This window comes from Triturus cristatus, chromosome 6 (assembly GCF_964204655.1).
Source record: "Triturus cristatus chromosome 6, aTriCri1.1, whole genome shotgun sequence".
NCBI classification, from domain to species: domain Eukaryota; kingdom Metazoa; phylum Chordata; class Amphibia; order Caudata; family Salamandridae; genus Triturus; species Triturus cristatus.
In genome coordinates, this window is record NC_140589.1 from 1,163,348,729 (window position 1) to 1,163,637,086 (window position 288,358).

The window sequence follows — 288,358 nt, forward strand, 5'->3', positions numbered from 1 at the left end:
TTCAAGGGTAGTTAATCCCCCAACTTAAAATGCACCACGGGCGTGTTTGCACAGTGGTGAAGGGAGGGGGCGGGGCCTGAGGTGACGTGTGGAAACTCGCCCTGTGGCACGTTTTAAGTTGGGGAAATAATTCCCCATCAATCCTGAGGGCCCCTGGGGGCCAACTAGCCCACCAGGTGTTTCCAGTAAGCGCCACTGCGCTGCATTGCAGAGAGGTGGTACCCCTTTTTACAGCTCTCTGCAATGGCGCTTACTGTTGGTATCTGGTGAGCTAGTTGGACCCAAGGGACACTCAGGATTCAAGGGGACTTTATCGACCAATTTAAAAGGGCCATAGGGCATGTTTGCACACGTCAGCTCAGCCCGCCCCTCCCTTCACCAGTGTGCATACGGGGCGTTTTGCAGAGTGCTGAAACAAGGGGGCGTGGCCTCCGGCGCGATGCTGGTATTTTGTTGTTTTTTTTTAAAGGGGGGCTCCATAGCCCCCCTTCTTTTTCTTATTTTTTGTCCCTGGGGACCCCATCCCCCAGGGCCTGGCCCCTAATTAAAAAAAAAATACATTTGTGAAAGGGGGCCGCGTGACCTCCCTCCTGAGGCCTTGATCAGCCCTGGGGACCCCATCCCCTGGGGCCTGCCTTTTGTTTGGGGGGGAGGGGGCCGCGTGGCCCCCCTCCCGGGCCACTAATAGCCCCAGGGACCCCATCCCCTGGGCCTGGCCCTCTCCATTGGGGGCCGTGGGGGGGTCCCCAATCCCCCCACGGTCCCGCCGGCTCCCCGCCTCCTGCTGGAGCCAGCATTGCTTTTCCACATGGGGAGCTGCTAACATGCAGCTCCCCGTGTAGAAAAGCAATTTGGTTTGAATTTTGAAAGAGAGAGCAGGTTTCCCTGCTCTCTCTTTCAAAATTCAAACCAAGTTTGCTATGGCAGGGCGGGAGCCACGAGGCTCCCGCCCTGCCATAGCAAACAGCAGTGTCCCGGGGTGTGCACCCCGAGACACTGCAGGAGCCGGCCCTGGGGGGTGGCGGTCCCCAGGGCCATCATTGGCTCCAGGGGGGGGGCGCGTGGCCCGCCTCCCACCAATTTAGAAAGCCCTGGGGGGTGGTGGTCCCCGGGGCTGGGGGGTCCGTCATGGACCCCCTAATTTACATATTTAGAGCCCCGGGGTGATAGCCGTCCCCGGGGCATGTGAGGGGGCTTGAGCCCACCACACAGGGTATTTTTTTTTTTTTAAATACACAAGCTCCGGAGGGGTGGCGGTCCCCGGGGCTGCGGGGAGGCCATGAGCCCCCCGCAAATAGTGTCACAAAGCCCCGGGGGTGGCGGTCCCTGGGGCTGGGGGGCCCCTTTGGGTCCCCAACCCAATACTTCCATAGCCCCCGGGGATTTGTCCCCCGGGGGCAAATTAGCAACGAAGCGCAGGAGGCCGCGCTTCGTTTTTTTTTTTTATCGGCGGGATCCGCGCACCCTGCTCAGATTTTGTCAATTTAAAAATAAAAATAATCATTTTTGGGCCCTGGGACCCCCGTAAGCAGGCCTAGGGGGTCAAGGTGTTTCTACCCTGCCCCCTTTTTGCGTTCTGCGCATTTTTTCTTCTCTTTTCTTGTGCCTCATTTCTACTGAGGCACAAGATGGCTTCCAACACTTCCTGGTTTGGAGTGTTGACATCCAATTAGCATACAACTCGTGCTCGGCAGGGTGAGCGGATCCACAGCACCCATAGATATATCTATGATTTTACTTTTGATTTTCTCAGGAACTACTGAACGGATTTACAAAATTTGAGCAAAAGGCACAAGTGTGAACCAAGGGCTACCTTTTTGCCAAATTTGGTGTAATTCCGTTCAGCAGTTCGGGCTGTAGCTGCGACTAACAGTCCCTTTGGAAAATTGCATGGGGAAAACACGTATTGGGACCCCCCTTTTTTCTCAGCCCCCGCTCGACGAATCACCCCGATACTTTCAGGATCGGAGCGGACCGGAGCGGGCCACGGGTTTTGAAATTTTCGCGAAGATTCGTCAACCGGCGCCAAAGTTATTCCAAATAGAATGTTGCAGATTTCCTATGGATAATAGGTCCTAACTATAACTACCTACTGGCGACCGCCAGTAGGTAATATATATATATATATATATATATATATATATATATATATATATATATATATATATATATATATATATATATATATATATATATATATATATATATATATATATATATTACCTTCTGGCGGTCGCCAGTAGGTAGTTATAGTTAGGACCACGTTTCCATAGGAAATCCGCAACATTCTATTTTGAATAACTTTGGCGCCGGTCGACGAATCCTCGCGAATTTCTCAAAATAGGTGGGGCGCTACGCTCCGCTCCTACCCTGAAAGTCTCGGGGGGATCCGTCAAGCGGGGGCTGAGATAAAAGGGGGGTCCCAAAACGCGTTTTTCCCATGCATTTTTCCATAGGACCTTTAGAACGAGCTACAGCCCGAACGGCTGAACAGAATTACTCAAAATTTGGCAGAGAGGTAGTCCCTAGGTCAAGGAAGTGCCTTTTGTAGGTTTGGTGTAAATCTGTTCAGTAGATTCTGAGAAAATAGCCTTTAAATCAATATATATATCTGAGCCCGCTTACGGTACGCTTACCGTACGCTTACGGTAAGCGTACGGTGGCGTGCGCGAGCGCGATTCTGATTGGCTCTTAGATCTTAGTAAACATTCGAATCGGCCGAAACCAGGAAGCGGCGGCCGCCATTTTGTCTCTCGCACTGAGTGTTGTTTATCAAACATGATGGCCAAAAACATGTTACGGGGCTGTTTTGACAACTCCCTCCCACATAGTCATGTTGAGGGAGTCCACAAACATCCCCCAAGAGCAAAAACGGTTTTATTTTTTTTTCGGCAATTTCGCGGGGTACGCTTACCGTACGCTTACCGTAAGCGTACGGTAAAAAAATAAAAATAAAAAAAACACTATCCACACTTACCCCACCCCCTGTGCTTTTGGTGGCCAAAGGCCACCAAATGTACAGGGCTTATTAATAGGTAAAAAAAACTAAATTTTGGCAACATGAAATTATAAAATTGAAATAAAAAAAACACTATCCACATTGACCCCACCCCCTGTGCTTTTGGTGGCCGAAGGCCACCAAATGTACAGGGCTTATTAAAGTTGATAAAAACCGTGCACGGAACGAACTGCGTTAAGTGGGCGCGCACGCCTCGAATGGCGTAAAGTAACTTAGCATTTAAAAAAACGTACAAATTCACTGAAAAAACCATAGGTTTCACACACGTTATAGTTAGGAATTAGCATTTAAAAAACCTTGCAAATTCACTGAAAAAACCATAGGTTTCACACATGTTATAGTTAGCGGAAATTTTACTGATAAAAAAACAGTGAAATTCCCCCATTATAGTTAGTGCAGGCAACTATAACTCACGCGACCGCAATCTTCTGCTGATGACATATGTGTCTTTATGAAAAAAAAATATTTGTAATATATGTATAGCTAAAAATGTATGGAAGAAGACATGGGCATATAAGTGTCTAAATACAGTATTAGCATCAGCAGAGGATTGCGGTCGCGTGAGTTATAGTTGCCTGCACTAACTATAACGGGGGAATTTCACTGGTTTTTTATCAGTAAAATTTCCGCTAACTATAACATGTGTGAAACCTATGGTTATATATATATATATATATATTCACTGAAAAAACCATAGGTTTCACACATGTTATAGTTAGCGGAAATTTTACTGATAAAAAACCAATGAAATTCCCCCGTTATAGTTAGTGCAGGCAACTATAACTCACGCGACCGCAATCCTCTGCTGATGCTAATACTGTATTTAGACACTTATTTGCCCATGTCTTCTTCCATACATTTTTAGCTATACATATATTACAAATATTTTTTTTTCATAAAGACACATATGTCATCAGCAGAAGATTGCGGTCGCGTGAGTTATAGTTGCCTGCACTAACTATAACGGGGGAATTTCATTGGTTTTTTATCAGTAAAATTTCCGCTAACTATAACATGTGTGAAACCTATGGTTTTTTCAGTGAATTTGCAAGGTTTTTTAAATGCTAATTCCTAACTATAACGTGTGTGAAACCTATGGTTTTTTCAGTGAATTTGTACGGTTTTTTAAATGCTAAGTTACTTTACGCCATTCGTGGCGTGCGCGCCCACTTAACGCAGTTCGTTCCGTGCGCGCACGGTGCGCTTCGTGCACCGTGCGCGCACAGTGAGCACGCGGTGCGCTTCGCGCACCGCGCGCCCACTTTACGCAGTTAGTGCCGTGCACGCACGGTGGGCACGCAGTGCGATGACAAAGCAAGAAAGCACGTCAACAAATCTGTTTCTGCTTTCCTCCGTGACTATGGTATGGGTGCCATTTACCACAACAACTTGCGTTATGACATGCAAGACATTTATAGAGGAGATGGTGTGCACTTCAATGATGAAGGGAACAGAGTCTTCCTCTTGAACCTTAGACTCTGCATCGGTACTTACTTGTAGGTACCACTTAAAAAATGACTTCATAAACACAACAGCTCTTTTTAGAGCTCCCTAATATCTAAACTCTTAAATCTGCTTTTCATTTATTTATTTTTATTTTTTTTTACCGTACGCTTACCGTAAGCTTACCGTACGCGTACCCCGTGATTTTTTTTAAAATCAATAAATGTTTTTTTTGTACTTTTCTGTCCTTCTTTGACCCCCTTACAAATGTTAGGGGGTCTGTAACTCTCCTCATTGCCCCCTTTCCTTGTTTTCACTCTTTTTTTTCAGAGTGAAATACACAAAATGGCGGCCGCCGCTTCCTGGTTTCGACCGATTCGAATGTTTACTAAGATCTAAGAGCCAATCAGAATCGCGCTCGCGCACGCCACCGTACGCTAACCGTAAGCGTACGGTAAGCGTACCGTAAGCGGGCTCAGATATATATATTGATTTAAAGGCTATTTTCTCAGAATCTACTGAACAGATTTACACCAAACCTACAAAAGGCACTTCCTTGACCTAGGGACTACCTCTCTGCCAAATTTTGAGTAATTCTGTTCAGCCGTTCGGGCTGTAGCTCGTTCTAAAGGTCCTATGGAAAAATGCATGGGAAAAACGCGTTTTGGGACCCCCCTTTTATCTCAGCCCCCGCTTGACGAATCCCCCCGAGACTTTCAGGGTAGGAGCGGAGCGTAGCGCCCCACCTATTTTGAGAAATTCGCGAGGATTCATCGACCGGCGCCAAAGTTATTCAAATTAGAATGTTGCGGATTTCCTATGGAAACGTGGTCCTAACTATAACTACCTACTGGCGACCGCCAGTAGGTAATATATATATACACATACATATATCTTCAAGGTATGTAGATTTGGAGTTGAGAATAGTACATTTATAGTTACCTAAATGCACTTACCTACTAGATAGTCTTGTCCTCGATATTGTTGGCACAATAGTCTGTCCACACGATATGTGTTTCTGATATTGTCACTAATCAATCTCTTCAAATGTTCTTCCTGAAGCGACTTTTAATAGGAAGACTGTCTTGTGAAATATGCATTGTAAATATATCTCTGTGTAAAGGATGGGTCAGTGGCTTTTACTACCCTTGCTAAAACAAAATTTGCAGTTTTGAAATACTCAAACAGACCCTCCAGAAGTTTTGCAATTTGCAAGAAAATCGCAAAATTTTCAGTTTTGTAAAAAGGCCGCACTTTTTACCAAAGTGCCTATTAAATTTGAGAATGTGATCTGATGTTTTTTTTAGTGAAGAGCAGTTCCTAATTTGAGCCAGTGCTTTCCGTTGCTCAGCACCAGCACTTAATTGGTTTCCTGAGCTCGGCACCAGCACCTAATTGTGAACACCATACTTAGAGCAGTCCATCACATGGTGGCTCTGCTCATCTAATTTAGAGATGAGCAGAAGAACTGTAGTTTAGGACTACAATATTCATTAAAATTGCTAATACCTCCCTCCCCAGCCATTCCTTTAGCTTTTGGGACCTGGGATAATCTGAACTGTCAAACTTACATGCGAGAGAGATGGTTAGTAGTTGTTTTAGCAGTGATGACAAGGGTGATGGGTTGTGCAAGCTGCAGTGGCCTCCTGGTCAGAGCCCTGGCACTTAATATTTGACAAATTAAGCACTAGTGAAGAGGCTGCAAAAAGGTTGTGAAAAAGTAATTGAAGGGGTCGTGAAAACATAACTTACAGATATTTTTGCCCCTCAATTCCCAACCTTTTGGAAACTAGGACATCTTGTGGCAATGAATGGAAATTAATTTCTTATTATCTCCATTATAAAGGTCAAAGGTGAACACTAGAGTGTACTTTTAAAAAAAATAAAATGGAATTGGAGGTACAAAAATAAAACGAAGGGAAAGTGAAATGAGCATGAGTCACAGGAAGAGAATTAAAATGCTAGAAGTCATGAAGCGGAGATTAATGGCTCAAGGCTCTGGACAACTTACAGTCCTCATTTAGTGGCCACGGCCAGTGAGTCTGATTTGGTTGGCCACCACTTCCTGAACTGAGTTCCAATCAGCATTAGTGTTGTTTAGTTTGCATTAACCTGCGTAGAGTAATTTCTCCAAGAGATCCATTGTTTGTAGTGTGGACGTCACAAGTGTACTCATATGTTCATTCATTCTCACCCACAGCCACGGCCATAACACAGGCCCCTACAGCCCATGCTGTGCAGGAGGCCCTAGTCCTTCTGCCTTCCTCCATTCAGACAAAGGGCAATTAAAATCTGTGGGATAAGGGAGACTCAGGGGCCCTTTATCAAATTCTGCAGGGGCCCGTCATTTTGCGTTATGTCACTGACAGGTTATAGCAGGGTCCAGTTAGTTGAATCTTTCTCATAAGCTTAGACATTGGAATGGGGAGATCAACATGTTCTATCCCCCATGCTAAACATCTATAGGATTCCATTGGATGTCACCTGCTCGCGCAATCTAGTATTCAAGACTGATTGAACTGGTTAATTGGGGAATCGCTATGGAGCAACAGCGGTGCATACATTTCATCACTTTATTACACCCATTTAAAGAAATATTAGCTTATTTGCTTAAAAAGAGAAACAAGTTAAATTACCACAACAACTCTTGCATATATTTATTACCCAAGAGAGTTCCTAATACCATCTGCTTTATACTATGTTTTCCTGATATATTAATGTTGCAAAATAAGGAATTGCCATTTGCACCAGTCTCATTAAAGCATGAAATGTTAGTGGTATGTAAACATGTTTAGTGCTTTGAAGCTATACTAATATGGCAGCGTGCTGCAAATCTCCTAAAAGAATATATAAATTAATACATCCAAAACAGAAGAGATTGTTTTCCTTAGTAGTACAGCTAAAGTGGAGCAGAATTCAGTATTTACCGATTGTAATCTAGGGCCCACGGCCAATGTTGTAAACAGTGAGCCAAGGGGAGTATTATTGTATGCAGAATAGCAAAATATGGTGCTGCAAAAATGCTGACAAGTTCCCAAATTTGTGCCACGAAATTTCCATATTTGTGTCGCAAAATTTACTAATCCATGCCGCAATTTCTTGGGGGGTCTTCTCAAAGAAGACGTATGATGGATGACTAACCAAAGAACACTGTCCATGTTTTTATCCCATAGGTTTCTAGTCTGTTTAGAGCACTATCTTATTTGCATGCAATAAAAACAATTCTCCATTCCAATAATGCCTAATATTGCTCTTGTTTTACTTGTCTTATACTTTTCACATTCTTCATGCAAGAGGACTATAGTTTAATGAACCGTGCCCCGGCAATGACAGACAATAGAGTTAGAGACAACTTTTCCCCTTGTGTTTCGTCAGCATTTATTGAATATAGGAGCAAAAAATGCATGTGGATCATTGGACATCTCCTGAAGGTGCTGGGATGGAAAATATACAGCCAATCTAGGAGCAATATGCTCCATGGAACATTTTGGTCCCTTGATCTCTGCCACAATCACAGCTGATTGGCACCGGTCGCAGGATTGGATTGGGAATTCAAAGCTACACAGGCACACATTTTCAGGCTAACCCAGTTCCTCTCCTCTGCTCTCTTTCCTTCCATCTAATGTTTTTCTCTTCTCTGTACTCACTCACCCAAATTTCTCTCCAACTTCTTTCCATCGCCTCTATCTCCTTTTCTTTTCCCTTTCTCTGCTTGTGACCCCTCTATAAATGCTGAAATATACCCTGAGGAGCTAGAGAGTGAAAGTCAACGTGGGCTTTCTAAGACTGGTCTCTAGTGGCTCCAGCTCCTCCTCGCTTTACCTCTGCACCCACGTTGTATTATGGACATAGGCGGAAAGGAAAAGAAGCTGTCAGGAGGCACACTGAAAGTGTGCCACTAAAAGGTGGTGCACTCTCCTCTGGACCCCTCCCAGACAAGCCCTTGCAAGTGGGTTCAGTCACTCACTGCACCCACCTGCAAGGGGATCTCTACAAGGGGATATATAATCCCTCTTAAAAGTGCAGGTGGGTTGCCACCTGCACAGTGAAACACGGAGCGACTTTCAAAAAGCCACTCTGTATTTCACTTGAATATGCTGTCCCCACAGCACCACAAGTTTGCAGCTGCCCTGAGGATAGCAGTTTCTTCATAAAAGGGCACACTATTCCTGTTTGCGCACGGCACACCTATTGAAAGGAAAAGTGTACCCTCTCTGTAATAGGGTTCTAGGAGAGTTACTATATATCTATGGCACTATGCTTCATTACCTATGAAACTGTTGATTCACATGCAATTGTAATGTTCTCAAAAAGAACATCCTTAACAGAGCTTGAAATTGGTGGTGGTGTTATTAGAGATCAGACGTCGATGACAACCCAGGCACATTAGGATGCACTAAAAGGTTTTCCTTGGTGTTTCTCAAAATAGACAGACATTTTTACATCGTAGATGAGGTATCCTTGACCAAACACATGCACTGTCTCTATCAAGAGGACTGTAAGCGTGAATCACAGGCCAAAAGAGAGAACTTTCAATTAATGCTCTATGACCACTCTAGATCTGAGATATCCTCTGGAGTGCTCAGGAGCCTGGGTGTCCAAATATACTTTTTCTAGATCTACGGTACAAATGTCTTCTCTTGATGGTAATATGGACCTCAGAGTCACCATCACTAATTGTTGCCATTTGATTAATCTGTTCTATTCTACCCCCATTTCGGTGAAGGTGTGAGGAATAAGGCGAGGTAGAAGAGAGAGGATGTGGAGAGGGATAACTGTACCTTTCATCCAGATAGGACGGGAAAAACAGGAAAAGGCAATAGTTGTCCAACAAGAAGCAGTGGGAGGCATGCCCTAAGTATGAAGCACACCTATATGGTTAGGAAGTATCAATGTGACATCTGCAGGGAATGTGGCAGTAGATAGGAGGATGAACTGAGAAAAGTAAAGATTTTTAAATCTGAATTTGATTTGATAATAAAAAGGCATTGAAACCATATTGAGGACGCCTGCAAATGATAACTTTGGAGACTAGGGTCTTTTGTTATCAAGCATGAGCCAGGGACTAAGGATGACATTGAGCTTACAGTGGGTCTACTAGCAGAGGATAATAGTGACAGTTGGCTCATTACTCGCATCCCCCATCCACTCACCCCCCCTTCCACTTACCCTTTCAGGTTGGCCACCATAAGGTACGAGACATCTATTTTGGATTTCATCCCGTGCAGATCCCAGCGGCTTCTGTGAGGATACCAAAAGAGGGCATCAGTCAATCAGTCAAGACCCTAAGATCCTATCCAGGGGCCACCATATACCCACACCTCCTTCCTGAAGACAGAAAATGTATCTCTTATGCTTGTTTGAGAGTCCCATGGATACTCTGCCTGAGCAGTAAGTTTATCAAAGACTGTGGATATTCAAGTCAAGTCAAAGTATGCTTTATTCGAATATCATTCATAAAAGCAAAAAATACATTCACATAAACAATTACATACATAGTTAAAAAAGTATTAAACTGTGATCAAGGGATCAGATACGAAGCATACACATGAAATTTTTATCATAAGCATAACCCCGCGGCATGTTGAACTTTGGCGGTGAATAAAAAGTTTTTAAAACTCAACTAGATGATAAAATTATTTAAAAACCAATTAAATATAGCAGAAAAAATGACGTAAAACATAGGAGAGAATAATCAAAAGTCTAGCAGTCTCTCCCGAATCGTGAGAATAGTCAAACGACTAGCAGTCTCTGTCTGATTGACCACGCCCAGCCTAGATATTTTGCAGTGGCTACAGATATCCATGGCAAAGTATTAGTTCGTATAATACGCAGGGCCACGGTACCACTGGTTGTACCTACATTTTTACACATCGGGGTCAACCAGTTACGCCTAGGGACTGCGTAAAGCTTGCAAACAAATAAAAAATGACCAATGGTTTCTTTACCTGAGCCACATACAGGACATCCATCGCCAGAACCCCCTTCCCACTTAGATGTCAAAAATTTAAGGGGAAGTGCACCTACTCTAAGTTGAAAAAGAAGCTTTCTTTCTAAGGGCCTTGTTATAATATCCCAGTATGGTTCCAGACAAGGATACATCTTTGCCTCTATAAAATCTGAAGTCATGGAACCAACACTCATACTATTCCAATTCCGTCGAGCAACCAGCTCCCAATAGATGTTCTTTAGAGTGCTTTTGGATGGAAAGCTGGCTCTCGCAGGAGATAGTCATTAGGGATGATACATTAAATAGCAATGTTTATTATTCCAGCCCAGTTGAATAAAGTTTTGTTAAGGAAGATAAACGAACAATGATAAAGCCAATAGGTTTGGTTTGCATTTTGAATCCTGACTAAAATATTTTTGAAAAGCCTACTTTTAAATACAATGGATTTATATGATAGAGAATTCAATGTATCCTGAGGTCAGTGGGGGCTGTGCCGCTAAGGTGCAGGAGCGTCACCCACTGCTTTTAAGCAGTGTTACTAAAGGAAAAATAAAATGATAGCTGAATGTTATTATTGTTTTATTTGTTCCAGCTGCTTTGCGAGTGGGCGGGCGGGGCTACTCTGCTGTCAGAAGAGGGCAGGGGAAGGGGCGTGGCCAAGATGGTTGCCGAGACGGACGCGACCTGCTAGGGCTCCGGGATCGGACTTCACCCTCGCCCGTTAGCGGCCCGCCTGGGGGAGCCCCATGATCCTCTGAGGCTGTCCTGAGAAGCGGGGAGCCCGGCGATGCTGCTTCGGTGCCGGAGCGACCTTCAGGTGCCGGACCCCGGATGCGGGAGCTGCCTGGAGGAGGAGACGCCGGCTCCAACATGGCGCCTGCCTGGGGCTGCCGCGGCTGCTGCTGACCTGCAGGCCCGGGATCGAGGCACTGGTGGCGGCGTTTCCGCTCCCCGGCAGCATGCCGTGGGCGGCTGGATGCCTGAAGTAGGGGTGGCCGTGCTGCGGGGGGCTCCGAGTTCCGGAGTTATGATGGTGCCGATGGGCTCCCCGTGAGTCCCCCCCCCTCCCCCCTGTATGGTGACCACTGGTGACGGCTCGGAGTGCTAACGGCGCTGTGGGATGGAGTGAGCCGACGAGAGGAGCGCCGGCTGACACCGCCGATCGGCGAGGACCGCCGCTGCTGCCAGCCGTTGCAGGGGCGCGCTGACCCGAGGAGGACCAAGAGGCAGCCGTGCTGTGGGATCCCAGCGACTGGACTACAGGTGGGCCCACTCGGCGGCGACCCGGTGTGGTGGCGGTGCTCCCCCGGGAGGGGGTGACTCCCACGTGGGGAGGCCTCCGGTGCAGAGCGCGAGGGTGCCCGCCTGACGTTAAGATGGCGGCCTGAGGCGTCCCGGCCTACTGACTTGAGCGGTGGATTGGCGAGCTCAGGGGGAGTTGCGCGCCTGCTGACGAGGCCCGGAGGTGCTGCCCGGCTCCCGCTTGGACGGCGGCGAGGCCCTGAGAGGTACGGAGCCAGTCTTGCACTTCTAGGCGGCACTGACCCGGCGGCGGAGCCCGGTCCGGGGACACGAGGCACAGGGAGCGCAGGCCGTAGCGGACAAGGGACTGGAGGCCTCTGCCACTCGAGCGGTTGCTCTGCCCTCTGCGGCCCTACCCGCCCCACAGGTGCTACGGCCCGGAGACACCGCCGGTTGGAGGCGAGAGGAGGTGGGGGGCCAAGGGGTCTGAGTCCGGTAGTGGCCACATCTAGCCTGGATACTGCGCTTGTACAACAGCCCCCTGAGAGGACGCTATGGGCAAGTCCAGGACGGGGCAGTTGGCCCCGGGGACGGCGGCGGGGATCCACGCCGGCACCCGTGGAGGGACCCCGGCGACCGTGGGATCGGATGGGGAGCCTTCCTTGTCGACCAAGCTGGATCAGGTGCTGGTGGCGATCGAACAATCGCGACTCTCGTTGGAGCAACAGTTGGGCACCCTGACCACGGACGTCAGCCTCCTCCTGGATGACCACCGCAAGCTCGCCGATAGGGTCTCGGACAACGCCAAAGCAGTCGCAGACATCCAACCTATGGTGGACACACACAGGGACTCGATGCAAGCATTGGTGAGTCGCATGTCCACCATGGAAGAACGCGTTGACGACTTGGAGGGGCGGTCCCGTCGCTGCAACATCAGAGTCCTCGGGCTGCCGGAGGGGATCGAACGGGCAGATGCGGTGGAGTACATGGAAACCTGGACAAAGTCGTTCACCCCTGATGCAGACCGCACGGCCTACTTCTCGGTGGAGCGGGCGCACCGGGTGCCGGCTCGTCGGCCGCCGCCGGGGGCCCCACCCCGCCCGATGCTGGCCAAGTTCCTCCACTTCAGGGACCGGGATGTGGTACTGCGAGCGGCCAGGCAGGCAGGCCCGATACGCATCGAGAACAAAACAGTCATGATCTTCCCTGACTATTCACGAGCGGTCCAACGCCAACGCGCGTCCTTCCTGGAGGTGAAACGGCGCCTTAAAGCGGAAAACATCCAATACTCTCTCCTATTCCCAGCCCGCCTGAAGGTTATCCACGGCGGCGTCACACACTTCTTCACGACACCGGAGGAGGCGCACGACTGGGCTGACCAGAACTGTACCGGGGACCGGAGGTCCGGGCGCCTGCCAGACCAAAGAGCGGCTGCGGGAGGACGCAGGGGGCAACGCTCGAGGAGGAGGATCCGCCCGGGTACGCCCGGGGGGCCGTCACACACTCTGGGGTCGCCGGACCTGGAGCAAATAGTCCAGGAACGGCGCCAGGCCCTGAAAGCGGCGGCGGGTCTGTGCCCAACTTCCCCGGCAACGGACTTGGAGCAAGCCCCCCATGTCTTCACGTCAGAAGAGGAAGAGGACAGTGAGGCGACACAATCCGGGGTGGACTCGGGGGCCCTGCCCTCAGTCACCCCGCGGACAGCAGATGACCTGATATGATTGGTTCTGTGTAGACGGCCACACATTGGCAGCCTGGGGTGATGCCCCCCACCACATACAATTTGCAGGTCCGGCGCTCCAGGCGTTTCCCCTGCGGACCAGGACACTTTCCGTCCCAGAAGCGCCCGCTTTCCCCCAGTGGATAACTATAGATACCGCGCACAGTCCGCTTGTAGAGCCTGCAGCGGACGCTAGCCGACCCCCTTTCTTACCAGGTTCATGCTCCCCTGCAACTTGGGAGTCAGTTTGGACGTTTCGCGCTTAGCGATGGGTCCCTTGTGTTGGGGCAAGTTACGTTCGCCTCACCCTAGTTTCCCCTTCCCCATCCACGCACACTCTCAGCACTGTGTCCCTGCCCATGCGTTGCTAAGAGCTCACACTGCCGCTCCGGACCCGTGGGGGTGGGACGAGGGGGTTGCTGCCGGGAGGGGCCCCGGGAGGTCCAAACTGCCCAGCCCCAGAACGTGCACTAGACACAAATCCTGATGGCGCAAGCAGGTAGACTTACACTCCTTTCACTGAATGTGCGAGGCATACATACAGCGCACAAGCGGTACTCCGTATATGCCTACATTAAGCGCCATCAAGCACAGATTGCACTCCTGCAAGAGACACATCTGGCGGCGGGGGAGGTGGCAAAGCTGCGCAGGCGCTGGCGGGGGGCCCTGTATGCCACAACTTACTCTGCATTCGCCCGCGGTGCTCTCATCTGGGTGCGCCCGGGAGTCCCCTTCCAGGAACTGTCGCTCGTAATTGACCCGGAGGGCCGCTTTGTACTGCTACTTGGCTGGCTAGACGGCCAGACGATCTTACTGGGCAGTATCTATGGGCCGAACGTCGACCAATCCAAATTCTGGGACGCGCTCTCCAATCCCTTAAGCGCCTATGCGCAGGTACCATGGATCGTGGGGGGTGATTACAATTGCGTGCAAGACGTAACCTTAGACAGATCCCACCCGCCCCCCCCATCTTCTCCCATTTTAGCGCAGGCGAAGTGATTCGCAACCTGGGTGAGCCACTGGTCCCTGGCGGACGCTTGGCGGCTTCGGAACCCCACCGCTAAAGGCTATTCGTTCCATTCCAGACAGCATAACCTTAGAGTGCGCCTGGACTGTTTCCTTTGCTCTCCCACCATCCTCCCTGCCGTTCTAGATACTGACTACCTGGGTAGAACTATTTCCGACCACGATGCCCACACGATCACCCTGCAATGGCGCCCGCCGCATCCCCCCGTCCCAGCCTGGCGCCTCCCCAGGGACAGTCTTGAAGACCCGGTCTTCCGGCAAACCTTAGCAGACCAAATCGGTCATTATTTCAGGGAGAATGCAGGCACCGCCAGTACCCGAGCCTCAGAATGGGATGCTTTTAAGGTGGTAATGCGTGGCAATTGCATTCGGCACATTACAGGGGTCCGGCGGGTGCTGGAGGGGGACATTCTGCGGACGGAGGGGGCGCTGGCCGTACTTACTAAGGAGACGGACCCTGCTGCAGCCACGCCGGCTGCGTTAGCTAGCGCTGAGACTGCGTATGCCACAGCGTTGGCAAGCATGCGTCGGTTTAATTTCGCGGCGTACGCGGCTAGAGCTCATATGGAGGGCGATCGGGCGGGAGCCTTGCTGGCATGGCTCATAAAGCGGGATTCGAGCCTCCCGACCATCACGGCCATACGTGACCTCCGGGGTACCACCGTGTACTCGCAGGGGCAGATACTCAAGGCCTTCCACGAGCACTACATGCACTTGTACGATGACCCCCGGCCCTCGGGGTTGGTTGCCGCCCCGGCTGACTTCCTGGACCGTGTCCAGCTCCCCCGTATTGACCGGGATACACGCTTGGACCTAGATCGCCCTCTCAAGGCGACAGAGATTCGGCACGCCATGAAGGCGCTGGCCGCCCACAAGGCCCCGGGACTATATGGCTTCCCCCTTGACTTTTATCAGACCTTTGCGCCCCAGCTGGTCCCCCAATTAGAGTTGCAGTTCCAAGCGGCTCTGGACGCGGGAGTCCTACCGCACTCCATGCGCGAATCCGTTATCGTGTCCCTCCTTAAACCAGACAGAGACCCGCTCCAGCTAGGCTCCTACCGACCCATAACTCTATTGTCGGCGGATTATAAAATCTACGGGAAGGCCCTGGCGGACAGGTACACCACGATCCTCCCGCGGCTTGTCCACCCTGATCAGAGTGGATTCGTGCCTGGTAGGCACACTTCTTCGAATATCCGGCGGCTGTTTCAGGTGCAGGACCAGGTGCAGGAACGGTTCCCTCGGGCAGCGTGTCTGGTGCTGGACCTCGAAAAGGCGTTTGACACGCTCTCTTGGGCCTACCTGTTTCAGGTCTTGTTACGTATAGGTGTCGGGCCCAAATTGCTGGCCTACACTCGGCTCAGCTACTCCTCACCCAGTTCCAGAGTGCGCATCGGCCCTCTCATCTCGGACTCCTTCCCAATCCGGCGCGGTACTAGACAGGGGTGCCCCCTTTCCCCCCTACTATTCGCATTGGCGATGGAGCCGCTGGCGGCTCTGCTGCGAGGGGCGAGCGAGGAGTGGGGCATCCCGATAGGTGATTATACCCACGCAGTATCGCTGTATGCCGATGACGTACTCATATATGTCCGGGACATCACGATAGACCTGACCCCGATATCAAGCATTCTGCACGATTTCTCTGAGGTGACGGGCCTTCGGGTGAATTGGGCCAAGTCCACTGTTTACCCCTTAACACAGGTCGTGCCCCAGGGTCCGATACAAATCGGAGACAATGCAATCTCGTGGAGTCCCCAAGCGGTTTGATATCTTGGCATTAAGCTATACCATACGCCGCAAGACATATATGAGGGAAACTACCGCAAGTTGATGGGTGACATCCGATCCTTGGTCCATTTCTGGAAGGGTCTCCACTTGGCTGTCCCGGGAAAGATAGCCATTGCGAAAATGATCCTGGTGCCGTGCCTGCTCTACCTCTTCTCCAATCTTCCGGTGGTTCCCCCGAGATCCCTGTTCCGGGAGCTGGATACCCTGCTTGGGACCCTCATCTGGGGCAACGGCCGCCGGAGGATAGCCCTGGTGAAACTGCAATTGCCCCTTCATCAGGGCGGGTTGGCGGCTCCCTCGTTCGAGGCGTATTTCCTTGCTGCCCAATTGCAATGGGTGTCGCGTTGGACGGCGGGCAGGGCGCAAGAAGAGCTGCACGCGGCGACAGGGCGGATTCCGATCCCCGCCGTCCACCGCATGTTGCTACCGGGGGCGGCGCCGCCGACATCCCGGCCCCTCCAGGTCATGACGGCGCGGGCCTGCTTGGCGCGTGTTCACCGACTTAGTCGGGGGACTCCCCTGTACTCCCCGTTGTTGCCGCTGGTGGGGCTGCCTAGGGGTCGGGCGTACTATACGGAGCAAATGATGCGGGTGTGGACGGATCACGCGGTAACAGAGGTGGGGATGCTGTTCTCTGGGGACTGCCTGCAGCCCTTTGAGGCGCTTGTCGGAGACTTCGAGCTCCCCAGAGGCCAATTCCTGCGGCATAGGCAACTTCTCATGGACTGCCGTCGGCAATGGGGGGGATCGATGCAGAGCCCCCTTCACACCCGGTCATCCATGCGGTACTCCAGATGAGACCCGGCCGCCATCTAGTCACATGGATATATAAAGCGGTGAAAGCCCTGCTCTAGAATACACTAAGAAAGTATCCCGCAACTATCGGTTTAAAAACATACAGTTGCATATCCTGCATAGGGCGTATCTCACCCCCGAAAAATTGCATAAATATTTCCCCGAGGGGGTGTTTGGCTGCCCTAGATGCTCGGAGCCTGCTGCCTCGTTTAGGCACATGTTCTGGGACTGTCCGACGATCTACAGTTACTGGCACACGATTCACGCGGCGCTTGAGGCGGTTACAGGGTTCCAGGACCTGGGCACATGGGAGGCGTGTGCGCTGGGAATTCACGGAAGGCATAAGCGGCTGAAGGTGGAGAGGAGGTTTGCCTTCTTAATGTTAATCCTCGCTAAACGATGCATTGCTATGCATTGGAAGGCACCGGGGGGGCCCCCCATAGCAGCATGGGTGGGGGCCGTCAGGAAGTGGGGCAAGGCAGAGGAAACCACGCTTAGAACGGAGGAAGCCCGTGGGCTGCGCAAACACCCGATCTCCATGCCCTGGGCCATGCTAATGCACACATTCACACAGGAAACTAAGACCACGGCGAGCTCGGGACAGGTAGACCCCTCGGGGGCGCCCGCCACTCCGGAACCCACCCTGGGTGATGCGCAGGCGGATCCGGCACCCGGCGTCTCGCAGGGGTTGTCACCACAGGCCTCACAGCCAGAGTCCTCATAGGCCAGGCGCGATGCTTCTGCCCCCCTGCCCCCCCCTCCCCCCTGCCACATCCGCGGCCACACCGGCCCTCCCTCGCATGATGGTCTGACCTCAAGAGCGCGCAGCTAATAGTACCCCTGATGGGTGACACAGTGCACCCCCCTTTCCCTGGTTTATTGACCCTCCAGTTAGTTCGTAGTTACTCAATGGCCGCACTTCCATAGCCTCTGCGACGCCCCTCACAGGGGGTTCAGTCACATTACACGGCATCCCTGCCGCGAAGCGAACAGGGTGCACTCCAGTAGGGCACACTCAGAGGCTAGACCCGGGCACACATCTGCAGCCCCACTCAGAACAGCGATGAACGGCCTGGGGGGTCGAGAGGCCGCTGGATTGTACGAACTGCGACTGGGCGCGCTCGAAATGTGAATTTCTGTGATAATGATGCTATAGCATGTGCATACGTGTTTTCTTATTTATAAATGCCAATAAAGAAAGTTTTTCAAAAAAAAGAAGAGGGCAGGGGAAGAGTGGTGCGCACACTGAAGTGCAAATGATGCTATGGCCGGCCTTCTGGGGCATGGCCAAACTGTCATTCGCACTTTCCATGTTTTCCGTCCAGGCTGCATTACAGCCTGGGTGGAGAACACGCCCAGGCCCCTAGTCCCCATCTAAGCTCAAACCACGGCGCTCAGACCAATCAAAACGCTGTATTGCAGTGTTGTGATTAGTCAGGGGAGCCTGGGTGCTTACCAATCACAACACTGCCTTGCATTACTGTGATTGGTCAGGGGAGCCTGGGTTTGCTTCCTGGTTTCTGTTCCGACGCAGTGGAGAAACGGAGGTGGTGATAAGGTAAGGTTAGTTTTTTATTTATTTATATTTTTTTCATTTCTTTTTCTCCCTCCGATGCATGTCAGCAGCCGCTTCATGAGTTAGTGTATATTTTAAAACACTCAACACTGCATAGGAAGCAGAATAATACACTAAACAACTATACCCTTAGGTGTAAGAGAAGTACTCCATTGGGTGAAGCCAACACCTGCTCTATGTATATTTTGAAGAATTGGTAATAATATGGACTTGAAACAGCTGCAGTTTTAACCCTGCCCTAATGACTCCAAGCAGCCATTTTAAAGTGCTGGAAGCAAATCAAGGGGGATAAACATGTGAAAGTAAAAACGGATTTTACAGATGTATATACACTAAAACAAATGCAGATTCCATTTTTCTAAATACAATAAGGTATCTGAAGAAGGCCAGTAAACAGAGCTTTGTCTTGTCCATCATTAATCAAACCACAATATGTAAGCCCAAAATGCGGCAGTGGCAACACTTAGGCAGCATAGAGAAACAATGGCCTTGTGAGGTAAGCGGCATGTGACAATGCAGCTATAAGGAGGCAGACCAGTATGAATAGCCACATTAGAGAAACGCAATAAGAACAATTGATGGACAGAATACAGAACAATGTCATACATTCACCCCAGTACAGATATCTGGGCCTAAATCCATCATTTTTTTGCTCACCATGCCATTCCAATTTGGACCCAGCCATATGCAAATCTGTCCTGACCCTGCGCCCAATGGGAACAGTCCAGCCTGAACTGCCAGACCAGGTCCTCCCTGGACTGGAAACAAGCATCCTCGGACCGGTTTGGGACTTTCACCCCTCTTCAGCCAGGATAGCTTGATTCCAGTGGCATGGAGAGCATGGACCCACGTCTGGGTTTACCCTTCCCACTCGGGGTGACAAATGCAAAAAGCACTTTTCACCCTAAGTGGGATGGGTATGCCCATACGTCGGTCCCTTGCTCACTCTGCCACTGGATTCAAGCTAGCCTGGCTGATGAAGGGTAATACCCAGAAACCGGTCCCAGGATGCTTGTTTCCGGTCCAGGGAGGACTTGGCTTGGCAGTTCGGTCTGGACTGTTCCCAAGAGGCACAGGGTCAAGACTGATTTGCATATGGCTGGGTCTAAACTGGGGTGGCATGGTGAGCAAAAGAACAATGGATTTAACCCAGATCTCTTGACTGAGTATGAATGTATGATTTATTCAGTGTTCCGTCCATCATTTGTTTGCGTAGCACATTAGAGAAACAGCATTATTGGAGGCAGTGGCCCACTGAGAAGTATAATGGCTACATCACATAGGCAATATATGACCCCATGAAGCAAGCAGCAGTGGTACCTATCAGTACCATGGGCCAGATAGAACATGTGGTTTTTAATAATTTACAGACCCCTAAGTTGTAAGCTCCCCTGAGCGTATTTCTCCTAAATGTCAATCCAATGTTATGTTACTTTTTGTTATGTTATATACGTTACTAATGGCAATAAGCACTACACAAGTCCGTTAACATGTTAAATAACATGATATGTTTTTTCGGGGTTGTCACATAACAGAATCCTACCTGCTGGGAATCAAAGGAAACATTTTAGAACTACCAAGTCTTAAGCTGCTGCAGAAACTTTTGATGGGAGAAAGTTGTTCTAGAAATCTTTTCCAAGTGATAGGAGATGAAATCAGAAAGCAGGGACATCCAATATTTCCTCTTGCATTTGGAAACACTCACCTGACGCCGAGGACATCTCCAGACATCTCCTGCTACATCTTTCCTGGGGCGGTTACGCTGTTGGTCTCCCCCGCCGCCACCATTACCGCTGGCCGCTGTGGGGGGAGACTACAGCTCCCAGAGTTCCCGGTGCCACTTCCTGGTCCCACTGAGCAGCGCGCCCGGAGGCGCTTAAATTGCAGAGGCTCCCTCGGTGGAGCGGGGGCATTTGGAAACACTCACCTGACGCCGAGGACATCTCCAGACATCTCCTGCTACATCTTTCCTGGGGCGGTTACGCTGTTGGTCTCCCCCGCCGCCACCATTACCGCTGGCCGCTGTGGGGGGAGACTACAGCTCCGAGAGTTCCCGGTGCCACTTCCTGGTCCCACTGAGCAGCGCGCCCGGAGGCGCTTAAATTGCAGAGGCTCCCTCGGTGGAGCGGGGGCATTTGGAAACACTCACCTGACGCCGAGGACATCTCCAGACATCTCCTGCTACATCTTTCCTGGGGTGGTTACGCTGTTGGTCTCCCCCGCCGCCACCATTACCGCTGGCCGCTGTGGGGGGAGACTACAGCTCCCAGAGTTCCCGGTGCCACTTCCTGGTCCCACTGAGCAGAACGCCCGGAGGCGCTTAAATTGCAGAGGCTCCCTCGGTGGAGCGGGGGCATTTGGAAACACTCACCTGACGCCGAGGACATCTCCAGACATCTCCTGCTACATCTTTCCTGGGGCGGTTACGCTGTTGGTCTCCCCCGCCGCCACCATTACCGCTGGCCGCTGTGGGGGGAGACTACAGCTCCCAGAGTTCCCGGTGCCACTTCCTGGTCCCACTGAGCAGCGCGCCCGGAGGCGCTTAAATTGCAGAGGCTCCCTCCGCGTCGCGGGATGCGCGCGGGCGGCGCCAGGCTGAGCCCGGGCAAAGGGCGGGCCGTCTGTGGCCGTCAGTGGACGACAGGGGACGGGCCGGGCTCACCCCCTGAGCTCAGGATACCATCATTGGTAAGCGAAAATTACAACCATCAACTTCCGGGGGGGTGGGGAAAGCCAAAGTTCCCCGTATATCTGTAACATCTAATAACATCATGTCCTACCTTACCTCTGTCGTGGGGAAACTAAACCAACAGATTGCAGAGAAAGAACTGGAACTTGGGTTAGAAAAATCTTGTTTGGAACCCCCTGTGTACACATTGTTCAGCAGACAAGTTATGCCTTTGGAACCTGTGATCCAGATTGTGTCTGCTAAGGATGTGCTATCTCAGTCTCAGTGTACTTTAACAACCCATGGGGAGTCCAGCCCTTTGGGTACAGACATAGTTTCAAAGCCCACACGAGAGTCTGTTGGTACAGCTACCAAGTGCGTGAAAAGGCTCATAAAGAAACCATTAAAGAAGATCACGGACCTTTCACCTAAACCGCGCCCAGCCACAAGTAACTCTGAAACTCGCATGAGAGAGATGGTGGAAAAAGTACTTACGGACAAGATTGAAACTATTCTTGTTCAGATTGCTAACGATATTATTGAGACTCTGAAAGAATGTGTGTCAGAAATACTAGGGAAATGTGATCAGATAAATAAGTTGGTAACATTAAGAACGCCGGATTGCTCGCAACCCAAAAAATCTGGGATTGCCACTGATCATGATCCATCTATGGAAGTAATAGGGAATGACACGTCTTTAGGCTCAAATCGGCCCTTACTCCCACACAACCAATCATGCCCAATATCATCTAAAGCAGTTACTGTATTACCTAAGACTAATGATAATTTCAAACTGGGCCATGATGCGGGTAGCTCCAATGCCTTATCGGCAAAATTTATTACCAATAAAGATGGGGCCCCACAGGGGAAAACAAGGCTGCGTATGAAGCCCCGTGTAAATTTACCACCGGAGGCAACTCCTTTTGTCGCTGTCCTAGTAAATATACCACCTTTAAGCCCACAGGAGGAAGAGTCACAGGGTTCTCTACTAGAAAGTGTAAAGTTATGGTGTGATGAAAATTGTACAGGCCCTAAAAATATATCTACTCATATCATGACGGTGAGACGAGTCAATTGGGTGGGGTACACGGCAAAAAAGCTACCGGGAGACTGTATCATTGTAAATTTTAATAGACCCCATGAGGTTGCTCGTTTGTTTTGGGATGCATCAGACATTAAGGCAGGTGAGATCCGGGTGGTACCTCTAGGTTATTTTTACCCCCGCCCAAATCCCCCACAATTATCATTTTGGGTGAGGTGGGTCAACTTGATGCTCCGAGACGTCCTGCCGGTTTGTCAACTTGGGCCCTTCAGACACCATGCTCTACCTCAAAATTTACTGATATTAGTAGACCTATTAATAGGTCCACTGTGGCTTTAACAAATAGATATGCAGTTTTATCTCATCTGGATGAAAATGACTGACTGTCCTGCTACGCACCCCATAAGTTTCACACACATCATACACATGGTACTCCAATCACAGTTAGGGGTGCTGGGATATCAGTTAAATTTATTAGCTGGAATATTGCAGGGCTTCGTTCTAAGAGGGCTGACAACATATGGCTGGAACAAATTAAGGAGTATGATGTAGTGGCCCTCCAGGAAACCTGGGATAGGGAATGTAATTTCTGGATAGATGGATACTCATCGTATTTTGAAGCTGCCCAAGCTTCAAGCTCAGGGAGAGACAGAGGGGGGCTTATGTTCCTAATTTCTGTGAATCATATGGGAACTGCGAAAATCTTAAGACCCACATGCCCTAATTTCTTAGCACTGGAATTTACTTTACCTAATAAGCACAAAATGTTGTATGTTAATTTTTATAATGCCCCATATGGTATGCACCGAAATGAAAACATTAATGAATTAGCAAAGTTTTTAATGAATTATAAGCAAAGTCAAACCACTTTTGTTCATTTTATTCTCTTTGGGGATTTTAATATACACTTGTGCCAGTTAAACTGCCAGTATAGGGATAAAATAGATGTAGATTGCTTGCCCTACTCACATTTTGAACACTCATCAAAGGGGGCTTCCCTAGAAGAATTATTGTCCGATGTTAATCTAGTTGAGCCGGAATTTTCTGATATTAATGACCGGATAGCAACATATAGTGCTAGGGACAGTAATACAATTATAGATTTTATATTTGTCTCGCCAGGTCTGTTGCGAAATGTCATTTTTTACAATGCAATACAAGCTACATTTAGCGACCATAATCCAGTGTTACTGGAATTAAGCAATAACAACCCATATCTACTTATTGAAAATATAAATACAGTACCCCCCCGGGAGTTAATTGTTCAGGACCAGGGAAGACGTCTAAAATGGAGTAAGATAATCCCAGAGGTGTTTTATTCCACATTAAGCGAGAAGATGGGCAAGGAAATTAATACTTGTTTAGACCCGCTAAGGCAGGGAGGGGATATAATCTCCTCATTTGATTCTATTTGTAAACAAGTGGCCCTGGATCTGACATGCAAGACATCAAATAAGGAGCAAAAACCACATGGATGGTTTGACACAAAATGCTCCAAAGCCCATAGTAATTTACTGGTGGAACTAAAAAAGTCCCCCAGAGATAGCGAGGAAGTGGCCAGGCGAAGAAAATTCTACAAAATGACTGTTGAGGCACGGAAGAGTGATATAAAAAAAAATGCTTGGGACTCATTGTATGACAAGGCTAGCTTGAGGGACAGTTCCAAATTCTGGGAAATTGTTAACTCTCCACTTTTTAATGATAAGGATAATACCCCGCTTGAACTAAACATACCGGAACGAGAATGTAGACGTTTTTGTTTCTACAGTAAGCGAGGAATCGGAGCCCCCATTGAGATTTACGATCAAAGAAACACAAAAGGCTATAGAGGAGAAGGTTAGTCATAAGGCCCCTGGCCCAGATGGGGTGCCTGCTGATATGTTTAAAGCACCTCCTGAAATATGGTCAATAGTCCTTACTAATGTTTTTAATGTGGTTTCTATTGACAATAGCAGATTCCCTACATCCTAGTCACGGGCTATTATTGTCCCGATCTTTAAGAAGGGCCAGAGGGGGGACCCTAGATGTTATCGGCCCATATCATTATTGGACTCCTCCTTTAAAATACTGGGAAAGGTTATTCTGTCCAAAATTTCCGCATGGGCATCTAATAACGATATCCTGTGTAATGCACAGTATGGCTTTAGAAGTGGTCGAGGCACCGAAGACCAGTGCCTGAATTTACATCTAATAGTCAGTAAATATACTGTTGCGACAAAAGGGGCAATATACCTGGCCTTCATGGACTTGGCCACGGCTTTCGATCTAGTTAACAGATCGAAACTGTGGACAATGCTCCTGGAGCTGGGTTTAGATCGGGCCTTGGTGAATTTCTTGGCAGAGCTCCATAGAGATCTGACTGCGGTTATTCGTATATCACAAGACGGGAAGTGTACTGCTGGTCTCAAGTCCGGCAGGGGAGTCCGCCAGGGGTGTATCCTGGCCCCAATGTTATTTTCTTTATACATAAACTCACTGGGTTCTACCTTGGCGGCAGCATCTGCTGATGTCCCGCGCATGGGGGGAGTCCCAGTGCCTGTTTTATTGTATGCTGATGACACGGTGCTGCTGTCAAGGACCCCTGTGGGTCTACAACATCTGTTAAATTCTTTTGGGGACTTTATGCAAAATCTGGACCTTGTGATAAATGTAGAGAAATCGCATGTCATGGCTATAGGGAAAGGCAGGAACAACATGAAAACTCTCACTTGTAATGGCCAAGTAATATCGAGTGTGAAAGTTTTCACCTATCTTGGCGTAGTGTTTGATGACATTGGGTCTTGGGTACCCCAAGTTGCTAATAAAGTAGTAGCCGTGAAAAGATCTGCGGCAGCTATATTAGGCTTCGCGAAAAGACTAGGGGGCAAACCAGCTGAGGCCATACTAAAGATCTACAGATCAAAAACTCTAGCCATAGCAAGGTATGGGGCAGCAATTTGGGGCTATAAAGACCTAGCACCTTTACAAAGAGAAGAAAACAAATTCTTGCGATCTGTCTTGGGGCTCCCTCAATCTACATCTTCCTTTGCAGTGCATTTGGAAATAGGGATAGGGTATATTACAGATATGTTAAATATGGCACCGCTTTTATTATGGATTAGAATTTGGTTGAACCCCAACCTTACTTTAAACCATAAGATTATTAAGGATTGTATGGGGCGCGACAAAGCGGCAGATATTTTGTGGTTGACATTTATTAAAACATCTGCAGCACTTTTGGGTCGCCCTGAACTATACCTGCATCCGGAAAATCTGACCAAGGAAGATATTACTTGGGTAAAAACTCACTTTATGAAAACACGAGAATTAGATCGAGAAGCAAGGGAAATTATTAAGCCAACAGTTAGGTCACACTACTTGTTGATTTCGACACTGTCAATCCAACCTTATCTGACCATTGTTACTAGACCTTACCATCGGTGGCTTCTAACAAAATTCAGATTTAACCAGGCACATTTCCTGTTGGGTATTTACGATAAATGGTGTAATCCAAGGGAGAATGTGCCTTGTGAAAGTGACAATTTCTCCGATCAAGATCAGACACATTTTGTGTTTTTCTGTTCTTTTTATGAGGAAAGTAGGAAAAAGTTCATCAAACCACTGTTAAGGGAAAAGGGGTTTGTAAAGTATAAACCTGCATTGTATTATCTTCAGTTATTGGAGACCCCTCTAGTGATGTTTGGTGTAGCTAATTTTCTGATTGCTTCAATCCGTGCCAGAGGGAAGAGACTCCGGATGAATATAGGTGTTGGTACAGTAAATACTTCTTTAAATTCTAATTCTATAATATAAATTAATTTTCCTGTATTATATGAAATACCAGGGTTATGAATTATGAAATATCTGTTAATATAAAACCTCAGTGTATACTTGAACTGATCTTTATGTATATGTTACTGGCTTTTATGTATTTATGATATGCTCTGGAATTTTTAAAATTATCTATTTGTATAGTATACTTTTATGATTTTTAATAATCGAATAAAGTGTTTTTGACTTGGCCTCTTGAATGCAGAAGAGGAGGAGGAACCAAGGCTGAAAAGCTATATAGTCAGGCAGCATTTCCCTTGAGAAACTGCGGGGACAACCCACACACAGCTTTAGCTTTATGAACAAAATATACAAGTTTAACATACATTGGCAAAGCCAAGAGGTCGGATCGCCATTTTTAGTTATAAACAGACCTATTGAGTTAGACTCGTGGCCGTTTACCTGTACAGTGGCATAAAGAAAATGGGAATTAAATGTATGTACTGTAATATATTTAAAACATAGTTAACAACTTTGAAATTTTGTATTAGGAGCACAGTAGTTTTAGGATTTGTCTCATCTTAAAATACATTAAGAGTCCCTAAGTTCATCTATCAAGACCATAGTGTGTAGCCCAAGCTCTTACCAAGCAAGAGCTGACTCTACTCTGCAGTGGAGACAGACCTCTGCAACTCCTAGACTCCCACAGTATTCCACAGAGCCTTGTGCCGAAAAGTTGCACAAGTAATGATCAGCAGTACATGAATACCCTCTGGATATTTTCGTGATTCACAACAAAGTTTTTTATGAGGCCGTAATGATTATTTTTGTCTACTATAAACTGTAGCTGCACTGTAAAATGGTTAAATACCACAAAACTAATTGCAGATGTCTCAGTGTACTAGAGTAATTGTGCCAATGTATGACATTGTTCCACAGAAATAATGCACATCTACACACACTGCCAGGAGAAATATTTTATCAAGAATAGTGTGTCAGGAGAGATGAGTGACCACCAGGGACACAGAATACCAAAGAGGGCTTTCCCACATGTTGTGCGGAAATATAAACCTATTTTTCAATAAGGCACTCAGGGGCATCTGTACTGGACCTTATCGCCACCGGTGCGTCACTTTTTCGAATGCTCCGGTGGCCTAGCGCCATTTTTCCATATTTACCAGGTGGCGCTAAGTCACTTAATGTGGCTTAATGCCACCCTGTAAATATGCCCTTTTCTGCCACAGTACTCTGCTGCAAAGGGGCATGCAATGGGTTTTGCAGTGGGCGTTGCGCATACCACCGCAATACCCATTGCTTTTTTTGACACTGCCCCTGATTTAAAAGGTTGAGGCAGAGCCAAAAATAAACACCAAAGAATACCTGATCTTAGAATGACGATACAAGGAGAAAATATCCTTTTCATTCATTTCTCCTTGTTTGTTGCTCTTTCTATGTGTCCTGCATTCTTCAGGACACATAGAAAGAGTAAATTACCATTATTGATTGTTTATGTGCAGGATAGTTTATGTTCCTGTACATAAACTATTCCCCCTGCAGCTCAGGCACCCTTGGTGCATGGTGGCCGGGTGCCTGGTCTGGTGCAAGGCAGCTTCTCTTGCACCAGCGCTAGCGGAAACACAGGGGTGTGCCCTATTCTTGTGAATACGGCGCATCCCAGCGTTTAAAAATTGACAGAGCGCGGCGTTGCCAAATTTAGCGTAGCACCGAACTCTCGGAAATCTTTTTAAATATGCCCCTAGGAATTCAAGGGGCATCTCAGGTTAACGATATAGCCACTAATACCTGCACTTGCTGTTTTTTGCACTCATGCAAAATAACATTTCCCCAGCAACATCGCTCTCAATACACCTTTGAGCAATTTATATTTTAGCTTCTTTTGGAGTTTTTTGTTGCACACTCATTTCACATTTTTCAGCTACACGTTTATTGTAGTTACGTCAGTAACACAAAGCAACAACTGTGTACTCGTCTGATGTTGGAAAAATTGATACACCGAGACTATTAGCAACTGAGTATCTTTTCATGCTTTTTTATTCTTTCGTCACCAGTGAGCTAGGCAGGTTGCAAAATGCGGGCCTATTAAAGTGGGGTTGGGGACGAACTTGCTGTGAATTTTGCTATTTTAATGTTTGTACGTGAAAATAGTTGTTTTAAAAATGCAACTCAGAACCATGCATCTGTTTATATGCGTTTTGCACTGTTTACAATGTATATCAATAACTCAGCATTTCTCAGGGCATAATTTATAAATTGCCAGAGAGCTGAGGTTACGCCTTTCAGTTTCTGAACTGTCTGAAAATTATACCGCGACTTGGTAGAATTCATAGGCAATGGGCACGTTTAAACTGTGGAAACGCATTAAAAAGGCGCTTGGTTCTGCACTGAACCCTCGCAGTCGTATATGGAATAGCCTCAGGTTCCCTCAGGCAGCCCCTCCTGGAAAGAGGCTCTCAAAACCCATATAATAAAGTCAGAACTTTAAACAGAAAAGTCACAGCTCTGAATACTGCAAGTGTTTGCAATTTAAAAAAAACACGACTTTGCAAAGCAAATGAAACTGTACCCCTCAATCAACCACTCACAAGAGCTAGTGCTGCTTTATGCACTCCATAATGAGGGCGGCAGTAAAAGAGGAAAACAATTTCTAAAAGCAGGAAATATACACAACCACAAAATGCATTTGACTGATATCAAAACATGACAAACATTTCATCAGACCAATACTTAAAGGAATCTCTAACACACAGGCAAAGGGTTGTCCCAGAATCCCTCTTCATTTGTCATATGGTGTGTTGACATGGTGTCTTAGGTAGATAGACCGAAAAAAACATCGTTTGAGACAGTTAGTCAACATAATGACCTCAATTAAGGAATGTTTCAAATGAAATATTCAATTGAATGTGGGTCTACAGGAGATGTGAATGAATGGGAACAATATATTTGAAAAATCCCACAAAGGGTTTTCTCCATGCCACCCTTGCCTTCAGGAGGATCAGGAGAAAAGGCTGCTCCACATCCCTCACACTGTGGGGGATTGAAGGGCCCTTTGTTATCCCTCTGAATTCCATTGAACCAAACAGGACTCTCAAAGCAGCAAAAGCAATAGCGCCAACTGTTGAGAAATATGAATAACCATGGGGCATATCATCAAGGGGAAGTGATAAAATTATCGCCGCTTTAGCGTCCGTTTTCGGGCGAAAAGCGCTGATAATTTTATCGCACTATCAGCAAGAACACGCTAGCGTGTGTTTCTATGCCTCTGCGCCCGTTTCCCTAACGCCCAGCTTTGCATCTCTAATGATATGCAAAGTGGGCATTCCTCACCAAAATAACGGGGGAAATGTCGTTAACAGACATTTCTCCTATCAGCAAGCTGCACGCTAACCTTCACAGCGACGAGAAATGTAGCGCTAACCGCACCTAACGCAGGTTTCATTACCCCTGCTTGTAACCTGACTAAACCATTTTAGCCTATGGGTGGTGGATTATAGGGCTGAGACCGCCTGTCGCTGTGCAATTATCGCTGGAGTTCCAGCGATAATCGCACTTTTTGCAACTATCGCTGGATTATATATCGCATCGGAGATAAGCGTTGCTGATAGCACGCTATCTCGGTGATATAATCCAGCGATAGCCAGCGATAATTATCCTCGCGCTAAGCACGCTTAGTGATAATTATCGCCCGCTGTTGCTGATATGTCCCCAAGTGCTGTTGTTTGGAGAGCTCAGCCCATGAATCAGATGAGCAGCCATCCTAAATCACTTTCACCTCTCATCAATATGATCTAAACCAAAAGAAGTCCAACGATGTGTCTCCTGTGCCCTATTCAATCCCATGCCACACTAGGCAATGTTTAAATTGGCTGCAGACACACTGAGATCCCCTAGACTGTGAAGAATATGAATGTCAACAGCATGCATGTAAAGATGTAATCCCGCCTCTTTCCTGTCCCTGCAGGGTACCAGAAGGCTAAGTCCCCCTCAACCTTTCTCCCACCTCCACCCATATATCCTTCATTGGTTTTGGTTCACAAAGTGGCAATGGTAGTTTGTTTTGAAAGGCATAGCATTGTTACTCTGTTCTGTTCTCATTCATGCATCAGTTGGAATCCCAAACACCAAGAAACCTGCCTTGTAATACCTGCATGGTCAAGAGAGTACTCATAAAAGCATTTCACTATCACGCTCTAGAGCTTTCTACATAACATTAATACACTATAGATACTTTGGCAAACTCTTCAGTTTGTCTCTCTACGTAATCCTTGTGCTAACCGGGAAATTAGCACTCTTAATAAAATTAATTAGGCATTTTAGATCCTGATAAGCATGTTTTAAACTGCGGCCCCTTCCCCTAAATGTTAACCCGTGGCAAAGGCTCCCTGGTGAGACACAGCCTTATACTACTTACCTCAATACCAGGCGCTTGATCTCCTGCTTCCAGTAGTTTACTTTGAGTTGTCTCTAGAGATAAGCAAAACATATTTAAAATTAGCAATTACTTTTCTGACCAGATGGTAGGCCCTTGGTCTATCAGACTGTTTTATTGAATTATTGTCTTTGATTTCAGATCATCACCAATTATAGGGTTTAATGCAAAACAATCTATGAACTATAAATGGAAATGTTTCTCACCTGTTCACAATAACTTTAATATTCATACTTTATAAATGTCTTCTGTGTTTACTATGAGACACAGTAGCTAGTAGGACCTAGAACTGTGCCATAGCAGTGCAACAAGACGAGAGTGGCTCAGAGATGCGGCATGCATGCAGAGAAGTGTCTTCTCCCTATTGCACCCTAGTCTTCTTAAAGAGATCACGGCACAATTCACAGTCAGAATATTATAAAGAGCATATTTGCTGGCCAAACAAACCTAGAGGTAGAGATCAGTAGCATGGTAAGAAACCCTCAAAAGGGAAAGAGGAGGGCCAGAATGCTCACCAACTGGTGTTGGAAAGACAAGGGCCCTGAGCGCTGTTCATGCCGAGAGTCTGCATCGGAAATCAGTTTGTAAACCAGAAGCCATCCTATCACGAACATCACACCAGCGACGGCATATCCACACAAAGAAAGTTTTCTAACAGTGCTCAAAGTCCAGTACCTAAGGTACATTTTAGAGACAACCCCTCGCTAGGACAATTGGAGCTAGACCTACAGAAATGTTTTAGCAACTGTTTGAACTGAAAAACATTGTGGTAGTCAAATTTCTGGTATTCATTGGACACTCAATCTGGAAAAAAGAATTCAATGATGATGAAGCCTTGTGGTGACTTGTGCATGATATTACATCATATTAACATAAGCTAAGCCTATTGGTTTATGTTCACAAATATACTGCTAAGATGCAAACCATGAGTATTTGAGACCTGTAACCAAGATGCTCTTTGGCAGGGTAGAATCTAGGCTTAAACTGAGGTGCATGTAAATAGGAACCCAAAGACTGGAGTGACAAGGCTAGAGGTACAGAATAAAAATTGTTAAGTTAGGCTTCCTAGATATGTACCAGACTGCCAACTTAGATCAGATTCAGCTCTCTAAATTCAGGCAGAAAAACCATAGCAGTCCAAAGCCCCTGTCATCAGCGTTTGAGAATGTGTTCACCATCATAACATTTGACAAAGTACTATAAAACAAAGATTTACTTGTTTGCATTGCACTGAATTTTGGCAATAGATTTCCTGTTTAGCATCAAGAACTAGTTTTGATGGAAATCATACTTGTTATAAAATACAACTGATCAGATGTAGTAAAGAGTAAGGCAGTGGAGGCAATAACAGAGAATGTATGGGCATATGTATGAGCAGAGGAGACATGAACAAAGGAGGCGTCTATAAACAGCCATTGTTGGAGAGATTGCGTAGCTGCATGGGCAGTGTGCAGACACAAGGAAAGAAGGGATGAGAAAAAAAGAAGATGTGTGGACAGAGGAAGCATTTATAATGTTCTGAGGAAAGTTATAAGTAACAGAATGAGCTTAGAGGCAAGAGAAAAGGTAATGCTTAGAGGATCCATGGACAGTGGAGATGCATTCATGTGACTTATCAGCAAGGCATGGGTAGAAAGGCAATAGCAGTGGTATGGGCATAGGTGGCACTAGCAAGATCACAAGCAGAAGCAGCATTGTCAAAGGAGGCAATATATAGATATGTAAGGAGGGCATGGCCAAAAGCAAGGGTGCATAGTACAAGACAATGACCAATACATAAGTTCACTTTTTCAATTACAGTTACATTTATAGACTAAAAAATAAATGGGGTTTGAGGATTTACCAATCCTGTACGCACCAAGCAGAAGGAGGAGCTCGTTTGCCGTCTGTTTTGCTGCTTGCCCTTTGTGAGACAGAGGTTCCTGGGCAGAGATCTGCCAGAGAAAAGAAGACAAAATTTAGTGAGGGTGCGATTATCATTTATGGTCTCACATACTGTAATGTGCAGAACAAGAGGATCTCTGATACTGTAGATAACAGAGCTGTATGTAGTTAAGACCTTCCTCACAACCCCAGCTCTCTTTTAGGAGCCTAAATGCCTATTTACCATCCAAAATATGTTGGTAACTCTGGGTCCAAGGTGTTATTTGCATTCTAGGAAAAACTTGGGATAGCCAGAATTTGGAGCGGGATAACAGTCAAGAATTACAGATCCCCGCACCTGGTATCCTCAAACCAATTTGCAGCCAGCTCATAATGAGGCCATAGTGGAAAATAGAAGGCTGTTGAGGGGCTAAGGCTTAACCCCTTCAGTGCCCATGACGAGCTGGACTCGTCATGGGCCGCGGTTGCGCTGTGCCCATGACGAGTCCAGCTCGTCATAGACCCCGCCCGCTAATGCAACGGCCGGCACAGGGCGGGGAAAGGGGCGGGCACTGAAGGGGTTAAACAAATGAGCAACCCTATCATGAGGTTGGGCGATCAAAGGTTTTGTGATGTCAGTTCCACTACCCCTGAGCATTTCGGTGAAATTACTTCGATGAGTGTCATGTGCGTGTGCCACTGTTTTTAAAAGCTGGTCTCAATCAATTGCTGAGTAAATACTTTTCATGTTAAAATGCTCTCTTTATGATTGTGCTGCTGTGCAATTGCCATGGAATGGGCATATAATATGGAGGCTCCCTCCATCTCAAGAGTCGCACCTCAACAAGGCTGTTTTAGTCAGGCGCAGCCAGCACAGGTAACCATGGTGGGGCGGAGGGGCGGTGGGGTGGGTGAGGGGGGAAGTGGACAGACGACGGGATAGAGAAAGTAAAATAAAAAATAAATAAAACCACTTACCTTGCACTCGCTGCATCACCTCATCGAGGTGGTATTATTATTTTTTTTATTTTACTTTCACTATCCCGTCGTCTGTCCACTTCCCCCCTCATCCACCCCACCCTGCCCCGCCGCGGTTACCTGTGCCAGCCGCGTCTGGTGTCAGTACCTTTGTCCTGTAGAGCTGAGGTCAATTGATGAGCTCTCCTGCTCCGCCCTGCTGCTGCTGACCTTCTATTCATGGAAACACCTGACAGCCCAGGAGTTCAGACAAGCTGCACCAGAATATGAAAAAAATATTTGTACCCCTTAACAGAGACTGCCCATGATCAACCTCCATATACGGGTGGACTGAGTGCTAACTCTGCCATGTGTGCACTCACCTTTCTGTGTAAACATGTGCTTGTTTCACCTCTGTAACTTACCCTCCATCTGTCATTTCACAGTACACACTATTGTTCATCTGACTTAGCATAGAACACGGGTCAGTCTCTACCCTGAGTGACTTGAGCACAATTAGAAGTATTCCTAAACCACATACATAGATGATCCCCTGATAATGCTAATCTATGCAGACGTCTAACACCTTTGCTAGCAAAATTGAGCGTTTTGCCCTTGTTGGACCTCATGTTAACTTCCTCAGCAAGTGAGATGTCTAGTCATGCTATATGAGATCATTATCAAGATCTTTCCTTCCTGCACACTGTTGGACAGGCCACATGAAGGGCTTGCTCCCTCCCCGCATGACAGGGCCCGAGCCCCGGACCTCCAGGCGTTACCCACAGAAACAACCCGCACCCCGTCTCCAGACGGGACTCCTGCCCCCGGACATCTCTGCATCATGGGGCCGAACCACTACCGGCTCCCTCGCCCGGCCCGGCCGCCATCTTGGACACTGCACCACGAGGCCGCGTGGCCTCAGCTCGACCCTAACCCTGGGCCTGGCCAGGCCCCGACATCCCGGCACCACCATCCACCCAGGAGGTGAACGGACCACTTGGCAGGTCGATGGGAGAAAGAAGTGTCGATGGCTCTCCCCCGCCAGGTGCCGATCGCCCCCCAGCTCCCCCGGGCGCTGGCTCCACCCCCCCTGCTGGGTGTCTGGACTCCCTCATCCCGGACCTCCCGACCTCCAAGTGCGAGGGTCCGGACATCAAAGGGCGCCAGACCTATAACTGGGGCAGCTCCAGAGCAGGAAGGCAGTTGTATCCTGGAGTCGAGAGACACCGAGAAGAACTCATCCTTGACGGACTACCGGCGCTGCCGTAGCCCTGCCTTGTGAACTGTCGTCTTGCCTGCTGGCGCTGCCGCGGCCTTCTGCAACCTCCATCCTCGTCGGGACCTGCTGGCGCTGCCGCGGACCGTTGTGACTACCACCTTCGTTGGGACCTGCTGGCGCTGCCGCGGCCCGTTGGAACTACCACCTTCTCCGGGTCCTGCTGGCGCTGCCGCGGACCGTTGTAACGACCACCTTCTCCGGGTCCTGCTGGCGCTGCCGCGGACCGTTGTAACGACCACCGTCACCGGGACCTGCTGGCGCTGCCGCGGCCCGTTCATCTAGAACACCGAGCTCGAGGATTGTGAGCCATCCATCATATCATCTACCAGATTGGTAACCAGACTGTCCCGCTACCCCCTTTCCCAAACCCAGAGACTAGAATTGAGGGGACCCCTGAGTCCAGACCTCCTTGTATCACTCCATCGTACCTTAAACTGCTTATAAAGAACGTTAAAGCCTATCCTTGTGTGGTGTACGTCTGTGGGGGGGAAGTTATTCGTCTGTACGATCGCTGGAGACGGCTCTCCCCGGAGACCTCTCCCCTTGTCCTCGGCCGACCCTCCCGGTCCGTCTAACATTGGTGGCCAGTGGCGCGATCCGAATCAACGCGTAATCGTACAGAGAGTAGCTCACCCCACGACAAAACCACAATGCCAACCAAAGAGAGCGGATCCACCGAGAAATTCCAGATGGATAAATTGGAAGAGTACAGCCATCGTGAGTTGAAACAATTCTGCATGGAACTAGGCATTGCTACCACCGGCCTGAGTACCAAAGACGATTTCAAGCACGCCATTGAGTCGTGGGCAGAAAACGGGGTCACCAGATCCCCGGACCAAAACAGTACAGCGGCAGAGAGGATCGCCACGGCTCCCGAGGAGCGAGGAACGGGCCTCTCGCAGGAAGAGATCCAAGAAAGAGAGAAAAACCGACTGCACGAGTTAGAAATGGCACGGCTCAAAATGGACGGTGAACTAAAATTAGCCGAGCAAAAACTGAACCTAGAACATCTGCGGCTCCGAGAAGAACGGGAAGAAAAACAGAGGCAGAGAGAGCTCGAAGAAAAGAGACTAGCGTACGAACACGAGCGCAAACTGGCAGAAATAGACCTACGGAAGCAGAACAAAGAACCGGAGGTGCCCGAGCGACCGCGCACCCCGGGAGCGACAGAAAAGAAAGTCCACATCCCCAAGGATGTCGTTCGAGAGTATGTCCGAGAGGACGACATACAACAGTGGTTCAAGGCCTACGAGATCGCCATGACCTCCCACCGGATCGATCGAAGTGACTGGGGAGCCGGCCTATGGGGGAGGTTCGTCAACGAAGGCCGTGATGCCCTGCTACAGCTCCCAGACCATCAGATGTCATCCTATGACCACATGAAGGCTGCCCTCCTCACCCGATATGGGCTCACGCCCGAAATGTACCGCCAGAGGTTTCGAGACTGCACCCGGATCCCGGGTACAACTTGGGTGGAATATGTCAACTATTTCAGCCGAGCCTTTGAGGGTTGGATTAAGGGGAGCCACGTGACGACCTACGAGCAACTTTTTAATCTTATGGTATGGGAGCACCTCTCTAACAACTGCTTCGTCGAGCTCAGGCAGCACCTCCTCGACAGTAAATTAACTGACCCACGGCAACTCGCCGCCGAAGCTGACCGGTGGGAGAGCACCCGAGTGGGCCGGAGAGGGCCACCCGAACAGAACCGGAACAACCAAGGTCAGCACCGTCCCCGAGGAGGAGGAGGAGGCCAGGGGCGAGGGAGAGACACCGTCCCGGCCACTCCCGCTGCCAGCACCCCGCCCCCGGCTGGCCGGGGCAACCCCCCGATGCGCCCGGGGTTCCGAGCCAACGTCACGTGTCACCGATGCCAGCGAGTCGGCCACTACGCCAATGGCCCGAACTGCCCGCAGAACCAAACGCCAAAACCCCGCCAGGTAGCTGCCGCCGCCCTGGGGGGAGAACAAATCTCCGAAGACCAGGAAGAGTACGAGCAGGCCCAACAAGAGTGGGAACCGGCCGCCATGGTTCTAGCGTGCCTAGGGGGAAGAGACATGGTCCCGCGGGCCCCCCTACCCGCCAACACCAGAAAATATAGCCAGTGGGTGAACATTAATGGGCGCCGGGCCGAGGCACTACGTGACACAGGGGCCAGTGTGACAGCCGTCCGCTGTCACCTGGTAAAACCAGAGCAGATCCTGCCGAACATTCTCTGCCCCGTCCGTTCGGCCGACAATTCAGAAAGTCTATGTCGGATGGCCTGCGTCCCCTTCGAATGGGGAGGAGTCTCCGGCATGTTGAAGGTGACGGTCCGGGATGATGCCCCCGTGGACTGTCTCCTGGGGAATGATCTGGAGAGTTCCCCGTGGGCCACCGTCGAAAGAAGAGAGCATTTGGGGATGTTGGGCCTCCCGGACTGGGCGTGCGTAACCACCCGGTCCATGGCCGCCCGTACCATCCCCAAACCAGAAGAACCGGAATGGCCAGCACCTCCTCCCCCGATCGCTCCAGTAGAGGACACCGACCATACCGACCCCCCAGAGCCAACCCCCGAAGGGGTCGCCCAGCCCCAGGACCTTCCCGACCTGGCTCAGTTCCGTCAAGAGCAAAAAACCTGTCCCTCCCTCGAGGGACTCCGCCAGCAAACCCTCGCCCAAAGCGCAGGGGACACCACCGGAGCCCATTGGATTTATTGGGACAACGACCTACTCTACAGTGAACAGAGAATCGCGGAGTTAGGGGCCAGTCAGGAGGACATGAAAAAATGGTACGACAGAAATGCCTCCTCCATCGAATTCGAACCTGGCCAGCAAGTGTGGGTGATGTCCCCCACCGAACCATGTGCCTTGCAGGACAAATGGACGGGACCCTTCAGAGTGGTCGAACGCAAGAGTCCCGTCACCTATCTCATCGACATGGAATCTCCCCGGAACCCCCTCCGGGTCCTCCACACCAACAGACTCAAGCCCCACTTTGTGCGCTCAGAGATCAGCCTCTTGATGGCTACAGACAGTGGAGCAGAAGAAGACTCCGAGCCTCTCCCGGATCTCCTGACGACTCAGGAGAAAGATGGTTCCGTGGACGGGGTCCGGCTCTCCGATGCCCTCACCCCAGAGCAGCGCCAAGGCTGCCGGGACCTCCTGCTGCAGTTTTCTACCTTATTTTCCCTTACCCCAGGGGTCACCCCCTGGTGCTTGCACGACGTGGACACTGGGGACAGTCCCCCTGTCAGACACCGGGCCTATCGCGTACCGGATCGAGTGCGGGCCTGCATCCAAGAAGAAGTAGCCAAGATGCTCGCGCTCGGGGTCATCGAGCCCTCGGATAGCCCCTGGGCCAGCCCGGTCGTGCTGGTCCCCAAAGCTGCTGCCCCTGGCACCACTCCTGAGCTCCGATTCTGCGTCGACTATCGGGGCTTGAATGCTGTCACCAGAACCGACGCTCATCCCATCCCCCGAGCGGATGAACTGATCGACCGCATGGGGGCTGCCCGCTACCTCAGCATCTTCGACCTGACAGCGGGCTACTGGCAGATCGGTCTCACACCCTGGGCCCAAGAACGGTCCGCCTTTTCTACCCCCGATGGCCACTACCACTTCAAGGTCATGCCCTTCGGCATGAAGAATGCCCCAGCTACTTTTCAGCGTTTAGTGAACCAGGTCCTGGCGGGGCTCGAGGAGTTCAGCGCCGCCTACCTGGACGATATCGCTGTGTACAGCCGCCACTGGTCCGACCACCTCCACCCCCTCCGAGAGGTCCTGCAGGCCCTCCAGCGGGCCGGCCTCACAGTCAAGGCCGGCAAGTGCCAAATTGGTCAAGGATCCGTGACCTACCTCGGACACCAGGTGGGAAGCGGGCTGGTGGCCCCTCTGCAACTCAAAATCGCTGCCATCCAGTCCTGGCAGCCACCCGTCACGCAGACCGAGGTCCGAGCCTTCTTAGGGCTCACTGGCTACTACCGGCGGTTCGTGAAGGACTATGGCAGCATTGTGGGGCCCCTCACGGGACTCACCTCCAAGAACCAACCGAAGAAGGTTAACTGGACCCCCGACTGTCAAGCGGCCTTCGAGAAGCTGAAAGCCGCCCTGTGCACTGCCCCTGTGCTCCAGGCCCCCGATTACAGTCGGGAATTCATTGTGCAAACGGATGCCTCCGACCATGGCATCGGGGCGGTCCTCTCCCAACTGAACCCCGAGGGACTGGACCACCCGGTGGCCTTCATCAGCCGACGCCTCCTGGCCCGAGAACAGCGCTGGAGCACAATCGAGAGGGAGGCCTTCGCAGTGGTGTGGGCCCTCAAAAAGCTCCGGCCCTCTCTCTTCGGTACCCACTTCCGGGTGCAGACAGATCATCGACCCCTGCAGTGGCTAATGCAGATGCGGGGGGAAAACCCCAAACTATTGCGTTGGTCCATCTCCCTGCAGGGGATGGACTTCACTGTGGAACATCGACCGGGCCAAGACCACGCCAACGCAGATGGCCTGTCACGCTTTTTCCGCCTCGACGAGGAGAGTCCCCAAGAGGATGGGTGACTCTCCCCGCCTTCAGCTGGGGGGGATGCATGTTGGACAGGCCACATGAAGGGCTTGCTCCCTCCCCGCATGACAGGGCCCGAGCCCCGGCCCTCCAGGCGTTACCCACAGAAACAACCCGCACCCCGTCTCCAGACGGGACTCCTGCCCCCGGACATCTCTGCATCATGGGGCCGAACCACTACCGGCTCCCTCGCCCGGCCCGGCCGCCATCTTGGACACTGCACCACGAGGCCGCGTGGCCTCAGCTCGACCCTAACCCTGGGCCTGGCCAGGCCCCGACATCCCGGCACCACCATCCACCCAGGAGGTGAACGGACCACTTGGCAGGTCGATGGGAGAAAGAAGTGTCGATGGCTCTCCCCCGCCAGGTGCCGATCGCCCCCCAGCTCCCCCGGGCGCTGGCTCCACCCCCCCTGCTGGGTGTCTGGACTCCCTCATCCCGGACCTCCCGACCTCCAAGTGCGAGGGTCCGGACATCAAAGGGCGCCAGACCTATAACTGGGGCAGCTCCAGAGCAGGAAGGCAGTTGTATCCTGGAGTCGAGAGACACCGAGAAGAACTCATCCTTGACGGACTACCGGCGCTGCCGTAGCCCTGCCTTGTGAACTGTCGTCTTGCCTGCTGGCGCTGCCGCGGCCTTCTGCAACCTCCATCCTCGTCGGGACCTGCTGGCGCTGCCGCGGACCGTTGTGACTACCACCTTCGTTGGGACCTGCTGGCGCTGCCGCGGCCCGTTGGAACTACCACCTTCTCCGGGTCCTGCTGGCGCTGCCGCGGACCGTTGTAACGACCACCTTCTCCGGGTCCTGCTGGCGCTGCCGCGGACCGTTGTAACGACCACCGTCACCGGGACCTGCTGGCGCTGCCGCGGCCCGTTCATCTAGAACACCGAGCTCGAGGATTGTGAGCCATCCATCATATCATCTACCAGATTGGTAACCAGACTGTCCCGCTACCCCCTTTCCCAAACCCAGAGACTAGAATCGAGGGGACCCCTGAGTCCAGACCTCCTTGTATCACTCCATCGTACCTTAAACTGCTTATAAAGAACGTTAAAGCCTATCCTTGTGTGGTGTACGTCTGTGGGGGGGAAGTTATTCGTCTGTACGATCGCTGGAGACGGCTCTCCCCGGAGACCTCTCCCCTTGTCCTCGGCCGACCCTCCCGGTCCGTCTAACACACACCAAGCTGTTCAGCCAGTCTCATTAGCACATTTGGGTTTGCAACTTCTATCAAAAACCTAACCCTAAACTTGTAGGCAAACCGGTTTTAGGCAAAGCTCTCGATATGAACACTGAGGGGCAGATTCTCAAGGAGTTATCGCCGAATTATCATCACTTTACCGCAGCCACATTCGCGATAAATTGATGACCCCATTCACAAGCTAACAGCCCATATCACCAGTATACTTGCGATAGCAGCCACAAAAAACATCGCCACAGATGACCCCGGCAACTATCGCTAATGAGATGCAGAGTAGGCGCTCCCGTGCAAAAAGCCGCGACAACACCACTCCGCAACCTTCTCAACGACCAGCCAGATCGGCGATAAGATCACAAAACATGCGATATGGCGCGTTAGCAGCAAGAAATTAACGCCTGCTCTGGCCTGGTGTAAAGTCGGACCACAGTCTGCACCAGAAGAGGAAGCCCAGCCCAGAGATACACTTAAAGGGCAACAGATGCCATGGAGCCACTGATCATGCAGCCCGGACACCCAAGAGGACCAAAACACCCACCACCACCACCCCCAGGACCCCCCCTCCCCCCCCCCCCCCCGGTCAAAGACATGCCACATCAACTACACGGAATCATGTACCAAATAATCCACCTGATGTCGCACAATCACATTTGGTGACATGCATGTGTCGTCACAAAAATGAGCATCACACATTCACCTTTGAATTAACAAATGAAAATATATTCAAATAAACACAGAACAGAAATGAAGACACATGGCGGCTCCCCTCAAGACAATCTGTAGGTTACAGCCTGAAAGACAAAAATCATGATGAGAAGGTGTGTCTTGCGCACATCAAAGGACAGAGAGAAGGCGAAGGAGAGAGAGATACAGAGAGAGAGAAAGAGAGAGATAAATGTACAGAGAGTGAGAGAGAGGGATCGAGAAAAGAGGAGAGGGACAGGGAGAGAGATTGCCGACACTTCGCACCCAGGCCTCACTGCTCACCTGCTGATTCCGGTGTGTCTCCAACCACGTGCCAGTATGTAGTGCAGTTCACCAGGTCCCACATCTGCAACAGATCCGTCATCTGAAACAGAGTCCAGATACGTGAATGGCAGAGTACATTCAATTGCACACAACATCATCGCCTGCCCACCCCTGCGGACCCAGGCAGCTGCACCCCAGCCTCTCCAGCAGCTCAGCGGTGCATGCCGGCCACTGCGCACCCAGGCAGCTGCACCCAAGTCCTTCCCGCCGCCCAGCAGTGCATGCCCGCCCCTGCGCACCCAGGCCTCACTGCTCACCTTCCGCCACCGGCGTGTCGCAATGAGGGCCCACCACGTACCGGTGCAAGCCCCAAGCTCGAGGCCCTCGAACATGGCACCCTCCACATCATGCAGCTCCGCTCCGTAGGCCACCAGGTCTCACATTTGATTCTGGGTCTTGATTTTGCCATGGAAGAGGACATACCAGTGCACCCGTCATCATCGCAGGCTGCACACCCGCTCAGCCCTTGAGGTGCCACTAACTCTGTGATCCGGGATGCGACGCCACATGGCGGTAGGCCCGCGCTGCCCGCTGGCTCTGGCCTACACTGCGGTCCAGCAGGGCACACAAATCCTGAGCAGTCCGGATCGCCGGGATGGGGCATCATCGCAGGCTGCACACCCGCTCAGCACTTAAGGTGCCCCTACCTCAGTGCACCCAAAGTCACCGTCCAATGGCGGTGTGCCTCTGCCGGCCGCTATGTATCCGGTGCCACCAAGTCTGTGGCCCCAGTCATGGACCCTGTATGATTGGGTATCGTGTTGCGGACGCCATCATGTCACCTCCGGTCCTGGGGAATGTGATGTTGCAGGGCCCAAGGCCCTCATGCCTACATTAACACCACCCGGATGCACCCAGATAGAGAGTGGAAATGGCATTGAGCACGTGCGCCCGGCCCTTTTTATTGGCAGGGTCACATGTCCTGTGATGCGTTTGCTGTATGGGTGTGGCTGTGGCATGCTGAGGACTAGACCTGTGATCAGTAGATCACTACAAGGAAAACCTGGGACATGTAGCGTTGCTGTCCCCCCCCTCTGAGCGTAAGCGGAGTGGGCTGGCCTGGCGTATGCCAGTCCAACGTAAGGGTTTGTAAATTACCCCGTTGCCCTGGGCGTGGTTCCGTACTGGCCTGGACAAGGAAGTAAGTCATGCCTGTGTCCCTGTTGTTGTGTCAGCGCAACCCGGACCACATTCGGCAATGTGTCGCCCTGTGACCCCTGTTCTACGACATGAGCCACATGGACGAAAGAGGAGTCCAGTGAGCCAACATTCATCCATAATTCCACACTTGAAAGACCATAGACATGACACATCTGTGTGATCATGAATGTTTAATGCACATTCAGTGGAGTGTTGCATCTGGAGCAGTACAGGGCCATGCAAACCCCACATGACGATGTTGGCCAGTGGAGGGCCAGCCAGAGTCCTTCAGGGAATGACAAGTCCAAAGGAAGAGTTCAGTCCGCAGTCAGATTACTGTGTCATTGGCCATCAAACAGCATATGGCAGTCCATGTCGAGGTCCAAGGTGAGTGTTGCAGAGTGCATCGGGGGACAGTGGAAGGTGATGATGCAGAGGGCAGAACCAAGCTGAAGCCGGCCCCATGGTGGAGATGCATGCTACTGCGTCCATCTTACCACGAGGGCAGAATCATCTGCATCTTCGTCCTCTGCTGTCTCATGTGCCCCACGTGTGGGTGGGGGTGTTCTGTCTCCAGCACTGTGTGGCAGTGACACATCAGTGGCCGGAGTTCGAAGGCCTTTTCGCACTGTGTGGCACTGACACTTCAGGGGGCGGAGATGTGGATGGAGTGGTAGCAGCAGCATGCATCAGCGCCAGGCCTTGTGGCAGCAATGCCATGGGGATGGTCCTGTGGTCATTGAGAAACCCAGCTATCACTCACTGGTGGGCAGCCGTGGCAGCCGCTCATTCCGCATTCGCCCGCTCCATGGTCTCCATTAACCTCCGCATGTTTCCCAACTCCCGTGTGACATCGCTAGAGCCACTCTGACTGGACAGTTGTTCTATTCTCAGAGTCGGGGCTCCAGCGGTGTCAGCCATGGTCCGTTGGAGAGCATGGAGTGGACTGTGGGTGTCCGTTAGGGACCGTGAGTGGTCCCTGATGGGACTTAGACACCCACGTATAGCATCTAGTTTGTCTGCCATGCGGTCGAAGCCCACCCACACCTGTTCAGCCAGAATCTCCTAGCACCCCCAACACATGGCGTTGGAAGGCCATGTGTTCTTCGTGGGGGTCCTGAGAAGCAGCCGTGGTGGTGGGTGCTGCCTGCTGTGTGGTCTGTGCAGGGGGTGGGGTCTCCTCATAGCTGCTGGGCTGCCAAGCTCCTGGAAGTAGGCTGCGGAGGCTGTCCACGAGCTGTTGGAGGGCGTCGGAGTCGAAGCTGTGGTGGTCCTCTTCTTCATCAGAGAAGAGAGGGTCACATCAGTGGCCGGAGTTCGAAGGCCTTTTCGCACTGTGTGGCACTGACACTTCAGGGGGCGGAGATGTGGATGGAGTGGTAGCAGCAGCATGCATCAGCGCCAGGCCTTGTGGCAGCAATGCCATGGGGATGGTCCTGTGGTCATTGAGAAACCCAGCTATCACTCACTGGTGGGCAGCCGTGGCAGCCGCTCATTCCGCATTCGCCTGCTCCATGGTCTCCATTAACCTCCGCATGTTTCCCAACTCCCGTGTGACATCGCTAGAGCCACTCTGACTGGACAGTTGTTCTATTCTCTGAGTCGGGGCTCCAGCGGTGTCAGCCATGGTCCGTTGGAGAGCATGGAGTGGACTGTGGGTGTCCGTTAGGGACCGTGAGTGGTCCCTGATGGGACTTAGACACCCACGTATAGCATCTAGTTTGTCTGCCATGCGGTCGAAGCCCACCCACACCTGTTCAGCCAGAATCTCCTAGCACCCCCAACACATGGCGTTGGAAGGCCATGAGTTCTTCGTGGGGGTCCTGAGAAGCAGCCGTGGTGGTGGGTGCTGCCTGTTGTGTGGTCTGTGCAGGGGGTGGGGTCTCCTCATAGCTGCTGGGCTGCCAAGCTCCTGGAAGTGGGCTGCGGAGGCTGTCCACGAGCTGTTGGAGGGCGTCGGAGTCGAAGCTGTGGTGGTCCTCTTCGTCATCAGAGAAGAGAGGGTCGGGCTGCTCTGCAGGAGGTGTTGATTCTCCCTCTGCAATGTGAACGGGAGATGCAGTTTAACAATGTGTCCACGTGTATGTTGTCGAATTGTACATGTTTTCATACAGACAGCATGATTGGGTACATTGTGAATGTTTGGGAGGAGCTACCTATTTGATGGGGGACAGTGGACATTTCGACAACAGACGTGTGTGTTTGTACTTGTTCATTATCGTCTCACATTTCCCTGCAATGCCAAATGTGATTGGCCAGTGTCTGCACCCAAGCGGCACCAGTTGTGTCCTGTGTTCTGTTGTAGGTGTTTTGCGGTTTGTACCACATTGTTGTCAGTGTTGGTCTGCTCTGCATGTTATGTGTGTGTGCTGCATTTTGGGGTAGTCGCCCCTGCAGCTCTGATTTTGCTGGCCCTTATCCCTTTCATGTGGTGTGCCTTTAACTTCTGTGCTTGTACAGTGCTGACATGTAGCATACTTGGGTACATTGGTCTATTGGTGGGAGTTGGTGGTCTGGGGCATGGTATGTCCGCTGATGTGCTCTACTTCATTGTGCATGTGTGCCATTGTGCCTATCTCCCCCATCCCCCCAGTCCCTGGTCGTTACTCACCCTGGTGCTGTTGTGTCTGGTCATGTTGAGAAGTGTCTGGTTCCCCCGACTCCTGCCACCGTCTCCCCACTGATGACTGTGGACACCATTTCCTCCATCTCGTCCAGCTCCTCCTGTGGTGCAGGACTCCCACCTCCAGTCTGCATTGATGCCTTCTGGTTGTTTGCGTGTTTCAGGTTGGTTTTGCGCTTGACATCATTCCAGCGCCTCTTGACCTCTTCCATTGCCCTCTTCAGCACTCCGACTGCATTCACCTTGTCCACGATGGACTGCCATAGTCTATTTTTTGTTGCCAATGAGACAGTGGAGGTGATGAACAGTTGTTGATGGTGTTCTACCACCTCCGTTTATCAGGATCCTGTTTTCCTGAGGTCTGAACTGCTTCTCCCTACTCTTCTTCTCCTTGGTCTTCACTGACCCCGAAGTCCCAGGCTGGTCCTCTGGGGGGCTTGTGGGGTTCTGGTTCTCCTCCGTACTTGCTATGGCAGCGTCCCTTGTGCTTCGCTATTGTTTGGCATTTGTTTGTCTGGTTTTTTTCTACTTTTATGGTGATTGTTCCCGTCTGATGCATGTGAATTGCAGGCCTGTGGCTGGTTTTCACAGATTTTTTTTATCGCGATTGGCCTCATCGCAGCTTTTTTTGCATTTGTGTTTTGCATTTTTTGCGATGTGGCGTTGATTTTAACGCGGTCATATGACGGGTTATCTTGAGACTATTGCATGGTACCGCCGTATTGTGAATACTTGCTTAACACGGCGTAATTTTCCTGCGATAGACTGCGATGTTGTGTGTTGCGCTAAGTAACTTTTGCGATGATTATCACACGTTCTTGAGAATATCCCCCAGAGAATTTTAATATTCATGTGTTAATGGCTTTTTTAAGTTCCCCTCTGGACATCATCTTACAGTGATTGGGATCAGATACTGATTGTGAACAGTATGGTACTGGCCATACAAATCTGGTAAGTGGATAGTATTCAGATCCTGGTCATTAGCACAACATTAACCCATCGCTTCTTATGAGAGCGAATCGCAGACGGCAAACTCTGACCAGTTTTTCCAGAATTATCAGTACTCACATCCCCTTCTTTATGATAATATTGGTCTCTCCCCAGTTAGAAAGGAATGGATCTTTATTGAAAGTCAACATTTGGTTACTAACAACACAGTGACAGTAATCATTACAAAGACTGTGAAAAGTATACTATGATTATAAATTGGGTACTCAGTGCTAATACTTCGTAGAGCATTTACAATTTGACCACAACAGATGTGCTCTTTTCAAAATCTTGAGTAGTTTTTGACTTTTATCCATTACTACATTTGCCTTAGTTCACACCCTGTCGTACTCACTTAAACATAACTGTTATAGATCTAGAGTGTGTTAGTTACGACTCTTCAGCAGTGAAGCCAGGTGTTGACCTTCTTTACCAAGTGAATTGAGATACAGAGGTGCCGATTCCGATCATGGCAAAACCGGGTACGAACCGTCGGACGGAGCATTTTCTCCGCCCGACTCGTACCCGGTGCAAAAACCGTACAAAAATGCAAGTACGATTCGGACGGAAACACCATTTCCGTCCGAATCGAACAAAACACCGACCGACGAAAATCTCCATACAAATGTGATCCGGGAAAGCGCCGACGTGACGTCGGGACGCATTCAGGCTGCGTTGCACGAACCAGGAAGTACGATTCGTACCGACGTCATCCCGCACGGATTATATTTTCCGGCTGCCAAAAACTGCCGGGAAATCTGGACGACGCACACAAGGAGCCATGGACCCGAACCTACGTACCATCCCGGCCCTCATAGCAGTCCACCTGGTGTACAGGAACCGACGCAGACGCCGCAGAAGGTCAGAACAACACCCAGGGGCAAAGGGGGGGGCAGGGGCAGGAAACATTACCCCCACCCAAGTCACAACACATACATGCCCTGGACATACCTGACCATCAGGGCCTGGTCACTTCGAGGGGGTGGGGGCATGGCCAGCAACGCATGCGTCCGCCACAACGGAAGTGGATGATGACGTGAACCTGCAACACAACTATTCTGGTACTTACCATACACACGCCTTAAGAGCGTGGGTACGGGCCGTACCAGCATTGTTGGGGTAATGTCGGGGTACGCGTGGTACGACCCGTACCCACGGTCTGAAGGCCTGGGTACGGTGCGGACCCCTACAGCACCCCAACAATGGGGGTACGCCCCGTACCCATGTTCCAAAGGCATGGGTACGGCCCGTACCCAGGCCTGCAGAGTGTAGGTACGGGTATGTACTGAGCGTACCCCCACCCCACCCGTGTATGACGGACCGTACCCACACCCCACCCGTGTATGTACGGACCGCAGCCACACCCCACCCATGTATGTACGGACCGTACCCACACCCGTGTATGTACGGACCGTACCCCCACCCCACCCGTGTATGTACGGACCATACCCACACCACACCCGTGTATGTACGGACCGTACCCATACCCCACCCGTGTATGTACGGACCGTACCCACACCCCACCCGTGTATGTACGGACCGTACCCACACCCCACCCGTGTATGTACGGACCATACTCACACCCCACCCGTGTATGTACGGACCGTACCCACACCCCACCCGTGTATGTACGGACCGTATCCACACCTGTGTATGTACGGACAGTACCCCCACCCCACCCGTGTATGTACGGACCGTACCCACACCCCACCTGTGTATGTACGGACCGTACCCACACCCGTGTATGTATGGACCATACCCCCACCCCACCCGTGTATGAACGGACCGTACACACACCCGTGTATGTACGGACCGTACCCCCATCCCACCCGTGTATGTATGGACCGTACCCACACCCCACCAGTCTATGTACGCACCCAACCCCCACCCGTGTATGTACGGACCGTACCCCCACCCCACCAGTGTATGTACAAACCGTACCCACACCCCACCAGTGTATGTAAGGACCGTACCCACACCCCACCAGTGTATGTACTACCAGCAGTGGCCTGCAATATGAGGGGTGGGTGCTTAACACCCCCAGCAGTGCCCAGACATAGGAGTGGTGGTTGCCTAACACTCCCAGCAGTGCCCAGACATAGGAGGGGTGGGTGCAGAGTCCCCCCAGCACTGCCCAGACATAGGAGGGGGGGTGCCTAACACTCCCAGCAGTGCCCAGACATAGGAGGGGTGGGTGCAGAGTCTTCCCAGCAGTGCACAGACATAGGAGGGGTGGGTGCAGAGTCCTCCCAGCAGTGCCCAGACATAGGAGGGGTGGGTGCAGAGTCCCCCCAGCAGTGCCCAGACATAGGAGGGGTGGGTGCCTAACACTCCCAGCAGTGCCCAGACATAGGAGGGGTGGGTGCAGAGTCCCCCCAGCAGTGCCCAGACATAGGAGGGGTGGGTGCCTAACACTCCCAGCAGTGCCCAGACATAGGAGGGGTGGGTGCAGAGTCCCCCCAGCAGTGCCCAGACATAGGAGGGGTGGGTGCAGAGTCCCCCCAGCAGTGCCCAGACATAGGAGGGGTGGGTGCCTAACACTCCCAGCAGTGCCCAGACATAGAGGGGTGGGTGCAGAGTCCCCCCAGCAGTGCCCAGACATAGGAGGGGTGGGTGCAGAGTCCCCCCAGCAGTGCCCAGACATAGGAGGGGTGGGTGCCTAACACTCCCAGCAGTGCCCAGACATAGGAGGGGTGGGTGCAGAGTCCCCCCAGCAGTGCCCAGACATAGGAGGGGTGGGTGCAGAGTCCCCCCAGCAGTGCCCAGACATAGGAGGGGTGGGTGCCTAACACTCCCAGCAGTGCCCAGACATAGGAGGGGTGGGTGCAGAGTCCTCCCAGCAGTGCCCAGACATAGGACAATATACCCCAAACACAAGTACAGTAACCACCAAGGATGACACAAATGATGCAGGTGGAGACATTGCAGAGCCTGCATGGCCAAACTTAAAGGGATCCCTCACATACCCAGGAAATGTAGACACAGCTCAGCACAACAATTGGGAAACACCCTGCAGGGAAAATGCCGGGCCCCACAGAGGAAGGAACACACCTTGGGACAATGTCACCATACAGTGAGAGCAAACATGACCAAAGATTATTTGCAGAGACCTTGTGATGGCACACAGATACCAGGGTACACCCCATGAGCAGCACACTACAACATTTCCCAGACCCCTAACACATTATAACCACCCCAACTCAGGGAGCACCAGCACCAACAGCAAATCCAGAGAAGCATATGTGTGGGAAAAAAAATGCTTTATTCAGCGCAAAGAAAGATATTAGAAATATATAGACACTATTTACAGGGCACATAGGCCAGTCCATTTTGTAAATCCGTGGGTGGGGGACACTGGGATGCGTCAGCCCTTGCTTGCCTGCACAGTTTATTCATCCACAGAAGAGGGGGCATCATGTGGGGGGGAAGGACCAGGCACCGCAGAGACAGGAGGGGCAAGGGCAGGTGTCGTGGGTGCAGGGAGGGACAACTCCGACACAGGGGGGGTGGCAGCGCCAAAGGTGGTAGTCAGGATGGCGCTGCACACGGACGCAAGCTCTCCCAGCGTCTCACCTGCACCCGATGTAACCACAGGCCCCAAGGAGGGGGGGGGGTCAGAGGGATGGGTCGCAGCGCTAATGGGGGAGGGTGTGGACAGGGGGGGGACTCAACTCCCCTGGCCGGGTGCTGCCTCCACCGCTTGCGGGGTGGTGTCATCCTGGGGCTGGTGGACACACTTGCAGTGTAGGATGCCTTCACCGACTGTTGGCCAGGAGAGCTAAGGGGAGTGGATTTGGAGGGAGGGGGTTGTGATGTATGTGGACTCCCACTGTGGCTGCGTGTCCTACGTTTTCCCCCCGCCCTAGTGGGTGTGCCTACTTCACCCTGTGTGTGCGTGCGAGGAGGTGTGCGCTTCTCCTTCCCTGGGGGTGTGGTGTCTGTTGGGGTGCGTGCATGGGGACGTCTGGGTGTGCGTGGGACAGGCATGGGAGGGGGAGGTGTGGATGGTGCAGGGGCAGGGGGGGAGGCAGCGCTGCAGGAGACCCACTGCTGCAGTCAGTGTTAAGTCTATGGACCTCAGCAACTGGCGTTGGTCAGACTGCGTAGCCGACATGCCCTCCATGTATGCCTCCGTCTGGGTCAGCACTTGTGTGTGGGCATGGAGGACATTTAGCATCGCAGTCTGACCAACCTGCAACTGGCGCAGGATGTCCACAGACTTGGCACTCACGGCAGCAGTGGAGACAGGGGCAGGGGGTGCGGTGCCTGGCAAGAAGGAGACATGTGGGGACCAAGCACGGAGGGAAGGGCCACGAGCAAGTGGGAGGCCGGTGATGGAAAGTGAGGTGGCGGGTGGATGTGGAGGGCTGCCTTCAGCTGGGGGGGCAGCCTCCGCCACCTCTGGGAGCTCAGCCTCGGACCCGTCTGCGTCATAGTCGGTGGTGCCAGTCAACAGGTCCTCCGCCTCACTCCCCTCGGCCTCCGTGCCACTCGACGTGCCAGACGGGACAGCACTGCTGGCACTGGTGCTCGCTCCCTCCTCCCGGTCCGTGCCAGTGTCTCCTTCGGTGTCCCCCGACGATGCTGTGGGCAAGGTGAAGAGACAGGAGATAATCAGACACCTGTATACATATGTCACATGAGTCAAATCTACATAGGTCACAGTGCATAGCCTGAAAAGCAACATGAGTACCATCTACAATACAATGTACATATGTAGGCCATGCAACACACAGTTGGTTGACCCACCATGCCACTGAGAAACAATGGAGAGCATGACACAACAGCAAATAACTTGACATCAAATTTGACAGAGGAGCCAGCCTCTGGGGACAATCGTGCACAGCATCTGCACCACACAACGTTGCCAAAAAAGGGATGAGCAGGAACCATGTCTATTAACTTGTGGCACATGCTGCAAAGCTAATACATTAAACCATGCCAAACATGACTGGGTCACTGCACCTTGAGTGTATGTCCAGACAAACATCACACACAGTCAGAAAGGACACTTATGTTTTTGACATGTAGGCCTTGGCCGCACAAACCACCCACACCGGAGACAATGTCATTGAGACAGAGGAAGTATTTGCACCCCTTAATCTGGGATAAAAACACATGGCCTCCACTGAATCCTGACTGTACACAGACTACCCCTGTTGCGCCTGTCCACATGTATCCTTGACAATCAACCATCATCAGATTGTCGTACCAAGACACACAGGCACTGGCCACTGTGAGTATGCACCAGCAAAATTGGGGCCACCCTGTACAGTGGACACATGTAGCACCGTTTACGTAAGTACAGATGAGGCCAGGGTACACTGCCACCCAGCCCAACCTATGCCGAAGACACAGTGAATGTCCATATTGTTGGATGACGCACATGATACCTAGGAAAAGGTGCCCCAGGGCCCGGTAGTGCCCACACTCCTCCATGGACCTGGATGGATATGACTGCAACTGAAGCAACCATCCCTGCACTATGCAGTACTCCCACTCATGCACATCATGTCAGAGGGCACAGATTAGGACATGCATGCTGTAAGGCAGCACACTTTTAAGACATACTCCTATGTCCGGACTCACCATCAGGGCCAACTTACATGGACCCCACAATGACTGAACTGCCCAGGGCACAGGCAAGGTCCCAAGACATGTGACACATCACCCCCACACATGATGCTGCACGCATTGTGCACTTGGATTAACTTCCAGACTAGATAACCTTGTGCAAGAGTGACTACACATGACCAGGGAACACATGGCAAGGAGGGGAAGGGAGGGAGAACAGCACCAGTCTACTTTTGTGAAAAGGTTACGCACTGCACATTCAAACCCTGGCAGTGCATCCATGCAACTGCGCACCTACAAAAGCTGGGGACACACAACAGACACACATGCACCTACCACCTTCCTGCTGCTGCTTCTCCAGTAGGCGCCTATCCATATCGGGGAAGACCACCGCCAGCACACGCTTGTGGATGTTGGTCAGAAGCCGGCGCCCACGGTTCTTATGGCTCTCAGGTGGGTCCCCCAGCAGGACCCGTGCAATCCTCCTCGTCCAGCACCGGATATCCTGCCAGCGTTTCCTCACCTGGGCTAGGCGCCGCTTCCGACCCTCAGTCTTCCTCACGGCACTAACGGCTCGCTTCCAAATCTCCGCCTTGGCATGGACGCCTACCTGTGAGGATGCAAATGTGAGAATACGTTAATCCACCTGAGCAATGACCCAGAGACACACAGAACAATAATTAGTCATGTTGGAACAGGCCATGTTATGCAGGCAACTCATTGCACCTTTGTCATAGGGACATTATCCTCTGGGGAAGGCAAAATGCACTACGTGCCATTGAAAGTACACAGGTGGCATGAGGGGTGCAACACAATCAATGATCCTGGATCACGCTGTGCATCACTAGCTACACCAGGATTATGTACAGCACCTCAAAGCAGTCACATGCACCAGCACACTGACGCAACCTCAGCAGAGTACACAGACACACACAGGCACAGGACAATCACCTTCCATTGCCAACTGCGGGTACAAACAGCACTCTGCCCATGTGCCACGAGACTGGGGTGTGTCACAGGTGTGGGGCTGGCTCAGCACGGCAGTCACACAGCAGTGCTCCCTGCTCACATCAGATGGGCAGGGTATATCCATCCCTCATGCAGCTGGTGTGCAACACTCCCCATATGCACTCACCCACATGACAGGGGACTTACACACACACACCAATGTCCAGGGGACAAACACATCATTTGGACACTCACAGCACAGGTACACTAAACAAACACACATCTATGGGAACTGTCTCCTGTCATACTGGGGGGACCACAGAATCACATCAGGATTGTGAGGAAAACATTCCCAGGAGGAGTAGGCAGGCAGAATGTGGCATGCACCATGCATTCATTGTCACAGTAAGCACCATGCAAGTGAGGAGTGCACACAGGAACAACAGCATGCCCTGCAGGGGAGACATGAGGCCTTCTCCACCCTGGGACCCACTCTAAACAACAGTGCATGTCTGTCACACATGGACACAATGCCAGAAGTCACAGTCACATGAAAGGGGCACAGTCTAAGCTAGTGGAGTCTGCACTCACCTGCTCCCCTGGTCGACCATACAGCATGGTGTACTGTGGGAGGATCACATCCAGCAGGGCAATGTTCTCCTCCTGGGTGAATGGCTGTGACCTCTCCACAGACCTGGACATGGTGCCAGAGGAATCACGGGCAGCAGCAGTGGTCAGGGATGAAAGGATGTGCAGGCAAGTGCTCTCTCATGGGACCTGGCTGCCTTGATATGCAGGGGTACAGAGTGATTGGCCAGTGACACTTGCATCCTACGTTTCCTCCAATCCCTTTAAACCTACCCCAGTGTGTGGCTCTGCATGGTTAAAAAATTTGAGCGTGATGTCAAGTCAACAACCACCAGTATATTTTTCCCAACCGACTTCTGCTGTGCACCTGTTGCTCAAATTCAAACTTAAAACTCGGTCTCCATGACAACCAGCATGCATATAGGCCCTTATACTTGTCCCTCATGGGTCCCCTATGTCTTTTCAATATTTACACACAGGTACGGTGCGTTCCACGGCCCTAGGGCACCCCAAATGCAGTAATACGGACCGTACACGCGCGTGTACGGTCCGTATCACTATGTGAGTGCTGGCGTATGCGTACGCCACAGTGATACAGACCGTACACAGTTCGTATTACTGTGGCGTACGCATACGCCAGCACTCACATATTGATCCGGACCGTACACGCGTGTGTACGGTCCGTATCACTATGTGAGTGCTGGCGTATGCGTACGCAACAGTAATACGAACCGTACACGCGCGTGTATGGTCCGGATCACTATGTGAGTGCTGGCGTATGCGTACGCAACAGTAATATGAACCGTGTACGGTCCGTATTACTGTGGCGTACGCATACGCCAGCACTCACATAGTGATACGGACCGTACACGTGCGTGTACGGTGCGTATTACTGTGGCGTACGCATACGCCAGCACTCACATTGTCAGAGGGACCCTACACATGCCCTCAGAGCGTATGTACGGTGCGTTTCACACCTGACAGTGGTGACAGGCGGCACACAGACAGGAATGGAGGTGTCATTCTTGGCCAAGGCTGGACATCAAGCCATTGTCTGTGCACTACTACATGTGTCGGGCACCGGTGTGTCAGGCTGTGATGTGGCACATTACTCCAGAGGTGTGAGGCAAATTAATGTACGATGAGCTGTGTACACATGTCATGTGTGATGGTGCACTATGTGCCACACATCCCCTTCACACCTTTGACATGTGTGCATGTAGTCCAGACTTGTAGAGCCATGCGTCACTGGCATGGCACAGTCACGGACACCCGCACCTGTCCCCTGATGCCAGGTACACGGAATATTACACCTGACATGTGAATGGCCGCGTTGCACGCTGTAACCATGTCATGTGTGTGTCATGTGTTTCCATAGGTTTGCTGTAGGTGTTTGGTCAAATGCATCTGCAGTTGCTGCAACCAACATGTGTGTGGATGGGCATGGCACACTGTTACGCACACCAGCCCACATGTGTGATCCGACGTGAGGTGTGTATGTATGCAACTACATGGAGTATCAAAACAAGGACATATCTGCATGCTCTCAATGTATGTATGATCAGTCTTGACATGTACTCCTCCATGGCAATGTGTGTGGGCTGTCCTTTTCCTATGACATGTGACCTGTGCATCTAGTGTTCCCCAACCTGTCTGTACCATACACATCCTTCTTCTGCACATGTGTGGATGTCTGTGACTCCTGTGATGCGTCTGCCTGTTCACTTACACTGGCCCACATCTAGTCTCATGCCATGTCATGGTGAGCTTGAGACTCAACGTTTGTGGCTGGCTCTTGGTAGGAGTGTCACCTGCCTGGCATACGTGTCCAGGATATGTTGCACAGACCTGACTCCGTATGTAGCATATGTGTATTGGCTGTTTAACATGTGCTCAGTACATTGACGTTGTTGTACAGTACTCACTCTTCGTTGTCCCTTCCATGTTACTGCAGGGCTCCGCCTCTACCTCGAAGAATGCCAGACCTGGCTGCCCTGCATGAACGGGACTGTATACTACGCTACAGATTCAGCCAATGGTTGATTGATGAGTTGACTGGCCGGCTGGAAGCACACCTCCTCCCGCGACACAGGTATCCCAGTGCACTGACACCCAAGATGAAGGTGATGGCAGCCCTACATTTCCTTGCCACGGGTACGTTTCAACATACCATTGCTGATGTCGGGGGCATGTCCCAAACTATGTTCAGCCGTGTTCTGCATGATTTCTTAGAGGCCATGTTGGTTCACCTGGATGAGTACATTAAATTCCCAACTCCTGAGCAGTTGACAGGTGTCAAGCGTGAGTTCTATGCCCTGGGAGGGATGCCCCATGTCATTGGGTCCATAGATGGGACACATGTGGCTTTGGTACCACCACAGGCACAGGAGGTAGTGTATAGGAACCGCAAGCATTACCACTCCATTAATGCCCTTGTGGTGTGTCTTGCCATCATGGTGATTTCACATGTCCGTGTTCGTTTTCCAGGATCAGCACATGATGCCTACATCATGAGGCGTAGCAGGGTGCCAGAAATGATGCTGCAGCTGCGGAACGAGCGAGCATGTATTGTTGGTGGGTATACTCTGGCAGTCCAGTGTTTAGCGTCATCTTCCTGTCTCACTGCTTCTCCTGACCCACTTCTGTCCATGATGTTTCCATGTAGGGGACGCAGGCTATCCCAACATACCATGGCTGATCACGATTGTCCGCAACCCCAGCACGGCTGCCGAGCACCGCTACAACAACGCCCATGGGCGGACCAGGCGAGTCATAGAGAGGACGTTTGGCCTCCTGAAGAGCCGATTCCGGTGCCTCCACAAGACCGGCGGCGCACTCCCATATGCCCCGGTGAAGGTGTGCAAGATCATCATCGTCTGCTGCATTCTGCACAACACAGCAGTGGAGAAAGCTGTTCCACTCATACTGGATCAAGATGACCAGGACCATCCACCCGTGGAGGATGAAGGGCTTGGTGACGGGGCTAGTGATGTGGAGGAGGAGGAGGTGGTAGAGGACATCCGGAGTCCGCTCATACGCGAGTTCTTTGCTTAGTGGTGAGTTCCAGTGTCTGTGTGTGCACGCATTGGGCCGTGTGTGGCATGTGTTGCAATGTGTGTGTCCATCTGTATGTCTGCCAAGGGAGTCAGTGGTGTGTATGGATGTGTCACTCGAGTGATGGCGCAATATAAGAATGTTTTTCCAGAGTCATCATTGTCACCTAGCATGTTGACAACCTGATACGTGTTGAGTACATGCACATGCTTGCGGATGTGCTTCTTTGGGCTGACTCCTTGTGTGTCTCTCTTCCACAGGTACTTGCGCATGCTGTCTGCTGGTGGCATTGTTGTGCTCCTGCTACTCCTCATGAACACAGCAACTTGTGCTGAATCAGCGTCACATGCACGGACAAGTTTGGAAATCTCCTTAGGGTAAGGGATGCATCACGGCTTTTTGGGTGTGGTACTAGTTTGTAATGTGTGTGCACTGCTCCTGTTCATGTTTGGTCAATTAGCATACATGTAGATTCAACATGGGGTACATGACATGGAGCAGACTTCACCTGACTCAATGGTCAGACTTGGTGACTGTCATCTATCATGGGATTGTGGATTGTGATGAAGCCATCAGTGTGTGTAACACTGGCCTCGGAAACATACAGGTTGCACCGGGTGGACATGGTGTGTGATTGCCCCATCGGAGCCTCAATGGTGTATAGCAGCCTCTCCGTGAGCAGCAGGGGGTGTTTAGCTGTTACCCGTCACTTGTGTGCCAGTTCAATGGATTACCAGCATCTGTGTTGCAATGGGGGTGCCAGTGTTGCTCCCACATGTTCATCCACATGACTTGTGTATGTGTTGACAGAGTTGCATTGTCATTCCAACACACATGACTAATAAATGTGTCCCTCTGTCTCCAAGGTGCCTCATCTCTGTCAATGGTGGTCTGTTGCCACTGTGCATGCGGCATGTCTGGCATAGTTTACAGAGGTGGTGCATATGAGTCTATGTGTAGAGTAGCAAGATGCTAGCGGTTTGTCAGGGATTAGAATCTGTATTATGCACAAGATGCACAGTTCCATCCACCTCAAGGCAAGGGAGATCATCCCCCAGGGCAACTACAACATCTGTGTCTTATCCTACCCTGCAGTCTACGGACATGTGCGTTACTACTCCCATGATACTTGTCCACATCCAGGGTGCATCTGCACAGCTCTGCTACTGCATCCGGCAACCAGGCCACATCAACGTCCAAACGAGATGGGGGGAATGGTTCACTGCCAGCTGCAGGATGAGCTTCTCAATCCACGCCCACACTCATGATGCAGCCCACAAGCCCAACACAACCTTGTGGCACTGTGATCCAAATCCCATTGTGCCATCTCCATGCATCCAACCTTGGCCTGGCCACCATTCTCAACATCCACCTGACTCAAACATGCAGGACATGGTTGGGCCACATGTCTTCACATACCTGGGAGTAGCAACCCAGGACACTTCACATGATCCCTGACCTCTGCGCATGACTGTTGCTCCCCTGAATATGTCTGTAGCCACAGTTGTGCGGGCACCCCCTCAGATGGTTTGGCCCGGCACAGGTGAGTATGGTGCTCCATGTCTGTATGGGATGATACATTGTGACCCATGTGTGTCCTGTGCCAGACTGAGACCCCAGGGTTTGGATGGTTGGAGTTACTTCTGAGATCAGGCATGGTTTGACTTTACGACACACACATGTAGTGGAATAATGCAAAATGACGGCATCAACTCGTGATTGTGATGAATTTATTTGTGGTGGGGTACAGGTTTGTGGGGATGACAAGAGGTGCTTGGCGGGAGTGTAGAATCCAAAGTTCACTGGGGGAGTTGGTATCCTTGCCATTGGAAATCATCAGAGTCTATGCCACAGTCTTTGTCAACATTGGTCAGACGGTGACCAGCAAGTCCATGTGGTAGAGAATGTCATGTGCTGATGTGCTGCTGTGGGGCCAGAGGGCCAGCTGCCAGGCCAGGTGACGTGGGAGATGGTGATGTTCCGCTGACTCTCACGGTCTTCTTCGTGGACGACCCCCCTTCCTGCGGGGACCCTCAGGAGCAGGCCGTGACGATGTCTGTGTAGCTCCGTCGGATGAATCCTCCTCCTCCTCATCCCTCCCTGTGGCTGGTGATGTTCTTCGCCTGGTGGCACAGGGAGGGTTGCCCATGTTGTCGGCAATCCGACGGAGTACACTGGTCATTTCGGTTTGCACCGCCACGAGCTCAGCCTGTCTTTCCTCCATCCGTCCTTGGTGGTTCTGTTGACAGGCATTTTGCTCGGCCTGCAGGGTCTTCATCTCCTCGAGGGTCCCCTTGATGTCTGTGAGGGTTGACACAAGCTGGTCCATGCCCCTGGTGTCACGCCGGTATGTGTCAATGATGTTGCTGACGTGGGTCAATACCGGTTCCTGAGCCAACTGGTCAGGTTCGCGCCTCCGCCGTCCTTCTCTCCCGCCACCCCTGCCCACTTGCACCTGGCCTGCCGTTGTGGGCACATCGGGTCTCCGGGACCCCTGAGGGATGGCATTTGTGGTGTCGCCTGCCTCCTCCAGGGTGCCCGGAGGACCGTGTCCCTCCTGGGCAGACTGGCTGCGTTGTCGTGTGCGGGTAGGGCTCCTGGATGTCTCCTGGGATGTGGCAGGAATGGGGGTGGTGGTTGGCACAGTTGTACCTGACGCAGGTGCTGCAGGTGGTTGGACACCAGAGGTGCCAGGTTGGTCTGGGTCATCCACGGAGTGGTGAGAGTCGTCGGTGCCGGTGGGGTCCTCATCACGCAGAGCCCGGTCCTGTGAGTCTTCCCCCCCAGTGTTGGGGGAGATTGACGACGTTGACCTGTGTGTGAGAGAGACAATGTTAATTGTGTAACATGCGACATCCATGTTTCCTTCGTTTTTGAGTTGGCACAGTTCCTCTGGGTAGTTGGATATGTCTTGCATTCCTCCCACAGTGCACTTGTGCATGGGTATGTCCCTTGGCCACAGCTTTCAAGACTTTTCCTATGTGTGACACAATCCCTCTGTCACCCTCCTCCCTCTGTCCATCTCCCTCTGTCTCCCTCCCTCAGTCACCCTCCTCCCTCTGTCCGTCTCCCTCTGTCTCCCTCCCTCAGTCACCCTCCTCCCTCTGTCCGTCTCCCTCTGTCTCCCTCCCTCTGTCACCCTCCTCCCTCTGTCCGTCTCCCTCTGTCTCCCTCCCTCTGTCACCCTCCTCCCTCTGTCCGTCTCCCTCTGTCTCCCTCCCTCTGTCACCCTCCTCCCTCTGTCCGTCTCCCTCTGTCTCCCTCCCTCAGTCACCCTCCTCCCTCTGTCCGTCTCCCTCTGTCTCCCTCCCTCTGTCACCCTCCTCCCTCTGTCCATCTCCCTCTGTCTCCCTCCCTCTGTCACCCTCCTCCCTCTGTCCGTCTCCCTCTGTCTCCCTCCCTCAGTCACCCTCCTCCCTCTGTCCATCTCCCTCTGTCTCCCTCCCTCTGTCACCCTCCTCCCTCTGTCCGTCTCCCTCTGTCTCCCTCCCTCTGTCACCCTCCTCCCTCTGTCCGTCTCCCTCTGTCTCCCTCCCTCTGTCACCCTCCTCCCTCCCTCTGTCCATCTCCCTGTGTCCCCCTCTCTCTGCCTCCCTCTCTCTCCCCCTCTCCCTCCCTCTGTGTGTCACCCTCTGTCACCTCAGGCCAGCTTCATGGGCACACACAGTTTGCAGGTCTTTCAATGGCCATTGGCTTGTTCATGTGGGTTTTTTTCTTTTCTCCGGGCACCCATTGGGCAGTGTGTCTGAGTCTGTGCTGCTCCTGTGGCGGTGTGTGCTGCCACTCTTTCAGAGTGATGCATCTTCCTTGGCTGCTGTTATGTGCAAATTGTGCCTTCATACCCATGTCATCCTGCTACGTGGCCACCCTTTGCAGGCAACACAGTACTGTGTGGGGACACACTGTTTGTATGGCTGTGCCCTGGGCCATATAGGCTGAGGGCATTGTTGTGTGCTTGTGAGTTGCTCAATGTTAGTTTTGATGCCCCCCCTCCCAGCATCGGGGACATCCTGTCTTGTGTTGTTGTTTTGTGTGGCCTGTGACTTGGCATGGCCGTGATTGGTGCATGGGGCATGGAAGCGCTAGTGGCATGTGTGTGTTTGTGGAGTGTGGTTGTGTCAGGTGCTGGCTTGGGGGGGTGCGTACATGATTTGTATTTTGGTTGTGTATGGCGTTCCCCCCATGTGAGATGAGTTGTTTGTGTACTCACCAGGGTCTGGGAGTCCTTCTAGTCTGTGGAGTCCCTCCGGCGCCAGCGTGGCCATCACCTTCTCCTCCCAGGGATGGTATTGTACCGGTCTGCGGGCCGGCCCTCCTCCAGTGATGTTCACCTGGTTGTGCTCGTCCGTCATTTTTCTCCTCACCGTCCTCCGCAGATCGTACCACCTGTTTTGGCACTCATGCCTGGTCCTTCTGGTGGCCCCAACAGCATTCACAGAATCGACAATCCTCTGCCACATGGCAGATTTTTCGGCTATGCTGGTCTGTCTGACCAATGTTCCAAAGAGCTGTGGCTCCTCCTTTGTGAACTTTGGATTCTTGGTAGTGGACATGGCGTGGGGTGTGGGTGTGGATGGTTGTGGGGGTGTGGGTGTGTGAGTGTGGTAGTGAAGGTGTGTGTGTGAATGTAATGAGGGTGTGTTTGTGAAGGTGGTTGTGTGTAGGTATGCAAGTGTAAGGTGTAAGGTTCAAGTATGGTGCTGTGTGTTGTCTGTGGGCTCTGGCAGCAGTGGGTCTGTTGCAAAGGCTCATGGTTTGTGTGTGTGGTCCTTTTTTATTGGCCCATTTGTGGGTGTGGCTGTGTTTGAACTTTGGGTGGGTGTGTTATAAGGAGTGGTTGTGTTTTGGGCCTCTGTTTAGCTGTTTGGCAGTTGCAGGTCAGTGTATAGGATGTTTTTGGGCTTGTTGGGCATGTTTTGTGGTGTTGTGCGAATCGAATTGACTCTCCTTGTGTTGTTTTGCTTAGTCCTGGTTCAGTATGAGTGTTTTGGGCGTCTGTAGGGTGCGTGCATGGGCCATGTTGTACAGTGCTGACCTTTGCTATGGCTTAGACCAACTCGTACATGCGCGATGTTGGTTGACCGTGCTGGTGTAGGGGCCTGGAGTTGGGCGCGTCCATACACGGGTGGGGTGGGGGTACGGTCCGTACATACACGGGTGGGGGTTCGGTGCGTACATACACTGGTGGGGTGTGGGTACGGTCCGTACATACACGGGTGGGGTGTGGGTACGGTCTGTACATACACGGGTGGGGTGGGGGTATGGTCCGTACATACACGGGTGTGGGTACGGTCCGTACATACACTGGTGGGGTGTGGGTACGGTCCGTACATACACGGGTGGGGTGTGGGTACGGTCTGTACATACACTGGTGGGGTGGGGGTACGGTCCGTACATACACGGGTGGGGGTTCGGTGCATACATACACTGGTGGGGTGTGGGTACGGTCTGTATATACACTGGTGGGGTGGGGGTACGGTTCGTACATACACAGGTGGGGGTTCGGTGCGTACATACACGGGTGGGGTGTGGGTACGGTCTGTACATACACTGGTGGGGTGGGGGTACGGTCCGTACATACACGGGTGGGGGTTCGGTGCGTACATACACTGGTGGGGTGTGGGTACGGTCTGTACATACACTGGTGGGGTGGGGGTACGGTTCGTACATACACGGGTGGGGGTTTGGTGCGTACATACATGGGTGGGGTATGGGTACGGTCTGTACATACACTGGTGGGGTGGGGGTACGGTCCGTACATACACGGGTGGGGGTTGGGTGCATACATAGACTGGTGGGGTGTGGGTACGGTCCATACATACACTGGTGGGGTGTGGGTACGGTCCGTACATACACGGGTGGGATGTGGGTACGGTCTGTACATACACTGGTGGGGTGGGGGTACGGTCCGTACATACACGGGTGGGGGTTCGGTGCGTACATACACTGGTGGGGTGGGTGTACGGTCCGTACATACACGGGTGTGGGTACGGTCCGTACATACACTGGTAGGGTGTGGGTACGGTCCGTACATACATGGGTGGGGTGTGGGTACGGTCTGTACATACACTGGTGGGGTGTGGGTGCGGTCCGTACATACACTGGTGGGGTGGGGGTACGGTCCGTACATACACTGGTGTGGTTACGGTCCGTACATACACTGGTGGGGTGTGGGTACGGTCCGTACATACACGTGTGGGGTGTGGGTATGGTCTGTACATACACTGGTGGGGTGGGGGTACGGTCCGTACATACACGGGTGGGGGTTCTGTGTGTACATACACTGGTGGGGTGTGGGTACGGTCTGAACATACACTGGTGGGGTGGGGGTACGGTCCGTACATACACGGGTGGGGATCGGTGCGTACATACACTGGTGGGGTGTGGGTACGGTCTGTACATACACTGGTGGGGTGGGGGTACGGTCCGTACATACACGGGTGGGGGTTCGGTGCGTACATACACTGGTGGGGTGTGGGTACGGTCCGTACATACACTGGTGGGGTGGGGGTACGGTCCGTACATACACGGGTGGGGTGTGGGTACGGTCCGTACATACACGGGTGGGGGTTCGGCGCGTACATCTGTGGGTGTGGGGGGGCCTTTTGCACGTACATACGGGGGCTGGGGGGGTGTTTGGCGCGTATGCGGGCACATGTCTCCATGGTTGCTATGGGAGCTCCGTTCGTACGGTGTATTTTGCATACGGTTGTAAAATCGGAAGGACGGGAGGGATCGTACTTGCGCAGTCGGACTTTATTTTTCCGCTTGGTACGTTTATTCGACCGGGGATGTGTCGGACACATTTTCCGACCCGAGGACGTGTGGGGAAATTTTCCCAATGCGATTCGGATGGTCTTTTTCCCATGCGAATCGTACTTGGAAGTTTGTACGCTACTTGTTCGATTCGGACGAAAAAAAAAACGGATCCAATTCGTACGGGGAATATTTTTACAGGATCGGAATCCGAATCGGCACCAGAATATCTTTGTCTTTCCTTGGCTGTGGACAAGTGAATAATGTGCTCATTCTCCTTCTATAGACCTAGTGGCTGACATTCTGAGATTCTTGCTATGATAAAAGTGGGCAATGATATCACTCACAAGTTAGGGAAATTATAGGTAATATTCTCATCACCTTTGGAGACAGGGGATTACCTGTGAAGTGTTGTTCTTTAAAGACAATAAGTGGTATTTTCAACACTTTGTGATGGAGATAACAGGGGACTTTTTCACTGCTCTCTCATGAGAGGTGTCAGTGAATAGGCAGGACTGGAGTCCACATCTCTGCAATCTAATCAGTGTTTGTGTCCTTCACACCAACTGGTCATCTGTATTGTTCAGAAGATACTGTGATTTCATGGTAGAAGAGTCTCCTCAAAAAATCCCTTACCATATTGTGCAGTGCTGCAAACCCTTCTGGTAAAGAAGCCTCCTTGCAAGCTTTTGTGACACCAGCTCTAAGGAAGTGTTCGAGAGGCTGAATGGAATAGAACATGGAATTAGTAAGGGGGAAGCCTTTAGAAAGAGATCACTCAAATCACTCATCCATATGGCTTTCAATTTCATTTACCACATTAATTTCCAACTATATTAAATGATTACAGCTCATAAATTACAGATATTGACTAACTAAGCAACTCAATCACAGCCGTCTGCTGACACCACTTGGTCATGGCCTTTCCTAGTGACGAATAAGCACCACTTTAGAAAGTAGAGGAAAGGATCAAGCTCCATCTTCAGGAAAGAGTTCAAGGCCGTCAAGGGGATTGAAGTAATGTAGATCCTTGTGGTGGACAGGTGATCCGCACTCACAAGGGAGTCAATGATTGACCGTCTTCGTGGGAATTTATTTGCCTTCTTGTAGGAGGACAGTAGCTTAGAGTCCTATGTGAGTGTACTGATTAGAAACTTTATGGAAGTTTTCAAGATCTCCAGAAAAGGCTCATTGGGAACATCTGTGGAGCAGTGGTGATCAGAACTCTTAGGGGAGAGGTAATCAGTATCATCACGAAGGAAAAAGTGATCAGAAGCTTCACAAGGTAAGAATCCTCAAGAGGTAGAAGAGTATTATCTTTTGTGGCAAGTGGAGTTCAGGATCCTAAGAGATTTGATGCAAATACCCAAAGGGGAGAGGTGATCAGAATTCCCAGAGGGTAGAGTTGATAAGAATCTTAAAATAGAAGTTGATGATAAGGCTGCTCCGTGGCAGGGGTGATCACGGGTGTTACAAAGTGTATATGGTAAGATTCCAAGCTTCTAGATGTTTACTATGGCACATTTACAAGGCACATGTGAACTATAGCTATTAAGAAAACTACAAGTACAGATTTTTATAAAATGTGAAAACCTTTTTCAAAGTATATAAACCATCTCATGAAAAATAAGGTAGGTGTTGGTCCAACGTTGGAGGTTAAAGGGGAGAAGTGATCTGGATCCTTAGTAGGGGCCCGTGATTAGAATTCTTATGGGAGGTATCAAGTACAATTGTACCAATAAAACTAGTTGGTTCTTGTTTCTGTCTCTTTATAAAAAAAGGAAAAATAGGTTATACATACAAAGTTGTGAACCAGTTTGTTTTTAACTCCTAGTGATGCAGGAAGGATAACAAAGGGAAGGAGGAAAAAACAGAATGGTCTTGATTTAAAGTTTTGCCTTTTTGACACAATGATTCTCCGAAAGCATTACTTTCTTCTATGTAGTGCGACAACGGCCACATGGGAAGGCAGTTTCTGAGAAATGTTTTGAAAATTAAAGGGTTTTTAAAATAATGCACCAGTGTAAATAATTTCTGTAATTCCTTAGATTCCATCTGCACTACTGTGACCCTCATTTATAAGTGGCCTATCAAAATCTGGTATTTCACTGTGATTCCGAGGAGGGCAAATAACAAGGAATCTAATTTTGGGGGCAATAATATATGGGAGTCACATTTCATTTACTGTACGTGTTTTTCCCCGGGTTTTTGATGAAACACAATAGAGCTGCCATACTCCTCCACACCCATAATTCCAATGAGACTAGTGCCATCAGAATTATTGGGCCACTTGTAATGAGGGCCCAACTATGATATCCCAGGTGAAAAAAAGAGAAGACCCAGAAAATGACCACTCAGATCTGTGCCCTTGGTCAGATGTGTCAAAAGCTACAGAAAAATCCAGCAGAGATCTGAAAGACATGCAGAGAATACCCCCAAACACAACATTCTCTTACTAGACACCACCTTATGATTGTGATTCTCTTCGATACATCATGGACAAAATTGATACAGACATACAGTAGACATTACTATGGGGTACATTTGCCCCAGGCATACCTTTATCAGGCCAAAGGTGTTCTCTTTCGGCAGGCTTGCCTGAAGGTATAATACCTCCCGAAACACCCTTGGTAGTTCCAGGGCCAGCTGGTCTGGGGGAAGCAGAGTCGCCATTGGGCCAAGTGTCAGTAACACCTGTTCACGGATCTACAGGAAATAACACAGAAGAGGGTACATGCTTCTGACCTCAGTATGTGTGAAGCAAGGAGACACTGATTTTTATTGTATGGCAAAGTTGTACTTGTGGTGGAGATGCATGTTTATGCATAGACATAAAAAAGTCATGTCATGTGAAAACCTGTACTAATATGCATGCATTCAGGAAGTTCTTACCACGGTCAGAAGTTAACATTTCTTTCCTAATTGGAGAAGTCACAGTTTCTTGTTTTATTTATCCCATGTTACAATCCCTTTACAGAGGAAACCAACTTGCCCCATATTCACAAGATCCACGTAATTTGATTTCATCCCATGTCCAGATTCAAAGTCTTACTTTCTGGTAATGGTTACATAGTATTGTTAACAAATTCTACACATGAAAGACAGCATGGCATTCGCCTAAGAGAAAATTCAGACGTGATGGATTAACCTAAACCATATGTACTTAGTGTTGAATTCCAATCCATCACTCTTTTGCTCAGTTTGCCGCTACAGATAAGGATCAACAGTATGCAAATCAGCCTTGGTCCTTCTGCAATAGGAGCATTCCATCTCAAACTAGTATGTTTGGATTGAATGGGAGTATATGCACATGCAGACCAATTTCTGGCTGACTGAGCCTCATTAGTGCCGTTCTGCATGAGGCCTATGGCACAATTGACTATCCCCATCTTGATGCAGCCATCATGATCAGCACTTAGGCCGTTTCACTTGTAAAAACAAAAAAATGATGAATGGAGTGCTAGCTTTAATCTGAGCCATTGGTAATTAATTGGGATTGAATTTAAGTCCAAAGTCTTTTGTTGACTTTGCTACTAAAGACAGTGACTAACCACATGGTATCAGTCTGAGCCGTCTTCCGGCAGTAGCAGCCAAGTCCTGTTTTATTTTTCTCAGTGAAGCACCATAGATGCACACTCACTGATAGCTGCATGCTTTTTATTACCACTGTTCATGCAAGAGAGGGGCATCATGACCCTCAAAAGGCTCAATCTTCTGTGAATCATGGCCCCTTCCTCAAATAATTCATGGTGATAAAAGGGATATTATATTTGACACTTTTGCAAATTTTTATTTTGTATGTGTTAATGGTGTCTTGGTACATAATAGTAGCATGCTTTGTTACCCTCAGGAACCCTTTCTGACTTGAAAACTTACCTTGCACTTTTCCTTGGTGTTCATGCATGGTATGTCAAGATAGAGCTTGCAGATAACATAGCCATTCAAATATTGCGGAACAAGCTTTGCTTCTGTGCTCTGGGCGAATGCCAAAGTTAAGGATTCAAAGGCTGCAAAGAAAATACAAATCAGTTCTTTCCAGTTCCCACTTATGCTCTCTCTATACCTAATGGGAACCCTACTCTACTACGGAAGGCTAGGCCAGTTGCCCTTTCATATACTACTAGCGAGTGCATGCCCCTGTCTTGGTTTCAGCTTCAGATGGCATGAACCTCTTGTGCTGCCTTTCATAAACTATGGTAATCAGAGGAATTATAGCATTTAGCCTTGTATAAATTACACAATGGGAATAGCTACTTTATCATTAATCGAGCCCTATATAAATACCACTTCAATACAATACAGAGCAAGTAGGGATATGAGGTCTGTACTACTTGAAGTGAAGAAAGCCAAAAGGACATGCACTTTCTATAATTTGTGTCATTTTATTCATTCTCTACTCATGCACCAGGAAGCTTCATTCCAAAACTCACACATTGATGCAACAGTAACATTAGACACACACACCCTTAACTCTTCACAACAGGGAGCTTTAGAGGGAATACACCATGCCGCCCTTCTCTTATAAATCATCAATACAATAAAGGCCTGGCTATCAGAGAGTCAATCATTTTTCTCTCTTAGGAACTTCTTCTGCCGTGGGGATACCTATCTCCACCCGATCTCTGGCATCCTGTCCAGTTTACTACAGTCCCAGAACTCTCAAATCAGATGTCTTAAAAGGAGAACTGCTATCAGTCAATCCGCAACAATGTACATTCTCCCCCACAACATGTGAGTGAAAGACACTTACTAAAAAAGGGAGTGAGAGAGTAAGAGGGCACCTCACGTATGCAACACCAGTGAGGCTACCTGCAGGTTCTCGCCATTATGCCCACGTCTATCATCATCGGTTGCCCACTCACAGAAACAAAGAATATATAGTGTCCAATAGAGAGACAGAAAGGCAGAAAGAAAGAATTAACTGTCCCAAAACAAAACCCTGTGATTTGCAGAGAACCGTGTGTTCTATGCAATTAAAATGGAGTTAAGCCTCACTGTTAGGTTGCCCTCTTTTTTCGCAATTGTGAGCTTACTCAAATGAAAAGCACTGCACGTTGCTAACCTTTTCCAAGAAGGCCAACATGTTTCATTGCCATTTACTTATGTTGTGGCAAATTCGTCAGGGCGTGGGGTTCAGTCACTCGCCTCACTGGACAATAACTTTTACGTTGGGGACAGGCTGATAAAACAGAAAAAACATCAGTTCTGTCTTAACAAAATCTGACCAACCAGACACTGTAATAGTCAAACATGATGTGTATTGTTCAATCATGCGTTGGGGTAATATATATTTACCAGGTGCAGGCTGAGGGCGCTCATACCAGCCTCCACCAAACCATGCGGGGTTGTGTTCGTCACTATTAACCCTAATTAAAAAGCACTTCTGTTGCTTATCGTATATCGTTACACCTGTGGAAATAATGTTTCAACATTAGATCAAAATCCTTCATATAATATGTATGCTCTGTTTAGCTAGCGTGCACCATCTTTATCTCAATGTCAGAGTATATCTGATACCATCTTTCTCAGGCTGGTCTGCTAACTGTTACTTAGCCCACTGGTCCATCCCGTTTCACTGTATACACCTCGGTACTCAATACGTATATATAATCGAGAGTTTTCACGAGCATGTCACTCTCATATGCTTTATCCTGCCAGCATTTCAAGACGCCTCTGATTATTCTACCATCTCCGTGTGCTAACATGTATTGTTCACCCTCATTACACACTTACACGAGCGGCGCCATGCGCTTGAACAATCCTCACAAGTTAGTGGCGGTGCCTCTTATTACTCGTACCATCTCCGTGTGCTAACATGTATAGTCCGCATTCATTACACTCTTATACGGGGGCACCATGAATTTTAACAATCCTCACAAGTTAGTGGCACTGTGATAGCCTTGCCAGTAACTCAGCCCCCAGAGCCAGCACACACACTCTTACCGCTGACCCTTATTGCTTGGCCCCCGTTACCTGTGGTGGTGTTTTCCTGCTGGTGTGCGGTGTGATCCCTGGCAGCCTGCCTCTCTTCGCCGCTGTGGTCTTGGCGAACCCGCCGAGCGGAGTAGCATTGGACTACAATTCCCTACAGCCTTAGCGGCGGACCCGGAAGCCGCCGGACGTTCTTTCGCGCCTGGAGGCGCTTAAATTACACCTGTGCCGCTGACAGAGCGGGTGAACCTTTGCTGACCCTTATTGCTTGGCCCCCGTTACCTGTGGTGGTGTTTTCCTGCTGGTGTGCGGTGTGGTCCCTGGCAGCCTGCCTCTCGACGCCGCTCTGATCTTGGCGAACCCGCCGAGCGGAGTAGCATTGGACTACAATTCCCTACAGCCTTAGCGGCGGACCCGGAAGCCGCCGGACGTTCTTTCGCGCCTAGAGGCGCTTAAATTACACCCGTGCCACCGCATCGCGGGTCCACGCGCGGGTCGGCGCCGGGAGAAACCCGGGACAAGGGTGGGACCGCCTGTGGCCGTCCGGGGCCGTCTAGGCCGGGCTGGGCAAATCCCCCTTTCCATTGAGTACAAGCAGTAAGTCGCCGGAGGATTTGTCTTACGACCATTGACATTTGCGTTACCCAGCCACCATCAATATATATTGGGCCCCCACTTGCACGGTGTCAAATGACCGGGAAGGGGAAGCGTGCCACGGCCTCCACAACAGTGTCTGGTACCATGGACCAATTTATCACTCGAGCCGTCTCGGTACTTCAACACGAAATTGCTATCACCGAAAGACGCCTCTCTATAGATCCCACGCTTGCTAGACGCTCTTCATTGGGCCCGCTAGCTTTTGTTAAATCACCAAATAAATTTAGAGAGCATACACGGGGGGATGCACCTTCGCCTAAAGAGCCTGAAATACTGTACAATTTGTCATCATCCACCGGGAGGTTATCAGAATCCCCTGTTATGACGGACGTTGTACCAGAAGTGGAATCTGTGGCCACACTTAAGTCTAAAGCCACTCGTCCCCAGACCAGGGCAGGGGCCAAACCCTTTAGACCAGTTAATCAGAAAAGGAAAAGGGGTGGGGCTACGGATGGTGTTAGGCAGGCGAAAATATCCAAGTTATCTAAAAACATGGTACTCCCCGACACTTCAAGCCCCACAGCCTGTCCAACTATGGTCGATGCGAGTACACACACTCCTTCCTCGCCAAATAATCACGACATGATCTCCCAGTTAGAACACACCGTCTGTTCCTTAATCTTACCACTACTGGAAAGGCTCAAAACGGTTGTAGAAAAAGTTGATAAGCTGGAACAAACTATTCTGGACAATTTTTGCTCGTTAAAGAATGTCGTTAAGCTGTCTACTAGGGATATTGGTAAAATTAACTGCCCTCATGGCACAAACCCTATGACCTTTGTACCGCCCCTAATTGACGAACCCCCTGCCTCAACCAATACAGGCATCTGCCCAGGTATAGATTTAACTACACCAGTGCCAAATACGCATCAGTCACCAGGGCGGGAGGGAGTGTTAAACACCCACCAGTCACTGGGGCGGGAGGGACGGCCAAGTAACGCACCCTTGGGCACTAACACCAAGAAATTTGTGGGTATGAGAACGGATAATGATACAGCCCCCTCAGGCAATGCACCTAGGCTTCCCTCAACCCAAATACACTTACCACCTGAATCCCTCCCCTATGTTGTGGTTTTAACCGGTGTTCCCGAACTTCCAACTAATAAAACTGAATCCTTTCAGCAACTAAAAAAAAAAAGCGAGTCACTGGCTTAACATGCATAGACCAATCCCTAATTACTTGAATGGGCGGATTCTATTTGCTAGAAGAGTACAATGGGTAGGCTCTCAACCCAAAAACATTCAGGGAGATTGCATTATTGTCAATTTTGAAGATCCACGCCTCCCAAGGTTCATCACTGAATATACACCCTACGGGCCTAGATCAGGGATAGAGGCCCATAACTTAAACTTCTTCTACAACTCAGGTCTCCGTTATTGACAATCCCATAGCATGATAATCGCCTCACCTCCTAAGATACTGAGGGTAAATGAAAGTACACTTACGGCTGGCCACGACGTCGCCTCCCTGGCTTTGACAGGGCCGTCCGTAACACTCAGGGCCTTACCGCCGACTCAGCCTAGGTTGGGAGTGAGGGAAAATGTACCTAGCCAGATCGCTGTGCATCACATTACATTGCCTAGTAATCACCTAGGCACTCTCTTGTCTTGGAACTTAGCTGGTATCAAGACTAAATTAGATTCACCTGAATGGATTAGCTTTGTTAACAAATATGATGTCTGCCTTCTACAGGAAACATGGACCTGTGAGGCTCGGTTCCTGCCGGGATACTTGAACTTTCACGTCCCAGCAACCCAAGGCCCGATAGGCCGTCCAATGGGTGGACTAATCATTTGGGCTCGCCAGGACTTATTTTCGAGTGCTGTCATGATTGACACGGGTTCCCTGGATATTCAACTAGTGAGATTAACTCTTGACCACAGGGGTTCATTGGATATTTATAACTTATATCTCCGTGGCACAAAAGGGAAAAAGTCAAGGGAACTGGACATCCTGACCAGCCTTATAGAAACTAAATCGTGCAATAGGGACCTGATTGTTGCTGGTGACTTCAATGTCACTTTTGAACCCCTTTTAGACCCGGACTCAGAATGGGGCCTTGACCCCGAAGAGGACCGACTTTGGGGTATACCAGCCCTCTCACTCCCCCCCATTAAAAGGTGGTCTACGGTAGCAGTGCAGGTAAATGCACTCTGCCTCGAGAGAGGCTTAAGGGCCTTGAATGGCAGAACCTTAGGGGATAGGCTGGGAGCACCCACCTTCGATAACGGCCGCTCAACAAGCAGGATCGATTATGTCCTTTGCTGCTCGAGGCTGTGGCGCCAATCTATTGATATGGTGGTCGAGCCAAGAATAGAGAGCGACCATAACCCTATCTGCGTCTCCCACAGCTGGTGGGGGAATCCCCGCTTGGTGAGCGAGGAACCAATATTGGCTCCCACTGGCTGCGTCCCAACTAACGATATGCGGAGGTTAAAGTGGTCCCAGGTAAAGACCAATGCCACAGCTATTGCTAGCATCAACACCGAGCTCTCCGTAACTATTGCGAGACTGGAGGATGTTCTGAGGGTCAAAGAAAATAATGATCAAGCAACTAGATTACACGAGTCCTTCTTTGAGGGTCTACGTGGCTTTTTTCTCAAACAATTAAGAAAGGGTAACAAGCCACCGTGCAAGCGATTGAGGTGGTACGACAAAGAATGTAAACGTGCTAGAAGAATTTTGACACAAGCCCTCTCTAGTGGGAACAAGCCATATATTCAACTAGCCAGATCCTCTTATAAGAAGTGCCTCACCCAAGCAAAAAAAAGATGGGACGAATTGTATTGGCTTGACCTAAAGGAGGCTTGCCATGCCCGGGACACCAGATTGTTCTGGAATGTGATCAAGTGGAACAGAGGTGGCTCGCCTGAAAATCCTTCAAACCACGTCACCCAAGAAGATTGGTTGGGGTACTTCAAACCCCAATATGCATGTGACCCCCTCTACAGAAGCTTGGGGCTAACCTCATATGTCTTCTACTCGTCTGGTCCCTTTAGCCCCAAGGACGTCCTAGCTGCTTTGGCCTGTGTAGCTGTAGGGCGGGCACCAGGCTTGGACGGTGTTGCAGCCGATCTTTTTCTCAACAATAGGTCCTCCTGGAGCAAGTATATCGCCCTAGTGGCCAATGCTGTGGCCGTAGGAGCCCCAGTGCCTAAATCTTGGGGGGGCGCAATTATAATCCCAATATTTAAAAAGGGTGATAAAACCCTCCCAGGAAATTATAGGCCCATCAGCCTAATTGACACAATTCAAAAAGACATTGGGAGGATGGTATTGAATGAGGTACTGGCTTGGATCGAAGACAATCAGATTCTCTCTAGCCTCCAAGCTGGTTTTCGTAAATTTACCAGCACTGTGGATCAGGTGTTTCGCTTCAAACAATTGCTCTGGAAGGTTGTTACGTTAGGCAAAGGTAGTCTCTATGTTACTTTCGTGGATCTAAGAGCTGCCTTTGACCTTGTCCCCCGAGAGCAACTCTGGAGGGTCCTCGAAAAGCTTGGGCTTCCCTTGGAACTCTTGACCTTAATTAGGAGGCTCCATGAGCCTAACTTTGCAAAAATACAGTGGGGAGGCCCGGGGGACACAACCCCCGAGTTTCCGGTCGAGCGAGGTGTGCGCCAAGGTTGTGCTATGGCACCCACGCTTTTCTCCCTGTACATCAATGGAGTGGCCGACTACGTGCTTCAAGTCAACACTGATGCCCCCAAGTTGGCCGGTGTTTCTACTCCAATATTGATGTTTGCCGACGATACTCTTATAGTATCTAAAACTCCGAGTGGCATGCAAAGGGCCCTGATAGTCTTTGAAGATTTTTGTAAAAAACACGGCTTGGAGGTCAATGTGACCAAGACTAAACTCATGACATTCAACCCGCACCCAAGTTACAGAACAGGCAAGCTTATAATGAATGGCCAAATTCTCTAGGAGGTAACATTTTTTGTCTATCTGGGCATACATGTGACTCAAAACAATAAGTGGAATAGACACTTGGAACTGTCTAGGCTGAAACTTACCCAGATTACGGGAACATTGGTCAACGAGCACAAAAAATCACTCACTAAGCCGGTCAAACCCGTGCTTCAAGTATACGAGGCAAAGGCCCTTAGCTCAGTGCTGTATGGGGCAGAGCTTTGGGGTTTCGACGCATTAACATCTTTAACAGCCGCCGAAAATAAATTTTTTCGTTGTATAACCGGTCTTCCACAAAGCACCCCTCTGGTCCCACTACGTTATGACCTAGGTAGAAAGGCCATTAAGGATCTGGCCAAACTCCGCCCGGTCTTATACTGGAGGAGACTATGGATCACACCAGAGCTTCGGCCTTATGCAATGGGCATCATGGATGTAATGCAGGCCGACAAGTTTCACAAGATTGGGTGGCTTAGGAACCTCCGAGAAACCTTGCTAGACCTGGGATTGGAAGGCCTATGGAGTGACCCAGTTGCTGCTGGGTTTCCCGCTAAGAAGCTTCTGAAAACGCTCTACTGGGAGTGGGTAAATCATAGGGTGTGGAGCGACACTATCTCTCCTACGATGACCAGCCGATTCTTAGAGGCAAAGGCAACCCCACTCTTCGAACCTTATTGGGATATGATTACCATACCAAGAGACAGGAAACTCTATTTCCAACTTAGAGCAGGCTCCCTTCCACTCAGGGCCCTAACTAGCGGGTGGTCTGGTGCAAGTATAGGTACCTGTCCTGTCTGTGGTGCCAAAGAAGAATCTATTGCCCATTTCTTGTTTGTCTGCCCTGTATACGCTAACTCCAGACGATTCTGGCTTGCTCCTTTGTGTAAATCACTGGGCACAAGGAGCTCCGCTACAGCTATTAGAGTTTTAAGCACAAGCACTTTCCCAGTCCATTCAATTGCCTTAGCCAAATACTTGGGCTGGGCATGGTCTTTAAGACGCAATGCCCTCCGGGGTACTGAGGAGGCTCCCTCGTAGGGCTCCATCCTTGGTTGTTATTTGCCAAAACATTTTAGCTTTACATACTGTTTTATTATTCATCTGTATTGCACTTCATCCTAAGTCTGCTGAAATGTTTAATTCTTTTCTTAAATCTAAATTTTAGTTATTTATAGAAAGATTTTATACATTTTTTAGCAAATGGGACTCCCTATAATTCTGTTTTACGTATATGTTTGTGTCTTGTATGAATCATTTTTAATTCGAATAAAGACTATGATGATGATGATGGTAAGTGTGTAATGAGGGCGTACAATACATGTTAGCTCACGGAGATGGTACAATAATCAGAGGCATCTAGAATTGCTGGCAGGATATAGCATATGAGAGTGGCATGCTAGTGAAAACTCTCGATTATAGATACGTATTGAGTACCGAGGTGTATACAGTGAAACGGGATGGACCAGTGGGCTAAGAAACAGTTAGCAGCCAGCCTGAGAAAGATGATATCAGATATACTCTGACATTGAGATAAAGATGGTGCACGCTAGCTAAACAGAGCATACACATTATATGAAGGATTTTGATCTAATGTTGAAACATTATTTCCACAGGTGTAACGATAAGCAACAGAAGTGCTTTTTAATTAGGGGTAATAGTGATGAACACAACCCCGCATGGTTTGGTGGAGGCTGGTATGAGCGCCCTCAGCCTGCACCTGGTAAATATATATTACCCAATGCATGATTGAACAATACACATCATGTTTGACTATTACAGTGTCTGGTTGGTCAGATTTTGTTAAGACAGAATTGCTGTTTTTTCTGTTTTATCAGCCTATCCGCAACTTAAAAGTTATTGTCCAGTGAGGCGAGTGACTGAACCCCACGCCCTGACGAATTTGCCACAACATAAGTAAATGGCAATGAAACATGTTGGTGTTCTTGGAAAAGGTTAGCAACATGCAGTGCGTTTAATTTGAGTAAGCTCACAATTGCGAATAAAGAGGGCAACCTAACAGTGAGGCTTAGCTCAATTTTAATTGCATAGAACACGCGGTTCTCTGCAAATCACGGGGTTTTGTTTGGGACAGTTAATTCTTTCTTTCTGCCTTTCTGTCTCATTATTGGACACTATATATTCTTTGTTTCTGTGAGTGGGCAACCGATGATGATAGACGTGGGAATACTGGCGAGAACCTGCTGGTAGCCTCCCTGGTGTTGCATACGTGAGGTGCCCTCTCACTCTCTCACTCACTTTTTTAGTAAGTGTCTTTCACTCACATGTTGCGGGGGAGGATGTACATTGTTGCGGATTGACTGATAGCAGTTCTTCTTTTAAGACATCTGATTTAAGAGTTCTGGGACTGTAGTAAACTGGACAGGATGTCAGAGATCGGGTGGAGATAGGTATCCCCACGGCAGAAGAAGTTCCTAAGAGAGAACAATTATTGACTCTCTGATAGCCAGGCCTTTATTGTATTGATAACACACACCCTTAACCATTCCCCCGAATGCATGCTTGTGTTTCATAAAAATGAAAAAGGGGAGGGTGAGCAGTTTTAATTACTTTTGTCACATTCTAATACCTCAGCTGTTGCTCAAAATAGCACAGAGCATATACATTTTACATACAATGTACAGAATCTGTTCATTTTATGAAGAAAAGCGAAATCATTTCTCAGAGATGAATTTAACACCCAGAAGATTTTGGCAAAATTCTCAGCCAAACTCAGCGCCCTTTGATTAAAATGATACACACAATTATATAAAATTTTCTCTGGTGGTTTCTAAAAAATGGAAAGGATTCTTGCAGTGGGTGCTCACTCCATCCAGTTTCAGAGAAGCTTCCTAATACTAATTTATACTTACCACGGCTGAAATACCAGCAGTGAACAAAAGTTCTTGCTTTCCTCATGATGGGTAAAAAGCTTTCAAGGATGAAATCCTCAGAGTACTTCATTATGGACACTGTGAGGTGACAACAAAAAACACAGCTCAGACAGGTTGAATAATGGAGTCAAAAGCCTGTGGTGCCTGGGTGTAAACAGGTACCACAGCGGAGATAGGAGTTCTGTAGTGCCCTTCAAACTCAAACATACAACAGGTAGACCTTACGACTGGGGTGCACTTTGAACTGACATGGTTGGGTCAATATAAAGGCAGAGCCTTGGGATGTACGTTGAAATGAGATGGGTGGCGCAATAGAGAGAGAGCGCAGCCTTTGGGCTTCCTTCGATCTGACACAGGCGGCACACAAAGTTTTAGAAGAGTACTGTTTTAGATTCTGGGAAATGGACAGCAAATTCCCTGAGGGTCAAAGTCTGAAAGGAGGTTCTTTTCATTCTGTGGTCTCACAATAGTATCTGGTTAGTGGTGTTTCATGTACAAGAGGCCACACTTGTTAGAAGGGTTGCTTATGAACTCCTTAGGCCCTAAACCTGGGAGCATCAATTTCCCCAAAATTAGAGGTCACAAAGTAAAACTGAAGGGGGAGGAGGAGGGGCTAATGAGTATCAATGAAATCACAGAGAGAGTACCAAATACGGGGAGTAAATTTCTGACAGAAATTCTAGGGATCAGTAACTTAATTTAAAATGTTCAAGTGAGACCGGCAAAGAGAAGTCCTAAACGGGAAGTCTGAAGCTGAGGACCAGATTGGATTATACATTCTGAGAAGCAGGCAGTAAGCAGGCTGATGGTTCAGCAGTCTTTATCTGCTGTTAAACCCTATGGTTCTAAGTTGAACTGCCAGAACTAATGAGGTTGAGATTTTACAGGACTGTACTCTCCTAACCAGAGACCCATGTCTGTAGCTATCACTACCCCATTGTGCTTTGAATACCGTCTAGTTTGGTTTGTGTGATCATTGTACCAACAGTGTCCAACAGAACTTAATCCATGTCCCACTTCACTTAGCATGGTCTTCCCTGATGTAAGGATCTCTCAAATGCCAGGCAACTTACCATGACCTTGAATGACTTTTCGTAGGCACAACGCAACATATGGATGTGGAATGGCCTTCATCTCAAAAAGACCCAGGATGTTCCTAAGCACCACGTTGGGAAGCCAGCGAGCAAGATACACCATCAATCTGCAGCCGACTTTCTCCACGTCTGTGAACTCAGACAGCTGATCAAGATGATGAGAGATCAGTTACAATGAAAACTAACTACTTTAAAAAACAATCCCTAGTATCAAACCGGCAGACCATAATCTTCAATTCTGTAGAATGCAAAATCCAAACCAGAGGCTGGGGACATAGCTGTTGTCAAATACTAACTGTGGTGCCAAAACTCCCTTAATATGATATGTATGACTGCAGTTGGGAGCCTGTGAGCTCAAGATACATCACCAATAAACCTTGAATACAGTGTCAGAAGATAGAAGGCCTGTATAGCCCAAGGCACAATGCATGTATGCGTGTGCTGCATGGAGTAACTGCACTGCAATAGTACAATGAGTGCAGTGTGTGTCAGAAGATACATGGTCTATGCACACCAAAGCACATAGCATGTATGTGTATGCTGCATGGAACAACACATTCCAGGGATGAGCACTTAGGATATATTTAATAAGATGTTTCACAGGTACACTCAAAGCATAACACAAAATTACTCAACTCAATTGTTCACACATCCCTTAGTAAATGCTATGGGGCTTATTTACAAGCCCCTTGCGCCACTTTTGCGTCATTTTTAACATAGGAAATGTGACGTACGGGTGGCGCAAGGGGCTTGTAAATAAGGCCCTATGTGCCTGAATTCTGAGAAAGAAACATCATACGATCTGGGAATACTATATATTCTGGTCATCTGCTTTTTTTAATAATTCAGTGGGCTTCTTCTTTATGAGGGAAAGAATCCTGTAAACAAAATGTAGATGGTCAGGATCGCTACCCCTCACTACACTCCTCCTCACTCCTCATCTCTCCTCACTACACCTCGAAAAGGGGATGTTTGTCAAACAAGTGATCAATGAGCCCACTGGTATCTTGTCACCTGAAGGATGTCAGATATGACTTGAGTAGTTGTTATTGGGTTTTTTGTTTGTCTCTTTGTAAGAGTAGTCAGTTCACTTATCCTAGACAGTGAAGCTTATTATCTATAGTTTCCTAAACTAGGAGAACCTCAAAAGGGGCTGACACAGGTCTAGATGTAGGTGAGCCTGCAATACGTCTACCTGACCATTTTTATGCATTGCTAACTTGTTACACGTATTGACAGACAAAACATTGACAAGTATATAAAGGTATGAATATAGGTATTTCAGCTTTGTTAAACTCCACATACACGTACCTATGACATTTGTATCTTTACTGTACATGTATGTTGAGTTAAATCCATACTTACTAATTTACACTTCCACAATAATTTTTTAAATATTTTTGCTATGATATTCTTGTAGCAAATATTTTTGTAGTTAATATTGTGACATGCAATCTTTTATGTAGCTATCCTACATAAGATATATTTATACTCTATCAATGCATTAATAAATGCCCTGACCACTGAAACATGAATGCTAGTATGAATATACAGCAGTAACTTTAAACCTTAATTGAAACTAACGAGAACTGCCGCACATCCCTCATCTAGGTATTCCTAATCATGTCTAGCTCATGGTACTCCTGTGGTGATCGAATAGCCTCTGTATCTCTGAAAAGAATGTGTAAAGTCAGAAATTTCCTGAATTTAGATAATCTGGTAGAGACTTTCACAATGTTTCCTAATGCGTTACTTAGAAGCATCTATTTCTCTAACTCCACAAAAATAATTGAAAGGGTGGAGAACTGATCCTGCCTACTTATATGCAGATAAACATGTGCTATTGGTGTAGGGGTCAAAACATATTTTGAAACATCTGAGAATAGCACTTATTTCTTGCCCCTTGTGCTTCTAAGTAATTAGAGCCCAGAACCCAACAGAGATGACAACTCGCCCCTCAACACCTCCACACTCCCGCCACTGAAACGTACGCCCTCGAAAGACATAACGAAATGGCTCATTCGGCATGGAAAGTCAACTTGAATTACTATCTCCATTGAACTATATAGCCACGATCGGCATAACTGATCGTTCAACTCACTTGGAAAATCCACTCGATAAGGTATCGAAGGGTATCAACAACATCCTTAAGATTCTTAAACCCTCCCCTGCATACGATTGACAATTAAATCGACCCTCCTACAACTTCACCAGCCTACCCCTACGTTTATCTCAGACCCAGATGAACCGCTGGCACAAAACTTCCCTCAATAACCAATTTCACAGGCTAAAAGATCGTGCCCCATGATGTTCTTAAGGGAGATGAGAGATCTAGATAAAACATGCAACCCTACAAAATCCATGGACCCACCCACCTTCAAGATACAGGTGATCTCCTTGGTTTGCCAGGCCACCAGCACAGTATATCAAAATACCCAATGCACCCCTCTGCCAGAAGACCAGAAGCAGCAGTAATACAACCTGCATGCTCATAAACTGCAGATCGGCGTTCAAGCATGCAACAGAGCTGGCAGAAACAATCCTGAACTACGACATTGACATCACATTCAATCTTCCTATCCTATCCTCGACCTTATTATTATTATGCAATTTCTAATGCATGCAGCTACCCCAGAGTGTTAACCGGCGCAACATAGCGCACAGGTCTGATGTGATACGCTAAAATAACCAGGTTTTCAGACCCTTACGAAAGCTCAGGAGTGAATTACAATTCCTTACAGCTGAGGGGAGATAGTTTCACAGTTTAGGGCCTATATTTTCAAAGGAGCAGACTGTCATGTGGATTAGATGAAACCTCGGTACAGAGAACAGTGTTTGATTTGAAGATCTTAGGGAGCGAGTCGGCTGGTAGGGTAGGACAGTAGGATCTGCTTCTTATGGTTACCCCCACTTTTTGCTTGATGTTGCACTGTTTTGACTACTCTGACTGGGATCCTGCTAATCAGGACCTCAGTTTATCTGCTTTCTCCTTTAAATTGTTATGCATGTACTTTGGTACACTGCATGTTGGATACTGGGGTACCCTTATGAGTCCCTTGTATATGGTATCCATGTACCCAGGGCATAGGTACCCCAGAGGCCTCCCATGGGCTGACGCATGTATTATACCACCCATGAAAGGCCATGCAAAATGGAACTACAGGTCTGCTACTGCAAACTGTGTAAGCTGGTGCTTGCACCACTTATTTTAGATATAGGTTCACTATATCTATAGGTCAGTACACTTAAAACTTATAAGCCACCCGAATAGCACACCTTAACAATCCTGAAGACAGGGTGCTGGGTTTTACTTGAGAGGGTGCCCATGCATGAGCAGAGCCCCTCTGCAGCCTTCGTAGACCATTCTCCCGGGTTGTCTTCGACTCAGCCGGACATATAGGTACAGGTGCATTATTACCTTGCGGTAAATGCTATCTCTAAAATGGCGCAAACACAAGGAGATGAAGGACGGAGCGCTGAAACTTTTCAGGCACTCACCCCCAGTCACAGATCTGGGTTGAATCCATCATCGTTCTTTAGCTCACTTTGCCACCCCAGTTCAGACACAGCTATATGCAAATCAGTCTTGACCCTGTGCCTCATGGGAACAGTCCAGCCCGAACAGCCAAGCCATGTCTTCCCTGGGCCAGAAACAAGCATCCTGGGACTGGTTTCAGACTAACAGCCCTCATCAGCCAGGCTAGCTTGAATCCAGTGGCAAAGTGAGCAAGGGACCCACATCTGGGCATACCCTGCCAGCTTAGGGTGAACAAAGCAAACACAAGGAGATGAAGGACAGAGAACTGAAACTTTTCAGGCACTCACCCCCGGTCAAAGATCTGGGTTGAACCCATCATCAGCCAGGCTAGCTTGAAGCCCGACTTCTCTTACACGCTTACCACGCAGACACCGGATCTTCATCGCAGGCTAGGCGACACTCGTTACCACGCTCTGAGCAGGCCAGGCACAGATTCTGCATACATCCTTCGGCGCAATTTGGGACACCGGATCCCACAAACTGGCAGGCACTTTCACTAATTACGGTGCAATTCTTGTCTCACGCCCAATTAAGAGCACTATTTAAACCACGCCCACCCCTCGCTCAGTCACCATTGGGGAGGACAGAAGGATACGATTAGGTGCTACCAAAGGAGACGCACCTTGAGGCATTAAGGGAATGCATGCAGTTTTTAGTGAATGCGTGTGAGTTTGAAAAGGATCATTTATTGGCTCCATGCTCTTAGAAATTGCATACAATGTGTTTATTTTTTACCATGGCTACTACTGTTTTTAATTTTCCAGAGTCTGACAACAAGGGTCTTCCCCCCATCCTTCTCCCATGGGGCACGTAGGTTTTGTTTCTAGGGTAAGATGTGAGGGATTATGTCTCACATATGATGTTTCTTTATTTCAGTGTGTGCACAGATGAGTGTCACATGTTACACACATATAGCCACTCACGTTAATATATGTGTATGTGGTCCTCAATGATTCTATTCAGGGACCGAGCCTACTTCTGATGGTACTCTTGTGTATATTTATGTTTTACAGGCTTACTGAGAGCCCTCCCCTCTCTGGTGGAGTGTGACCCAGGTCACCCCACCAAGTGGTGCCTTCTCACCACGAAGTTGGTAAGAACGGAGCCCCCTTGCTATAGGACCTGATGAATGCCACGGACCCTTCTGGGCCATTCGGCAGAAACATGTTGACCCTATTCACTACGGTGAGGGGATAATAAATTCCCCACTTCAACCGTTCACCTTTTTAGTACCATACAGCTGCCTACTCTATTAAAATTTAATTTGGTAACTGTAATGGTTTTTAAACTTCACTCACTTTTCACGGGCCCCCACTCAGTTTAGAAGTGCATCCCTGTCGTCAGGTGAATGCCCGCCCTCTACCAAACCGAGTTTCTAGAGGGCGAGGACTGCCGATGATGAAGCATGACACCTGGTGGTGTGTGAGGCCAGTCCTTCACTTTTTATGAGATGTCCGCACTCACAATTTAACCTTTGAGCACCTTTGGTCACTATACTGGGAGCGGCCCCATTTGTGTTGAACACTTTATGTTGGAGGCTGGCCTGCTCCTAGCGCCTCGTGCCTCTAGTTCCCTCCTCCAGTATTTCCCTGGGGTTAGTGTGGTTTCATGCATTCTGAGAGTGCCTGAAAGTCTGCACCCGGGGCACATTTGGTGTCCCTGTGCATAGTCCAGCTTAACCCAGTTCTGGGAGCCGTTGGCTCCTGCTGTGGCGCAAAACTGGACAAAAGATATGGGTGTAAACACCCCTCTGTCCTGACCCTCCCCTAGGAGGGTCCCCCAAATCTGTCCAACCCTCTCCAGTGGGTACAAAAGGGCTTACCTGACTGTAGCTCTTTAGATTTTATGTGGACAAGATTCTACAAGAAGAAACCACTGACCATCGACTGTTTGGACACGCTGGACTTCGACTGGGCCCAACTTCATCTCCCTCTCTGTCCAAAGCTTTGTCTGTGCCCTTGCTCCATACAGGCTTGGTGCAGGACCTGTGGTGCACTAAGGACAACTGCAGAATCTCCCTTGGGTTGAATGAATCACTCCACTGCATTCGCAGGCACCTTAACGCAACTGACCGGTCTGCTGCTCCTGTACTCTTCTGTGGACTCTGAAGACTCCAGTAACACAGGAGGTCGGTTTCGAAGGTCCCTTAGGTTGATCTGCCCTCTCAGCAAGTTTGAGGCCAGTATCCTTCGTGGGGACCACATACCCTGAACCCCTCCCTGTGCACCGTGTCTATTTGCAAGTGCATATGCTTGTTGGCAATTCCCGAGTTTGTGCATTGGACTCCCTGTAGTCCTGATCCTGAGCAGTATTTCCACCAAAGAACTCCAGCCTCCTCGCACCAAGTGCTCCGTGGGCTCTTGCTCAAGGTCCTCTTGCGACCCCTGGTCATTCGGCCTGTGGGTCCTCCTGAGGGTCATCTTGAATTCTGTTGGGCTTTCCTGGTTGCTCCAGATGTGCCCTGATTCCCCATTGCTTGGTGAGTCCCCTGGACCTTGCTGGTCCACACCGTAACCTGCTTGACCTTCTTTCGTGGGTTGCTTCTGCCAAGTTTTGTTGGTGCTCCAGCCGGACAACGACCCCTCACCACTCGGCATCCTTCATGGGAAAGCTCGCATCTGGCTCCTGGTCATTGTCGACATCTCCTGGTCCTCGTGGCTGCAGAGTCAAGCATCCCTTCTTCGCACCTGAAGTACCCGACATTGGTGGGCATTCGTCTCCCAACCCCTGGTCCCTCTGAAGTGACCCTGACTCTGTCCCCTCTGCTTTCAGGTTCCTTTCTTCCAGAATCCCAGCTGGGATTCCATCGGACCTTTTTCACCTTCACAGCAACAGCACTTCTTCGCAGCCCTCCATTGAGAACGACGGTGGTTTCCGACACCACTCCAGACTTATGCACCCTGCTCCTCTGGGATTGGTAACTCCGGTACTACGGTATCCATGGGTCAGGTGGCTCTCCAACCTCTTAAGTTCCAACGGGTTTCCTCGAAGTCCTCCTAGAAGGCTCCTTAAACTGTAAAATTGCAACTGCGACTTCCCCATAGAAATGTACGGAAACCACTTTGAAGAGTGTCTTCTGGCAATTTTGCATGTTCATGATTTTTTTAAGTGTAATAGTTAAAGCAGGCATGATAGCCTTTTAGAGAATCCCCATACATAATCTTGCCGTCTTGTGCAAACTATTTCATCCTCGTCTTTCTAACGCTTTGCAGCGTTTCCTTTCTGCTTTAGGTGCATCATTAAACCAATGGGCTGGTGGGTGAATTCTGCGTACACGTATTATTAGTAGTTGGCAGATTAAAATCAATGGACTCAGTGAGCCAGTGACGAATTGGATCTTAATCTAAATCGATCTGTTGTTGTAGAGTAGGTTTAGTATAAAGCAGTTGCTCATTCAGTGCAGCAATATTGAGTTTAGGCCAATTTCTGGATTCTGATTGCAACTTTAGCCACACTGGGGAAAGGAAAGAAAGGGGCTTGACCGTAAAAGGCACAGCCAAGTGATCACACCAGCAGAGTGGATGGGGAGGCTCTGTCTTTAAGTCTTTTATATTTGGAAAAATAGGATCTAAAAGATGCCCAGCCACATGAGTGGGCAGTTAGTTAGTAAGTGCCAAATAAAGTGCATTTTAGATCCTCAATCAAAGAGGCACTTTGAGTGCTCTTTGAGCCATCTAAATTAAGATTTAGGTCCCCAAGTATTGCAAAATTTGCAGTTTGCAAAATGTGGATAGCCAGTAGATCAGGTTGAGAGCCAGCGTACCCCAGGGGGGAGGTAAATCAAAGCTCTGGAGAACAAACATTTAGGAGTAAAAGCAATTGTAAAGATCAATGCTTCAAAATCAGACATCAAAAAATCTTCAATTTTACAGTGGTACTCCTTCTTAAAAATATTAGCAATGCCTCCACCTATATGGTCTTGTCTCTCTAACCTTACTATGGAAAAATTGTCAGGTAGTGCCATAATTATATTCGGCAAGGACCCAGCATGTAGTCAAGTCTCGGTAAGAAATAGGGCATCAAGGTTGTGGGTGCAACATCACTATGACAGAAACAGATTCCTTTTCCTTCCCATCATTTGAATATCTCAGCACTAGCATAATGCCTAAAGGCAATAAAGTACCAAAATGTCACTTCCTCTACCACCCAACAGGAAACACACTTCCCCCTTCAGCGAACAACTGTCGTATCTGATAATGCATTGCTGTCTCTCCAACACCAACAACATAATACTAGGAGACCTCGACCTACATTGGAATGACGAGAAGGACACACTACTCCAATCTTTAAGCTAACTCTTACTCAGCAAAGATCATACCCAATATTGCAAAGGCCAAACCCACAACAGAGGCTCAACCTTAGACGCCATCATAGCACAAAACAATTCAATAACCATAGACAACATCCTGCCAGTCGACAGGTCAGATCACCACATCATCCTGTTTCAACTGAACCAAACAGAAGTACCTCAAAACCAATCTCGGAACTCTCTCCAATGGTCCAGAAACATCAATCAGATACCCCTTTCCGATCTGGAAGAAAGAACGATGTCCCTCCCGCAACCTTACCATTGACGAGCTTACAAACCCGCTACAGTTCTACAATGAAAGCCATCCTAGACCAAGTAGGCTCATGAAACTAAAAAGGATCAGAGAGACATCACCAAGATCCTGGTTCAATCATTGATCTCAACTCGGACAACGATGAGCTGCAGAAAGATTATATTTCAGGAAATGCAAAAATCCCATTTTAACAGAGAAAGCCACCTTCTTCCATAGTATGCTTGATAAAGCAAAAAAACCTCCACAAAGAGCATTTCAACATCATCAAACATCAAACCTACCAAAGAAGCCCCTCTTGTCTCCAAAGAAAGATGCAACAACTTTGCCAAATTCTTCAACGAAAAAATCATGAAGATCAAACTCTCTCTAGGCTGCCAAACGCATATGTCCACTGGCAATCCCCCACCACATCACAGAGGTTAACAACTCCTCCACCTACTTACCGATCTCGCCGGCAGTGGCTTCTCTGCCTTTCACCACTGGACTTTACCAACACACAAGGTCCTACACAGCACCCAGGAGTTGGAAGACTTTCCACCCAGTCACGGAAGAAGACATCTACAAGGTGATCGCAAAATCCAAACCCTCCTCATACTAGACAGACCCTCTTCCAGCCTCTCTGGCTAAAAGTCTCAACCACATTACAACCCCTCTCTGGACCAAGATAATAAAGCAGCTGTCTTATTAATGGGACTTTGCTTCACTGCATCGAGGAGGGCCACGTCACTCTCCTGCTAAAAAAAAACAGGGGCAGACCCAGAGGTCCTCAACAATTTCAAGCCCGTTTCCACCCTCCCCTTCCTGGCAAAAACTATTGAGAAGTGTGTTCTCTCCCAATTCAACCAATACATTGACAGCAACAACCTATTTGATTCCACCAACCCGAGTTCGGGAACAGAGGGAGCATAGAAACAGCTATGATGATTATAACAGATGATATATATAATTCTTTGGATGAAGATAAATGCTCCCTGTACATCCTTTGTGACCTATCAGTGGCCTTCCACAAGGTCGACCACAAACTACTTTTGAACTCACTACAACAACGAATCAGAGCAGATGGCATGGTTCTGAAGTGGTTCTCATCGTCTCTACATAACCAATCTCAAATAAAAAAAATAAACAACTCTTAGACCTGGCACCATTGGCGTGGGTCTCCCTTCCATTTTTTGCTGTTGCCTCACATGTTTTTGCTGGTTTTAGATGCTTTGGGCACTATTCCACTGCTATTCAGTGCCACAGTGCAAGTGCTCCCGATGATAAATTGATGTATGGATTAGTGACTCCATGATTGGGTTATTTGATTTACTTGTCAGACCCTCGTACAGTGCACCATGGGTGTCCAGGGCTTGTAAATCAAATGCTGCTGTTGAGCTTGCAGCACTGGTTGTGCCACCCACAGAAGGAGCCTGTAAAGTGTGTCTCAGGCCTGCCATTGCAGAGCCTGTGTGCAGTGTGGTACTGCCGTGTTGACAGGCCAAGTGCACCCATTTGCCAGTCCCTAAACCTTCCCTTTTCTTCATATCAGACACCCCTAAGGTAGGCCCAGGGCAGGGTGCATTGTAAGTATAAGGTAGGACATGCCCTGGTGTGTGTGGCATGTCCTGATAGTGAATTACAGTCATTTTCGTTTTTAACTATTGCAAGGCTGCCTGTTCCCCATAGGTCAGAATGGGCAGTTTTATGATAACATCTTATAAACCTAACTGACCCAGGGAGCATGGTAGAAGTTCGAGTTTAGTATGCCTGAACTCAGAATGATGAAAAACATCTTTTAGTGAAATTGGTTTTAACATTCTGTGTTTTAAAATACCACTTTTAGAAAGTAGGTATTTTCTTGCCTAACTATCCAAGCCTATCTCTGCTAGGTTGTGTAGTCCATGTCTGGAGTTTGAGTGACATGGGCTGGGGGATTCCAGGAGACAGGGTGAGTCAGCACAAGGCTGAATAGAGAGATCTACATGGAGAGTGGTGGGAGGAGCTGCACCTGGGTCTGAATAGGGCTGTGCCTTCCCTCCTGTGGTGCGTCTGATGTCCCTGGCCAACACTCTCAAAGGAAAGAAGAAGTCATGTAAACAAAGTGCTCCGGGACTGACCAGAACTGGTTTGGACTAGGCAAAGGCCTCTTTGCCTTCAGAGAACAAAGACAATATGAGTATAAAGGGGGACCCAGACCCCAGAACTTTAGATCACTTTTGGGAAACAAGAAGAACCTTTGCTGAGGAGAGGAACCAGAGAAACTGAGGAAGAGACTATCCCTAAGCTGAGTGCTGTTTGGGGGATTGGCTTGCAGTGGTTGCCTGACTGCCAAAGAAAGGATAAAGGAACTTTGTGCTACTTTCATCAACTTGTAAAGGCTCTCCAAGGGCTGGAAGATTGAGTTTGCCTCCTGCTGAAGTCTCAGGGACAACAGACTTCACCAACCAGCTCCCCTGCATTCCCCTGCTGGGAATTGAAGTGCCTGCTGTTGAGCTGGGCCTTCTGAAAGACTGCGTCTGGGAGCTGGAAGCGCGACTCAAGACGAAGAAGCATGTCGCCGCCAAAGCAGTTGTCGTCGCATTGGCGAGAAAGCGTGCCGCCGTTGCCGCCATCGCATCATCGAAAGCGCCTCGCATCGCCGGAGAAGAGTGTCACCGTCGCAGAAGATGCCGTCGCATCAACAGAGAAGCGCGCCGCCGCCGCAGCAGTTGTCGTCGCATCACCGAAGTGCCCCGCATCACCAGAGAAGAGTGTCGCCATTGCAGCAGATGCCCTCGCATCACCGGAGAAGCGTGTTGCAGTGCCTGTCGCGGCTCAGAAGATTAGTTTAGTCGCTGCGCGGTCGTCGGGCGTGCACGCATCATTGTCGCATCAAGAAGAAGACGCCATTTTGTTTCATTGCACTGGATCTTCATCGCATCACGGCGCTGCTGGTTGCATCGCCACGGAATCGCAGTAAGAAACCGACGCATCACCTCCCCACGCTGAGAAGAACCGACGCATCATCGTCCCCTACTCAGCAGTAGGTAACCGACGCACCACCGTTCTTGCGTGTAAGGAACCGACACATCACCCTCCCTGCAATACTTTCGTTGTATAGCATTACGCATGCAAAGGTATATTGAACATAAGTGTCGCATATACCATCTTAAGAGAAATAAGCTATTTCTACCATTATATGTGGTCTTGTGTTAAGTCTATATAAAGAAAACTTATTTTTTATATAAAACCTGTGTGCTGTCCATCTGTAGTGTTGTCACAGGATTACTGTATGTGTTCATAAATGCTTTACACACTGCCTCTGAGATAAGCCTGCCTGCTCGTGCAAGCTACCAAGGGGGTGAGCAGGGGTTATTTTAGGAGTGTACCCCCTTACACTGACTAGAAGCAAGGCGCCCTATTTGGTCAAAGGTACCTACCTCTGCCAACTAGAGACCCCAGTTCTAACAACAACTCAACTTCCACTGCTTATGCCATCACCCAAGGCGTCCCACATGGCTCTGTAGTTTCAACCTCAATATCTACATGGAACCTCTCACCGTAATACTTAAACAAGCAAACATTGCCTACCATCTATATGCAGATGACACCCAATTATATCTGGAAATATCCTCTTTGGATGACATACGCAAGCTGAACTCCACCCTCACACAAGTGCAAAACTGGCTGACACACAACCACCTTAACCATAACCAAGAAAAGACAGAAATCCTCCTTTTGTCCAATCACAGCCAGCTCCCCCAGACCTAAGAATAGCTAAATAACCTAGATGCCCTGAAATTCAAACTGACTCTGGCAGACTCCACTAAATCTCCGGGGATCACCCTGGAGTCAAATCTGAACATGAGCAATGACATAAAGCCTACAGCAAAGGATGCTTCTACAACCTAAAACTCCTTAACAAAATGAAGTCCTTCCTCCCACCAAATCACACATCTCCCATGGAATCAATAGTCTAAAGTGGCTACCTATCGAAGCATACTGTTGCTTTAAGACTGCCTGCCTCACCCATAAAGTTGTACACATTGGTAAACCAGCATACCTCACTTCCAAACTCACAAAGGCAGGCTAAACAAGAAATCGAAGAAGCTCCAATAAACTTCTCCACAAGCAAAAAGCCCTCTCTCGCTCCTTCTCAGGCAATGCCCCCAAAATCTAGAACTCTCTCCCAGTAAATATCAGAACTAACTCTTCCTTTATGAATTTCAAAAGACAACTGAAAGAATTCTTGCTCGTTCAGCACCTCAACAATCCAGGATATAACCTCTAACTCACTCTGGAACTACCACTTCCTTCTATCTTGTTTTTGCCCAAGGACTATACACTGACTTGACTCTCGTCACTCTAAGTATATTGTATTGCTACTGACTGATAATGCTTTGACAATGATGTAAAGTGCTCTGATACCCACAGGTCTAGCCAGTGCCATATAAAACTCTTTAATAAATAAACTATTAGACTTGGACAGCTCTACAAACACAACATAGTTGAGTTGAATCTAGCTTGTAACAGGCTTTATGCTTTTCCCTCATATCAGTCCACACTTGTCACAACTTGCTTCAGGCAACATACCGGCTGCTGCAGGAACTTTAAGGAGGTTTGAGAGATGCACACAATATTCTTGAAGTCAAGTGTCTCGCGCTGCAGGATGAGGAGAAGTATTTCCAACACTGCCAGTCTTTGCTCCCATACAAGCTATGATAAGAAAGAAATATGGTTTTAAACTTGACTGCTCATAATAAGTGTAAGAAGCCCACTTCCTCAGTTCTTACCATTGCTTTCCCTCACCCTCTGCCAGTGGAGGTGGTAGGCAAAGCTGTACTCGCATGAGCAGACTTACTTTCTTAAAACACTCCAAATAGCGACAACAGGAGATGGCTGTTTTATCTGGGTAGCGCATAGCACAGACATCCAGTATTCGTAGGATTGTGGGTCTGTCCATCTCTTTCAGATACTTCATCTTTGGAACTGTGGTAAAATACAGAAAAAAAGAAACATGCTGAATTCTCCAAATAAAAGATGTTTTTATCTGCCAGAATTTTTAGATCAATTTATCTCTCCAGAAAAGTATTTTACTTTAAGACTCTAGATCCTTAACTTAGAACCAGCAAGATACAAAGAAATAATCAATTTCCAATCTGAGAAATAGCAAGAGTATGGTTTTGTCAGGAAGCCTTTGCCTTGGACCATAATCTTGCATATTTAGAAAGCCCCATGTACCTAGTAAGGATTTCTTTCTATAGTGCATCTGCCAGTGCCCTCATGCCCTGTAGGTACAACTGAATGTTGAGCAAGCACGATGTTCTTTTGTGCCGCTTGGTATCCTTTGTTTTTCACAACCAGACTACAAAATCATGACCTAATTAGAGGAAAATTAAAAGTACGCGGCTCTGATGTCCAACTATTTTTCTCTGTGCATCAGGCAATTGTTTGCCTTTCATGCCTGAGTAAACATGCCTTAGAGACTCTACATTAACTGCATTGATGTTTACTAGATCAATACTGCGGCTTTCAGGGCTTCCAACTGCTGAGAAGGGAAGGGCAGATCGATGGAGTTTACAGCTTGAAGGATAAGTGATACATTGATCTGCAATGTACAAGACATTTTACAGTATAGTCCAACAACCTGGTAGAAAGTGCTTAAGGTAAAGAAATAATTTCCAATATCATAGAATATTGAGACTTTCAACAGCTCCAGCCATATAGCTGGTAACTGAGTAGAGCATATATTCCTGATAAGTTCTGACATTTTGATACCTTAACACAGACAGGCTGGCCAAGAGGGAAATCTTACAAAATGCATCATGTTGGAGGGGTTGTGGTTATCTGGTATCTTGATAAATATGTTCCCAGAATATTCCCTTTATCCGCCTTATTTAAAGACACTGTAGGCTTCAGGGTTTGAACGCACTGTAGAATGCTTATCTAAGGTTCATCTCCATGTTGGTACAGATCTTTTGGGCCTGTGAAAATGTTTGACAAGTAGTACTATTGCCTCCGGTGCCAGAGAACCCATATTCTACTGCAAGCTCATTGAATTACTAGGTCTCATCTTTTGAGGATTCTACTTTTGAAGCCAAAGCTCCTAAAGGCAGAGAAGGTACACAGATCAGTTTGAAGGTGGCAGACAAGGGTTATGCTGCTTCAGCAATGGCAGTGCCTTCTGAAGGTCTCTGGCTACAAAGACAGATAGGAAATTTCAGATGGATATCATGGCCCATGAGACACAGTTTCTTGCACTTCTGGTTTTACATGAGGGATGGCACCAGGCAGAGTCTTCAAACTCATCAGACTTGCAGCTGGAGAACCCCGGCTTGGTGAAGCAGGCATAAGGTCAGGTTGGATGCTCATCGGCACCAATGCACAGCACGGGCCGTCAGCACCACCATCAGATTGTCACAGCCCTCATGCACAGAATTGGTGCCTTGAAGGGGTACACACAGACAATGGAAGTAGTATCCACACTGACGACTAGTGGTTCACCTTAACGCATCTCTACTCTCTATCTTTCTCAATGCTTACTCGTCACAATCTTGCTAAAGCTAGGCAGTGGTTGGAGACCTCAAGCCTCAGTAGTGACTATTGAACAAGGATTCTTACTGTGGTGTACTGTGCAGCTCGATTTGAACTCTGGGCTGAAGCAAGTCATATTTTCTACATTCCAGGGAGTCTTTCTCCTTCTCGTCTTCATGTTGCAGCAGAAACAAAGTATTCACCTCAACTCTAGAGTTCCCTACTGCTTAAAGGGTGGCATTCAAGTTATCTTGCTTTTGGTCTCACCAAGTATGCAACTTGGATGATGGACATAGGCTAACCCACTGGAACCAGTTTGGGCTACAGAAGCTTAACACAAAGGAACTTTAAGGCTGTCTTAAAATTTGTGATTTGAACTGAGGCACATACATTGGCTCTACAATGGTTTCTCCTTTGCGAGTGGGTAGAATGAGAGAACAGTACAGAGGGGAGAGATGAGAAAAGGAGACAGCAGCTCCAACTACCAGTAAACGTTGTTGACCATCCTACAGCCTTAAGGGCTTTATATAGACCCACATTGAGAGGTTCGTCACCACTTATGTAAGCAATGAATAATCACACATACAATCAGAGGAATGAGGAGACCCAATCATGAAAGACTGTACATATATACATAGGATGAGAGTGTATGCACTCCCTCCACTGGGATTCATCCCATAAGTATTAATCAGCTTCACAAACCAGTGTCATGGCCAGGTCATTGAAACAGTCATCACCCAACAGATTCTAGCACTGTGCTGGTGAGCAACATCCAAATCCGAAAATACCTCTCAGTGGACTTTTGTCACAAGTTTCCTGCGTAAAAAATCATACCGGGTCAGGGAGTTTCAAACCTACCTGCATGGAATCCTACGAAAACTTATCAAGAGAATGCCTTTGACAGTCACCTGACAGGGAGAAGAATCCTTTTGGACAGGTGAAGATTAGAGGAGATTCCTTTTGAGAGTGGTTTGAATCACTTGACATAGGTTACCGGTTATGGTAAGTTTCCTATACCTTGGGCCAGAGAAAAGATGTTCCATAATGTTTGGTGCCAATTAATTTCCTTCTCTTCAAAGAGTGTGCAGAGGTTCCATGTTTCAAACTGTAATTGTGTTTATTGATCTTCAGTTTCTTTTAACTAGATGCCTTATGTTGGATGTTTCTACATCATTTTTTGAGGGAGAGGGGGGGTTTATCTACCTAAGAAGGTGTCTTAGTTATGCTAACCACTGGCATTTAGTGCCAGTGAAAGTTTCTTTTGCACTAGGCATTGTAATTGTAATGTTTGATTAAACGTTTACTCCCTGATCTCATTGTTTTTATTGGTCATCACCAATGGATTACAGGCTTGAATATCTATTCATAGCTTATCAAAACTCAATGAAGTTGGAACTAATTCCAATGAAGAAAAAAAGATTGATCTTACTTCCATCCTGGACCATGCGGGAACCACATTGGGAAAAACAGCACCATCTCTGAAACATTAGAGAGAAAAGTGGTTACCTTGTCATACATAGAATTAATGTTCATACATTGTTATTAATTAGCACTCGTACAGGTAAGAATCTGCAAATAGTATGACATTGCAGTGTCTTTCATTGATCTAAACTACCATCCTATCCTATATTCATCATTACTGTTGTTGTTTCTCTCTACTGTATTACCACTCATCTCCCGATCCATTCTACTCCCCTCTCTGCTATTCAAAGTCCTCCCCCTCCTCACCCTAGGAGAATCACCACTACCCGCCCAAACTCGGATTCTTACCTCTCCCTTACCCTCCTGCTCACCTCACCCCAACCCTTACCCCAACCCGCTAACCCCCTTCCTTACTAGCACTGAACCCCTGCTCGGTCACCAACATAGACCTCTTTCTGCCCCCTTAATCTCCCCCTGCCCTCCGCTCACTACCACCCTTCAACCCCACCCACCTGCATCTTCTTCTCCCCCTCCGGATCGGCAGCAGGGTCTCAAAAAACCGAACCCCCGCCCGCCCCTCCTACACCCACCCCCTCATCGCTCTTACCCAAATACCCTTCCCCCTGTCCTCCCCCCCTATCATCACCCACCTCTCCTTGTACGCCGCCACTTCCCCCCAGCCAAACCTCTCCACCATGCCCCTCCCCAATCCCACCCATACTCCACGCTCCTCTCAAGCTCTAACTGACAAGCTCCCTGCACTCTCCAAACATGGACCCAACTCTTGGACAATTCCATACCCTACCAACCTTTCAAAAAATGCCAAAAAGAACCTCAAACATAAGCTCCTAATCCGAAATCCTGAAACCCTTATTGAAGACAACTACCACAGCCTCACTTCCCCCATTAAAACCAACTACATTTTCTACACCAAACGCCCCTCCAAATGGAAGAGCACCCTTTTACAACACCTCCCAGTATCTAGCTCGATTAAAATCCCCCATGGTCACAAACTCGCCACTTCCCCGACCTCTCTTTTCCCTGGTGAACTAACCATTTCCATCTACAAAACTGGAAACATCCTGATTCAAGCCTCCGAACAGCACCTCACAATTTTTGAACTCATCTTTAGCACTCTTACCGAACAGCTGTTACTATCTACCCCCCAAACCGCCCCTACCCTCAACCCTCTCCCTAATGACAGTCCTAGTTCAACATCTCCTACTCAGTCACCCTCTCTTGAACCATCCCCGTCACAATCCGATCCCCCATCACATCACCAACCCCCTTCCAGACCCCCTCACAACTCCCCTCCGCCCCCCTGAGACCAACCCCCCACCCCATGCTACTCCCAACCTCAGTGACAAAGCCCTCGCTCTAACGCCTATCCTACCCTCCGCTCTGGATCCAACCCCCTCTCACCCCCACAATACACTCCCCCGAATCCCCCTGCCTTCCAATGTCCGACCCACTCTAACACCCTGTAACCTCCCCTGTACCCCTCTTTCCAGTCCCTTGACAACCATTACTCCTCAGATGCCCACCCCTCCCCTCACAAACTTCACTTCCACCCTTTTTACCACTACTGCATCCCCCCTCACCCCCCATACTCTACCCCCTCCACTCCCCCTCTCCCCCCCACCCCCCGCCAAGCCATCACATGCAATTCCCAGCCCTCCATGCCAACACCAGCACACTCACTCCTCCTTTCCCCCAACCTCTCCCAACCCCCTTCCTAACACGAAACCACCTGCTGTATCGCCCTCTAGCAATACGACCACTACAAACTGCCAACATCCCCCCCCTACTCCACATTACATCCCTAACCCCTCCTCCATCCCAGTCTCCTCCACTTCCTTCCTACCAGACCTCTGTCAGACACTTCGCAATTTAAACCACAATCTCTCCAACCTAACCACTGAACTCACCCTTCTCAGAAAGGATCTCATTGGGATCAACTTCCACAAACCCATATCCCGCCCCACTTGGCCCTACGCGCCTAATACTAGCAACAGAAAACACCCATATCCTAAACATTGGACAACATCGCCTCTCTGCAACACCTACCTTAACCATCTCCCTCCTACTGACCCCTCCCCCACCCACTCCACGATCCCAGTTATCCTGGGGACTAGCAGAATTCCTGAGGCTCCGAGCGCCCCTAGACCCCCCCCAACTCACCAACATTCAACTTCTCCCCGCCCCTAATACAAATCCTAAACCCCTTTCCTGCATGCTCCTTAATTGCCGCTCGGCTGTCCGACATGCGACCGAAATCTCTGAAATCATCCTCAACGAGGATGCTGATATTGCCTTTCTTACTGAAACATGGCTCAACGACCACTCCACACCCATCCTTGACCTCCTGGCCCCCCCTGGCTACTCTATTATCAGAAAAGACAGAACTGAAAAAATAGGGGGAGGTTTAGCAAATATTTACAAAGAAGAACTTCAACTCTCCTCTATTCCCAACACTGACTACACAACCTTTGAATACCTAGGAGCCGAACTTAAAATTAAAAATTCCCCCCCAATCCGACTCCATAACATTTACCACCCTCCTGGCGAATCCCTTCCTTTTGCCGAAGAACTATCCAACCTTCTTACCAAATCGCTACTCTCCAACTCCAATGATCTGTTCCTTGGAGATCTTAACCTCCACTGGAATGAGCCAGACGACCCTCCAATTGTCCTTCTCAACAACCTTCTTGAGATCAGCGACCTCAAACAGTTCTGCCACTCCCCCACCCACGCCAAAGGAGCAACGCTTGACGCCATCATCTCCAACCCTGATCTGACATCCTTATCCAACATCATCCCCATCGATTGGTCTGACCACCACCTTATCCTGTTCTCGATCTTCCCTCCTGCCCCTCCGGCCCCGATACAAAAAAATAAGACTACAACTGTGACCAGAAATCTTAGGCAAATCCCTCCCGGCACTCTGGAATTTAAACTCCAATCCCAACTCAGTCTCACTGCCCCCTCCTCTAATGCTAACGAACTCACTGAGCACTTTAACAAAACTGTCACTGAGGTTCTAGACCATCTTGCCCCCCTGAAAACAAAAACGCTAAAAAATGTCCCCTCTAAATCTTGGTTCACCCTTGACCTTAATAAAGAAAGACGCTCTCTGAGACTAGCTGAAAGAACATGGAGACAACACCCTTCCCCATCCCATCTTGCTCTCCTCAGAAATGCAAGATCCTCCTACAAAAAACAATTTTTTTCGGAAAAAGCATCTTTCTTTCGTCATCGACTCTCCCGTGCCATAAACAGACCTAGAGAACTGTTCAATATTATTAGAAATCAAACCTCACCTGCACTCCCTAACCCTATGGCCTCCACTGACAAATGTGAAGAAATTGCGAACTTTTTCAGTGAAAAAATTGCTGGGATAGACCGTGCTTTCCGCCACCCCCATCCCTCGCCCAATTCTCAACACCCCTGGACACTACACCTTATTCACCTCTCCCCTTGAACCCAACGCTGACTCACTCACTCCTCATCCCTTCGGACACCCCTCCAGAAAGCCTGCCCAACATCCTACCGCTCAAAAATAATGCCACATGGCATAACTTCCACCCCGTCTATGAACAGGAAGTCTTCAACATCCTAACGCAACTCAAACCCTCCTCCCACACTAAAGACCCCCTCCTCTCCGCACTTGTCCAAGATCTCAAACACGTCATCGTTCCCTACTGGACCAACATCATTAACACCTCTTTCTCTACAGGAAATGTCCCCATTTCCCTACAACTCGGACAAATCACCCCCATCCCCAAAAATCCTAAAGCTGACCCCAATGACCCTACCAATCTACGCCCCATCTCCAACCTCCCCCTCCTCTCCAAAGTCCGCGAAAAATGCGCCCTCCGCCAACTCGACAAACACATTGACACATTTAACCTTCTCGACCCCCTTCAATCGGGCTTCCGCAAAGGATGCAGCACTGAAACAGCACAGCTCAACATAGTCGACGATATTCACTTAGCCCTGGACAAGGGCGAGAGCTACCTCCTCATCCTCCTTGACCTCACCGCAGCATTTGACACAGTCTACCACCCTACCCTACTCAATGCACTCAAAGAACGTTTCGGCATTAATAGCACGGTCCTTTCCTGGTTCACATCCTACTTCCAACATAGAACCCAACAAATCAAAATTCAAAACAGCCTCTCCAGGCCAACCCCTGTCTCCCTAGGTGTTCCTCAAGGATCCATCCTCTCCCCCGCCCTTTTCAACCTCTTTATGGAACCCCTGACCATCATACTCAAACAAGCAAATATCAACTATCACCTATACGCTGACGACACACAACTGTACTATAAAATTAAGTCCCACGCAGATATCCTTCACCTTAACACTACACTTACCAAGATCCAATCCTGGTTCCATAATAACCATCTTAAATTAAATCCTAACAAAACTGAGATCATCCTCTTCTCCCCCAAAAACAACCCTCTCCCCATCCAATCATGGATCGCTGACCTTAATGCCCTTAACTGTTCTTTCTCCCTTGCCGGATCTGTCAAATCACTGGGTATCACCATCACCAATAAACTCACACTCAACTCCCATATAAAGAACTCAGCAAAAAGTGCACTTTTCACACTCCAACATCTCAAAAAAATCAAACCCTTCATTCCAGCTGATGACTTCAAACTAATTGTCCAATCGCTGGTCCTATCCAAAATTGACTACGGGAATGCCCTTCTCTCCGGTACTCCCAAAATCCACCTTGCCCCCATCAAAGCCGTCCTCAACCTTGCAGTAAGACTGACAACCAACTGCAACCGCCTCGACCGCATCTCCCCTGCCCTCAAGATCCTCAAATGGCTCCCCATCGAAGGCAGATCCTCCTACAAAATTGCATGTATCACGCACAAAGCCCTCTACCAGAATGCTCCAACCTACCTCTCAACCAAACTCAAAAGAGCTGGCAGTGCCCGCACGCTGAGAAGCTCCAACACTCTTCTGCTCATACCCCCTCTTCTAAAAAAAAACGCTGCGAAATCCCGCTCCTTCTCCGGCAAGGCCCCAACCATTTGGAACGCCCTTCCCAAAGTCCTCCGCTGCAACCCCTCCTACGACAGCTTCAAAAGAAACCTTAAAATTCACCTTCTCAATAAATGATTGGGGTAATCACTCCCCTGATCTCCGCTCACCATACCCCCCCCTCCTTACTATGTGCAATATGTCCCCCCAGGCATTTTGTCATTTTACTACCTATAACTTCATTCTGGTCCTCTCATTTTGTTTTCTGTCTACAATCTACGCAACCCACAAAATATGTAATATTCATTTCTTCCTTTATTTTTATATATCAGTGTGTTTAATTGCTTTAATTATTGATATTGTTGTGTCCAAATCTATTTCTCATTGTCATTGTAAAGTGCTCTGATACCCTCGGGTGTAGCTAGCGCTATGTAAAACCTTTCAAATAAATAAATAAATAAATACCAGAAGCTTATATTTCTGCACCTCATTGTTTGCTTTCAGGAGGTAGCACCTATTCTCTGCAACCAGTACTTGCTCTCAGTTAGTCTTCAGATTAAACTCAAGGCTCTCATAGGAACTATACTGCGATGTAAGGCTGGCCTCACCTAGCCTGCCCAACCCTGAACAATGTGCCATGTAAAGAAGGCACAAGCGCCAAGTTAGACCCCAAAATGCCAACTGCCATTAACAAGCAACAAGGCCAAGCAGAAAGCAAACCCTCAAATTTCAGAGAAGCAAAGGCCCTGCCAGACCACAAATCATTAGTAACTGCACATCAACCCTGCGCATGCAGACAAACTCTTCCCTGTCATAGAGAAGCTACCAGATCCTGAGAGACATTCATGGAGGAGCCAAAAAGAAAACAGCCACCAAGTGAAACAAAATGTGTGCTGCACTGCACTGTAATTTGTCTTTAACAAAACACACAAGAAAGTCCTGAATTCAGTTGGTGATTGTTTCATGGTACTAAGTATGTGTTTGGTGAGCTAAGACTAGTTTCTTGTCAGAGTGTTATGCATTATTGTGCAAATGCCTCCAGTAGCAAAACCAAAGTCATCTGCTTGGCATATCCAGAAAATGCTTCTACCTCTGCCTCAATATCTCGGCTATAAAATACCAAGGCATGAAGAGCTAGACAGTGTCCCCATTGCTGCCAATGAGAATGTGAGATAAATATGCATCGTGCCATTGAGTAGGTGAAACACATTCTGCTTCAAATAGCTAGCTTTGTATTTTGGAGCCCCATAAATCCGTCAAATGATAACAAATGCAAAACAGAAAAAGAGGCCATGTCAGCCATAAACCTAACAAGAACAGACTAACAGCCATGCCTCCATCAATCAAGTACCAATTAGGATTGCCACCAAACCAGGGCAAACATGCGGATAATTTACCAGAGAACCAGAGGGAACACTGACCCTTCTCTTTCAACAATAAAGCACCTTTGTACTCTGAACAACAAATTGATACTCACCCTTAACATTTTGAAATTGGCTTAAATTAATCAGTTCGTAGATTCCTGGAGATGGCAGATTGGGAATTCAAAAACAGGAAACTGAAAACATAAAATACAGCATGAAATAAGTACAATAGTTGACAATACCTTTAGAAATAGATTTGCGCATTTTGTAGGAAGCTGGGTCTGCATATGCCATACCAAAATGAGGTATAGTGTGTACAGAGTCAAGTGGAACCCCAAAGGTAGGCAGAGGTAAAAGTAGATAGCACCTTACTCTCTATTTGTGGTAGTGTGGGCGAGCAGTAAGGCTTTATCAGAGAGGGAGTGTTAAGCATTTGTTGTACACACTGAATCAACAAAATCACACTCAAAGACTGAACTCAGACCAATTTTGTTTGTATAAAAATGTTCTTTTAGTTATTTTGTTTCTTAGAACCAAGCAAGTCTGGCACAGGTAAGTGTTTTAGCTGTATATATTACCTACTGGCGGTCGCCAGTAGGTAGTTATAGTTAGGACCTATTTTCCATAGGAAATCCGCACCATTCTATTCCCAATAACTTTGGCGCCGGTTGACGAATCTTCGCGAAATTTTCAAAACTTTTGCCCATCTCCGGTCCGCTCCTATCCTGAAAGTCTCCGGGTGATTCGTCAAGCGGGGGATGAGAAAAAGGGGGGTCCCAAAACATGTTTTCCCCATGCAATTTTTCCATAGGAACCTTTAGTCGCAGCTACACCCCGAACTGCTGAACGTAATTACACCAAATTTGGCAAAAAGGTAGCCCTTGGTTCAGAGTCGCGCATTTTGGTCAAATGGTGTAAATCCGTCCAGTAGTTCCTGAGAAAATCAAAAGTAAAATCACATATATATCTGGGCGGAGCCTAACCACACATCTCATCGTGAGATCTGATTGGCTGTCAGCACTTCATCCAAGAAGTGTTGGCAGCCATCTTGGGACCAATATACATGATAGCACCTCATTAAAAAGCATTGCAGTTAATAGAAGGTTTTAAGACTCTAGTTGCATTATAAATCATTTGTTGATGGTACTGATGGAGCGGGTAGAGCAAAATTGTGTTTACCTCCTCTATTCTACATGAAAATACTAATTATATAATCTATTAACTATAATATTATTAAACGAGTTTGCATGTATATTAACCAACATTGTTAATATTCAAATTACACGTGGGATTTGCAATTTGCATGGCTAAATAATCTTTTATGACTAAAATTTGTACGCATATTAACAATAGTATATGTGGTAATAGAATACTGCATGATATATGTTGCTTTTGTAATGTTGCCCAAGAGGAGGACCGAAAAAGTGAATATAATGGATTTAAATGTTGCTATATGCTAGGTAAATACAAGCACATAGAGGGATTAGTAAGGGGTTAACATTAGATTCATTATTTCTATGTATTAATTACTCTTTTGTGTTTGTTTCGCTTAAGTTGGCATTTGGGCCTAAATCAAAGATGGCCGCTAACTCCACACGACGAAGTGGCCACTGTTCCATGAGGCGCAGAGTGAGCTGCGCATGCGCAAGAAATCTCCTAAACCTCGTAGCGACCTCTGTACCGCATGTCCCTGGTCAAGGATGTAGAACGGGAAGTCTGCCGGAACAAGAGAACAATCAACCCTACAATAAACCGGAACAAGCCGACTTTTGGAGTAACTCATGACCTCACCCCTCGAACTTAACTGAGAACCTAAAACTTACATCAGACAATCTCTACCAGCCAATCATGACTGTCCTAAAATATTAAATTGTATCTTCTTTACTTCATTGTATTATAAAAGAAGTAGTAGAATAGAGAGGAAAATCTATCGCTCTGGTCGCTTCGCTCTAACTTTTGGGTCACGTCGCTTTGCGTTGCCTTGCTACGTTTGGTGCGTTCTCCTGAATCTTTGAGGGTCCGGATGCTGCCCGATCATCTGATGACTGCGAATTTTTCCTAAATCTACGGGCAATGATAGAGGCTTGCACGTCTCTGGTCCTTTGCTGATCTTTGGGACTGTAACGTGCTGAGCAAAGAACTTTGAGCTTTGGCCTGCTTTCGGATGATTTACGACAAAATTATGCAGAGCCAATGAATTAGAGGACTCCAAATAGCCAGATTAGGTAAATATGATGTTCTGCGATTTACATACATTTTGATATAAAACTTTCTAAACTTGACGAGACAAATGCAAATTTAAATCATTATGAGATTTTGATAAACAATTATTGATTAACAAGAAATTATGAGTTGTGAGTTTTTTAAGAAATGGATTCCGAAGTCTTAAAATGTGTTTTAGCTGGTTCTAAATCACCATCAACCAATCCAACTAATTTGGTCCATTGACCGAAGTGGGAGGAGTGCCTTGATGTTTTAGGATTAAGGACCTGTAGGTGAAAGGGCGTAAATGTATATTTTGTAAATGATTTTCCTTCCCTATAGGTTATAAGGTGTTCCCCTCACATGTCCGGCGCTTGAATTACTCATCCCTCCTGTGTGTGCAGACCAGTGTGGAAGTAACATGTGAGTGTTGGTGTTATGGGCCCCAACAATGACTGCATGTGTGAATGAGCTAGTGTGACGTTAGGTCTGTGACGCAGGGAGGATACCGGTACGGGTTGTTTCCCCGTTGCCAGGGGTTTTGCGCTGAATCAGTACCATACTAATTTTAGGAATTGTGGTATGTTCTAATGTGATTTTACCATGTGAAAAAGCCTTCTGCTGGGATATCATGACTCATGTTTGAGAGAAAACAATTTTCGCATGCTTTTCCCACAGAGGTTTGGAAGGTGATCTATAAGCTAAACTAAGAGCATATTTTCTGTAAATTCACATTATCTTTCTCAGTCATGTGAGAATGAAGTCTGACATTCTCAGTAAAACATGTACATCCAACAAGGGCAGAGACTGTCAGTTGATTCCTTTGTGTTCTACTGCAGCTTCCCAGAGTGTTCTAAAGAACAACTAGAGCGCTAACAGTCTTACTTATGACAAACGTATTGCACACCTGAAGCCATCTTGATTGGAATAAAGTGGTAACTCTAAAAACATTTAATTTAAAAAGGAACAAAATGAGGGGGTTCATTTTGCCATAGAAAGTATGATTAGTGCTGCAGAAAGAAATATGAGGGCACATTTTGAGTGACTTCTCAAATCCTCTTCTATTTCATTAAAGTATTCTGACATGCAGACTGAAACATGCACTTTCAATACCAGCAGCAGACTTCCCTGGTGAGCAGTAGCTTTACTACAGTGATCTAATGAGCAACTAGAGTGCTAACATTCAGAATTTATGGCAAAGGTGTGATACATCTGAATGCCTTCTTGATGAAACCAAAGTAAAAAACTGAAAGTATTTCCTTCTGACGAGACTGCAGTAAATGAGGAAATTAGGAAACTTCATAACAAATAAGTCTCCCAAGATGGCCACCAGAGACAAAAGAGCCCACATGTAGCACAAATATCACCCAGATGTAGCCCAAGTATAGCCCAATGACAGAATGTCCCAGAGTGTTCTTAAGAACAACTAGAGCGCTTACTGTCTTACTTATGACAAAAGTATGGCACACCTGAAGCCATCTTGATTGGAATAAACTGGTAACACTTAAAACATTTAATTTAAAAAGGAACACAATGAGGGGGTTCATTTGGCCATAGAAATTATGATTAGTGCTGAAGAAAGAAATATGAGGGCACATTTTGAGTGACTTCTCAAATCCTCTTCTATTTCATTAAAAAATTCTGACATGCAGACTGAAACATGCTCTTTTAATACCAGCAGTAGACTTCCGTGGTGAGCAGTAGCTTTACTACAGTGATCTAATGAGCAACTAGAGTGCTAACATTCAGAATTTATGGCAAATGTGTGACATATCTGAATACCTTCTTGATGGAATCAAAGTAAAAAACTGAAAGCACATCCTACTAAGGAGACTGCAGGAAATTAGGAAATTAGGAAACTTCATAACAAATAAATCTCCCAAGATGGCCACCAGAGACAAAAGAGCCCAAATGTAGCACAGATATCACCCATATGTAGCCCACATGTAGCCCAATGACAGAAGTGTGCAAAACACTGTTTATTTTTTGTGTTTTTGCAGTTTTATATAGTGCAGACTTGTCAGGTAATGGAGTGCTTTACATGAGCATTGGTTACATCACACAAAAACAAATTCATTTTGGTTGTAGACATGGGGAGATTAAGTGATTTGACCAGAATCACAGAATGTCGAGCTGAAGCAGAAACTCCAACCTGGTTCCCCAGTTGCAAAGCCTGCAGCTCTGGAAGTAACACCACATCTTCTCCCCTAAGTGCAACATTTAATCAAGTGGTCAACTGGATAAAAAAACATAAAGATAACAAATAATTTAAAAGTGCTTTGTCGCTATTTGAAAACTCAGAAAATATGTCCTCATTTTAGTTTTTTAGAGCACTAACCATCATTTTGATGCAAATAAGACCCTCTCATATATGTAATTTCTAAAGGAAATGCTCTAGGTATTACAGTTTTGATAACATCAAGATGACGTCAGGCGTTCCACACTTTTGTCATAAATATAGAACGTTAGCAATCTAGTTGTTCATTAGGATACTGTTGAGAGGCAGAGGCCAGGGGCACAGACTCTGAAAATTGAAGGCAGCTAGGAGGGTACAGAGGCAACAATTTGACCACACTGGGCAGTCAGGAAGGGCAGTGGCAGCACAACAGACTATGGAGGGCAGTGGAAAGGGGGGCAGGGGCAACAAACCAACAATACAGGACTGGCAAGAGAGGCTGTGGCAATATAATAGACCATTGTGGGTAGAAGGAAGAGGCAGTGGTAGTCCAACCATACATGTCAACAGACATGATTCAGCCAGGAAACGTCCAATGTTTTTAGGCTCAAATGGGCTTTATTTGATCTGTCTCCTGTCTACAATCTCCTGTTTTTCAATGTAACTCAAAGGGGAAAATCAATAGCCTAGTTTTTTTTCAAAATCTCCCTCTTATCAAGTTCAAAATGTTCGCAAGTATGGTATATTGGATCATGGAACGCAGGAGGAATTGGGGTAGGGACATGGACTCGGATAACAGAGGACAGGAGGGACATGTAGAGGTGCACCAAACTGACCCTACAGGGCAGGCATCAGGTTTTGCAGCAGCACAATACACCACACAGGGCATGCGGGACGGGAGTGCAGCACAACAATCCATAGAAAGCAATAGGGAGGGGACAGTACCATGCACATGGACAACAGAGAACAGAGGGGAAAGAGGCAATGGTAGCTAGCTGACCATAATGGACAGACAGGAGAGAAAGCTGCAGCATAACAGACCATAAAGGGTAAGAGGGACGGATCAGGGGCATTACAATGGAAAGACAAGCCAGGAGGGAGGGAATAGGGGTCTGCACATGGAAACAGAGGGCTGGGGGCAAGGGGGCAGGGCAGGAACAGCAAGATGACCATGGAGGTCAGGCAGGATGGGCACTAGAAGCAAGACACACCATGGAGAGCAACAGTGAGACTATGATGGCATACACACAGACCATGGAGGGAAGGTGGGAGGGGGTCAGGGGCAGCTAGCTGACCACACAAAGAAGGTGGGAGGGGCCGTGGCAGCACAGAAGACCATGCATGGCAAGCGGGAGGGTTAGTGGCAGCACAATGGCTATGATGGGCAAGAAGGAGGGTGCAGGGGCATGCACCAAGGACCATGGAGGATAGAAGGAAGGGTCAGGAACTGGGCACAGACAAAAGAGTTCAGGGGAAGGGGCCTCACAACAGACCACGCGGGGCAGGCAAGAGGAGCAGTTGCAGCACAACAGACCAGGGAGGGAAAAAGGGTGTGGCAGTAAAATGGACCATGGAGGACAGGAGGAAGGGGATAGGGGCATGGAATGTGGACAGGCAGGGTGGAGGTGGCAGGGACAGGTTACAGTTATCTGACAATGCTAGGCAGGTGGGAGGGGAGTGGCAGCTCAACAGAACACTCAGAGTAGATAGGAGTGGCAGGTCCATGGAACATGGTGGGCAAACAGGATGGAGCAGGGGCATGCACAAATACGTCGGAGGGCAGGGGGAAGGGGAATAGGGGCAGCAAGCTAAGCACAGAGGCTAAGCAGGAGGTCAATGATGGGGCATAGAATTGGGCAATGGAGGGCAGGAGGAGTGGACCGGTACATCATGCTAAATGGAGGGCAGTGGCAGCACATCAGACCATGCATGGCAGGAGGGAGGAGGCTAGTCCATGGATTCAGACAACAGAGGATAGGGAGGAGGTGGATGGGGCAGCAAGTTGAAGTTAACTGTTCAGAGAAGGCGGGAAGGCCAGTGGCAGAACAACGGCCACACAGGGCTGTAATAAGGGAGCAGGGACATGCACTTGGACAATGGATGGCTAGGAGGAAGGAAGGCAGGAGCAGCAAGCTTGGGTGGGGGCAGCACAATGCCAGGCCCTGCTTCCAACCCCCCACCATCCATTGTGATATGCATCTTACTTAACCTTAAAAAAAAAATAGAAATTTGCTGAAAAAAACAAAGATTACAGGGACGGTATAGTTAGACTCAGATTTCACTCATACACAACCAGTGAAATTCAGCAGTTATAGTTACCTGAGCTAACTATAACTTACACCCCCGCAATGTACTGCTAATGACCTCAGACATTACATCATTTATGACATGGTCAGTTACATCACTCATGACATCTCTAATGAGCTGTGAATGGAATGGAACAATAATCGCTAGAACTTTATTTAGGGATAATGTGTGTATATTAACACCCCTTTTTTTCCTTTTCTTTCGTGTAAGAACCATTATAATACGCAACGTGCCCAGATTAATATGGCCGATAGCCTTTCACTTTAAAGTAATGTGTAGTCCATTGTTTATGTTGATGTTTGCAATTCTAAGTATGTTTATTATGAATAAGTCACGTTGACAAACATACAGGTATGGCAGTCACGGGGCAAGATATGCTGAAATGACATTGTGTGCATATTAACACATCGTGACCAGGCCAATATGGCCACCAGCTTTTTGGATTAAATTAATGCACTGCTGATGACGTCACATATTATATCACTCATGACATGGTCAGTGACATCACTGATGACATCACTGACGACATCTCAAATAACATCACTGATGACATCATCTACGTGATCATCTGATGCACCTCCTCACACCCTAAAATACAGACTACCATTCTCGAAACCATAGACACACCAATATTAGTACAGCTACAATATTTTGTGCACTACGCATGCAGGCCTCTAATCAGCTACATAGCTTTGATACAGTCTTTCAAATACTCAGTTAGTACCTATGCAGTCTAGGAATCCTTCTGTCTGTCCCATGCACTTCTCCATTCAACCATCCAGCACTATCTACGTATCCTATCACCCTGCCAATACCTAAGCACTAATAAATTTAGCATGCACTCTCTTTGCAGCACTGAAATTACTCCAGTTATTAGTCATATACTTAAGGAATGGCCTAGCCACTAACACAAGTGCAGATACAATATTTTGTACACTATGCATGCAGACCTCTAACCAGCTACATACTATTGATACGCTCTTCTAAATACCCAGTTAGTACCTATGCAGTCTAGGAATCCATCTGTCTGTCCCATGCATTTCTCCATTCACCCATCCAGTACTATATACGTATCCTATCACTCCACCAATACCTAAGCACTTATAAATTCAGCATGCACTTTCTTTGCAAAACTGAAATTACTCCAGTTATTAGTCGTATACTTAAGGAATGGCGTGTTCAAAAACACAAGTGCAGGTACAATAGTTTGTACACTATGCATGCACACCTCTAACCAGCTACAAACTATTGATACGCTCTTCTAAATATCCAGTTAGTTCCTATGCAGTGTAGGAATCCTCCTGTCTGTCCCATGCATTTCTCCAATCACCCATCCAGCTCTATCTACTTATCCTATTACTCCACCAATACCTAAGCACTTATAAATTCACTATACACTCTGTTTGTAAAACTGTAATCTAGTTAGTAGTCATGAACTTATGGAATGGCCTAGCTACTAACACAAGTACATCTATAATATGTTGTGCACTATCCAAGCAGACCTCTAACTAGCTACATACTATTGATACACTCTTCTAAATACCCAGTTAGTACTCATGCAGTGTAGGGATCGTCCAGTCTGTCCCGTGCACTTCTTTAATCACTTATCTACCACTATCTACTCATCCTATTACTCCACCAATACGTAAGCACTTATAAATTAAGTGTTCACTCTGTTTGCAGCACTGTCATCATTCCAGTTACTAGTGGTATTCTTATAAAATGACCTAGGCACCAACACAAGTAGAAAAAAATATTCTGAGCATAATCCCTACAAATCTCTAAGCGGATACATACTATTGGTCCACTCCATTAAATACTGAAGTAGTACCCATGCAGCGTAGGATACCTCCTGTCAGTCTCATGCAATTCTTCAATCACCTACCCAGCACTATGTTCTTATTGTATCAGTCTGCCAATACCTAAGCACTTATGGGGCATATTTACAAGCACCCTGCGGCCCCAGTACGTCACTTTTTGTAACGTAGTGGTGGCGCCAGGCACTCCTCCATATTTACAAGGAGAGGAAAAGCCACCCTGCGTGGTTTTTCCTCTCCTTAAAAATACGACCCCTTCATACACAGAACTTTGCGTTGAAGGGGCGTCCCATAGGTGTTGCTGTGGGTGTTCCCACACAACACCCATAGAACAAGACACATCTCCAGATTTATGAGAAATTGTAAATCTGGACATGTGTGTGAATGCTGCGCCATCCTAGAGTTGGTGTAGCAAGGCGCAATGAGGAGAATTGTTTTCATTTCTCCTCATTTTTTCCTCGTTCAATGCATGCTGCATTCCACAGCATACATTGAAAGAGGAAAATGCCTTTACTGATTGTTTTTGTGCAGGAAGGTCTTCCTTCCTGCACAAAAACAATCTCCACATGACACAGACATCCTTGCACCATGGTGCAAGGGTGCCTGTGTCACTGCATGGCTGCAGTTTGTGCAGCAGTGCAGAGGGAAGCACAGAGTTGCAATATATTTATGTACATATGTCACATCCCTGTGCTTCGGAAGTGCCACAGTGCAGTGCAGCTAAAGAGCTTGCAGTGTCACGCTGCAGTACTTCCTCATAAATCTTCACGTATAAATTCAGCATACACTACTAATGCATTCTTTCAGTCAATCATGCTGTATACATTTATTCAACCAAACTTTCACACATTACCTTTCAATTATAGTCCTTTCTTTAACCAGATAAAGTAGTTCTGATAAGAACTTTTTTCTTCTTCTTTTTTCTTTTGTATTTTTTTTTTATTTTTTTGAACAATTTTGTATTTTTTTGTTTTTTTCAAAAAATGAACAAAAAAAAGAACAAATAAAACAGGAAACATTTGGAATTACTTATCATTCCAAAAATAAAAAAACAAGAAAATTAACAATGATGTTTGCGTTGCGCAGCACAAACTGCATCCACCGACTGCTCACCGAAGCATATCAGCTTCTTACACTTCACGCAGTGTTGCTCGAGAAAGGCGAATTCTGGCCTAATGTCCATTGCAGATATTCTGGAGGACGCTCCAGATATACTTGCCACAGCAGGTGAGGGGTTCAAAGCAGCTCACCTCATTTCCTCCCGAGCAAGATTGAGAGGATGTGTGGTCCGGAAATGCTTGTACATAGAAGCAGTGCCACAAGAGTATTATTTTTCACTGCCTCTTGACAGGACCCGGTCACAAATTTTGCATGTCACCTTTCTCGCATTTACTTTCTTCTCTCCAGGTGGAAAAGTGATGAATTTCCAAACGACAGATTCCGGCCTCTGTGGACATGGTGCCTCCTGCAAGAATTCTTCTTCAGAAGATACTTCCTCCTGCTGCTGTCCAGATGATGCCATTTTGTTTGATATTTTTTGAAAAACACCAAAAAAAACAAGCAAAAAGGGTTCTTGTAGGAAAAGAGATGTCTCTCTAAAGATGCTCCAACAAGAATCATTAAAATGGGTGGCGTCCTTCAATAGTTACAGTGGGAAATATTATGAACCAATTAAATCTTTTTTTTTTAGGTCACATGGGATCCGAGCACTCAGCACTCACAAAGCAGGCACCCGACGCGACTTCGCGAAAATATATTTAAAAATAATATAAGTTTATTATAAGTACAAATATATTATTTTTATGAATATCTTAGATAGTCTCTTGCCCTAATATGTATATTAAACACACATACATATCATTTTAGAACATACATTTTTTTTGCGGGAGTCGCGCACCCAGCGCGCCCCAGCACATATATGACGTCACGCAGGACCCGCCACCGTGCAAGCGTCGCGTACCGTAATGCGCATGTGTCGCGAATGCACGGGTACAGGAGTCGCGGACTGGTCGCATACCAATCGCGCACATCACGTAATATTAAATGTATATGATGTAACTGAAAAACACGCAGCCGTCGCACGCCGTACGCGGATCCTTCACAACGTTTCTAAATGGCGGCTAGAATCCGCGCACCCACAGTGAAGTGTACACTTTGGGTGCGCGACTCCGAAAAAAATTTGGAAAAATAAAAATCAAAAAAGAAAATAATATAAATATATTAAAATAAAAAATAAAACAAAACAATTAAACAATATTTCAGTTTTAATTTTTTAAAAAATTTTTTGTTGCAATTTTCTGAAAAATATAATGTCATTTAATGAATAAAATATTTATAAATAAACAGTTAAAAAACTGTAGACAATCAGTAAAAAAAAATAGATATAACTACTATTGCACTTAAAAATTAGCATTTAAAAAAGCTTTGAAATTCACTGAAAAAACCATAGGTTTCAGAGACGTTATAGTTAGAAATTAGCATTTAAAAAAGCTTTGAAATTCACTGAAAAAACCATAGGTTTCAGAGACGTTATAGTTAGAAATTAGCATTTAAAAAGCCTTAGAAATTCACAGAAAAAACAATAGGTTTCAGGGGTGTTATTGTTAGCTGGACATTTCACTCGTACAAAACCATAGAAATTCCTCCGTTATAGTTAGTTCTACTAACTATAACTTGCGCGCCCACAATGCACTGCTGATGATGTCACATATTGCATCATTCATGACATGGTCAGTGACATCACTGATGAAATCACTGATGACATCCCAAATGACATCACTTCCCATTGTGGGAGGGAGGAGGCCCGAGGATGCAATGTCATTAAAAAGTCGGGTGAGGACTGGAGCTAGGTCAGAGCAAAAATCTTTATAGAATCCTGCTGAGAAACCATCGGGCACTGGGGATTTTAGGCCCTTCTGCCTGGAGATAGCGGAGATGATCTCTTAAATACGGATGGGTGCTTCTAAAGAGGCTGCTTGGGATTCAGTCAGATGGGTTGTTGCCACCTGCCTGCCGTAAATAGTGCGGGGGCATCAGGGGCGGCAACTTGCTCGGTATAAGGCGATGCATGAAAATCTCTGAAACATGCTGCTATATGGCCATCGTCATTTATCTCTTCATTAACACCATTAGGAAGAGCGTCTACTCTGGCTTGCTGCCTCTGGGAGCCGAGCCTAGCCACGAGCAACCTACCACACTTATTACTGTTAACATAAAAGGAATATTTTAGTCTGAGGAGTGAGTATTCTGCCCTGTCTAAATCCAAGCTGGCCAACTGCTTTTGCACAGTGTCCAGCTGACGCCATATTCTCAGAGCCCCGAGTCGTTGGTGCAGTTGCTCTACCTCTCTGACCTGCTCTGGCAGTTCTCTTCGCTTAGCCTTACGTTGTCGGTTTTCTTCTGCCGCTATTGCTAAGATTACCCCCCGTATAACTGTTTTAAAGCATCCCATATAGTAAAGGTAGAAGCGTCTGGGGTGTCGTTAAACTGTAAGTAATCATGGATCGCCCACTGAATTTGTGTGACCACTGCTGGTCTTTGTAGGATAGTCTCTCTGAACCGCCATCTATACTTAGAATCCCCCCAGGATGGATGTTTGAGTTCCAAGATTAAGGCAGAGTGATCTGAGTGAGACCTCTCGAGTTCCCAGAAAGTAGTCTAGGCGGTCATATATCCTATGGGGCATGTGAGAAAACTGAGTTGTCAGCTGTTTGGAGGTGTAGGGAACGCCAGAGATCTGTCAACACCATCTCCATCAGACAGTCCAGCCCTTCCTCCGTAAATGCTCCGGAGCCTCCCAACCCGGAGCCCGTGTGTGAGAAAGTGGCTCTGTATATACTGTTCCTTAATAGGTGCTGGGTGTACAGAGTCCACAGTCCCCAAGGTTTTGGCAGAGGCTAAAAGTTAGATATAACCTTACTCTCTAAAGTGGTAGCTTGGTCGAGCAGTAAGGCAACATCAGAGGACAGTGTAAAGCATTTGTTGTACACACTCAGTCAGCAAAAGGTCTCACACACTCAATAACTAAACTCTAGGCCAATGGTTTATATATAAAAAATATATATGCAGTGTGATCTCTAGGTGCCCAGATGCTAATTCTTGGATTGAAGGGTATGGGTGCCCTCTCCTCCCTAGGGGATAGTATGGGGGGGGGTTATTAACCTCCTCCTCTTCTTCCCCTTCTTCATCTGACTGGCCATCACCATGTTCAGATGGGTGGTCCTTGGCATACTCAGCCAAGAGCTCCTGGAGCCCTAGTTTGGTTGGATGCAGGCCCGTTGTTAAGTTTTTAAGTTTGCATAGGGACCTCAGTTCCCTGAAAGACAAGTGTAAGTAAGGTGTGAGATCGAGCTCCTCCACCAGGTCCATGTTATTATTTTCACTAATAGCTGGGTTTGTTTGAGTCATTCTAACCTGACAGTTCTAATCCTCTACCCTGACTATAGTGACTTATGTTTCTAAAATTCTAATGGGACTTAAGCAGGGCCCTAGCAAGACTTTTAGTAATTTTGGAAAATACCAATCAGAATTCTAAAGGCAGTTTTAAGAGTTCTGTCGTGTGATCAGATGGTAGCCAAGTAGTCCAACAAATGCAAGTTTGTATCCCACAGCTGATCCACCAATGTGAGAAAGTGACTCTGTATATACTGTTCCTTAATAGGTACAGGGTGTACAGAGTCCACAGTCCCCAAGGGTTTGGCAGAGGCTAAAGTTAGATATAACCTTACTCTCAAAAGTGGTAGCTTGGTCGAGCAGTAAGGCAACATCAGAGGACAGTGTAAAGCATTTGTTGTACACACTCAGTCAGCAAATGGTCTCACACACTCAATAACTGAACTCTAGGCCAATGGTTTATATATAAAAAATATATATGCTTGTTTTATTTTAGAACCAACAATAGGTATTAAAATATACTTTCTCAGAATGAGATGCTTTATATAAATACTTTTGCAATAGGCAATTGACTTTTGTAAACAGTTACAAGTGGTTGCAATAGGCAACACTGTTTTAAACAAAATAATGCATTGAATTCAATGGAAGTTTCAAGTTATTTGCAACAGATTACTTTTAGGATTACTTTTGGAATTCCAGGACTGGATCCTAGATTCAGTCCTGGGTCAGTACTTAGAATCAAGTGATAAAAGACGACTTAATTACTGTGATGATTTTTAACCAATATTTAGCTATTTCAAAAGTTGACACAGAAAATATTTCAGAGAAAACAGTCAATGATTACCTATGGAAGGAAATGCAAGTTACAGGTACAGTAGGTTCTCGTTACTTTTGTAATCCAGTACTGGGTGCCTAGACTCAGTACTGGGACCTTTATCCAAAACAGGTAAGTAATTACGTTTTCAGATATTATACGATTTTTGAAGAATATTTAAAGATTGCAAAAATTGACACTTAGAAGAAATTTCACAGAAAAACAGTCAATGATTTCCTACGGGAGAAAATTGGGTTACTGGTAAGTACAGTTGTAAGTATTTTTTAGAGTCAGTGCTGAGCACCAAGATCCAGCACTGGGAGCTCACCTAAGAGCAGGTGATTATTTTCGTTTTCGTTACTCGGCTGATTTTTGGTGAATATTTTAAGATTTGAAAAGTCCACACTTAGAACAAATTTCAGGAAAAAGCCAGTCAATGTTATCCTAGGAAGAAAATAGAGTTATCGGTTTAAAGGTAAGTTCTCGACTGGCAGAGTTGAGGTTCTGGGCATGGACTCAGGGGTCCCCCAGGGTCAGGTAGGTACAGTTAGTTCACCCTCAGCGGCACTAGGGCAGCCGGGTGCAGAGAGAGTTAGGCCCAATGTTATCCTATGAGGGATAGGGGGGCCTTGGTTGGTGGCTGCTGACTAGCAAGCCACGCGGCTGTGGGAGCTGGGCTCCTGGTCACTTACTCAGGGCAAGTGGGGAAGTAGATAGGTGTAGAGGGTGCACTGCCAGGGCCACTCGGGCGGCTGGGTGCAGGGTGCTTTTGAGCCTTAGGGCGCTCAATTGATTTCAATGGGAAATCTCCGGTTTAGAAAAAGACTGCAAGCTCGGGGACGAGGATTCTTCAGGTGCCACCACCACTTCGAGAGGTAAGTTGGGTAGTTGGAGGATAGGTAGGTACCCCGGGAGTGGGCACAGGGGGGCGCCGCGTGCAGGGGTGCCTTTTGGTGTCGGAAAATCTTACCCTCTGTTGATCGCGGTAGGGAGGGCACCTTGTTCTGAGGCTGCAGGCTCCTTCAGGAGGGTCGAGGGAGGTCCTTGGGTGCCGGACTCGGGGTGACAGTCGCCGTGGGGTCGTCCTAGGGGTTGTTGTTCACTCCGGCACCGGCCAGTCTTGGCTGGTGCAGAGTGTGCTGGGTTCGCGGTTCCGGGCTGCTGCTAAGGATTTGAAGTAAGTTCTTGATTAGAGCCTCTACTCATGGGAGTCCCAGGGGCTTAGAGTGGAAGGGTAGCCAGGTCCTCCGGGGTTTGTGAGGTTGCTGGCCACAAGAGATGCCGGGTTGGAGCAGGGGCAGGTTCGAGGGTCGACAGGCCGGTAGGGCTGGGGCCAAAGCAGTTGGTGTCTTCCTCTTCTCCGCAGCTGCAGGGCAGGTCTTCTGTCTTCTTGCTCTTCTTTGTAGTTTAGAATCTTCAATCTGGGGAAGGAAGGTTCAGGGGGTGTTACAGGTAAGTGAAGGGCCGGGACCAATGGGTCCCTGTCCTGGGGTGGGTACACCCCCTATCCGGCCTCTCTCCTGTGGGAGGGGGGCAGTAGCCTAATCCTAATTGGCTAGGGCTTCCCATCTTCAAGATGGCGAGAGCCCAGGGATGTGCTTCACCTCGCCTCCCCCACCCGAGGGGTGGGGTTGGCAGGCTGGCACATCCCCTGTCCTTATTTGGGGTTTCCGGCCAAGCTTCCCGCCAGAGTGGGGGGTTGCAGTGGCCTGGGGAAACTCACAGAGGCCTTTGAAGCATCCCCCTGCCCATCCTGGGGGAGGAGATTTAGCACCTCACCCAGGATGTGCATTGTTGCAGGCCCAGGATAGCAGGGGCTCTCCTACCCAGGGGTCCAGCAACCTGTCTCATGTGTGGCAGCCTGGGCAGCCTCAGAACAGACGTGGATTGTAGGTTAGGTTTTAGGGGGCATCTCTAAGATGCCCTCTGGGGTGCTTGGTACATTAAATCCTACATTGGTATCAGGGTGGGTTTAATGTGCTGAGAAGTTTGATACCAATCTTCTCAGTCTTCAGTGCTGCCTTTATGGTGCTGTGGAGTTCGTGTTTGACGAGCTCTCAGCACCATGTACTCTTAAAGGGCAGCACTGCACTTACAGAGCCCAGGAATGGACCTGGGTACTGTAGGGGCACAGGGCTCCTGCTCCTGTGCCCACACCACTGGCATAGGGCACCCAGCTAGAGGGGTGGCTGATGTATGCCATGGCAGTGTAGGTGATGGGCATGGCACATAGGGATGTGTGCCATGTCGACTCTTTGTTTTGTCTTGCACCCAGACACCCAGCCTGCAAGGGAAGTGTGTGTGTGTAAGGGTACAGGGCCCCTAAGGGTGGCACAATGAGTGCTGTAGCCCTTAGAGGCCTTCCCTGGTCACAAGTCCCTGGGTACCTAGGGTACCATTTACCAGTGGCTGACATGTGGCCAGGGTTTGCCAATTTGGGTTATGTGTTTTTAGGGAAGGAACATAGGCCCTGGGCACCTGATTGGCAGGAGTCCAGGGTACACTCAGTCAAAGTACATTCAGCAATTCAGCAAAAAGTGGGGGCATACCATGCAAGAAAGATGGGACTTTCTCACACAACCCCTCCCCCCCAAACGAAAGGTGATGAGACTAACCTTGCCCTATGGAGTCTTCATTGTCTAAGTGGAAGAACCTGGAAAGTCCATCTGCATTGGCATGGGCAGTCCCTGGTCTGTGTTCCACTTCAAAGTCCATTCCCTGTAGGGAGATGGACCACCTTAGTAGTTTGGGATTTTCTCCTTTCATCTGCATTAGCCATCTGAGAGGTCTGTGGTCAGTTTGAACCCGGAAGTGAGTATCAAACAAGTATGGCCTCAACTTCTTCAGGGGCCAAACCACAGCAAATGCCTCCCTCTCAATGGCACTCCAACGCTGCTCTCTGGGGAGTAGCCTCCTGCTTATAAAAGCAACAGGTTGGTCTTGGCCTTCATCATTGGTCTGGGATAGGACCGCTCCTATCCCTAGCTCAGAGGCCTCAGTCTGCACTATGAACTGCTTGGCATAATCTGGAGCTATTAGAATTGGTGCTGAGCACATCGCTTCCTTTAGGGTATCAAAGACATTTTGGCAACTAACTTTCCAGTTAACCTTCTTGGGCATCTTCTTGGAGGTGAGCTCTGTGAGGGGGGGTCACAATGGACCCATATCCCTTCACAAATCTCCTGTGGTACCCAAGTCAAGCCAAGGAATGCCCTGACCTGGTTCTGGGTTGTTGGAGCTATCCAGTCCATGATGGCCTGGATCTTGGGTTGCAAGGGCTGTACTTGGACTCCACCTACAAGGTGGCCCAAGTACACCACAGTGCCCTGCCCTATCTGGCATTTGGATGCCTTGATAGTGAGACCTGCATTTTGCAGAGCCTCTAAAACTTTTCCCAGGTGGATCAGGTGATCCTGCCAGGTGGAGCTAAAGACAGCAATATCATCAAGATAAGCTGCACTAAAGGACTCCAGCCCAGCCAAGAAATGGTTCACCAACCTTTGGAAAGTGGCAGGGGCATTCTTTAACCCAAAGGGCATTACAGTAAACTGATAATGCCCATCAGGGGTGGAGAATGCTGTCTTTTCTTTTGCTCCTGGGGTCATGCCAATCTGCCAGTACCCTGCAGTCAAGTCAAAGGTACTGAGGAATTGGGCAGCCCCTAATGTATCTATCAGTTCATCTGCTCTGGGAATAGGGTGAGCATCTGTCTTGGTGACAGAGTTGAGCCCTCTATAGTCCACACAGAACCTCATCTCTCTCTTTCCACCCTGTTGAGGAGGTTTGGGGACCAGAACCACTGGGCTAGCCCAGGGGCTCTCAGGGGGTTCAATGACCCTTAACTCCAGCATCTTGCTGACCTCAGCGTTGATGCTTTCCGTAACTTGGTCTGACTGTTGATAGATTTTGTTTTTGACAGGTGCACTGTCACCAGTGTCCACATCATGGGTACACCAGTTTTTCAGACCAGGGGTCAGGGAAAAGAGGCTAGCATACCTTTGCAAGACTTGCTTGCAGTCAGTCTGCTGTTGGGCAGAGAGGATGTCTGAAAAGATCACACCATCCACTGACCCATCTTGTGGGCTGTAGGAGAGGAGGTCAGGGAGAGGTTCACTCTCTGCTTCCTGTTCCTCATCAGTCACCATCAGCATGGTGATGTCAGCCCTGTCATTGTAGAGTTTGAGGCGGTTCACATGGATGACCCTTTTGGGTGTCCTGCTAGTGCCCAGGTCAACTAGATAGGTGACCTCACTCTTTTGCTCTAGGATAGGGTAAGGGCCACTCCATTTATCTTGGAGAGCCCTGGGTGCCACTGGCTCCAAAACCCACACCTGTTGCCCAGATTGAAATTCAACCAGTGCATCTTTTGGGTCATACCAGTGCTTCTGGAGCTCCTGGCTGGCCTCAAGGTTCTTGGATGCTTTTTCCATGTACTCAGCCATTCTGGACCTTAGGCCAAGCACATAGTCCACTATGTCTTGTTTGGGCTCTTCCAGCCCTCTTTTACAAGACAAAGTGGTCCCCTTACAGGATGACCAAACAGAAGTTCAAAGGGTAAGAAACCTACTCCCTTCTGTGGCACTTCCCTGTAAGCGAAAAGCAGGCATGGTAACAGGACATCCCATCTCCTTTTGAGTTTTTCAGGGAGACCCGTGATCATACCTTTCAATGTCTTTTTGAATCTCTCAACAAGGCCATTGGTTTGTGGGTGGTAGGTTGTTGAAAACTTGTACTGCACTCCACACTCCTTCCACATGTATGTTAGCTAAGCAGACATGAAGTTGGAGCCTCTGTCTGAAACCACCTCCTTAGGAATCCCTACCCTGGTGAAGACAAACAGGAGGGCCTTGGCTACTGCAGGAGCTGTAGTAGTCCTAAGTGGAATTGCTTCAGGGTACCTAGTAGCATGATCCACTACTACTAGAATAAACTTGTTCCCTGAGGCTGTGGGCGGTTCAAGTGGACCCACAATGTCCACTCCCACCCTTTCAAAGGGTCCCCCACCACTGGTAGTGGGATGAGGGGGGCCTTTGGGTGGCCACCTGTCTTGCCACTGGCTTGACAGGTAACACAGGAGCTGACAAACTCCTTCACCTTTTGGTGCATCGGGGGCCAGTAAAAGTGACTCACTAGCCTTTCCCAAGTTTTGGTTTGCCCCAGATGTCCAGCTAGGGGGATGTCATGAGCTAAAGTTAGGAGGAACTCCCTGTACTTCTGTGGCACTACCACCCTCCTGGTGGCTCCAGGAGTGTGGTTTCTTGCCTCAGGGTACAGTAATCCCTCTTTCCAATAAGCTCTGTGGGTACCACTGAAATCTCCCATTGCTTCTGAAACAGCTTGCTGCCTCAGGCTTTCAAGAGTGGGACAGTCTCGCTGACCCTGGCACAGCTCTTCCCTAGAGGGTCCCCCTGGGCTCAGGAGTTCAACCTGGTAAGGGTCAAGCTCCATGGACTCAGTTCCCTCAGGGGTATCCACATCCTCTCCCTGTGGAGAGGGGTCCTGAATGTTTTGCTGTACAGAAGCTGGTTCCCCAGTCTTCTTACCTTTTCTCTTGGTTGGTTGGGCCATTATTTCAGGCTCCAGACCTACTGTTTCACCCTTCCTCTTGCTCTGTGCTCTGGTTTGCACACACACCAATTCAGGGATGCCCAGCATGGCTGCATGGGCTTTTAGCTCAACCTCAGCCCAGGCTGAGGTTTCCAGATCATTTCCCAGCAGACATGCAGCTGGCAACTTTGGAGGGAACACTACCTGTTTCAGGCCAGTAACCCCCCCCCCCCAGCCTAATATTACCATGGCCATGGGATGACTAGTGGTGTCAAATATTGCTCAGGGGAAACCAGTGTGTCTTTCACCATAGTGACACTGGCACCTGTATCCCTCAGAGCTTCTACCCTATTTCCATTCACCCAGGGGTACTCTAAGTATTTCTTTAAGTTGGGTGGTCACACAGCTACAGTGGCAAACTCCACTTCTCCCAGGGAGAGTAGACTTGCTTCAGTGTGTTCCCAGATTTGCTCAGGGTACACCTCTGATCCCATTTGTACACTTGCTGCCCCAGGAGTAGCTGTTCTGGGTGCCTTAGGGGCTTTGTTGTGGGGCAAGATACAGTTAGGTGTCCCGACTTCTTGCAGTTATTACACCAGGCCTTTAAGGGATCATAGTTCTTCCCCCTATAGGGTTGAGGCACATAGGGAGTAGTTTGGGTCCCACCCACCTGAACAGGTTTTTGGGGCCCTTTGGAAGACTCAGACTTTTTATCTTGGGGATTCTCACCACCTTTCCCCTGGAGAGGTTTTGTGACCACTTTCTTTTGGTCACCTCCAGTGGTTGTCCTTGTCACCCTAGTCTTGACCCAGTGGTCTGCCTTCTTTCCCAATTCTTGGGGAGAAATTAGACCTAGGTCTACCAAATGCTGATGCAACTTTTCATTTATGCAGTTACTTAATATATGTTCCTTCATGAATAGATTGTACAATCCAGTAAAATTCTGCACACCATGTCCAGCTAACCAACCATCCAGTGTCTTTACTGAGAAGTCTACAAAATCAATCCAGGACTGGGTCTGGGTTTTGTGAGTCCCCCTGAATCTAATTCTATACTCCTCAGTAGTGAATCCGAATCCCTCAATCAGAGCCTTCTTCATGAGGTCAGAGGATCCTGCCTCTGGCCCGGAGAGGGTCAGAAGCCTGTCTCTGCAGTTACCAGAAAACAGTTCCCACAGGAGTGCCCCCCAGAGAGGTTTTTTTACTTTTCTGATGTCACAAGCCCTCTCAAACGCTGTGAACCATTTGGTGATATCATCACCTTCCTCAAACTTAGGGACAATCCCTTTGGGGATTTTAAGGTCAGAAGTTTCCTCCCTTTCCTTGTTTTTACTATTGCTGCCCCCATTGATGGGTGCTAAACCCATCTCTCTCCTTTCTTTTTCTAGAGCCAGGAGCCTGGACTCTAGCTCTAATCTTTTGCCCAGCCTCACAAGGCTGTCCTCTTCACCGGTGGGTCCCCCAGTGATCTCTATGGTACCAAAGTCACCAGTGTGATCTCTAGGTGCCCAGATGCTAATTCTTGGATTGAAGGGTATGGGTGCCCTCTCCTCCCTAGGGGATAGTATGGGGGGGGTTATTAACCTCCTCCTCTTCTTCCCCTTCTTCATCTGACTGGCCATCACCATGTTCAGATGGGTGGTCCTTGGCATACTCAGCCAAGAGCTCCTGGAGCCCTAGTTTGGTTGGATGCAGGCCCGTTGTTAAGTTTTTAAGTTTGCATAGGGACCTCAGTTCCCTGAAAGACAAGTGTAAGTAAGGTGTGAGATCGAGCTCCTCCACCAGGTCCATGTTATTATTTTCACTAATAGCTGGGTTTGTTTGAGTCATTCTAACCTGACAGTTCTAATCCTCTACCCTGACTATAGTGACTTATGTTTCTAAAATTCTAATGGGACTTAACCAAGGCCCTAGCAAGACTTTTAGTAATTTTGGAAAATACCAATCAGAATTCTAAAGGCAATTTTAAGTGTTCTGTCGTGTGATCAGATGGTAACCAAGTAGTCCAACAAATGCAAGTTTGTATCCCACAGCTGATCCACCAATGTGAGAAAGTGGCTCTGTATATACTGTTCCTTAATAGGTACAGGGTGTACAGAGTCCACAGTCCCCAAGGGTTTGGCAGATGCTAAAGTTAAATATAACCTTACTCTCTAAAGTGGTAGCTTAGTTGAGCAGTAAGGCAACATCAGAGGACAGTGTAAAGCATTTGTTGTACACACTCAGTCAGCAAATGGTCTCACACACTCAATAACCGAACTCTAGGCCAATGGTTTATATATAAAAAATATATATGCTTGTTTTATTTTAGAACCAACAATAGGTATTAACCCCTTCGATGCTCATGACGGAGCGGTTCCGTCATGAGCATCGGTTGGGCTGTGCTCATGACGGAACCGCTCTGTCATGAGCACAGCCCCCGGGGGAAGCGCTGGCGCTCCCCCCCTGGGGCATCGATCGTGCCCCCACAGAGGGGGATGGCAGCGGAAACTAAAGTTTCCGCTGCCACCCCCGAGCCCCCCACGCTTCCCCATGACGTCAGCGCGCACAGCGCGCGCCGACGTCATCAGGAAGCGTTGGACGCGCTGGAATCCATTTCTTCCAGCGCGTCCAAGGGAGCAGAGGTACGTTTCCTTGTCCGGTGGGGGCCGCGGGGGTGAATCTTCAGTATTGAGGCATCGGGGGAGAGGAAAGAGTATTTCCTCTCCCCTGATGTCTCAATACAGGGCATTCCTGCTCCACGATCGCGCACAGCGTCGCGATCGTGGAGCAGGGATGCCCCACTAGACACCAGGGATGTGTTTTTTTTTATTTAGGAAGCGACCCCTTAGGCAAGGGTCGCTTCCTGGGGGTGATTTATTTTTATAAGACTTTTCTGCCCGCCCTGGGGGCAGATCCGTCTTATAATTTGCCGTTTCTGCTCCCAGGGGGGGCAGAAAAGCCCACTAGACACCAGAGATGTCTTTTTTAGTATTAGGAAGCGACCCCTTGGGCAAGGGTTGCTTCCTGGGCCCCCATTTCTTTGGTGAGACTTTTCTGCCCCCTCTGGGGGCATGTCGGTTTCATTTTGATGCCATATCCACTCCCAGGGGGGTCAGAAAAGCCCACTAGACACCAGGGATGTGTGTGTTGTTGTAGGAAGTGACCCCTTGGGCAAGGGTTGCTTCCTGTGCCCCCATTTTATTTGTAAGACTTTTCTGCCCCCCCCCCCCCCCCCCCCCAGGGGCAGATCGTTTTTTTGTGTAGCCGTTTCTGGCCCCGGGGGGGCAGAAAAGCCTACTAGACACCGGGGAATTAGTGTAAATAAAAATAGAAGTGACCCCTTTGGCAAGTGTCGCTTCCAGGGTGCAATTTTTATAATATGTATTTGGCCCACCCGCCCCGGGACAGAGTAGCCTTTTTTTTTCCTGCTGTTTTCTGCCCCACCTGGCACACAACCCGATTGACCATTTGGGTAGTAACATAGCATGTTATAATGTTTATTGTTATATTTTTTGTGAATTGCAATTGTAATGTTTTTTTTTTTTTACTTATTTGTTCTAGGTGAAGGCTTTTGCTCTTTTCAGTTTGCCGTGTTGTTACAGGTGGTTCTGCTGTTGGTGTAGTTTGGTAAGAGGCTTTTTTTTGTACAATGTAAATGTGTTTGATTTCTCTGCATGAATTTTTTTTGCAAATGGTGTAATAATAGCAGTATGTTTGTTTTTTGAGTGTCAAAAACTTTTTGCATTGGTGCTCGATGTGTATTATGTTGTCTTGTGAGTAATTTGTTTTTTTTTCTTCTTTCTAGTTGGATATCGTTGGTTTTTGTTGTGTCACTGCAGAGTTGGTTTCTGGTGAGTGCAGCTGTCTCTTGTAATTGAATTGTATAGTTTTTGAGTACATTGATCTTTGTGATAAAGGTACACATTTCTTTACTTACTTGGTTTGCACATTGTTGGTTGTTGTTGACTTGTTTGTGCAGTCTTCTATCTTAGTAAGTATAATGGCTAGCCGCAGGATTACTGCTCAGCAGGTTGTTGGTTTGCTGTTTGAGTCTTCCTCTGACCATGGTTCAGAGACTGACTCTGCATCTGAGGGAGAGGAGGCAGGGGACGATTCTGGCAGTGAGTTTTCTCTCCGTATGGAGTCATCGGATGATGAAGATACTCTCAGTGCGGATGAAGTGCCTTTGTTAGAGGAGGAGACTGATGTGCCGATAGTGCGGCAAGGGGCATCTGGGCTGCAGCCTGGGGCTGCAAGGCTTCCCGTTGGTGTAGTGCGGCAAGAGGCTTCTGGGCTGCAGCCTGTGGCTGCAAGGCTTCCCGTTGGTGTAGTGCGGCAAGAGGCATCTGGGCTGCAGGCTGGGGCTGCAAGGCTTCCCTTTGAAAGTGATGACCTCTGGGTTGCCCCTGGCATGGTGCAGCCGGCATTGCCAGAGTTTACTGGTGTTCCAGGGTCTAGTGTGAATACTGAAAACTTTTTGCCGGTAAATTTTTTTCAGTTGTTTATGGACGATGTGTTTTTGGCAGAGATTGTTGAGCAGACTAATTTGTATGCCGAACAGTTTTTGAGGGACAACAGTGCCAGACTTAGGCCCTACTCTAGAGCTACTCGGTGGACTCCCACAAATGTTGAAGAGATGAAGAAGTTCTTGGGTTTAACTTTTTTGATGGGCTTGCTAAGGAAGCCATCAATGTCTTCATATTGGTCTAGCAGTCCCTTGAAGGCAACGTCTATTTTTCCGGCAGTCATGAGTCGTGACAGGTATTTGCTTCTGCTTCGGATGATGCATTTTGTTGATAATGGTTTAGCGTTGCCACAAGATCACCCTGAGTGTGACCGTCTTTTTAAGATTTGGCCTGTCCTTGATCACTTTGTTGATCGATTTTCTGAGATTTATGTCCCTGGGAAAGAAATTGCAGTGGATGAGTCTTTGGTGTTGTTCAAGGGCCGCTTGGTTTTTAGGCAATACATTCCTAGTAAGAGGGCACGCTATGGAATAAAGCTGTATATGCTGTGTGACAGTAGGACTGGATATGTCTCTAATTTCAGGGTGTACACCGGTAAGGAATCTAGGATTAACCTCCCTGGTTGTCCGTCCACTTTTGGAGTGACTGAGAAAATTGTTTGGGAACTTGGTAGAGGATTTTTTAACAAAGGCCACCATTTATATGTAGATAACCTCTACACTGGTGTGCGGTTGTTCAGGGAATTGGCCAAAGTGGACACTGTTGCTTGTGGCACAATCCGCTCTAACCGTAAAGGTTTCCTGAAAGAACTTGTTTGTCAAAAGCTTGTGCGGGGCCAGTGCAGTGCGTTGCGTTGCCAGGAGCTTCTTGCTGTGAAGTTTTCAGACAGGAGAGATGTCTACATGCTGACTACCATCCATGATGAAAGCACTGCACCTGTGACTGTTTGGGGCCAGGTCGCTGAAGCGCACAAACCTGTGTGCATTTTAGACTATAATAGGCACATGGGTGGTGTTGACAGAGTAGATCAGAGGTTGGAACCTTACACTGCTCTTCGTACAGCTTACATTTGGTACAAGAAGTTGGCTATCCATCTTTTCCACTTGGCAATGTTTAATGCTTTTGTTGTGTTCCAGGATTCTTGCCCTGAGTCAAAGATGACTTTTGATAAGTTTCAGGAGTCTGTAATAGGCAGCCTTGTTGTAGTGGAACAGGCAAGTGTTCCTAGAGTTGGAGTGGTGGAGGATGTTGCTAGATTGAAAGATCACCACTTTCCAGATCACATTCCTCCCACACCCTCAAAAGATTTTCCCAGTAGGAGATGTAGAGTCTGTTGGCGAAGAGGTACGTGGAAGGAGAGTCGTATGTACTGCCCCGACTGTCCTTCTCATCCTGCACTGTGTCTCCCTGCTTGTTTTAGAGCGTACCACACGCGAAAGAATTATTGGGAGCATTCATGAGTGGTAAAGTGAACTACCTGGTCTGTATTCTTTGGATAATTTGATTCTGTTTCAAGGTTGGTGTTAGTGCAATGTATTTAGTTGCTGATTTTCTGTTAGAAGATTTGTATCTATTTGCGATCTGTTTGTGTTTTTATTTTTTTCTAAAAAAATCCTAGATGTGATGGTGGTGTGTGTAGGCTTGCGCTTGGCTGTTGGTGTGTGTGGACTGGCACTTGGTTGGTGATGTGCGTGGAATGGTGCTTGGCTGGCGGTGTGCGTGGACTGGCGGTGTGCATGGACTGGCGGTGTGCGTGGACTGGTGCATGGCTGGTGGTGTGCGTGGACTGGAGCTTGGCTGGCGGTGTGCGTGGAATGGTGCTTGGCTGGCGGTGTGCGTGGACTGGTACTTGGCTGGTGGTGTGCGTGGACTGGTGGTGTGTGCGGACTGGTGCTTGGCTGGTGGTGTCTGTGGACTGGAGCTTGGCTGGTGGTGTGCGTGGACTGGAGCTTGGCAGGCGGTGTGCGTGGAATGGTGCTTGGCTGGCGGTGTGCGTGGACTGGTACTTGGCTGGCGGTGTGCGTGGACTGGTGGTGTGTGCGGACTGGTGCTTGGCTGGTGGTGTCCGTGGACTGGAGCTTGGCTGGCGGTGTGCGTGGATTGGCGATTGGCTGCCGGTGTGCCTGGACTGGCGATTGGCTGGTGGTGTGCCTGGAATGGCGCTTGGCTGGCGGTGTGCCTGGACTGGCGCTTGGCTAGCGGTGTGCGTGGACTGCCGCTCTGCTAGCGGTGTGTGTGGACTGGCGCTCTGCTAGCGGTGTGTGTGGACTGGAGCTCGGCTGGCTGTGTGTGAGTAGTGACTTTCTGCTGGTCACTACACACACTGCTAGCTGAGTGCCACTCCACGCAATCCGTCAGCCTGTGTAGTTGCTGTGTCTGGATTGTGGGCGTGTGAAAGTGATGGGCCCTTGAATGGCGCTGTGTGCTGGTGTGAGTTTTGTTATGTGATGGGCCCACGGCTGGCGGTGTGAATGGTTTTGTATGTCTCACACGTATGAAAGGTGTATGAATGGCCTGTAAAGAGGTTGGTGCCTTGTCGTGGCTTTACAGCTCACGAGCTGTGAGTCAATGGTTCAGTTTCTTGCCCTTTCAATTATTACCAGTGCATTTCATGTTTTGTGAAATCACTTGCTAATACAATTGTATCTACTGAACCATCACTCACCCTCGTGCCAAATCCAACCAGTATGTGTGTGTGCTTGCGGATTAGATGGCTGTGTAGTAATATTTGTCTTTCTGAAGCAGGGTGTACCTTGTCCCTTTTTGGTGAATTTTGTAATGTGTTGCTTTTGTACCTGGTGGTGCGAATGGTCTTGTTTGTATCACGTATGAAAGTGTGTGAATGGCCTGTAAAGTGGTTGGTGCCTTGACGTGGCTTTACAGCTCACGAGCTGCGAGTCATTGGTTTGTTTTTTTGTGAATTTAATTATTGACAGTGCATTTCATTTTTGTGAAATCTCTAGTTAATAAAATTTAATACACTGAGCCCTCGTGCCAAATCCAACCAGTATGTGTGTGTGTTTGAGGAATAGATGGTTGTGCAGCAATCTTTGTCTTTAGTTTCTCTGCCAAGGTACACTTTCCATGTAAGAATAACCCACCAACTGTAGATATTGTCGAAAACCCATGGGAGTTCATGGTGATGTCTCTCTTGTGAATTCAAAAAGTTTTTTTAATCCCCAATGTCCTGCAAACCTCAAAATGTCTGCCACATTTTCTGTGCAATTTTATTCCAAAATTCTCACGCTGTAGGAACAATAGTTAATCTGGTTTTGCAAGGGGGGTCACTTTGGTTTTTGGCCCGGTGCTCAGCGGCCATCTAGGGAAACCTACCAAACCCATGCATTTCTGAAAACTAGACACCCGGCGGCTTCCAGGGAGGTATGGCTTGCGTGCATCCCCCAACGTTTCCTTACCCAGAATCCCCTGCAAACCTCAATTTTAGCTGAAAAAATCACTTTTTTCACACATTTTGGGGTGGGAAAGTTGTGGCATCACCGGGCTCACACAAATTTACCACCACCCAGCGTTCCCCCAGGTCTCCCGGCAAAAATGGTGCCTCACTTGTGTGGGAGGCCCAAGTACCCGCGTCAAGCAAGGGCCCAAAACGTAGTGAGGTGACATCAAAATGGCCTATCGCAATACCACCTGGTTTTGCAAGGGGGGTCACTTGGGTTTTTGGCCCGGTGCTCGGCGGCCATCTGGAGAAACCTACCAAATCCACACATTTCTGAAAACTAGACACCCGGCGGCTTCCAGGGAGGTATGGCTTGCGTGGATCCCCCAACGTTTCCTTACCCAGAATCCCCTGCAAACCTCAATTTTAGCTGAAAAAATCACTTTTTTCACACATTTTGGGATGGGAAAGTTGTGGCATCACCGGGCTCACACAAATTTACCACCACCCAGCATTCCCCCAGGTCTCCCGGTAAAAACGGTGCCTCACTTGTGTGGGAGGCCCTAGTACCCGCGGCAGGCAAGGGCCCAAAACGTAGTGAGGTGACATCAAAATGGCCTATCGCAAAACCACCTGGTTTTGCAAGGGGGGTCCCTTTGGTTTTTGACCCGGTGCTCGGCGGCCATCTAGGGAAACCTACCAAACCCACACATTTCTGAAAACTAGACACCCGGCGGCTTCCAGGGAGGTATGGCTTGCGTGGATCCCCCAACGTTTCCTTACCCAGAATCCCCTGCAAACCTCAATTTTAGCTGAAAAAATCACTTTTTTCACACATTTTGGGGTGGGAAAGTTGTGGCATCACCGGGCTCACACAAATTTACCACCACCCAGCGTTCACCCAGGTCTCCCGGTAAAAATGGTGCCTCACTTGTGTGGGAGGCCCAAGTACCCGCGGCAGGCAAGGGCCCAAAACGTAGTGAGGCAACATTTGGGATAGGCAATGTTGATGTCGCCTCATCAACATCCACGCAAGCCATACCTCCCTGGAAGCCGCCGGTTGTCTAGTTTTCAGAAATGCATGGGTTTGGTAGGTTTCCCTAGATGGCCGCTGAGCACCGGGCCAAAAACCAAAGTGACCCCCCTTGCAAAACCAGATTAACTATTGTTCCTACAGCGTGAGAATTTTGGAAATGCGTGGGTTTGGTAGGTTTCCCTAGGTGCCGGCAGAGCTAGGGTTCAAAAACTGCAGCTCGTCACTTTGCCAAAAAAGGGTCATTTTTCACTGCAAAATTGAGGTGTGACCACGTCGCGTTTTGCGCCGTTTCCTGTCGCGGGCACTATGCCGACCAACACAAGTGAGGTACCATTTTTCTCGTAGGACTTTGGGGAATGCGGGGTGGGTGGAAATTTGTGGATCCACGCAGATTCCAGAACTTTCCATCACAGAAATGTGGGAAAAATGTTTTTTTTGTCAATTTTTTACGTTTGCAAGGGATTCTGGGTAACAGACCATGGTGGGAGGCAGTCAAGTCACCCCATCCTGGATTCCCCTGGGTGTCTAGTTTTCAAAAATGTATAGGTTTGCTAGGTTTCCCTAGTTGCCAGCAGGGCTAGGGTACAAAAACTACAGCTCGTCTCTTTGCCAAAAAAGGGTCATTTTTCACTGCAAAATTGAGGTGTTACCATGTTGCGTTTTGCGCCGTTTCCTGTCGCGGGCACTATGCCGACCCGCACAAGTGAGGTACCATTTTTCTCATAGGACTTTGGGGAACGCGGGGTGGGTGGAAATTTGTGGATCCATGCAGATTCCTGAACTTTCCATCACAGAAATGTGGGGAAAATGTGTTTTTTTTGTCAATTTTGTACGTTTGCAAGGGATTCTGGGTAACAGACCATGGTGGGAGGCAGTCAAGTCACCCCATCCTGGATTCCCCTGGGTGTCTAGTTTTCAAAAATGTATAGGTTTGCTAGGTTTCCCTAGGTGCCGGCAGGGCTAGGGTTAAAAAACTACAGCTCGTCTTTTTGCCAAAAAAGGGTCATTTTTCACTGCAAAATTGAGGTGTGACCACATTGCGTTTTGCGCCGTTTCCTGTCGCGGGCACTAGGCCGACCCGCACAAGTGAGGTACCATTTTTCTCGTAGGACTTTGGGGAATGCGGGGTGGGTGGAAATTTGTGGATTCACGCAGATTCCAGAACTTTCCATCACAGAAATGTGGGGAAAATGTGTTTTTTTTGTCAATTTTTTACGTTTGCAAGCGATTCTGGGTAACAGACCATGGTGGGAGGCAGTCAAGTCACCCCATCCTGGATTCCCCTGGGTGTCTAGTTTTAAAAAATGTATAGGTTTGCTAGGTTTCCCTAGGTGCCGGCAGGGCTAGGGTTAAAAAACTACAGCTAGTCACTTTGCCAAAAAGGGGTCATTTTTCACTGCAAAATTGAGGTGTGACCACGTTGCGTTTTGCGCCGTTTCCTGTCACGGGCACCATGCCGACCCGCACAAGTGAGGTACCATTTTTCTCGTAGGACTTTGGGGAACGCGGGGTGGGTGGAAATTTGTGGATCCACGCAGATTCCAGAACTTTCCATCACAGAAATGTGGGGAAAATGTGTTTTTTTTGTAAATTTTTTACGTTTGCAAGGGATTCTGGGTAACAGACCATGGTGGGAGGCAGTCAAGTCACCCCATCGTGGATTCCCCTGGGTATCTAGTTTACAAAAATGTATAGGTTTGCTCGGTTTCCCTAGGGGCCGGCAGGGCTAGGGTTCAAAACTACAGCTAGTCACTTTGCCAATAAAGGGTCATTTTTCACTGCAAAATTGAGGTGTGACCACGTTGCGTTTTGCGCCGTTTCTTGTCGCGGCCACTATGCCGACCCGCACAAGTGAGGTACCATTTTTTTCGTAGGACTTTGGGGAACGTGGGGTGGGTGGAAATTTGTGGATCCACACAGATTCCAGAACTTTCTATCACAGAAATGTGGGGAAAATGTGCTTTTTTGTCAATTTTTTAAGTTTGCAAGGGATTTTGGGTAACAGACCATGGTGGGAGGCAGTCAAGTCACCCCATCCTGGATTCCCCTGGGTGTCTAGTTTTCAAAAATGTATAGGTTTGCTAGGTTTCCCTAGGTGCCGGCAGGGCTAGGGTTAAAAAACTACAGCTCGCACTTTGCCAAAAAAGGGTCATTTTTCACTGAAAAATTGAGGTGTGACCACGTTGTGTTTTGCACCGTTTCCTGTCGCAGGCACTAGGCCGACCCGCACAAGTGAGGTACCATTTTTCGCGTAGGACTTTGGAGAATGCGGGGTGGGTGGAAATTTGTGGATCCACGCAGATTCCAGAACTTTCCATCACAGAAATGTGGGGAAAATGTGTTTTTTTGTCAATTTTTTATGTTTGCAAGGGATTCTGGGTAACAGACCATGGTGGGAGGCAGTCAAGTCACCCCATCCTGGATTCCCCTGGGTGTCTAGTTTTCAAAAATGTATAGGTTCGCTAGGCTTCCCTAGGTGCCGGCAGGGCTAGGGTTCAAAAACTACAGCTAGTCACTTTGCCAAAAAGGGGTCATTTTTCACTGCAAAATTGAGGTGTGACCACGTTGCGTTTTGCGCCGTTTCCTGTCGCGGGCACTATGCCGACCCGCACAAGTGAGGTACCATTTTTCTCGTAGGACTTTGGGGAACGCGGGGTGGGTGGAAATTTGTGGTTCCACGCAGATTCCAGAACTTTCCATCAAAGAAATGTGGGGAAAATGTGGTTTTTTTTGTCAATTTTTTACGTTTGCAAGGGATTCTGGGTAACAGACCATGGTGGGAGGCAGTCAAGTCACCCCATCCTGGATTCCCCTGGGTGTCTAGTTTTCAAAAATGTATAGGTTTGCTAGGTTTCCCTAGGTGCCGGCAGGGCTAGGGTTCAAAAACTACAGCTAGTCACTTTGCCAGAAAAGGGTCATTTTTCACTGCAAAATTGAGGTGTGACCACGTTGCGTTTTGCGCCGTTTCCTGTCGTGGGCACTAGGCCGACACGCACAAGTGAGGTACCATTTTTCTCGAAGGACTTTGGGGAACGTGGGGTGGGTGGAAATTTGTGGATCCACGCAGATTCCAGAACTTTCCAACACAGAAATGTGGGGAAAATGTGTTTTTTTTGTCAATTTTGTACGTTTGCAAGGGATTCTGGGTAACAGACCATGGTGGGAGGCAGTCAAGTCACCCCATCCTGGATTCCCCTGGGTGTCTAGTTTTCAAAAATGTATAGGTTTGCTGGGTTTCCCTAGGTGCCAGCAGGGCTAGGGTTCAAAAACTACAGCTAGACTCTTCGCAAAAAAAGTGTAAATTTTCAGTGTGAAAATGTGGTGTGTTCACCTTAGCTTTTGAGCCACTTCCTGTCGTGGGCACTATGCACACAAGTGAGGTACCATTTTTATCGGGAGACTTAGGGTAGTTCAGATTTGTAAAGCAACTGTTATTACCTATTGATTTTTGATGCATTTCTCCCTTCCAAATGAAAGACATTGTGTAAAAAAAAAGTCATTTTGAAAAATGACCAATAATTGTCATGCAAGTATGAGTATTCCCAATTTCGAAAATGGGCAAATATGCACTGTTTCTAAACTCTGTAATTTGTTCCCATTTCAGAAATACATAGGTGTCTTTCATACCGATTTTTCCATGTATACATTTTCCTACAATAATTGCTATATACCCGGAACAAAAAAAAAAACATTACAAAATGCTGCTCAGTTTTTTACTCTGGGTTCGTTGGGCTCTTGTTGAACCTACAAGTCCTATATATCCCCACAACCAGGAAGGTCCACCGGATGTAACGGTACATTGCTTTCAAAGAGATGTCATAATTCGAAGAAGTTACAGGTGAAAACGTTGACTCAAAGGGCTGCTTTTTTCAACAAATTTTTAATTTTTCCTATATTTACCTGTTAGTTTCTATAAAGAAACCTTGATGGATCTACACAAATGACCCCTTGCTGAATTCAGAATTTTGTCTGCTTTTCAAAAATGTATAGCTTTCCAGGATCCATTATTGCTTTTCTACCCATTTCTACCATTATCTGGAAGGAGGTTAAAAGCACAAAAAATCGCAAAAATAGGGTATGTCCCAGAAAAATGTCAAAAATGTGTAAAAAATGTTGGATTTCTGACAAAAATCTGTCATTCCCTAAAAGCTGGAGACATTTTGATTTCAGCCCCACAAACCCTTTTTTGATATCATTTGCAGAGAAAAACCCAGACGCTTTCATTTGCAGCCACTTTTCCCCATTTTTCACAAAAAAAACAAAATTTTGCTGTATTGTGACTAATTTCTGGGAACCCTCTAGGAGAATCCACAAACCCTGGGAACCTTTAGAATCCCCATGATGTTGGAAGAAAAGGACGCAAATTTGGCGTGGATTCCTAATGTGGTCAAAAAGTTACAGGGGCCTAAGCACGCACTACCCCAAATAGCCCAAAAAAGGCTTAGCACAGGAGGGGAAAAGGCCTAGCAGCGAAGGGGTTAAAATATACTTTCTCAGAATGGGATGCTTTATATAAATACTTTTGCAATAGGCAATTGACTTTTGTAAACAGTTACAAGTGGTTGCAATAGGCAACACCATATTAAACACAATAATGCATTGAATTCAATGGAAGTTTCAAGTTATTTGCAACAGATTACTTTTAGGATTACTTTTGGAATTCCAGGACTGGATCCTAGATTCAGTCCTGGGTCAGTACTTAGAATCAAGTGATGAAAGTCGACTTAATTACTGTGATGATTTTTAACCAATATTTAGCTATTTCAAAAGTTGACAAAATATTTCAGAGAAAACAGTCAATGATTCCCTATGGAAGGAAATGCAAGTTACAGGTACAGTAGGTTCTCGTTACTTTTGTAATCCAGTACTGGGTGCCTAGACTCAGTACTGGGACCTTTATCCAAAACAGGTAAGTAATTACGTTTTCAGATATTATACGATTTTTAAAGAATATTTAAAGATTGCAGAAATTGACACTTAGAAGAAATTTCACAGAAAAACAGTCAATGATCTCCTATGGGAGAAAATTGGGTTACTGGTAAGTACAGTTGTAAGTATTTTTTAGAGTCAGTGCTGGGCACCAAGATCCAGCACTGGGAGCTCACCTAAGAGCAGGTGAGTATTTTCGTTTTCGTTACTCAGCTGATTTTTGGTGAATATTTTAAGATTTGAACTGTCCACACTTAGAACAAATTTCAGGAAAAAGCCAATCAATGTTATCCTAGTAAGAAATTAGAGTTATCGGTTTAAAGGTAAGTTCTCGACTGGCAGAGTTGAGGTTCTGGACATGGACTCAGGGGTCCCCCAGGGTCAGGTAGGTACAGTTAGTTCACCCTCAGGGGCACTAGGGCGGCCGGGTGCAGAGAGAGTTAGGCCCAATGTTATCCTATGAGGGATAGGGGGGCCTTGGTTGGTGGCTGCTGACTAGCAAGCCACGCGGCTGTGAGAACTGGGCTCCTGGTCACTTACTCAGGGCAAGTGGGGAAGTAGATAAGTGTAGAGGTTGCACTGCCAGGGCCACTCGGGCGGCTGGGTGCAGGGTGCTTTTGAGCCTTCGGGCGCTCAATTGATTTCAATGGGAAATCTCCGGTTTAGAAAAAGACTGCAAGCTCGGGGACGAGGATTCTTCAGGTGCCACCACGACTTTGAGAGGTAACTTGGGTAGTTGGAGGATAGGTAGGTACCCCGGGAGTGGGCACAGGGGGCCGCGGGGTGCCGCGTGCAGGGGTGCCTTTTGGTGTTGGAAAATCTTACCCTCTGTTGATCGCGGTAGGAGGGGCACCTTGTTCTGAGGCAGCAGGCTCCTTCAGGAGGTTCGAGGGAGGTCCTTGGGTGCCGGACTCGGGGTCACAGTCGCCGTGGGGTCGTCCTCGGGGTCTTTGTTCACTCCGGCCAGGCTTGGCTGATGTAGAGTGTGCTGGGTTTGCGGTTCCGGGCTGCTGCCAGGGATTTGAAGTAAGTTCTTGAGTAGAGCCTCTACTCATGGGAGTCCCAGGGGCTTAGAGTGGAAGGGTAGCCAGGTCCTCCGGGGTTTGTGAGGTTGCTGGTCACAAGAGATGCCGGGTTGGAGCAGGGGCAGGTTCGAGGGTCGACAGGCCGGTAGGGCTGGGGCCAAAGCAGTTGGTGTCTTCCTCTTCACCGCAGCTGCAGCAAAGGCCTCCCTCTCAATGGCACCCCAACGCTGCTCTCTGGGGAGTAGCCTCCTGCTTATAAAAGCAACAGGTTGGTCTTGGCCTTCATCATTGGTCTGGGATAGGACCGCTCCTATCGCTAGCTCAGAGGCATCATTCTGCACTATGAACTGCTTGACATAATCTGGAGCTTTTAGAATTGGTGCTGAGCACATTGCTTCCTTTAGGGTGTCAAAAGTCTTTTGGCAACTAACTGTCCAGTTAACCTTCTTGGGCATCTTCTTGGAGGTGAGCTCTGTGAGGGGGGTCACAATGGTCCCATATCCCTTCACAAACCTCCTGTAGTACCCAGTCAAGCCAAGGAATGCCCTGACCTGGGTCTGGGTTGTTGGAGCTATCCAGTCCATGATGGCCTGGATCTTGGGTTGTAAGGGCTGTACTTGGCCTCCACCTACAAGGTGGCCCAAGTACACCACAGTGCCCTGCCCTATCTGGCATTTGGATGCCTTGATAGTGAGACCTGCATTTTGCAGAGCCTCTAAAACTTTTCCCAGGTGGATCAGGTGATCCTGCCAGGTGGAGCTAAAGACAGCAATATCATCAAGATAAGCCGCACTAAAGGACTCCAGCCCAGGCAGGACATGGTTCACCAACCTTTGGAAAGTGGCAGGGGCATTCTTTAACCCAAAGGGCATTACAGTAAACTGATAATGCCCATCAGAGGTGGAGAATGCTGTCTTTTCTTTTGCTCCTGGGGTCATGCCAATCTGCCAGTACCCTGCAGTCAAGTCAAAGGTACTGAGGAATTGGGCAGCCCCAAATATATCTATCAGTTCATCTGCTCTGGGAATAGGGTGAGCATCTGTCTTGGTGACAGAGTTGAGCCCTCTATCGTCCACACAGAACCTCATCTCTCTCTTTCCATCCTGTTGATGAGGTTTGGGGACCAGAACCACTGGGCTAGCCCAGGGGCTCTCAGTGGGTTCAATGACCCTTAACTCCAGCATCTTGCTGACCTCAGCTTTGATGCTTTCCTTAACTTGGTCTGACTGTCGATAGATTTTGTTTTTGACAGGTGCACTGTCACCAGTGTCCACATCATGGGTACACCAGTTTGTCAGACCAGGGGTCAGGGAAAAGAGGCTAGCATACCTTTGCAAGACTTGCTTGCAGTCAGTCTGCTGTTGGGCAGAGAGGATGTCTGAAAAGATCACACCATCCACTGACCCACCTTGTGGGCTGTAGGAGAGGAGGTCAGGAAGAGTTTCACTCTCTGCTTCCTGTTCCTCATCAGTCACCATCAGCATGGTGATGTCAGCCCTGTCATTGTAGAGTTTGAGGCGGTTCACATGGATGACCCTTTTGGGTGTCCTGCTAGTGCCCAGGTCAACTAGATAGGTGACCTCACTCTTTTTCTCTAGGATAGGGTAAGGGCCACTCCATTTATCTTGGAGAGCCCTGGGTGCCACTGGCTCCAAAACCCACACCTGTTGCCCAGGTTGAAATTCAACTAGTGCATCTTTTTAGTCATACCAGTCTTCTGTCTTCTTGCTCTTCTGTGTAGTTTAGAATCTGGAATCTGGTGAAGGAAGGTTCAGGGTGCCCCTAAATACTAGATTTAAGGGTGTTACAGGTAGGTAAAGGGCAGGGACCAATGGGTCCCTGTCCTGGGGTGGGTACACCCCCTATCCTGCCTCTCTCCTGTGGGAGGGGGGCAGTAGCCTAATCCTGATTGGCTAGGCCTTCCCATCTTCAAGATGGCGAGAGCCCGGGGATGTGCTTCACCTCGCCTCCCCCACCTGAGGGGTGTGGTTGGCAGGCTGGCACATCCCCTGTCCTTATTTGGGGTTTCCGGCCAAGCTTCCCGCCAGAGTGAGGGGTTGCAGTGGCCTGGGGAAACTCACTTTGAAGCTTCCCCCTGCCCATTCTGGGGGAGGAGATTTAGCACCTCACCCAGGATGTGCATTGTTGCAGGCCCAGGAGAGCAGGGGCTCTCCTACCCAGGGGTCCAGCAACCTGTCTGCTGTGTGGCAGCCTGGGCAGCCTCAGAACAGACGTGGATTGTAGGTTAGGTGTTAGGGGGCATCTCTAAGATGCCCTCTGGGGTGCTTGGTACATTAAATCCCACACTGGCATCAGTGTGGGTTTAATGTGCTGAGAAGTTTGATACCAAACTTCTCAGTCTTCAGTGCTGCCTTTATGGTGCTGTGGAGTTCGTGTTTGACGAGCTCTCAGCACCATGTACTCTTAAAGGGCAGCACTGCACTTACAGAGCCCAGGAATGGACCTGGGTACTGTAGGGGCACAGGGCTCCTGCTCCTGTGCCCACACCATTGACATAGGGCACCCAGCTAGAGAGGTGGCTGATGTATGCCATGGCAGTGTAGGTGATGGGCATGGCACACAGAGATGTGTGCCATGTCGACTCTTTGTTTTGTCTTGCACCCAGACACCCAGCCTGCAAGAGCAGTGTGTGTAAGGGTACAGGGCCTCTAAGGGTGGCACAATGAGTGCTGCAGCCCTTAGAGGCCTTCCCTGGTCACAAGGCTCTGGGTACCTAGGGTACCATTTACCAGGTGCTGACATGTGGCCAGGGTTTGCCAATTTGGGTTATGTGTTTTTAGGGAAGGAACATAGGCCCTGGGCACCTGATTGGCAGGAGTCCAGGGTACACTCAGTCACAGTACATTCAGGAATTCAGCAAAAAGTGGGGGCATACCATGCAAGAAAGATGGCTTTTTCTCACACAACCCCCCCCCCCCCAAACGAAAGGTGATGAGACTAACCTTGCTCTATGGAGTCTTCATTGTCTAAGTGGAAGAACCTGGAAAGTCCACCTGCATTGGCATGGGCAGTCCCTGGTCTGTGTTCCACTTCAAAGTCCATTCCCTGTAGGGAGATGGACCACCTTAGTAGTTTTGGATTTTCTCCTTTCATCTGCATTAGCCATCTGAGAGGTCTGTGGTCAGTTTGAACCAGGAAGTGAGTATCAAACAAGTATGGCCTCAACTTCTTCAGGGGCCAAACCACAGCAAATGCCTCCCTCTCAATGGCACTCCAACGCTGCTCTCTGGGGAGTAGCCTCCTGCTTATAAAAGCAACAGGTTGGTCTTGGCCTTCATCATTGGTCTGGGATAGGACCGCTCCTATCCCTAGCTCAGAGGCATCAGTCTGCACTATGAACTGCTTGGCATAATCTGGAGCTTTTAGAATTGGTGCTGAGCACATTGCTTCCTTTAGGGTGTCAAAAACCTTTTGGCAACTAACTGTCCAGTTAACCTTCTTGGGCATCTTCTTGGAGGTGAGCTCTGTGAGGGGGGTCACAATGGACCCATATCCCTTCACAAACCTCCTGTGGTATCCAGTCAAGTCAAGGAATGCCCTGACCTGGTTCTGGGTTGTTGGAGCTATCCAGTCCATGATGGCCTGGATCTTGGGTTGTAAGGGCTGTACTTGGCCTCCACCTACAAGGTGGCCCAAGTACACCACAGTGCCCTGCCCTATCTGGCATTTGGATGCCTTGGTAGTGAGACCTGCATTTTGCAGAGCCTCTAAAACTTTTCCCAGGTGGATCAGGTGATCCTGCCAGGTGGAGCTAAAGACAGCAATATCATCAAGATAAGCTACACTAAAGGACTCCAGCCCAGCCAGGGAATGGTTCACCAACCTTTGGAAAGTGGCAGGGGCATTCTTTAACCCAAAGGGCATTACAGTAAACTGATAATGCCCATCAGGGGTGGAGAATGCTGTCTTTTCTTTTGCTCCTGGGGTCATGCCAATCTGCCAGTACCCTGCAGTCAAGTCAAAGGTACTGAGGAATTGGGCAGCCCCTAATTTATCTATCAGTTCATCTGCTCTGGGAATTGGGTGAGCATCTGTCTTGATGACAGAGTTGAGCCCTCTATAGTCCACACAGAACCTCATCTCTATCTTTCCACCCTGTTGATGAGGTTTGGGGACCAGAACCACTGGACTAGCCCAGGGGCTCTCAGAGGGTTCAATGACCCTTAACTCCAGCATCTTGCTCACCTCAGCTTTGATGCTTTCCTTAACTTGGTCTGACTGTTGACAGATTTTGTTTTTGACAGGTGCACTGTCACCAGTGTCCACATCATGGGTACACCAGTTTTTCAGACCAGGGGTCAGGGAAAAGAGGCTAGCATACCTTTGCAAGACTTGCTTGCAGTCAGTCTGCTGTTGGGCAGAGAGGGTGTCTGAAAAGATCACACCATCCACAGACCCATCTTGTGGGCTGTAGGAGAGGAGGTAAGGGAGAGGTTTACTCTCTGCTTCCTGTTCCTCATCAGTCACCATCAGCATGGTGATGTCAGCCCTGTCATTGTAGAGTTTGAGGCGGTTTACATGGATGACCCTTTTGGGTGTCCTGCTAGTGCCCAGGTCAACTAGATAGGTGACCTCACTCTTTTTCTCTAGGATAGGGTAAGGGCCACTCCATTTATCTTGGAGAGCCCTGGGTGCCACTGGCTCCAAAACCCACACCTGTTGCCCAGGTTGAAATTCAACCAGTGCATCTTTTTGGTCATACCAGTGCTTCTGGAGCTCCTGGCTGGCCTCAAGGTTCTTGGATGCTTTTTCCATGTACTCAGCCATTCTGGACCTTAGGCCAAGCACATAGTCGACTATGTCTTGTTTGGGCTCTTGAAGAGGCTTCTCCCAGCCCTCTTTTACAAGACAAAGTGGTCCCCTTACAGGATCACCAAACAGAAGTTCAAAGGGTAAGAAACCTACTCCCTTCTGTGGTACTTCCCTGTAAGCAAGAAGCAGGCATGGTAACAGGACATCCCATCTCCTTTTGAGTTTTTCAGGGAGACCCGTGATCATACCTTTCAATGTCTTGTTGAATCTCTCAACAAGGCCATTGGTTTGTGGGTGGTAGGGTGTAGTAAACTTGTACTGCACTCCACACTCCTTCCACATGTGTGTTAGGTAAGCAGACATGAAGTTGGAGCCTCTGTCTGAAACCACCTCCTTAGGAAACCCTACCCTGGTGAAGACACACAGGAGGGCCTTGGCTACTGCAGGAGCTGTAGTAGTCCTAAGTGGAATTGCTTCAGGGTACCTAGTAGCATGAGCCACTACTACTAGAATAAACTTGTTCCCTGAGACTGTGGGCGGTTCAAGTGGACCCACAATGTCCACTCCCACCCTTTCAAAGGGTCTCCCACCACTGGTAGTGAGATGAGGGGGGCCTTTGGGTGGCCACCTGTCTTGCCACTGGCTTGACAGGTAACACAGGAGCTGACAAACTCCTTCACCTTTTGGTGCATCTGGGGCCAGTAAAAGTGACTCGCTAGCCTTTCCCAAGTTTTGATTTGCCCCAGATGTCCAGCTAGGGGGATGTCATGAGCTAAAGTTAGGAGGAACTCCCTGTACTTCTGTGGCACTACCACCCTCCTGGTAGATCCAGGAGTGTGGTTTCCTGCCTCAGCGTACAGTAATCCCTCTTCCCAATAAGCTCTGTGGGTACCACTGACATCTTCCTTTGCTTCTGAAACAGCTTGCTGCCTCAGGCTTTCAAGAGTGGGACAGTCTCGCTGACCCTGGCACAGCTCTTCCCTAGAGGGTCCCCCTGGGCCCAGGAGTTCAACCTGGTAAGGGTCAAGCTCCATGGACTCAGTTCCCTTAGGGGTATCCACATCCTCTCCCTATGGAGAGGGGTCCTGAATGTTTTGCTGTACAGAAGCTGGTTCCCCAGTCTTCTTACCTTTTCTCTTGGTTGGTTGGGCCATTATTTCAGGCTCCAGACCTACTGTTTCACCCTTCCTCTTGCTCTGTGCTCTGGTTTGCACACACACCAATTCAGGGATGCCCAGCCTGGCTGCATGGGCTTTTAGCTCAACCTCAGCCCAGGCTGAGGTTTCCAGATCATTTCCCAGCAGACATGCAGCTGGCAACTTTGGAGAGACCACTACCTGTTTCAGGCCAGTAACCCCCCCCCCCCAGCCTAATGTTACCATGGCCATGGGATGACTAGTGGTGACACTGTCAGCGTTGGTGACTGGGTAAGACTTCCCAATCAAATATTGCTCAGGGGAAACCAGTGTGTCTTTCACCATAGTGACACTGGCACCTGTATCCCTCAGAGCTTCTACCCTAGTTCCATTCACCCAGGGGTACTGCAAGTATTTCTTTAAGTTGGGTGGCTACACAGCTACAGTGGCAAACTCCACTTCTCCCAGGGAAACTAGACTTGCTTCAGTGTGTTCCCAGATTTGCTCAGAGTACACCTCTGATCCCATTTGTACAATTGCTGCCCCAGGAGTAGCTGTACTGGGTGCCTTAGGGGCTTTGTTGTGGGGGCAAGATACAGTTAGGTGTCCTGACTTCTTGCAGTTATTACACCAGGCCTTTAAGGGATCATAGTTCTTCCCCCTATAGGGTTGAGGCACATAGGGAGTAGTTTGGGTCCCACCCACCTGAACAGGTTTTTGGGGCCCTTTGGAAGACTCAGACTTTTTATCTTGGGGATTCTCACCACCTTTCCCCTGGGGAGGTTTTGTGACCACTTTATTTTGGCTACCCCCAGTGGTTGTCCTTGTCACCCTAGTCTTGACCCAGTGGTCTGCCTTCTTTCCCAATTCTTGGGGAGAAATTAGACCTAGGTCTACCAAATGCTGATGCAACTTTTCATTTATGCAGTTACTTAATATATGTTCCTTCATGAATAGATTGTACAATCCAGTAAAATCCTGCACACCATGTCCAGCTAACCAACCATCCAGTGTCTGTACTGAGAAGTCTACAAAATCAATCCAGGACTGGGTCTGGGTTTTGTGAGCCCCCCTGAATCTAATTCTATACTCCTCAGTAGTGAATCCAAATCCCTCAATCGGAGCCTTCTTCATGAGGTCAAAGGATCCTGCCTCTGGCCCAGAGAGGTTCAGAAGCCTGTCTCTGCAGTTACCAGAGAACAGTTCCCACAGGAGTGCCCCCCAGAGAGGTTTGTTTTACTTTTCTGATGTCACAAGCCCTCTCAAAGGCTGTGAACCATTTGGTGATATCATCACCTTCCTCAAACTTAGGGACAATCCCTTTGGGGATTTTAAGGTCAGAAGTTTCCTCCCTATCCTTGTGTTTATTATTGCTGCCACCATTGATAGGTGCTAAACCCATCTCTCTCCTTTCTTTTTCTAGAGCCAGGAGCCTGGACTCTAGCTCTAATCTTTTGCCCAGCCTCACAAGGCTGTCCTCTTCACTGGTGGGTCCCCCAGTGATCTCTCTGGTACCAAAGTCACCTGTGTGATCTCTAGGTGCCCAGATGCTAATTCTTGGATTGAAGGGTAGGGGTGCCCTCTCCTCCCTAGGGGATAGGATGGGGGTTATTAACCTCCTCCTCTTCTTCCCCTTCTTCATCTGACTGGCCATCACCATGTTCAGATGGGTGGTCCTTAGCATACTCAGCCAAGAGCTCCTGGAGCCCGAGATTGGTTGGATGCAGGCCCATTGTTAAGTTTTTAAGTTTGCATAGGGACCTCAGTTCCCTGAAAGAAAAGTGTAAGTAAGGTGTGAGATCGAGCTCCTCCACCAGGTCCATGTTATTATTTTCACTAATAGCTGGGTTTGTTTGAGTCATTCTAACCTGACAGTTCTAATCCTCTACCCTGACTATAGTGACTTATTTTTCTAAAATTCTAATGGGACTTAAGCAAGGTCCTAGCAAGACTTTTAGTAATTTTGGAAAATACCAATCAGAATTCTAAAGGCAATTTTAAGAGTTCTGTCGTGTGATCAGATGGTAACCAAGTAGTCCAACAAATGCAAGTTTGTATCCCACCGCTGATCCACCAATGTGAGAAAGTGGCTCTGTATATACTGTTCCTTAATAGGTACAGGGTGTACAGAGTCCACAGTCCCCAAGGGTTTGGCAGAGGCTAAAGTTAGATATAACCTTACTCTCTAAAGTGGTAGCTTGGTCGAGCAGTAAGGCAACATCAGAGGACAGTGTAAAGCATTTGTTGTACAAACTCAGTCAGCAAATGGTCTCACACACTCAATAACTGAACTCTAGGCCAATGGTTTATATATAAAAAATATATATGCTTGTTTTATTTTAGAACCAACAATAGGTATTAAAATATATTTTCTCAGAGTGAGATGCTTTATATAAATACTTTTGCAATAGGCAATTGACTTTTGTAAACAGTTACAAGTGGTTGCAATAGGCAACACTATTTTAAACACAATAATGCATTGAATTCAATGGAAGTTTCAATTTATTTGCAACAGATTACTTTTAGGATTACTTTTGGAATTCCAGGACTGGATCCTAGATTCAGTCCTGGGTCAGTACTTAGAATCAAGTGATGAAAGTCGACTTAATTACTGTGATGATTTTTAAACAATATTTAGCTATTTCAAAAGTTGACAGAAAATATTTCAGAGAAAACAGTCAATGATTCCCTATGGAAGGAAATGCAAGTTACAGGTACAGTAGGTTCTCGTTACTTTTGTAATCCAGTACTGGGTGCCTAGACTCAGTACTGGGACCTTTATCCAAAACAGGTAAGTAATTACGTTTTCAGATATTATACGATTTTTGAAGAATATTTAAAGATTGCAGAAATTGACACTTAGACGAAATTTCACGGAAAAACAGTCAATGATTTCCTAAGGGAGAAAATTGGGTTACTGGTAAGTACAGTTGTAAGTATTTTTTAGAGTCAGTGCTGGGCACCAAGATCCAGCACTGGGAGCTCACCTAAGAGCAGGTGAGTATTTTTGTTTTCGTTACTCGGCTGATTTTTGGTGAATATTTTAAGATTTGAAAAGTCAACACTTAGAAGAAATTTCAGGAAAAAGCCAGTCAATGTTATTCTATGAAGAAAATAGAGTTATCGGTTTAAAGGTAAGTTATCGACTGGCAGAGTTGAGGTTCTGGGCATGGACTCAGGGGTCCCCCAGGGTCAGGTAGGTACAGTTAGTTCACCCTCAGCAGCACTAGGGCGGCCGGGTGCAGAGAGAGTTAGGCCCAATGTTATCCTATGAGGGATAGGGGGCCCTTGGTTGGTGGCTGCTGACTAGCAAGCCACGCGGCTGTGGGAGCTGGGCTCCTGGTCACTTACTCAGGGCAAGTGGGGAAGTAGATAGGTGTAGAGGTTGCACTGCCAGGGCCACTCGGGCGGCTGGGTGCAGGGTGCTTTTGAGCCTTCGGGTGCTCAATTGATTTCAATGGGAAATCTCCGGTTTAGAAAAAGACTGCAAGCTCGGGGACGAGGATTCTTCAGGTGCCACCACCACTTCGAGAGGTAAGTTGGGTAGTTGGAGGATAGGTAGGTACACCAGGAGTGGGCACAGGGGGCAGCGGGGCACCGCGTGCAGGCGTGCCTTTTGGTGTCGGCAAATCTTACCCTCTGTTGATTGCGGTAGGGGGGGCACCTTGTTCTGAGGCTGCAGGCTCCTTCAGGAGGGTCGAGGGAGGTCTGTGGTTGCCGGACTCGGGGTCACAGTCACCGTGGGGTCGTCCTTGGGGTCTTTGTTCACTCCGGCACCGGCCTGGCTTGGCTGGTGCAGAGTGTGCTGGGTTCGTGGTTCCGGGCTGCTGCCAGGGATTTGAAGTAAGTTCTTGAGTAGAGTCTCTACTCATGGGAGTCCCAGGGGCTTAGAGTGGAAGGGTAGCCAGCTCCTCCGGGGTTTGTGAGGTTGCTGGTCACAAGAGATGCCGGGTTGGAGCAGGGGCAGGTTCGAGGGTCGACAGGCCGGTAGGGCTGGGGCCAAAGCAGTTGGTGTCTTCCTCTTCTACGCAGCTGCAGGGCAGGTCTTTTGTCTTCTTGCTCTTCTTTGTAGTTTGGAATCTGGAATCTCGGGAAGGAAGGTTCAGGGTGCCCCTAAATACTAGATTTAGGGGCGTTACAGGTAGGTGAAGGGCAGGGACCAATGGGTCCCTGTCCTGGGGTGGGTAAACCCCCTATCCTGCCTCTCTCTCCTGTGGGAGGGGGGCAGTAGCCTAATCCTGATTGGCTAGGGCTTCCCATCTTCAAGATGGCGAGAGCCCGGGGATGTGCTTCACCTCGCCTCCCCCACCTGAGGGGTGGGGTTGGCAGGCTGGCACATCCCCTGTCCTTATTTGGGGTTTCCGGCCAAGCTTCCCGCCAGAGTGGGGGTTTGCAGTGGCCTGGGGAAACTCACAGAGGCGGCATGCCTTTGAAGCTTCCCCCTGCCCATCCTGGGGGAGGAGATTTAGCACCTCACCCAGGATGTGCATTGTTGCAGGCCCAGGAGAGCAGGTGCTCTCCTACCCAGGGGTCCAGCAACATGTCTGCTGTGTGGCAGCCTGGGCAGCCTCAGAACAGACGTGGATTGTAGGTTAGGTTTTAGGGGGCATCTCTAAGATGCCCTCTGGGGTGCTTGGTACATTAAATCCCACACTGGCATCAGTGTGGGTTTAATGTGCTGAGAAGTTTGATACCAAACTTCTCAGTCTTCAGTGCTGCCTTTATGGTGCTGTGGAGTTCGTGTTTGACGAGCTCTCAGCACCATGTACTCTTAAAGGGCAGCACTGCACTTACAGAGCCCAGGAATGGACCTGGTTACTGTAGGGGCACAGGGCTCCTGCTCCTGTGCCCACACCATTGGCATAGGGCACCCAGCTAGAGGGGTGGCTGATGTATGCCATGGCAGTGTAGGTGATGGGCATGGCACACAGGGATGTGTGCCATGTCGACTCTTTGTTTTGTCTTGCACCAGGACACCCAGCCTGCAAGGGCAGTGTGTGTGTGTAAGGGTACAGGGCCTCTAAGGGTGGCACAATGAGTGCTGCAGCCCTTAAAGGCCTTCCCTGGTCACAAGGTCCTGGGTACCTAGGGTACCATTTACCAGGGGCTGACATGTGGCCAGGGTTTGGCAATTTGGGTTATGTGATTTTAGGGAAGGAACATAGGCCCGGGGCACCTGATTGTCAGGAGTCCAGGGTACACTCAGTCAAAGTACATTCAGCAATTCAGCAAAAAGTGGGGGCATACCATGCAAGAAAGATGGCACTTTCTCACCCCCCCCCCCCCAAACGAAAGGTGATGAGACTAACCTTGCCCTATGGAGTCTTCATTGTCTAAGTGGAAGAACCTGGAAAGTCCATCTGCATTGGCATGGACAGTCCCTGGTCTGTGTTCCACTTCAAAGTCCATTCCCTGTAGGGAGATGGACCACCTTAGTAGTTTTGGATTTCCCCCTTTCATCTGCATTAGCCATCTGAGAGGTCTGTGGTCAGTTTGAACCAGGAAGTGAGTATCAAACAAGTATGGCCTCAACTTCTTCAGGGACCAAACCACAGCAAAGGCCTCCCTCTCAATGGCACTCCAACGCTGCTCTCTGGGGAGTAGCCTCCTGCTCATAAAAGCAACAGGTTGGTCTTGGCCTTCATCATTGGTCTGGGATAGGACCGCTCCTATCCCTAGCTCAGAGGCATCAGTCTGCACTATGAACTGCTTGGCATAATCTGGAGCTTTTAGAATTGGTGCTGAGCACATTGCTTCCTTTAGGGTGTCAAAAACCTTTTGGCAACTAACTGTCCAGTTAACCTTCTTGGGCATCTTCTTGGAGGTGAGCTCTGTGAGGGGGGTCACAATGAACCCATATCCCTTCACAAACCTCCTGTAGTTCCCAGTCAAGCCAAGGAATGCCCTGACCTGGGTCTGGGTTGTTGGAGCTATCCAGTCCATGATGGCCTGGATCTTGGATTGTAAGGGCTGTACGTGGCCTCCACCTACAAGGTGGCCCAAGTACACCACAGTGCCCTGCCCTATCTGGCATTTGGATGCCTTGATAGTGAGACCTGCATTTTGCAGAGCCTCTAAAACTTTTCCCAGGTGGATCAGGTGATCCTGCCAGGTGGAGCTAAAGACAGCAATATCATCAAGATAAGCCGCACTAAAGGACTCCAGCCCAGGAAGGACATGGTTCACCAACCTTTGGAAAGTGGCAGGGGCATTCTTTAACCCAAAGGGCATTACAGTAAACTGATAATGCCCATCAGAGGTGGAGAATGCTGTCTTTTCTTTTGCTCCTCGGGTCATGCCAATCTGCCAGTACCCTGCAGTCAAGTCAAAGGTACTGAGGAATTGGGCAGCCCCAAATGTATCTATCAGTTCATCTGCTCTGGGAATAGGGTGAGCATCTGTCTTGGTGACAGAGTTGAGCCCTCTATAGTCCACACAGAACCTCATCTCTCTCTTTCCATCCTGTTGATGAGGTTTGGGGACCAGAACCACTGGGCTAGCCAGGGGCTCTCAGAGGGTTCAATGACCCTTAACTCCAGCATCTTGCTGACCTCAGCTTTGATGCTTTCCTTAACTTGGTCTGACTGTCGATAGATTTTGTTTTTGACAGGTGCACTGTCACCAGTGTCCACATCATGGGTACACCAGTTTGTCAGACCAGGGGTCAGGGAAAAGAGGCTAGCATACCTTTGCAAGACTTGCTTGCAGTCAGTCTGCTGTTGGGCAGAGAGGGTGTCTGAAAAGATCACACCATCCACTGACCCATCTTGTGGGCTGTAGGAGAGGAGGTCAGGGAGAGGTTCAGTCTCTGCTTCCTGTTCCTCATCAGTCACCATCAGCATGGTGATGTCAGCCCTGTCATTGTAGAGTTTGAGGCGGTTCACATGGATGACCCTTTTTGGTGTCCTGCTAGTGCCCAGGTCAACTAGATAGGTGACCTCACTCTTTTTCTCTAGGATAGGGTAAGGGCCACTCCATTTATCTTGGAGAGCCCTGTGTGCCACTGGCTCCAAAACCCACACCTGTTGCCAAGGTTGAAATTCAACCAGTGCATCTTTTTGGTCATACCAGTGCTTCTGGAGCTCCTGGCTGGCCTCAAGGTTCTTGGATGCTTTTTCCATGTACTCAGCCATTCTGGACCTTAGGCCAAGCACATAGTCCACTATGACTTGTTTGGGCTCTTGAAGATGCCTCTCCCAGCCCTCTTTTACAAGACAAAGTGGTCCCCTTACAGGATGACCAAACAGAAGTTCAAAGGGTGTGAAACCTACTCCCTTCTGTGGCACTTACCTGTAAGCGAAAAGCAGGCATGGTAACAGGACATCCCATCTCCTTTTGAGTTTTTCAGGGAGACCCGTGATCATACCTTTCAATGTCTTGTTGAATCGCTTAACAAGGCCATTGGTTTGTGGGTGGTAGGGTGTAGTAAACTTGTACTGCACTCCACACTCCTTCCACATGTGTGTTAGGTAAGCAGACATGAAGTTGGAGCCTCTGTCTGAAACCACCTCCTTAGGAAACCCTACCCTGGTGAAGACACCCAGGAGGGCCTTGGCTACTGCAGGAGCTGTAGTAGTCCTAAGTGGAATTGCTTCAGGGTACCTAGTAGCATGATCCACTACTACTAGAATAAACTTGTTCCCTGAGGCTGTGGGCGGTTTAAGTGGACCCACAATGTCCACTCCCACTCTTTTAAAGGGTTCCCCCACTGGTAGTGGGATGAGGGCGGCCTTTGGGTGGCCACCTGTCTTGCCACTGGCTTGACAGGTAACACAGGAGCTGACAAACTCCTTCACCTTTTGGTGCATCTGGGGCCAGTAAAAGTGACTCACTAGCCTTTCCCAAGTTTTGGTTTGCCCCAGATGTCCAGCTAGGGGGATGTCATGAGCTAAAGTTAGGAGGAACTCCCTGTGCTTCTGTGGCACTACCACCCTCCTGGTGGCTCCAGGAGTGGGGTTTCTTGCCTCAGCGTACAGTAATCCCTCTTCCCAATAAGCTCTGTGGGTACCACTGACATCTCCCTTTGCTTCTGAAACAGCTTGCTGCCTCAGGCTTTCAAGAGTGGGACAGTCTCGCTGACCCTGGCACAGCTCTTCCCTAGAGGGTCCCCCTGGGCCCAGGAGTTCAACCTGGTAAGGGTCAAGCTCCATGGACTCAGTTCCCTCAGGGGTATCCACATCCTCTCCCTGTGGAGAGGGGTCCTGAATGTTTTGCTGTACAGAAGCTGGTTCCCCAGTCTTCTTACCTTTTCTTTTGGTTGGTTGGGCCATTATTTCAGGCTCCAGACCTACTGTTTCACCCTTCCTCTTACTCTGTGCTCTGGTGTGCACACACACCAATTCAGGGATGCCCAGCATGGCTGCATGGGCTTTTAGCTGAACCTCAGCCCTGGCTGAGGTTTCCAGATCATTTCCCAGCAGACATGCAGCTGGCAACTTTGGAGAGACCACTACCTGTTTCAGGCCAGTAACCCCCACCCTAGCCTAATGTTACCATGGCCATGGGATGACTAGTGGTGACACTGTCAGTGTTGGTGACTGGGTAAGACTTCCCAATCAAATATTGCTCAGGGGAAACCAGTGTGTCTTTCACCATAGTGACACTGGCACCTGTATCCCTCAGACCTTCTACCCTAGTTCCATTCACCCAGGGGTACTGTAAGTATTTCTTTAAGTTGGGTGGCCACACAGCTACAGTGGCAAACTCCACTTCTCCCAGGGAGACTAGACTTGCTTCAGTGTGTTCCCAGATTTGCTCAGAGGACACCTCTGATCCCATTTGTACAATTGCTGCCCCAGGAGTATCTGTACTGGGTGCCTTAGGGGCTTTGTTGTGGGGGCAAGATACAGTTAGGTGTCCTGACTTCTTGCAGTTATTACACCAGGCCTTTAAGGGATCATAGTTCTTCCCCCTATAGGGTTGAGGCACATAGGGAGTAGTTTGGGTCCCACCCACCTGAACAGGTTTTTGGGGCCCTTTGGAAGACTCAGACTTTTTATCTTGGGGATTCTCACCACCTTTCCCCTGGGGAGGTTTTGTGACCACTTTATTCTGGTCACCCCCAGTGGTTGTCCTTGTCACCCTAGTCTTGACCCAGTGGTCTGCCTTCTTTCCCAATTCTTGGGGAGAAATTAGACCTAGGTCTACCAAATGCTGATGCAACTTTTCATTTATGCAGTTACTTAATATATGTTCCTTCATGAATAGATTGTACAATCCAGTAAAATCCTGCACACCATGTCCAGCTAACCAACCATCCAGTGTCTGTACTGAGAAGTCTACAAAATCAATCCAGGACTGGGTCTGGGTTTTGTGAGCCCCCCTGAATCTAATTCTATACTCCTCAGTAGTGAATCCAAATCCCTCAATCGGAGCCTTCTTCATGAGGTCAAAGGATCCTGCCTCTGGCCCAGAGAGGTTCAGAAGCCTGTCTCTGCAGTTACCAGAGAACAGTTCCCACAGGAGTGCCCCCCAGAGAGGTTTGTTTTACTTTTCTGATGTCACAAGCCCTCTCAAAGGCTGTGAACCATTTGGTGATATCATCACCTTCCTCAAACTTAGGGACAATCCCTTTGGGGATTTTAATGTCAGAAGTTTCCTCCCTATCCTTGTGTTTATTATTGCTGCCACCATTGATAGGTGCTAAACCCATCTCTCTCCTTTCTTTTTCTAGAGCCAGGAGCCTGGACTCTAGCTCTAATCTTTTGCCCAGCCTCACAAGGCTGTCCTCTTCACTGGTGGGTCCCCCAGTGATCTCTCTGGTACCAAAGTCACATGTGTGATCTCTAGGTGCCCAGATGCTAATTCTTGGATTGAAGGGTATGGGTGCCCTCTCCTCCCTAGGGGATAGTATGGGGGTGTTATTAACCTCCTCCTCTCCTTCCCCTTCTTCATCTGACTGGCCATCACCATGTTCAGATGGGTGGTCCTTGGCATACTCAGCCAAGAGCTCCTGGAGCCCTAGTTTGGTTGGATGCAGGCCCATTGTTAAGTTTTTAAGTTTGGATAGGGACCTCAGTTCCCTGAAAGACAAGTGTAAGTAAGGCGTGAGATCGAGCTCCTCCACCAGGTCCATGTTATTATTTTCACTAATAGCTGGGTTTGTTTGAGTCATTCTAACCTGACAGTTCTAATCCTCTACCCTGACTATAGTGACTTATTTTTCTAAAATTCTAATGGGACTTAAGCAAGGCCCTAGCAAGACTTTTAGTAATTTTGGAAAATACCAATCAGAATTCTAAAGGCAATTTTAAGAGTTCTGTCGTGTGATCAGATGGTAACCAAGTAGTCCAACAAATGCAAGTTTGTATCCCACCGCTGATCCACCAATGTGAGAAAGTGGCTCTGTATATACTGTTCCTTAATAGGTACAGGGTGTACAGAGTCCACAGTCCCCAAGGGTTTGGCAGAGGCTAAAGTTAGATATAACCTTACTCTCTAAAGTGGTAGCTTGGTCGAGCAGTAAGGCAACATCAGAGGACAGTGTAAAGCATTTGTTGTACAAACTCAGTCAGCAAATGGTCTCACACACTCAATAACTGAACTCTAGGCCAATGGTTTATATATAAAAAATATATATGCTTGTTTTATTTTAGAACCAACAATAGGTATTAAAATATACTTTCTCAGAGTAAGATGCTTTATATAAATACTTTTGCAATAGGCAATTGACTTTTGTAAACAGTTACAAGTGGTTGCAATAGGCAACACTATTTCAAACACAATAATGCATTGAATTTAATGGAAGTTTCAAGTTATTTGCAACAGATTACTTTTAGGATTACTTTTGGAATTTCAGGACTGGATCCTAGATTCAGTCCTGGTCCAGTACTTAGAATCAAGTGATGAAAGTCGACTTAATTACTGTGATGATTTTTAACCAATATTTAGCGGGGAACAACCTTTACAACGCAACTTTTACAACGCACTACCTTTACAACGCATTTTTTACAACGCATAATCCTTTACAACGCATGACATTACAACGCATGACACTACAACGCATTTTTAAAAACTACCTTTACAACGCATTCCATTACAACGCATACTACCATTACAACGCATACCATTACAACGCATAATATTACACTACACTATCCAACACTTACCCTACTGTTGCACCCCCTGGAGTTAGAATAGTAATTTTCACCCCTATACTATCCAACACTTACCCTACTGTTGCACCCCCTGGAGTTAGAATAGTAATTTTTACCCCTATACTATCCAACACTTACTCTACTGTTGCACCCCCTGGAGTTAGAATAGTAATTTTTACCCCTATACTATCCAACACTTACCCTACTGTTGCACCCCCTGGAGTTAGAATAGTAATTTTTACCCCTATACTAGCCAACACTTACCCTACTGTTGCACCCCCTGGAGTTAGAATAGTAATTTTTACCCCTATACTATCCAACACTTACCATACTGTTGCACCCCCTGGAGTTAGAATAGTAATTTTTACCCCTATACTATCCAACACTTACCCTACTGTTGCACCCCCTGGAGTTAGAATAGTAATTTGTTCCCCTATACTATCCAACACTTACCCTACTGTTGCACCCCCTGGAGTTAGAATAGTAATTTTTACCCCTATACTATCCAACACTTACCCTACTGTTGCACCCCCTGGAGTTAGAATAGTAATTTTTACCCCTATACTATCCAACACTTACCCTACTGTTGCACCCCCTGGAGTTAGAATAGTAATTTTTACCCCTATACTATCCAACACTTACCCTACTGTTGCACCCCCTGGAGTTAGAATAGTAATTTTTACCCCTATACTATCCAACACTTACCCTACTGTTGCACCCCCTGGAGTTAGAAAAGTAATTTTTACCCCTATACTATCCAACACTTACCCTACTGTTGCACCCCCTGGAGTTAGAAAAGTAATTTTAACCCCTATATTATCTAATACTTACCTTAAATGTAATTTAATATTATGCGTTGTAATGGTATGCGTTGTAAAGTTAGTATGCGTTGTAATGGTAATGCGTTGTAAAGGTATTTTTTAAAAATGCGTTGTAGTGTCATGCGTTGTAATGTCATGCGTTGTAATGGATTATGCGTTGTAAAAAATGCGTTGTAAGTGCATGCGTTGTAAAAGTGTGCGTTGTAACGTCATACATCCATATTTAGCTATTTCAAAAGTTGACAGAAAATATTTCAGAGAAAACAGTCAATGATTCCCTATGGAAGGAAATGCAAGTTACAGGTACAGTAGGTTCTCGTTACTTTTGTAATCCAGTACTTGGTGCCTAGACTCAGTACTGGGACCTTTATCCAAAACAGGTAAGTAATTACGTTTTCAGATATTATACGATTTTTGAAGAATATTTAAAGATTGCAGAAATTGACACTTAGAAGAAATTTCACAGAAAAACAGTCAATGATTTCCTACGGGAGAAAATTGGGTTACTGGTAAGTACAGTTGTAAGTATTTTTTAGAGTCAGTGCTGGGCACCAAGATCCAGCACTGGGAGCTCACCTAAGAGCAAGTGAGTATTTTCATTTTCGTTACTCGGCTGATTTTTGGTGAATATTTTAAGATTTGAAAAGTCCACACTTAGAACAAATTTCAGGAAAAAGCCAGTCAAAGTTATCCTATGAAGAAAATAGAGTTATCGGTTTAAAGGTAAGTTCTCGACTGGCAGAGTTGAGGTTCTGGGCATGGACTCAGGGGTCCCCCAGGGTCAGGTAGGTACAGTTAGTTCACCCTCAGCGGCACTAGGGCGGCCGGGTGCAGAGAGCGTTAGGCCCAATGTTATCCTATGAGGGATAGGGGGGCCTTGGTTGGTGGCTGCTGACTAGCAAGCCACGCGGCTGTGGGAGCTGGGCTCCTGGTCTCTTACTCAGGGCAAGTGGTGAAGTAGATAGGTGTAGAGGTTGCACTGCCAGGGCCACTCGGGCGGCTGGGTGCAGGGTGCTTTTGAGCCTTCGGGCGCTCAATTGATTTCAATGGGAAATCTCCGGTTTAGAAAAAGACTGCAAGCTCGGGGACGAGGATTCTTCAGGTGCCACCACCACTTCAAGAGGTAAGTTGGGTAGTTGGAGGATAGGTAGGTACCCCGGGAGTGGGCACAGGGGGCCGCGGGGCGCCGCGTGCAGGGGTGCCTTTTGGTGTCAGCAAATCTTACCCTCTGTTGATCGCGGTAGGGGGGCACCTTGTTCTGAGGCTGGAGGCTCCTTCAGGAGGGTCGAGGGAGGTCCTTGGGTGCCGGACTCGGGGTCACAGTCACCGTGGGGTCGTCCTTGGGGTCTTTGTTCACTCCGGCACCGGCCAGGCTTGGCTGGTGCAGAGTGTGCTGGGTTTGCGGTTCCGGGCTGCTGCCAGGGATTTGAAGTAAGTTCTTGAGTAGAGCCTCTACTCATGGGAGTCCCAGGGGCTTAGAGTGGAAGGGTAGCCAGGTCCTCCGGGGTTTGTGAGGTTGCTGGTCACAAGAGATGCCGGGTTGGAGCAGGGGCAGGTTCGAGAGTCGACAGGCCGTAGGGCTGGGGCCAAAGCAGTTGGTGTCTTCCTCTTCTCCGCAGCTGCACGGCAGGTCTTCTGTCTTCTTGCTCTTCTTTGTAGTTAAGAATCTGGGGAAGGAAGGTTCAGGGTGCCCCTAAATACTAGATTTAGGGGCGTTACAGGTAGGTGAAGGGCAGGGACCAATGGCTCCCTGTCCTGGGGTGGGTACACCCTCTATCCTGCCTCTCTCTCCTGTGGGAGGGGGGCAGTAGCCTAATCCTGATTGGCTAGGGCTTCCCATCTTCAAGATGGCGAGAGCCCGGGGAAGTGCTTCACCTCGCCTCCCCCACCTGAGGGGTGGGGTTTGCAGGCTGGCACATCCCCTGTCCTTATTTGGGGGTTCCGGCCAAGCTTCCCGCCAGAGTGGGGGGTTGCAGTGGCCTGGGGAAACTCACAGAGGCGGCATGCCTTTGAAGCTTCCCCCTGCCCATCCTGGGGGAGGAGATTTAGCACCTTACCCAGGAGGTGCATTGTTGCAGGCCCAGGAGAGCAGGGGCTCTCCTACCCAGGGTTCCAGCAACCTGTCTGCTGTGTGGCAGTCTGGGCAGCCTCAGAACAGACGTGGATTGTAGGTTAGGTTTTAGGGGGCATCTCTAAGATACCCTCTGGGGTGCTTGGTACATTAAATCCCACACTGGCATCAGTGTGGGTTTAATGTGCTGAGAAGTTTGATACCAAACTTCTCAGTCTTCAGTGCTGCCTTTATGGTGCTGTGGAGTTCGTGTTTGGCGAGCTCTCAGCACCATGTACTCTTAAAGGGCAGCACTGCACTTACAGAGCCCAGGAATGGACCTGGGTACTGTAGGGGCACAGGGCTCCTGCTCCTGTGCCCACACCATTGGCATAGGGCACCCAGCTAGAGGGGTGGCTGATGTATGCCATGGCAGTGTAGGTGATGGGCATGGCACACAGGGATGTGTGCCATGTCGACTCTTTGTTTTGTCTTGCACCCAGACACCCAGCCTGCAACGGCAGTGTGTGTGTGTGTAAGGGTACAGGGCCTCTAAGGGTGGCACAATGAGTGCTGCAGCCCTTAGAGGCCTTCCCTGGTCACAAGGTCCTGGGTACCTAGGGTACCATTTACCAGGGGCTGACATGTGGCCAGGGTTTGCCAATTTGGGTTATGTGATTTTAGGGAAGGAACATAGGCCCTGGGCACCTGATTGCAGGAGTCCAGGGTACACTCAGTCAAAGTACATTCAGCAATTCAGCAAAAAGTGGGGGCATACCATGCAAGAAAGATGGCACTTTCTCACACAACCCCCCCCCCCAAACGAAAGGTGATGAGACTAACCTTGCCCTATGGAGTCTTCATTGTCTAAGTGGAAGAACCTGGAAAGTCCATCTGCATTGGCATGGGCAGTCCCTGGTCTGTGTTCCAATTCAAAGTCCATTCCCTGTAGGGAGATTTACCACCTTAGTAGTTTTGGATTTTCCCCTTTCATCTGCATTAGCCATTCTGAGAGGTCTGTGGTCAGTTTGAACCAGGAAGTGAGTATCAAACAAGTATGGCCTCAACTTCTTCAGGGACCAAACCACAGCAAAGGCCTCCCTCTCAATGGCACTCCAACGCTGCTCTCTGGGGAGTAGCCTCCTGCTTATAAAAGCAACAGGTTGGTCTTTGACTTCATCATTGGTCTGGGATAGGACCGCTCCTATCCCTAGCTCAGAGGCATCAGTCTGCACTATGAACCGCTTGGCATAATCTGGAGCTTTTAGAATTGGTGCTGAGCACATTGCTTCCTTTAGTGTGTCAAAAGCCTTTTGGCAACTAACTGTCCAGTTAACCTTCTTGGGCATCTTCTTGGAGGTGAGCTCTGTGAGGGGGGTCACAATGGACCCATATCCCTTCACAAACCTCCTGTAGTACCCAGTCAAGCCAAGGAATGCCCTGACCTGGGTCTGGGTTGTTGGAGCTATCCAGTCCATGATGGCCTGGATCTTGGATTGTAAGGGCTGTACTTGGCCTCCACCTACAAGGTGGCCCAAGTACACCACAGTGCCCTGCCCTATCTGGCATTTGGATGCCTTGATAGTGAGACCTGCATTTTGCAAAGCCTCTAAAACTTTTCCCAGGTGGATCAGGTGATCCTGCCAGGTGGAGCTAAAGACAGCAATATCATCAAGATAAGCTGCACTAAAGGACTCCAGCCCAGCCAGGACATGGTTCACCAACCTTTGGAAAGTGGCAGGTGCATTCTTTAACCCAAAGAGTATTACAGTAAACTGATAATGCCCATCAGGGGTGGAGAATGCTGTCTTTTCTTTTGCTCCTGGGGTCATGCCAATCTGCCAGTACCCTGCAGTCAAGTCAAAGGTACTGAGGAATTGGGCAGCCCCTAATGTATCTATCAGTTCATCTGCTCTGGGAATAGGGAGAGCATCTGTCTTGGTGACAGAGTTGAGCCCTCTATAGTCCACACAGAACCTCATCTCTCTCTTTCCACCCTGTTGATGAGGTTTGGGGACCAGAACCACTGGGCTAGCCCAGGGGCTCTCAGAGGGTTTAATGACCCTTAACTCCAGCATCTTGTTGACCTCAGCATTGATGCTTTCCTTAACTTGGTCTGACTGTCGATAGATTTTATTTTTGACAGGTGCACTGTCACCAGTGTTCACATCATGGGTACACCAGTTTGTCAGACCAGGGGTCAGGGAAAAGAGGCTAGCATACCTTTGCAAGACTTGCTTGCAGTCAGTCTGCTGTTGGGCAGAGAGGATGTCTGAAAAGATCACACCATCCACTGACCCATCTTGTGGGCTGTAGGAGAGGAGGTCAGGGAGAGGTTCACTCTCTGCTTCCTGTTCCTCATCAGTCACCATCAGCATGGTGATGTCAGCCCTGTCATTGTAGAGTTTGAGGCGGTTCACATGGATGACCCTTTTGGGTGTCCTGCTAGTGCCCAGGTCAACTAGAGAGGTGACCTCACTCTTTTTCTCTAGGATAGGGTAAGGGCCACTCCATTTATCTTGGAGAGCCCTGGGTGCCACTGGCTCCAAAACCCACACCTGTTTCCCAGGTTGAAATTCAACCAGTGCATCTTTTTGGTCATACCAGTGCTCCTGGAGCTCCTGGCTGGCCTCAAGGTTCTTGGATGCTTTTTCCATGTACTCAGCCATTCTGGACCTTAGGCCAAGCACATAGTCCACTATCTTTTGTTTGGGCTTTTGAAGAGGCCTCTCCCAGGTCTCTTTTACAAGACAAATTGGTCCCCTTACAGGATGACCAAACAGAAGTTCAAAGGGTGAGAAACATACTCCCTTCTGTGGCACTTCCCTGTAAGCGAAAAGCAGGCATGGTAACAGGACATTCCATCTCCTTTTGAGTTTTTCAGGGAGACCCGTGATCACATCTTTCAATGTCTTGTTCAATCTCTCAACAAGGCCATTGGTTTGTGGGTGGTAGTGTGTAGTAAACTTGTACTGCATTCCACACTCCTTCCACATGTGTGTTAGGTAAGCAGACATGAAATTGGAGCCTCTGTCTGAAACCACCTCCTTAGGAAACCCTACCCTGGTGAAGATACCCAGGAGACCCTTGGCTACTGCAGGAGCTGTAGTAGTCCTAAGTGAAATTGCTTCAGGGTACCTAGTAGCATGATCCACTACTACTAGAATAAACTTGTTCCCTGAGGCTGTGGGTGGTTCAAGTGGACCCACAATGTTCACTCCCACCCTTTCAAAGGGTACCCCCACCACTGGTAGTGGGATGAGGGGGGCCTTTGGGTGGCCACCTGTCTTGCCACTGGCTTGACAGGTAACACAGGAGCTGACAAACTCCTTCACCTTTTGGTGCATCTGGGGCCAGTAAAAGTGACTCACTAGCCTTTCCCAAGTTTTGGTTTGCCCCAGATGTCCAGCTAGGGGGATGTCATGAGCTAAAGTTAGGAGGAACTCCCTGTACTTCTGTGGCACTACCACCCTCCTGGTAGATCCAGGAGTGTGGTTTCTTGCCTCAGCGTACAGTAATCCCTCTTCCCAATAAGCTCTGTGGGTACCACTGACATCTCCCTTTGCTTCTGAAACAGCTTGCTGCCTCGGGCTTTCAAGAGTGGGCCAGTCTCGCTGACCCTGGCACAGCTCTTCCCTAGAGGGTCCCCCTGGGCCCAGGAGTTCAACCTGGTAAGGGTCAAGCTCCATGGACTCAGTTCCCTCAGGGGTATCCACATCCTCTCCCTGTGGAGAGGGGTCCTGAATGTTTTGCTGTACAGAAGCTGGTTCCCCAGTCTTCTTACCTTTTCTCTTGGTTGGTTGGGCCATTATTTCAGGCTCCAGACCTACTGTTTCACCCTTCCTCTTGCTCTGTGCTCTGGTTTGCACACACACCAATTCAGGGATGCCCAGCCTGGCTGCATGGGCTTTTAGCTCAACCTCAGCCCAGGCTGAGGTTTCCAGATCATTTCCCAGCAGACATGCAGCTGGCAACTTTGGAGAGACCACTACCTGTTTCAGGCCAGTAACCCCCCCCCCCCCAGCCTAACGTTACCATGGCCATGGGATGACTAGTGGTGACACTATCAGCGTTGGTGACTGGTTAAGACTTCCCAATCAAATATTCCTCAGGGGAAACCAGTGTGTCTTTCCCCATAGTGACACTGGCACCTGTATCCCTCAGAGCTTCTACCCTAGTTCCATTCACCCAGGGGTACTGTAAGTATTTCTTTAAGTTGGGTGGCCACACAGCTACAGTGGCAAAGTCCACTTCTCCCAGGGAGACTAGATTTGCTTCAGTGTGTTCCCAGATTTGCTCAGGGTACAACTCTGATCCCATTTGTACACTTGCAGCCCCAGGAGTAGCTGTACTGGGTGCCTTAGGGGCTTTGTTGTGGGGGCAAGATACAGTTAGGTGTCCTGACTTCTTGCAGTTATTACACCAGGTCTTTAAGGGATCATAGTTCTTCCCCCTATAGGGTTGAGGCACATAGGGAGTAGTTTGGGTCCCACCCACCTGAACAGGTTTTTGGGGCCCTTTGGAAGACTCAGACTTTTTATCTTGGGGATTCTCACCACCGTTCCCCTGGGGAGGTTTTGTGACCACTTTCTTTTGGTCACTCCCAGTGGTTGTCCTTGTCACCCTAGTCTTGACCCAGTGGTCTGCCTTCTTTCCAAATTCTTGGGGAGAAATTAGACCTAGGTCTACCAAATGCTGATGCAACTTTTCATTTATGCAGTTACTTAATAAATGTTCCTTCATGAATAGATTGTACAATCCAGTAAAATCCTGCACACCATGTCCAGCTAACCAACCATCCAGTGTCTTTACTGAGAAGTCTACAAAATCAATCCAGGACTGGGTCTGGGTTTTGTGAGCCCCCCTGAATTTAATTCTATACTCCTCAGTAGTGAATCCAAATCCCTCAATCAGAGCCTTCTTCATGAGGTCATAGGATCCTGCCTCTGGCCCAGAGAGGGTCAGAAGCTTGTCTCTGCAGTTTCCAGAGAACAGTTCCCACAGGAGTGCCCCCCAGAGAGGTTTTTTTACTTTTCTGATGTCACATGCCCTCTCAAAGGCTGTGAACCATTTGGTGATATCATCACCTTCCTCAAACTTAGGGACAATCCCTTTGGGGATTTTAAGGTCAGAAGTTTCCTCCCTATCCTTGTTTTTATTATTGCTGCCACCATTGATGGGTGCTAAACCCATCTCTCTCCTTTCTTTTTCTAGAGCCAGAAGCTTGGACTCTAGCTCTAATCTTTTAGCCAGCCTCACAAGGCTGTCCTCTTCACTGGTGGGTCCCCCAGTGATCTCTCTGGTACCAAAGTCACCTGTGTGATCTCTAGGTGCCCAGATGCTAATTCTTGGATTGAAGGGTATGGGTGCCCTCTCCTCCCTAGGGGATAGTATGGGGGTGTTATTAACCTCCTCCTCTCCTTCCCCTTCTTCATCTGACTGGCCATCACCATGATCAGATGGGTGGTCCTTAGCATACTAAGCCAAGAGCTCCTGGAGCCCTAGTTTGGTTGGATGCAGGCCCATTGTTAAGTTTTTAAGTTTGCATAGGGACCTCAGTTCCCTGAAAGACAAGTGTAAGTAAGGTGTGAGATCGAGCTCCTCCACCAGGTCCATGTTATTATTTTCACTAATAGCTGGGTTTGTTTGAGTCATTCTAACCTGACAGTTCTAATCCTCTACCCTAACTATAGTGACTTATTTTTCTAAAATTCTAATGGGACTTAAGCAAGGCCCTAGCAAGACTTTTAGTAATTTTGGAAAATACCAATCAGAATTCTAAAGGCAATTTTAAGAGTTCTGTCGTGTGATCAGATGGTAACCAAGTAGTCCAACAAATGCAAGTTTGTATCCCACCGCTGATCCACCAATGTGAGAAAGTGGCTCTGTATATACTGTTCCTTAATAGGTACAGGGTGTACAGAGTCCACAGTCCCCAAGGGTTTGGAAGAGGCTAAAGTTAGATATAACCTTACTCTCTAAAGTGGTAGCTTGGTCGAGCAGTAAGGCAACATCAGAGGACAGTGTAAAGCATTTGTTGCACAAACTCAGTCAGCAAATGGTCTCACACACTCAATAACTGAACTCTAGGCCAATGGTTTATATATAAAAATATATATGCTTGTTTTATTTTAGAACCAACAATAGGTATTAAAATATACTTTCTCAGAATGAGATGATTTATATAAATACTTTTGCAATAGGCAATTGACTTTTGTAAACAGTTACAAGTGGTTCAATAGGCAACACTATTTTAAACACAATAATCCATTGAATTCAATGGAAGTTTCAAGTTATTTGCAACAGATTACTTTTAGGATTACTTTTGGAATTCCAGGACTGGATCCTAGATTCAGTCCTGGGTCAGTACTTAGAATCAAGTGATGAAAATCGACTTAATTACTGTGATGATTTTTAAACAATATTTAGCTATTTCAAAAGTTGACAGAAAATATTTCAGAGAAAACAGTCAATGATTCCCTATGGAAGGAAATGCAAGTTACAGGTACAGTAGGTTCTCGTTACTTTTGTAATCCAGTACTGGGTGCCTAGACTCAGTACTGGGACCTTTATCCAAAACAGGTAAGTAATTACGTTTTCAGATATTATACGATTTTTGAAGAATATTTAAAGATTGACACTTAGAAGAAATTTCACAGAAAAACAGTCAATGATTTCCTACGGGAGAAAATTGGGTTACTGGTAAGTACAGTTGTAAGTATTTTTTAGAGTCAGTGCTGGGCACCAAGATCCAAAAACAACAACAATTGATGGACAGAATGCAGAACAATGTCATACATTCACCCCAGTACAGAGATCTGGGCCTAAATCCATCGTTTTTTTGCTCACCATGCCATTCCAGTTTTAACCCAGCCATATGCAAATCAGTCTTGACCCTGTGCCCCATGGGAACAGTCCAGCCCGAACTGCCAAGCCAGGTCCTCCCCGGACTGGAAACAAGCATCCTAGGACCGGTTTCGGGCTTTCAGCCCTCGTCAGCCAGGATAGCTTGATTCCAGTGGCATGGAGAGCAAGGGACTCACGTCTGAGCATACCCTTCCCACTCGGGGTGACGAATGCAAAAACAACAATTGATGGACAGAATGCAGAACAATGTCATACATTCACCCCAGTACAGAGATCTGGGCCTAAATCCATCGTTTTTTTGCTCACCATGCCATTCCAGTTTGAACCCAGCCATATGCAAATCAGTCTTGACCCTGTGCCCCATGGGAACAGTCCAGCCCGAACTGCCAAGCCAGGTCCTCCCTGGACTGGAAACAAGCATCCTAGGACCGGTTTCGGGCTTTCAGCCCTCGTCAGCCAGGATAGCTTGATTCCAGTGGCATGGAGAGCAAGGGACTCACGTCTGAGCATACCCTTCCCACTCGGGGTGACAAATGCAAAAACAACAATTGATGGACAGAATGCAGAACAATGTCATACATTCACCCCAGTACAGCGATCTGGGCCTAAATCCATCGTTTTTTTGCTCACCATGCCATTCCAGTTTGAACCCAGCCATATGCAAATCAGTCTTGACCCTGTGCCCCATGGGAACAGTCTAGCCCGAACTGCCAAGCCAGGTCCTCCCTGGACTGGAAACAAGCATCCTAGGACCGGTTTCGGGCTTTCAGCCCTCGTCAGCCAGGATAGCTTGATTCCAGTGGCATGGAGAGCAAGGAACTCATGTCTGAGCATACCCTTCCCACTCGGGGTGACAAATGCAAAAACAACAATTGATGGACAGAATGCAGAACAATGTCATACATTCACCCCAGTACAGAGATCTGGGCCTAAATCCATCGTTTTTTTGCTCACCATGCCATTCCAGTTTGAACCCAGCCATATGCAAATCAGTCTTGACCCTGTCCCCCATGGGAACAGTCCAGCTCGAACTGCCAAGCCAGGTCCTCCCTGGACTGGAAACAAGCATCCTAGGACCGGTTTCGGGCTTTCAGCCCTCGTCAGCCAGGATAGCTTGATTCCAGTGGCATGGAGAGCAAGGGACTCACGTCTGAGCATACCCTTCCCACTCGGGGTGACAAATGCAAAAACAACAATTGATGGACAGAATGCAGAACAATGTCATACATTCACCCCAGTACAGAGATCTGGGCCTAAATCCATCGTTTTTTTGCTCACCATGCCATTCCAGTTTGAACCCAGCCATATGCAAATCAGTCTTGACCCTGTGCCCCATGGGAACAGTCCAGCCCGAACTGCCAAGCCAGGTCCTCCCTGGACTGGAAACAAGCATCCTAGGACCGGTTTCGGGCTTTCAGCCCTCGTCAGCCAGGATAGCTTGATTCCAGTGGCATGGAGAGCAAGGGACTCATGTCTGAGCATACCCTTCCTACTCGGGGTGACAAATGCAAAAACAACAATTGATGGACAGAATGCAGAACAATGTCATACATTCACCCCAGTACAGAGATCTGGACCTAAATCCATCGTTTTTTTGCTCACCATGCCATTCCAGTTTGAACCCAGCCATATGCAAATCAGTCTTGACCCTGTCCCCCATGGGAACAGTCCAGCCCGAACTGCCAAGCCAGGTCCTCCCTGGACTGGAAACAAGCATCCTAGGACCGGTTTCGGGCTTTCAGCCCTCGTCAGCCAGGATAGCTTGATTCCAGTGGCATGGAGAGCAAGGGACTCACGTCTGAGCATACCCTTCCTTCTCGGGGTGACAAATGCAAAAACAACAATTGATGGACAGAATGCAGAACAATGTCATACATTCACCCCAGTACAGAAATCTGGGCCTAAATCCATCGTTTTTTTGCTCACCATGCCATTCCAGTTTGAACCCAGCCATATGCAAATCAGTCTAGACCCTGTGCCCCATGGGAACAGTCCAGCCCGAACTGCCAAGCCAAGTCCTCCCTGGACTGGAAACAAGCATCCTAGGACCGGTTTCGGGCTTTCAGCCCTCGTCAGCCAGGATAGCTTGATTCCAGTGGCATGGAGAGCAAGGGACTCACGTCTGAGCATACCCTTCCCACTCGGGGTGACAAATGCAAAAACAACAATTGATGGACAGAATGCAGAACAATGTCTTACATTCACCCCAGTACAGAGATCTGGGCCTAAATCCATAGTTTTTATGCTCACCATGCCATTCCAGTTTGAACCCAGCCATATGCAAATCAGTCTTGACCCTGTGCCCCATGGGAACAGTCCAGCCCGAACTGCCAAGCCAGGTCCTCCCTGGACTGGAAACAAGCATCCTAGGACCGGTTTCGGGCTTTCAGCCCTCGTCAGCCAGGATAGCTTGATTCCAGTGGCATGGAGAGCAAGGGACTCACGTCTGAGCATACCCTTCCCACTCGGGGTGACAAATGCAAAAACAACAATTGATGGACAGAATGCAGAACAATGTCATACATTCACCCCAGTACAGAGATCTGGGCCTAAATCCATCGTTTTTTTGCTCACCATGCCATTCCAGTTTGAACCCAGCCATATGCAAATCAGTCTTGACCCTGTGCCCCATGGGAACAGTCCAGCCCGAACTGCCAAGCCAGGTCCTCCCTGGACTGGAAGCAAGCATCCTAGGACCGGTTTCGGGCTTTCAGCCCTCGTCAGCCAGGATAGCTTGATTCCAGTGGCATGGAGAGCAAGGGACTCATGTCTGAGCATACCCTTCCTACTCGGGGTGACAAATGCAAAAACAACAATTGATGGACAGAATGCAGAACAATGTCATACATTCACCCCAGTACAGAGATCTGGACCTAAATCCATCGTTTTTTTGCTCACCATGCCATTCCAGTTTGAACCCAGCCATATGCAAATCAGTCTTGACCCTGTGCCCCATGGGAACAGTCCAGTCCGAACTGCCAAGCCAGGTCCTCCCTGGACTGGAAACAAGCATCCTAGGACCGGTTTCGGGCTTTCAGCCCTCGTCAGCCAGGATAGCTTGATTCCAGTGGCATGGAGAGCAAGGGACTCACGTCTGAGCATACCCTTCCCACTCGGGGTGACAAATGCAAAAACAACAATTGATGGACAGAATGCAGAACAATGTCATACATTCACCCCAGTACAGAGATCTGGGCCTAAATCCATCGTTTTTTTGCTCACCATGCCATTCCAGTTTGAACCCAGCCATATGCAAATCAGTCTTGACCCTGTGCCCCATGGGAACAGTCCAGCCCGAACTGCCAAGCCAGGTCCTCCCTGGACTGGAAACAAGCATCCTAGGACCGGTTTCGGGCTTTCAGCCCTCGTCAGCCAGGATAGCTTGATTCCAGTGGCATGGGTATTCCCAGACGTGGGACCCGTGCTCACTACGCCACTGGAGTCAAGCTATCCTGGCTGATGACGGCTGATAGCCAGAAACCGGTCCTAGGATGCTTGATTCCGGTCCAGGGAAGACATGGCTTGGCAGTTCGGGCTGGACTGTTCCCATGAGGCACAGGGTCAAGACTGATTTGCATATGGCCATGTCTAAACTGGGGTGGTGTAGTGGGCAAAAAAACGATGGATTTAACCCAGATCTCTTGACTGGGGGAGAATGTCTGCATTGTCAGCATTCCGTCCATCATTTGTTTGTTGTAACGCTTTTCGCCCTAAGTGGATGGGTATTCCCAGACGTAGGACCCGTGCTCACTACGCCACTGGAGTCAAGCTATCCTGGCTGATGACGGCTGATAGCCAGAAACCGGTCCTAGGATGCTTGATTCCGGTCCAGGGAAGACATGGCTTGGTAGTTCGGGCTGGACTGTTCCCATGAGGCACAGGGTCAAAACTGATTTGCATATGGCCATGTCTAAACTGGGGTGGTGTAGTGGGCAAAAAAACGATGGATTTAACCCAGATCTCTTGACTGGGGGAGAATGTCTGCATTGTCAGCATTCCGTCCATCATTTGTTTGTTGTAACGCTTTTCGCCCTAAGTGGGATGGGTATTCCCAGACGTGGGACCCGTGCTCACTACGCCACTGGAGTCAAGCTATCCTGGCTGATGACGGCTGATAGCCAGAAACCGGTCCTAGGATGCTTGATTCCGGTCCAGGGAAGACATGGCTTGGCAGTTCGGGCTGGACTGTTCCCATGAGGCACAGGGTCAAGACTGATTTGCATATGGCCATGTCTAAACTGGGGTGGTGTAGTGGGCAAAAAAACGATGGATTTAACCCAGATCTCTTGACTGGGGGAGAATGTCTGCATTGTCAGCATTCCGTCCATCATTTGTTTGTTGTAACGCTTTTCGCCCTAAGTGGGATGGGTATTCCCAGACGTGGGACCCGTGCTCACTACGCCACTGGAGTCAAGCTATCCTGGCTGATGACGGCTGATAGCCAGAAACCGGTCCTAGGATGCTTGATTCCGGTCCAGGGAAGACATGGCTTGGCAGTTCGGGCTGGACTGTTCCCATGAGGCACAGGGTCAAGACTGATTTGCATATGGCCATGTCTAAACTGGGGTGGTGTAGTTGGCAAAAAAACGATGGATTTAACCCAGATCTCTTGACTGGGGGAGAATGTCTGCATTGTCAGCATTCCGTCCATCATTTGTTTGTTGTAACGCTTTTCGCCCTAAGTGGGATGGGTATTCCCAGACGTGGGACCCGTGCTCACTACGCCACTGGAGTCAAGCTATCCTGGCTGATGACGGCTGATAGCCAGAAACCGGTCCTAGGATGCTTGATTCCGGTCCAGGGAAGACATGGCTTGGCAGTTCGGGCTGGACTGTTCCCATGAGGCACAGGGTCAAGACTGATTTGCATATGGCCATGTCTAAACTGGGGTGGTGTAGTGGGCAAAAAAACGATGGATTTAACCCAGATCTCTTGACTGGGGGAGAATGTCTGCATTGTCAGCATTCCGTCCATCATTTGTTTGTTGTAACGCTTTTCGCCCTAAGTGGGATGGGTATTCCCAGACGTGGGACCCGTGCTCACTACGCCACTGGAGTCAAGCTATCCTGGCTGATGACGGCTGATAGCCAGAAACCGGTCCTAGGATGCTTGATTCCGGTCCAGGGAAGACATGGCTTGGCAGTTCGGGCTGGACTGTTCCCATGAGGCACAGGGTCAAGACTGATTTGCATATGGCCATGTCTAAACTGGGGTGGTGTAGTTGGCAAAAAAACGATGGATTTAACCCAGATCTCTTGACTGGGGGAGAATGTCTGCATTGTCAGCATTCCGTCCATCATTTGTTTGTTGTAACGCTTTTCGCCCTAAGTGTGATGGGTATTCCCAGACGTGGGACCCGTGCTCACTACGCCACTGGAGTCAAGCTATCCTGGCTGATGACGGCTGATAGCCAGAAACCGGTCCTAGGATGCTTGATTCCGGTCCAGGGAAGACATGGCTTGGCAGTTCGGGCTGGACTGTTCCCATGAGGCACAGGGTCAAGACTGACTTGCATATGGCCATGTCTAAACTGGGGTGGTGTAGTGGGCAAAAAAACGATGGATTTAACCCAGATCTGATGACGGGGGGAGAATGTCTGCATTGTCAGCATTCCGTCCATCATTTGTTTGTTGTAACGCTTTTCGCCCTAAGTGGGATGGTTATTCCCAGACGTGGGACCTGTGCTCACTACGCCACTGGAGTCAAGCTATCCTGGCTGATAGCCAGAAACCGGTCCTAGGATGCTTGATTCCGGTCCAGGGAAGACATGGCTTGGCAGTTCGGGCTGGACTGTTCCCATGAGGCACAGGGTCAAGACTGATTTGCATATGGCCATGTCTAAACTGGGGTGGTGTAGTGGGCAAAAAAACGATGGATTTAACCCAGATCTCTTGACTGGGGGAGAATGTCTGCATTGTCAGCATTCCGTCCATCATTTGTTTGTTGTAACGCTTTTCGCCCTAAGTGGGATGGGTATTCCCAGACGTGGGACCCGTGCTCACTACGCCACTGGAGTCAAGCTATCCTGGCTGATGACGGCTGATAGCCAGAAACCGGTCCTAGGATGCTTGATTCCGGTCCAGGGAAGACATGGCTTGGCAGTTCGGGCTGGACTGTTCCCATGAGGCACAGGGTCAAGACTGATTTGCATATGGCCATGTCTAAACTGGGGTGGTGTAGTGGGCAAAAAAACGATGGATTTAACCCAGATCTCTTGACTGGGGGAGAATGTCTGCATTGTCAGCATTCCGTCCATCATTTGTTTGTTGTAACGCTTTTCGCCCTAATTGGGATGGGTATTCCCAGACGTGGGACCCGTGCTCACTACGCCACTGGAGTCAAGCTATCCTGGCTGATGATGGCTGATAGCCAGAAACCGGTCCTAGAATGCTTGATTCCGGTCCAGGGAAGACATGGCTTGGCAGTTCGGGCTGGACTGTTCCCATGAGGCACAGGGTCAAGACTGATTTGCATATGGCCATGTCTAAACTGGGGTGGTGTAGTGGGCAAAAAAACGATGGATTTAACCCAGATCTCTTGACTGGGGGAGAATGTCTGCATTGTCAGCATTCCGTCCATCATTTGTTTGTTGTAACACCAAGATCCAGCACTGGGAGCTCACCTAAGAGCAGGTGAGTTTTTTCGTGTTTGTTACTCGGCTGATTTTTGGTGAATATTTTAAGATTTGAAAAGTCCACACTTAGAAGAAATTTCAGGAAAGAGCCAGTCAATGTTATCCTATGAAGAAAATAGAGTTATCGGTTTAAAGGTAAGTTCTCGACTGGCAGAGTTTAGGTTCTGGGCATGGACTCAGGTGTCCCCCAGGGTCAGGTAGGTACAGTTAGTTCACCCTCAGCGGCACTAGGGCGGCCGGGTGCAGAGAGATTTAGGCCCAATGTTATCCTACGAGGGATAGGGGGCCTTGGTTGGTGGCTGCTGACTAGCAAGCCACGCGGCTGTGGGAGCTGGGCTCCTGGTCACTTACTCAGGGCAAGTGGGGACGTAGATAGGTGTAGAGGTTGCACTGCCAGGGCCACTCGGGCGGCTGGGTGCAGGGTGCTTTTGAGCCTTCGGGCGCTCAATTGATTTCAATGGGAAATCTCCGGTTTAGAAAAAGACTGCAAGCTCGGGGACGAGGATTCTTCAGGTGCCCCCACCACTTCGAGAGGGAAGTTGGGTAGTTGGAGGATAGGTAGGTACCCCGGGAGTGGGCACAGGGGGCCGCGGGGCGCCGCGTGCAGGGGTGCCTTTTGGTGTCGGAAAATCGTACCCTCTGTTGATCGCCGTAGGGGGGGCACCTTGTTCCGAGGCTGCAGGCTCCTTCAGGAGGGCCGAGGGAGGTCCTTGGGTGCCAGACTCGGGGTCACAGTCACCATGGGGTCGTCCTCGGGGTCTTAGTTCACTCCGGCACTGGCCAGGCTTGGCTGGTGCAGAGTGTGCTGGGTTCGCGGTTCCGGGCTGCTGCCAGGGATTTGAAGTAAGTTCTTGAGTAGAGCCTCTACTCATGGGAGTCCCAGGGGCTTAGAGTGGAAGGGTAGCCAGGCCCTCTGGGGCTGCCGAGGAAACTCCAACGGATCCAGAACGCTGCCGCAAGACTCATCCTGGACATCCCTCGCCACCACCACATCTCAGGACATCTGAAAAAACTCCATTGGCTCCCCGTCAACAAGAGGATCACCTTCCGACTCCTCACCCACGCACACAAAGCCCTTCTCAACCTCGGACCCAAACTCATCAACAACCGCGTCTCCTTCTACACTCCTCCGCGCACTCTACGATCCGCCGGACAGGCCCTGGCAGCCGTACCCCGCATCCGCAGAGCCACCGCCGGAGGAAGATCCTTCTCTTTCCTGGCAGCGAAGACCTGGAACTCTCTGCCCAGCCACCTTCGCGCCATACCTGAACACCTCTCCTTCAGAAGGCAGCTCAAGACCTGGCTCTTCGAGCACTGACCCCCCCCCCCCCTCCCCAGCGCCTTGAGACCCTTTATGGGTGAGTAGCGCGCTTTATAAATGCGAATGATTGATTGATTGATTTGTGAGGTTGCTGGCCACAAGAGATGCCGGGTTGGAGCAGGGGCACGTTCGAGGGTCGACAGGCCGGTAGGGCTGGGGCCAAAGCAGTTGGTGTATTCCTCTTCTACACAGCTGCAGGGCAGGTCTTCTGTCTTCTTGCTCTTCTTTGTAGTTTAGAATCTGGAATCTGGGGAAGGAAGGTTCAGGGTGCCCCTAAATACTAGATTTAGGGGCGTTACAGGTAGGTGAAGGGCAGGGACTAATGGGTCCCTGTCCTGGGGTGGGTACACCCCCTATACTGCCTCTCTCCTGTGGGAGGGGGGCAGTAGCCTAATCCTGATTGGCTAGGGCTTCCCATCTTCAAGATGGCGAGAGCCCGGGGATGTGCTTCACCTCGCCTCCCCCACCCGAGGGGTGGGGTTGGCAGGCTGGCACATCCCCTGTCCTTATTTGGGGTTTCCGGCCAAGCTTCCCGCCAGAGTGGGGGGTTGCAGTGGCCTGGGGAAACTCACAGAGGCGGCATGCCTTTGAAGCTTCCCCCTGCCCATCCTGGGGGAGGAGATTTAGCACCTCACCCAGGATGTGCATTGTTGCAGGCCCAGGAGAGCAGGGGCTCTCCTACCCAGGGGTCCAGCAATCTGTCTGCTGTGTGGCAGCCTGGGCCGCCTCAGAACAGACGTGGATTGTAGGTTAGGTTTTAGGGGGCATCTCTAAGATGCCCTCTGGGGTGCTTGGTACATTAAATCCCACACTGGCATCAGTGTGGGTTTAATGTGCTGAGAAGTTTGATACCAAACTTCTCAGTCTTCAGTGCTGCCTTTATGGTGCTGTGGAGTTCGTGTTTGACGAGCTCTCAGCACCATGTACTCTTAAAGGGCAGCACTGCACTTACAGAGCCCAGGAATGGACCTGGGTACTGTAGGGGCACAGGGCTCCTGCTCCTGTGCCCACACCACTGGCATAGGGCACCCAGCTAGAGGGGTGGCTGATGTATGCCATGGCAGTGTAGGTGATGGGCATGGCACATAGGGATGTGTGCCATGTCGACTCTTTGTTTTGTCTTGCACCCAGACACCCAGCCTGCAAGGGCAGTGTGTGTGTGTAAGGGTACAGGGCCTCTAAGGGTGGCACAATGAGTGCTGTAGCCCTTAGAGGCCTTCCCTGGTCACAAGTCCCTGGGTACCTAGGGTACCATTTACCAGGGGCTGACATGTGGCCAGGGTTTGCCAATTTGGGTTATGTGTTTTTAGGGAAGGAACATAGGCCCTGGGCACCTGATTGGCAGGAGTCCATGGTACACTCAGTTAAAGTACATTCAGCAATTCAGCAAAAAGTGGGGCATACCATGCAAGAAAGATGGCACTTTCTCACACAACCCCCCCAAACGAAAGGTGATGAGACTAACCTTGCCCTATGGAGTCTTCATTGTATAAGTGGAAGAACCTGGAAAGTCCTTCTGCATTGGCATGGGCAGTCCCTGGTCTGTGTTCCACTTCAAAGTCCATTCCCTGTAGGGAGATGGACCACCTTATTAGTTTTGGATTTTCCCCTTTCATCTGCATTAGCCATCTGAGAGGTCTGTGGTCAGTTTGAACCAGAAAGTGAGTATCACACAAGTATGGCCTCAACTTCTTCAGGGACCAAACCACAGCAAAGGCCTCCCTCTCAATGGCACTCCAACGCTGCTCTCTGGGGAGTAGCCTCCTGCTTATAAAAGCAACAGGTTGGTCTTGGCCTTCATCATTGGTCTGGGATAGGACCGCTCCTATCCCTAGCTCAGAGGCATCAGTCTGCACTATGAACTGCTTGGCATAATCTGGAGCTTTTAGAATTGGTGCTGAGCACATTGCTTCCTTTAGGGTGTCAAAAGCCTTTTGGCAACTAACTGTCCAGTTAACCTTCTTGGGCATCTTCTTGGAGGTGAGCTCTGTGAGGGGGGTCACAATGGACCCATATCCCTTCACAAACCTCCTGTAGTACCCAGTCAAGCCAAGGAATGCCCTGACCTGGGTCTGGGTTGTTGGAGCTATCCAGTCCATGATGGCCTGGATCTTGGGTTGTAAGGGCTGTACTTGGCCTCCACCTACAAGGTGGCCCAAGTACACCACAGTGCCCTGCCCTATCTGGCATTTGGATGCCTTGATAGTGAGACCTGCATTTTGCAGAGCCTCTAAAACGTTTCCCAGGTGGATCAGGTGATCCTGCCAGGTGGAGCTAAAGACAGCAATATCATCAAGATAAGCTGCACTAAAGGACTCCAGCCCAGCCAGGAAAAGGTTCACCAACCTTTGGAAAGTGGCAGGGGCATTCCTTAACCCAAAGGGCATTACAGTAAACTGATAATGCCCATCAGGGGTGGAGAATGCTGTCTTTTCTTTTGCTCCTGGGGTCATGCCAATCTGCCAGTACCCTGCAGTCAAGTCAAAGGTATTGAGGAATTGGGCAGCCCCTAATTTATCTATCAGTTCATCTGCTCTGGGAATAAGGTGAGCATCTGTCTTGGTGACAGAGTTGAGTCCTCTATAGTCCACACAGAACCTCATCTCTCTCTTTCCACCCTGTTGATGAGGTTTGGGGACCAGAACCACTGGGCTAGCCCAGGGGCTCTCAGAGGGTTCAATGACCCTTAACTCCAGCATCTTGCTGACCTCAGCTTTGATGCTTTCCTTAACTTGGTCTGACTGTCGATAGATTTTGTTTTTGACAGGTGCACTGTCACCAGTGTCCACATCATGGGTACACCTTTTTGTCAGACCAGGGGTTGGGGAAAAGAGGCTAGCATACCTTTGCAAGACTTGCTTGCAGTCAGGCTGCTGTTGGGCAGAGAGGGTGTCTGAAAATATCACACCATCCACTGACCCATCTTGTGGGCTGTAGAAGAGGAGGTCAGAGAGAGGTTCACTCTCTGCTTCCTGTTCCTCATCAGTCACCATCAGCATGTTGACGTCAGCCCTGTCATTGTAGAGTTTGAGGCGGTTCACATGGATGACCCTTTTGGGTGTCTTGCTAGTGCCCAGGTCACCTAGATAGGTGACCTCACTCTTTTTCTCTAGGATAGGGTAAGGGCCACTTCATTTATCTTGGAGAGCCCTGGGTGCCACTGGCTCCAAAACCCACACCTGTTGCCCAGGTTGAAATTCAACCAGTGCATCTTTTTGGTCATACCAGTGCTTCTGGACCTCCTGGCTGGCCTCAAGGTTCTTGGATGCTTTTTCCATGTACTCAGCCATTCTGGACCTTAGGCCAAGCACATAGTCCACTATGTCTTGTTTGGGCTCTTGAAGAGGCCTCTCCCTGCCCTCTTTTACGAGACAAAGTGGTCCCCTTACAGGATGACCAAACAGAAATTCAAAGGGTGAGAAACCTACTCCCTTCTGTGGCACTTCCCTGCAAGCGAAAAGCAGGCATGGTAACAGGACATCCCATCTCCTTTTGAGTTTTTCATGGAGACCCGTGATCATACCTTTCCATGTCTTGTTGAATCTCTCAACAAGACAATTGGTTTCTGGGTGGTAGGGTGTAGTAAACTTGTACTGCACTCCACACTCCTTCCACATATGTGTTAGGTAAGCAGACATGAAGTTGGAGCCTCTGTCTGAAACCACCTCCTTAGGAAACCCTACCCTGGTGAAGACACCCAGGAGGGCCTTGGCTACTGCAGGAGCTGTAGTAGTCCTAAGTGGAATTGCTTCAGGGTACCTAGTAGCATGATCCACTACTACTAGAATAAACTTGTTCCCTGAGGCTGTGGGCGGTTCAAGTGGACCCACAATGTCCACTCCCACCCTTTCAAAGGGTACCCCCACCACTGGTAGTGGGATGAGGGGGGCCTTCGGGTGGCCACCTGTCTTGCCACTGGCTTGACAATTAACACAGGAGCTGACAAACTCCTTCACCTTTTGGTGCATCTGGGGCCAGTAAAAGTGACTCAGTAGCCTTTCCCAAGTTTTGGTTTGCCCCAGATGTCCAGCTAGGGGGATGTCATGAGCTAAAGTTAAGAGGAACTCCCTGTACTTCTGTGGCACGACCACCCTCCTGGTGGCTCCAGGAGTGGGGTTTCTTGCCTCAGCGTACTGTAATCCCTCTTCCCAATAAGCTCTGTGGGTACCACTGACATCTCCCTTTGCTTCTGAAACAGCTTGCTGCCTCAGGCTTTCAAGAGTGGGACAGTCTCGCTGACCCTGGCACAGCTCTTCCCTAGAGGGTCCCCCTGGGCCCAGGAGTTCAACCTGGTAAGGGTCAAGCTCCATGGACTCAGTTCCCTCAGGGGTATCCACATCCTCTCCCTGTGGAGAGGGGTCCTGAATGTTTTGCTGTACAGAAGCTGGTTCCCCAGTCTTCTTACCTTTTCTCTTGGTTGGTTGGGCCATTATTTCAGGCTCCAGACCTACTGTTTCACCCTTCCTCTTGCTCTGTGCTCTGGTTAGCACACACACCAATTCAGGGATGCCCAGCATGGCTGCATGGGCTTTTAGCTCAACCACAGCCCAGGCTGAGGTTTCCAGGTCATTTCCCAGCAGACATGCAGCTGGCAACTTTGGAGAGACCACTACCTGTTTCAGGCCAGTAACCCCCCTCCCCCAGCCTAATGTTACCATGGCCATAGGATGACTAGTGGTGACACTGTCAGCGTTGGTGACTGGGTAAGACTTCCCAATCAAATATTGCTCAGGGGAAACCAGTGTGTCTTTCACCATAGTGACACTGGCACCTGTGTCCCTCAGAGCTTCTACCCTAGTTCCATTCACCCAGGGGTACTGTAAGTATTTCTTTAAGTTGGGTGGCCACACAGCTACAGTGGCAAACTCCACTTATCCCAGGGAGACTAGACTTGCTTCAGTGTGTTCCCAGATTTGCTCAGGGTACACCTCAGATCCCATTTGTACACTTGCTGCCCCAGGAGTATCTGTACTGGGTGCCTTAGGGGCTAAGTTGTGGGGCAAGATACAGTTAGGTGTCCTGACTTCTTGCAGTTATTACACCAGGCCTTTAAGGGATCATAGTTCTTCCCCCTATAGGGTTGAGGCACATAGGGAGTAGTTTGGGTCCCACCCACCTGAACAGGTTTTTGGGGCCCTTTGGAAGACTCAGACTTTTTATCTTGGGGATTCTCACCACCTTTCCCCTGGGGAGGTTTTGTGACCACCTTCTTTTGGTCACCCCCAGTGGTTGTCCTTGTCACCCTAGTCTTGACCCAGTGGTCTGCCTTCTTTCCCAATTCTTGGGGAGAAATTAGACCTAGGTCTACCAAATGCTAATGCAACTTTTCATTTATGCAGTTACTTAATATATGTTCCTTCATGAATAGGTTGTACAATCCAGTAAAATCCTGCACACCATGTCCAGCTAACCAACCATCCAGTGTCTTTACTGAGAAGTCTACAAAATCAATCCAGGACTGGGTCTGGGTTTTGTGAGCCCCCCTGAATCTAATTCTATACTCTTCAGTAGTGAATCTAAATCCCTCAATCAGAGCCTTCTTCATGAGGTCATAGGAACCTGCCTCTGGCCCAGAGAGGGTCAGAAGCCTGTCTCTGCAGTTACCAGAGAACAGTTCCCACAGGAGTGTCCCCCAGAGAGGTTTTTTTACTTTTCTGATGTCACAAGCCCTCTCAAAGGCTGTGAACCATTTGGTGATATCATCACCTTCCTCAAACTTAGGGACAATCCCTTTGGGGATTTTAAGGTCAGAAGTTTCCTCCCTATCCTTGTGTTTATTATTGCTGCCACCACTGATGGGTACTAAACCCATCTCTCTCCTTTCTTTTTCTAGAACCAGGAGCCTGGAATCTAGCTCTAATCTTTTGGCCAGCCTCACAAGGCTGTCCTCTTCACTGGTGGGTCCCCCAGTGATCTCTCTGGTACCAAAGTCACCTGTGTGATCTCTAGGTGCCCAGATTCTTGGATTGAAGGGTATGGGTGCCCACTCCTCCCTAGGGGACAGTATGGGGGGTTATTAACCTCCTCCTCTTCTTCCCCTTCTTCATCTGACTGGCCATCACCATGTTCAGATGGGTGGTCCTTAGCATACTCAGCCAAGAGCTCCTGGAGCCCTAGTTTGGTTGGATGCAGGCCCATTGTTAAGTTTTTAAGTTTGCATAGGGACCTCAGTTCCTTGAAAGACAAATGTAAGTAAGGTGTGAGATCGAGCTCCTCCACCAGGTCCATGTTATTATTTTCACTAATAGCTGGGTTTGTTTGAGTGATTCTAACCTGACAGTTCTAATCCTCTACCCTGACTATAGTGACCTATTTTTCTAAAATTCTAATGGGACTTAAGCAAGGCCCTAGCAACACTTTTAGTAATTTTGGAAAATACCAATCAGAATTCGAAAGGCAATTTTAAGAGTTCTGTCGTGTGATCAGATGGTAACCAAGTAGTCCAACAAATGCATGTTTGTATCCCACCGCTGATCCACCAATGTGAGAAAGTGCCTCTGTATATACTGTTCCTTAATAGGTACAGGGTGCACAGAGTCCACAGTCCCCAAGGGTTTGGCAGAGGCTAAAGTTAGATATAACCTTACTCTCTAAAGTGGTAGCTTGGTCGAGCAGTAAGGCAACATCAGAGGACAGTGTAAAGCATTTGTTGTACACACTCAGTCAGCAAATGGTCGCACACACTCAATAACTGAACTCTAGGCCAATGGTTCATATATAAAAAAATATATATGCTTGTTTTATTTTAGAACCAACAATAGGTATTAAAATATACTTTCTCAGAATGAGATGCTTTATATAAATACTTTGGCAATAGGCAATTGACTTTTGTAAACAGTTACAAGTGGTTGCCATAGGCAACACTATTTTAAACACAATAATGCATTGAATTCAATGGAAGTTTCAAGTTATTTGCAACAGATTACTTTTAGGATTACTTTTGGAATTCCAGGACTGGATCCTAGATTCAGTTCTGGGGCAGTACTTAGAATCAAGTGATAAAAGTCGACTTAATTACTGTGATGATTTTTAAACAATATTTAGCTATTTCAAAAGTTGACAGGAAATATTTCAGAGAAAACAGTCAATGATTCCCTATGGAAGGAAATGCAAGTTACAGGTACAGTAGGTTCTCGTTGCTTTTGTAATCCAGTATTAGGTGCATAGACTCAGTACTGGGAGACCTTTATCCAAAACAGGTAAGTAATTACGTTTTCAGATATTATACGATTTTTGAAGAATATTTAAAGATTGCAGAAATTGACACTTAGAAGAAATTTCACAGAAAAACAGCCAATGATTTCCTACGGGAGTAAATTGGGTTACTGGTAAGTACAGTTGTAAGTATTTTTTAGAGTCAGTGCTGGGCACCAAGATCCAGCACTGGGAGCTCACCTAAGAGCAGGTGAGTATTTTCGTTTTCGTTACTCGGCTGATTTTTGGTGAATATTTTAAGATTTGAAAAGTCCACACTTGGAAGAAATTTCAGGAAAAAGCCAGTCAATGTTATCCTATGAAGAAAATAGAGTTATCGGTTTAATGGTAAGTTCTCGACTGGCAGAGTTGAGGTTCAGGGCATGGACCCAGGGGTCCCCCAGGGTCAGGTAGGTACAGTTAGTTCACCCTCAGCGGCACTAGGGCGGCCGGGTGCAGAGAGAGTTAGGCCCAATGTTATCCTATGAGGGATAGGGGGGCCTTGGTTGGTGGCTGCTGACTAGCAAGCCACGCGGCTGTGGGAGCTGGGCTCCTGGTCACTTACTCAGGGCAAGTGGGGAAGTAGATAGGTGTAGAGGTTGCACTGCCATGGCCACTCGGGCGGCTGGGTGCAGGGTGCTTTTGAGCCTTCGGGCGCTCAATTGATTTCAATGGAAAATCTCCGGTTTGGAAAAAGACTGCAAGCTTGGGGACGAGGATTCTTCAGGTGCCACCACCACTTCAAGAGGTAAGTTGGGTAGTTGGAGGATAGGTAGGTACCCCGGGAATGGGCACAGGGGGACGCGGGGCGCCGCGTGCAGGGGTGCCTTTTGGTGTCGGAAAATCTTACCCTCTGTTGATCACGGTAGGGGGGGCACCTTGTTCTGAGGCTGCAGGCTCCTTCAGGAGGGTCAAGGGAGGTCCTTGGGTGCCGGACTCGGGGTCACAGTCGCTGTGGGGTCGTCCTCGGGGTCTTTGTTCACTCCGGCGCCGGCCAGGCTTGGCTGTTGCAGAGTGTGCTGGGATTTGAAGTAAGTTCTTGAGTAGAGCCTCTACTCATGGGAGTCCCAGGGGCTTAGAGTGGAAGGGTAGCCAGGCCCTCTGGGATTTGTGAGGTTGCTGGCCACAAGAGATGCCGGGTTGGAGCAGGGGCACGTTCGAGGGTCGGCAGGCCGGTAGGGCTGGGGCCAAAGCAGTTGGTGTCTTCCTCTTCTCCACAGCTGCAGGGCAGGTCTTCTGTCTTCTTGCTCTTTTTTGTAGTTAAGAATCTGGAATCTGGGGAAGGAAGGTTCAGGGTGCCCTTAAATACTAGATTTAGGGGCGTTACAGGTAGGTGAAGGGCAGGGACCAATGGGTCCCTGTCCTGTGGTGGGTACACCCCCTATCCTGCCTCACTCCTGTGGGAGGGGGGCAGTAGCCTAATCCTGATTGGCTAGGGCATCCCATCTTCAAGATGGCGAGAGCCCGGGGATGTGCTTCACCTCGCCTCCCCCACCTGAGGGGTGGGATTGGCAGGCTGGCACATCCCCTGTCCTTATTTGGGGTTTCCGGCCAAGCTTCCCGCCAGAGTGGGGGGTTGCAGTGGCCTGGGGAAACTCAAGGAGGCGGCATGCCTTTGAAGCTTCCCCCTGCCCATCCTGGGGGAGGAGATTTAGCACTTCACCCAGGATGTGCATTGTTGCAGGCCCAGGAGAGCAGGGGCTCTCCTACTCAGGGGTCCAGCAACCTGTCTGCTGTGTGGCAGCCTGGGCAGCCTCAGACCAGACGTGGATTGTAGGTTAGGTTTTAGGGGGCATCGCTAAGATGCCCTCTGGGGTGCTTGGTACATTAAATCCCACACTGGCATCAGTGTGGGTTTAATGTGCTGAGAAGTTTGATACCAAACTTCTCAGTCTTCAGTGCTCCCTTTATGGTTCTGTGGAGTTCGTGTTTGACGAGCTCTCAGCACCATGTACTCTTTAAGGGCAGCACTGCACTTACAGAGCCCAGGAATGGACCTGGGTAATGTAGGGGCACAGGGCTCCTGCTCCTGTGCCCACACCATTGGCATCGGGCACCCAGCTAGAGGGGTTGCTGATGTATGCCATGGCAGTGTAGGTGATGGGCATGGCACACAGGGATGTGTGCCATGTCGACTCTTTGTTTTGTCTTGCACCCAGACACCCAGCCTGCAAGGGCAGTGTGTGTGTGTAAGGTTACAGGGTCTCTAAGGGTGGCACAATGAGTGCTGCAGCCCTTAGAGGCCTTCCCTGGTCACAAGGCCCTGGGTACCTAGGGTACCATCTACCAGGGGCTGACATGTGGCCAGGGTTTGCCAATTTGGGTTATGTGTTTTTAGGGAAGGAACATAGGCCCTGGGCACCTGATTGGCAAGAGTCCAGGGTACACTCAGGCAAAGTACATTCAGCAATTCAGCAAAAAGTGGGGGCATACCATGCAAGAAACATGGCACTTTCTCACACCGTGCGATCCATCTCATTATTGAGGACAATGGTAAAGTCCCCACCCATTAAAACCAGCTGATCGTCGGGAGCAAGGGATTCCTCCACTGCAGCTCTGATAAAGTGTTCCTGCTCTTCATTGGGCGCATACAGTGAGCCCAGGGAGAGGGCCCATGCCCCCAGTTGCACTTGATATACCAGAAGCCGTCCCTTGATCTCCACCAGCTTTGGCCCCACCTTTCCCGCAAGCTCCTGCCGCTTTACACCCAGATTAAGAGAAGAGCTGGTGGGGAAATGCTTTGGACTTGAGCCTGTGGATGTCTTTTGCTAAGAGGTGCGTCATCTGAGGAAGACAAATATCGGCACCTATGTGCTCTAATTATGAAAGGATAGCTTTCCTTTTAACTGGGTTGTTCAGACCCTTCACGTTTAAAGAAAGTATTTTCAGTGTTTCAAGGGCCACCTCGGTGTGAGTAACTAGCTAATGTAGTGCGATTCCCAGTAGTTGATCTGACCTAGAAGGGATGTTACTTACTTGGCAGAGCCTTCCCTCACAATAGAATAGACATGTGCATTACCAAACCTGCTGGGCCTAAAGCCCCAAGTGAAAGCATGCAATGGTACCAAATAACAAACAACAATACAAAAAGAAATCTGCAAAGTCTCTGGAGTGGGCGAGAACAGGCAGTCAGGGCTCACCATCTCCAGAGTAGAAACAAAAGTGGGGTCCAAGGTGGCCAGCGGCTTCCATCAGGGATTCCCCCCAACGCTGGCCTCGATCGCTATCATAACGCATGTTCCCGGGTTATTGTGTATCCTCAGACTCGTTGCACTTCTGATCTTGTGGGGAGCCTCTGGACAGGCTCTCTAAGACAGCTTAACTCTCTTGAGCTATTGTAGCTGGGTCCGGTTTAGCTAGGTTCTTGCCTCTAGCCCTCCTCCTCCACGTTTGGTTTCTATCAGGTCCAGAGTCCGGCTTCATGCTGTTCCCGGCAGCCCCATCCACAGCATCAATATGAAGCAAGTCGCAGGCTGCCCGGAGAGAGCCCAGCTGATATGTCTTCCCTTCCAAGCTGAAAATTAGTCAGAAAGGGTGACCCCAAGAGTATGGGATGTTGTGATCTCGTAGAAAGGCCACCACCGGGCAGAATTCCTTCCTTTTCTGGAGCGTAATGGCTGAAAGATCCTAAAAAAGCTAGAGGGGTTGACCCCGAAAGTGCACTGGGGCCAAGTCTCTTGCTTTGCGGAGGATGTGTTCCCTCAAAGGAAAACTATGGACACATGCCAGGATGTCTGGGGAAGCATATGTGAAGCTCTGGATAGGCCAGTCCAGTGGGATCTCTGAGGCCTGGGTGTCTCCCAAAAGATCTCTTTTACATATTCTTCCACATTCCCTGCTTCGGCAGCCGGCAGCGCATTCCGAATCCTGATGTTGTTACATCTAGACCTGTTTTTGAGGTTATCAGCATGGGATTGAATGTCTATTTGTCGGTCTGTGAGGCGCATAAGGTCCTGCCTGAGTTGCTCGATCTTTTCGTCCCTAGTGATCTAATGATTCTCTAAAGCATCCACCAAATTCCCCAATTCCGTCACCTCCTTCCGGACTCCCTGCAGGTCTTGGGCCAGGTCTTTCCTGATTGACTGTAGGTCTTCTCTAAGGGATGAGAAAAGTGTGTCCATGTAAGACCTAGTCACAGGAGCTTCACTGCTTTCATAGACAGGCCGTGAGGGGTGACCTTCTGATTCTCCTACATGGTCTGTAGCAAGTGGGGTGGATTGTTTAATGAGCATATCTTTAACATAACGCTCCTTCTTGGTGCGTGCCAAGGTCATGTTCGTTACGGAGAGCATCGGGATCTTAGGCAAACTCCACCCGAAGTCTCTGTGAGGCTATACTATACTGTGATAGCTGTGGGCCTGCTGAGAGTAGACTGTGGCGTGTCCGTGTCCAGAAAGGCACAATCGCTGAGAAATCAGGTCCCTTGTGTGAGGCAGCAGGGACTCTTTGTTAATCTGTATAGGCTCTATTCAGGAACACGCTCTCCAAGAGGGTACGCAAATATGAGGTCTCAGCGTCTCCCCTCCTCGCTCCCCAATGGTCCATTAGGGGACGGAATGCAGAGTTTACCAAAGTCGTAAAAGACCACCGGTACCTGGGGTATGGCCCGGATCCAGAGGGCAACACGTTCCTATGTTGCGATGTGGACACTTTCAGGCATTCCCCTCTACGTTCCCCCTGCGCCTCCCGGGGTACTTGTCCAGGGCAGCCGACAGTCCCCTCCACCAGGGGATAACGCAACATTATGTAAGCCTCTGCAGGGCAGTTAGTGGGATCCCCCAACTTTGAAGACTTCGTTGCTAGCAGCGGGAGGGGGGGATGGAGGGTTCCCCGCTCAGACTCAGTAGGAATCTCACCTGCTGGCTGCGGGGTGGCTTCAAGACCAACAGGGCTCCCAGAGCGTCCACGAGCCTGTTCCTGGTGTCCACTCACCTCGCCATCTGGATATCTGCTCAGTGTGTTCTTAGGGTCTAGGGGATCCAGAGATTCACTGACCGCTCTTGAGTATCTCCTCTGTGACCACCGTGTTTGGCATATTTAGCTGCCAGTCATGGTCTCTCCTCTCCTTTGGGCCCGCACCTCCATCTTCCCCCCTCAGGCTCCGGCCTCCATGCTTCTCGGGGCCATGTCCTGCGGATCGTGTCTGGGCCGCAGGGACTCCTATGTCAGCCGGGTCTAATAGTCCATCTCTATATCTCGCAGGTTGCTGCTGCCTTTGAATAATGTGCGTGCACTGTGCTCGAATCTTCTCTTCGCTTCAGCGCCTCCCTCGGGTGGCATGCCCTGCCTTCCCCTCCAGCCTGGCCAGCACGTTATCACAGAGACTCTGCCCCACCTCTCGGGCCTCCGGTGTCCAATCACACCACGGACTGCCAGCAAGGGGGGCTCTCCTCGATCAGGTCTCAAGGATTCGCTCTCTGAGTCTCTGGGGCAGGACGTCGTCTAGACACCACAGCCAGACGACGCCCGGGAAGGAGGAGATCAATGGGGCCTCTCGGAATCATATCTCCGGACTGCAGCTGGATCTCAAGGTCTCCGGTGTCAGCGAGTCCCCACGCCACCTCTCTCAGGTTCACGGATCTTTGCCACCTCATCCGCTGTGAGCGCTCTTTGCCGGATTCCACCATGCTCTTCGGCACGGCCTGGGTACTCACGGCCTGCCGCCATTTCTGGGTTTTCAGGTCGTTGCTGTGAGGCTGTGGCCTTGTCTGTCTGTTCTCTGGCGGCGACACTCACCACGGGCTCCCCACCGAGGACCCGTCCTCCTGCGGGACTCCAGAAGACATCCCCAGCACCTCCACAGAGAAATCATGCTTGCCCACTCCTTTGACGGGATTGGGCACCCGGGAGAAAGCCTTAATCGAAGCAGGGGCGGAGTGACTGTTTTATCGTCCTCTCACGGCACCATCTTCAACTTCCTGTTTTCAAGAACTGAATTTTGAAGCCGGGGGTGAACTAGTGAATGTGGCCGCTGGGTGGCATATAACCTGAATGCTGCAATTGTTCATGATTGTGACAGAAGAGGTGAAAGATGTAGGTGGTTTGAAAGCAGGACATGAAGGAGGCTGTTTAGGAGGGGCATATTGTTGTATTCTGCATAGTTCATATAGATGCGAGCTACCATTGCCTTCTCATGATAACATGAAACACTGCAGTTCCTTGGCAACCATCGATCTGATTGTAAACTAGAATGTAGAGAGAGATGAGTTGCAGTTGGACCTGTGAGCAGTTGTGTCCCAGGGGTCTGTTCCTTACCACAGAATAAATCCAGTTTCATCAAGAAGTGTGTGTTACCTTCTTCACAAAACTGGTGACGAGCGTGGAAGCAACCCTACAAAAGGTAAACTTTGGATGGTCGTGGTGGAACTAATTGGGACCGTGAGTGACCCCTGGATCATTTTTCCTTAAGTGACATTGATTGCTCATTGATATTCGTAAATTTATGGAAGTCTAGCATCGAACTTCAGTTTCATCGCTATGCGACCTCTATCTGTAATGGATCAAAACTGCGTGTAAAACGGCACTATATATCTGTGATGGATCAACCCTGCATGTAAAACGGCAAACCTCAGTTTTAATTTTCTCATGTTATAGTTGAGAGAGTTGCTACCCGTAAGCTGTAAAACTCCGTTTCAAGTTTGAGCCTTGGATTGAGGGTGCTCGTTTTGATTTATTAATTTTTTTGGTACATTTTGATCATGAGTGTTGGGTCCAACTAAGCGCAGGGTTGCCGGCGACTGTTACACAATATTGCCGACGCGCATTTTCTCAACCGGAGTCGGTCTAACATTGCAGGCTTTGTTTCACAGTTTGGATGCAGAGATCTTTCTGGGCAGCATTTTGTGTTCATTTAAATTGAAAACGTGCACGTACCTGAATTCTTCGTACATCTGGCATTTCTCACGCTGCGTTCTCTGCACAAGCGTTTGCTGAGACTACCGACTCCATTCCGCTCGCCGGAGCATTCTTCACACGCAAAGGATTCTGGGTGTGGTACAAACACAAACAAAGGACTAATAATATTTCCCTTCGAAGATCACAAGCAATAAGAAAGGACTAATCTTCACGTTTACATAACACATGGAGGTGCCACCAGTTCTAAAAAGAAGGAATTTTTACATTCTTAGCTCATTTAAGACTATAATTTAAATGTTTATCCTTAATGGTAACACGCACACCACCAATTGTGTGTCATACATTTAAAAACATTTTTTTTTTAGTTCAATCAACATAGGAACATTTCTTTTTTTTTTCTTATTGATTTTAAAGCACAACTGTACTAAGCAGATCGGAGAAAAAAAATTCACTACTAGTTCATTTTATTCTCATTGAGCGATGTCTTCACAGGTAATTCCTGCACCACCTTACTTCCTACCAAGTCCTGGTGAACCGTGCATGTTATGGGAACATTGGAAAGAAACTTTTGAAACGTATTTAGAAGCCATTGGGGGTGATGACTACATTTCTAAGAGGAAATTAGCAATTTTAAAGCAATTTTTGGGTTTGGAGGGAGGAAATGTTTTAAAAACATTACCTTCAATGGAAACCATTATAATTGAGGCCAACACTGATAATGAATCTTCTGGAGACAGTAATATAGACATATACGAAGTTGCATTAAAAGCGTTAGAAGAGAATTTCGGAAAAAAGTCAGTGTTGTTGTGGAAAGACACACATTCTTTTCACGTGTACAGGCACCAGGAGAAACCATTGAACAATACGTAGCAAATTTGAGAATGTTAGCTGTCACGTATAAGTTTAATGACATGAGGGATGATCTAATTAGGGATCAATTAATTAATAGAATGTCTAATTTAAAAATACAGGAAAAACTTCTGGGTCTAAAAGATCCTTCTTTAGACAAAACATTATATGTAGCCAAAAGAATGGAGAACACGTCCAGATATGTAAAAGAGCTAAATACACCTACCCCAAAAATACTCCAGTCCCCTCTCTGGGGTTAAAAGGGCAGTGGCGTTCCAGCTCAATTTGCCGCTGTGCTGGAGATCTAGTGTTGGTCAACAGAGCATTTAGGAAGGTTTACATTTCAGAGGAGGCCTTTGTCTGTGTGTCAGTGGTTAGTAATTTCTCATAAGGCATGAGGAGCTGGCTGGCGTGTGGGCGTATATGTGGTTGGGTAACCCATTTTTGAATGGCAGAATATTGCCAATATGTTCTTGAGTGGATGCAGTAGTTAGACTAGACCTGCAAAAAGTCCATAAGGCCATTGTGGTCGAACAGGTCCCCCACCCTTTTACAAATGGCCTCTTGCCATGGTAGGAACCCAGTCCCTTGTAGGGCTAGAAGGAAGTTAGGGTTTCCTATTATAGGTGTCTGTGGTGATATGCAAGTGTAAATCTTCTGTGTCAACTGTACCCTGTCATAGAATACTACCATCGCTCTAACTACGGGAGGATATAAACCCCTGGTTGCCGGTGTGACTTGGGGAACCACGAAACTTTACAAATGTGGATCCCTGCTACTGTGCACCAGTGCTTCTCAGTGTGAAGCCTATTCCCTTCTACCAGATATATAAGTTGTGCTGCATGGTAGGACAGTACCAAGTGGGGAATGCCTAAGCTACCCTCGGCCACAGTAAGGTGCGCTTGTTTCATTGCTATACGTGCCTCTTTACCATCCCATATGTACAGCTGAATTAGGTGCTATAGCTTACTAATGACATAGCAGGGGGCTGCAGGGGTAGTGTTTGCATGATATAGAGAACATAGGGTAGGAAGGTCATTTTAACCGCCACTAACCTACCCAACCAAAAGAGGATGCCTCCCATGCAGGACTTAGATCGAATCGGATGGTAGAGAGCAGTGCAGCATAATGATGCTCCGCTATTCGCTCTAATGTGGAGTATATGTGCAGGCCCAAATAGGTGATCCCTTGGATTGGCCAGGTAAATGGGAAGAGACATTCTAGTTGGAGTTTGTTGCCTTGTAAAATGTTAAGGTTGAGAGCCTGTTGGGCCAAGATGAGGGAGCTCATGACAGAATACACTGAAACAGGTGACAGAGAGGTGAAATTTAGAGGGAAGTATGCCCAGGCGCGACTGTACGGGGAGGGAGGTAGGCCTGGGAAGGCTTTGGCTCAGGACATTAGACTGCCCAGACACGCCAATTACATACTGGAGGTGGAGGATGAAGAGGGTACTTGCCATAAAGACGGTGCCCGGATACTGCAGACCTTTACCGACTTTTATACGGAGCTCTACCGCTCTAAGGGGACCAACGCGACGGACTTCCCACACTTTTTTTGTGACATTACGCTGGGGTTCCTAGAGGACAATCAAAGAGAATTTCTCTGTGCACCATTCACGAATGATGAATTACGGGAGGCTGTCCTTCAGCTACGATCTGGGAAGGCGCCCGGGCTGGATGGCCTTCCGAGCGATTTCTACAAACAATATTTTGATCTGCTTGGCCCCATCCTGCAAGAGGTATACGCAGAGGCTCTGGAGACGCAGGCACTGCCGCCCCAATGAGGGAGGCCCTTATTATATCCATCCTGAAGCCGGGAAAGCCTGCCAACAAGTGTGACTCGTACCGGCCCCTGTCCCTCATCAACGTGGACAGTAAAATTCTTACAAAAATGTTGGCCAACAGACTGAACCTCCTGATGGATAAGCTGGTGTTACCAGACCAGGCAGGCTTCATTCCCGGGAGATCCACGTCCCATAGCCTCCGCACCCTCTTTTCGATCATACAGCAGGTGGCCCGCACTTGCCGTTGGCGGCTGTTTTCTTGGACGCCACCATGGCCTTCGACTCGGTAGAGTGGGAATACCTGCACGCTGTCCTGCGTAATAAGGGGTTCCCGGTGGTTTTTTCAGCTTGGATTAAGCTGATCTATACTGCTCCGGCTGACCGGGTGCAAATTAACGGGCGTACGTCTGAGACAATCCCGCTGACGCGGGGCACTAGACAGGGCTGCCCGTTGTCGCCATTGCTGTTTGCCCTGGTGATGGAACCACTAGCGGCTAGGGTGCGCCAATATTATCAGGAGAAAGCTTTGCAATGTCTGTTGCGCCCCATCTTGATTTTGCTATACACTGATGATGTTATCCTATATGTGAAGGACCCGGAGCATAACCTTTACCCGATTCTGCTGGAGTTTGTGCGCTTTGGGGGACTATCTGGTATACAGATCAACTGGTCGAAATCTCAGATATTTCCGCTCACTCCGGCCGTTGTTCCCTTTGCAATCGACTTCCCGCTGGAGTGGTGTGTTACCACTGTCCGGTACCTGGGTGTGAATGTCACTGTGGACCGGGAGGAGGTGATCCGAGACAATTATGGGCGTGCCATGGACACGCTCTGTGACACAATAACAAGATGGATAGCCATGCCACTCTCCATTGCTGACAGGATCTCTTTGGTCAAGATGGTTGTGCTACCTAAGTTCCTTTATTACTTCCTGAACATTCCCTATTTCCCGGGCCGACCCTTCTTCTCTGCATTGCAGACGGAACTTCTGTGCCTTGTTTGGGGCGGCAAGCAGCCACGGATAAAATGGGAAACGTTGGCCAGCCCATATGCAGAGGGAGGGCTTGAACTGCCTAACTTTGAACTATACTATATGTGCGCACAGGCGCACTATGCGCATTATTGGTTTAATGGTCCGAAATACACGGCTCATGTGGCTGTGGAGCACTGGCTAGCTGACCCCGTCCCGTTGGAGGGGGAGCTTTTGCAACATACACCGCGGTGTGCGCGGGACCCCACGACTATAGATTGCACGGTGCGGGCATGGGGATGGATCGTGCGCAAAATGCAGGCCCCAATGATTTACTCCCCCCGGATGCCGCTGGTGTTTCATCCCCAACTGTCCCTCCTGCGGGAGGGCATCTTCCACAAATTCAAATGACAACGGGGAATTAGCACGTGGGGAGATATATATCCAAACGGGACATTTGCTACCCTCCAGCAGCTATGTCCGGATCCTCCCCCTGCCGCTATGGAAACATTCTTGTATGCCCGTCTGCGGGAGGGGATGCGAGCCTGCACCCCGGAATACCCGCAGGAACCGCCAGTGCTCCCCCAGATGCATGTACTGACGGGGGCGACGATTGCGTCCCACTTGGTGTCCACCCTCTATTGGTCAATATACGTTGAAATTGGCACATCACAGAGCGCTGCGTGAACTAAATGGTCCCAGGACCTGGGACAAGAAATCTCGGACCGGGAGTGGCTCTATTGTTGCACGCAAATAGAGAAGGTGTCTGCTAGCAGCAGGCTGCACATCACACACTTTAAATACTTGCAGAGATACTATTACACGCCCGCCCGTCTGAGGCGGTTTGGGATGCGGGCAGACGCCAGATGCGACAGGTGCCGGGCGGATGGCGCGGACATGCTGCACCTAGCATGGAGCTGCCCGGCCCTTCAGGAGTATTGGGAACAGATTTTTGATGCAGTTGGGAAAATGTTGGGTGCCCCGCTGCCGCCGTCTCCACTGATGGGTATCCTGGGCTATACCGAAAAGCTTCCTGTGATACATAGGAGGTTTGCCTCTGTCTGTTTCCTTCTTGCCAAGTGGAGGGTGGCCTGCAGATGGGGCAGAGGGAGGGCGCCTACGTTCAAAGATTGGCTAGAGACAATGATTTTTTGGCAGGATCAGCTTGCCTTGTACTCTGACCTTCTGCCGCCAGCTTCCCGGCCCCGGGACATTTGGGGGCCCCTGAAGACCTACTTGCTACTGACCCCACATCTACCGGGCGAGGCTGCCCCCCCCTCCCCATCCAGATAGACTGAGTTTTATTATTTGAGGTGCTCAATGCATCAACACGCAGTGTTAACCTTCTGTATCACTCTCACCGTGAGGCTAGCAGGGCGGGGTTTTGTTTAAGTTGTTCTGTAAAGTTGTCGGGATTGGGTTCCTTTGTGCTATCAAACTGCAAACCTGCAATTACCGTGACGCGGCCGGCCCTTTTTGGGTTGTAGGCGAACCGCTGTGTACACCATTGCTTTTCACTTCTTATAGCACTCTGCCGGCCACTTGTGGTTGTAGGCACTATGCTGTGTACTGACATCATATGCTGAATAAAGGTTTTGGAAAAAAGAGAAAGTTTGAGAGCCTGTTAATTCTGGATCATAACTTTAAAACCAGAGGCCCTCACAAAGGCTCCTAGTTCCTGCATGAGTGGGAGGAGAAAGATGAAGGGTTGTTTAATGGCTATCATAACATCGTCAGCATATAGAGCGAGTTTATGGTCCCTGTGCCCCTTGGTAAAGCCCATTATTTGTGGGTTTCTACAAATCCAATCTGCAAAGGGCTTCATAGGGAGAGCAAAGAGGAGTGGTGCCTAGTGCCGCATGCTATGATGAAGGGTCAAAACAACAGCCCATTAACTCCAGGCCTGGGGTTTGCGGAGTTTTGCTATGCAGAACTCAGCGAAGTTACAAAAAAAACTCTGCGAAGTTCCGCGAGTGGTGGAGTGCAGTGCGAACTGCAGTTTGTGCTGGTATTCCTGCCGCTCGGGTAGAAATTCTTACCGTTCGCAATTGCAAGCGGGGAAAGAACTCCGCTGCGAAGCGTAGTTTTCTGCACCCAGCGAGCTTGCAGGGTGCGTAATGTCGAAAACTCCGCAAACTCCACGAACGGAGCATAGTTCACCGCCCAGGACTGATTAACTCTAACCATGGCCGTGAGGTTGGTATAACTGCCCCATATCCAGTACTGGAACCTAGCTCCAGGTCCGGCTTTGGCAAGCACTAATTAGAGATATGGGCAGTGTACCTGATCAAATGCTTTTCAGCATTGACTGAGAGTAAAAGGAAGAGCGCTGGGATGTCGGAGAAGTGGATTTTATCTATAAGATGTAGGAGACGTTTGGTGTTATCGCTGAAGCCCCTCTCTGGAATTAAATCTGCCTGGTAGGGATCAACCACATTTTGCATGTAGGGAGCCATTTCAGGTTTTTTATATGGAAAATTGGTCAGAACATGTGGAATCTGTGTTTATCACGCCAAATTCTCCTTTTTTCCCCCCGTTTTTTTCCTTAATAAAGTTTGTCAGTTTAGACCTCTGAGAATTCATCCTATAAAAACTGTAAGGGTGTGATAATTATCACACAACTCATAATTCTGATCCCTGTGCAAACATGTGTTTGTAAAGGTATTGCAATTTGCACAAGGATTGCAATTTAGCCCTTAAATAATGAGGGCCTATATCTTTTTGATTCCACAATTTCCAACTTGATCACGTCACTAAAACTGAGGTTGGCATTGCCTGTCAGCTGCCTGCCCTAAGAATATGTTGCTCTATTGGGGACAACGCAAACACAAGGAGAAAACGGACTGAGTGCTGAAGCTTTTCAAACACTCACCCCCAGTCACAGATCTAGGTTGAATCCATCATCATTCTTTAGCTGACTTTGCCACCCCAGTTCAGACACAGCTACATGCAAACCAGTTTTGACCCTGTGCCTCATGGGAACAGTCCAGCCAGAACTGCCAAGCCATGTCTTCCCTGGACCGGAAACAAGCATCCTGGGACCGGTTTCGGGCCAACAGCCCTCTTCAGCCAGGCCAGCTTGAATCCAGTGCCAAAGTGAGCAAGGGACCCACGTCTGGGCATATCCTGCCAACTTAGGGCGAACAAAGCAAACACCAGCAATTGATGGACGGAGTGCTGAAACTTTTTAAACACTCACCCCCAGTCACAGATCTGAGTCGAATCCATCATCATTCTTTAGCTCACTTTGCCACCCCAGTTCAGACACAGCTATATGCAAATCAGTCTTGCCCCTGTGCCTCATGAGAACAGTGGAGCCCGAACTGCCAAGCCATGTCTTCCCTGGACTGGAAACAAGCATCCTGGGACCAGTTTCGGGCTAACAACCCTCTTCAGCCAGGCTAGCTTGAATCCAGTGGCCAAGTGAGCAAGGGACCCACGTCTGGGCATACCCTGCCAACTTAGGGCGAACAAAACAAACACAAGGAGATGATGGATGGCTGAAACCTTTCAAACAATCACCCCCAGTCACAGATCTGGGTTGAATCCATCATCATTCTTTAGCTCACTTTGACACTCCAGTTCAGACACAGCTATATGCAAATCAGTCTTGACCCTGTGCCTCATGGGAACAGTCCAGCCCGAACTGCCATGCCATGTCTTCCCTAGACAGGAAACAAGCATCCTAGGACCGGTTTCAGGCTAACAGCCCTCTACAGCCAGGCTAGTTTGAATCCAGTGGCGAAGTGAGCAAGGAACCGACGTCTGGGCATAACCTGCCAACTTAGGGAAAACAAAGCAAACACAAGGAGATGATGGACAGAGTGCTGAAACTTTTCAAACACTCACCCCCAGTCACAGATCTAGGTTGAATCCATCATCATTCTTTAGCTGACTTTGCCACCCCAGTTCAGACACAGCTACATGCAAACCAGTTTTGACCCTGTGCCTCATGGGAACAGTCCAGCCAGAACTGCCAAGCCATGTCTTCCCTGGACCGGAAACAAGCATCCTGGGACCGGTTTCGGGCCAACAGCCCTCTTCAGCCAGGCCAGCTTGAATCCAGTGCCAAAGTGAGCAAGGGACCCACGTCTGGGCATATCCTGCCAACTTAGGGCGAACAAAGCAAACACCAGCAATTGATGGACGGAGTGCTGAAACTTTTTAAACACTCACCCCCAGTCACAGATCTGAGTCGAATCCATCATCATTCTTTAGCTCACTTTGCCACCCCAGTTCAGACACAGCTATATGCAAATCAGTCTTGCCCCTGTGCCTCATGAGAACAGTGGAGCCCGAACTGCCAAGCCATGTCTTCCCTGGACTGGAAACAAGCATCCTGGGACCAGTTTCGGGCTAACAACCCTCTTCAGCCAGGCTAGCTTGAATCCAGTGGCCAAGTGAGCAAGGGACCCACGTCTGGGCATACCCTGCCAACTTAGGGCGAACAAAACAAACACAAGGAGATGATGGATGGCTGAAACCTTTCAAACAATCACCCCCAGTCACAGATCTGGGTTGAATCCATCATCATTCTTTAGCTCACTTTGACACTCCAGTTCAGACACAGCTATATGCAAATCAGTCTTGACCCTGTGCCTCATGGGAACAGTCCAGCCCGAACTGCCATGCCATGTCTTCCCTAGACAGGAAACAAGCATCCTAGGACCGGTTTCAGGCTAACAGCCCTCTACAGCCAGGCTAGTTTGAATCCAGTGGCGAAGTGAGCAAGGGACCGACGTCTGGGCATAACCTGCCAACTTAGGGAAAACAAAGCAAACACAAGGAGATGATGGACAGAGTGCTGAAACTTTTCAAACACTCACCCCCAGTCACAGATCTGAGTTGAATCCATCATCATTCTTTAGCTCACTTTGCCACCCCAGTTCAGACACAGCTATATGCAAATCAGTCTTGCCCCTGTGCATCATGGGAATAGTCCAGCCCGAACTGCCAAGCCATGTCTTCCCTGGACCGAAAACGAGCATCCTGGGACTGGTTTCAGGCCAACAGCTTTCTTCAGCCAGGATAGCTTGAATCAGGTGGCAAAGTGAGCATGAGACCCATGTCTGGGCATACCCTGCCAACTTAGGGCGAACAAAGCAAACACAAGGAGATGATGGACTGAGTGCTGAAACCTTTCAAACACTCACCCCCAGTGACAGATCTGGGTTGAATCCATCATCATTCTTTAGCAAAGCAAACACAAGGAGATGAGTCTTGACCCTGTGCCTCATGGGAACTGTTTCAGTGCTCCGTCCATCATCTTCTTGTGTTTGCTATTGGTGACAACCCCACATTTTACTACCAGCACATTTCGACAAGTTGTAAATTCAGTAATAGATTTCATGACTCCTAATGCAATGCCTACTCTACCCAGTGGACCACATATAGTACCAAGGTACTCCTCTTTTACACATACCTCTCTGAATGTAATGGTAACTAAGACATGGCTAGTCTCAGAGTGGGAAGAGAATGCAATGCAGATACAGAATAACACTGCAGTTACACTCAATAAATTACATGTGTAGTCATTTGCTTAAAGAGACAGGTAGTCTTATATTGCAAAGGGCAATATTAAATGGAATGCCAAAAATTAAGGGGCAGATTTACAAGTCCCTTGCGCCTCATTTACGCTGCCTTTGCGTCACTTTTGTGACGCAGCTGTGGCGCAAATCCCGCGCCATGGTGCGGGGTACTTACAACGTGACGCATCTGAGAGATGCATCACGTTGTAAAGCCCTGCGCCACATGTAGGCGTTCCTGGGCAGGTGGGGGCGTTCCGGCGCAGGAACGCCTCCTAAAATTTGCTGAGTGAAATCTACAAGATTTCACTCAGTCACTTTTAGGCCCATGCTGCGCTAAAACACTGCGCCTGCCTGAAGCAGGCGTAAGGATTGACGCAGCATTACCAATATAGGGCCCCCCAGAGCATTGCTGGAGCTGCGTCGTGCTTGCGACGCAACTCCAGCAATGCGCCACTTTTACGCCACAGATGCGTCAGGCATCTGTGCCGTTTTTGCCCCATGGTGCGCAGCATCGTAAATGCGGCGCATCCATGGTGGCGGAGCTGTGGCGCACAATAACTGACGCATCCCTGCTGATATGCAGGGATGCGCCAGTTATTGTAAATATGCCCCTAAGTACTTGACTTTAAGTTCCCTCTATGCGGATTTTCTTTCCACCACTGTCCTGCCCCCAGCTGGCATCAAAATAATCCTTGGTCACAACCTATGCTGAAATTTTTGACCTCTAAGAAAATGTTTGTATTTACAAGCTACAGCGTGGTTACGAGTGACTCAGTACTCTTAGGGGGAAGACGGGTATTATCATGAGTAATTATAAGGCTAAAACTGACTAGGGTGTAATACCAATAGTGGGCAATTTTAAGGAAGGTCTCCATTCCGGAGGCGCTATAGACGGACGTGCAAGCTCGGTGAAGAATGTCAGGCCAGTCTCTGGGGTTACAGGGGCAGTCGTGCTCCAGCTCCCATTACCACTGTGCTAGAAAAACTTAACACCAGAAGGGAATGCTTCACTAAGCCTGTCTGATAAGTCTACAACCTCCTTTAATCAGTAAATTGATTTCCTCAGTCAAGTACTCTGAAGTAACCAAAAGGCAACACAGAGCGCTTTTAAAAAAATTCAACAAATCAGAAACTTGTGTGCTCAACATTATAGGTTATTTCTTTAGATTCTGATTTATCTAAAATTCTATAAAGTGGACCTTTTTCCGGGTGAGTCTGCTACTTCTCAGCATAGGATGAACCTCTTAAGGATAAGGTCTTTGAAAGACACAGACTGCCACCCCAAAAAATAGGTTACTGACTCTCACAAGAGGATAGATTAATAACACCAAACTCTACAAAACAAGAATATGGATTGGAATTCACAGAGGTAGATTTACAAGAATTGATAGACTCCAAATACCAATGTTTATGTCCTAAAGCGGAGAGCAAGCAGAGAAGCCTTCTAACTCTTCTCTGTCTGAGGAGAAATGGACGCACAGTAGAGTTTATGCACACTAGTGGGACAGGTGGTAAATTCCTATGACATGGTTAATGAGGATAATTACATTGTCTCCTTGCCTGGGGGGCAAGGCCTTGGACCAAAATGGCCACTCGACCTTGAAGCTCCGGAGAACCCGCACCATTTTGCAGCCTACCTCCCCCTCCTGAATCTTGTTTGGAGTGCCAATTAAGGAATCAGCACACCTTGACCTCCTGCGGCCGGCGATCCAGTCTGTTCCCTGCTGCTAGGCAGCAGCGGGGTGCTTCGGCTTGCAGTAGTCATGGGCTGATGTGGCCCTTGGAAGCCCTGTGACAACAGGGGTTGGGGGCGATCCTGAGGGCAGGGCTATGATTGGGCTTGTCGGCTGCCCCCTAATCAAGGTCGGGCCATCTTTATGTTCTCCTCCTGCAGAGCGTGACTCTGGGTGCTCACGACTAATGACGGCGGGCACCCTGCTGCTGGGTGAAACGAGGCTCTAAATTACAATGGTGAGCTACTTGCTCTGTCTACCCTGCTGCCCGGTGGTACCTCTCCTGTCATCAATGTCCCTGCGGGCTCCTCTGGGTTACCGGCTCTTCAGCAGATGGGGCCACGTGAGTCCTGCCACATTAATGCCACTCCTGCCATCACATTGATGTCCCTCTGATCTGCCTATTTACCACCATGCGTGCAATCCAGACTGCTGCTGGAAGGATGAGAAGCATCATGACAATATTCATTATCTTACCAGACCCTAGCATGCCTCTCTGCTCCGGTGCACGATTCTATTTAACAGGCCCTTTGTCATTTTCCATATATAGATTTACTGACCATTTTTTCCCACTATAGGAATGCGCCTAGAGTTTCACGAGACCGCTCTCGTACATAGTGGCCTACCTACAATCTACTTACCTCATTTGGCGATGACCTGCTGGTGTTTGTCCTCGCTTTGCCTGCCTGGTGCTCTCTGTTCCTCTCCCCCTGTAACGTTAGTAAGAGGACCAGGACGCTTCTGCTTCCAATGGGGTGCAGCAATCCCAAGCAGCACCTGCTGTCTTTTGTTGCTGCCAAGACCCCCGGTGTGGGGAGGTTAAGGGTCCCCAGGGGGATGCTCTGAGATTCTCTATGGCGGGCGCACCGGAATTGGAAGGCACAGTGGCCATAATGGCTGAACTGAAGACCTACTTCAAATCAATTGACTCTCGTTTCGACTCGCTCTCAGCCCGGCTGGAGAGCATGCACAAATGCCTTGACCAGCGTGAGACGCAGCTCAGTGCCACAGAGTAGCACGTCTCCGACCTCGAGGATGCCAGTCCCACGACCAACAAGTGTATCCAGAAGATTAAGAGACTCCTCAAGACGGTGGCTGCTAAAGCTGATGACTTGAAGGCATGTTTGCGTTGGAATAATATCAGCATTGCCGAAATAGCAGAATCTACCAATACTGGCCGCATGAATACCTATGTGAAACATCTACTCGAGGAACTCTTTCGAAGAGAGGCATTTTTGTCCACATTTGCAATTGAGAGGGCCCACAGAACACTTGGCCTGCAACCAGCATCTGGAACTCTGCCACGCTTGATCATCGTGAAACTTCTTAACTATTATGACTGAGACACAGTTCTACGTCTTGCCCATGACAGGGAGCAAATACAACACCAGGGTATGACTATATGTTTTTTCCCAGACTTCACCCCAATTGTGCAAGAGGTGCACCATACATTCTCTGATGTCAAGCCACACACTCCAGAAAGCTAACATGTCCTATGCCATGTTGTACCCTGCGCGACTATGAATCCAAATTAATGGCAAATATCACTATTTGACTTTCCTGCTGAAGCTACAAATGTCTGTAAACAGTATAATTTTAGGTCCAGATCACCAAGCGGTGAGGGATCTTCTTCTCCTGCCTCCCATGATCCGGCTCACCTGTGAACCTCTCCTTTGCCTGCTCATGTTTGCCGCCACACTGCTGTGTCAGATTGATTATTACTAGAATCAGTTGTGTAGCTAAATACTGTGCTGCATCGGCACGCCACCTGTCTCTATTACTCATGTTCTAGATAAGGCTGTTCATTCCCCCATCAAGATCATGGACATTTGGCGCTCTCCTCTGAGTGCTGCCTCCCCCCAGCAGTACTCCACTTGACTGTTTTCCCTCTTGTTCTTTGGGTTATCATGGGGTTTATCATTATGCTGTTTGTTCGCTATCCGATGTGGGTGAGGGGTATGGGTTTTGAAAAGTTCTGCTAAGTTACTCTTACTATTTCTTTACCACATGGGACTGATTATGTTACATGCCCTGCACTATTTTACTGCTCACACGCCTGCATTTCTATTCTCTATACTTTTGTCTAGATGACTCTACCTACTCCAGGACTGACTAATCCTCGGAGGGGATGGCAGGTGTTGTCCTACCTAACCAGACATGGTACCCAGTTAGCCTTCCTACATGAAACCCATTGTGCTCTGAATTTCCCCAATCGCTATGCATCAAACTAGGGGGTAATCGCTTTTTTGCTAACTATAGCACATACTCCAGGTATGTTTGTATCTTAATTCATAGGGCGATCCCTTTCAGTGTGCGTGAGGTCATTGCGGATCCAAAGGGCCGCTATTTGTTAGTTTCCGGCTCACTAGCCAACGCATCCCTTTTACTGGTCAATATTTAAACCCCTAATGTGGATACACCTGATTTCTTTTTGAACATTTCCACACATATCACCCGTTTGCATGCAGACAGCATAATAATGGGGGGCGACTTTAATTTAACTCTCTGTACTTCCCTGGACGCGACTGTTACCAGACATGTGACCAAGCCGCGATCTACGCAGGTGCTTTCATCTCTTTTGAAATCCCTTCACCTCGCCGATGTCTAGTGCTCCAGATATCCACTAAATATGGTCTATACTTTTTACTCTGCCCCCCATGCTACATGGTCACGTATTGACCATTGGTATCTTACCCTGAATTGTTGCTTACGATTACCGATGCTTAGCATCTGCCCCGGACCTTATCAGACCACTCTCCAGTGCATTTGACCCTTTACTTCCACAACATTGCACCACCCGTGCAACCAGGCGATTCCCAACAAACGGGTTTCTAGACAACGCTTTTCGAGTGGAGGTTTGTGATGCAGTTGTGGAATACTTTGCACTCAATACTGGAAGCGTATCACAACATTCTGTACTCTGGGAGGCTTTTAAAGATTATATCAGGGGAGTTTGCATTGCCAAGCACTCAGTGGTACTCCGATCCATACGTGGGGAACTAGTGGCAATTGAACGTGCACTGGGAGAACTCGACGCACAGACCTTGATTGCTGACCGACCTCCCCACCCATGGTGTTGCACCGATGCGAGGCACTGCTCCACGAATTACGCGATCTGGCAGCACGCAAGGTGAACTATCTGGACAAATATGCGCAAGTGCGAATTTACGGTGAGGGCGAGAGACCCGGCTTCATGCTGGCTAGACTGTTCTGCCCCCCATATCAGGCTTTCTTCATCACGCACTTGCAGCTGTATAATGGTTCCTAAGTTACACATAGCGAAGACATCTCTGATGCCTTCCTCTCCTATTACACTCACCTGTATACGTACTGCAGCTTTGCAACTGATGAGGTGCTAGCTGATTATTTAGCAGAGGTAGCTATGGTATGGCTGAATGAGTGACCTCAACAGTTCCTCACCTCGCCCATCTCCTGCGATGAGATTTTGCATGCCATTAATGACCTGAGCGGCACTCGCGCCCCGGGTTCGGATGGCTTCACTGGTGATTTTTACAAGGCCTATAAGTCTTTATTGATCCCTCACCTGCTAGAAGTCTATGCAGAATCTTTAACACAAGCAATTCCTCCCCACAATGTGTGAGTTGGTGATAACTCTTTTACTTAAACTAGGCAAATCTCTACAGAGTTGTACCTCATACAGACCCTTGTCCCTTCTAAATCATGACAACAACATTTTAGTTATGGTCCTTGCAACTCGCCTCTCCCTTCTTATAGAAAGTATAATCTCCCCATTGCAAACTGGATTCGTTCCAAATCACACTCTACATTGGTTAATCTCCAAACTGTATTTGCTGTCCTTAACCGAATAACTCCTGATCTCCCTGCTGCAGCGGTTTTACTCGATGCAGAGAAGCCGTTTGATTAGCCGGAATGGTCCTTTTTGCGTGCTACGCTTCGGAAACTGGGTGTGCCAAAGGGCTTTCGGGGCCTTGTCCTTCTACTCTATACTGCCCCATTGGCCCGACTCAGGGTGAATGGTGGATTAACCGACCAGTTCACACTCCCATGAGGCAGTAGGTATGGGTACCCCCTCTCGCCCCTATTATTTATCATCGCCATTGATCACTTGGTGCATAATTTCCAGGAGTGCCATTTGACGTGCGGATTGCACTTCCATCATGGCCCCCTTTTGGCTTCCCTATATGCAGATGATGTAATGCTCTTCGTCAGAGACCCCGAATTCAATCTTTCTCCCCTTCTCCGAGAGGTCATCCGACTTGGGGTATTTTTGGGACTTACTATTGGAGTAAATCTGAATTTTTTCCATTGACTGAGGCCACCGTCCCCTGTCTCATTGAGTTTCGTTTACAGTGGTGCACAGATTCCCCCAAATACCTGGGCATCTATCTGCATCACAACAGTGCAGATGTCCTCCACCTCTGCTATCAATAGGCTTTCATCCCTAATCGATCAGTGGATTAAACTCCCTTTATCCATTGCTGGCAGAATAGCCATCATCAAGATGGTGGTGTTACCTCGATTTTTCTATCTATTTCTTAATATCCCCAGAGTCCTGATGGGCGATTTCTTTGACACTTTGTGTAGCATGCTCATACGGCTAGACTGGGCCGGTAAACAACCAAGAATTAGCTGGTAAACATTAACCTTGCCCTACGTGCAGGGGGTTTGGGGTCCCTGATTTCTATCCCTACTATCTTATAGCACAGGCCCATTTTGAGTTTTATTGGTACCACTCAGATGCTCGCTTGCAATTCCTGAAGCCGGAATGGGCTCAGGTCCACCCATATCCCCTTTCAACCATTATACCGCTAAGTCTCCCCAGGACTCCATCAGAAATACAGATGGTCCCAACTATGCACTGGGCCTGGACCAGACTCAAACGTTACCTGGGCTTTGACTTCTTATATTCTCCACATATTCCTTTCCCAGATAATCCTTCACTTCCGATCACAGCGGAGGCATTCACTAAGCGAACATTGAACATGTGTCGGCTTCACACACTGGGCAATCTCTTTGTTGACAGAGGGGCATGACGTATCTTATATGGACAGATTCATTCTGCATTGACTATACAACACCGTGCATGCTACACTCTCGTCCTTCCCTGCAGAGCCTTTGGACTTCTCACCACTTACTATGGTAATTATGTCCCCTGATAATGCCCATTTGGTTTCTTGATTATACCATTCATCTCTCCTACTGGGACCTGCCAGGTGGGGGGGCTTGGGTTGCATGGGGGAAAGACTTGGGGACACCACTGCTGGACGCTACATGGTACTATTGTTGTGAACAGACACGGTTTGTCTCCAATAACCATCAACACAAGCTAATGCACTTTAAATACCTGCACTGGGCATACACTACCCCACATCTCATCGCTACATTTGACCATGCTAAATCGCACTGTTGTCCCAGATGCGCGGCGGAACATCTGGTGTGGAACTGTGCCCCGATACTTTCTTATTGGGATGAATTTTTGCCATTTTATCGCGGATGATAGATTTTGCACTGACTTCGACCCCACTAATGGCATTATTAGGCTATGTTAAGCTATTGCCTGCAGGAGTCTGACGTTATTCCACCATTGCTCTATTATTGGCTGAACGTTAGGTGTCCCTGCGACAAAGGTGTGGATTTGTGATTTGGTATACTGCGATACCACGAGTATATATATGCTACATTACAACCACCAGCCTCCAGACCCAAGAACATATCGCAACCTCTGCAAGACTATTTGCTACTTTTCCCTACTGCTATAGAGGGACCCGAGCATAGTTGATGCATACCCCACTGAGTTTAACGCGTAACTGGGAACATACACGTATTCATTGTGATGACTCTGGTGTTTACTTCAACATGGCCACTATCGGGTTGCCCTTTAAGTTGGTGATGTAAGTTGGCAAGAAGCCAACTGTAAGCGAATAGGGGACCTCTTTGATGAAAAAGGGATTATGAACTTCCCCCAACTAGTTTCAGGATTCGCAATCTCTAAAGAGACATATTGGCAATACCTTGCACTACGGCATTGGGTTACCCAACCAGATATGCAACCCCACGCAGGTCGTCTCCTCCCTAAATTTGAATTTTGGTTCATGACCAGTACCTCGGACAAACACCTGCTCTCGGACATGTATGCCTTTCTGAATAAATCCAAGGGGAGCGACAAATCCCCAGCACAGCGCAGATGGGATTCGGAGATTGAATACGAGTTTTCCCCCAAAGAATGTCAGGACATTTTGCACAGAGCACGGGCCTCCTCTAGTAGCGCGGCGGGAAAGGAAATATTTTTTTAAATTGCGCACTACTGGTACTATACCCCAGCTAGAACTGCGCGCTGGAAGCCTGGGAAACACCCAGTGCTGGCGCAATTGTGGGCAACGGGGTACACTCACACACATCCTTTGGCAATGCCCGAAAATACAGGCATATTGGGATACAATCCTAAATAATATTGGCACTATACATCAAAGCGAAATTCCAAGATGCACTAGCGTCATTCTACTAGGCCTCCCAAACCCTCTTACCTACTCTCTTAAGTCCGACCGTGGGAAAACAATCACTCTAGCACTAGGCGCGGCCAAGCAGACACTACTGGCGCGCTGGGGTACAGCAGAAATCCCAACCAAGATGGACTGGTTACACAAGATTTGGGAACTGGTAGACATGGAGAAGATTACAGCGAGCCGCTCCCAGATTTGAGAAAGTGTGGGGCTTCACTGCCGCCTTTCTTTCCACAGAGTTCCTGGAACTTACCTGCCCACGATACCTCCGAGTCCTCCGGCTTTCTAATGCGAACATACCACCTGAAGACCAACCCCAGATAACACAAACACATAATACAGGAGTCTCCCAGACCCACTGAACCCCAGACCACATCCAGACATCCTAACTATCCCTCTTTCTCTTCTAATATTTCTCACCTTTTGTTCTCTATCAATTCTTCTTGGATATGCTCCCCACCCGCCATTGGATGTAGGTGGTGGTTAATGTACATTTGTTTATCCATTTAAAATCAATAAAAATGACTTAAACCGTAAGTTGGTGATGCAGTGTAGCTGCCTGTTCTTCTTCATACTCCATGTCATGTTCTCTCTCCACTTATTCATTCTTTTACATTGACTTTAATAGGTGTCATTTATTTCATATATAATGTACACTGGCATGAATTGCTTTCTGTATTGTTCATGCTGATAATTATTTTGCATCTCTTCAGTCCCTTGTACATTTCCTTTGTGCTTCTTCTGTATTGTTTCATTGTTATAAAACTCTATAAGTAAAGTTTTAAGCTACAATGTCTCCTTGCCATTAACAGTGAAGTTTATAGAATGCCAATGACCCTGTGGACCAACTGGTCTTTCACAATTTTATCTATCTCCTTTACTAAATCTTCTAATCATTATTTTTTCTTTAATGTACTTTGTGGAGTTGTTTTAATAGCAAAAGGCTTATTTTCATCATTTTAATTTATTCTGTTTGGCCACATGCTTCTAAAGTTGTACAAAGAATATCACCCTCCTGTTTTGGACATGTGCACTGTAAATGCTAGAAAGGCTTAATAATGGGGCAAGATGAGAGTCATCAATCATTGCCTCAGACAATAATAGTGGCTAACTTATAATAAAATGTGTTAGATGCCCTCGAGTATGTTTGCTTTCATGTTTACCCTTTCAAATTGTATCCCTCGGTAACATCATCAGGCACTACTTAATAAAGTAGCACAAATGCTGTGATACCCTTGGACAGGTTTCAGTGAGAAAGGGTGATCTTGCACACTCAATATAGTGAACAGTGGGAAAGGTCACTGATCCTGTCTTGCTAGACGCCAACCTACTCTCATCAGCAATTGTAGTTTCATCTGCCAAAGGCTCTGAAGGGCAACACACGTTACCTTATAAAGCTCCTCAATAAATATGTAATTTCTTTGTTTTCTGTTAGTCACCATTCCTTTAGTTCCTGATTAAGGCAATCATTAATTATACTCCAGCTATCCCCATTTGGAAGAAACACTGCCACTGCTATGCCTTTCTCTTTTCTTCCCAGTTTATTATTTATTATAATGCACACATGCCTTGCAACAAGGTGCACATAAAACAAATAAAAGCATACATTTTAAAGAATTGCATAAATCAAAAATAGCAATCCTAAAATAAAATAATATTCTAATGTCATTCTTTTATCTAGATGAAAATCAGATCACATGATGCCATAAATATTCTTTCAGAATACATATTATCACACTTCCACATCTTTAGCTCACTGTTTCTTGCCCCTCTTCTTCTGTTCACTCTACCCCTCTACAGATTTCTTGGGCACGCCAATACATTGCCTTATTCTGTTTTGCTACCCTGCATCCACTCTGTCCATTTTCCTAGCCATGTTGACACTCCTTCTTCTTCGCACAACCCTCTCCATCCCTCAATGAAGAGTCTAAACAGATCATGCAACTCTGATGGAAGACTTTGGAATATGATTATATTAGAGAGAGTGGCTACTCCCTCAACCTACCTGCATGAAACAGTGCTTCTAAGACGGGCTTTAGATTATGCTGTCAAATGACCCAGTCACCGTCTCCCACCTCAAGTGGTGAGAGAAGGAGGGCTGGAGAAGGCGACAGCACCCTTGGGGTCCTAGTAGTATGCTAGACGTAGTACAATAGAAACAATATTGGGATTTGCAGACAGCAGCAGGTACTGTAGCATTTATACAACACCCAATAGACTAGCCAGACACATACCCTGCTGTCAGCTACCACAGCCCTCCTTGACCCACCTTTAATGGTGGGACAAGAAGGCTCTGTTGACCTGATGCAGTAGCCTGAGAAGAAACACGTCTATTGTTGCTCGCAATGTCTCCTGTTGGTGTTATTATCAGCTGGTAAGTGCATGCTGCAGTTTAACCATACACCACAGGGAAATACATTTTTTCCCTATTCAGTGTTCAGCGAGCCCCCGAGCAGCAGAATGGATAGGCCCATTCCAGCAAATATCCAACTAGTCCAACTTTGACGCCACCTGCGTACACCTCTCATGCCACCCTACGCCTGCATGAATAATACCAAATGCAAGACTACAGTGATCAAGTGAAGCCAGTTAGCCTTCTTTCCACTTGTGGAGCTCATCACATGAGAAAGTTTTGAAAACATTCAGTCCAACAATGCCTTTACAGACCACTTTTCTTTAGGCTTACACGTTCCAAAACATCTAAAGCTCTAAAAGCTCTTCTGAAATAGTCCTGCACTTTCGAGGTGTGTTTGGGAGAAGAAAATGCTAGTTTCTAACACAGGGAGGTATCAGACTCTATGCAGAGAGGTACACCTTAGTTTGGTGTTGAGTGCTCAGTTTTAGAGATTCTCTGGCCACTCTACCAACCTTACAGTACAGAGAGTGAGAGCCAAACATGCCGCACACTCCACAACCCTGGGCCTACTGCATTTGTGGCCAGCTGTGTGCATATCCTATTCATTCAATCGGTAGTGTACTGAGAGTAGGATTCCCACTTCTCTGTCTATGGTTTACACAAGTCATTGAGTGGAGTTTCAGTGCCAACAGGCGATTGGTGGCTGCCATGTAAAAAGACAACGCTGGACATTTGGGTCTTTCCTACATGTTTAGTTATCATATCACTTAATAACCTGTTAGAGCTCTCCCTAGAGGGAGGACTAGGGCTGCGAGCTACCACACGAGCTACCACACGAGCAGCATTGAGTCTCTGCTTTACCAGCGCTATTAACTGTGATTTTAGATCGTGTTTTGTGACTGATGCAATTTTATTCTGAGGGGGGCTTTTATTCCTAGAATTAAGTGGGAATTGTTTTTGAGGTACTCTGACACCCCTACACACGCTACTCTCTTCGCTGACAGCCTCGCCCAGCCGTTTTTTCACTCCCGGTTGAGGCGGCGGCGGGCGCCATCTTGGGTGTGGGCAGGGGCTGCGCTCTAGTCGCGCTGGCCTCCCGCCCTCCCAGACTATTTTAGCAGGGTTTCTTCAGCTGCTCGCTGCCTGTTAGAGCTCTCCCTAGAGGGAGGACTAGGGCTGCGAGCTACCACACGAGCAGCATTGAGTCTCTGCTTTACCAGCGCTATTAACTGTGATTTTAGATCGTGTTTTGTGACTGATGCAATTTTATTCTGAGGGGGGCTTTTATTCCTAGAATTAAGTGGGAATTGTTTTTGAGGTACTCTGACACCCCTACACACGCTACTCTCTTCGCTGACAGCCTCGCCCAGCCATTTTTTTACTCCCGGTTGAGGCGGCGGCGGGCGCCATCTTGGGTGTGGGCAGGGGCTGCGCTCTAGTCGCGCTGGCCTCCCACCCTCCTCATCACCTATAATATGTGTGTAGGGTTCAGACGGCGCAGCGGTCTGGCGCAGCGGGCGCGCCGGACGCGCGCCGAAGCTGCGCCTAAGCCAAGCCCGTCTGCGCCCGTCCGCGGCCGACCGTGGCCAGGGGCCCAGACCCCTACATCTCGGGCGGGCCGCGGGCAGTCCTACACAAGTAAGAGGCTGCAAGACCTTTGCCCCGCTTCACTCACGATCTGTCGCCACTTGATGGAGCCACTTGACCTGGGTCCATGTCCTCATTGTACATTCAGAGGGAGGTGTCTATCGCCTGCCGTCCCTGACCCTGAAGCGATTATTGCTAAAGGGGGGCTTTTAAATTGTAGATCCTTCAGCAAACATTCCCTTCAGCTGTGGGATCTCTTACTAGATGAGGACCTGCATATATTATTTTTAACTGAAACCTGGTTAGGAGAACATTCTGATCCAGATATAGTGGATACCATTCGGCCAGGTTATACCCTCCATAGACTTGATAGAGAAAAGGGAAGGGGAGGTGGCATTGCCATCATTGTCAAACACCCTTTTGAGTGTGTTCTAAAACCAGTAAAAATTGATAACTGCGAAGCTGGTGAATTTAACATCAAACTGACCCAACACGAGGCAATTTCGGGCATCCTAATTTACAGACCTCCTGGCTCTCTGGGCAACTTCCGAAGTAGTTTACTGGAAGGGGTTACTCAGATTGCGATCAAACACAATAAAGTGTTGGTGTTGGGTGATCTGAACTTACATCTAGAGGATCCCCTACAAAAGGAGGCAGAGGACGTTCGTCTAGTCCTACAAGAACTACAACTGGACTTGCTAAGTGTTGCAGCTACACATCAGAGGGGTCACTGTTTGGACCCTATCTTCGCTAGTTGGGACTTGATAAAGGCACTTACACCCTGTCAGCTCCCTTGGACAGACCACTTCTTGGTCCCTTTCCAATGTTTTTACCAGCCAGTTAGGGCCATTGAGAATGGGATGGGAAATATTATGAGACGTAAATGGAGACAATATTCTCAAGAAAACTTCATATGCGCCATCCAGAAAGCGCAACTACCGCTTGCTATGGACAGTGATCAGGCGAATAATGAATTTAATCAGCTTGTGACTGCCACCCTGGATGAGCTAGCCCCCATGAGTAAGGGTAAAGCAAGGGAAGGCAGACAACGTACTGCCCCATGGTTCACTCCAGAACTCCAGCAAATCAAGTCTAATTGTAAAAAACTTGAAAGGAGCTGGAGAAGGAACCCGAGCGAACAAGGTAAAAACAGTTATAGCTTAGCACACAAAAGCTACCAGTATGCGGTGCGTAGAGCTAAAGCTAAATATTTCCAGACACGCATTGAGGCAGCCGAGAGCTCCTCACGCGAACTGTTTAAAATATACAAAGAAATATCTTTCGTCTCCAGCTCTAACACCCCCCTAAGGGCCACCGTGGAGGGATGCAATAGAGTCGCTAACTTTTTTTCCAACAAAGTTAAAGCTATTTATGCCTCCTTCACCCAACAACCAGATAAGGGCATAGATTTTATAGCAGGCAGCTCGCCTGTGGTCCCTGACTCCTCATTGCAAACTTTCGAGGTACCCGCCGCTGACAGGCTAATAAAGATCTGTCGCAATGTGAAGTCCGGTTCCCCTAACGACCCGGCACCGGCCTGGGTCATCTCAGAGGGCCTGGTAGCCCTGGAACCATACATCAGACACGTCTTACAGACCTCCTTTTCCACGCAACGAGTCCCTGAGGAGTGGAAGAAGGCCATAGTACTGCCAATAAGGAAAAAACCGAATGTAAGCATGGAAGTGCTGGAAAACCTCAGACCTATCTCCTTATTGCCGTATGTGGCGAAAGTGGCTGAGAAGGTGGTCAATGCTCAGCTTACTGAGCACCTGGAGAGAGGGAACTTACTACATCCCTCACAATCAGGATTTAGGGCGGGCTACTCTACGGAGACAGCTCTCCTACGGGCCACTGAGACTTTAAGAGCAGGGGCGGATGCAGGACATACAATGGCCCTGATCATGCTCGACCTCAGCGCGGCTTTTGACACCGTAGCGCATTCCATCCTGCTACGGTGTCTGAGCGAAGCTGGGGTCGTGGGTCCTGCGCTGTACTGGTTACAGTCGTTTCTCACTGAAAGATGTTTCCAGGTACAGCAAGGAACATGTCGTTCGGTCGAGATGCCACTAGATCAGGGAGTGCCTCAGGGCTCAGTATTGAGCCCCACTCTTTTTAATCTCTACATGGCCTCCCTGGCGAAGGTTGTACAATCATTTGGGGTGGAATTGGTGTCTTACGCCGACGACACCCAGCTGCTGATTTCCCTATCGCAGAACACCGCCAACACCCCCACCAACTTTAAGTCCTGTATGCAGGCACTAGCTGAGTGGATGGACTCCCACTGCCTAAAACTCAATGGCTCTAAGACAGAGGTGTTGGTGGTGGGGGGAAAAAGCAAAAACTGGTCAGCCGAGTGGTGGCCTCCATGCCTTGGCCCTACCCCCTTACCTTGTGAGGAGGCTAAGAATCTAGGAGTCTGGATGAATTCCTCTCTCTCCTATGATGGCCACATAAGGTGTCTTGTGGGCAAATGTTTTGGAGTACTAAAGACCCTAAACAAAACCTTAGACCTCCTACCCATAGCGGCCAGAAGGACACTGACGCAGGCACTGGTGACCTCTCGGATGGACTATGGAAACATCCTGTTCCTAGGGGCCACCGAGGGCTGCCAGGGCCGCCTGCAAGTTATCCAGAATTCCGCCGCTAGATTGGTGCTAAGAAGACCTAGGAGGGCTAATTCTCAAAAGGCGCTGGATGCGCTTCACTGGCTGCCTGTGAAGAAACGTGTGCTGTTTAAGTGCCTCCTCGTCTGTCACCGAATTGTCTGGGGCAGGTCGCCCGCCTACCTTAGGGATCTAGTCAGCCGCTACGAACCAACAAGGACCCTCCGGTCGGAGGGTGCCGGGCTGCTGACAGTCCCCAGGATAAGGAAGGCTAGAATGGGTGGACGATCTTTTGCGTTCCAAGCAGCTCAACAATGGAACAAACTTCCTCCTGCTATGAGACTGGAGAACAGTGAAGCGCTGTTCAGGGCCAAGCTGAAAACACATCTATACACTGTGTAGGTCACAGGCTCTCATGGTGATCGCTGGTAGCTTTAGCGCGGGGACACGCCGAGATGGCGTTACTGAGCGCTCTATAAGCTCTCTATAAATAACCATAAAGCAATGGCATATTAACAGCCAGCGTCCCTAGAGCTAGAAATAAGTGACACTGAGGGAGAGGTATAGAGGAACTCACCCTTTGGCTACATGTATTCAGCATTGAATGTGTTGAGAGAACATTCATACACAGGTTAACTTCAGTTCCCCTTGATATATCCACACCAAGGACAGTACAGCCAGCACACTCGTGAATCTCCTTGTTGCCAAGTGCCCATCACATTCCGAGGATCATGATGTTAACAAAGCTCCAAGGCATTACAACACCTTAAGGAGACAGTACAAAAACGGTGAGAACAGGCCATATTATATGCCCCTCCCACCAATACCATCCAACAAAAACCAAACTTAAAACAATAAGATAACAAAACAAACACATGCTAAAGATACTATAATAGCGCAACCAAAAAGATATACCATAATGTCATCGTTGCATAATAGTACAAGAAATGATGATTGGAACAGTAAATTTGGATGATACCCAAGAGGACTCAAGTTTTGCAATAATATGGTAACACAGGGAATAAAATCAGACACGGACATATTTTTGAGAAAGTGGCAAAGTGCAGGTTAGCTCCAAAATTGCTAATGTAGTGCTCTCTCACTTTAGAAATGCAGGATGCGCTGTATTTAATATAATACAGCACACCCCTGTGTTTCTCCCTGCCCTGGTGCTAAAGACAGCTGCCTAGAGCCAACGCAGGCAACCTTGCACCATAGTGCTAGGGTGCCTGCGTTGAGGGAATGATTGTTTATGTGCAGGAAGGTGTTCCTTCCTGGACATAAACAATCCAGAATGGTGATTTGCATATCCTATGGATGGATGTTGCAAATCGTAATTTTTTAAATTATTGTTTATGTGCAGAAAGTGACTTCTTCCTACAAATAACCAATCATTCATAGCAATTTCCTGTTTTTATGTGTGATGCATAATGCAGCACACATCGAAACAGCAAAAATGAGGAGAACTACGAGGAGCAGTAAAGCATTTCTTCTCGTTTCACCATGTTAGGACCAGGTTTTCCATGGACTTGATTTTGGTGCTGCCTCCTTTTTACACAACTGTTGTAAATAGGGGGCAGCATCAAAATCAAAGGGTGCTACGGTGGAACGCCCACCGCAACACTGATTGCCTACCACTTTCACGCTAAGGCTAGCATGAAAAGAGGCCTTATTTACAAGGTAGCGTTAAGCCACGTTAAGTGGCCTAACACCGCCTTGTAAATAAGGTGAAGCCCCTATCGTCAAAGGAACGTCACAAAGAGTGATGTTCCTAAGGCAATAGGGGCTTGTAAATATTCCCCCTAGTCCTTGAGGTATGTGGGTCTCCTCCTGTTACAAGTGTCACGGGGTGAGTCAAACCCGTAGGTAAACCCTTATTCAATAATAGCAATTCCCCCACCCTAGTCAGGAGTTACATCCCATGTACTAGTGTCATGTGTTCTATATAGCTCCTACTGTAATCTCCCCTATTTTAGCCTAATTGTGCATGACTCAGCCCCCATTAGCTTTATACATGTTACTACATAATCATGTTTGCTTTTGTGCCACATTATATTTTCACACAGAACCTTCAGTTGTTTTCTAGTTCTGTTCTTTCCGGGGATTTAGTCTGAACAGCAGACAAGGTCAAGCAACAATGCCCCTTGTTATTTTGTTCTGGTCAGTCACTCGAACCTAGAAATAACACAGAAATACAGCTATTGTTTTGGAACATGTGAACTTTGTCATATAGGTATGCACATCACTGTATCACAGAGAGAGAGAGAGAGAGAGAGATTTCCAGAGAGATCACAGCTGTATCTGAGATGTAGAATGTTCATCTGTGTATGCTAAGGTACGGGGTCCGCTGCTAAGCCCAGAGATCTTTGCTGTATAAACAGTTTTGATTCTGTAGAAGGGAGGAGAGTTAGGCTATATTGTGTTATAATATGACAGGGCTTTTTATAATATATGGTTTATTGACATTGCTGATGGGATTTTTGCTAGGAAGTTGTTTTCTAAGTGTGGCACGTATACTGCATTTCAGAGCGCGATAGTTTAAATAAACATTTGAAACTTCCTTTGTTTCTCTTTCATATCTTACTGTGAATGAGTATGAGTGTCTGAGTGAAAGGGAGTGTCCTGTCACAGTGATCCCTGCGAGGATCGGGAGTATTGTTTTCTGGGGTGTCAATTCACTTGTTCCTCTGGTTATGAGTAGGAAGGCAAGTTAGGCACTATAGCGGGTCGGGCTTGGACTCATGATACTGAGGTAGCATGGAGACTCAGTCCCTAACTACTGATGATCTATCGTCCCATGCATAGATCTGTTCCTAAGCAGAATCCCTGCAACATGAATCTGCCAACGTTTGGTCTGGTACTTACTTACGAGAACCCTGACTAGCACTTATGCCTTTACAGGATACCCTTACACCATCTTGCAGAGACGTCCGTGTTGTTTGGAACTTATTCTCCACAGTTTTTAGGGACCACTTACTTGTTTTTTCAGCTTGAATATTAAAACATTCTTACCCACGTTTGTGCTGCCTTTTTGAATCCTTAGCTTGTAGATTATGGCTGTAACCATTGAGGCTTATTGCCGCCCGACAGTTACTCAACACTTACTGGCACATGGAGTCCCTAATGCTGGAGCTCCTATGGTTTTTGTGATTGAAGCGGATGCAGCGTACCGCTTTGAAGTTTTCTATTTCTGGGTCACTTTTCCGGCTGTCGACGCTAATGATAATATCTTTCATATTTATACTGTTGCGGCGGAAGTTTATCGTCCTTATGCACTTCTTGAAGTTCCTCATATGGTCTGGGAACACCAGACTTGGTTTAATGGCGCCCTTCACCATGTCCACAGCATTGTTTGTATGGGCCCCTTAAGTATTGACAGGGCCACCTGGCCTACTCTTGCTGGATTTACACGTCACTCAAATGTGGCTGATCCGAAATTTGGCTGAGTTGCATGCGTTATGTAACCAGATTGTTCTTTTATATCAACGCTTAATACAATTTGTTTACCTGCCTTTTTAGCGGGTCCGATAGGGCTGATGCTACTGCTCAAGCACACCAAGCTCCGGGACTAGTTATTAGTCCAGTGATTGTGAATTCAGTTATGGGCAAACACCCGCCTAATCAGGAGGACATTCCATTTTGGATTGCCTAGAAAATTGGTCAACTTAATGCTGTATTTCCATTTATAGGTCCACAGGAAAAACATAGAATTTTAACCATGTATTTGCCTAATGGTCTGGTTCCCCCTTTAGCCGACTGCAACACCTGGGGGACTGTGTTTGTCTCACTCTTTCCGTTATGTAGCCCTCACTCATGCTGCAGTTTCTTTACCAAACACTACAAGGAAAGAAAAACATTTTCCTATTCAGACTTCAGTGAGCCCTCGGGCAGCAGGATGTATAGGCCTATTCCAGCAAACATCAATGCAGTCCCTTATTTCCCCTCTCTAACCCAACCACAGTTAACTGCAGTGGCTTATGTAAGAACTGGTGAAACAAAAAAAACTGAAACAGCAACTTTGCCAAATTATTTGTGACGTGGTGATAACATTCAGTTTTTATACCACAAAGCAAGTAGCCAATATTCAAAGTAATTAGCCCATATTTCACAAGTAGATTGTATTATATTATAACAATGATCTGAAGAACATCTCACCAACTTGTGTGAAAAGTTGACAATGCTCCACTTTCAGACTCCCTAGCAAGCAGTCCAAATTCAAAGCAAATATCCAAAATTTCCCAAAGCAGACTTTAACCCTTCAGGGGTATAGCTTTCTGCTCTCAAGAACCAATGAGGCTCTCAAGATGGATAAGGTTTCAAAAGACATGAGTATCATCTCCGACAAGAGATTTTGTGTCTCCTAAGAAGATGGATTCTTCAGACCAACTTCTACAAAAAAGAAATGTGGATCCAGCTACACAGAAGAAAATCTACATGAAATGGTAGACTCTGAATACCAATATTTTTGTCAAAAAGAGCAGAAGATGCAGAGAAGCCTCCCAATGTGTATATCTCAAGACAGAAATGGCCACACATCTCAACTTAGACACATTGAGGAACAGGTGGTTACTCACTATGACATGGCTGTACCATATTTTCTTGACCTTCACAGTGAGATTTGCAAAATGCCAGTGATTCTGTGAGCCAACTGGCCTTTTCCTCTTTTCTCTCTTCTTCAGAATATGTTTTAATATACACTTTTCACATTTATGTATTCTCTGTAAAGCACAGAATGTTGAACAGAAAAAGTTCTTGTCCTTATTTAATACCTATGTTTGGCCATATGCTTCTAAAATTAAACCGGAAATACAGGCATCCTGTTCTTGGCATGTGCATTGAAAATGGGAGAGACATAAGGCCCATTTATAACTCTAGCGGTCTTTGAACTGCCGTTGCAGTTTGGCAGTCCGACCACCCACTACCTTGGCAGTATGACCGCTGGATCATGAGCAGGGCGGATGGACCACTCCCATCGCCAAAATGTCTGCTACCAGAGTGCCAGCGGTGGCTCATAGAGCCGGTCCTTGCATCACCACCGCAGGGCTGTTCACGATCTGCTTTTCATGGAGGAGACATCGCCATGAAATGGTCAGAAGACAGGCAGGTTTTGTGGTGCAAACATGTCTCTAAGGTGAGTGTGCCCTTGAGACATGTTACTGGTGCCAACTGGATTTGACCCATGCCATCAACCCTATTGCACACACTCCTTCTCCACCGGACCATGCTGCAGGCAAAAAGTGCGCACGACCGCTCAGGGGCATAGCAGCATGGTTGGCATTGGCTGCAGGCTCTTTCCTAGAGCCACAGCATGCCACCGCCATGACTGTGCTACAGACACACCGCCAGCCCTGCGGTGATGTTGTAATGCGCCAGTCGGGATGCCGCCTCCTTGGCGGGGTGTTCCAGACTGCTGCAGCGACAGGCCCGCAGTGTGTCCGCTAGGTTCATAATCGGGCCCAAAGTTCATTTTTCAACTCACATCATATAATGAGTACAGAGGTCCTGGTGACTAAACTCAAGGTTTCGTTTTTAACCAGGAAATATTTTTCAAGTTTTTATTATCACATTATTTATTCTCAATAAAAGAAGATTGCAAGGTTCATCGACCCCTGACCTTAGCCACTGCAAGTGGGTAAAAAGTAGACCTGGGTAAAAAAAATTATAATGCTGGTGAAATACGTTTATACTCCACATTCCACAGGAGTTTGCACATGGAAGGCTTTTTAAAGCAGAAAATGTCTCACAGACATACATTTTCTGCTCAAACCTATCTCCTGTTGATATAATTTTTTATGCAAAGTTCATACTTGCACGAAAATAGTTCCACAAGATACCTGCAAAACTTGTTTTGATCAAAAATCATAATTTCACAAACATTTAATGAAATTTTGTAAGCAAAATACACAATTTCATACACTTCTTTATGACAAAAAAGCCACAAAATGTGTTTGATGCCCTTAAGTGTAGTATATAATCTATGGTTTGTCTTTCCCACATTTCCTAGACTAACCATGGCATCACCAGGGACCACCTGTTTGCGTATCATATGTTCTGTGATACTAATTTGTAATTTTGGTAGAGAAAATGTGTCATTGTAGGCTCAATATGAGCTCAGTGACTGCTTGGCATGGTTACCGGACCTCTCTGATTGGACCTAGCATTAGGCTCTATCAAGCGTTCGGAAGTTACCAAAAGCCATAATCAGCGATTTATTAAGCTCCTTGTTAAATCTGCTACTTCTTCACTCACGGTTAAAGGTCATTGCGTTACATTCTGATTAAAGCAATTATTTAGGATGCTGAGACCCCTATTGGGATCAGCCCTCATTCAGAGAAGGGGGCATCCCCTTCATCTTTTCTTCGGCATGTTAATTGCCTTCTCCTGAAGAGACACTACATCTCCAAAACGTGAACACTGTGTGAAAAATCTTATATTCATCAAATAGAAATTGAAAAACATGTCATTATAATATTCCTTTTTCATATATGGCAATCTTTAACTAAAAATATGGTGCTGCAGGGTGGGGTGTCCAGAAGGAGTGGCGTAACAGCCCACCCTACCTGTCTCATCACATCTCAGTGTGCCACTCTTCTTACTTCTGCTTTGACCCTATTACCCTCACTCACAAATCTTTCACTGACGTACCTTTGTCATTTTCCATACTCTTGCTGTCAGCCATCCTTCCAAATGTATTTCTCTTTCCCCTTTTCTTCTACCCCCTCTTCTAATGTCTAGGTTATCTCTCTCAATTACACGTATTTATCTTCCTCTGACAAATTGTCTCACCTGTAAATTTTCTCATCCAATCTCTCACTCTCTCTTCTTCTCAGTTCCTTCTCCCCCCCTCCATTTCTTTTTCTAACTTCCTCAAACCCTTTTTATATCAAGAAAGCTAGAGAACAGGGCCATCACCACCGCTGTTACAGGCCAAGTGGGAAGCAGAAGTGATGAGGTGTACACATATCCATGGCACGTCCCTACTCTCCATGCAACTCTGACAATCCACCTGGGAAATTATACATTGAAATGAACAGTGGCTACTTCATCAATATACCTGTATGAAAAGATGTGAACTCTGAAAGTCTTTAGATCACAAAGCCAATGAAACAAGTTCCACAAACTAGATATTTTTCCCGTCCTCACAACAGTGGTGGCTGGTGCCATTTGAAAGTGGTGAGGCATAAACCAATTGTTGTACAGCACTGTAGCAAGCGAGCATAGCGAGCGAGCCCGAAGCACCTATGGAGGGTTCGGGGGAAGTTTCCCCCCCAAGAAAAGTTTGAAAAATGAGTGGGCAAATGGTGCATTTTCAAGCAAATTTGAGAAAGCAGTTAGGTTAATAAAGCAATTGTGAATCTGTTCTAACAAAGACAGTGACTGGCAAAACTGTCTATCGCTTGTTCTGCTGATATCCTTGGTGCTCAAAAAGAAACCAATATACTATTGGGTGTAAGGTTAGTTTTGTGCCCGAATATAATCATGCACACATTGAAAAATGCCCCAGTGATTTACAGCACAAAAAGGGCGAGTGCATGCACTGCCAACCCTTTCAACCATGCACAAAGTCCACACAATTCTCCATGCAGGGCAATGAAACTCACTCAAATCATTTCAAAAAGCACAACATGATTTTATTTTCACTTAAACAGGCCCTTTCCCACATAATAGAGCACACTGGAATTACACCTCTGCAACATCATTTTACAACTCAGTGCCTAATGAAGAAAACATTTTCAAAAATATTGAATAGAACGTCACTGTGACGTGGGAAAAAATATATCTTGCAGACACACTCAAATCAACAGAAATAACAAGTTCTGGGGGGGAAGGGGTTACCAATATATGGGCCAACCGGTTCACTTTGTAATTAATCAAAGTTAACCCAATAATAAAGGAGACACAAAATAATGGACAAATTGTGAGCTGCAGAATCAAAAGATCTAAATCGTAATCCCAGCAACCCACCCGTGACAAGTTTGTGACCCTGGGCCAGTTCTCTGTGGTCTAGTATCGAGATATGGAAACAATGGGAGCACTTAGAGAAAACTAATTTTCCATAAATGAACTACCCTGCAGTTTGACAACGACTACTGTAGACTGAGTGATAACTTAACAATAGATCAACCAAAGCGACGATGCCATCTAAACGCACAACAGAGCATGGCTAAGAGCAACCAGGGCAAGGACACAAAGAAACACAAAACATACACTGCGTTGAAACTTTTAAATACAATGCACATTCCCAACACGCCTTATTTGCCAGAACCACACCGGAAGAAAAGGTAGACTGTATCTTTAAAGGATGCAAACAAATGCATTACAGAATACAAAGCACCTATCTAGCTGAAAGTAATGGATTTCACTTTTCTAAAGCACCGCAGTCTGAAAATAAAAATAATAACAACCGCTAAAATTGAAAGATTCCAGATTCCTGGGGTACCAGCATCATACATTAGTGAACCATCAAAGTAATAGATGACAGGTTATTGTGGCACCAAGTTAATAGATGGTTATTGTGACACTAAAGTCAACATTGTAGAAAGTCATGGATTGTAGATTGCAGTGGGATCCAATGTGGCTCACTGCTGATTAACTGCCAACTAGAGGGTTAGATTACAGATTATCGTACCAGAGTAACAGGTTACAGATTACAGCAAAGGTGGCCGATTACAGTATCAGGAACCACCCAAGTGACTGATTACAGATTACTCTGGTACCAATGCAATGGGTTAGAGGCTACTGGGGCCTGGTCATTGGTTACAGTCCAGGTTAATGAGACACCAAAGTAGTAGTGTGCAGGTCACTGGGGCACCACAGCAATTGGTTACATATCAGTGGACAGAGGCATCCCGAATCCATCGCATGCTTTGGATTACCTCAACTCATGTAGTCCTGTGTTTGACAACTGTGTCTAATTAGACTGAGAGTCAGTGATCTCACTGTCAGGCACAACAGGAACTTTTCTTTTAGAAGAGGGGCATGCAACCCTCTCTCCCCCTTTTCTGAAAGTTGAATATTTGGAGAGATGTCTTAAAACTGAATAGTGTAAGTAACTCTGCTGCAGAAATCTGTGAGCATCCTGAAAATCTCAACTTCAGCCCCAGCATTTCATCCTTCCAGCGTCGATAAAAGGCTTCCCAACAATTTGCTAATTAATATAGCACCTGTTCTGTACAGCCCCGCGAAGCCTCAAGCCTGTGACAGAGCGCCCTGCATTTATAAAGTTATTACATTACAAGACGCAGGGGACGCTGCGAGCATCGCTGCTGACAATTTTACTTAAAGGCTGTGGTATTATTAATTTAAATTAATGTAAACTATTTTCCAACAGTGGGGTTCGCTCTCTGCTGGAATCCAAGGCACATGGACAGAATCTGAGGCAAATAACCTCAAAAGAGCCAATATTAAGCAGTGCTATGAAGTGCCGAGTACAGCGCCGAGCAGAAGGACGGATTTGTTCTTATAAACATTAACACATGAACCAGATTGGACGTCATAGTTCCTCGTGATAAATCTGCTATATTTTACACTTAATCGTAATATTAATAAATGCAACTTTCTCAAAAGTATGCCAAATTTGATATACCGTTGCAGCACACCTTTCACGTTTCCAAGCGCTGTTAATAACAAGTGCCATCCTTACCCAGTGCGATAGTTAGCATTTAATTACCTAGCATTTAATGACATCCGAAGGCTGAAAGCTTGAGCGAATTAGCAAAGACCTGTGACTAGTAAATTGCACTCATATTTTAAGTGCATGTAGTAGACTAGTATTGTAGGTCTTGCTGCTCAGCCAGAGTGGAATGTTGGTGCATGGTTAGAATGCAGTGTTGGAATGCCTGAGTGGGAATCAGTTGAGGACGGGCTGAGCAGCAAGTGAGCTGCTCCTGGTGGGGTCCCTCCGTGATACTTATCATCTGAACAATAAAGCATCATTCATATGCTACACCTCGTCTACTTACATTAATTTCATCTTATTTCAGTGCATTAACTCTCTGAGCTAACACTGACTTTGTAGAAAGGATTATTTTATGGCAGGGGTGAGTTAGGCTCTTGTTGCCACGCTACTGTGACATCGCTAAAAAATATAATGTATTGTAATAAGCAACTCAATGGGACCAATATGTTCGACCTAGGAAGGATGAAAGCCTGAGATGGAACCTGCGACTTGCAAGTTTTACACAGATGTCCGCAGCACGCACTTTGTACCTCTTAGATATGGGTAACTGGTTGTGAAGTTTCAAGTTAGTGAGTCCATTGTACACAGCACTTACTGCTAAAATGCAGGATTTTTACCTTGTTCTGACTAACAGGTGTTACTGTCGCCCAAGAAAGCGCTGGGATTCCAAACATGCAGGATGCGCAGATCTATATGAAGCTGTGACTTCAACCTGCTGTGCTATCTCGCCATTTTAAGTTTGGGAGTGTGCAGAATTTCCACCACAGTCCCACGAATCTGGGTGACATGACCGGGGTGAACATAAAACACGAAAAGCAATAACGCTGAGGAAAAAGAAAAATATTTTCTGGAATTTGAAACCCCCCTTACCTTTAGAATAGCCTCTGTGTGGAGGCGAGGTGAGCTTCTAAGAGAGGAGAGGTGAGCAGCGCTGCCTGTGATTGCTGCATCTCATTAGGAAGGAAATGAAATCCCGAGATGACGCTTTAAGTAATGCGAATGTGCGCTGCACCTGCATTCTGAGGAGCTGAGGGGCCTTTGTGGCTGTGAGCGCCAAGACCCACGGCCGCTGCGGTAAAACAGTTTAAAAACCAATAAAACAGTTTGCAGCAGTATTGAATAATAACAATGCGGCAGGTAGAACCACTCTAACATCCGGGATTCACAAGAACTCTGGGTGGCCGGGTGTAAAGGACATGGCCATCCTCCAGTTGTTTTCTGCAAATTCCGATATAAAAAATAAAATGTTATCATTACCCCCAAAAATTATTTTCCAATTGGGGATTCCCCTAGTTTCGAAAATGTTCAATCTGAAAATATTGGAACAGAGCAGACCCATTCCTGAGCGTTGGGTTTTAAAGACCAGCAGTCGCGGCTCGTGCTCCAATACTCGGGGTGTTAGGGGTCGCGCGGGGGGGCCGGGGGAAATTTAAATAAAGCAGCCTGCAGCATTATTTGAAGTAAACTAAACTTACCGGGTCCGCGCCCCCTCTGTGAGTCTTGAGTCATCTGAGTCCTGGGCTGGGGTCTGACTTCCGGGTTGGCACCGTGGCAAGTACCGCCTGGCCTGCGTCGGTCTCAGCCAATCCAGACGCTGCTCCAGCAGTAGCGCCAGGATTGGCTTGAGTAGTAGTGCACATGTTCTGTTTAGGGCTTAAAATTGTTTGCGACCAGCCCGGACATGCGCACTAGGCTGCTTATTAAAAGAGAGGCATGGAACAACCCTCGCTCTTCTAATGAGCACCACCTAGTGCGCATGTTCGGGCTGGTCGCAAATGTTTTAAGCCCTAAACAGAGCATGCGCACTCTTGGTGTTGTGCGCTCCGCCGTACACCTGATACATGTGGATATCAATCATTCACTTGCAGCAGCTGAACTCTGTAGTGCTGCCCCGCCCCCATCTGAACCGACTGCCTCGGACGGGCTCCGGCGGACTGCTGGGATAGAATGATGATTGCAGTCAGAGTCAGAGAGAGTGACTGATGGCAACGCTCAGTGGGGGGGCAACGCCCAAGCGCCCTAATGGACGCACCGTCACTGCCTCACACAGGCAAAGCCTCTGCCTCCCAGGATTAGGTTGTTCATATATAACCATAAACATATATATATATATATATTTCCAGAGTTTTATATAGCGCAAACTTGACCCTAAGGTATCAGAGGGCTTTACATGAGCACCAGTTGCATTACAGACGGACACATCCATTTTTTGTTAGGTACGGGGAGATTCAGTGATTTGCCCAGAATCACAGGATGTTGGGTGTCCCTGTCGAGACTCGCACCCAATTCCCCAGCGTCTAGGCCACATCCTCTCCCCAGAGAGGATATATGTATATATGTATATATTTTCAGGCAAATGGACAATATGGATCAGCATCTGCCAATAGAGAGGGTCTCCAAATCTACAGTGGATATTGGAACAAATAAAAAACAGGGGGAGTTCGCAAGAGGTATCTCTCTAGGCATGAGAGGTCGCTCAGGTGACTGTGAAGCAGAGGTCGGAGAAGATTCTGTGATATAGCTGAAAGCCGGTCTCCTGCTCACCCCAGTGAGATTTAGAAATGCTTATCATACTATAGGCCAAGTCTGCTATAAAATGATAGTCCTAACCTCAAACAACAAAAGCACAAAAGTGTAAAATAAAGAGTATAAAGACTACTTCTACCACTTCAATATTGATTTGGCTCATCAGAGAATTAATAATGCTAATTTAGTGAATATTAAGACATAGATGAGAAACGTTTTTTTTGTTCAACTCTGATTAATTATATCGCTTGTTCAACTTTAAATAACAATGCTAGATCACTTGAAAGGGCTCTACATCAACTCACCATACTCTCTCTATATATATCGCCCTTCTATTTTTAAATATAATTAGCCTATATTTTATCATGTTAGTTTTAGTAGGAACTAGGAACAGCTAAGCACTGCTTCATTTGTAAAAAAAAAAAATGAATATGGGCAGTTACACACATTTTTTTTAGGAGATCACCACCCACTGGCATGTCCAAGTCCAACTTTGACCCCACCCACTTACACCACTTATGCCACCTTATGCCTGCATGAATGATACCTAACGCAAGACTGCAGCAAGCTAATGAAGCGAGTTAGCCTTCTTTCCACAAGTGGGGTTCCCCACATGAGAAACATTTGAAAACATTGGGTCCAATAATGCCTTTTACAGCCCACTTCTGATTTGCGCGTTCTCAAAAGTCTAATCCTCTGAAAGCTCTTGTGAAATAGCCCAGCCCTTTCAAGGTGTGTTTGGGAGGAGGCAGTGCTAGTCTCTAACACTGGGATGTATCAGACTCCATGCAGAGAGGTAAACTTAAGATTGGTGTTGAGTGCTCAGCTTTAGAGAGGCTGTGGCCACTCTACCAACTATACAGTACAGAGAGGGAGAGCTGAATATACTGTCACACTCCACACACCTGGACTGACTGCATTTTTGGGCAGCTGTGTGCATACCCAATTCAATCGGTAGTGTACTCAGAGTAGGATTCCCACTTCTCTGTCCATGATTTACACAGGTCATTGAGTGGAGTTTCAGTGCCAACAGGCGGCTGGTGACTGGCCAAATAAAAAAGTATAGCTGGACATGTGGGTCCTTTCTACATGGCAAGTAATCATATCACTAAATAATCATAAAACAATGACATATTAACAGCCAGCATCCCTAGAGCTAGAAATAAGTGACACTGAAGGAAAGGTATAGAGGAACTCACCCACTTGCTATTTCTATTCAGCAATGAATGTGTTGAGGGAACACATACACAGGGTTAACTTCAGTTCTCCTTGATATATTCACACCAAGGACAGTACAGCCAGCACAGCTCCTCTCATGCGTGAATCTCCTTGTTGCCAAGTGACCATCACATTATTATGATGTGCACAAAGCTCCAAGGCATTACATCACCTTAAGGAGATAGTACAAAAAAGATGAGACAAGGCCATAACACTCCCACCTCTTAGCAATACCAACCAACAAAAACAAGCAAAAAACAATAATCAAACAAAACAAACACATGCTAAAGATACTATAATTACTCAACAGAAAACAGATACCATAATGTCATCATAGTATAATAAAACAGAAAATGATGATGGGAACACTAAATTTGGATAATAAACAAGCGGACACAAGTTTTGCAATAATATGATGACACAGGAATAACATCAGACATTGGGGCATATTTTCCAAAAAAACAATTAAAGTGCAGATTAGCTCCAAAATTGCTAATGCCACGCTTCATCACTTTAGAAACACAGGGATACGCCGTATTTACAATAATACAGCACATCCCTGCATTTCTCCCTGTGCCGGCGCTATATTCAGCTGCCTAGTGTAGGAAGCTGGCTCTGTATATACTATACCAAAGTGAGGTTTAGTGTGCACAGAGTCCAGTGGAACCCCAAAGGTAGGCAGCGGTAAAGTTAAATAGCACCCCTCTCTCTATTTGTGGAAGTGTGGTCAAGCAGCAAGGCTTTATCAGAGGACAGTGTTAAGCATTTGTTGTACACACTCAGTCAACAAACTAATTCACACACTCAAAGACTGAACTTCAGACCAATTGTTTTTGTATAAAAGTATTCTATCAGTTATTTTATTTCCTAGAACCAAGCAAGCCTGGCACAGGTATGTGATAAGTACTTTGCAGTAAATATACAGATTGTAACGTAGTTTGGATTGCAATTGTAAATGCACTTTGTTTTGATTTACAGTATTGTTTCTGAGAAATGCAATGCTTTGTAAATACAGTACATGTACTTTCTATAGGATTTTGAGTAAAATTACAGGTACATTACTTTTGAGATTACTATTTTTACACAGTGTAGTATACCTGAATACTACACTGGGACATTTCCTGTAAACAGGTAAGTAAAATAGTTTTTGTTTGTTAGTACTTTTTAAAATAATTTCTTTAGGTTTTCAAACTCCACACTGAAACTTTTCCAAGAAAAACAGTCAATGTTATCCTACGGAGGAAAATAGTGTTATCGGTTTTAGGATAAGTATTCGGTAGTGGGAGTTGAGGTTCTGGGGTTAGACTCAGGGGTCCCCCATGGTCAGGGATTCACTCACGTTACACCCTCAGCGGCACTAGGGCGGCCGGGTGCCGAGTGCTGAGGCCCAAGGTTATCCAACGGGGGATAGGGGGCCTCCGGTTTGTGGCTGAGAGTGCTGAGGCCACTTGGTTGTGGGAGCAAAGCTCCTAGACTTTAGCTCAGGGCAAATGGGGAAACAAAGTAGCACCAATTGTGTACCCTCAGCAGCACTAGGGCAGCTGGGTGCAGGCTGCTGTTTCAACGTTGGGCGCCCTGCTATTTGCAATGTGGAACCTCTGGTTTGCAAAGGCACTGCAGGCTTGGGGACGAAGGTCTTCTGGGTGCGACCACAACTTGGAGAGGTAAGTTGGGATCTTGGGGATTGGTTAGGCACTGTCGTTTGGACCCCCAAGGACGTGGGGCTTTGGGTGCAGGGGTGTCTTTTAGGGTCGGATCTTCTTACCAGCTCCTGGTGACGGTTGGGGGGACCTTCCGGATTTAGGCTGTAGGTGTCGGCTCGAGGTTTGAGACAGATCTGCGGACTCCGGATCTCGGGTCAGGATTGCTGGGGGGAACTCCTTGTGGTGTTTGCCCACTCAAGCTCGGGCCATGCACGGTGGGTGCAGAGTGGGGGGGATTCATGGTGTCCGGCCGGAGCCAGAGGTTGGGGATGAACAAATCCGGTGTTCACGGGAGACACAGTCTTTGTGATTGAAGGCAGGCAGGTCCTCTGGGGTTTTTGAGGTTGCTGGCAGCAGGACACACTGGGATTTCGCAGGAGCAGGTTGAGGTGGAGACAGGCCGTTAGGGCTGGGGCCAAGTCAGTGGGCGTCTTCCTCTTGCTAGCTTCGGCACAGCTGTTCGGTCCTTCTTCTTTTCTTGTAGTTTCTTCTGGTCTGAGGAAGCAAGGTTTAGGGGTGCCCCTAAATACTAGCTTTTGGGGCGTTACAAGTAGGTAAAAGGTTGGTACCAATGGGTCCCTACCCTGGGGTGGGTACACCCCCTATTATACCACCCTCCAGTGGGAGGGGGGCATAAGCCTTACCCTAGTTGGCTGAGTCCCCCATCTGCAAGATGGCGGGGACTGAGAGTTGTGCTTCAGCTCACCTCCCCCACCTGAGGGTGGAGTTGGCAGAGGTGGGTACACCTCTCTTACTCACTTGTTTTTCCCGCCGGTTCTCCCCCCCCCCCCCCCCCCCCCATAGTGGGGATCAGTTGCTGAAAGCAGCAAGTGGCCTGGGGAAGCTCACAAAGGTGATGGCAGCTGAAAGCAGCCACTCAGCCTGGACACTAGTGGTAGGTTAGTTTTTAGGGGGCATCTCTAAGATTCCCTCTGTGTGCATTTTTCATTAAATCCCACATTGGCATCAGTGTGGGTTTAATGTGCTGAGAAGTTTGATACCAAACTCCTCATGTTTCAGTGTAGCCATTATGGTGCTGTGGAGTTCGTATTGACAAACTCCCAGCAACATATACTCTTAATGGCAGCACTCCACTCACAATGTCTAAGATGGACTTAGACACTGTAGGGGTACAGGGCTCATGCACCTGTACCCTCACCACTAGTATAGTGCACCCAGCTAGATGGGTGACTGATCAATGCCAGGGCAGTGGGTTGTAGGCATGTCAACTCTTCACTTTGTTCTGCACCAAAACACGCAGCCTGCAAAGGCCGTGTTTGAGTATCAAGGTACAGGACCTCTAAGTGTGGCACAATAAGTGCTGCAGCCCTTAGAGGCCTTCTCTGGTCACAGTGCCCTGGGTATCATTTACCAGGGGCTGACCTGTGGCCAGAGATGCCAATTGGGTTTAGGCTTCAATGCAGTTTTAGGGAAAGAACATAGGCTCTGGGTACCTGGTTAGCAGGAGCCCAGGGCACACCCAGTCAAAGCACATCAGCTAATCAGCAAAAAATGGGGGCAACCATGAGAAAGAGGACACCTATCACATCTAGCATTAACGCAGGCACCCTTGCTCCTTAGTGCAAGGGTGCCTGCATTGAGGGAATGTTTGTTTATGTGCAGGAAGGTGTCCCTTCCTGCATGTAAACAATCCAGAATGGTGATTTGCAACTCCAATGTGTGCTGCATTGTGCAGCACACATAGGACTTGCAAATAGTCATTTTTTTTAAATTATTGGTTATGTGCAGGAAGGGACTTCTTCCTGCACATAACCAATAATTTATGGCAATTTGATGTTCCTATGCATGCTGCACAATGCAGCACACATCGAAACAGCAAAAACAAGGAGAAATAAAGCATTTCTCCTCTTTCCACCATGTTATGACCAGGTTTTCCCTAATCTTAATTTTGGTGCTGCCTTTGCGCCACCCCTGTAAATAGAGGGCAGTGTCAAAATCAAAGGGTGTTACGACGTTGGAACGCCCACGGCAACACCCATTGCCCACCCCTTTCACGCTAAGTCTAGCATGAAAGGGGCATTATTTACAACGCAGCGTTAAGTCACATTAAATGGCTTAACGCCGCCTTGTAAATAAGGCGAAGCCCCTATCGCCCTAAAAAGTCACAAAAAGTAATGTTCACGTTGCAATAGGGGCTTGTAAACATGCCCCCTAGTCCTTGAGGTATGAGGGTTTCCTCTTGTTATGAGTATCACAGGGTGAGTCAAACCAGTAGGCAAACCCTTCTTCAGAAGTTGCATTTCCCCTGCCCTGTCCAGGATTTGCATCACATGTAGAAGTGTCATGGGTTCTATATAAGGCCTATTTTAGTTTTTCCTATGTTAGCCTAATTGTGCATCACTCAGGCAGCATTAGCTTTGTACATGTTACTACATAATTACGCTTGCTTCTGTGCCACTTTATATTTTTACACAGATCCTGCAGTTGTTTTCTAGTTCTGTTCTTTCCTGGGATTTAGTCTGAATAGCAGACAAGGTCAAACACCGATGTCCCTTGTTATTTTGCTTGCACCAGGCACAACACAGAAATACAGTTGCTGTTTATGAACATGTAAAACCTTTCATATAGGTATTCACATCACTGTAACACAGAGAGAGAGAGAGATTTTCCAGAGAGAAAATCATGGTTGTATATGAGATGAATACCGTTCATCAGTGTATGTTGAGGTACGGGGTCCACTGCTAAACCCAGAGATCTTTGCTGTAAAAACAATTTTGCTTCTGTAGAAGGGGAGGGGGAGTCGGCTATACTGGCTCATAATTTAACAAGGCTTTTCATAATATACGGTTGATTAACAATGCTGATGGAATTTTTGCTAGGAGGTTGTTTTCCGATTGTGACACGTATGCTGCATTTCAGAGCACATTAGTTTAAATAAACATTTCAAATTTCCTTCGTGTCTCTTTCATAAGTTATTGTCGACAAGTACGAGTGTGTGAGTGAAAGGAATTGTCCTATCACCACGATCCCTGGGACTGTCGGGAGCGTTGTGTTCTGAGTGTCAATTCACTTGTTCCTCCGGTTATGAGTAGGAGGGCAAGAGAGCCGCTACAGCTAGTCAGTCTCGGGCTCTTGTTACTGAGGTGGTATGGTGATTCAGTCCCTAACTACTGACGTTCTATGGTCCCAAGCATAGTTCTGTTCCTGAGATGAATCCCTGCAACACTGGTACCATCCACATCATGCAAAACCCCACCAGCAGTCCCCCTGACCATGAAATTCTTCTTGCAAGACGTGACATGCTCCACATTTCATGAAAGCAGTTGGAGCCTTGTCAGGTCCTACGGCCCAGGATGCACAATTTAAAAGAACATAGACCATCCAATGAAGTCAAGCAGTATCTTCTCGTTTAATACAGTTTTATTCAATTTTATTCCAGTAGTAATCCAAACTTTTTCCCAAGCTTTTTGTGTGTTCAGTCTTATTAAATAGTTCCATGAGTGCCAATATCGGCTTTGCTCCTAGAGAAGAAAGATTCATAATCCATATGGTTCCATGTGAAGATGGTAATCCATATAATCCAATGTAAAGGTGGTAATCCCAATGCATTTTGGGCGGATTCGTCCTTCCTCAAGGGGAACTACAGAGAAAAACATACACATTTATTTAAAATTATTTCACTTACTTAATTATTATTTAGGTTGCTATTGTGCACTGATGATAGTTCTGACTTTTTTTGTTTTATCTATGAGGCTGGATGATACGTGGTTCTCATGTGTATGTTTTTTACTGTAGTTACCCCTGAGGAAGGCGGAATCCACCGAAATGCATTGGGATTACCACCTTTACGTTGAATTACATAGATTACCATCTTAAATAAAACAAGAAGATACTGGATGACTTAATTGGATGGTCCATGTTTTTTTAAGCTGTGCATCCTGGGCTGTGGGACCTGACGAGGCTCCATTTGCTTTCATGAGACATTAATGCGCCCAAACAGAATGCCTTCCAGGGTGGCATGCCCCACATTTTGCTTTGAGCAACTAAAATGTTGAAATACATTTCAATTAGGAGTGTATTCTACCATTTGCCTTTGATATATATAATTTTCCGTCCACTGTGCAGTTTGCACTCGCCTTCAAGATTAAAGTTTTGAAAAGTGTTGTGTGGCAAAGTCAGCTGTCTTTTGAATATAGGACACCCAGGACACCAGAGGTTCACTTTCAGATCCTAGTTCAATGAACTGAGAATACGAGCAGCTGTTTCTGCTGTGACTGCATTTTCTAGCAAACATCTTGGTCCTAATTATTATGGAACTATAATTTTATTGGTTGTAATATGTATGCAGTTTTCGTTTTATTACACAAATATTTCATGTTGTTGAGCAGGATGTTACTTTTGGGCATGTTGGAATCAATATTTTGTTTTTCACTAGGTTTTCCTTTTAACCCCTTCAGTGCTCATGACAGAACAGTTCCGTCATGATCACCAGTGGGCGTGTGCTCATGATGGAACCGTCCCGTCATTGCACCCGCCCATGGGGGAAGCGCTGGCTCTCTCCCCCTGGGCAGCCCAGCTAACCCCTTCAAACGGAGATGGCAGCAGAAGAGTTTCTGCGGCCACTCCCGATCCCGATCCCGCCCCCCTGCCAATCCCATGACTTCAGCACGCATGGCTCATGCCAACATCATCAGGAGCCCCTAGATGCTCTGGAAGCCATTTGATTCCAGGCATCAGAAAAGGAGTTTGGCGTTTCCTGCTCCTGGGTGGGGGGGTTTGAGGGGGAGCTTCTTAGTGCTCAGAGGCATCAGGGGAGAGGAAAGAGTTTTTCCGCTTCCCTGATGTCTCTTTGCGGGGCATTCCTGATTCACGATCGCGCATTGGGTCACGATCGTCCAGCAGAAATGCTATTACTAGCACTAGGGACTCTTTTTACAGAATGGAAGCGACCCCTTGGACAAGGGTCACTTCCTATTGGGGGCATTTGCTGTTGGTCATTTTCTGCCCCTCGGCGGGGGTAAGAAAACCCCACTAGCACCAGGAATTCTACATGTTTGTGCATGGGGCGATCTCTTGGGCAAAGTTGTCCCACATTTTTTTTATACTTGTGGCCATTTTTTGCCCCCGGGGGCGGATTGGCCCTATTTGAGATACATCTGCCCTCGGAGGGGGTAAAAAACCTACTAGCATCAGGGATTTTCTTTTTTAGTAAATGAAAGCAACTCCTTGGACAAGGGTCACTTCCAAAGGGGGAGCATTTTGAATCTGCTGTTTTCTGCCACCCCTGGGGACAGATCGGGCATATTTGAGGCCCATTTGCCCCTGGGGTGGGGGGGGGGGGCAGAAGACATGAGTAGCACCAGTGATTTCTAATGTTTGTGCACGTTTGTGGCTGGGAGCAATCCATTGGGTAAGGATCGCACCCAATTGTTTTTTTGATACTCGTGGCTGTTTTCTGCCCCTACCCAATGGCCGATCGGCCCTATTTGAAGGCCCATCTGCCCCCTAAATCCAGGGAAATAGTTTTTAGTGAATGGAAGCAACTGTGTGCCAAATCCAACCAGTATGTGTGCGTACTTGAAGAGTAGATTGTTGTGCAGTAATATTTGTCTTTTCTATCTTTCTCTGGCAGGGAGTAGTTTGTCTCTTTTTGTGAATGTTTTAATGTATTGGTTCCGCGACTGGCGGTGTGAATCGTCTTGTGTGTATCACATGCGAAAAGTGTGTTGGTGCCTTGACGTGGCTTTATAGCTCACGAGCTGAGACTCACTGGTTCAGTTTCTGTCCTTTCAATTATTAACAGTACATTTCATTTTTGTGAAACCTCATGTCAAATCCAACCTGTATGTGTGTGTGCTTCAGGAATAGATGGTTGTGCTATCTTTCTCTGCCAAGGTGTACATCCGCTCTAGTGAAAATATACCAACTCTAGATATTTTTGTAAACTAAGCACCCAGGTGAGTGCACGTGACGTCTCTTTTGTGGATACCAAAAAGTTCTCTTACACCCAATGTCCTGCAAACCAAAAAATGTGACTAATGTCACCTTTAACTTGTAATATTGTGCCATCATTTTCAAATTCAGAAAGAAACCACAAATATCCAACTACCCAGCATTTCCCTAAGTCTCCCGATAAAAATGATACCTCACATGTGTGGGTGGGCCAAGTACCTGTGGCAGGGAAAGGTGAAAAATGTATTGTGGAGACATCAAAATTACCTATGACAAAACAACTTGGTTTTGCAAGAAGGGCAACTCCGTTTTTGGTCCCGGGCTCAGCGGACATCTATGGAAACCTACCTAACCCAGACATTTCTGAAAACTAGAAAGCCGGGGGGGTGGTGGGGGACAAGAGTGGTATGGCTTGCATGGATTCCCCAAACTTTTCCTGCCCAGAATCCTCTGTAAACCTCAAATTTAGCCTCCACCCAATGTTCCCTCAGGTCTCTCAATAAAAATGGGGACTCACTTGTTTGGGTGGGCAAGTACCCGCAGCAGGGAAGGGGCCAAAACGTATTGTGAACCTCTTGCAAAACCAGGTTGTTTTATAATAAATTTTCAAAATGGGATACCAGGTTGTTTTGTGATAGTGTACAAGAAAAATGACAAAGCTGTTCCTGAAAATGGGTGAAAAGGACAATGTGGTGTTCACGGACAGTAGGGGTATTGGATATTGAGGCCCTCACACAACCTGTAGGGTGTCGTAAATCACGTACCCCTTAGGATGTATTGCGTCATCATCGGGCTGCTCCTGCGTCGAGTCGGCTGGTGCAATACCCGACGGGCTCTTGTTTAAGGAGCACTCTTGTGGAGATCTTTTTATCCAATGAAGCCGATGGGTGAATGGGTGTGTGGGGCTCTAGAGTGATGTAGATGAAGAATATTAATTGTTAAAAATAGGGGTCGGAGTGCTTTCTCAACCAATTTATTAGGAAGCCTCCTCCCCTAATCAAAAAACTGTGAGGTTGAGTGTTACTAACTTAGGGTTATAGACTAGGTTATGTACACTGCCTCAATTGGGTCGACATGTTTCTCGCTCTATTAGAGAATTACTCTGGCGATTCCTCAGGACCAAAAGATGTTTTCTATCTACATCTAGAATCTATCTTAATATCTTAGCTAACAGTGAGCATTCTTAGTCACAGTTGTAGTGTTACCTGCAGCTCGGTCTACCCTAAGAAATCCAAAGGCTAGTCCACTGCAGTTCCTGGTAGCTAACTCAAGGAGTTCCTCGCGTTTGACACGCCGAGTCCGTGTCTCCAATACACCTACCCAGTTCTACCAGGACTGGGTGGCCATTTTGTGATAGATCATTTTGATTTCTCCACAACACGTTTTGGTCCCTTTCCTGCCGCGGGTACTAGGCCAAACCACAAAAGTGAGGTACCATTTTATCAGGAGACTGGGGAAAATGCTGGGTGGGTGGAGGTTTGTGGCTCCCAGCAGATTCCAGAACTTTCCATCAAAGAAATGTGAGGAAAATGTGTTTTTTTACACAGTTTGAGGTTTGCAAGGGATTCTGGGTAACAGAACCTGATGAGAGCCACACAAGTCACCCCATCCTTAATTTCCCTGGGTGTCTAGTTTTGAAAAATTTACCGATTTGCTAGGTTTCCCCCGATGATGGCTGAGCTAGGGTCCAAAATCCACAGCTATGCACATTTCTAAAAAATACTTAGTTTTCTGTGGAAACACGTGATGTGTCCACGTTGCGTTTGAGCCGTTACCTGTTGCAGATACTAGCCCTACCCACACAAGTGGTGTACCAATTTTATTGCGAGACTTAGATAAATGCAGGGTGGGTAGAAGTTTGTGGCTCGCTTCAGGTTCCATTACTTTCCATTACAGAAATTTGAGGAAACTGGTTATTTACATAGTTTGAGGTTTGCAAGGAATTCTGGGTAACAGAACCTGGTAAGAGCCACACAAGTCACCCCATTGTGGATTTCCCATTAGGTCTGGTTTACAAAATGCACTGGTTTGCTAGGTTTCCCTAGGTGCCAGCTGAGCTAGGTTCCAAAATCCACAGCTAGGCACAATGTGCAAAAAGAGTCTGTTTTCACTGGAAAAATGTGGTGTCCATGTTGCGTTTAGGGCCGTTTAGGGCCTTTTCCTGTCGCAGGCACTAGGCCTACCCACACACACGAGGTACCAATTTTTTACGGGAGACGTAGGGAAACACAGAATTGTAAAACAAGTGTTATTACCAATTGACTTTCTATGCATTTCTGTTTTCCAAATGTAAGACAATGTGTAAAAAAGAAGCCATTTTGAAAAATGTCCTCTAATTCACAGGCTAGTATGGATACCCACAATATCGGAGATGTGCACACAACTACTGCTCCTAGACTATATTTTGTTGCCCTTTCAGAAATACATAGGTGTCCTTGATACCTATTTGTCACTTTTTATATTTCACCAAATAAATTGCTATATACACGTTACACAATGAAAACCCATTGCAAGGTACACATCAGTTATTGGCTCTGGGTACCTCAGGTTCTTGGTGAACCTACAAGTCCTATATATCACAACACCTAGAATGATCCAATCAACGTAATGGTATATTGTATTAAAAAATATGCTGTACTTAGAAGACTTTGAAAACTTTGGCACAATTCAATATTTTGTTACTTCAACTCAAAGGGGCAGATTTACGAGTCCCTTGCGCCACTTTTGTGTCGCCGTTGTGTCACTTCTGTGATGCAGCGGTGTAAACCATGCGCCACTTTGCACCCTATTTACAACGTGACGCATCTAGGGAGATGCGTCACGTTGTAAAGCCCTGCGCCACATGAAACCTGCATCAGGTTTCATGTGGGGGTTTCGGCGCAGGGGGAGGGGGCGTTTCGGTGCAGTAAAGCCTCGGAAAAGTGCCTGAGTGAAATCTACAAGATTCCACCTAGTCACTTTTCCGACGCCGCGGCGTCAAAACCTTGCGCCTGCTTGAAGCAGGCGTAAGGCGTGACGCACCACGTTATGTATGGGCAGGCCACGAGCATTGCTGGAGTTGCGTCGCGATTGCGACACGACTCCAGCAATGAGCCACCCTTCCGAAGGGAGATGCGTCACGCATCTGTTTATCCTTGCGCCACGATGCGCCGCATAGTAACTGTGGCGCATCTGTGGTGGCGCAAGGGTAAACTTGCATGACGCATCTTACCTGGCGCATCCCTGTTGATTTGCAGGGATTCGCCAGTCATCATAAATCTGCCCCTTAGTTTCTATAAGAAAACCTTGAAGGATCTACACAAACGACCCCTTGCTAAATTCAAAATGTTGTCCACTTTTCAGTAATGTATAGCTTTATGGATTCCATTATTGCTTTCATACCCATTTCTCCCACTAACTGGGAAGAGGTTTAAGAAATAGGAAAATAGGCTATGCCCCAGTAAAATGCCAAAACTGTATAGAGAATTTTGGTTTTCCGACAAAAGTCTGCCTGTTTCTGAAAGCTGAGAAGAGGGTGATTTTAGCACCACAAACCCTTTGTTGATATCATTTGCAGGGGGAAAAAATGACGCTTTCTTCTGCACCACTATTTCCCCATTCCCACCCCCCCAAAGTTTTTGCTGTATTTTGGCTAATTTCTGGGTTCTCTCCTGGGATATGAACAAACCCTGGGTACCTTCAGAATCCTCAGGATGCTGGAAGAAAAGGATGCAAAGTTGACGTGGATATGTTATGTGGAAAAAAGGTTGCAGGGATCTAAGTGCAAACTACCCCAAATAGCCCAAAAAAAGGCTTGGCACTGGGGAAAAAGGATTAGCAAAAAAGGGATTAAGCACCAACGCCCTTGTATTTTGTTTATGTTTTCATGGATGTTTGATGTCACGTGACGTGGATTTATCACATGAAGATTTACCTAAGTCCGACACATCACAGTGTGTTTTTTAGAACATGCAAGATGTATTTGATCATGCATGTGTTGTTTGGCAGGTGCCAGATTTTTTGGTGATGGAGGTAAGTCACTGGTGCATTGCTGTTTTCACTTGTTCTCTTTGATGCATGTTTGTATTCACTGTTCACTAGCTGTTGAACTTCGTGGTTTTTGGGAAGGCATTGTGGGCGAGAGATAACGAATGGAGCATGTAGCATATACATTAAGCACTGGATTTAAAGAGCTGGGGCATAGCACATGGTTTGTGCAGTGGCGGTATCGGAATGAGCATGTTTGTTTAGTCAGGGACACTACGATTGAGCACAAAAGTAGGGTCACGTAAAGCAGCATATGAATTTTTGTTTTAATGATGTTAGTGCTGATGTTCATTTGTTTTATTTATGAGGCTGGATGATACATGGTTTTCATGTATATGTTTTACACTGTAGTAACCCTTGAGGTAGGACAAATCCGCCCGAAATGCATTGGCATTACCGCATTTACGTTGAATTATTTAGATTACCATCTTCACGTTGAACTATATGGATTGTGAATCTTTCGTGTCTAGGAGCAAAGCCGATATATGCACTTGTGGAACTATGTAAACAGACTAAACACACAAAAAGTTTGCGAATAAGTTTGGATTACTTCTGGAATAAAATTGGATAAAACTGGATAAAACAAGAAGATACTGGTTGCCTTCATTGGATGGTCTGTGTTCTTTTAAGCTGTGCATCCTCAGCTGTGGGACCTGTCTAGACTCCAACTGCTTTCATGAGACATTAACGCACACAGACAGAACACATTGTAGGGTGGCACACCCCATATATTGCTTTGAGCATCTACAATGTTGAAATACATTACACATAGGAGTGAATTCTACCATTCGTCTTTGATATTTGCTCCACATTTCACAATTCTCAAGTTTCACTACATTCCTCATGACCGCAACAATGCGGAAAGACCTTGAAACTTGGATCCACCCATGGCACACCACCTCGGTCTCTTCACAAACGCATCCTCCCCCAGCTTCCAGTTCCTGCGAGTAGCAACAAATCTGGCATCAAAATGTTCTTTAAAACTCCGCTGGTGGTGCACCACCTTGTCTCTGTTGGGGCTTCCCCCATCAGTTTTCCACACCAACCACCTGGAATTGAGCTTTGAACCAGCTATATGGCCTTTCAATCTTTGAAAGGGCGAAATCGTAATTTTCATGTTAGGAGCAGTACAGTGTGCCCATAAATGGTCTCTTAATAACTCTCCAATGGACCCCCTGCCTGTTACTGCAGCTTGAGCACAATTTCTACCCAGATTATTAATTGTCTCTTTCAGGCCATCGGCCGAGTGGGGGAATATAGTGCTGTTCGTTGATGCTCTACCGACAGAAGCAAACTAGACACCATTGCCCGTAACAATAACTCTTAGTATCCGATCAAAACTAAACACATACTTGAGGAACACCATTGTACTTGTTGTGGTTATAGAATAAGTAAAACATGCAGACACCTATTTAGAGGTATAATCAACTAACACAAGTCCATATCTTTCACTGGGTATTAACAGATTGAAAGTGCCAACAATGCCCAAACCTAGCTTATACAATGGCTCCTCCCGCATTTTACAGGAAACAAAAGTGTTCTCCTTACCACTTTAGACTTGTCACTGCTTGGGCATAACCCTCAATCTTTCACTAGACTCTGTCTGTCTATCAAGTCTCAGCCACCAATAGCTGTCCCTCACCCATGCTTTTTTGAGAATCAAACCTACTTGACCTTCATGAGTCAAATTCATTATTTTGTCCTTCAAAACCACTGGCGGAGCTAAGCGGATTCCTCTAAACGACTTGCCATCCATGATGCTAGGCTCCTCCTTCACTCCCAAATATGTCTTGACCTCAACTGCAAAGAATTTAAGTTCAGGTCAACCCTCCACTACATTCCTTTTCACCTCTGTCCATACCACAACTTCTTCACAAGCTTCACCCCATTCAAACTCACCCAGTGCAGAATCTTTCACCCACAACACCGGAGTCTCAGGATCAGAGAGAATGTTGTCTATAATGTGGCACACCCCATATATTGCTTTGAGCAACTAAAATGCTGAAATACATTACAAATATCTCAGATTTGTCTTTGATATATGCTCCACATTTCACCGTTCTTAAGTTTCACTACCTTCCTCATGACTGCAACAATGTGGAAAGACCTTGAAACTTGGATCCATCTGTGGCATACCACCTTGGTCTCTTCACAAACACATACTCCCCCAGCTTCCAATTCCTGCGAGTAGCACCAAATCTGGTATCAAAACATTCTTTATAACTCCGGTGGTGGTGCACCACCTTGTCTCTATTGGGACTTCCCCCATTCTTTTTCCACTCCAACCACCTGGGATTGAGGTTCGAAACAGCAATATGGCCTTTTAATCTTTGAAATGGTGAAATCTTAATTATCATGATAGGAGCATTATCATGTTAGGAGCAGTACAGTGTGCCCATAACTTCTCTCTTGATAGCTCTCTGTCTGGACACCCTGCCTGTTACTGCAGCTTGAGCACAATCCCTAGCCAGACTATTAATTTTCTCTATCAGGCCATCGGCTTGGGGGGAATATAGTGCAGTACGTTGATGCTCGACTGACAACCTTCCAAGGAACTATTTCCTCTCATTAGAAGAGAACTGGACACCATAGTCTGTAACAATAACTCTCGAAATCCCCCCACAACTAAACCCATCCTTGAGGAACGCCATTATACTTTTTTGTGGTTATAGAATCTGTACAACATGCAGACACCTATTTAGAGGTATAATTAACTAACACAAGTACATATCTTACACTGGGGGTTAACAGATTGAAGGTGCCAACAATGCCCAAACCTAGCTTGTACAATGGCTCCTCCCACATTTTACAGGAAACAAAGGTGTTGTCCTTACCACTTTAGACTTGTCACTGCTTGAGGATAACCCACAATCCCTCACAAGGCTCTCTGTCTGTCTATCAAGTCCTGGCCACCAGTAGCTGTCTCTCACCCTTGCTTTTTTGAGATTTAGACCCAGATGGCCTTCATGGGCCTAATTCATTATTTTGTCCTTCAAAACCACTGGTGGAACTAAGCAGATTCCTCTGAACGACTTGCCATCCATGATGCTAGGCTCCTCCTTCACTCCCAAAAACGTCTTAACCTCATCTGCAATCAATTTAAGTTCAGGTCAACCCTCCACTACATTCCTTTTCACCTCTGTCCAAACCACAACTTCTTCACAAGCTTCACCCCATTCAAACTCACCCAGTGCAGATTCTTTCACCCGCAACATCGGAGTCTCTGGATCAGAGAGAATGTTGTTTTCCAAAGGCAATCTGTATAGAGAATCTGCAGCAGCATTGGAAACCCCTGAAAGGTATTCCACCTTGAAGTTAAAATCCGCTACACCCTCTAGCCATCTCCTGATCCTGGGAGTGGCTTTTTCAGAACCTCTACACATAAAGATCTGCACTAAGGGCTTGGGATCAGACCTCAGGTAAATGGCAAACCCCAAAGGAAGAACTTGATGTGGTGAACAGCCCAAACGCGTGCAAGTGTCTGATGCTCAATGACAGAATATATTTCTTTGGCACCTTTGAACGAGCGTGAGGCAAAAGCTATCACCCTTTCCTCACCATCCACAATTTGGGTGGAGACAGCCCCTAGATCCTTAAGGCTAGCATCGGTGGTTAGAATAGTTCTTTTAGGTACATCAAAATGCCCCAAAGTGGGCATGCTTCAAACCACTTCCTTAAAGCTTGCAAAAACTTCCTCACATTCGCCTGACCACTCAAACGTGACCCCCTTTTTCAGCAACAATCTCAAAGGCATTACTATTCTTGTAAACCCTTGAATGCCTTGAATGAAGTTTGAATAATATTAATCCAACCCGAGGATGGACCGGACACCATCCATGTCTATAGGTGCCGGAGCTTTAGTGACGGACTCAGTAAAACTCACAGTAGGCTTGATACCCTTTCCAGAGATCGTGTGCCCTAGGTAGGATACAGTGCAAACTCTAAATTTACATTTCTCACGCTCCAAAGTAAGTCCACAGTTCCTTAGCCTCTCAAACAGTTGTCATCGGCCTCACTGTCCTTACCATAAACCAAGATGTTGTCGTGGAAGAACAATACATTACTGATGCTTTCCAGGACCCTCTTCATTAGCCTTTAGAAGTAGGCAGCGGCTGAAGCTAGGCCACTAGGCAATCTTTGTGCAGCACCACTTGATGTTAGGCCACAGAAAGGTCCATCACACCAAACATCTGGGCTCCGTTTAACATAGACAAGGTTTCTATGATGTTTAGAAGAGGCTGCCGGTCCATCCAAATACATTGGTTCTGGTCCCTGAGGTACACACACATCCTAATTTTGGACCCATTGTCCTTGGGTGCCAGGACCACATTGGCCAACCATTCCTATGACTCAATCTCTGCCACAACATCTATGCTCATGAGCTTATCAAATTTCTCTTTCAAAGGAGCCACCATAAGGTTAGTGACCTTTCGCACTTTATGAACAACGGGTTTGGCATTACTCTTAAGGATAATCCTGTGCTCAAACCCCATAACAGGTCTAAACCTTTGCTAAACACATCAGGAAAATCTCTTACCACATCCTCATCCTCGCTCATCATGGGCAAACAAATAACTTGATCAGTGCCATAAGGGTTAAGAATGATCCCCAAGTTTTCAAATGTCGCCATCCTAAAAGATTGTCTCCCCGTTTGGCCATGTAACTCTTACCAACCGTTTCATACCCTTTAAAGTTTATACTCCTAATGATGTACCCCAAGAGATCAATCTTCATCCACCATAACCCCAGGTGCGATATCTTGTGTACATAGTTCAATGTTGTCCTTACCAAAAATAAGTTCCAGATTCTTGTCCCCTATGAGGGTGAATAGGAAACCAGAATCCGCTAGGACAGTGATCTCTTCATCACCCAAAGATATATGACATTTGGGCATTTGCGCATGCCCAGCATCCATTTCCTCACTTGTTTGACCCCCACAATGATTCTGTGACACTCAAAGAATGGCATATTAATACACATCCGGTTGATCATCCACAGCTTTTACATTCATGTTCTTGCAAACTTTCACCATGTGTCCCTTTTTCCCACAACGTGTAGGGCGTGAGATTTCTGGCAAAGCAATTCAAACTTGAGGAAAGATGTTTGATGTTTCCACTTTTGTAACAGATCATCTTGGATGCCTCCTCGGAATTTCTGGTCCCAAACCACTTGGTCTTAGTATTTCTAGAACTAGACTTGGAGCTTGCAGCTCCTACCTTATGTACTGACACATGATGTTCATCCTCATCCTTAAAGTTCATGCATAAAGGACCTAACAGGAAGTTTGTCTTGAATTTCCTTGACCCATCCTGTAGAATGCTCCATGCCTCAACAATTTCCACTGCATCCTTCAGGGTGGGCTTCTTTGAGAGAAGCTTCTCCTGCAAACTCCTCACCCACGCCTACAAAGCCCTAAATAACATCGGACCCAAATACCTCAACAAGAGACTCTTCTTCCACGCACCCAAGAGAAACCTCTGTTCTGCCGACCTCGCACTGGCAGAGGTCCCCCGCATCTGCAGAAACAAGACCGGAGGAAGAGCCTTCTCATACATCTCAGCAAAGACCTGGAACGAGCTCTCGGTGAACATCAGACGCTCCCCTACCCTGCACATGTTCAGGGAGGGCATCAAGACCTGGTTCTTTGACTGATCCGGAGCTGTCTTCTTTCCCCCACCAAGTGCCTTGAGACCCTCACGGGTGAGTAGCGCGCTGTATAAACTCCATGATTGATTGATTGATTGACTCTTGGAGTGTTTGTTCAATCTACCAGTTGGTCCCTAATCAAAGATTCTGTTAAATCCTAAATTCATGAGTGTGCACCAAGCTTTTGAGAGAAGTTATATAATTACCCACCTTCTCTGTTTTGCCTTAGGCTCTGGAGAAAAATGTATGTCTTTCTATAACTACGTTTATGAGAGGTCCAAAATGCTTCTCTAACATCAGCAACAACATCTCAAAAATGTCTCTAGAATCCCCTTCAGCATTCCCCACAGGGTGGTGACGTTGAGGAAGGCTCAGCCAATGAAATCAAAGATCTGGAAAAGGGACCTCAGATTAATAAATTCAATCGAGCTAGCAGCCCACTGTAAATCTGCCCTCTCCTCCCAAGCTGACCTGGTTGAGGTTCAGTTACTCACTGACGCCTACAACTTGACCATCTCCAACATCATGGATGATATTGCACCACTCCAACAAAGAAATGCCTCAACAAAAATATCCAAACCATGGTACAATGACAATTTAAATACTGAATGCCGTAACCTTATGGCAGCCGAACGTTCCTGGAGATCCAAACCCTTCCTGAAACAATTAAAACTCCTTAGAGATGTTTGGAGCTTATACAACAAACAAATCAAGAGCACTAAGGCAGACTACTTCAGACAACAACTTGATCAAGCTGCAAACCGCCCCAAGAAACTTTTCAAATTGGTCAAACAGCAATCAGTGGTAGGTCCAAACCACTCTGACGCCAGAGGCAGTCCACCCTCTTGCGATGAACTTGCTTCTTTCTTCACTGAGAAATCAAGACTCATCACCATTGAACTCGCTTCTAAGAAGGCTCTACTGCCATCCTCTGGGTCTGCACCTCCCCTTGACTTAGATAAGAGGAAACCTATCAGCCTGAACACTAAGAACAACGCATCATGGAGCTCCTGTACCCCATTCAGTGAAAAAGACATTGACAAGATTCTTCAGAACATCAACCCATCTAACCACTTCGGTGACCCGTTGCCCCCGGCCATCTTCAAAGAATTCAAGAATGTACTCCTCCCCACCTGGACAAGGATTGTAAAGGCTTCTGTATCACAAGGCACTGCCTAAAAGCGGCTCAGGTGTCACCTATACTAAAAAAAACTAACGCAGACTCATCTGACCTCAATATTTCCGCCCTATCTCCAACATCCCCACCCTAGCCAAACTATTAGAAAAATGCGTACAATCCCAACTTTGTGCCCACATAGAGAATTTCCAACTGCTCGACCAGCATCAATCCGGCTTTCGGAAGGGGTACAGTACCGAATCGGCTCTCACGCGCGTTATAGATGACATTTAAAAAAATGCTTGACCAAAATGATTCCTGCCTTCTAATCCTCCTTGATCTTTCCTCCACATTCGACACGGTTAATCATGACAACCCCCTATCCATTCTGGAGAACAGGATGGGTTTCTCGGATCGGGTGTTGCAATGGTTCTCGTCCTTCCTCCAACACAGATCACAAAGAGTCAAGGCAAACCACTCCCTCTCCCAGCCCTCTCCAGTACTCATGGGTGTTCCCCAAGGGTCCGCCCTATCTCCTATCCTCTTCAACCTTTTCTTGGAACGACTAGCTAACTCACCAAATTCCACGAACATTCTCTTCCATATGTATGCGGACGACACACAACTTTATCTGAAAATCTCATCCCCAGATAACATCATCTCGCTCAACAGTACCCTAACGTCTACTCAAAATTGGTTAACTGAGAACTAGGCCTGGGTGGCAAATTCCGTTCCACTCGCGGAATTTGGGTAATTTCGCGTTCAGCGGAGAAGCGGAATTGCCAAAAATTCCACGATCCGCGGCTTTGCGGAATTTTTTGCTTGTTCGTGCTTTCAAAATTCGTGTTCGCAAGATATTTCCCCCCGAGCACGCAAATAGCGTTTGCTAACAGGAAAAAAGCATCGCGAATGGGTGGAACAAGTAATTCTGCGTGTTTGCCTAAGCTAGACTATGGCAGTGCTACACTCTGTGGTCTTCCTAAATATAATCTGGCTCCACTAAGGGCATCACAGAAAGCTGCGGCCAGACTGGTCACAGGTACCAAACAAAATGAGCACATTTCCCCAGTACTGAAATCTCTCAAATGGTTGCCCTAACGAAGCTCAAATTCAGTTAAAGATTGCCGTTCTGGCGCACAAAGCCCTACATCTCAAAACTCCCTGGTACCTAGCGCAAAAGCTTGAATTATCTTATGGTGGGAGAGCCTCAAGAAGTGCAGACACTTTGCTCCTAAAACCACTCATCCTTAGCAAAAAGAGAACTTGTCACCGAGCTTTCTCCGGAGCTGCCCCAAAGATATGGAACTCTCTTCCACCAGATGTACGCAGAATTTCTTCAACGACTGCTTTCAAATAGGAAGCCAAAAGAATCCTAATGAACAAATTCTTACCTTAATTGGGTCTAGGTTTCTCCTGCTCAAATGTATTGATCCTACAACCATTGCACCATCATTTGTTGTTGCTCTCCTTTACCGCATTGTGTGCCCCCCCTCCTAGCCCGCTAAATTCCTGTTTTTTGTATTACTCTCCCTGATTTGATGGTCTGGGTATTATGTGATTATTCCTGTTGTGTATTCTTACTTGATGTCGATATTGGATTTATGTACTTCCTTCCATTTTTTTGGGAAAGCGCTCTGATATCCTTCGGGATCATGTTTGCGCTATGGAAAACTTTATCAATAAATAAACAAAATAAATAAATAAACTTCATCTAAGCTTTCATATATATCACGGCCCTCAATTTCAGATTGTTTAGTAAATCCCCGGCAATATGGGATTGCCAGCTTCAGAGAGGAATTGAGGAGGGGAAGCATGCTTCCTGCAGCCATGGTATGCAAATGTAACATTCTGTAATGTTACTCCCACACCATAACAAGCTAAAATAACTAACAAATACAACAAGTCGAAGTAATAAGTTAGAATAATAAAGTACCACATTGTCTGGGTATTATGTGATTATTCCTGTTGTGTATTCTTACTTGATGTCGATATTGGATTTATGTCCTTCCTTCCATTTTTTTGGGAAAAGCGCTCTGATATCCTTCGGGATCATGTTTGCGCTATAGAAAACTTTATCAATAAATAAACAAAATAAATAAATAAACTTCATCTAGGCTTTCATATATATCACGGCCCTCAATTTCGGATTGTTTAGTAAATCCCCGGCAATATGGGATTGCCAGCTTCAGAGAGGAATTGAGGAGGGGAAGCATGCTTCCTGCAGCCATGGTATGCAAATGTAACATTCTGTAATGTTACTCCCACACCATAACAAGCTAAAATACCTAACAAATACAACAAGTCAAAGTAATAAGTTAGAATAATAAAGTACCACAAGAAATTAGCAAAATAAACTAAAATATTGAGTGTAAGTCAAAGATGTCAAAAATTCACGGTCCCCAGAAACCAATAGCAGCCAGGGAGAAAAAACACCTAAATTCCCTTGTCCTGCAAAGTTATCACCGCATATGTCGTAGTAGGGGAAATGCTAAGTTAAAAGCTTCCCAACTTACTTCCTAAAGATATTTAGCGAGGAGTTGGTGCCACGCAAGTCAGGTGAACACCTAACAGTGTCCTAAATAGTGCACGCACCACTAGAGGATCTCTTAAAAAATATCTGGGAGAAACTAAAATAAAATATACTGGTGTTCCAGGGCAACATAGAAATAATGTCCAGAAATGCCGGGAGTATTAAACCGAGAGTATCCCCGGATCGGTCTTCCATAGCACAAGACCACCATTCAGAATATGCGCACTAGCTTCCTTTGTGACGTGTGCACAACGACTCCCCTCATGCTAGTCTGTAGAAGCGCACAAGCTACCTCAATAACGTGTGCGGGACGACTCCCATGAGGCATTTGGCTTCCTAAGCAGACATGCCTCCAGGGGAGATGCGGTTCACGCTCCTCAGCAACGCTGCTCACACAGTCTCTAATGCTGCTGTGGTCGCGCTCCAAGGCTGCGTGCACCAGAATTCAAATGCCGCAGAGCACCGCTCGGCCAACGGCAGGGTAAAGGAGATAAATATAATGTTTTACACGTCCCAAACAGCAAAGGCAAAAAGCAAAAAGGGCTTATCCCAATCAAGTTCAGTCAAAAGTACCTTGAAATGACCTACTGTGGCTGTACTTCAAAGCATAATAAGGGACATCAGGTCAAAAGCAGTTCCTTGACTCTATCCTTCACAACAGTATGCAGCTTGTAATAACGGCGCATGCAGGGTTCTCTTAGGGGTGGGTGCTCCAACTTGTCACCAGTGTTGAGAGATACACAGGTCAACTTCAGTTCTCTTTAATGCATTCACCACAAGGACATTACAGCCAGCACAGCTCCTCTCAGTCGTGATTCTCCTTGTTGCCAAGTGCCCATCACATTCCAAAGATCATGATGTACACAAAAGTCCATGGCATTACAACACCTTGAGGAGTTAGGACAAAAAAAGGTGAGTACAAGCCATAACAGAATGCATAGAACTTCAGCAACACCACCATAAATATAGCATCAATGCTGAAATGATTTTGTAGTGGTGTCCAGTGTAGGCCCTGGTCGGATGGCTCTTAAGCCAATTTTCAGGATAACCAATTAACATACATTTACTAAGAGAAAACCACATAGGGATAATTTATATAATCTGCTGTTATCTGAAAAATCTGTAAATATTGATATATTTTGGGACTATGTTTGAGCTCCCTTTTATTTGACTCTTAGAGAATTAAATATGGATGTTAAGCCTTACCACATAACCAATCATTAACCTTCCCCCAACCTTAATCTTACAGTATGTCACTCAATGATGCTGGACCCTAATCATTCTGTAAAAGAATCCCTTCTCTACTATTTTATGTCATAAAATGATTGTCATTCCATTAATTAAATGCTTCGGGTTTCAAAGTGAAAACAAACCTACCTTAATCATGAACTTTGTATTCAAACAAGAGTTAAGGCATTTTATAGCTACATTCAAAATTGTGAAACAGTGCTTTCATTCCTTTTTCTATATATGAATTTTTTTTTCCCTTAAATTACAAACATTAGACTCCTAGATTGGGAAGCACTCAACTGGTTGTTATTAAAGTATTTGTCAAGTCCATCATGACTGATGTCAGTGTCTTGAAATGTCAACAGTTAAAAGGAAAAAGGTGTACCCACATTATTGAATTCAAAGAGTGAAAAGACTGTGCCTTTCTTTGCTTTCAGTCCAAAAGAGCTCATTGGCACCTCTGCTACATGGGGGTAGGTGGGTATAGAGCATGCATAAGGCATCATGTTAATAAAACTCCTGAAATACGATGTAACTTCCCTCCATCTACATAAAAAAAATTGGAGTATTATTTGAGGGTGGTGAGAACCCGAATCAAACAATATTCACAATCCTTGACAGGTGAACTAAATAAACCTGTGCTTAAGCTTGTGATAGCTTGATGCTAAGCCAGCCAACTTTGAAGCTGGGGAACCAGGTTTGAGTCTGGCAGGAGGTTCAAACATCCTATGATTCTGGGTAAATCACTTAATCTCCCTGTGCATGCAAATGTAGGAGTCCATCTGCAATGCAACTGGTGCTGATGTAAAGTGCTCTGATACCTTTGGGTCGAGATCACGCTACATAAAAGAGCAACAAAAAAAGTCGGGCTTAACTTAAAGGCAATGTGTGAAGTATTTATGCAGTACTAAAACAGCAGTAAAGTGAAAACACTAACTTAAAAAAAATCACCAAACAATTTAGAAAAAGAAAGTACATATTAATAAATAAAATGACACCACAATGACAACAATCTAATAAGTACAACCAGAGATATGAATCTTTAAACTTTAAACTAAAAATTGCAACAAAAAGTGCAAAGCCCCAACCCCAGTTATCTAGTCACGCCAGACCAGGTCAAAGGCAGAACATGATGGAGCGCAGGTTGGATACAAGTACCAGGTTTGCCTCTGTGAAAAGTTTACCTTCTGACTTACAAACGTTTATGAGGAAAAAGTGTTCATAAATGAGTAGCCAGCAAGGCAATCTGCAAGGTGGTTCTGAAATGGGGCTCAACAGTGGTAGGTTCCTAGAGAACAATGTCATGGTGTGGTTGTCAACAAAGATGGAAAAGCTCTGAGCAGGAAAAGTTCAAAGTCTGTGCTCAGGAATGACTTGATGTTGATGGGTTGTTGCTCAGTCAGTGTCAGTCCTGATGAAGCCTTCTATGTTCAAACGTTAAAACCTTTCTGAAATCAGACCTTCTTCAGGAGGTCAAACCAGCAAGCTGAGGCCGACTGGTGATTCAACATTGACGGCTGCGGCTTTGAATGGCAACCCCAGTCTCCGTTGGATCTCAGGCAGAATTTTGGCAAAAAGTTTCTAAACCTCAGCTTTTGCAGCAGGCAAAGGAGAAGTACACTCAAACAGCAGCCAGGGGTCCAGATCCTGGGGGCACCACTTGTGGGTTAGGACTCACTCTTGCAGAGGACTGCAGCAGAATCCAGGGCAGGTCCAGTTGGAACTGGTCAGCTGGGCAGCTGCAGTTAGAGAGGCTCTGGAAGCTTGTTGTGTCGCTGTAGCTCAAACAGGAGGCTAGCTAACTGCCCCCTGGAGTCACTTCCAGGGTTCCTGGGTTCAAGGCAAGCAGGTCCAGTCTTCCAGAAGGTTTTTCTGACATCAGGGCAGTCCTTCTTCTAATCCACAATGGTTCAGGACTGTTCTGAGAGGGGTCAGGGGCTGCCATTCTTATACCCAGTGCTGGCCTGTGGTTGGGGCAAGTCAGCGGGGCAGTCATTCTGATTCTCCAAAGATCCAGGTATGTTCTGAGGTGGTACTGGGGTTGCCACATTTGGGGGGAAACTCCTGGCCATTCCCTAAGAAATTGGGTAAAAGTTCCCAGGGGTGACCTTACCCACTTTTGCAGTATGCCCTGTGCATTTTATTGTAAACTATCCCACAGTGCCCTTCTGTTTCTAAATCCAACATGGCAAAACCCTTCTTCCCCTGATCAGAGCTTCCAGTGTCCACCCGGAGGAGTGGCATGATATTGGGCAAACCGGCCCTTGTGGTCACGCCTAATCAGTTCTCTGACAGCTCTGCCATCCCACTAGGTTTGGAGGTAAGCTGACTAGGAAGACAAAGGTAGGAAGGCCTAGATGTGAGCTACATCTGCCAGTGACAGGGTAGGCATTTTTGAAGCTCAGGAAGGGGTTGAGTACAGTCCCCCAGGCCATCCTGCTCAATGAGGAAACATACCTCTCCACACCCAAGCTTTTGTCTACTGTCTTGGGGCAATCCACATCTCCCCTCCGGGTAGCTCTTCAACAGTCAGGTGACACTGGGCCCTGGCTGAAAGGCCCTTTTAGCTTAGGCAGAGAAATGGCAATCATCTAAAAGTGTAATTTCCAAAAATAGTAATTTAAAATCTGATTTGACCATTAAGTTGGATTTTAAACTACTATCAAAATGAATCCTTGAATCATCTAATTATGTTGTTGATTTGTATTATGCCTGTGATTTCCTTTCGACCAATGCCTAAAATTGAATTCAAGTTTTAAACTTTAAAAAGTAAGACTCATAGCTAATTTTCAATTTGCAATGCACTGGGCAACATTCTTTTCATACTTAACTCTTGTTGTGTAATGTTTTCCTTTACTTTTTGTAAAGCAGTTTTTCACTTTTAAAAATAGCATGTTTTATATTGCCTATTAATGACGGGTACTTGGATCAAAAAAGGAAGGCTAGATTATCTCACAAATTCTACCCAAATCATTCTTATCCCAATATGTGTCTCTCTTCTTTGAAAAAATTACTGAAGTAACCAACAGTGGGATCAGAACAGACCGGTGAAGAAGGTTGGTGAACCACCATTGCCTCGGCCACTCCGGAGCAATCAGGATCATTCTGGCTCTGGATTGCGACAGCTTGATCAGCACCGCCGGAATCAGGGGAATGGGTGGAAAGGCGTAGAGAAAGCTGTTGGACCAGCTGATCCATAGGGCATTCCCCAGCGTCCCTGGTTGGTAGTACCTGGACGCGAAGTCGCGGCATTTGCTGTTTTCTGCCGTAGCGAACAGATCTATATCTGGAGTGCCCCATTCTGCGAAGACGTCTCTTAGCACGTCGTCGTTTAGCACCCACTCGTGGTTCTCTTGAACGAGCCTGCTGAGCGCGTCTGCTTGGGCATTCTGCACTCCCGGCAGGTGGGTCGCCGTGATCGTCAGATTCCTGGCCACCAGCCAGTTCCAGATCGCCTGTGCCTCCCGAGATAGGGTGCGTGAACGGGAGCCCCCCTGCTTGTTGAGGTAATACATGGTCGTAGTATTGTCCGTCTGAACCAGCAGGGAGGACGTCCTGAAGGAGGGATGGAACGCCTTCAAGGCCAAGTGTACCGCTCTGAGTTCCAAAAAGTTGATATGGTAAGTCGTCTCCATCTGCGACCATATCCCCTGAATCTGAAGAGGGCCCGAATGCGCTCCCCAGCCCTGGAGAGACGCATCGGTCACTATGGTCTGGACCGGAATATCCTTGTGAAAAGGAGTCCCCTTGCAAACATTCTCTGGGGTACACCACCATTTCAGAGACTGCCGAGCGTGTTGAGACAACTGGATCTTGTCCTCCCAACGCCCCCGCCTCTGGTCCCATTGATCCTCCAGACATTCCTGTAGGGGCCTCATATGCAGACGTGCATTGGGGGTGAGAAAAATGCAAGAGGCCATCGACCCCAGTAAGGAAGACACCGTCCTCACCGTAGGAGAGCGGGCTGAGATGAGATGCAGAGCCTTCCCACGGATCGATAAGCGTCTCTCCTCCGAAGGACACACGCTTGCGGTCAAAGTATTGACTGAAGCCCCCAAGTACTGGAGACACTGCACAGGGACCGGCACTGACTTCGTCATGTTGATGTGCAGCCCCAGACGATGAAGCAAAGCTGCCGTCCTGTTGAAATGGCACTGGGCTTCCTGGTAAGTGGACGCTTTGATCAACCAATCGTCCAGGTATGGGTACACAAACACCTCGGTCTTCCGCAGGTGTGCCGCGACCACTGCCATGCACTTGGAGAACGTCCGTGGTGCAGACTTCAGGCCAAACGGGAGTACTGAATACTGGTAATGGTTGTTGCCTACCAGAAACCTCAGGAACTTGCGATGCTTCGGTGCGATCGGCACATGAAAGTAAGCGTCCTGCAGATCTATGGCGCACAGCCAGTCTCCTCGATGCAGCTGAGGGTAAATCTGATGCAGGGACAGCATACGGAACTTTTCTCGGCGGATCCACTTGTTTGCTTGACGCAGATCCAGAATAGGCCTGAACTCGTTCTTGTCTTTCTTTCTTACGAGAAAGAACCGTGAGTAGAGACCTTTTCCTTTTTGCTTCAAAGGAACCGCTTCTATCGCCCTCTTTTTTAACAGAACGTCCGCCTCCCGCTGGAGCTCCCGCCCCATGTAGAGGGAGCGCACTGGTGGAATCTGTGGAGGCGGACTGGTGAAACGAAGACAGTAACCACTGCAAACAATATTCAGCACCCACTTGTCCTGCGTTATTGTCCTCCACTCTGCCAGGTAGTGTTGAATACTTCCCCCCACCGGAGCGGGTAACGGATGAGGGGGAAGTAACTTTTCAGGGCTTCGACCCGGCCGGGCCTTTGTTCCCCGCCGAGGACTGATGCTGGCCTCTGCCCCTCTGGCGCTTCTGAAAGGACTGCCTCTGGTACTGCTGCTGTTGCTGGGGCTGTTGCTGGGGGCCCGACTGACGCCCTTGGCCCCTCTGCTTGGTGTAGCGCCTGCCCGAGGACCGGAAGGACCTCCTCTGCTCCTTGGGCCGCTCCAGCCCCACCGCCTTCAGAGTTTCCGCCTCAGCCTTCATGCGGGCCATCTCGTCGTCCGCATGTGACCCGAAGAGCGTCGTGCCAGAAAATGGCAAATTGGCGATCTTCTGCTGTGCTTCCGGCTTGAGCGGAGTCAGCCGCAGCCAGGAATGCCTCCTCATATGTATGCCGTGGCAGTACCCATGGGCCGCCAGCAGCGACACGTCCCCCGCCGCACTGATGATCTGATTAGAGACCATCATGCCCTCGTTCAGCACCTCTTGAAAGTCCTCCCTCTTGTCTCTAGGTAGGGAGGCAGCGAACTGTTGCAGGGAGTCCCAAAGAGACCTGTCATAGCGCCCCAACAGAGCGGAGGCGCTAGCGGCCTTCATCGTAGTGGCCGACGTGGAGCACATCCTCCTCCCCAAGGAGTCCATTTTGCGACTCTCCTTATCCGGAGGAGCCGTGGATGAAGGCGTCGTAGAGTGTTGCTTACGAGCCGCCGCCACGATAACAGAATCCGGTGGGGGATCCACTCTGAGGAACGCCGGATCCGAGTCAGGAGCCCTGTACTTTTTTAACAGTCTCGAGGGAGCCGGTTTCACCACGGCCGGCGTCAAGAACACCTCCATAGCAGGTTCCTCCAACCCCGGAACCAGCGGGAGGAGGGGGCGCGACAGATGTGCCTTATGCAAAGTCTCAAAGATCACAGAAGTAGTGGGAACAGGGGTAGTCACCGATATCCCCAACTTCGCAGCCCCTCTCATCAACACCTCCTGGAACGTGGCAATGTCATCCACTGGAGAGACGCGGGTAGGAGGCGTCTCCGACAGCGAGGGCGAGAACCGGCCAGCCCCAGAAGAGTACGTGCCCCTCGACCCTCTGGAACGAGACCGATACCTCCGTCGTCCATGTCCAGAGCGAGTGGACGATCTGCGCCTACTCCGTGAGCGCCTGCGAGAGCGAGATCTCTGCTGGTGAGGAGCTCTCGGGTGAGGAGGCGGTGGCTGCGGTGGCGATGCAGGCAGCTGAGGCACGGGCAGAGGCAGCGGAGGAGGAGGCGGAGGGAGAGGGGGAGGAGGAAGGGCAGGCACCGGTGGAGGCGCCGGTGTGTGGTAAATAATTTAATTACCGGGACTTAATTTGATGCGGAAAATCTATAATAATAGCTCAGTAAAATAAGAGGCAGAATCCGTGGTATTAGAGGTTCGGAGCGGGCTTTATTCCAAAATCAATTCGAATTGAGGACTCCATATTCCATCACCACGAAGGTTCAGGAAGTGAAGGACCCCACTTTATTGACAAGTAATCATTTATATACAATAGGCATTACAGTGAAACAGATGCCGGAGGCGTAACAGTTGATAACAAAGAGAAGAACATACATGCGTAACTAAAATGGGTGTAACTAAAAAAACGTCATCAGGTATGATGTCATAAATGGGTGGTTCCATGAAAGGATTTCGCAATGTCAGCAGAAATACTTAGCAGAGATGCGCGCGCAGCAGCATGACGTGTGATTGACGTGTAACTAGGGGATGAAGGGGACTTGACATTTAGCTCTACATGTGGAGACAGAAGTCTGGGGTTATGTCAACCTAATCCCAAATCATATCTAATATCCTTATGTTTAAAGAACTGTGTTATCCAGAAAGAAAGGTCTCTTAGGATAGAATCTTATTCTATACTGACTATACTGTCCGTTAGTGCGTGTACAAGCGTCTAAGTGTCTACACTAAATGCGAGGGCAGAAATCTTCCATAGTAATAGGGCTATTAATTACTTGCATGAAGACAGAGAAGCCGGGCCCTTTGCTCGGTAGCTGGGAGAATGTTTACTTAAACTACTAGACAGGAATGTATTGGATAGGGAGCGGAGCAAAGCAGATAATCTTGAAGGTGAAATACAGTCTTTGGCAGGCAACAGGCTGGAGTCAGGCACCGTTAGCCGCGCAGGGAGTAGGACAAAGTTCATGGGTACAGATGCGGGCTCAGACTGGAGCTTTCAGAGGCAGAAGGCAGAAAAAACTTGATGGCAGAATCAGGGCCTACTCGTCTGAACTGTAAAATGGGATAAGTGAACCATATAAAGCCGGTGGCCTTTCATACTTAGGAATAGAATATCCGGCCCATTCATGGCGGATCTGAAAGAGGACATGTTGACGGTGGACGCACATGTGTTTGCGTCTTCATAACTGGAACTGGAGGAAACATACATGTACTTATGGTTTATACATGAAACCGTTGGGGTCCAAGATAGGGGACATAACTGACCATAAAAATCCATATTTCCACATTCCCTCCTTGTCCCCTACTTGCCCTTAAGAGATATCAATCTTCATCAATCCGTTGATCTGTTCATATAGCATCATTTGTTCTTCTTTCTTCTTCCGGAATCTTGAATGAAAACTTGGATGTGGGATACACGAGGTGACACACAGACCACAAATCGCTGGTCCACATTGTAGGCATAAACAGCAACTGAATAGTATGAGAAAGCCAATACCTAGGAAGGATAGGACCCTCCATCCAAAGGTAGATAATACACTCCAAAACCAACTGGACCAAGTCCAGGTGCCTGGATTCTGGTGTATCTGGCTTACAATCTTATGAAGGCGAGTTATGGCTTTATATACAGATGGCGAATTTTCTGGTATGAAAATGCAACAGCTTGATCCGATGACCCTACAAGCTCCGCCCCTATCGGCCAGGATGACGTCAAGGACAAGACGATTTTGAAGCACAACAATCCGCATAGCAGACTGCTCTTCTGTTAAATTGCCTAAGGCGGAAATAGTTTCGTTCACTACTGCTTCAAGGGTTCTGGTTAATCTACGTATCAGCTTACTATTGGTAACTGTACCTATAAAGGGAAAAAGACCTTTATTGAAATCTGTGTATTTTTCCCATGCTGTCTCAGTGTAATCGACTATTGGGAGATCTCTCCGTTCTCTATTGTGTACTAAATGAGTATTTCTATGATAATCAGGAGGAGCTAGGAAAACAGGTGGCAAAAGGAATCCAATGTAGCAGGTACCATCCCAATCTAGAGGCAAACGTATATATGCAGTCTGACCACATACAAAGTAGGAATGGCGAGAAGCTCTAAATGTAGACTTGCCTTGATCACTGAATTCTATTACAGTGGTGCATTTACTGTGGCCCATGTGTATAGAGCCATTCTTTCTTATACATAATTCACCTTTAACTGGAAATACTGACATAGCGGGCAAAATTGGTGCAGCTTCGGATTCGACATTCAGGATCATGAGATCAAGCGTGAAATTACCTAATCCATATACTTCATTTTCTAGATCAGTTCCTGTTCTTTTGGGAAGTCCCTTCTTGTCAGGGTAGCAGACTTTAAGTAAAACTAAGTGCAGGTTTCCCCATACCCAGTTGTCTTGATAAACTGCGGAATTCGAATCTTGGGAATTAATTAGACTAAACCATGCTCCACAGGAGCCATTGTGTGTGAACGGGTATGGGAAGAGAGGCAGAATTCCTTTATAGTTCTGATAGGGAGGGAGTCGGCCACATATCCAACAATTTGTAACATTGCTAACCTGATGGGAATGATGTAACATACTAATAAAAGTGTTGTTGCGCAGCGCAAATCTATATGACAACTCATGCGGGGGAAGTTCACTAAAAGAATGTTCAGCAGTAACATTATGAACATGTTTAGAAATAGGATAATATATGTGCAACAATATACTTGCAGCTATTATTAAAAGACATAAGAAAAACAAAATTAATAACGTCACTGTGCAATGACTACGCAGTGATTTATAGTACGCATGTTGTTTCATTCGCTTCCTTCGGTGTCTTTCTCTATTCAGGTCTAGGGGATTCATGTCAGGGACAAATTCGACCGATTCACCTTGGAGAGGACTTAAACAATCAAATTGTCTGACTTGGTAGACCTTAATTTTAGTCTGTATTGTTCTTTGTCATTCAGTTCAACCAAAGGAAGCTTTGAGTCAATCGGTGAAGACACGCAAGGTGTGTCATTTACATCGGACGGTAGTCCATGAAATTTCTTGATATGACTTGAATGTATCCAGCCTTTTCGACCTTCGATCTTCACGGCTGTCCTCGTTGTTAACAGTACGAGTTGAGGCGATCTCCACCTAGGATCCAGCTGGGACTTCCGGTCAAAATTCCTCACTAACACCAAATCCCCTGGAATTACGTCATGGGGTTTCACCTCGGTGTTGTCGGGAAAGGCTGCAGCTACCTGTGAACGACAAGATTGTAGTGCAGACATCAAGGAAGCCAAGTAATCTGTCAGCATGTTACAGTCAACATCAGTTATTTTTCGTGGTATAGGCGTCCCCCACATATTTGGTGGTCTACCAAAGACCACCTCATAAGGGGATAGCCCTGTTCGAGAGTGCGCTACCATTCTCATGTAAAAGAGTGCAACTGGTAAGGCTACTACCCAGTCGACACCTTTCTCTCTACATATTTTGGACAATCTAATTTTCAGAGTTTGATTATGTCGTTCCACGAGACCTGCTGCCTCGGGGTGTCGGACACAGTGAAATCTCCACTGATAGCCTAACAAAAGTGAAACGTGTTTCATTAGTTCGGAGGAGAACGGCTGGCCGTTATCTGAGTAGACAACACGTGGTAAACCGTATCGTGGGAAGAATTCTCGAACCAACTGTTTGGCAGTAGTCGGGGCAGTGTAATCTGAAACCGGGTATGCCTCTGTCCAACGGGAAAGAGCACAGACAACTACGAGAACATATTTGAATCCTCGACATCGTTCCATCTGGATATAATCCATCTGGAGGACTTCAAAAGAGTGATCAGGAGGCTGAAATCCACCCTGTTCTACGGGAATGCTTTTACCTGGGTTAAACTGACAACAGATCATACAGGTACGGACTTTTTGTTTAGCTGCTGCTCGTAAATGTTTGTTGAACCAAATGTGTTGAATGCTGTCTAGCATAGCTTTTTCTCCTAGGTGCGCTGGACTATGTACAGTGTTAATGATAACTTGGACCATTGAATCAGGAAGGAACCACACACATTTTTCCTTCGTCATCCATCCTTGATCCGTTTGGGTCCCTCCTAATTCAGTCCATTTCTTTATTTCATCTGGTGTAGCATGTGTCTGTATGTCAATTACGTCAAGAGCGGGATCCTTAACCGTCATGCAATGTGTTGGTGTCGGAACTATTGTCTTTGTCATGTCAGACGTGTGGGTTTGAGCAGTCTGTTTAGCTGTTCTGTCAGCTAAATCATTGCCTTGGGAAATGATATCAGTAACTTTCGTATGAGCTTTACATTTCATAATTGATATTGCAGTGGGTAGATGTATTGCATCTAGTAAGGCATGAATAAGGGGTCCGTGCTGAATGTGGGTACCGTGAGAAGTTAAATAACCTCTCTCTCGCCACAGCACGCCGAAGTCATGTACAACTCCGAATGCATAACGTGAATCAGTATATATGTTGACTTTTTTATTCGTAGCTTGAATACAGGCTTGTGTCAGAGCGACGAGCTCTGCTACTTGAGCGGACAAGGTATTTATGCGATTTGTTTCAATAACTTCAGTATCTGTTGTGACTGCATACGCGGCCACTAACTCTCCTGTACTTGTTCTCATACATGACCCATCTACATACAACGTCAGGTCTGGATCTGACAATGGGACGTCTGTCAAGTCTTGTCTAGGTTTCGTCGTGATAGTGATAACTTCAATACAATCATGTGCAAGTGGGTCTGTTCCGTTTACTGGTAACAGTGTGGCAGGATTCAATGTACTACAACGTCTGATTTCTATATGTGGCTGAAACAATGTTAATTCGTAACCAGTGAGTCGTGCTATAGTCAAGTGTTGTGTCTGTGTGCGGTTCAAGAGAACCTCTACTGCATGTGGTACTTGTACTGTCAATTGGTGTCCTAACACTATGGCATCGCTTTGTCTAATTGCTAAAGCTGTTGCTGCCACTGATTTCAGGCACGCAGGCAGAGCCTGAGCTACGGGATCTAATGTACTGGAAAAATAAGCACACGGTTTGTGTGATCCTGCTTGTTCCTGAGTGAGTACTGACAAAGCAGTACCTTCGCGTTCTGTAACAAAGAGTGTAAAATGTTTATAGTAACATGGTGTTGCTAAAACGGGTGCTTGACATAAAGCTTTCTTTAGGCTTTCAAAAGCTTGTGTATGTTCCTGTGTCCAAGGGAGGACAGTCGATGTGGCTGCCTCCTGTGTTGTCAACTGAATGAGTGGTTTTGCTAGAAATGCATACTGAGGGATCCACTGCCTACAATATGAAGTGAGGCCTATAAAAGCCCGCACCTCCTTTTGTGTCTTGGGTATTGGCATGTTAGCAATTAACTGGATGCGATCTGGTGTAAGCTGCCTTCCCTCCTTGGACAGCGAGTGACCAAGGTAAACAACTCGCTGGACACAGAATTGCAGCTTAGAAGGGGACACCTTGTGCCCCTTTTCGGCCAAAAAATGTAAAACCGTCAGTGAGGCTTTTTCACATTCAGGTTCGCTTCTAGCGGTGATCAGCAGATCATCGACATATTGAAGCAGGGCAGTGTTGACTGGCATGTGTATACTGTCAAGTTCTCGTTTCAGTGCTTGGCTATAGATGCTGGGGCTTTCTGTGAATCCTTGGGGTGCGCGTGTGAATTTAAAGCTTCGTCCATTTAAGCTAAATCCGAACAAGTATTGGCTTTCCGGATCTATTGGGACGCTGAAAAAGGCATTCTTGAGATCAATTACAGTAAAGAATGTTGCTTCGGAATCAATAGCTGTCAGTAATGAAGAAATGTCTGGAACTACGGGGTATTGTGGTACAATACATTTATTTAATTCGCGCAGATCAATGACCAATCGATATACTGGCGGGGCCTTTGGATCAGTTCGTTTAAGAATCGGAATTATCGGTGAATTACATACATTGGAGTCTGTTTCCACAACCACTCCTTGGGTAATAAGTTCGTCAATGATTTGCAGTAAAGCCACTACAGCATCTGGTGGTAACTTGTATTGTCGCATTCGTGGTAGTACCACTCCTGCCTTTAGTGTGACTCGATATGGTGTAATGTTCATGCAACCAACATCTGTAGGGCCTTGTGCCCATAAATGTGTGGGTAAAGTCTGCAGTCGGTGATCCATGTCTCGGGACACATAGTGCCCTTTGAAATCACGTAAAAACAATCTTACTCCTTCCGGAGAACAACATATTATAGCTCCTAGAGCTTTCAATGTTTTTATACCTAACAAGTTTTCTGGGAATGATTTAGTAAGCAATAAATCTGTAGTTCGTGTCAAAGGACCAATCGTAAGGGGAAGAGGCTGTGATACTTCGTTAACGATAGGTTTTCCTGAAAAGCCAAGGGAAATATTCTGTGAGCCTGAGAGGGGTGCCCCTGGAACTTCACTACGTTTTATTGTTGTTCGGCTTGCCCCTGTATCAAGTAAAATTTTTTTATCTTGGCCTAATAGTTCACTGTGTACATAAGGTCCTTCTTGATCTACAGGGACCTCAATAAGGGGTAAGCCAACTTCCCTCTCTAGGCTGTTTCATGAGTATCGTTGATAATCAGGATAGTCATACTGTGCGGTCTGGTACATCTGTCGTGTCGTTGTTTGTGTGGCAGCAATAGGCTGCGACGGTGGAGCCGGCAGAGACTGTTGCGGAGCTGGCATGGACTGTGCATGCTGCGGGGCTCCTTGTTGGTTCTGATCCTGTCTAGGTGGCCGTGGTCTTTCTTTTGTATTACCTATTGCGATATTATGTTTTAAAACTGGACACTCGTGTACATAATGACCTGGCTGTTTACAATAGTTGCATGTCCCTTTTACAGGACCTGTTGAAACACTGGACTGTGTCATACCCTTTTTATGACCGTCAGCTGGAACCGTCTGGGAAACTAGCATTTTCATTTTCGTGTCTTTCATGCGTCTTTGTTCATGTTCTTGTTCCTCTCTAATTCTATTGTGATGGTACTGTAGCATTTGTAACATTTGTGACGGAGTGTTACCTTGCCAGGTACTCTCGAATTTCAATACTCTATTCTTAACTTGGGGCAAAGAATTTTCAACTAACTTTGTCACAAACAGATGTGGATACGATTCGCTACTTGCTTTTATTCCACTATTTATACCAAAACATTTTTCGAATCGGGCGTAGAAATCACTAGTGTCCTCGTCTGGTTTTTGTTTACAGGCTGAGATTGCACCCCAGTCTTCCTTTTTCGTAGTTAATAAACGTGGCAGTACCTGTACTAGTAAACCTGGTAGTGTTTTGGTCTTCTCCCCAAGCCCTGCACCTGGACCTCGAGCTTTTTCTTCGTTTTCTAATGCTGTCCAATCTATCTTTTGGTCTCCCACCTCCCAATCCTTTTCCTTGAGTTTTTCATAAATGCCCGCAGGCATTAATACCTTCAATATTGTCATAATGTCGGGGTAGGTATACTCTCCCATGAGCAACATGTCTTTAATTTCTCGGTGGAAACCCGCTGGGTCTTTGTCATGACTGGGTACCACCTTCTTCATTTCCAATAGTTCTATTTTAGATATGGGTGTGTATACAAACACACGTTTAAACTGATTGTCCTCACCTTTTATCGGGTGCACTTCGCGTAAGGGATTCTGTCTATCCATATAGTACGTCGTTCTTTCCTTGATGGGCAGTGAAACATGTTCGGGACATACAAAAAGAATGTACTGCTTTCTGGATTCCAGTATTTCTCTAATTAGCTCAGTACCTGAACCTCTCCATTTATTCGTGAGTAATTTAGTCAATATATCAGGTAAGGGACCAGGGTCGGAGTGTTGGCTTTTATATAATATAAGGAGTTGTTGAATCATATAGATACCAGCTAAACGCTGTTCATCTGGGGCGAGGTTCAAAAACATGTGTGCTAATGTATCATCACTATATTTTCCGGGACTATCAACCCAATGAACGGCTGACCTGGCTAATTCTTGTTCGTCCATAGAATCGAGTATATGATAACCCCTTCGTTCTCGGAGTAGGTTGTCAGCGGCTTGGAACGAATGTTCGGGGGACCTTATATTTATTATAGGAGTTTGGAAATTTCTGCTATTATCTGGACGTACCGGACGTATCGGATCAGTGAAGCATCTAGTATTATTGCAAGATCTTCCTCTACCTACATAGGCCATGGTTTCTAACTGTCCTGTGGGCAGTTCTAATTCTTCCTCGTCTTCGGTTTGTTCAGGTTCGTCTACTGCTAATCTTTCTTCGTGTATTCGTTCTATTTCTTTGCGAATCTTTCGGCACATAGCTACTATACATGATCGTTTATCATGTCTCCCCTCTGATATATTCTGACTCCATGTGGTAAGAATTTGCATTTCTTTCGGATTTACCCCTGGTTGGTCTTGATTTCTGATCACACAATTTATGAGGAAACGTAACAGTTCCCCCTGTATTTCCACTTTTTGGTACTCCATGGCTCTGTTAATACTCTCAGAATCTCGCCCTGACTGGACAAAGTGATATATATTTTCTAAGTGTGTAGTCATTCCTGGTAGCTTCCCTAAATATATAGCAGCTCGTCGGATACGTAATGATGCTAGCATCATTTCGTCCCCTTTTCCGGGCACAGGGTCATATCTACAATCTATTAGAAGTTCCTTGAGCGTGTTGGGAGTTACTAGTTTGGGCGTACGTTGGTGGGCTAATTCTTGAAAGGAAAGTTTATTTACTCTGGGTGGCGTGGAAAAAATGTTTGATGTACCTCCGGTAGCCCCACCTGGGGTGCTGGATGTGAAAGGATTCGTCGAACGTGATATAGCAACTATAGGTGTGGATACAGATGTCGAAGCAGATGTGCTTGCCTGAACTTGTGTCGGAGTTTGCTGTTGCGGAGGTACAGACGGAAGAGGGTCTTGGCGTTGAACCCCCTCTGCCGGCGGTCTATGTGGCGCAGCATTAGCATACTCGGGAGCTGCGTCGTCTAAATAAGAGGAAAGAAAAACATCTTCTGCGGTTCTGGGATGCCCTTTGGGATGTACCTTTAACGGAAACAATGGGGGTGGCAAGTCTTTTGGTATCTCCGGAGTAGCCTTAGGTAATCCTTCGGCCAGGAGAGGATACATACCATTCATAAGGGCATTTCGTTGTCTGTCTACTTGTTCTGATTTTACTCGAGTACCTTCTTCAATTAATATATTTTCTCGAACTTTATTTAAATTCTCCTTACTCTTCTCTTCCTGTCTACGTGCTTTTTCTGTACGTCTATACGATTCTTTACGCCATAATTCAATGGCGTCTTTCTGTGATTGTCTAGCTTTCTTTTTCCATAATTCTTCCTCTACTCTCATGATGCAATCTGCATCCCATGTCCCAACTGCGGGCCACCTCTGACTTTCTGGTAATTCCTTGGTGTAGTCTACCCATAAATCAAGAAATAATATGGCGTCTAGGCCATGTTTATGATACATAAAGTACCCTGGAGTGTCCCTAGGGGGAATGGGAACAGCTTCTTCGAGTACCCCTTTTCTGGTTTTGATCTGTATTAATTTCGAAAAGAGCGGCATTTTGAGAACTGATCTGATCTGATACCTAATTTTGAACACGTTTAATACAACGAAACACAATAATGAACAGTCATTCACACCACAATATGCAGAACGTATTTAAAACATTTAACATTTAACATTTAATGAACAACAATGATGGCCGTTCGCTAAGCATAATACTCGATACTAGCTAGATAATTCTGACTTCATATACTAGACATACTTGATATACTGCTAAACAGTACAGATACACTGCTGAAACAGTGCAGACCGGATTTGTGTACCCAAACCCGTCTTGACCGGCACAACCTATGTGCACGTCAGAACGCCTTCCCGACAATGGTACTCACCGGGTAGCTCGGAACGGAAGGCCTCGGAACTGAACTGAACTGGACTCGGACCGGACTGGACTCGACTCGATACTTCGGAACTTCGGAACTTCGGAACTGGTGGGCCTCTGTATACCTCGGATCTTGCTCTCTCAGCTAGGCTCTGGTCGGGATACTTCGCACTTCTCACCGCCTCGTCTGGGTGTTGATCGCAGCCTCAGTTACCCCCGCTCGGCAGGAGGGAGATACAGGAAATCCTGTGGGTACGCGTTGTTGTCCGTCCAGCTGTGACAGGAGACCGGGCCTGCAACGCACCTCCGGCGCGTGAGATGAGAAAGTGTCCCTGTTCGGGCGCCATATATGTGGTAAATAATTTAATTACCGGGACTTAATTTGATGCGGAAAATCTATAATAATAGCTCAGTAAAATAAGAGGCAGAATCCGTGGTATTAGAGGTTCGGAGCGGGCTTTATTCCAAAATCAATTCGAATTGAGGACTCCATATTCCATCACCACGAAGGTTCAGGAAGTGAAGGACCCCACTTTATTGACAAGTAATCATTTATATACAATAGGCATTACAGTGAAACAGATGCCGGAGGCGTAACAGTTGATAACAAAGATAAGAACATACATGCGTAACTAAAATGGGTGTAACTAAAAAAACGTCATCAGGTATGATGTCATAAATGGGTGGTTCCATGAAAGGATTTCGCAATGTCAGCAGAAATACTTAGCAGAGATGCGCGCGCAGCAGCATGACGTGTGATTGACGTGTAACTAGGGGATGAAGGGGACTTGACATTTAGCTCTACATGTGGAGACAGAAGTCTGGGGTTATGTCAACCTAATCCCAAATCATATCTAATATCCTTATGTTTAAAGAACTGTGTTATCCAGAAAGAAAGGTCTCTTAGGATAGAATCTTATTCTATACTGACTATACTGTCCGTTAGTGCGTGTACAAGCGTCTAAGTGTCTACACTAAATGCGAGGGCAGAAATCTTCCATAGTAATAGGGCTATTAATTACTTGCATGAAGACAGAGAAGCCGGGCCCTTTGCTCGGTAGCTGGGAGAATGTTTACTTAAACTACTAGACAGGAATGTATTGGATAGGGAGCGGAGCAAAGCAGATAATCTTGAAGGTGAAATACAGTCTTTGGCAGGCAACAGGCTGGAGTCAGGCACCGTTAGCCGCGCAGGGAGTAGGACAAAGTTCATGGGTACAGATGCGGGCTCAGACTGGAGCTTTCAGAGGCAGAAGGCAGAAAAAACTTGATGGCAGAATCAGGGCCTACTCGTCTGAACTGTAAAATGGGATAAGTGAACCATATAAAGCCGGTGGCCTTTCATACTTAGGAATAGAATATCCGGCCCATTCATGGCGGATCTGAAAGAGGACATGTTGACGGTGGACGCACATGTGTTTGCGTCTTCATAACTGGAACTGGAGGAAACATACATGTACTTATGGTTTATACATGAAACCGTTGGGGTCCAAGATAGGGGACATAACTGACCATAAAAATCCATATTTCCACAGGTGGAAGGCCGGGCACAGGAGGCAGAGGCGGCCGCTGGGTACGCAGCGGGGACAGATGTTCCGAAGCCCCATCACTCCTAGCTGGAGAGCCCCCACCAGCATTGTCCGGGCTCGCGGCCACTCTCCTCTTCTTGGCGTGCCTGTCCCGCGTGGAAGCCACCGACGGGGAACGTCCGCGTCTCCCCGATCCCCGACTGGAGATCGTAATCACAGAGGACGTATTCCCCGATGTCTGGGACGTCGAACTGTACGTCGACCTCGTCCGGCGTCTCTTCGCCCTCGACGACGAGCGCCGTCTCGCAGTCGATCGTCCTCTCGACGTCGAACCATGCCTCCTCGACGTCGACCCACGCTTCCGCGGCGTCGAACCACGCCTCGATCTCCGTCGCCTCGGTGTCGACTTCTGCCTCGCCTTCGACTTCCGCCTCGACGTCGAACGCTGGTGCCTCGACGTCGAACGCTGGTGCCTCGACGTCGAACGCTGGTGCCTCGACGGCGACCTGTGCCTCGACGGCGACCTGTGCCTCGACGGCGACCTGTGCCTCAACGGCGACCTGTGCCTCGACGGCGACCGTCTCCGCCTGGACGGCGGGCGCCGGGATCTCGGCGTCGACTCCGTCAGCGTCGAGCCGTGGGTAGACGGCGACGGCGGCGAGTGAAGTCCATGGGGCTCGGTACGATGTCGATGTGTTGTGGACGTCGACCGTGACACCTGCGACGGCGACCCGGTCCCGGGTCTCGCCGGCCCCTCCCTCGACGTCGAACGCCGAGGCTGCCGCGACCCAGAGCCCTGGATCGACGGCGAACATACCGGTGCCTTCTCTCTCGCCGTCGACGTCGTCGCCTTCGACGTCGAACGCGACCTACCAGCCGGTAGGTGCCGCTTCTGCTCCCTGCTCTGCCCGGAGGTCCCTCCAGGGGCTGAAGCATGGGCGGAGGAGGGGGAATGGGACCCTCCATGCCCCGAAGTCCCACCGGTCCTCTGCTGCTCTTGTCCCTGAAGGCGAGTCTTCTCCCTGTCCCTCAGGGTCCTCTTAGAAAAGGTGCTGCAGATGGCACACGCAGCTGGGACATGTGAGGGCGACAAGCAGAGGATACACACATCATGTGGGTCCATCTTAGCCTTCTTCCTCCCACACTCAGGGCAGTTATCGAACAGAGCCATGCTGAGAGTGGGCCAAAACTGCTCCAGATTGCAGGCAGTAGTAGACAAAGGATATACAACCAAACACAAAGCTAGCGGTGGCCCTCTAGAACAGCACCGGATTGAAAAATTACTCAATGTCAGTTATGGTGATATAATCCAATCACCGCAAGTGTGCAAACTTGGTAGACACCCGCCAGCACAATGTCGTTCCAAGAACTGGAAAATACATGTACGAACACCAAACCAAATGCACCACTTAAACACTGTAAGTTAAATCAAATTCAAATTCTTGAGTAGTTTTATGTTTTCACAACAGATTCTCTTTTATTTTGCGGTAATTTTTACAGTTAAAAATCAAAGTTTTTCCAGAACAGCCGGAACAGCCGACGCGTTTCGTCCACCAAAGGACTTCTTCAGGGCTGTAACAGATATATACAAAAACGTATTGAAAACTTTGTTTTGACAGAAGGACAAGACACAAGTAGACATTACAATATAATGCTTAGAATTTCCTCTAAGTGTTAACAGACGCATCTACAAGTGTTTTTTAAAAAGGTTATTCAAACCCACACAAATACAATCATAACATATTAGGGATGAAACATTACATGTAGAAATTTATGAGTTTACAACATGGCACAATAATTTATATTAGAGAAAAATACATAAAATCAGTATATATATAACCATCTATATGAGGCTTATGGACAGGAAACATTTTTAGTGTTAGAGCACTCCTCTCGAAATGTCTCAACACCAGCATGGTTAAGTTAACTACAAGCACAAGATGGGATAACCAAGGGAAGGGGAAAACCAAAATGACTGATAAAGTTTAAAATGGGGAGGATGGGGGAGGGGTAGAAAGGGAGCACGGAGAAAAGCCAATTGTCAAAGTTATGTATAAGTGTCTCAAAGCCCAGATGGGCACGAAGAGAATATGAAATGTATACACACCAAGAAGGAAATTTTTCGATGTGACGTGAAAGGTATCTCCATAAACTATTCTTAGTCTTGTGACTTTATCAGTCATTTTGGTTTTCCCCTTCCCTTGGTTATCCCATCTTGTGCTTGTAGTTAACTTAACCATGCTGGTGTTGAGACATTTCGAGAGGAGTGCTCTAACACTAAAAATGTTTCCTGTCCATAAGCCTCATATAGATGGTTATATATATACTGATTTTATGTATTTTTCTCTAATATAAATTATTGTGCCATGTTGTAAACTCATAAATTTCTACATGTAATGTTTCATCCCTAATATGTTATGATTGTATTTGTGTGGGTTTGAATAACCTTTTTAAAAAACACTTGTAGATGCGTCTGTTAACACTTAGAGGAAATTCTAAGCATTATATTGTAATGTCTACTTGTGTCTTGTCCTTCTGTCAAAACAAAGTTTTCAATACGTTTTTGTATATATCTGTTACAGCCCTGAAGAAGTCCTTTGGTGGACGAAACGCGTCGGCTGTTCCGGCTGTTCTGGAAAACTTTGATTTTTAACTGTAAAAATTACCGCAAAATAAAAGAGAATCTGTTGTGAAAACATAAAACTACTCAAGAATTTGAATTTGATTTAACTTACAGTGTTTAAGTGGTGCATTTGGTTTGGTGTTCGTAGTAGTAGACAAAGGCTTTAGACGTCGAATGAAAACACTATTAATCCAAAAAATCCAATTTTAATCAATTAAACTACCCAAAAGGGTAGAGCTCAAGCTCCAGGGTCCTGCTAGCAGGAGCCGGAAAAAAGAACTGAAAGTAACTTGTGTTGGCTGTGCATCCTGGGATACCGGGGGTCTCTGGAGAGTTTCTTAAAGGCACGGTATCCCTTTAGCAGACACATAATGACAGCCTATAGGGCTTGTCTGTCCACCCCTTCCTCTCTATTGTTTAAAGGGATTTTGGTGAAGGGAGTGTGTGATAATAAAGGAACATGTCAAATGTGGATAAAAATGTCATTTCAACTTTATTGTGGCTTTTGTGTTCACTTCAGAGGAAGTGCTGGCCAGTGCAGCCTTGTTGTGATTAGGCTGTATTATTTTGTCTGTCTCTTAAGTGTCTTTGCAACTTTGCAAATGCGGGACAGCTTAAGAGATATTTTTGATTGCTCCGGGGTCCCCGCACATGGGCGGGGATTATTCATAGATTATGACTATACACAGAGATCCCCTACTACAGAAACTAATTTTCCATAAATGAACAACCCTGCAGTTTGACAACGACTACTGTAGACTGAGTGATAACTTAACAATAGATCAACCAAAGCGACGATGCCATCTAAACGCACAACAGAGCATGGCTGAGAGCAACCAGGGCAAGGACACAAAGAAACACAAAACATACACTGCGTTGAAACTTTTAAATACAATGCACATTCCCAACAAGCCTTATTTGCCAGAACCACACCGGAAGAAAAGGTAGACTGTATCTTTAAAGGATGCAAACAAATGCATTACAGAATACAAAGCACCTATCTAGCTGAAAGTAATGGATTACACTTTTCTAAAGCACCGCGGTCTGAAAATAAAAATAATAACAACCGCTAAAATTGAAAGATTACAGATTCCTGGGGTACCAGCATCATACATTAGTGAACCATCAAAGTAATAGATGACAGGTTATTGTGGCACCAAGTTAATAGATGGTTATTGTGACACTAAAGTCAACATTGTAGAAAGTCATGGATTGTAGATTGCAGTGGGATCCAATGTGGCTCACTGCTGATTAACTGCCAACTAGAGGGTTAGATTACAGATTATCGTACCAGAGTAACAGGTTACAGATTACAGCAAAGGTGGCCGATTACAGTATCAGGAACCACCCAAGTGACTGATTACAGATTACTCTGGTACCAATGCAATGGGTTAGAGGCTACTGGGGCCTGGTCATTGGTTACAGTCCAGGTTAATGAGACACCAAAGTGGTAGTGTGCAGGTCACTGGGGCACCACAGCAATTGGTTACATATCAGTGGACAGAGGCATCGCGAATCCATCGCATGCTTTGGATTACCTCAACTCATGTAGTCCTGTGTTTGACAACTGTGTCTAATTAGACTGAGAGTCAGTGATCTCACTGTCAGGCACAACGGGAACTTTTCTTTTAGAAGAGGGGCATGCAACCCTCTCTCCCCCTTTTCTGAAAGTTGAATATTTGGAGAGATGTCTTAAAACTGAATAGTGTAAGTAACTCTGCTGCAGAAATCTGTGAGCATCCTGAAAATCTCAACTTCAGCCCCAGCATTTCATCCTTCCAGCGTCGATAAAAGGCTTCCCAACAATTTGCTAATTAATATAGCACCTGTTCTGTACAGCCCCGCGAAGCCTCAAGCCTGTGACAGAGCGCCCTGCATTTATAAAGTTATTACATTACAAGACGCAGGGGACGCTGCGAGCATCGCTGCTGACAATTTTACTTAAAGGCTGTGGTATTATTAATTGAAATTAATGTAAACTATTTTCCAACAGTGGGGTTCGCTCTCTGCTGGAATCCAAGGCACATGGACAGAATCTGAGGCAAATAACCTCAAAAGCGCCAATATTAAGCAGTGCTATGAAGTCCCGATTACAGCGCCGAGCAGAAGGACGGATTTGTTCTTATAAACATTAACACATGAACCAGATTGGACGTCATAGTTCCTCGTGATAAATCTGCTATATTTTACACTTAATCGTAATATTAATAAATGCAACTTTCTCAAAAGTATGCCAAATTTGATATACCGTTGCAGCACACCTTTCACGTTTCCAAGCGCTGTTAATAACAAGTGCCATCCTTACCCAGTGCGATAGTTAGCATTTAATTACCTAGCATTTAATGACATCCGAAGGCTGAAAGCTTGAGCGAATTAGCAAAGACCTGTGACTAGTAAATTGCACTCATATTTTAAGTGCATGTAGTAGACTAGTATTGTAGGTCTTGCTGCTCAGCCAGAGTGGAATGTTGGTGCATGGTTAGAATGCAGTGTTGGAATGCCTGAGTGGGAATCAGTTGAGGACGGGCTGAGCAGCAAGTGAGCTGCTCCTGGTGGGGTCCCTCCGTGATACTTATCATCTGAACAATAAAGCATCATTCATATGCTACACCTCGTCTACTTACATTAATTTCATCTTATTTCAGTGCATTAACTCTCTGAGCTAACACTGACTTTGTAGAAAGGATTATTTTATGGCAGGGGTGAGTTAGGCTCTTGTTGCCACGCTACTGTGACATCGCTAAAAAATATAATGTAATGTAATAAGCAACTCAATGGGACCAATATGTTCGACCTAGGAAGGATGAAAGCCTGAGATGGAACCTGCGACTTGCAAGTTTTACACAGATGTCCGCAGCACGCACTTTGTACCTCTTAGATATGGGTAACTGGTTGTGAAGTTTCAAGTTAGTGAGTCCATTGTACACAGCACTTACTGCTAAAATGCAGGATTTTTACCTTGTTCTGACTAACAGGTGTTACTGTCGCCCAAGAAAGCGCTGGGATTCCAAACATGCAGGATGCGCAGATCTATATGAAGCTGTGACTTCAACCTGCTGTGCTATCTCGCCATTTTAAGTTTGGGAGTGTGCAGAATTTCCACCACAGTCCCACGAATCTGGGTGACATGACCGGGGTGAACATAAAACACGAAAAGCAATAACGCTGAGGAAAAAGAAAAATATTTTCTGGAATTTGAAACCCCCCTTACCTTTCGAATAGCCTCTGTGTGGAGGCGAGGTGAGCTTCTAAGAGAGGAGAGGTGAGCAGCGCTGCCTGTGATTGCTGCATCTCATTAGGAAGGAAATGAAATCCCGAGAGACTAAGTAATGCGAATGTGCGCTGCACCTGCATTCTGAGGAGCTGAGGGGCCTTTGTGGCTGTGAGCGCCAAGACCCACGGCCGCTGCGGTAAAACAGTTTAAAAACCAATAAAACAGTTTGCAGCAGTATTGAATAATAACAATGCGGCAGGTAGAACCACTCTAACATCCGGGATTCACAAGAACTCTGGGTGGCCGGGTGTAAAGGACATGGCCATCCTCCAGTTGTTTTCTGCAAATTCCGATATAAAAAATAAAATGTTATCATTACCCCCAAAAATTATTTTCCAATTGGGGATTCCCCTAGTTTCAAAAATGTTCAATCTGAAAATATTGGAACAGAGCAGACCCATTCCTGAGCGTTGGGTTTTAAAGACCAGCAGTCGCGGCTCGTGCTCCAATACTCGGGGTGTTAGGGGTCGCGCGGGGGGGCCGGGGGAAATTTAAATAAAGCAGCCTGCAGCATTATTTGAAGTAAACTAAACTTACCGGGTCCGCGCCCCCTCTGTGAGTCTTGAGTCCTCTGAGTCCTGGGCTGGGGTCTGACTTCCGGGTTGGCACCGTGGCAAGTACCGCCTGGCCTGCGTCGGTCTCAGCCAATCCAGACGCTGCTCCAGCAGTAGCGCCAGGATTGGCTTGAGTAGTAGTGCGCATGTTCTGTTTAGGGCTTAAAATTGTTTGCGACCAGCCCGGACATGCGCACTAGGCTGCTTATTAGAAGAGAGGCATGGAACAACCCTCGCTCTTCTAATGAGCACCACCTAGTGCGCATGTTCGGGCTGGTCGCAAATGTTTTAAGCCCTAAACAGAGCATGCGCACTCTTGGTGTTGTGCGCTCCGCCGAACACCTGATACATGTGGATGTCAATCATTCACTTGCAGCAGCTGAACTCTGTAGTGCTGCCCCGCCCCCATCTGAACCGACTGCCTCGGACGGGCTCCGGCGGACTGCTGGGATAGAATGATGATTGCAGTCAGAGTCAGAGAGAGTGACTGATGGCAACGCTCAGTGGGGGGGCAACGCCCAAGCGCCCTAATGGACGCACCGCCACTGCCTCACACAGGCAAAGCCTCTGCCTCCCAGGATTAGGTTGTTCATATATAACCATATACATATATATATATATATATATATTTCCAGAGTTTTATATAGCGCAAACTTGACCCTAAGGTATCAGAGGGCTTTACATGAGCACCAGTTGCATTACAGACGGACACATCCATTTTTTGTTAGGTACGGGGAGATTCAGTGATTTGCCCAGAATCACAGGATGTTGGGTGTCCCTGTCGAGACTCGCACCCAATTCCCCAGCGTCTAGGCCACATCCTCTCCCCAGAGAGGATATATGTATATATGTATATATTTTCAGGCAAATGGACAATATGGATCAGCATCTGCCAATAGAGAGGGTCTCCAAATCTACAGTGGATATTGGAACAAATAAAAAACAGGGGGAGTTCGCAAGAGGTATCTCTCTAGGCATGAGAGGTCGCTCAGGTGACTGTGAAGCAGAGGTCGGAGAGGATTCTGTGATATAGCTGAAAGCCGGTCTCCTGCTCACCCCAGTGAGATTTAGAAATGCTTATCATACTATAGGCCAAGTCTGCTATAAAATGATAGTCCTAACCTCAAACAACAAAAGCACAAAAGTGTAAAATAAAGAGTATAAAGACTACTTCTACCACTTCAATATTGATTTGGCTCATCAGAGAATTAATAATGCTAATTTAGTGAATATTAAGACATAGATGAAAAACGTTTTTTTTGTTCAACTCTGATTAATTATATCGCTTGTTCAACTTTAAATAACAATGCTAGATCACTTGAAAGGGCTCTACATCAACTCACCATACTCTCTATATATATATCGCCCTTCTATTTTTAAATATAATTAGCCTATATTTTATCATGTTAGTTTTAGTAGGAACTAGGAACAGCTAAGCACTGCTTCATTTGTAAAAAAAAAATGAATATGGGCAGTTACACACATTTTTTTTAGGAGATCACCACCCACTGGCATGTCCAAGTCCAACTTTGACCCCACCCACTTACACCACTTATGCCACCTTATGCCTGAATGAATGATACCTAACACAAGACTGCAGCAAGCTAATGAAGCGAGTTAGCCTTCTTTCCACAAGTGGGGTTCCCCACATGAGAAACATTTGAAAACATTGGGTCCAATAATGCCTTTTACAGCCCACTTCTGATTTGCACGTTCTCAAAAGTCTAATCCTCTGAAAGCTCTTGTGAAATAGCCCAGCCCTTTCAAGGTGTGTTTGGGAGGAGGCAGTGCTAGTCTCTAACACTGGGAGGTATCAGACTCCATGCAGAGAGGTAAACTTAAGATTGGTGTTGAGTGCCCAGCTTTAGAGAGGCTGTGGCCACTCTACCAACTATACAGTACAGAGAGGGAGAGCTGAATATACTGTCACACTCCACACACCTGGACTGACTGCATTTTTGGGCAGCTGTGTGCATACCCAATTCAATCGGTAGTGTACTCAGAGTAGGATTCCCACTTCTCTGTCCATGATTTACACAGGTCATTGAGTGGAGTTTCAGTGCCAACAGGCGGCTGGTGACTGGCCAAATAAAAAAGTATAGCTGGACATGTGGGTCCTTTCTACATGGTAAGTAATCATATCACTAAATAATCATAAAACAATGACATATTAACAGCCAGCATCCCTAGAGCTAGAAATAAGTGACACTGAAGGAAAGGTATAGAGGAACTCACCCACTTGCTATTTCTATTCAGCAATGAATGTGTTGAGGGAACACATACACAGGGTTAACTTCAGTTCTCCTTGATATATTCACACCAAGGACAGTACAGCCAGCACAGCTCCTCTCATGCGTGAATCTCCTTGTTGCCAAGTGACCATCACATTATTATGATGTGCACAAAGCTCCAAGGCATTACATCACCTTAAGGAGATAGTACAAAAAAGATGAGACAAGGCCATAACACTCCCACCTCTCAGCAATACCAACCAACAAAAACAAGCAAAAAACAATAATCAAACAAAACAAACACTTGCTAAAGATACTATAATTACTCAACAGAAAACAGATACCATAATGTCATCATAGTATAATAAAACAGAAAATGATGATGGGAACACTAAATTTGGATAATAACCAAGCGGACACAAGTTTTGCAATAATATGATGACACAGGAATAACATCAGACATTGGGGCATATTTTCCAAAAAAACAATTAAAGTGCAGATTAGCTCCAAAATTGCTAATGCCACGCTTCATCACTTTAGAAACACAGGGATACGCCGTATTTACAATAATACAGCACATCCCTGCATTTCTCCCTGTGCCGGCGCTATATTCAGCTGCCTAGTGTAGGAAGCTGGCTCTGGTTATACTATACCAAAGTGAGGTTTAGTGTGCACAGAGTCCAGTGGAACCCCAAAGGTAGGCAGCGGTAAAGTTAAATAGCACCCCTCTCTCTATTTGTGGAAGTGTGGTCAAGCAGCAAGGCTTTATCAGAGGACAGTGTTAAGCATTTGTTGTACACACTCAGTCAACAAACTAATTCACACACTCAAAGACTGAACTTCAGACCAATTGTTTTTGTATAAAAGTATTCTATTAGTTATTTTATTTCCTAGAACCAAGCAAGCCTGGCACAGGTATGTGATAAGTACTTTGCAGTAAATATACAGATTGTAACGTAGTTTGGATTGCAATTGTAAATGCACTTTGTTTTGATTTACAGTATTGTTTCTGAGAAATGCAATGCTTTGTAAATACAGTACATGTACTTTCTATAGGATTTTGAGTAAAATTACAGGTACATTACTTTTGAGATTACTATTTTTACACAGTGTAGTATACCTGAATACTACACTGGGACATTTCCTGTAAACAGGTAAGTAAAATAGTTTTTGTTTGTTAGTACTTTTTAAAATAATTTCTTTAGGTTTTCAAACTCCACACTGAAACTTTTCCAAGAAAAACAGTCAATGTTATCCTACGGAGGAAAATAGTGTTATCGGTTTTAGGATAAGTATTCGGTAGTGGGAGTTGAGGTTCTTGGGTTAGACTCAGGGGTCCCCCATGGTCAGGGATTCACTCACGTTACACCCTCAGCGGCACTAGGGCGGCCGGGTGCCGAGTGCTGAGGCCCAAGGTTATCCAACGGGGGATAGGGGGCCTCCGGTTTGTGGCTGAGAGTGCTGAGGCCACTTGGTTGTGGGAGCAAAGCTCCTAGACTTTAGCTCAGGGCAAATGGGGAAACAAAGTAGCACCAACTGTGTACCCTCAGCAGCACTAGGGCAGCTGGGTGCAGGCTGCTGTTTCAACGTTGGGCGCCCTGCTATTTGCAATGTGGAACCTCTGGTTTGCAAAGGCACTGCAGGCTTGGGGACGAAGGTCTTCTGGGTGCGACCACAACTTCGAGAGGTAAGTTGGGATCTTGGGGATTGGTTAGGCACCGTCGTTTGGACCCCCAAGGACGTGGGGCTTTGGGTGCAGGGGTGTCTTTTAGGGTCGGATCTTCTTACCAGCTCCTGGTGACGGTTGGGGGGACCTTCTGGATTTAGGCTGTAGGTGTCGGCTCGAGGTTTGAGACAGATCTGCGGACTCCGGATCTCGGGTCAGGATTGCTGGGGGGAACTCCTTGTGGTGTTTGCCCACTCAAGCTCGGGCCATGCACGGTGGGTGCAGAGTGGGGGGGATTCATGGTGTCCGGCCGGAGCCAGAGGTTGGGGATGAACAAATCCGGTGTTGACGGGAGACACAGTCTTTGTGATTGAAGGCAGGCAGGTCCTCTGGGGTTTTTGAGGTTGCTGGCAGCAGGACACACTGGGATTTCGCAGGAGCAGGTTTGAGGTGGAGACAGGCCGTTAGGGCTGGGGCCAAGTCAGTGGGCGTCTTCCTCTTGCTAGCTTCGGCACAGCTGTGCGGTCCTTCTTCTTTTCTTGTAGTTTCTTCTGGTCTGAGGAAGCAAGGTTTAGGGGTGCCCCTAAATACTAGCTTTTGGGGCGTTACAGGTAGGTAAAAGGTTGGTACCAATGGGTCCCTACCCTGGGGTGGGTACACCCCCTATTATACCACCCTCCAGTGGGAGGGGGGCATAAGCCTTACCCTAGTTGGCTGAGTCCCCCATCTGCAAGATGGCGGGGACTGAGAGTTGTGCTTCAGCTCACCTCCCCACCTGAGGGGTGGAGTTGGCAGAGGTGGGTACACCTCTCTTACTCACTTGTTTTTCCCGCCGGTTCTCCCCCCCCCCCCCCCCCCCCCCCATAGTGGGGATCAGTTGCTGAAAGCAGCAAGTGGCCTGGGGAAGCTCACAAAGGTGATGGCAGCTGAAAGCAGCCACTCAGCCTGGACACTAGTGGTAGGTTAGTTTTTAGGGGGCATCTCTAAGATGCCCTCTGTGTGCATTTTTCATTAAATCCCACATTGGCATCAGTGTGGGTTTAATGTGCTGAGAAGTTTGATACCAAACTCCTCATGTTTCAGTGTAGCCATTATGGTGCTGTGGAGTTCGTATTGACAAACTCCCAGCAACATATACTCTTAATGGCAGCACTCCACTCACAATGTCTAAGATGGACTTAGACACTGTAGGGGTACAGGGCTCATGCACCTGTACCCTCGCCACTAGTATAGTGCACCCAGCTAGATGGGTGACTGATCAATGCCAGGGCAGTGGGTTGTAGGCATGTCAACTCTTCACTTTGTTCTGCACCAAAACACGCAGCCTGCAAAGGCCGTGTTTGAGTGTCAAGGTACAGGACCTCTAAGTGTGGCACAATAAGTGCTGCAGCCCTTAGAGGCCTTCTCTGGTCACAGTGCCCTGGGTATCATTTACCAGGGGCTGACCTGTGGCCAGAGATGCAAATTGGGTTTAGGCTTCAATGCAGTTTTAGGGAAAGAACATAGGCTCTGGGTACCTGGTTAGCAGGAGCCCAGGGCACACCCAGTCAAAGCACATCAGCTAATCAGCAAAAAATGGGGGCAATGAGAAAGAGGACACCTATCACATCTAGCATTAACGCAGGCACCCTTGCTCCTTAGTGCAAGGGTGCCTGCATTGAGGGAATGTTTGTTTATGTGCAGGAAGGTGTCCCTTCCTGCATGTAAACAATCCAGAATGGTGATTTGCAACTCCAATGTGTGCTGCATTGTGCAGCACACATAGGACTTGCAAATAGTCATTTTTTTTAAATTATTGGTTATGTGCAGGAAGGGACTTCTTCCTGCACATAACCAATAATTTATGGCAATTTGATGTTCCTATGCATGCTGCACAATGCAGCACACATCGAAACAGCAAAAACAAGGAGAAATAAAGCATTTCTCCTCTTTCCACCATGTTATGACCAGGTTTTCCCTAATCTTAATTTTGGTGCTGCCTTTGCGCCACCCCTGTAAATAGAGGGCAGTGTCAAAATCAAAGGGTGTTACGACGTTGGAACGCCCACGGCAACACCCATTGCCCACCCCTTTCACGCTAAGTCTAGCATGAAAGGGGGCATTATTTACAACGCAGCGTTAAGTCACATTAAATGGCTTAACGCCGCCTTGTAAATAAGGCGAAGCCCCTATCGCCCTAAAAAGTCACAAAAAGTAATGTTCACGTTGCAATAGGGGCTTGTAAACATTCCCCCTAGTCCTTGAGGTATGAGGGTTTCCTCTTGTTATGAGTATCACAGGGTGAGTCAAACCAGTAGGCAAACCCTTCTTCAGAAGTTGCACTTCCCCTGCCCTGTCCAGGATTTGCATCACATGTAGAAGTGTCATGGGTTCTATATAAGGCCTATTTTAGTTTTTCCTATGTTAGCCTAATTGTGCATCACTCAGGCAGCAATAGCTTTGTACATGTTACTACATAATTACGCTTGCTTCTGTGCCACTTTATATTTTTACACAGATCCTGCAGTTGTTTTCTAGTTCTGTTCTTTCCTGGGATTTAGTCTGAACAGCAGACAAGGTCAAACACCGATGTCCCTTGTTATTTTGCTTGCACCAGGCACAACACAGAAATACAGTTGCTGTTTATGAACATGTAAAACCTTTCATATAGGTATTCACATCACTGTAACACAGAGAGAGAGAGTGATTTTCCAGAGAGAAAATCATGGTTGTATATGAGATGAATACCGTTCATCAGTGTATGTTAAGTTACGGGGTCCACTGCTAAACCCAGAGATCTTTGCTGTAAAAACAATTTTGCTTCTGTAGAAGGGGAGGGGGAGTCGGCTATACTGGCTCATAATTTAACAAGGCTTTTCATAATATACGGTTGATTAACAATGCTGATGGAATTTTTGCTAGGAGGTTGTTTTCCGATTGTGGCACATATGCTGCATTTCCGAGCACATTAGTTTAAATAAACATTTCAAATTTCCTTCGTGTCTCTTTAATAAGTTATTGTCTACAAGTACGAGTGTGTGAGTGAAAGGAATTGTCCTATCACCACGATCCCTGGGACTGTCGGGAGCGTTGTGTTCTGAGTGTCAATTCACTTGTTCCTCTGGTTATGAGTAGGAGGGCAAGAGAGCCGCTACAGCTAGTCAGTCTTGGGCTCTTGTTACTGAGGTGGTATGGTGATTCAGTCCCTAACTACTGACGTTCTATGGTCCCAAGCATAGTTCTGTTCCTGAGATGAATCCCTGCAACACTGGTACCATCCACATCATGCAAAACACCACCAGCAGTCCCCCTGACCATGAAATTCTTCTTGCAAGACGTGACATGCTCCACATTTCATGAAAGCAGTTGGAGCCTTGTCAGGTCCTACGGCCCAGGATGCACAATTTAAAAGAACATAGACCATCCAATGAAGTCAAGCAGTATCTTCTCGTTTAATACAGTTTTATTCAATTTTATTCCAGTAGTAACCCAAACTTTTTCCCAAGCTTTTTGTGTGTTCAGTCTTATTAAATAGTTCCATGAGTGCCAATATCGGCTTTGCTCCTAGAGAAGAAAGATTCATAATCCATATAGTTCCATGTGAAGATGGTAATCCATATAATCCAACGTAAAGGTGGTAATCCCAATGCATTTTGGGCGGATTCGTCCTTCCTCAAGGGGAACTACAGAGAAAAACATACACATTTATTTAAAATTATTTCACTTACTTAATTATTATTTAGGTTGCTATTGTGCACTGATGATAGTTCTGACTTTTTTTGTTTTATCTATGAGGCTGGATGATACGTGGTTCTCATGTGTATGTTTTTTACTGTAGTTACCCCTAAGGAAGGCGGAATCCACCGAAATGCATTGGGATTACCACCTTTACGTTGAATTACATAGATTACCATCTTAAATAAAACAAAAAGATACTGGATGACTTCATTGGATGGTCCATGTTTTTTTAAGCTGTGCATCCTGGGCTGTGGGACCTGACGAGGCTCCATTTGCTTTCATGAGACATTAACGCGCCCAAACAGAATGCCTTCCAGGGTGGCATGCCCCACATTTTGCTTTGAGCAACTAAAATGTTGAAATGCATTTCAATTAGGAGTGTATTCTACCATTTGCCTTTGATATATATAATTTTCCGTCCACTGTGCAGTTTGCACTCGCCTTCAAGATTAAAGTTTTGAAAAGTGTTGTGTGGCAAAGTCAGCTGTCTTTTGAATATAGGACACCCAGGACACCGGAGGTTCACTTTCAGATCCTAGTTCAATGAACTGAGAATACGAGCAGCTGTTTCTGCTGTGACTGCATTTTCTAGCAAACATCTTGGTCCTAATTATTATGGAACTATAATTTTATTGGTTGTAATATGTATGCAGTTTTCGTTTTGTTACACAAATATTTCATGTTGTTGAGCAGGATGTTACTTTTGGGCATGTTGGAATCAATATTTTGTTTTTCACTAGGTTTTCCTTTTAACCCCTTCAGTGCTCATGACAGAACAGTTCCGTCATGATCACCAGTGGGCGTGTGCTCATGATGGAACCGTCCCGTCATTGCACCCGCCCATGGGGGAAGCGCTGGCTCTCTCCCCCTGGGCAGCCCAGCTAACCCCTTCAAACGGAGATGGCAGCAGAAGAGTTTCCGCGGCCACTCCCGATCCCGCCCCCCTGCCAATCCCATGACTTCAGCACGCATGGCTCATGCCAACATCATCAGGAGCCCCTAGATGCTCTGGAAGCCATTTGATTCCAGGCATCAGAAAAGGAGTTTGGTGTTTCCTGCTCCTGGGTGGGGGGGTTTGAGGGGGAGCTTCTTAGTGCTCAGAGGCATCAGGGGAGAGGAAAGAGTTTTTCCGCTTCCCTGATGTCTCTTTGCGGGGCATTCCTGCTGCACGATCGCGCATTGGGTCACGATCGTCCAGCAGAAATGCTACTACTAGCACTAGGGACTCTTTTTTACAGAATGGAAGCGACCCCTTGGACAAGGGTCACTTCCTATTGGGGGCATTTGCTGTTGGTCATTTTCTGCCCCTCGGCGGGGGTAAGAAAACCCCACTAGCACCAGGAATTGTACATGTTTGTGCATGGGGCGATCTCTTGGGCAAAGTTGTCCCACATTTTTTTATACTTGTGGCCATTTTTTGCCCCCGGGGGCGGATTGGCCCTATTTGAGATACATCTGCCCTCGGAGGGGGTAAAAAACCTACTAGCATCAGGGATTTTCTTTTTTAGTAAATGAAAGCAACTCCTTGGGCAAGGGTCACTTCCAAAGGGAGAGCATTTTGAATCTGCTGTTTTCTGCCACCCCTGGGGACAGATCGGGCATATTTGAGGCCCACATGCCCCTGGGGTGGGGGGGGGGGGGCAGAAGACATGAGTAGCACTAGTGATTTCTAATGTTTGTGCACGTTTGTGGCTGGGAGCAATCCCTTGGGTAAGGATCGCACCCAATTGTTTTTTTGATACTCCTGGCTGTTTTCTGCCCCTACCCAATGGCCGATCGGCCCTATTTGAAGGCCCATCTGCCCCCTAAATCCAGGGAAATAGTTTTTAGTGAATGGAAGCAACTGTGGGCCAAATCCAACCAGTATGTGTGCGTACTTGAAGAATAGATTGTTGTGCAGTAATATTTGTCTTTTCTATCTTTCTCTGGCAGGGAGTAGTTTGTCTCTTTATGTGAATGTTTTAATGTATTGGTTCCGCGACTGGCGGTGTGAATCGTCTTGTGTGTATCACATGCGAAAAGTGTGTTGGTGCCTTGACGTGGCTTTACAGCTCACGAGCTGAGACTCACTGGTTCAGTTTCTGTCTTTTCAATTATTAACAGTACATTTCATTTTTGTGAAACCTCATGTCAAATCCACCCTGTATGTGTGTGTGCTTCAGGAATAGATGGTTGTGCTATCTTTCTCTGCCAAGGTGTACATCTGCTCTAGTGAAAATATACCAACTCTAGATATTTTTGTAAACTAAGCACCCAGGGGAGTGCATGTGACGTCTCTTTTGTGGATACCAAAAAGTTCTCTTACACCCAATGTCCTGCAAACCAAAAAATGTGACTAATGTCACCTTTAACTTGTAATATTGTGCCATAATTTAGCAAATTCAGAAAGAAACCACAAATATCCAACTACCCAGCATTTCCCTAAGTCTCCCGATAAAAATGATACCTCACATGTGTGGGTGGGCCAAGTACCGGTGGCAGGGAAAGGTGAAAAATGTATTGTGAAGACATCAAAATTACCTATGACAAAACAACTTGGTTTTGCAAGAAGGGCAACTGCGTTTTTGGTCCCGGGCTCAGCGGACATCTATGGAAACCTACCTAACCCAGACATTTCTGAAAACTAGAAAGCCGGGGGGTGGTGGGGGACAAGAGTGGTATGGCTTGCATGGATTCCCCAAACTTTTCCTGCCCAGAATCCTCTGTAAACCTCAAATTTAGCCTCCACCCAATGTTCCCTCAGGTCTCTCAATAAAAATGGGGACTCACTTGTTTGGGTGGGCTAGTACCCGCAGCAGGGAAGGGGCCAAAACGTATTGTGAACCTCTTGCAAAACCAGGTTGTTTTATAATAAATTTTCTTCGACACTCCCTGTGTTTCCAGCTGCTTTTTGGGGGCTGGCCTCAGATCTTCAAACCCACGGGACTGCGAGGACCACGGAGCATTGCGCTCCGCTAACACTGCTCACCTGTTCCTCTTCCCGCTGGTTCCTCCTCAAACGCCGTGCCTCGCGGCCCCCGCTGCGCGGGTGCCGCTCTTAGGCTCCAGCACTATAAAATCTGGTTGGTGCACTTCTGCCTGGGTTTCTTCGACACTCCCTGTGTTTCCAGGACGCTACGCTGCTTTTTGGGGGCTGGCCTCAGATCTTCAAACCCACGGGACTGCGAGGACCACGGAGCATTGCGCTCCGCTAACACTGCTCACCTGTTCCTCTTCCCGCTGGTTCCTCCTCAAACGCCGTGCCTCGCGGCCCCCGCTGCGCGGGAGCCGCTCGTAGGCTCCAGCACTATAAAATCTGGTTGGTGCACTTCTGCCTGGGTTTCTTCGACACTCCCTGTGTTTCCAGGACGCTACGCTGCTTTTTGGGGGCTGGCCTCAGATCTTCAAACCCACGGGACTGCGAGGACCACGGAGCATTGCGCTCCGCTAACACTGCTCACCTGTTCCTCTTCCCGCTGGTTCCTCCTCAAACGCCGTGCCTCGCAGCCCCCGCTGCGCGGGAGCCGCTCGTAGGCTCCAGCACTATAAAATCTGGTTGGTGCACTTCTGCCTGGGTTTCTTCGACACTCCCTGTGTTTCCAGGACGCTACGCTGCTTTTTGGGGGCTGGCCTCAGATCTTCAAACCCACGGGACTGCGAGGACCACGGAGCATTGCGCTCCGCTAACACTGCTCACCTGTTCCTCTTCCCGCTGGTTCCTCCTCAAACGCCGTGCCTCGCGGCCCCCGCTGCGCGGGAGCCGCTCGTAGGCTCCAGCACTATAAAATCTGGTTGGTGCACTTCTGCCTGGGTTTCTTCGACACTCCCTGTGTTTCCAGGACGCTTCGCTGCTTTTTGGGGGCTGGCCTCAGATCTTCAAACCCACGGAACTGCGAGGACCACGGAGCATTGCGCTCCGCTAACAGTGCTCACCTGTTCCTCTTCCCGCTGGTTCCTCCTCAAACGCCGTGCCTCGCGGCCCCTGCTGCGCGGGAGCCGCTCGTAGGCTCCAGCACTATAAAATCTGGTTGGTGCACTTCTGCCTGGGTTTCTTCGACACTCCCTGTGTTTCCAGGACGCTTCGCTGCTTTTTGGGGGCTGGCCTCAGATCTTCAAACCCACGGGACTGCGAGGACCACGGAGCATTGCGCTCCGCTAACACTGCTCACCTGTTCCTCTTCCCGCTGGTTCCTCCTCAAACGCCGTGCCTCGCGGCCCCCGCTGGGCGGGAGCCGCTCGTAGGCTCCAGCACTATAAAATCTGGTTGGTGCACTTCTGCCTGGGTTTCTTCGACACTCCCTGTGTTTCCAGGACGCTACGCTGCTTTTTGGGGGCTGGCCTCAGATCTTCAAACCCACGGGACTGCGAGGACCACGGAGCATTGCGCTCCGCTAACACTGCTCACCTGTTCCTCTTCCCGCTGGTTCCTCCTCAAACGCCGTGCCTCGCGGCCCCCGCTGCGCGAGAGCCGCTCGTAGGCTCCAGCACTATAAAATCTGGTTGGTGCACTTCTGCCTGGGTTTCTTCGACACTCCCTGTGTTTCCAGGACGCTACGCTGCTTTTTGGGGGCTGGCCTCAGATCTTCAAACCCACGGGACTGCGAGGACCACGGAGCATTGCGCTCCGCTAACACTGCTCACCTGTTCCTCTTCCCGCTGGTTCCTCCTCAAACGCCGTGCCTCACGGCCCCCGCTGCGCGGGAGCCGCTCCTAGGCTCCAGCACTATAAAATCTGGTTGGTGCACTTCTGCCTGGGTTTCTTCGACACTCCCTGTGTTTCCAGGACGCTACGCTGCTTTTTGGGGGCTGGCCTCAGATCTTCAAACCCACGGGACTGCGAGGACCACGGAGCATTGCGCTCCGCTAACACTGCTCACCTGTTCCTCTTCCCGTTGGTTCCTCCTCAAACGCCGTGCCTCGCGGCCCCCGCTGCGCGGGAGCCGCTCGTAGGCTCCAGCACTATAAAATCTGGTTGGTGCACTTCTGCCTGGGTTTTTTCGACACTCCCTGTGTTTCCAGGACGCTACGCTGCTTTTTGGGGGCTGGCCTCAGATCTTCAAACCCACGGGACTGCGAGGACCACGGAGCATTGCGCTCCGCTAACACTGCTCACCTGTTCCTCTTCCCGCTGGTTCCTCCTCAAACGCCGTGCCTCGCGGCCCCCGCTGCGCGGGAGCCGCTCGTAGGCTCCAGCACTATAAAATCTGGTTGGTGCACTTCTGCCTGGGTTTCTTCGACACTCCCTGTGTTTCCAGGACGCTACGCTGCTTTTTGGGGGCTGGCCTCAGATCTTCAAACCCACGGGACTGCGAGGACCACGGAGCATTGCGCTCCGCTAACACTGCTCACCTGTTCCTCTTCCCGCTGGTTCCTCCTCAAACGCCGTGCCTCGCGGCCCCCGCTGCGCGGGAGCCGCTCGTAGGCTCCAGCACTATAAAATCTGGTTGGTGCACTTCTGCCTGCGTTTCTTCGACACTCCCTGTGTTTCCAGGACGCTTCGCTGCTTTTTGGGGGCTGGCCTCAGATCTTCAAACCCACGGAACTGCGAGGACCACGGAGCATTGCGCTCCGCTAACAGTGCTCACCTGTTCCTCTTCCCGCTGGTTCCTCCTCAAACGCCGTGCCTCGCGGCCCCCGCTGCGCGGGAGCCGCTCGTAGGCTCCAGCACTATAAAATCTGGTTGGTGCACTTCTGCCTGGGTTTCTTCGACACTCCCTGTGTTTCCAGGACGCTACGCTGCTTTTTGGGGGCTGGCCTCAGATCTTCAAACCCACGGGACTGCGAGGACCACGGAGCATTGCGCTCCGCTAACACTGCTCACCTGTTCCTCTTCCCGCTGGTTCCTCCTCAAACGCCGTGCCTCGCGGCCCCCGCTGGGCGGGAGCCGCTCGTAGGCTCCAGCACTATAAAATCTGGTTGGTGCACTTCTGCCTGGGTTTCTTCGACACTCCCTGTGTTTCCAGGACGCTACGCTGCTTTTTGGGGGCTGGCCTCAGATCTTCAAACCCACGGGACTGCGAGGACCACGGAGCATTGCGCTCCGCTAACACTGCTCACCTGTTCCTCTTCCCGCTGGTTCCTCCTCAAACGCCGTGCCTCGCGGCCCCCGCTGCGCGAGAGCCGCTCGTAGGCTCCAGCACTATAAAATCTGGTCGGTGCACTTCTGCCTGGGATTCTTCGACACTCCCTGTGTTTCCAGGACGCTACGCTGCTTTTTGGGGGCTGGCCTCAGATCTTCAAACCCACGGGACTGCGAGGACCACGGAGCATTGCGCTCCGCTAACACTGCTCACCTGTTCCTCTTCCCAAAGCCCCGCCCCCTTTTCCCTTTTATTTCCATCCACGCAATTCCGCAGCGCGGATCGCAGCGCGGGCGAAGCCCGGGCCAAGGGCGGGCCCGTTTGTGCCCGTTCGTGTCCGAGAGAGTCCGGGCCGGCCATACCCCTTGTATGTTCGGTTCCAGCGAACACATTGAGGCTGATTGAAACCCCGGGTAAATATGGTAAACAAACGGGTGTTAAAACCTAGCCCCATTGACCATGTAGCTGGCTCGTTGGACAAATTCATCGTAAGAGCATCTTCCATACTAGAGCATGAAATTGCTATAACTGAGCGCAGGCTGTCTATGGAACCCCTAGCTTCAAAACGCTCCTCTTTGGGCACTATTGCTTCCTGTCGTTCTCCTGTTACCTCCTCTGACACTACGGCGACCATGTCCAATGATACAGGCCATCCATGTCCACCAATTCCTAATATTGCTTCTACTGTTGCATCAATGGACACGGCCTCCAACGTCCCAGCCCTTGTCTTGGGTCCCTCTAATAAGTCTGTAACCCCAACTCGGGAAGTTGGCACCATCCCCAAAAGGAAACGAACAGGGTTATCACCTAAATGTAGGAGGAACAAACTGCAGAAAAGAAATCCTGATATCTCGGACACTTCTGTGACTGTATCTACACTTACCACCAGTCCAATTCGTTTAGAGTGTTCCCCTCCTGTTGCAGTAACACCACCATTTAACTTGGACATGCTACTAGGGAAAATGTCATCTATACTCGAGTTAGCTATTCGACCTCTTGATCTTAGACTAACTGCCATAGAAAACAGGCTCACTACCTTGGAGTCTGTCTTGGTTAAAATTGATGAAAATATACAATCCTCCCCATCACATCTTGGCTACTTTTATCCTCCGCCCATTAAACCCCCCCCCCCCCCCTATGTTCAAGACCTTTTCTTCGACCCCCACAAATTGCCCCCTGGGAGTTTCCCAAGGACGGCTTGCGGAGTAGGTATCTTATCAACAAAGCCCCAGCCATTTCTACTTCTAATAGGTTTAGCCTGTTGGATGATGTAGAATGACTGGAGCGCCAAGCGAACTGCATTCCTCCCCATACCCGCACCACTGATAATTCTGACGCCAAGAGTGACCTTGGCGAATTGCTGGTGTTGACTACCGAGGGGCCAACTTCCCCAGTAGCTGAAGCCATTTCTTCCATTCCCGTCGCTTCTACGAGGGAGGCTCACATAGAATATCCGGCTCTGAGGGGTGTTTCTGGGACCCAATCTGTTCCTATTGTCCCACCACTTGTCTATCCTAATTTTGTAGAAACACCCCCAAACACTGAAAGTCAGCTTAAAGTTCTTAATTGGAACATTGCGGGCCTCGCCCCAAACATTGCCAACCTAGATTGGTGCACCTTTATTGACCCTTTCGGGATTTGTCTTTTTCAGGAAACCTGGTCAACCGAACCCATACATCGATTGGGTTACATCACATTTATGCATCCCGCTGTAAAAGGTCACAGAGGGAGGCCCTCGGGGGGTTTGTGTGTCTGGGTGGCTGTACATCTTGGTTTTAATATCAAGCGGGTCGATACGGCAAGCCCCGATATATTATGCATTCTTTTGTCACATAAAAAGACTCCCAAGATTGCACTTATTAACATTTATTCCCGTTATACCCGAGGAGGTGGTCGTTCCCCCACCCTAGACTCCTTGTCATCACTTTTGGAATCACTTCCAGACGAGGTAGTGTTGATGATCGGAGGGGATTTTAATTGTCACTTTGAGCCTCTGTCTGGAGTGATTCCCCTTACATTGGAAGAGGATGAGGCCAGACTTATTCCTCCCCTAAGTATGTACCCAGCCAAACATTGGACACCGAAGGTCCTTCAACTTACCTCCCTTACCTATGCCTTCTCCATGAGAGCTTGTAACGGGCGTCTTAACGGAGATATTCCGGGACAGCCGACATACAGGGGAATGGGTCACGAATCTGTGATTGACTATGTTCTGGTGAGCCTAGACTTATGGCCCAATGTCTTGGATTTTAAAATAATCAGACGCACTGAAAGTGACCATGACCCCCTGATAGTTGCCTTAAACTTTTACCTATTAAACACAGGGTTAGCTACACCTACTCCCCCAGTAGGTAATTTAAGAATCATCCAAGGGGGGAAGAGGATTCGCTGGCAAACTATAAATCAGTCTGAAACGGCAATAGCCAGTATGTACTCCCAAATACTTCCCCTATTTGTTAAGGTGTTTAATGAAGAGGCTAATCCTAGTCCTGTCGACACAACTTTGGACATGGCTAAAATTCATCAAGACCTAGTTGACACATTATGTGGTTCCTTTTATATATCCGGCCCCCAAAATACAAAGAAGCCGGTCAATCCTAATTCTTGGTTCACCAAGAAATGCAGGCTAGCCAAACATGATTTACTCTATGCTATTAGAGGAGGTAATCCCCTATCAATTAAGGAAGCCAGGCGATCTCACAAAACGTTAATTTTTATTGCTAAGTCTGAGTGGGAAGAGAAAAGATGGGCTGCTTTAAGACTAGCACTCGTAGCAAAAGATCCAAGAACATTCTGGAATCTTGTCCACTCTGGGAAGTCTGAGGGCAACACCCTGATTGACCCAAACGTCTCTGAAGACGCTTGGGCCTCTCACTTTGAAAATCTCTACTCGATTGATACATCTAAGTGTATCGATCCCCCAGCTATCCTATCAGTCAAGGATCCTTCTTGGCTTGCCCCCCCCCCCGGACCCTTTCAGAGGTAGATTTGGCATTGCACCAGCTCCAAGCTAACAAAGCTCCGGGGTTAGATCGTATTCCAGGGGACCTGTATAAAGACGAACCTAAGATCTGGGCACCCTACTTTCAAACCCTTTTCAATGCCATCTTACAAGGCTCACCTGTTCCGCCAACCTGGAAGGGTGCGGAAATCATCCCCATCTTTAAAAAGGGATCCCCCCTCGATCCAGGCAACTATAGGCCTATAAGCCTAATAGATGTGAGTCAAAAAATCTACTCTAGGCTTCTCCTCCAACGCCTACAGAGTTGGATTGAAGAGAATAATACACTAACCCCTTTACAAGCTGGATTCAGGTCCAAAACATCCACTATGGACCAACTATTCAGGCTCCAGATGCTCCATTGGAAGCATGTTATACTAGATGGGGGCAGTCTATACATGACTTTTGTGGATTTGAAATCCGCATTCGACATGGTGGATCGTAATCAGCTATGGCATCTATTGCTGGGCATGGGCGTCCCGCCATATTTATGTTATCAACTGAAGACTCTTCACGACGGGACCTACGCTAGAGTTCGCTATGGAAAACATGGCAATCTGACCGGCCCATTCCCTGTTGCAAAGGGAGTTCGGCAGGGCTGTGTTCTTGCCCCAACCCTGTTTTCTTTATTCCTTAATGGCCTTATTGCTGACCTCCTTGATGCCACTGACATAGATGCGCCAAAATTGGCCTCCAGAAAATTCCCTGCCCTCATGTTTGCTGATGACACCCTGCTGCTGTCCAAGTCCCCAATGGGCATGCAGCAGGTGCTAGATCAGTTCACCACCTTTTGCAAAAAAAGGAACTTGGTGGTCAACATAGGCAAAACTAAATATATGGCCTTCAATGTAAAATCCTCCAATTACCCACATCCCAAAATGGAAGGAGTCGCCTTGGATCGGGTCTCTGTATTTGAGTACCTAGGCCTGACCCTAAATGACAAAATGGGCTGGTGCCCCCAAATTTGCAAAGCCAATTTAAAACTCAACCAGGCTGTGGGGGGCATCCTTAAAGTCCACAAACAATGCCGTTTAAAAATTATAAGTGCCCCACTAGAAATTTACCGTGTCCAATCTAGATCTTCCACATTGTATGGGGTGGAATTATGGGGACACACTAATCCCAAGGACTTATCTATCACTGAAAATAATTTCTTGAGGAAACTTCTCTCACTTCCAATTAATACCCCGCTTATGCCATTGAGGCTGGATCTTAACATCCATCCTATTTTAGAGGTCATTGCCTCTCGCCCGGTGATGTACTGGAAAAGATTGTGGAGTACACCGGAGTTGGCATGTTACAGAGACGAGTTGAAAGTAATCTTGAGCTTACTAGGGGCCGACAAGATTCCTTGGCTCCAGTGTGTTAGGCAGACATTAACCAACATTGGTCTTGCCCGCCTCTGGACTAACCCAGAGATTTCTACTTTCGGCATATCCAAAAAAATCCTTGCCATCACTCTTAAAGATTACTTTCTAACAAAAGCTTATAGTGTAGTCAAGCCTTCTAGCCTGACTGATATTTTTTTAGATGTTAAATGTCACTACGCCTTTGTACCTGACCTCGACGTTATTCAGCCCACTTTTGCAAAGAAGCTGTTTCTACAGTTCAGATATGGGACACTCCCCCTCTATTCGTTCACTGATAAATGGGTGGGTGCCCTCGAGCACCGTTGTCCGGGTTGCTCATCTGAAAAGGAAACCATGATACACGTTGTGCTCTTTTGCCCCGCATATGCTGGTATCCGGAAAAAATTGATTATCCAGCTATGCCTTAACCTGGGTATTAGAAGCTACCTGGATTTTTTCAGGATCCTGCGAAGTGACCAAAGTCCACTTGTTGTGATAGCAATTTCCAAGTTCTTGTTTGCGATGTGGCTAATTCGTACGAAACTATTAAGCAACAATATAGCCTGATTGATTGTCTTAATAAGGCCCTTGTTAGACGACTAAACTGTATGCCATCTTCTTATTTTACTAGTATGGTCTATTTTATTAACTGTACATGTTCTTTTTTTTTTTTTTTTTTTTTTTTTTTTGAAACCGTTTATTGCAGTTTATAGAAGTTACAGGTATGGGCCTACAACCACCCGGCCGGCCGCTAGAGCATCAAAAGCATATTACGTACATACAGTAAAAAAAAAAAAATTATTCCAGCGGTGCACAGTAGGAGAACAGGAGTGATCAATGGTGCAGGTCTCCAAATTCCGTGCCCACAGTACGGTTCCATTTTCTTAATACAAAACAACATAAACAAACCACAACCGCAAGGCAACCCTCGATCCAAAGTGACAACACGTGCTCCATAAGTGGGGGATCCACACCAGCAGCAAAATTCTGAGGAGGGGGACGGGAGTAGAACAGGGACTGGGGGACCGCGCGCCCGCGGCCAAGGGAGGGGCGCCATCTAGGGAGACGGGGCCGGCGAGGCCGCCGGTAGCAGCGGCGGCTCACAAATGCCCCCGCGGTAGGCGTTCCAGGGGCCCCAGAGTTTCATCCACGCCCCAGGCTTACCCCTCGCCACATACACCACCTTTTCACGAAACATACACCAATCCATATGCTCTTTCCAGGCCGACACCGCAGGGGGCCTCTGGGCTCCCCACAATTGGGCAATATCACGCTTGGCTATCATGTATCCCAGAGTCACCCACCGCGCCTGCGGGACCGAGTAGTCATTTGGTTCCCAGACATTCAGCAAGCATCTCCTCGCTTCAGGCAGCAGCGTGACACGCGTAACCATTCGTAGAACCTCATGCACACCACGCCAGAATCGCTCCACCTTCGGGCACTCCCACAGTATGTGCATGAAAGTCGCCAACGCACCACAGCCACGCTTACACATTCCATCACCGGCAAAACCCATACGTAAAAGCCTTGGCCCCGTCACGTAGACCCGGTGAAGGATCTTGAGCTGGACGAAACGAAGACGAGCCGGGATGGCCACCTCTTTCGGAGAGGCCACCGCGGAAATCCAATCCTCGTCGTCCAGCTCCAGCCCGTCGGCAACCCAAGCCTCGCGGAGACTAGTCAGCAGACACGACCTGTCGTTAATCAATTTTTTGTATATGAGGGAGATCGTGCTGTCCGGGACATGGCCATCTAGCACTCTGTCCTCCAGGGGGGAAGACTCCGGAATGGATGCAACATCCGGGAAGACGGAGCCCAGCGCATGGCGGACCTGTAGGTACCGAAAGTATTCACTGCCCTGCAGCTGAAACTCCGCCTGCAGCGTCTCAAAAGTTTTGAATCCCCCCCTCGTCCAGAGATCCCCCACCGTGCTGATTCCGATCGTGTCCCACTTCTCGAAGCCCTTCGACTTCCACAGGGAGCCCAACCTCCCAGATGCATACAGCGGAGACGCTCGGGTCAAACGGTCCTTCCACCCCATAGCTGCATTAGCCGCGTGCCATACACGCACCATGACACGCGTCGGTCCCGTCAAACGGGAGTCGGGCGCGCCAGAGTAGAGCGCTCGATTGTAATCGCCACCGGGCAGAAGCGTCCTGTCCATCTCGAATGCCGGGTTCAAGGCGGGCCCGTAAAGGCCATGATTAATTGCAGCTAGTTGGGAGGCCCAGCAATACCGTTTGATGTCCGGGAGGGCGACCCCTCCGTCGTACCACGGGAGCGTCAATTTAGCCAGAGCAATACGCGGCCTCCCGTCCCAGAACAGGCGCCGCTGGAGGCCCTCCACCTCGCGAAAGTAGCGTGCCGGGACCAAGTCCATGGTATTCTGGAGGGCGTAAAGGAAGCGAGGTAGGGACATCATTTTAAATAAGGCCGCTCGGCCGAGCGGCGAGAGCGGCAGACGCCGCCAGCGCACCACGTCCTCCCTCAGACGCTGGAGGGGGGGCAGCAAGTTCCGCTCATAGCGGGCCTCCGGGTCAAGAGTGATAAATACACCCAGGTACCGGAAACCCTGGGAGGCAATCTGGATCGGACAGTCCCGTGGCAGGATCGGGGCCTCCCCGGAGAGCACATAGACACAGGATTTCGCCCAGTTGATGACCAGGCCGGAGTTGCGACCGAAGGAGCGCAAAACATCAACCAGGACGATCAGCGAGTTGCGCGGGGAGGCGAGATACAAAAGGATATCATCAGCATAGAGAGACACGCGGTCCTCATGCTCGGGGGTCCAGCGGAGACCACGGATAGAAGGGTGCCACCTCAGCCACTCCGCCAGGGGCTCCATGGCCAGGGCGAACAGGAGAGGCGACAGGGGACAACCCTGTCGCGTGCCCCGCCCCAGCGCGAATGGGGCAGATACTCGCCCATTCACCACCACCTGGGCCAACGGGCCCGAATATAGCAGTTTGACCCAGCTGACGAAACCCGGGCCAAACCCAAACTTCGCCAGCATCGCCCAAATACACGGCCATTCGAGCGTATCAAACGCCATGGTGGCGTCCAAGGACGCCAAGATGGCCGGCTCCCGCACAAATGGGACACGCGCGAGCACCCCGTGCAAGCGCCGCAGATTAAGCGCCGTGTTGCGGTGTGGTATAAAGCCCGATTGGTCTTGGTGGACCAAATCGCCCACCACGCCAACCAACCGGTTGGCCAACACCTTGGCGAGGATTTTGGGCTCCGCGTTCAAAAGCGAAATCGGCCTATAGGATGTGACCCGTTCACGGGGCTTCCCCTCCTTATGGATCACCACAATTGTAGCCAGACGCTGGTCCGGCGGGAGGGAGCCCCGCGAGTGGGCCGCAAGGAACATCGCGCGCAGGTGGGGCGCCAACACATCCGGGCGCAACTTGTATAGCTCAATGGGAATACCATTAGGGCCCATGGCCTTGCCGGATGCAACCGAGCGAATAGCCGAGGCAATTTCGTCCGAGGTGGGAGGGGGGTCCAGCAACTGTACATGTTCTTAAATGTATTGTTTTATATGTACTTTTATGATTTATACAACCGAAATAAAGATTTTTTGAATTGAATTGAATTGAATAAATTTTCAAAATGGGATACCAGGTTGTTTTGTGATAGATCATTTTGATTTCTCCACAACACGTTTTGGTCCCTTTCCTGCCGCCGGTACTAGGCCAAACCACAAAAGTGAGGTACCATTTTATCAGGAGACTGGGGGAAATGCTGGGTGGGTGGAGGTTTGTGGCTCCCAGCAGATTCCAGAACTTTCCATCACAGAAATGTGAGGAAAATGTGTTTTTTTACACAGTTTGAGGTTTGCAAGGGATTCTGGGTAACAGAACCTGATGAGAGCCACACAAGTCACCCCATCCTGAATTTCCCTGGGTGTCTAGTTTTGAAAAATTTACCGATTTGCTAGGTTTCCCCCGATGATGGCTGAGCTAGGGTCCAAAATCCACAGCTATGCACATTTCTAAAAAAGACTTAGTTTTCTGTGGAAACACGTGATGTGTCCACGTTGCGTTTGGGCCGTTACCTGTTGCGGATACTAGCCCTACCCACACAAGTGGTGTACCAATTTTATTGCGAGACTTAGATAAATGCAGGGTGGGTAGAAGTTTGTGGCTCGCTTTGAGGAAACTGGTTATTTACATAGTTTGAGGTTTGCAAGGAATTCTGGGTAACAGAACCTGGTAAGAGCCACACAAGTTACCCCATTGTGGATTTCCCATTAGGTCTGGTTTACAAAATGCACTGGTTTGCTAGGTTTCCCTAGG

At 47.8% G+C, this 288,358-nt stretch overlaps 1 protein-coding gene across 1 annotated transcript; it reads right to left on the reverse strand.

The window, feature by feature from the left end:
• Positions 1-28,627: 28,627 nt before the first annotated feature.
• On the reverse strand, positions 28,628-179,082 carry LOC146821130 (maestro heat-like repeat-containing protein family member 1). The gene is made up of 11 exons (XM_085609803.1): positions 178,986-179,082; positions 90,408-90,535; positions 90,140-90,262; positions 77,468-77,633; positions 76,374-76,472; positions 66,879-67,009; positions 65,562-65,708; positions 63,639-63,725; positions 32,310-32,400; positions 30,449-30,501; positions 28,628-28,684 (listed from the first exon to the last, which is right to left on the reverse strand). Exons 1-11 carry the CDS (start codon positions 179,080-179,082, stop codon positions 28,628-28,630), a joined length of 1,179 nt encoding a protein of 392 aa, XP_085465929.1.
• Between the last annotated feature and the right edge of the window lie 109,276 nt (positions 179,083-288,358).

Coding starts and splice junctions, on each gene's coding strand:
- LOC146821130 (XM_085609803.1), bottom strand. CDS start 179,082: ATGCGTTATGATAGCGATCGAGGCCAGCGTTGGGGGGAATCCCTGATG. Junction 77,634..90,139: donor TAAAGTTCCTGCAGCAGCCG/GTATGTTGCCTG, acceptor CATCTTGATCAG/CTGTCTGAGTTCACAGACGT. Junction 63,726..65,561: donor ACACCTTTGGCCTGATAAAG/GTATGCCTGGGG, acceptor TATTCCATTCAG/CCTCTCGAACACTTCCTTAG.